Source organism: Pseudophryne corroboree, chromosome 7, assembly GCF_028390025.1.
Source record: "Pseudophryne corroboree isolate aPseCor3 chromosome 7, aPseCor3.hap2, whole genome shotgun sequence".
NCBI lineage: Eukaryota > Metazoa > Chordata > Amphibia > Anura > Myobatrachidae > Pseudophryne > Pseudophryne corroboree.
In genome coordinates this window covers 326,452,444-326,740,801 of record NC_086450.1, presented here as the reverse complement: position 1 = coordinate 326,740,801, position 288,358 = coordinate 326,452,444, and positions in this window count along the sequence as shown.

Sequence of the window (288,358 nt, the reverse complement as noted above, 5' to 3'; positions counted from 1 at the left end):
ATTCCTGGGCTACCAGCTGGAGGGAAGGCACCGTGAGCAAATTACTTTTATGCAAAGGGCATAAGAGTGCCGGGTCATTCTGGACTTTATATATATATATACACACACACACACAAGCATACAGTATTTATTCAATACTATAGTACTAATTCCCACCTATAGTATCTTTTAATGTAAAGTCAGCATGATATGTGGGAGTTTGGATGCAAAGATGAATAGATCAATGAGTCAATTCCACCAAAAGCTTCATTTCAATCGTCTGAGATAATACCAGTAATTGTTACTCATTGTTGGAATTTGCTAATCACTTGGGCTTTAATAGATTAAAATTATGAGTCATGGGATGAATGTAATAGACAAGACAGAGCTATGTGGCTTAATGGCTAGTCATCTCACAGTGACACTTTTACTGCAGTATTTTCAATGCCAGTCAGACAAGACAAAGTACCTGCTGGGAAGTACAATGAGGAAATACTGCATTCTCTCTGTCAGAACTGGAACAGAAAATTCTGCAGGCTCAGTGGAATACCATATGCTACTGCAAGTAGCCTTGCAGGAATAAAATAATCAGGCAGAAACAATTTGCTAAATTATCCGAAGGGTGATTACACTGCAAAGGAAGTAAACCACAATAAACAGCCCTTCAATGCTTTGAACTTGGTGCGGTGGCAGATGTCAGCTTGCCATGTGATATAAATACATTCAAGACATTTAGGCAGATATAGCAAGCCACTCAGGGAATATTGTTTAAGGCAAATATGTTATACAACTGGTATTCTCAGTTTGCGTGCTGTGCTGCTGCCACTTAGCAAGGTGTAACAGAGGTGGCATAGGGTGAAAGTTCTCACTTATTTAACTAGTTTGCTGCTTTTTCAAATATTCCTACAGATTTGTGTCTTGGATTTGAAATGAATATTTAATACATATTTCAGCTCGTAAAGCTCCTATCTTTTTGGGGGCTAAGTGCAGAGTGAACTTTCAGCACTGCTGAAATGCACAATATAATAAATTATGTATATTTAGACACTCTGAAAAGTAAGCAGATCAAAGAGGAATACATTCAAATGCAGGAGGATCATAGGGCCAGAACTGTATTAGACTGGCATTAAAATTACATGGATTATTACTTGATTTGTAACCAAGCGACTAGAATATTAATAGAATAGCAATTTTGTAATAAAAAAAAGTTGTCCTATGTAACTATAACATTTTGGATATATTTATGGTTATATGTGATTTGCAGATGGCGGACAAGATTTACTAATTGTTGGTATCAAGTAGACTGTCTGCAAATAACCATAGGATGATGGAGCGCTGCAGACACATGACTTTTCTAGTGGGAGACATTACCAAAATGGCCACTGGGGTACTTCGTGAATAACAAGTGGATGTAAGGGATGCAACTTCTACAATGCATCCCCCGTTATAAACATATATCAGGTGTGAAGGTGAAAGACAGTGTGACAGGTGTTACATAGAAACATAGAAACATAGAATTTGATGGCAGATAAGAACCCCTTGACCCATCTAGTCTGCCCCTTTTTTTTATCCTTTAGGCAATCTCACCCCATTTTGAAGCTAAACTCTTTGTAAGGATATTCATATGCCTATCCCAAGCATGTTTAAATTGCTCTACAGTCTTAGTCTCTACCACCTCTGATGGGAGGCTATTCCACTTATCCACTACCCTTTCTGTGAAGTAATTTTTCCTTAAATTTCCCCTGAACTCCCCCCCCCCCCCTCCAGTCTCAGTGTATGTCCTTGAGTTCTAATACTTCTCTTCCTTTGAAGAATGTTTCCCTTCTGAACTTTGTTAAGACCCTTGATATATTTGAAAGTTTCTATCATGTCCACCCTTTCCCTTCTCTCCTCCAAACTATACATGTTAAGATCTTTTAGCCTTTCCGGGTAAGTTTTGTGATGTAGGCCATGCACCATTTTAGTTGCCCTTCTTTGTACACTCTCTAATGTATTTATATCCTTCTGGAGAAATGGTCTCCAGAACTGGACACAGTATTCCAGATGGGGCCATACCAATGACCTATACAGTGGCATTATCACTTCTTTTTTCCTGCTACTGATTCCTCTCCCTATGCAACCAAGCATCTGACTTGCCGTTCTCATTGCTTTGTTGCATTGCTTTCCTGCCTTCAAGTCACTTGAAATAGTGACTCATAAATCCCTTTCCTCCTCAGTAGTTTCCATTATATTACCCTTGATACTATATTTAGCCTTTGGGTTTTTGAGACCCAAGTGCATGATTTTGCATTTTTTAGCATTAAACTTTAGTTGTCACGTTCTTGACCATTTCTCAAGCCTTCCTAGGTCATCAATCATTTGTTTTACCCCTCCCCGTGTGTATACCTGTCATGCTCGGCGTAAGTTGGGGTTCCGACAACTGAGCTTTAGCTGAAGGGACAGCTACCTGTGAGGAGAGTAAACGAGGTGGCTGAATTTAATTCCTCCTCATGGGGTGGAAGCCAAACTAAGTGTTAAAGTTGGCTGGAGGGCGTAAAGAAAAGGAGGTTTCGTAGGAAGATAACTGTAGTTTTAATAAATAATCAGGTTGTACATGAATATTGGGGCAATTAAAGAAACTGGAAGAATTAGAGTCTATGGTTAAATGACTTGAAGAGTGAAGCTGAAGAACTTGGACTTTGTAGAAATGTAGACTGTGGTTTGTAATTGAAAGACGAGGCTGAAGAACTTGGACTTTGAAGAAATGAGGACTGTGGTTTGTGATTGAAAGACGAGGCTGAAGAACTTGGACTTTGAAGAAATGAAGACTGCGGTTTGTGATTGAATGACGAGGCTGAAGAACTTGGACATTGAAGAAATGAAGACTGTGGTTTGTGATTGAAAGACGAGGCTGAAGAACTTGGACTTTGAAGAAAAAAAGACGTCTGCGGGAACCGCTGTTAGCACCTGGAGCTTCTCTACGACCTGGGACCCCGTGAGCGCTTTCACGAGTGGCAACGGACTTAGACAGCAGGACTGCAGCAGCGTTTAGGTAACTGATGGATGAGAGCAACCAGGACCAGGGAACCAGAAGTAACCTGGGAGCACAGAGCTGGAGAACCTTTCACCAGGAGGTAACATGAAGCACTGGCACTCTCCCTCTGAGCCAGCCCCCTTTTGTAAGGGGAGAACATGCAGGATTGGCTGGAGACAGATTGGGAACTTCATTGGCAATACTCTGGTCTCCAACATGGCTGCCCCCAGCACAGGAGACATACTTAGCTGTTAGCACACAGCTTTAGCCAGCTTCTGTCTCTGACACACTATACTGTGTCACCACTAGAGGACCCTCGGCCCCTGGCCCTTGGCAGCTGCACATCCGTCCAGAAGGACCCGCCGCCAGCAGCTCCCAGCAGCTCCCTGATGCCGCAGCCGTGCCAACCAGCGGGATGGTAACCCGCGGGAGCACCCGCCAGAGGTAAGGCTCCGGAGCCTGACCGTACCCCCCCCCCTTTTTTAGGGTGGGCTCTGAACACCCTTGTGCTTTCATCGGATTCTTGGTATGAAAGGCCCGGACTGATCTTGGAGCATGGACGTCCTCTTCAGAAACCCAGGACCTTTCCTCTGGTCCATATCCCTTCCAATCAATAAGATATTGGAGATGACCATATCTTTTACGACAGTCAAGGATCCTATGAACTTCAAATTCTTCTCAATGAGCAGCTTGCACCTTGGGAGGTTTAGGGAGCGCAGCCCGAAAACGGTTCAGTATGAGAGGCTTCAGTAAGGAGATGTGAAATGCATTTGGGATCTTCAAGTATGCAGGCAACGTCACTTTGTATGCTACTGGATTTAATACTTTTTCAACAGGATATGGTCCAATGATTCTGGGGGCAAATTTCTTGGAAGGGACCTTGAGTCTTAAGTTTCGAGTAGAAATCCAGACTTGATCACCCACTTTGGGACAGCCTTCCGTTTCCGATCTGCAAAAAACTTGTATTTATTGGACGTTTTAAGCAGAGCCTCATGAACTTGTTTCCACATTTTAGTGAATTGCTGAAGGGCTAACTCTGCGGCAGGTACTTCGAGAGCTGGAAGAGATTGGAAAGCAGGAACACGTGGATGAAGTCCATAATTCACATAAAAGGGTGTGGAATGAGTAGCGGAATGGTAGAAATTATTGTGAGCAAATTCAGCAAATGGAAGATAGTCCAGCCAATAATCCTGAGAAGAAGACATGAAGAGTCGTAGGAAAGTCTCTAAGTCTTGGTTCACTCTCTCAGTCTGGCCATCCATTTGGGGATGGTATGTAGAGGAGAAACTTAATTTTATTCCAAGAGCTGAACTCAGTGCTCTCCAGAATTTAGCCATAAACTGAAGCCCTCGATTGGAAACTATCTCTTGTGGAAGTCCATTTAACTGGAAGATGCCTAATAGGAACATTTTTGATAGTTGTGGAGCAGTTGGAAGACCTGTGAGTGGAACAAATAGCGCCATTTTGGAAAATCGGTCCGCAATGACCCAAATGGTGTTTTGTCTATTGGAGACAGGTAGGTCAGTTATAAAGTCCATGGAGATGTGTATCCAGGGTTTTTGTGGAACCGATAGTGGATGAAGAAGACCGATGGTGATCCTCTTGGACTTTTATGTTGGGTGCACTTTGAGCAGGCAGCTATGAATTCCGAAACATCCATCTTCAGATGAGGCCACCAATAGGAGCGTTGGATGAACTTAAGAGTCTTGAGGCTACCTGCGTGTCCCATACACGGTGAGGTATGAGCCCACGTGAGCAGTTTTTTTCTGAGTTCTGGTGCATCGAAGGTTTTTCCCGGTGGAGGAAGCGGAGTACTACGAGTTGCAGCAAAGGAGGCAGGATCTAGGATGAATTGTCTGTCCGGAAGATCTGTGGACTCATCTAAACTCAATGAATGAGAGAGCGCATCTGTTTTCTGATTAAGAGACCCTGGACGATAACTGAGCTTGAAAGAAAAACGTGAGAAGAACAGTGCCCACCTGGCTTGCCGTGGGGTTAAACATCGGGCGGACTGAAGATATAAAACATTTTTGTGATCTGTGGTTACTGAGATTGGGTGCTGAGCTCCTTCCAGTAAGTACCTCCACTCTTCAAAAGCAAGTTTAATGGCAAGCAATTCTTGTTCTCCAATGGCGTAGTTTTGTTCTGCCGGAGAGAATCTTCGGGAAAAATAAGCACAAGGATGAGCTTTCTGATCCTCGAAGTACTGGGATAAGACGGCCCCCACTCCTACTGAAGAAGCATCCACCTCCACCTGAAAAGGACGATTGAGGTCAGGTTGCCAAAGGATAGGAGCAGACATGAAGGCCTCTTTTAGAAACGAAAAGGCTTTTAGTGCCTTAGGTGGCCAAGCTGCAGAATTAGACCCTTTTCTTGTTAGTGCTGTAATCGGGGCAATGATGAGGAATAATCTTTAATAAACTTCCTAAAGAAATTGGCGAAGCCTAAAAAATGCTGGATTCCCTTCAGAGTGGTAGGAAGGGTCCAATCTCTGATTGCTTGGACTTTGGCAGGATCCATCTGTAATTCCCTCCCGGAAATGATGTAACCTAAAAAAGGAATGGAGGCAACCTCAAACGTGCACTTCTCTAGTTTACAAAAGAGTCGATTTTCCCTTAGACGTCTCAAGACTTCTCTTACTTGTTCCCGATGGACTTTCAGATCTTTGGAAAATATTAGAATATTGTCCAGATACACAACCAGGCACTTATAGAGGAGATCTCGGAATAACTCATTGACATAATTCTGGAAGACTGCTGGAGCATTGCATAAGCCAAAGGGCATCACCAGATATTCGTAATGCCCATCGCGAGTATTGAACGCAGTCTTCCACTCATTTCCTGTGCGAATGCGTATAAGGTTATAAGCTCCGCGCAGGTCCAATTTGGTGAAAATGGTAGCCCCCTTTACACTGTCGAATAGTTCGGGAATCAAGGGTAAGGGGTATCTGTTCTTAACTGTAATTTCATTGAGGCCCCGGTAGTCGATGCAAGGACGTAAGCCCCCGTCTTTCTTCTTAACAAAAAAACCCTGCCCCGGCTGGAGAAGAGGAAGGGTGAAGGAACCCTTTGGCCAAATTCTCCTGTATTTACTCAGATATCTCTTGGGTTTTTGGGAGAGATAAAGGGTACGTTCGGCCTCTGGGAGGTGTCTTACCAGGCAGTAAATCGATAGGGCAGTCCCAACTTCAGTGGGGAGACAAGGTATCTGCCCCTTGCTTACTGCACACGTCCAGAAAGGGCTGATAGGCATCTGGGAGATCAGTGGAGTGTAGGGTAAAGAGTGGCTTGACGGTGGATAAACAGCTTTGAGAACACGACTCCCCCCAGGCGAGTACATCCATAGTTTGCCAATCCAAGCGGGGGTTTTGCTACTGCAACCACGGGAATCCTAGGATTATTTTTTGAGAGGCTTTGGGAATTACCAGGAAAGAGATAACTTCAGAATGGAGAATACCAACTTTCATCTTCAGAGGAACTGTACGGTGGGTGATAATCCCTTCAGGGATATAACTTCCGTCAACCGCGGTGATAGAGATAGCTCGCTCCAAACGAGTGGTTGGTATTTTAGACTGTTGGACTAAGGCAGAAGTAATGAAACTTTCTGCAGCTCCAGAATCCAAAAGTGCTGTAACATGAAAGGAGGTAGAGGGAAGTTCCAGACATACAGCCAACAGTGATTCCTTCATGGTAAATTGGTTGGGGAATGCTCCTAGCTTAACCTCTCCTGCGTAAGCTAGGAGCGGGAGTTTCCCGGTCATTGAATACAAGACTTAACAAAGTGGTCGGCCGCCCCACAATACATGCAGAGGTTTCCCTGTCTGCGTCTTTGACGTTCCTCATTGGTGAGACGAGAACCTGCATGGGTTCTTCAGTAGATGGTGAGGATGGTCTAGGAGTGGGACAGGCCCGAGATTTGGGTCGCTAGAACCTTGTTCTCTCAAGACAGTGCTCCTTGTATCTTAGATCAATCTTGTTACATAAAGTAATAAGCTGATCGAGCTTAACTGGCACATCCTGAGTGACCAGGTCATCTTTAATTTTGTCGAAGAGACCGTTCCAAAAGGCGGCAATGAGAGCCTCTTCATTCCAGCCCACTTCGGAAGACAGAGTACGGAATTGGATCACATACTGGGTGACAGAACGGGTTCCCTGATGCAGACGCAGAATCTCCAAAGAGGCAGAGGTGGTCCGGCCTGACTCGTCAAAGATTTTACGAAAAGTTGCCACGAATTCTGGGTAATTTGAGAGTATGGGATCAGCTCTCTCCCATAAGGGTGAAGCCCAATCCAGAGCTGGTCCGGTCAGAAGTGAAATGATGTATGCGATTTTGGTCCGATCAGACGGAAAGTTAGCTGACTGAAGCTCAAACTGGATCTTGCATTGATTGAGGAACCCTCGGCATTGCTTTGGACTACCGTCAAATTTACTGGGTGGCGGTAGTTGTAAACGAGGAACTGAAATCGACACTAGAGGATTAGGTGCTGGCGGATTGGAAGCTGGAACTGGAGTCCGAGATGTGGAAATGGCTGTGTGAAGAGAATCCAAACGAGTGGACCTATTCTGCATGAACGGCATGGCCTCCTGTTTATTTAGACGAGACATAATATCCACAGAGGCATCACCCCCGGTAGCCTGCTCACTTGCCGGATCCATTAGGCCAGTGCTTACTGTCACGCTCGGCGTAAGTTGGGGTTCCGACAACCGAGTTTTGGCTGAAGGGACAGCTACCTGTGAGGAGAGTAAACGAGGTGGCTGAATGTAATTCCTCCTCATGGGGTGGAAGCCAAATTAAGTGTTAACGTTGGCCGGAAAGCGTAAAGAAAAGGAGGACTTTGTAGGAAGTTAACTGTAGTTTTAATAAATAATCAGGCTGTACACGAATATTGGGGCAATTGAAGAAACTGGAAGAATTAGAGTCTATGGTTAAATGACTTGAAGAGTGAAGCTGAAGAACTTGGACTTTGGAGAAATGTAGACTGTGGTTTGTAATTGAAAGACGAGGCTGAAGAACATTGGAGTTTGAAGAAATGAGGACTGTGGTTTGTGATTGAAAGACGAGGCTGAAGAACTTGGACTTTGAGGAAATGAAGACGTCTGCGGGAACTGTCGTTAGCACCTGGAGCTCCTCTACGACCTGGGACCCAGTGAGCGCTTCCACGAGTGGCAACGGACTTAGACAGCAGGACTGCAGCCGCGTTTAGGTAACCGATGGATGAGAGCAACCAGGACCAGGGAACCAGAAGTAACCTGAGAGCACAGAGCTGGAGAACCTTTCACCAGGAGGTAACATGAAGCACTGGCACTCTCCCTCTGGGCCAGCCCCCTTTTGTAAGGGGAGAACACGCAGGATTGGCTGGACACAGATTGGGAACTTCATTGGTAATACTCTGGTCTCCAACATGGCTGCCCCCAGCACAGGAGACATACTTAGCTGTTAGCACACAACTTTAGCCAGCTTCTGTCTCTGACACACTATACTGTGTCACCACTAGAGGACCTTACCGCAGCGATCCCCGCCACAGCACCCGGCTCTCCAGACCCTCGGCCCCCGGCCCTTGGCAGCTTCACATCCGTCCAGAAGGACACACCGCCAGCAGCTCCCTGCCGTCGCAGCCGCGCCAACCAGCGGGATGGTAACCCACGGGAGCACCCGCCGGAGGTAAGGCTTCGGAGCCTGACACTACCCTGTTGCATATCTTTGTATCATCTGCAAAAAGGCATACCTTCCCTTCAATACCATTTGCAATGTCATCAACAATGATATTAAAGAGAACTGGACCAAGTACAGATCCCTGGGGTACTCCACTGGTAACATTTCCCTCCATAGATTGCACTCCATTAACTACAACTGTCTGTTTCCTATCCTGTAACCAGGTTCTTACCCATTTAACTGTTTTATAATCCACCCCCACGCTTTCAAGTTTATTTAGCAGTCTGTGATGTGGGACAGTGTCAAATGCCTTACTAAAGTATAGATATGCTATATCTACAGCTCCCCCTTGATCTATTATTTTCATAACAGAGTCAAAAAAGTCAATAAGATTTGTTTGGCATGATCTCCCACCAGTACAAATCTTATTGACTTTTTTGACTCTGTTACGAAAATACTTAAAAAATATTGAATGTAAAGATTCCTGGGTGTCAAAGTCCTGGAATTAAGGATTAGGCATGAATACCCCTTCAAACTTTGTAAAATAGAAATTGGTAATTTAGGTAGGATCTATCTGAATGAGCTCAGTACTGGAAAAGGGCATTGGACTGTCCTGAACACGAATAGGTGCTTTTTCAGAGGACTCATTGTACATGATGTTGTGTTTTCTGACAACTTTAGTGGGTGTCAAGACAGGACCAGGTATACTGTATGTGGAAACTCATACACCTCCAATAGATGGCATCTGTTACGCCCACTCAAATACCATCCACTTCCATCACATAGCTGTTGGGCCTGTTAGAAGATCCCAGAACAGTCCTGATTTTCTCAAACCCAACAGGGGTCTGGATGAAAACTGCCTGGTTGGGATGCAATTGACTTAAACGATAGGAGAATCTGTCATGACTAGCTTTAAGATGCAACCTAGAATTCAGCAGAGCACTTTACACTTTGTTCTTAATCTGTGGCTTGAGTTTAGGCTTGGTGGTGGGAATGGGGGGTGCAGATTCACTTAAACAAGAGGCATTGAGCAGGAGAAGGAAATCTGTATCACAGGGTGTTTCTCAAACTGAGGAGTGCCATGACTACATCAGCTCAATCCCTGGAGCATTTCTCTTGCAAGTGCTTTGTAGAACAGACTACCCTTTCTGCAAACTCATTGTGCACAACGAGGACTGGTGTGCAATGAATTACATACTGAAATACAGGGTTACAGGTGAAGGCCTGGTAATAACCACTCATGAATTGCATGGTGTATCATAGAGGTGCTTAAATGGTATGTCATGTACTGAAAAGTGTCTCCATCTCAAACCAGTCTGAATATGAATTAACTAACACCTCCTTCAATCAAAGATGTCTGAGGCATTTATGGACCAGGGAAGATCAAGTACAGCACATTATGTGGTATGAGTGGTTCCAAGGCATGGTGAGTTCATAGAGAAGTAGCTGTAAAGAATCAAGTGTGGGATGGTATCCCATGGTTTACTTAAGGACCATTGTCTTAGACCATCTCATCCCCACTGATGACAGACTTCAGTTGGTTTGCCATTTTTCCAGATTGTGATTGCATGGGAAATCCTAGTTCGTCCTAATTCGTGGCTTAACATTTAAACAATAAGGGTATATTTATCAACCAGCATTTTTTGGGCTGTCTGAAGCCACTGCACATCAAAACTGCAGAATTTATTATGTAGCATTTGTAGAATTAAAACTGTTTTTTTTTCCATTATTTATTTATTTATTTATTTATTTTGCTTTAGTTGCTGTCTGTTATTTGTTGAGTGATTTTAAAGGTGCATACACAATTGCAGAGAAAGTAAATGACGCAGCTTATTTTCACCCTTCCTGAGCAATGTTGTTTACTTTCTCGGCAAGTGTGTATGCCGGCGATGATGAGCGTTGCGTGGCCCCGCGGGTCGTTAACGACCCTTTCTGCCATCCGTGCATGCAGCTCTATTTGGACTGTCATCCAAGAGCTGCCGTCACTGAGCAATATGGTCATCATATCACTTAGTGTGTTTGCACTGCTGCTGACCGCCCAGCCCGGAAGGAGGAAACACTAGGCGACGTCACTCCTAAGCACTTTATGTCTTTTTTATGCTATTTGTTTGTATTTTTTTCATGATAGCTACAGTAGTTTGAAATTAGTGTATGATTCCAGGAACAATAGTGAGGAGGTGGTATCCATTCCCTTGAGACAGTGAGTAGTATAGGAGGTTGTAGTGTATTCAAGAAGCCAGGTGACTATTCCGGGATGTGCAGAAGTGAAATTGTAAACACGTATTCTTTTGACAATCAAAATGTCGACAGCATAACGTCAATGGGACAATGCAGGCGTGCTAGTAGTAATGTGAATTAAACATGTTAACCGTGTTGGCAGTATAACTTAAAACATGATGTTGTACGCAAAGGTATGTTGCTGAAAGACTTACAGTAACATACTTTAAATCACACTACCAGTAGGTACTTCAAAAAGGAGATTTAAAGCACACCTCCCAACATGAACCATTCCAGGAGGAAAAAATCCTTGCTACCTGGACTTCCCTCTTAATATATGATTAGCCTCACCTGTGTTAAACTATTTAATTGCTAAGAAAAGGTATTTCACCACAGGAGAGGCCAATCATAAATTAGGAGGGAAGTCCAGGTAGAGAGTATTTTTGTCCCTCCTGGAATGGGTCATGTTGGGAGGTATGTTTAAAGATTTTGAGATATCAAAAGACAGGTGAAATAGAAACTGTCTTTAGATAGTAAAGAGGTAAGCTGGCACTGGAGGTGGCCCACTTCTTCAAATAAAACATACAGTACAATGTATAAGTATAAATTTAAATAAGTACATCCTCATCATATACTAAAAGAGATTAATGTACTAAATAAGAGAATAGTGTGTGAATGTCTTCACACCATCCAGCACTGTATTCAGAGCCGGATTAAGGGGGGCCCTGGGGGTAAGCACCCCGGGCCCCCCTTCCTAAAAGGGCCCCCACCACAGATCGGAGCTCTTACCGATCTGCGACGCTGCGCTGTATTCCCGGCTCACATTTGGTTGCCATGGCAACCTAACACCTGAGCCGTGGCACCGGCGCCACCGCCGCCTATCAGTACAGGACAGCTGAGCGACGGCTCAGCTGTCCAATAGTGTGTTATGTAGCAGCCTGCGGCCCAGTCACCGTCTGAGCATGCAGGCTGTATGACAGAATGTAATGTAGGGAATGTATCCCTGGCAGCAGCGTACGGAGCGGTGTTTGGAGGAGAAGGAGAGGAACGAACACTCACTCTCCTGTCTCCTGTGCTACAGCAGCCTGCCAGCAAAAGTAAGGCTGGCTGGCTGTATTATTATGGCTCACGTTTGTGTCTATAAATACGTGTATATATGTTTGTTTGTTTGTTTGTTTGTATATATATATATATATATATATATATATATATTCACAGTATATATATACTTTATATATATCTCTGTGTATATATCTGTGTCTGTGTATATATATATCTGTCTGTGCATATACAGTATATGTATATGCAAACATATACTGTATATGCATGTGTATATATGTATTTATATGTTTATATGTGTATGTATGTATGCATGTGTGTGTGTGTGTGTGTGTGTGTATATATATATATATATATATATATAACTGAGCTGCCTGCCTTTTAATTAGGGGCCTCGCTCTCTGAAGTACCCCAGGACCCCCAAAGCCTTAATCCGGCTCTGACTGTATTAATTAACTAAGCCAAAACCAAAGTTAGACTTGCTATGTCTAAACTGGATACACACTATAGGATTACCTGTCCAATCTTTCTGGTTGGAGCAAAATTCTGGTAATGTATGGGAGCAAATAACAATCAACCATTTGCTCCCAAAAGCTGGAAAATGGACAAAAATGGTAGTTTGGATAAATTGGTTAAACAAAATGAATTTAACAAATTTGTCGGAACGTCCATTTTTGTCTGTTTTCCAGTGGTTGGGAGCAAATGATCAATTGTCATTTGCTCTCACACATTATCAGATTTATAGTGTGTATCAAGAATTAAACATATAAAGACTGAAAATCACACAATTATCACAGCGCAGGTGATTGGGTATAAAATAAATTACCTGGGTAATGAAATACACAGAAATAATTGATTAGTATAATTTTATAAAATCCAATACAATATAAATATATCAAATACAATAAATATTTTAAAACAATAAGGTTCATGTCACAAACTCACATTGACAGTATACGTATTTAAAAAAAACCTGATAGATACCGATGTGAGCAAGCCTGTGTGAAACGTACGTCATCAGTATACCAGAAGTATACTGTTTCCGGGGGTGTGGATTTTCAACCAGACCCGGCGTCTGGACATGCGAGCAGCTCCCTGCTCAATGCTGTGGACTTGTAAATAGCTTAACACACATGCATCTCTTAGGTTTCAGAGCGGCTCTCTCATCCACAGGACGCTTCCCACCACCTCTGCTCTGTGTCTAACACAACAGAGGAGGGGGAGAGTTTCTTCGGGGACAGCAGAGGTGGCTCGCACTACTTTCTTCCATCCCGGTGCTGGCGTTACCCTGCTCTCATCGATCCCATTCACTGCCTATGGGCACATGGGACGACAGTAGAAGGGGGAATTAGCCTCCAAGTGTCGGGACACTTTTCCTCTATTAGATCAATCTATACACGGTTGCTGCAATCAAATATTTTATATGTAATAACAGTGACATTTACCATTTATTTTTCCTGTTGTCCTTTGGTTCAATTGAACTTGTATGAATTCACTATGCCACACTGTTTCAAAGTTTCAAGCTGTTGAGAGTTAAAGGTGTACTTATATATTGTTACACCTGACATCTGTGGAAGTACATCAAACTGAGTTTAAAGTATTATTTTTTACCGTATGGTGCACCAATAAATGATATCTAGTAATAGGATTTGCACTAGTGAGTCATATGTAACAAACAGTTACCTGTTGTCTGCTGGTTCATTTGAACTTATATGAATTGACTTGCTACAATGTTTTCACAGTCTGTGAAGGGTATAATTATACATTGCTACATCTGATGTCTGTGGAGATGTATTGAATTCAGCTTAAAATGTTATAACTCTCACCACATTACGCACCACAAAGCGATATCCAGTAATTGGAAGTGTGCTAGTAAGTCTTAGCATCCTGCTCATACTGTTATAATTTAGTATTTTGGCATGCAATTCATGTGATAAATCCTTTTGACAACAAGGAATTATGGGGGTCATTCCGAGTTGATCGTAGCTGTGCTAAATTTAGCACAGCTACGATCATCTTTCCTGACATGTGGGGGGACGCCCAGCATGGGGCTAGTCCGCCTCGCATGTCAGTCCGGCCCCCCCCTCGCAGAAGTGCAAAGGCACCGCACAGCGGCGATGCCTTTGCACTTCAGGAGTAGCTCCCGACCAGCGCAGCTTTAGCGTGCTGGCCGGGAGCTACTCCTCGCTCCCTGGCCCACAGCAGCTGCGTATGATATCACACAGCTGCTGCGGCCCGCCCCCGTTCAGTCCGGCCACGCCTGTGTTGGCCGGACCGCGCCTATGAAATGGTGGCCAAACGCCACCGTTTTGCCCCCTCCCGCCCATCGATCGCCTCTGCCTGTCAATCAGGCAGAGGTGATCGCTGTCCTGCTACGGCCTTCGGCCGTCCCGTTTGCGCAGGCGCACTATGGCACCGGCGCATGCGCAGCAGGGACCCATTTGCTTTGCTGTGTTAAAACGCAGCGAGAGAACGGGTCGGAATGACCCCCTATGTGCATGCGTGTACATGTTTAACTACACAAACCCAGTTACATCAATAAATACCTAAGGTATTATATCAATTGGAATGGCTTTATAGTGTTTGTTGGCTTGGGAACTATATAATCTCGGGTTTATGTAAGATCTAACCAGGCAGGTAATCAATATATTGGAGGAGTAGCCCTGCTGGTAGGGCATTTGAAAGTAAAGCCAATTAAGGAATAGCAGCAATACTGCATTAGACCAATTCCTAACTGCTCATACTACCAATACAGCAACGGGTTACTATTTAATTTGGCAGCCAATTTCATCTGTGGTGTATTGGAACAGTGTAACCTTTAGGGATGCATTGAGAGAGAAGTGTGTTTACAGAGCACATAGTAATCCACTCTATTCTGGAGGTTAGTCCATAAATTTTGTCAAATGACAGTTCTAAAAGATACTGATAAAAGATACATATAATTTTCACAACGGTTTGTTAGAAATTTTCATTGATAGGTAGTTTGCATTTTAATAATTATACCTATACAATGTGTTGACACACATTTTTTTTTTGCTAATATTTATAGACCTATTATAGATCATTTTTTGTCTTGTATCTTCTATTGTCAATACTATTTTAAATTTCTTATAATAAATGTTAAGTATTAAATTTAACTCATAAAACATACAAATAATAAAAGAGTGCGCCACACAGTAAGCCTTCTTTAGAGGACGACCCACTAGTGGGTTTTCTCTATTTTTCTTCATAGTTATTGTACCACGCTTACTGGCGCACCTTCAGCCCACTTTATAGGAGTACAGGTCGTCAGACCTATTTAAATAGACCTTTTTAATGCTGGTTTTCATGATTCATTTTTATTACCAAAATCACAAAAAAGCTTGTGCACAGCCATTTAGACTATATGTCTTTTTTGCTAACGTAGATACTGTATAAAGCTGCATATTAGGACTGAGTGACCAATCATGAGTATAATAATTATCAGGTTTTTACAGATTTATACAAAAGTAGTAGATAGCAACAATTAGGACAGTCTAAGATATTGAGCCCATAGTTAATATCAGAAGGTTTGGTGTATTAGGAGGTTGTAAAGATATCCTGCCAATCTATGTTTGTCCTTAAACAGATGAATAGGTGGTATCTAGAGTTCTTGTAGATATATTGTAGTGAAACGCTGTAGAAAGTCGCTATACAAAAATCACAACAGAGTAAAGTACTGTACAAAGACATTCTTAACCAGCTTTGCGAGTAAGAGTTTAGCCGGATCAGCCCTGTATCCACGAGTTAAATGCAACTGTAAGCACAGCTGCCATAAGAAATTGTAGGGAACGGGACTGGCAAAATAGACAGGACCTCCACTCTAGTTTGCATAGGAATATTATGGCAACTTCATACAACAGAGGTTCAACCAGATAATACATAGAGATGTGCAGCGGGCGCTTTTTCGTGTTCTGTGTTTTGGTTTTGGATCTGGATCCCCATTCATGTTTCGGATCTGGATAGATTTTGCCAAAACCACCCTTTCTGGTTTTGGTTTTGGATCTGGATGATTTTTGAAAAAAACATAAAAATACATTAGCTAAAATCACAGAATTTGGTGATAATTTTGATGCTACGGTATTATTAACCTCAATAACATTCATTTCCACTCATTTTCAGTCTATTCTGACCACCTCACACCTGAGTCACAATATTGGGGGTAATTCCAAGTTGATCGCAGCAGGAAATTTTTTAGCAGTTGGGCAAAACCATGTGCACTGCAGGGGGGGCAGATATAACATGTGCAGAGAGAGTTAGATTTGGGTGGGTTATTATGTTTCTGTGCAGGGTAAATACTGGCTGCTTTATTTTTACACTGCAATTTAGATTGCAGATTAAACTCACCACACCCAAATCTAACTCTCTCTGCGCATGTTATATCTGCCTCCCCTGCAGTGCACATGGTTTTGCCCAACTGCTAAAAAATTTCCTGCTGCGATCAACTTGGAATTACCCCCATTGTTTTTAGGCCTAAAAGTTGCACCAAGGTCGCTGTATGACTAAGCTAAGCGACACAAGTGTGTGGCACAAACACTCACTTGGTCCATCTAGAAGTGGCACTGCAGTGGCAGACAGGATGGCACTTAAATAAAACTAGTCCCCAAATAGCACATCATGCAAAGAAGTAAAAGAGGTGCAATTAGGTAGATGTATGACTAAGCTAAGCGACACAAGTGTGCGGCACAAACACCTGGCCCATCTAGGGTTGGCACTGCAGTCCCACTGCACTAATGGTGGATACCGGATGCACGACTAACACCAACATAGCTGTCAAGGCCTCAGTTATCCGCTTTGCAACAGGATGACTGCTGTCATATTTCATCTTCCTTGCAAAGGACTGTTGGACAGTCATTTGCTTAGTTGAAGTAGTACAAGACGTCTTCCGACTTCCCCTCTGGGATGAAGATCGACTCCCAGCAGCAATAACAACAGCGGCAGCAGCAGCAGTAGGAGGAAGTGGTTCTTGATCTTTCCCTATTTTATACTCCAAATTTTTGTTCTACATTATTTTTCTGGAGTTATATAACAAAATGCAGCAAAGGAGAGCATACCTCTACACCACACAGGGCAAACCCTGTAAAAATTATTTGGATTAAATATTAATAACCCCTTTATTTGGTGTAAATAATAAAATAATATACAGCACAGGACAGCACCACTGAACTTATATGGCAGTACCACTGGACTGGATTTATACGGCAGTACCACTGGGCATATACGGCAGTATCACTGGACTGGATTTATATGGCAGTACCACTGGATTTATACGGCAGTACCACTGGACATATAAGGCAGCATCACTGAAATTATATGGCAGTACCACTGGACTTATACGGCAGTATCACTGGACATATACGTATACGGCAGTATCACTGGAATTATATGGCAGTAGCACTGGACTTATACAGCAGTACCGCTGGACTTATACGGTAGTACCACTGGACTTATACAGCAGCACAGGGACACCACCACTGTACTGATGCAGGACAACACAGCACCACTGCAATGGACTGGACTTATACAGAAGCACTGGACATATGGCAGCAGAGGACACCACCACTGTGACTGGACTGATGCAGCACAAGACACCACCACTGGATTGATGCAGCACAACACAGCACCACTGGACTGGATTTATACAGAAGCACTGGACATATAAGGCAGTATCACTGGAATTATATGGCAGTACCACTGGACTTATACGGCAGTATCACTGGACATATACAGCAGTATCACTGGAATTATATGGCAGTAGCACTGGACTTATACAGCAGTACCGCTGGACTTATACGGTAGTACCACTGGACTTATACAGCAGCACAGGGACACCACCACTGATGCAGGACAACACAGCACCACTGCAATGGACTGGACTTATACAGAGGCACTGGACATATGGCAGCAGAGGACACCACCATTGTGACTGGACTGATGCAGCACAAGACACCACCACTGGACTGATGCAGCACAACACAGCACTGGAATGACACACATAAAACAGAGCAGGTCACCACACCACTTTCCCGCACAGACAGACACTGACAGACACTGAGGAGAGAGACACGTCCTCTAGCTACTTATATGGAATCCAAAACCTGCGAGAATCTGACAGCGGGATGATGACGTTTTGCCTCGTTCTGGTTTCCGAGTCTGGCGGGCAGTCCCGAGTCGGGCTCAGATCCGGGCTCGTGACATAAAGTTCGGGGGGTTTCGGTTCTCAGGGAACGGAACTAGCTCATCTCTAATAATACAGTAATAGAAGTTCTGAAGAGACACCTTCCTCCTGCATCTCTACATCTTCCTCCCTGTGTCTCTCCAGCATCATCACCCTCGTGTCTGTCCAACACATTTCCCTCCTTCATCTCTGCAGCATCATTGTCCTGTGTCTCACCAACACCATTCCCCACCCCTGCGTCTCTAAAACACCAACCCCCAATTTCTCTTCAGTATCATCCCCCTGTGCCGCTACAGCATCATTTTCCTGTGTCCTGCCAGCAGCTCAACCGACCTATGTCCCACCAGTAGCTCACCCCACCTGTGTGACAGTCCTGCCAGCAAAATCTACTCTACATACATCATCTTAAAAAGGACAGATGGAAAAGGCTGCAGGCTGTTTAAAAAAGGGGGAATTAGAGAATGAGTGAAAGGGAGAATGCAAGGTAAGGGTGATATATTAAGAAACAGATGAACTGCTTTGCTTGCAAAGAATTTAATGAAAGAGACACAGATTATGAGTGAATAACTCTTTATAAAAGCATGTTCTGTACAATAAGGAAATAACATTTTTACAGAGATTACTCTGCAAAGAACGCTCTTGCAAAGTGAGTTCATTCACACTCTTGAGTCACAATCTCAGCGTCTGCGTGGCTGGACTAGGTCCTTTCATTGTGCCTCTCCTTTCCTTTGCTGCAGTGGGAAGAAGACAGACATGCAATGATGTCACTGAATTTTCTTATACTTGCAGCCAGCAGTGCCATAGGAAGGTGAGTTGTCACTGGGGGAGATGGGTCAAGTGAGTCAAAGTCTGTAGTGCCGCCCGCCCACCACATGGATTGATCTGGGCAATAGCACACAGCTGGGTAGCCTCCGGGTCCCTCATAATCAGGCAGCCACAGCTCTGTCTGCCAAGCTATTGACAAGTCCTCAATAAATTAAACAACCATTTAAGGATTCCAAGGATTCTGGGTCTTACAAAAAGACTAAAAAAAAAAAGCTACCATAGTGTGAATCTGTCATGAACTTGCAAATAGACACCCAATAATAGTTGAATTTCATAACAGAATAAATGGTCTACTGAGCTTAGTAGACAGATTCACAGTAACAGGAGAGTGCTATGCCCTGTGACTACCAGCCTCCACTGCTCCTTCACTCTACCTCCACAGCATCCAATGTATATAAAACAAAAGGAAAAAGCTCCAATAGTTTAGCATAGTATTTATTCCAACAGCAAACATATAACAAACATAAGACAGTAGAATAGACTCTCACCAACTAAATTTGTCTACAATAAAAGGTAGACAAATACTGTATGTGAAGGTATGAAGTAGGACAAGGCATTCCCAGAAACACAGCATCCGCCCACTAGGTAAGGTCCAAATTGCATTGAGGACTGTCTATAGAAATTCCCTCTAACAAGGAGAGTATAATATTAGCATCTTTGGACCGAACGGTGATATTTTTTTGCTTGTTACATGTGGAGTGTGGGGTGACACTACTAAACCAGTGGGTTTAAATTAGTGATGAGCGGGTTCGGTTTCTCGGAAACCGAACCCCCCCGAACTTCACCCTTTTTACACAGGTCCGAGCCACGGTGCCGTAACTAGCCATTTTAGCGCTGTGTGCAAGAAATGACAGTGGCGCCCCCCCCCCCCCCCCCCCCATGTAAGACAGGGGCAGTGCGCGCCGCAGGCGTGTGAAAAATTTATAGGGGCGTGGCTTCACGGGGAAGGGGCGTGGCCACAAAATAACAGCAATTCATACTACGGTGCACAGTAGTCTACATTATTCAAATTACGCTGCACAGTAGCGCCACTACACCAGGTAGAGCCCCTTTTATACATTACAGCAGACAGCGTCCCCCTTTTTACACATTACGGCAGCCAGTCCCCCTCTTTACACATTGCGGCAGCCAGGCCCCCTCTTTACACATTGCGGCAGCCAGGCACCCTTTTTACACATTGCGGCAGCCAGACCCCTTTTTATACATTGTGGCAGCCAGTCCCCCTTTTTACACATTGCGGCAGCCAGGACCCCATTTTACACATTGCGGCAGCCAGGACCCCCCCTTTTTACACATTACGGCAGCCAGTCCCCCTCTTTACACATTGCGGCAGCCAGGCCCCCTCTTTACACATTGCGGCAGCCAGGCACCCTTTTTACACATTGCGGCAGCCAGACCCCCTTTTTATACATTGTGGCAGCCAGTCCCCCTTTTTACACATTGCGGCAGCAAGGACCCCATTTTACACATTGCGGCAGCCAGTCCCCCTTTTTACACATTGCGGCAGCCAGGACCCCATTTTACACATTGCGGCAGCCAGGACCCCATTTTACACATTGCGGCAGCCAGTCCCCCTTTTTACACATTGCGGCAGCCAGGACCCCATTTTACACATTGCGGCAGCCAGGACCCCATTTTACACATTGCGGCAGCCAGTCCCCCTTTTTACACATTGCGGCAGCCAGGACCCCATTTTACACATTGCGGCAGCCAGTCCCCCTTTTTACACATTGCGGCAGCCAGACCCCCTTTTTATACATTGTGGCAGCCAGTCCCCCTTTTTACACATTGCGGCAGCCAGGACCCCATTTTACACATTGCGGCAGCCAGTCCCCCTTTTTACACATTGCGGCAGCCAGGACCCCATTTTACACATTGCGGCAGCCAGGACCCCATTTTACACATTGCGGCAGCCAGTCCCCCTTTTTACGCATTGCGGCAGCCAGGACCCCATTTTACACATTGCGGCAGCCAGGACCCCATTTTACACATTGCGGCAGCCAGGCACCCTTTTTACACATTGCGGCAGCCAGACCCCCTTTTTATACATTGTAGCAGCCAGTCCCCCTTTTTACACATTGCGGCAGCAAGGACCCCATTTTACACATTGCGGCAGCCAGTCCCCCTTTTTACACATTGCGGCAGCCAGGACCCCATTTTACACATTGCGGCAGCCAGGACCCCATTTTACACATTGCGGCAGCCAGTCCCCCTTTTTACACATTGCGGCAGCCAGGACCCCATTTTACACATTGCGGCAGCCAGGACCCCATTTTACACATTGCGGCAGCCAGTCCCCCTTTTTACACATTGCGGCAGCCAGGACCCCATTTTACACATTGCGGCAGCCAGTCCCCCTTTTTACACATTGCGGCAGCCAGACCCCCTTTTTATACATTGTGGCAGCCAGTCCCCCTTTTTACACATTGCGGCAGCCAGGACCCCATTTTACACATTGCGGCAGCCAGTCCCCCTTTTTACACATTGCGGCAGCCAGGACCCCATTTTACACATTGCGGCAGCCAGGACCCCATTTTACACATTGCGGCAGCCAGTTCCCCTTTTTACACATTGCGGCAGCCAGGACCCCATTTTACACATTGCGGCAGCCAGGACCCCATTTTACACATTGCGGCAGCCAGTCCCCCTTTTTACACATTGCGGCAGCCAGGACCCCATTTTACACATTGCGGCAGCCAGTCCCCCTTTTTACACATTGCGGCAGACGGTGTCCCCCTGAGAGAGAGAGAGAGAGAGAGAGAGAGAAAGAGAAAGAGAAAGAGAGAGAGAGAGAGAGAGAGAGAGACATACTTACCTTCTCCCCGCTGACAGGCTCCTCGTGCAGCTCCCTCTCGGTGCAGGCTGTGTGAGGTGAGAAGGAGGAGGAGGGAGGGGGAGCAGGGAGCCGCAGCAGCGCTATTTGATTGGTAGTAAGCGCCGCTGCAGCATCCCCCTCTCCTTCTGTATTGGTTGCCTGGCGCTGCTGTGGATGCTGGGATGAAGGAACCGCATCCCAGCATCCATAGCAGCGCCGGGCAGCCAATACAGAAGGAGAGGGGGATGCTGCAGCGGCGCTTACTACCAATCAAATAGCGCTGCTGCGGCTCACTGCTCCCCCTCCCTCCTCCTCCTTGAACCCGGCGCTGGTCTCTCTCCTCCAGCGTGGCGCACGGCGCACACAGAGGCGGCATGTAATGAGTCAATTTGACTCATTACATGCCGCTGGCCGTTGCGCCCCCAGGGCAACTGCGCTGTGTGCTAAGCCCCCTTGGCACACACGTAGTTACGGCCCTGCCGAGCCATACTCGGATTCTCCCGTATGGCTCGGGTAACCCGAGCGCGCCCGAACGTCATCATCCCGCTGTCGGATTCTCGCGAGATTCGGATTCTATATAAGCAGCCGCGCGTCGCCGCCATTTTCACTCGTGCATTGGAAATGTTAGGGAGAGGACGTGGCTGGCGTCCTCTCCGTTATTGTTGAACTTGATTGTGCTGTGCACTATTGCTTAATTGTGGGGAGGGCTGGGGAGCAGCTGTATAATATAGGAGGAGTACAGTGCAGAGTTTTGCTGATCAGTGACCACCAGTTATCCGTTCTCTGCCTGAAAAAAACGCTCCATATCTGTGCTCACAGTGTGCTGCATATATCTGTGCTCACACTGCTTAATTGTGGGGACTGGGGAGCAGCTGTATTATATAGCAGGAGTACAGTGCAGAGTTTTGCTGACAGTGACCACCAGTATACGTTGTCTGCCTGAAAAACACTCCATATCTGTGCTCAGTGTGCTGCTTTATTGTGGGGACTGGGGACCACCAGTATAATATTATATAGGAGGAGTACAGTGCAGAGTTTTGCTGACCAGTGACCACCAGTATATAATATATAGCATTACGGTACAGTAGGCCACTGCTGTACCTACCTCTGTGTCGTCATTAAGTATACTATCCATCTACATTCTATACCTGTGGTGCATTTTAGTTTTGCAGTTTGCTGACACAGTGACCACCAGTATACTATATATAGCAGTACGGAAGGCCACTGCTGTACCTACCTCTGTGTCGTCATTAAGTATACTATCCATCTACATTCTATACCTGTGGTGCATTTTAGTTTTGCAGTTTGCTGACACAGTGGCCACCAGTATACTATATATAGCAGTACGGAAGGCCACTGCTGTACCTACCTCTGTGTCGTCATTAAGTATACTATCCATCTACATTCTATACCTGTGGTGCATTTTAGTTTTGCAGTTTGCTGACACAGTGACCACCAGTATACTATATATAGCAGTACGGAAGGCCACTGCTGTACCTACCTCTGTTTCGTCATTAAGTATACTATCCATCTACATTCTATACCTGTGGTGCATTTTAGTTTTGCAGTTTGCTGACACAGTGACCACCAGTATACTATATATAGCAGTACGGAAGGCCACTGCTGTACCTACCTCTGTGTCGTCATTAAGTATACTATCCATCTACATTCTATACCTGTGGTGCATTTTAGTTTTGCAGTTTGCTGACACAGTGACCACCAGTATACTATATATAGCAGTACGGAAGGCCACTGCTGTACCTACCTCTGTGTCGTCATTAAGTATACTATCCATCTACATTCTATACCTGTGGTGCATTTTAGTTTTGCAGTTTGCTGACACAGTGACCACCAGTATACTATATATAGCAGTACGGAAAGCCACTGCTGTACCTACCTCTGTGTCGTCATTAAGTATACTATCCATCTACAGTCTATACCTGTGGTGCATTTTAGTTTTGCAGTTTGCTGACACAGTGACCACCAGTATACTATATATAGCAGTACGGAAGGCCACTGCTGTACCTACCTCTGTGTCGTCATTAAGTATACTATCCATCTACATTCTATACCTGTGGTGCATTTTAGTTTTGCAGTTTGCTGACACAGTGACCACCAGTATACTATATATAGCAGTACGGAAGGCCACTGCTGTACCTACCTCTGTGTCGTCATTAAGTATACTATCCATCTACATTCTATACCTGTGGTGCATTTTAGTTTTGCAGTTTGCTGACACAGTGACCACCAGTATACTATATATAGCAATACGGAAGGCCACTGCTGTACCTACCTCTGTGTCGTCATTAAGTATACTATCCATCTACATTCTATACCTGTGGTGCATTTTAGTTTTGCAGTTTGCTGACACAGTGACCACCAGTATACTATATATAGCAGTACGGTACGGAAGGCCACTGCTGTACCTACCTCTGTGTCATCATTAAGTATACTATCCATCTACATTCTATACCTGTGGTGCATTTTAGTTTTGCAGTTTGCTGACACAGTGACCACCAGTATATATAGCAGTACGGTACGGAAGGCCACTGCTCTACCTACCTCTGTGTCGTCAAGTATACTATCCATCCATACCTGTGGTGCATTTCAGTTGTGCGCAGTATATATAGTAGTAGGCCATTGCTATTGATACTGGCATATAATTCCACACATTAAAAAATGGAGAACAAAAATGTGGAGGTTAAAATAGGGAAAGATCAAGATCCACTTCCACCTCGTGCTGAAGCTGCTGCCACTAGTCATGGCCGAGACGATGAAATGCAATCAACGTCGTCTGCCAAGGCCAATGCCCAATGTCATAGTAGAGAGCATGTAAAATCCAAAAAACAAAAGTTCAGTAAAATGACCCAAAAATCAAACTTAAAAGCGTCTGAGGAGAAGCGTAAACTTGCCAATATGCCATTTACGACACGGAGTGGCAAGGAACGGCTGAGGCCCTGGCCTATGTTCATGGCTAGTGGTTCAGCTTCACATGAGGATGGAAGCACTCATCCTCTCGCTAGAAAAATGAAAAGACTTAAGCTGGCAAAAGCACAGCAAAGAACTGTGCGTTCTTCTAAATCACAAATACCCAAGGAGAGTCCAATTGTGTCGGTTGCGATGCCTGACCTTCCCAACACTGGACGGGAAGAGCTTGCGCCTTCCACCATTTGCACGCCCCCTGCAAGTGCTGGAAGGAGCACCCGCAGTCCAGTTCCTGATAGTCAAATTGAAGATGTCACTGTTGAAGTACACCAGGATGAGGATATGGGTGTTGCTGGCGCTGGGGAGGAAATTGACAAGGAGGATTCTGATGGTGAGGTGGTTTGTTTAAGTCAGGCACCTGGGGAGACACCTGTTGTCCGTGGGACGAATATGGCCATTGACATGCCTGGTCAAAATACAAAAAAAATCAGCTCTTCGGTGTGGAATTATTTCAACACAAATGCAGACAACAGGTGTCAAGCCGTGTGTTGCCTTTGTCAAGCTGTAATAAGTAGGGGTAAGGACGTTAGCCACCTCAGAACATCCTCCCTTATACGTCACCTGCAGCGCATTCATCATAAGTCAGTGACAAGTTCAAAAACTTTGGGTGACAGCGGAAGCAGTCCACTGACCACTAAATCCCTTCCTCTTGTAACCAAGCTCCTGCAAACCACACCACCAACTCCCTCAGTGTCAATTTCCTCCTTACCCAGGAAAGCCAATAGTCCTGCAGGCCATGTCACTGGCAAGTCTGACGAGTCCTCTCCTGCCTGGGATTCCTCCGATGCATCCTTGAGTGTAACGCCTACTGCTGCTGGCGCTGCTGTTGTAGCTGCTGGGAGTCGATCGTCATCCCAGAGGGGAAGTCGGAAGACCACTTGTACTACTTCCAGTAAGCAATTGACTGTCCAACAGTCCTTTGCGAGGAAGATGAAATATCACAGCAGTCATCCTGCTGCAAATCAGATAACTCAGGCCTTGGCAGCCTGGGCGGTGAGAAACGTGGTTCCGGTATCCACCGTTAATTCAGAGCCAACTAGAGACTTGATTGAGGAACTGTGTCCCCGGTACCAAATACCATCTAGGTTCCATTTCTCTAGGCAGGCGATACCGAAAATGTACACAGACCTCAGAAAAAGACTCGCCAGTGTCCTAAAAAATGCAGTTGTACCCAATGTCCACTTAACCACGGACATGTGGACAAGTGGAGCAGGGCAGACTCAGGACTATATGACTGTGACAGCCCACTGGGTAGATGTATTGCCTCCCGCAGCAAGAACAGCAGCGGCGGCACCAGTAGCAGCATCTCGCAAACGCCAACTCGTTCCTAGGCAGGCTACGCTTTGTATCACCGCTTTCCAGAAGAGGCACACAGCTGACAACCTCTTACGGAAACTGAGGAAGATCATCGCAGAATGGCTTACCCCAATTGGACTCTCCTGGGGATTTGTGACATCGGACAACGCCAGCAATATTGTGCGTGCATTACATCTGGGCAAATTCCAGCACGTCCCATGTTTTGCACATACCTTGAATTTGGTGGTGCAGAATTATTTAAAAAACGACAGGGGCGTGCAAGAGATGCTGTCGGTGGCCCGAAGAATTGCGGGCCACTTTCGGCATTCAGCCACCGCGTACAGAAGACTGGAGCACCACCAAACATTCCTGAACCTGCCCTCCCATCATCTGAAGCAGGAGGTGGTAACGAGGTAGAATTCAACCCTCTATATGCTTCAGAGGATGGAGGAGCAGCAAAAGGCCATTCAAGCCTATACATCTGCACACGATATAGGCAAAGGAGGGGGAATGCACCTGACTCAAGCGCAGTGGAGAATGATTTCAACGTTGTGCAAGGTTCTGCAACCCTTTGAACTTGCCACACGTGAAGTCAGTTCAGACACTGCCAGCCTGAGTCAGGTCATTCCCCTCATCAGGCTTTTGCAAAAGAAGCTGGAGACATTGAAGGAGGAGCTAAAACAGAGCGATTCCGCTAGGCATGTGGGACTTGTGGATGGAGCTCTTAATTCGCTTAACCAGGATTCACGGGTGGTCAATCTGTTGAAATCAGAGCACTACATTTTGGCCACCGTGCTCGATCCTAGATTTAAAACCTATGTTGTATCTCTCTTTCTGGCAGACACAAGTCTGCAGAGGTTCAAAGACCTGCTGGTGAGAAAATTGTCAAGTCAAGCGGAACGTGACCCGTCAACATCTCCTCCTTCACATTCTCCCGCAACTGGGGGTGCGAGGAAAAGGCTAAGAATTCCGAGCCCACCCGCTGGCGGTGATGCAGGGCAGTCTGGAGCGAGTGCTGACATCTGGTCCGGACTGAAGGAACTGCCAACGATTACTGACATGTCGTCTACTGTCACTTCATATGATTCTCTCACCATTGAAAAAATGGTGGAGGATTATATGAGTGACCGCATCCAAGTAGGCACGTCAGACAGTCCATACGTATACTGGCAGGAAAAAGATGCAATTTGGAGGACCTTGCACAAACTGGTTTTATTCTACCTAAGTTGCCCTCCTTCCAGTGTGTACTCCGAAAGAGTGTTTAGTGCAGCCACTCACCTTGTCAGCAATCGGCGTACGAGGTTACTTCCAGAAAATGTGGAGAAGATGATGTTCATCAAAATGAATTATAATCAATTTCTCCGTGGAGACATTCACCAGCAGCAATTGCCTCCACAAAGTACACAGGGACCTGAGATGGTGGATTCCAGTGGGGACGAATTAATAATCTGTGAGGAGGGGGATGTACACAGTGAAAGGGGTGAGGAATCGGAGGATGATGATGAGGTGGACATCTTGCCTCTGTAGAGCCAGTTTGTGCAAGGAGAGATTGATTGCTTCTTTTTTTGGTGGGGGCCCAAACCAACCAGTCATTTCAGTCACAGTCGTGTGGCAGACCCTGTCGCTGAAATGATGGGTTCGTTAAAGTGTGCATGTCCTGTTTATACAACATAAGGATGGGTGGGAGGGCCCAAGGACAATTCCATCTTGCACCTCTTTTTTCTTTCATTTTTCTTTGCATCATGTGCTGTTTGGGGACAATTTTTTTGAAGTGCCATCCTGCCTGACACTGCAGTGCCACTCCTAGATGGGCCAGGTGTTTGTGACGGCCACTTGTGTCGCTTAGCTTAGTCACACAGCGACCTTGGTGCGCCTCTTTTTTTCTTTGCATCATGTGCTGTTTGGGGACAATTTTTTTGAAGTGCCATCCTGCCTGACACTGCAGTGCCACTCCTAGATGGGCCAGGTGTTTGTGTCGGCCACTTGTGTCGCTTAGCTTAGTCACACAGCGACCTTGGTGCGCCTCTTTTTTTCTTTGCATCGTGTGCTGTTTGGGGACAATTTTTTTGAAGTGCCATCCTGCCTGACACTGCAGTGCCACTCCTAGATGGGCCAGGTGTTTGTGTCGGCCACTTGTGTCGCTTAGCTTAGCCATCCAGCGACCTCGATGCAAATTTTAGGACTCAAAATAATATTGTAAGGGGTGAGGTGTTCAGAATAGACTGGAAATGAGTGGAAATTATGGTTATTGAGGTTAATAAAACTATGGGATCAAAATGACCCCCAAATTCTATGATTTAAGCTGTTTTTTAGGGTTTTTTGTAAAAAAACACCCTAATCCAAAACACACCCGAATCCGGAAAAAAAAATTCGGTGAGGTTTTGCCAAAACGCGTCCGAATCCAAAACACGGCCGCGGAACCGAATCCAAAACCAAAACACAAAACCCGAAAAATGTCCGGTGCACATCACTAGTTTAAATTGACAGCTGTAGGGTGCACTTATCTTCACCACAATTTTCTTGATTATTGTTTATGATTATCACCAGTTGGTAAGGACTATGCAGCCACCATGTTTAAATTAAGAGAAGACAGAGAAAATTAGATAATTTATTTGAACATCTTGATTTCTGATAACTGATATCAATGTGTGAGATGAGGATTTAGAAACTATTTTACAAAACTTGAATATATCCTCATCAAAGAAAATAAAACATGGTGGGAGTTTGCTACACCAAAGAAGTGCTTAGCCTATCAATTAATACTTAAGGGTTTAAGGATTAATAAAAAGGCTAGCTTTACCACAGCCTCTGAACAAATTAAAAAGGATTGGAACATCATAATTGATAATTGTTAATTTAGGTTAATTAGTCTTATTATAGAAGAAAAGAAAAAAGGATTTAAATAACTTATATGGGGCCATAAATGATTATAAGAATGTGGTAACCCCCTTTTCAGATCTTCCTAATTTCAAGGAGCGTGGAAAATCTACTGAAGGAAAAACTATGGAATTAGAAAGAAGTCTTATCAATAGAGAAAGTCACAAAGTAATGAGATCAAAAAGAATCTAGAGATAATGTATCTTCAGATAAATATCATAAAAAGGAGAAGAGTCCTTATTTTATGGAAAAAAAGTTTTACCAATCAAAAAATAACTATAATAAAATCCTAGAGCAGACTGGTGGAGAGGAGCCACATTGAAAGAAGAGCTCCCACAGACCATCACTATATAGTACGTAATAAGTTTAGGGATTCCCACAGAATTATCATTTTAGAACACAGGAGTGGAGAAATCTAAAATAATTTTACAACAGACATAATTGGATCACTCCTAGAACTGGGCTTCATTTATTGAGCACTGTATATAGATTTTCCTCATAACAAGGAGAGGAAATTGTTGGCACCTTTGTTTTTTACCATTACCTTGCAGTTTTATTAAAGACTGGGGAATTTTGTTGACACTAGCAAAACAAATAATTTTTTCCACTGATGATTCTTGCAGTGTAGCTGATGGGCACACAACAACACCCAGTACGAACAGTAATATACGCTGCATTTCAAAAACACACTACACAAATTAAATTCGATTATAAATATAAAGGACTGCAAATTTTCGTGAACACTAGGAAAATTAAGTGACTTTTTTTAAATAATAATTTTGGAGTGAAGATGACACGACACTACTACATCCAGTATGAACTAATATATGCTGCACTTGAAAAAAAAAACACTGTAAATGTTTTCATTCAGTTATAAAATAATGGCTATGTTTTGTTACACACTATGAACAGACAATGGCTCCTTTGAAGTCATTGTTTTGGGGTGCAGATTATGGGGATACAACCACACATAGTAGCTGCCACTGCAAAATACCCTGTGGATTTTTTAATTTGATTATAAAAGACTGGCTATTATTGTACACACCAGGAAAATACAATAAAATTACTTCTATACAATAATTATTTTAAGGTGCAGATGATGGAGATACATTGCGCACAGTTAGAACAGTAATATATGCTATGCGGTATATTCAATTGAAGTCGAAAGCTGGCGTCTGTCGAAAAGACGGCAGTTTTCAACTTTTTTAGGTCGGAAGGGGTTCCGACCTATTCAATCTAACCCCAAATTATTTGACAAGTTGAGGAATTCGACTTGTCGAAAAAGCACGTGGATCAGCAGAATAGCTGCCGACTTTTCGACCATCTCAATTCGACTTTAAAAAAAGTCGAAGTGAGATGCAGAAGCAGAGATGGGGAGAGCCGCGTGCAGTAGGGGAGAGCAGCGCCGGAGGATGTGTCACAGCCGCCGCTCACAGCAGCGTCCACCCGGCTCCAGCAAGCGAGACCTCGCTTGCTGGAGCCGGGTGGATGCTGCCGTGAGCGGCGGCTGTGATGCGGGAGCAGAAACTGTGGAGAGGAGGAAACGGGGGGGAGACGAGGGAGAGCTGCGGGCAGACGGGGGAGAGCAGTGCTACAGCTGCGGGCAGTGTAGCCAGCGCTACAGCTGCGGGCAGTGAGACCTCGCTTGCTGGAGCCGGGTGGACGTTGCCGTGAGAGGCGGCTGTGACATCCCCCGGCTACACTGCTGTAGCGCTGCTCTCCCCCGTCTCAGCTCCCGCATCTCAATTCGACTTTTTTTTTTTAAAGTCGAATTAGGATTGCATTGAATAGCCCAGGTCGGTTCCATTCCGACAAATAAATGGTGGAATGGATCCGACTTCAATTGAATATACCCCTATGTCTCAAAAATCTACACAAACATACAATTTAAATAGAATTAGAAGACTCTGCAGGGTTTTTATTTTAAATATATATATTATTTTTCTTTGCAATTATTAATCTTTTTTTTATAAAAAGGAAAGAGGTCTTCTTTGGGGTGCAGCCCAGTCAGACACAGCACTGTATTTTTGGTCAAATTATGTTGAAATCAACACTGTCTCTGCCATAATACAAACGTGATAAAATAGATAGATAGATAGATAGATAGATAGATAGATAGATAGATAGATAGATAGATAGATAGATAGACAGACTGTATATATATTGAAGTGTGGATAGATGCCCTTGTAAAAAAACTGTAAAGTTCACGTTTTAATAGACAACCAAGAGCCTATTTGCAGCACCACACACAGTAGCCTGTTTGCAGTTTGCTATGTGTGTCTGACAAACACACATACAGTACAATACACAAAGGCAGAAATACCTGCAGTCCCCTTCTCACCCACTCCATCTACCTACAATGTTTTCTGCCCTACTGTCATTCTAATCGAATCCTGATGGCATCCTAATAGAGTTCTATATGCACAGCCCACAGTCCCGCATCCTCTTCCTCCAGTCTTCACTGCCAAAAGGTGCTTGATCACAATGGACTCTGATATGCACTCCATGGAAAGACCTGAGCCAGGACTTTGTTCTCCTCATAAATTCCAAGTTTGGGTATGTTCGGATTTATTCGAACCGAACGCGCACATCTTTCATTTATATGCAATCCAAATTAAGCAAGTGCCAAGATTTCTGGGAAAATTATGTTTTGCTTCATTTTGAGATCCAGATTTGGTAAGCAAGAGTGGACTGTGACTCGGTTTCACTCAGTGCCCCAAAAGTCAGTTCTGTCCGGTGCTAAAAGTAGTGTGGTACTGGGAGGTATGGTGTTCCATTAAGAAATATGATGCTGGTATGCCATACAACCAGCCCACCACCGGCGCCGCAGGGTGCAGGGTCTCTATCTGCATGGACAGAGACCCTGCGCCCCTCCAAAAATGTCCGCCACCTTGGAGGAGACAGACGCTAGAGGTACTATTTCACCTCTAGCATCTGTCAGGGGAGCACAGTGCTACCTGGAAGTGTGGATTCTGTGAGCACAGCGCGCTGTGCTCCTAGCCCTTGGCAATGAGCATGTAACCCCCAGGCAAAGAGCATGTAACCCCTGGCCAATGAGCATGTTACCCCTGGACAACAAGCATAGAAACATCTATCAAGAAGCATGTAACCCCCGTCAAGGAGCAGGTAACACTTGGCAAGGAGCATGTAATCCCCGGCAAGAAGCATGTAACACCCGGCAAGAAGCATGTAACCCCCGACAATGAGCAAGAAACCCCTGGCAATGAGCATGTAACACCTGACAATGAGCATGTAGGGCAGTAAGTCCTACTAAGGGCATTATGTGTGTAAGAGGCACTGCAGGGGGCATTATGTGTATAAGCGACAATAGTGGGGCATTGTGCATGTAAGCGGCACTGCAGGGGGCATTATGTGTGTAAGTGGCACTACACGGGGGCATTATGCATGTAAGTGGCACTGCCGGGGGCATTATATGTGTAAGCGGCACTAAAATACCATGGAGGGCACAAAATATATAATTATTTTATAACCGTGAACACTGGCACCATCAGGAGAAGATGCAGAAAGCTGCATCTTTGAAACCCCTGGCAGCGAGTAATTAGAAGGCTTACTTTGGGGCAGAATTTGTAAGGGGCATTTGGAATTTGTTATGGTGGGTGATATAATATAAAATAGGCTTTACGGTGTGTGGCATAATGTGTAATAAGCATTATGGTGTGTGCCATAACGTGTAAGGGGCATTACGGTGTGCGGCATAATGGGCCACACCCCTATTGTCATGTAGCCACTCTCCTAGTTTTGTGTGACCACGCCCACTCATGACACATGATCACGCCCAGTTTTGGCCTGCGGCGCCCACTTTTAGTACCACTAAAAAAAATGTCTACATGCGCCACTGGTTTTGTCGGATTTCTCAGATTAGGAATAGCTCATCTCATGACTCTGTGCCACAATTCTGTAGTTTGACTATGGATTGTGTGGGGTTAATGTGATGCCAGGGCTGTTTCTAGCCAATTTGGCTTCCAATGCGAGATTTAAAAATGCGCCCCCCCCCCCATTCACTTAAGAAAAAATGCGCCCCCCCCCCCCCCCCCCCCCATGGATATAAAGAGGAAAAGTATGTGCCGCCGAAAACGCGCTCGCTCCCGGCAAGGGGGCGTGACCTCGTTAAAATGGGCATGGCTTTGTTAAAATGGGTGTGGCCTCATCTGATCTCATTATCGCGGCCACCACAGGATTAAAAAAAAAAAGTCCTCATTTTACACATTACAGCAGGCACGCGACCCCATTTTACACAGCACGGCAGGCAAGTGTCCCCATTTTACACAGCACGGTAGGCAAGTGTCCCCATTTTACACAGCACGGTAGGCAAGTGTCCCCATTTTACACATTGCGGCAGGCACGTGCCTCCATTTTACACATTGCGGCAGGAAAGTGTCCCCATTTTACACATTGCGGCAGGCACGTGCCTCCATTTTACACAGTACGGCAGGCAAGTGTTCACATTTTACACATTGCGGCAGGAATGTGTCCCCATTTTACACATTGCGGCAGGAAAGTGTCCCCATTTTACACATTGCGGCAGGAAAGTGTCCCCATGCACGTGCCCCCATTTTACACAGTACGGCAGGCAAGTGTTCACATTTTACACATTGCGGCAGGAAAGTGTCCCCATTTTACACATTGCGGCAGGCACGTGCCCCCATTTTACACAGCATGGCAGGCAAGTGTCCCCATTTTACACAATGCGGCAGGCACGTGCCCCCATTTTACACATTCCGGCAGACAAGTGTCCCTATTTTACACATTCCGGCAGACAGGTGTCCCCATTTTACACATTCCGGCAGACAAGTGTCCCTATTTTACACTTTCCGGCAGACAAGTGTCCCCATTTTACACAGTACGGCAGGTGGGGGGGGGGGGGGGAGGGAGAGAGAGAGAGGGAGAGGGTCTGACTTACATTTGAAGCTGTTCTTCCCGCTCTTCAGCCGCCTCTCCCTCGTCTGCGCAGCGCTGGCCATCTTGGCTCCCCCTTCTCCCTCTCCCCGAGTGCCCAGCTCGGGGGGCGGGGTTTCGCGGAATGACGCTAATGCGTCGTGACGTCACAACGCAAACGCGTCATTCCGCGAAATCCCGCCCCCCGAGATGGGCACTCGGGAGGAGAGGGGTGGGGGGTTTGAAAGTGCTCAGGAAGTGCCGCGGCGGGCGCCCCGTGCGGTTGCACGGCTCGCCCGCCGCAAGAAACGGCACTGTGTGATGCATTGAATCTTGTATCCAGATTAATAGTGTTCCATCTGTATATGGTTTATATATAGTCTTACCATATCATCCATTTAAAGTTTAAACTAGGACATTTAAGGGATTACACAGGTTCTGTGGCTGATTAAAACTAGCTGAATTACAGGCTTGAAGTCAGACAGGCCTAGAACCTATGTAACTCATTAGTGTCCTGGATTAAAGTGATAGTATGATAAGCCTATTTACAGTATATATTATTTTGCCGTGACAGAAAGCCCAACAAGGAAGCCCATATTCATATTTGAACTGTAATTCTGCTATTACAGTATGTTTTCACATATCTAATAAAAATATACTGAGTATAAAGAATATGTATTCACTTTTATATATAACTAGTTTCAGCAAAAGCAATTCATGTATTACCTCATCTGATATCTTCTCTGCAGGCAACAGGACAGAAGCAGCTGATGGACATCCCCCTGCTGTCCTCAGATTCACAGATTTGGTGCCAGAGGCTCTGTGATAAGTTAGCAGAGTGTATAACTGTACACAGAATAATCACAAGTATTTGGAATTAGATTCAAATATTTTTTAGTTCTCTCTCGACCTTCAGCAGCTTACAAAATACATTTAGTTTAATCATAACTCGCAGTGCAGAGTGAATTTAAATTATAGTCTTGCATTTATACTCATGTGGTTACTACAGACGGTCATTTATGAAGGGCACACAATGCTTACTTTGCTTTGTTTCTGTGCACATACAGTATATAGGGCCTGGTTCAGAGGTGGACGAAGAAGCCACCGTGGCGGAGTCTATTGGTAGTCGCCTTTCTGCAGCTTTATCCAAATGTAACTACAAAGTCCTTCCCTGGTGTACATCCGTGCTTCTGAATGTGCAAGGACTTTGATGCCCACTTTCAGCGTCTGCACACTCTGTACTGTAATACCAATTGGTGCGTTTTTGCGTGCACCATTGTCACACTATTGAAACGTGCACTGGCCCTATGGAGGGGCATATTCTCAGAGTATGGACTCCTGTCTGTGTATGCAAACCCTATCACCGTTATGCCTGCAACACGCCCATAAAACAGATTATCTGTGTCCATGCACTAAGCCACGTCGCTGTCTCCGTCCAGGAACACCCACTGCATTTTTAATACAGTTCTCCGTGAGTGCATCTGAAAACGCAACTGTTACTGTATGGAAACATTCGGGACCCCTGCAAGGTACATCTTAGAATTAAGTGCAGCATTCAAAACAATCGCTCCACTATGTCCGACATCGGCAGCGCCTCAACCTCTGATTCAGGCCATAGTCCGAAGTGCATATATCAATGTGGGTGCACACTCAACACTCTTGAGAGATAACACCAGAAATGAGAAGTGCGCCTTAGAACCCAATTTATTAACTCATTTATTTATTCATTATTTTCAGATGGTGGCACTTTACATTTTGCATTGCTGCTTTTCGCAGAAAAACATGCTCAGGTACTGTAAATTAGCACAAGCCTAACATATTTAATATAAGCCTCATTTTCAATCAACTAGCCCCAGCATAAAATGAATAGCATTTACATTTAGTAAAAAAAAGCTTATTTCCCTCTAACCAGGGGCCTCATTCAGACCTGATCGCTAGGCTGCGTTTTCGTACAGCGGGCGATCAGGTCTAAACTGCGCATGTGTATGCACCGCAATGCGCAAGCACATCGCACGGGTACAAAACGGATCGCTGCTCAGCGATGGGTTTGTGCGAAGGATCCGTTCGCACGGGCGTTCGCAAGGAGATTGACAGGAAGAAGGTGTTTGTGGGTGTCAACTGACCGTTTTCTGGGAGTGGTTGTAAAAATGCAGGCGTGTCCAATCGTTTGCAGGGAGGATTCCTGACGTCAATTTTGGTCCCGGACAGGCTGAAGTGTTCGCAGCGGCTTAGTAAGTCCTGGGCTACTCAGAGACTGCACAAAATCTGTTTGTACAACTCTGCTATGCCTGCGTTCGCACACTTGCAAAGAGAAAATACACTCTCCTATGGGCGGCGACTATGTGAATGCAGGACTGCAAAAAAACCCTAGCGAGCGAACAGGTCTGAATTAGCCTCCAAGTCACTAACAAAACATTAGCACTCAGATTTAAAAAAAAATACCTATTTTATAAGCCTCAATAGCATACATATTTAATGAATACCAATATTTCTCCCTGAATAGCTCAAATCAAATTAATAGGTTTCATTTACCCTCTAGCAGCACCCCCTCCCCCCCCCCACACACACACACACACATATGCACAAAAAAATTTCTTTGCATAAAATGAATCCCCAAGTCCCAACAAAACATTAGCATTTCCCAACAAATAAGACCCCAAAACATGCACTTACTGTATTCCCATCCTCATATAACATTAACCCTGCAGATCAGTTTCCATATAACATGATCTCTCCCAGATCCCGCATCAGTCCTAGCATAGCATTTACTGCAAAGTACCCACGAGTCCCCACATAACAGGAAGCAATTACTTGTATTTGTAACCCACCTACCCTTCAGCACTAGCATAACATTAACCCCCCCTTCCCCCAGCACCCATGACAGTCCCCACATCACAGGAGGCAGTTACTCATATGTATTACCCAACCACCCTGCTTCTTGCCCAGACCACCCCTGATCAATGTGCAGGTCTAGTACTGGCAGATAGTATGACAAGGGATGCATGAAGTACTTACAGCTGGTTCCCTCCTGTTGACTTGTGCTAGAAAGTGGCAGTATCACGGAATTGTCCTAAACTTATTTACATTATTAATTATCTTTATTTTTTTTATATAATGATCTATCATCAGCACACCACCACCATGCTTCCACCCATTAAGAACATGTTCGTCGTCGGCTTTAGAAGTAAAAATATAGCACAGTATATGCTACAGTACAAGGTAAGACAAAGCATATGGTCTGATCCTAACAGTAATACAATAAATGAAATCCACTGTACTTGCAGTAGTAAATAATTCACTCTGCATGGTATTTATTTAGTAAAATACAGTAAAGCAAGTTAAATGTCACTAAAGCAGAAACAATGGTTAAGAGTTGTCAGTACTACTGACTGTGATGATTACAGCTTATATCTTCAGACCAACTTTTTTTGTCAAATTGAAAGTTGAATCAGCTTCCCAACTGAGGCTGTAGCAACTCTGTCATATGAAGAGAATGTTTTCCGTCTAACAATTCTTACGAAATGATTACAGTCTGAATGAAATATTTAATATTGCCATGCAACAATAAAACCCTTTTTATATACTGTATAAGTAGTTGATTTAAGGCGCTTACATAAATTTTTCAGCTTTCTGGCAGATGTAGTCCGATGGCTGCACATATCAATCATTGAGACTCTAGACAGTGTAAAATTATATAGCGTACAAAATGTTGAAATTATTCCCATAAATCTAAAGGACAATTCTGTAGAAGTTATTAGTTCAGGGCTGCGAAGCCTGGTAACTGTCTTAGTAAGGGTAAAATAGCTGTTTCTACGTTTAATATAGTGTGCCAAATGTAACATTATTTCATTTTTGGCGAACATCTATGATTTCTAAAAGGTTATTTCAAACATAATGCACGCAATGCATGCAATGTAAATTCCACATAAAAGATGAGACATGTTATTCCACTGTTGTTCCTAGAACAGGCCATGTACAGCAAGAGCCTCAGCAGTTGTGCTACCCTGACAGTATTATGGAGGGGAACTGTGCTGCAGCAGGGGACTGTGACTGTTGCCGTCAGCCTTGTGCAGGGACTCACTAGACTGACAATTAGATGGGACAATGAAGGGGTTTAACAGAAACACCATCCAGGTGTCAACACAAGCCAGTGATAGGAGGGTAGCTGTTCAAAGGTGACCCATGTGGACAGCGAGGAGCCGAGACTGTCACTGTGCTAGCAGCTGTTGGAAGCTCTATCATGGTGGCCTGCACAGAATGAGATAGAGCTGCGGCAGGTGGAGTACAGTCGGCTGACATCAGTTCCAGGAGAGGATGAAGACGCGAACACAGTGCTACTAGGGATGGCCATTGAACATTAAGGATTAGAAACCATTGATGGTCTATGGCCAATAGCAAGTTATTTTACCATTGATGGCATATAATCACATGATTCCCCACCCATCGATAGTAGCTGTGGCACAGATGTTTGTTTTTTGTTCATGCTTGCACTGTTACTGCAGACAGAGTTACTAGGCTATCAGCCAACAGTCCTGCACTGCATACTGGTCCTGGCTCTGTGGTAAATTTATTAAGATGGGAGTTTTTTAGAATTGGTGATGTTGCTCAGAGCAACCAATCAGATTCTACTTAACATTTATCTAGCTGCTTCTAGAAGATAATATAATCTGATTGACTGCTTTGGCAACATCACCAGTTCTCAAAAAACTCCCACCTTAGTAAATTTACTCCTCTGAGTCTGGCTTACACACATACAACATAGTGTCTGTGTTCGGATGGGCTGGCTCGCCTTTCTTACTTGACTGGGTAAGCTCAGCTGTCAGCAGTCTATCCCTGCCCCTAGCTCACTTACATACAGCAGCGAGATGGATGGCCCACTCTTGTTCTCAACTCTCTGTAGCTGACTTAACAGGCTCAGCTGTCAATTTTGTTCTTCATAGATTCACTGAGCTGAGCAGCTGATAGAGATGCCATGTAGGCACAGAGGAATGGTAGGAACCATTGATGGTACACCTTTGCATAGTTTTATACCATCAATGGTTCCTGTTTTTCCCACTGATGGCAATTATCGATGAAGAACACATCGATGGCCATCCCTATTCTGGTGGCTGGTAGAAGTGAGGTAGCATCAAAGGAGAGGCACGGCTTAAAGGATATGGTGTCCGGGACACAGTAGAGGTGCGTCTAGCAATGAGAGTCCTCCCTCTCCTGAGGCTTGTCAGAGGTAGTCCGGGATTGAAGGAGAAAGGAGCCCAGTCTCCATGAACATTCCTAAGCCCTACTCTGTTCCGGAGACTACAGCAGCTACACCTGCTTGTAGGAAGACACCAGAGCTATGAAGGAAAATGGTTGGTACTGGAAGTTTAACTATTGGAGGTTAGTGCCTGTTACCATTGTGTCAGGATTGCCCCAGGAACTTTAACACCTGTACAGCCACATTCATAACCAGCACTTTAACATAGCTAGCCCTGCAGTATAAGTGCCATGTAATCATCTAGGAGTTACTAATACCCCTTTCACACTGCCAATGCCGGATCCCACCATTGGAATTGGAATTGGAAACGGGTCCTTCCTGGGTGGGATCCGGCCTTGGACGCTGCCGCTGGCTTCCCTGACCCGGCAATATGCCAAGTCGATACCAGGTTATTTGTGCGGTGTGAAAGGGGTATAATAAAGAGCCTGCTAGTTTGGCTTTCATAAGACCATGTTAAATAAAGAGACTTAGCAAGCACAAGCTCAGAGGTAGCTGTAAATCTGTGTAATAACTTCAGTGGATTGTCCCTCTTGTAGGATTTTTCCTATTAAAGGAAATTGAGATAGTAATAAACAGATCTGCAAAAAGAGATATACAGTACAGTATAAATCAGCAAAGTCAACTCAATCCTTTGAGAGAGATAGCTAGACAGAAGCCCAGCTGATCATTGGCTCATTACCAATTTCAATAGGGTAAATATAATCGGGTGCGAGAAGCTGAAGGTGCGGGAGTTTCTGCAAGAATGCCCACATTTTTAAAGCGGCAATCATTTAAAAGGCAAAACCAACCAGGTTTTTGCCTTGTAAATGATTGTCGCTTTAGAAATACGGACATTCTCACATAAACTCCCATATCTCCGGCTTCTTGCACCCTATTACATTTACCCCAATGTCTTGAAGCCAAATTGCAACTCTTTGTCTTTAAATAATGCTGCTTTTGGATCTCTTGACCTGGATCCATATACTGGAACCTTGTTTTTGTGACGTGAGGCCATGAGGTTCACATCTTGCAACTCCATTTGTACACTGGAAGCTGAAAAACTTCCGGGTGTAGGGATCATTTGCCCGCGTGAACATCTTGGCGACTGAGGAAGTCGGCTTCCCAATTGAGAGTCCCTGGTATGCATATGGCTGCAATAGCTGTAGGATGACGTTTGGCCCACTTGAGAATTCAGGCCACTTGCTGCATTGTCATCTGACTGCGAGTGCTGCCCTGGTGATTGAGATATGCTACTGCTGTTCATTGTTGGATTGAACTTGGACTGGTCTGCCCTGAAGGACACTGTGTGCCAGAGTTATATTATTTCTGTGCAGGGTAAATAGTGGTGGCTTTATTTTTACACTGCAAATTAGATTGCAGATTGAACACACCACACCCAAATCTCTCTCTGCACATGTTAAATCTGCCTCCCCTGCAGTGCACATGGTTTTGCCCAACTACTAACAAAATTCCTGCTGCGATCAACTTGGAATTACCCCCAAAGTGTGAAATGGAGTATACTTACCATGTTGAAGGTTGAGAACTTGAGACCATCAAACCTAGTATGGACACTTGGTAAGGGTGGAGCAACTTATTGACACGGTCCTGCAGTTTTGAAATTTTGTACGTTGACAAGAAGAGCCGCTGAGTCCAATAGAGCTCCCAGGTGTAACATCTTTTGCGATGGTGTGAGAGACAACTTTTTCCAATTTATGAGACATCCATGATGTTGTAGATAAGCCATAGTAATTTGAAGATGTCGTTGCAAGACCTCTTGTGAAGTGGCCAAGAGCAGTAAGTCTATTCTTTTGCTTTTCCTTGTGGATGAAAGGGAAAAAAACTGGAAGTCCTTGGACGTGGAGTAGAAGATGAAGGTAGGAAGGCTGTCTTGGCAGCAGCTAGTGAAGCAACAAATTTGTCTAACTCTGCTCCAAACAAAATCTCTCCCGTAAAAGGCAGGAATTCCAGGGTTTTCTTGGAATCCAGGTCAGCTTTCCATGAGCAGAGCCAAATAATACGGTGTGCAAGCACTGCAGTAGCAGATGCCTTGGATGCTAATAATAATGAGTAATGCTAGGGAGCGCTTAAATGATAAGTTTCTGCAGTGTTAATGAATATCTACATATTTAACATAAATAGTATGTAATAATTTTTAAATTAAAAAAAATCGTGGATGGTGTGAATATGATGTGAATGCAGGGTTACTATCTTTTGCAATACCTGTAAAAAAGAAAAACTGTTAGATAAATGGTTAAGCTCCTTTAGGCATATAGTGTTTTAGCAGTTCGTTTAATGCAGCGGCGGGTTTCGGTAATTGCCGGCGGCTGGAGCCGCAAAGGTAGTACTGGGTGCAGAGCTCCCTAACTGTCCCTGGCTAACTAACCTTTGTGTAACGTTCTTAATCACTCCGGCCGGCTGGTTCCCTTGATGTCTCCGATGGGTAGTGTTTCACCGCGCGCTTGTGGAAGCTGCAGCGGCGGCGCTGTTCTTTGAAGTCACTTCCCTCTGCCTCCACTGCATGCACGGCTTTGCTAGGCGTCCAACACGTTTCGGGCTATGTCCAGCCCTTTGTCTAGGATAATGAAGGAAAATTATGGACATTACAATTGCTTGAGCTGTCTACCATGCAAAACAACAAAACAAAAAAGTACAAAACCTATTACAGAATTTTGCTCAACAGTCACAAAGAAATTGTACAAAATTAGGGAGAAAATCACATGTGACACAGAAGGGGTCATATATTTGCTGGAATGCCCTTGTGGCTTCTAGTATGTGGGACAAACAAAGAGAAAACTCAAAACCAGGGTTGCAGAACATATTTTCAATATTAGAAAAGGGCTTCAGACTCACAGCCTTTCAAAACATTTCTCTGAAGTTCATAACAAGAATCCTGCAGACTTGAAGTACATGGCAATACAAAAAATCAACCATCACTGGAGAGGGGGTGATTTCTGCAAAGAACTTCGAAAAAGGGAAACAAAGTGGATTTTCTTTTTACAAACATTGCAACCCAATGGACTAAATATAGATTTTGATCTCAATTCTTTTCTTTCAGTTCATACAACCAAACACATCAGGATTTATTAACTTTATTTTTATTATTTCATTATTTACATAAACATACAAATATAATATTTACTTGCAATACCTGTTTATCATAATTTTTTCTCTTTTTTATTTTTTTTTCTTCTTTTTTATTTTTTTTAATGACTTTATTACAGTATTTTAACTTTTACCTCCAATATCAGAAAGAAAAACGGAGTAAAACTGTTATTTTATTTAATAATTAACCATTTAGAGGTTAATTAGTTTTTAAATTGGAACCAATTAAAGAATTATATTCATTATAAATAGTGATGAGCGGGTTCGGTTCGTCGGAATCCGAACCCCCCCGAACTTCACCCATTTTACACGGTTCCGAGGCAGATTCGAATCTTCCCGCCTTGCTCGGTTAACCCGAGCGCGCCCGAACGTCATCATCCCGCTGTCGGATTCTCGCGAGATTCGGATTCTATATAAGGAGCCGCGCGTCGCCGCCATTTTTCACTCGTGCATTGGAAATGATAGTGAGAGGACGTGGCTGGCGTCCTCTCAGTTTTATTCAGGTGGCTGCAAATATCTGTGCTCACTGCTTTATTGTGGGGACTGGGAACCAGCAGTATTATATAGGAGGAGTACAGTGCAGAGTTTTGCTGACCAGTGACCACCAGTATTATACGTTCTCTGCCTGAAAAACGCTCCATATCTGTGCTCAGTGTGCTGCATATATCTGTGCTCACACTGCTTTATTGTGGGGACTGGGGACCAGCAGTATTATATAGGAGGAGTACAGTGCAGAGTTTTGCTGACCAGTGACCACCAGTATTATACGTTCTCTGCCTGAAAAACGCTCCATATCTGTGCTGCATTCCAGTATATAGTAGGAGTACAGTGCATAATTTTGATGACCACCAGTATATAATATATAGCAGAACGGTACAGAAGGCCACCGCTCTACCTACCTCTGTGTCGTCAAGTATACTATCCATCCATACCTGTGGTGCATTTCAGTTTTGCACAGTTTGCTGACCACCAGTATATAGTATATAGCAGTACGGTACAGTAAGCCACTGCTCTACCTACCTCTGTGTCGTCAAGTATACTATCCATTCATACCTGTGGTGCATTTCAGTTTTGCACAGTTTGCTGACCACCAGTATATAGTATATAGAAGTACGGTACAGTAGGCCACTGCTCTACCTACCTCTGTGTCGTCAAGTATACTATCCATACATACCTGTGGTGCATTTCAGTTGTGCGCAGTATATATAGTAGTAGGCCATTGCTATTGATACTGGCATATAATTCCACACATTAAAAAATGGAGAACAAAAATGTGGAGGGTAAAATAGGGAAAGATCAAGATCCACTTCCACCTCGTGCTGAAGCTGCTGCCACTAGCCATGGCCGAGACAATGAAATGCCATCAACGTCATCTGCCAAGGCCGATGCCTAATGTCATAGTAGAGAGCATGTAAAATCCAAAAAACAAAAGTTCAGTAAAATGACCCAAAAATCAAAATGAAAAGCGTCTGAGGAGTAGCGTAAACTTGCGAATATGCCATTTACGACACGGAGTGGCAAGGAACGGCTGAGGCCCTGGCCTATGTTCATGGCTAGTGGTTCAGATTCACATGAGGATGGAAGCACTCATCCTCTCGCTAGAAAACTGCAGTGCCACTCCTAGATGGGCCAGGTGTTTGTGTCGCCCACTTGGGTCGCTTAGCTTAGTCACACAGCTACCTCATTGCGCCTCTTTTTTTCTTTGCATCATGGGCTGTTTGGGGACTATTTTTTAAATCTGCCATCCTGTCTGACACTGCAGTGCCACTCCTAGATGGGCCAGATGTTTGTGTCGGCCACTTGGGTCGCTTAGCTTAGTCACACAGCTACCTCATTGCGCCTCTTTTTTTCTTTGCATCATGTGCTGTTTGGGGACTATTTTTTTGAAGTGCCATCCTGCCTGACACTGCAGTGCCACTCCTAGATGGGCCAGTTGTTTGTGTCGGCCACTTGGGTCGCTTAGCTTAGTCATCCAGCGACCTCGGTGCAAATTTTAGGACTAAAAATAATATTGTGAGGTGTGAGGTGTTCAGAATAGACTGAAAATGAGTGTAAATTATGGTTATTGAGGTTAATAATACTATGGGATCAAAATGATCCCCAAATTCTATGATTTAAGCTGTTTTTAAGGGTTTTTTGTAAAAAAAACACCCGAATCCAAAACACACCCGAATCCGACAAAAAAATTTCAGGGAGGGTTTGCCAAAACGCGTCCGAATCCAAAACACGGCCGCGGAACCGAATCCAAAACCAAAACACAAAACCCAAAAAATTTCCGGTGCACATCACTAATTATAAATAAGAGACCTCAGATCAAGGGCGTTATCCTAGACAAAGGGCTGGACATAGCCCGAAATGCGTTGGACGCCTAGCAAAGCCGTGCATGCAGTGGAGACAGAGGGAAGTGACTTCAAAGAACAGCGCCGCCGCCGCAGCTTCCACGAGCGCGCGGTGAAACACTACCCGTCGGAGACATCAAGGGAACCAGCCGGACGGAGTGATTAAGAACGTTACACAAAGGTTAGTTAGCCAGGGACAGTTAGGGAGCTCTGCACCCAGTACTACCTTTGCGGCTCCAGCCGCCGGCAATTACCGGAACCCGCCGCTGCATTAAACGAACTGCTAAAACACTATGTGCCTAAAGGAGCTTAAATATTTATCTAACAGTTTTTCTTTTTTACAGGTATTGCAAAAGATATTAACCCTGCATTCACATCATATTCACACCATCCACGATTTTTTTAATTTAAAAATTATTACATACTATTTATGTTAAATATGTAGATATTCATTAACACTGCAGAAACTTATCATTTAAGCGCTCCCTAGCATCACTCATTATTACTATCCATTTTATAGGAGCTGCTGAAACACACTCAACAATAGCGCAGTATTAATCATCATTCATAATATTGGATGCTAATAACCCAGCATCAGAAAGTGCCCCTCCTATGTATCAGAATCCCTGATATGAGACAAGTATGACATACCTTCTTGTGAAATATCTGAGTAAATGTCCTCCTCTACGTCCTGTAACCAGTGTTCAATGGCTTTAGCTGCCCACATGGGTCTGTTGATAGTACCTGTTAGGGAATAAATAGACTTGAGGCAAGTTTCAATTCTCCTATCTGAGGTTCATTTTAGTGTAGAACCTGTTGTGACAGGCAAGGTGGATGTTTTAACCAGACGTGTCACATGAGATCCACAGGATGGGGTGGGGAGTCTCCTACTTTGCAGTGTCTTCTGCTGGAATAGGGTAGCAAGATGCTAGCTGCTTAGGCAGTGGAAACTTTTTACCTGGTGTATTCCAGGGTCATACCTAATTTCCATAAGATGATCAGTATGTGTGAATTCTGATTTAAGTATATTTTGATGCTCAAAGCATCGGTTTTCTTAGCAACAGGAGTAGGCTCTTCCTCCTCCATCTGAAGCATATGCTTAACAGCGTCCACTAAAGCTGACACATCCACAGCAGTGTGAATTTCCTTCTCTGCCGAGCATGACTCAGTAACAGAGGGATTAGTATCCTCACCTTCCTCTGCAGAGGATTGTTTTGATTCTGAAATAACAGTGGATTGAGAGGATGGTGTAATCCTCCTAGTGGTCCCAGAGTATATGGTTTATTGGCCTGTAACATTTGCTACAAAGCCATGGAGGTCTTTGTCAGGCTTTGAACCATATTTTAAAGTTTATCTGCTGGGTTTACAGCCAGGACTATTTTAGTGGAGACTGTGATAGGAGTGCCCATAGAGGGTGCAGGAGTGGCCAAATGGTCAAATGGTCAACTATTGTACCCAGTAACTGAGAAAAGAAAGAGTTATGTTAAAACTTACCTTCGTTAACCCCTTCTTCGAGGTCATTGAGATCCACAGGGTTAATTTTGTGGTATAGACTGGTGGAGACCAGGATTGGCTCTGAACAATAAAGCTTTGTGAGCCTCCCAGGATGCAATGGGCTCCTCTCCCCTCATATCCCGCCCCCATCCTCAGGCACTTTAGTTTTGGTTAACAAGCCCAAAGCAGGAGCTGGTGAGAGGAGAGAAGAAAGAATGGTACTCACAGAAAATCACACTCTCGTAGAAAAAGAGAAGGGAAGTGGTGACCCTAAAGGCAACCATTGAATCGTTGTGTGTCAGGGTGGGCACCTTGTGGATCTCGTGTACCTCAAAGAAAAAGAGTTAACGAAGGTAAGTTTTACCATAAATCTTTCTTTTCTTCTTCTGGGTCTATGGTCTCCACAGGGTTAACCTTGGGATGTACCAAAGCAGTTGTAATAGGGAGGGAACATTCCTAAGCTGAAAGGAGGATTTGGTGGCCAAAGGTTGCATCCTGAGAGGCAAATGTATCAAAGGCAAGAAACGTGTGGGCAGAAGACCATGTAGCAGCCTTGCATAATTGTTCAGTAGATTCTCGACGGTGTGCTGCCCACGAAGGACCCATAGAGCGAGTAGAGTGAGCAGAAACTGTACATGGAAGATCCGCCTGTGTGTATGCCTGTGAGATGGTCATGTGAAGCCAATATGCCAATGTTTGTTTATTGGCAGGCCAGCCCCACTTGTGGAATCTAACTAGTTCTAACAGAACTAGTTCAGTCTATGTAGAGCCTGAGAGCACAGACCACATTCAATGAGGCTTCCTCTGGTGAGAGACCAGGTTCCTGGAATGCCAGCACCACAATTGATTCATTGATATGAGATTTAGACACTACCTTAGGTAGGTATTCACATTTAATCCAAAGGACTGCTCGATCCTGGTGGAATTTCAGAAATGAGGAGTCACAAGATAGAGCTCCCAATTCAGAGACTCTACGGGCTGAAGCAATCGCTAGCAGAAAAAGAGTCTTAGCTGTGAGCTAAAGAAGAACAAACGACAGGTCCCAAGGAGCTATTGGAGGGACGAATGGAGGCTTTATGTGGAGTACCCCCTGAACTTACACACATCCGGAAAAGGAGCCTGTCTCTTTTGGAACCAGACGGATAAAGCTGAGACCTGGACCTTGAGAGAAGCCAGGCAAAGACCCATGGCTAGGCGAGCCTGCAAGAAGGCTAACAGTCTAGGTATCATGAGAACTTTAGGGTCATAGTGACGATGAGCACAACACTGAAAATAGGAGTGCCAAATCGGGTGATAAATGCAAACAGAGGTTGGTTTTTGAGCCCAAAGCAAAGTTTGAATCACCACACTGGATAAGCCATTTTCCCTTATGAGGGATTTCTCAAGAGCCACGCCATCAAAGATAGGCAAGGTAGGTCTGAATGGAGGCAAGGCCCCTGGAAGAGCAGGTGTGTATGAAGAGGTAGAGGGAAGGGCTCGTCTATGGAGAGATCTAGTAGATCCATTAACCAATGACATCTGGGCCATGCTGTGGGTACCACAATGATCATGCTGCTGTCCTCTTTGAATCTCCTCAGTACTCTAGGAAGGAGAGACACTGGAGGCAAGAGATAGGCCAGAAGAAAGTTCCATGGGACTATGGGCCTAATTAAGACCTGATTGTAGATGTGTGAAACAATGCACAGCTACGATCAAAATCTCTGACATGTGGGGGGACGCCCAGCACAGGGCTATTCTGCCCCACATGCCGGGTCCTGCTTCCTCACAGACAAGCAAAAGCATTGCACGGTGGTGATGCTTTCGCACCTGCCAAGTAGCTCCCTGCATACGCAGCCTAGCTGCGAAGGCAGGCGGCTACCTGCCATGTTTTCGGTCGCAGCGGCTGCTGCTAAAATCAAATGTCTAACATCATTCTCAACATTTGGGGATTTGAGGTTCAGTTTTGGAGTTCGATTTCAAATTGATTTGCAAATCGAATTTTAGTAAATGAGGGGATTCTATGTTGAGCTATGGGAAAACTGTGCAATGCTTTTGTACTTATGCAGGGGGGGGTAGGGCCTGACATGCCGGGCAGACTAGCCACGTGCTGGGCGTCCCCCCACATGTCAGAGTAACTAATCGTAGATGTGCTAAATTTAGCACATTTATTATGAACTCTGAATTACCCCCTGTGTGCGCTCGTTTAAACATGCTGATGATTGATCGCACACAGGTACATTTTTCTTAGTCAAATAACTATGAATCGTGTTTTGACAGAATCATGTTTTCCAATAGTGTATGCAATTGTGTTTAAAAGTGTGAGCGTTCAGTCATGTTTGTGCCTGAAGTGTGTACTCCTGCCTGTGATCAGCGTATTTACGGAAGCCTGCACTGATCAGTTAGATTCGTACAGGTTTGTGTGTGTGATGAGCGGATTCGGTTTTACTCGGTTTTACTCGGTTCTCAAAACCGAATCTTATTGGCTCACTGATGTCACGTGTTTTGGATAGCCAATAAGATTCGGTTTTGAGAACCGAGTAAAACCGAGTAAAACCGAATCCGCTCATCATGACAGCCAGGCCACTCAGCGTGCTGCTACCATGGTAGGTGCTACAAGGGAAAGATCTCACGTGGGTTCCACCACTAATGGGAGTCACGCTACAGTATATGCACAGCTGTGTTCGACTGGATGTAGCGGATTCTATTGAAGAAGGGGGCTGATCGACAGTGGGGACAAGGTGAGTGAGTGTTTTAATGTTTTACTGTCTACGGTGTGTGTGTATGTCTTGGGGTTATTTTAATATTTCTTTTACAGGGGGACTATAGGTACCATTGGGCCCTTAATGCGTCACGTGCTGGTACTTGTGGTTCTCCAAGTACCAGCAAGTGGGGGACGCTTGCTGGGACCTGTTGTCCTCCTGTAAAAGACAATTTTACTTTATTCTAACTTTGCTTTCAACTCTGCACCCAGGCTACACTCCAGTCCTGGGGATCCTCAGGAGGGTGACCCCTTTATTGGGGGGTCCCCACTTTCAGAGGAATCCCAGGGCTGCAGTGAAGTGTCAAAAGTGTCCCCTGGCTGTGGCATTACTCCGCGCTAGTAAAAGCCCGGTGCAGGTTTGACTATTTCACTACTTTTACACAGAGAAGCACTGCACAGATCACACTGATCTGTGCAGGCTTCTCCAAACACGCTGCTCAGGGAGACGTCTATTTCTAAAGTGTATTTTGGCCTGAGTTTACCTAATTCTTAGGTGTGTTTGTAAACATGATTCTTAGTAAATTTCAGTGTACTGTTGTTTCCTATGGAAAGTACGTCCAAGTTTGGCCAATAGTGTATTTGATCATACAGATGTTTCCTGCTCCAACCTTTCTGCGAATATTGTACGTTTGCACCTCCCAATATTCGTAGGTGCAAACATACATACCCACAATCCATTCACTGCAATAGATTATACAGGGGAAATGGGCAAGATTTCTACTGAGCATGTGTAGGGGCCATCTTGTTTCTGACTGTGTAGTGTGACTCTGTTGGAGACTGAAGTCTACTGCTTAGCTTCTATGAGAGCCCTGGTTAATACCTGCATACAAAACTGTATCCACATCCAGGGGCAGATTTAGGGGTGAGGACCTCCCTAGGAATCACAGTAATCACCCTCCTTCCCCCCCCCCCCTTTCCCCCGGCTAATTTTGTTATTTTCATTGATAAGCCCTCATTTGATGATAGCCAATTTAATAGAATAAAAAAGCCACTAACTATGACATATTTTTATTTTTAATTATGTATACATATTTACTAAGTAGGACAACTTACAGGGGCAGTATGTGTATGTTCTACCCGTTTACACTCCAGCCAAGATGGCATATGGTACAGTACAGTGGAAATATTTTGCAGTTACTGGTACATTTCGGGGCTGACAGTACCAACACAAGCATCCAAATGCTGCCCCAAACAAGCGCCCCTAGGCATGTGCCTCAAGTGCCTAATGAGAAATTCACCACTGCCCACATCCCTTCACTGCTATCCGTACAGTACACACTCCCTGGCTGGTGAGCTGTATGAAACCTCACTCACTTGCCATGGTGCGGCGCCCTCCGGAAGGCTGCGTCCCGGGCAAAAGTCCTGCTTGCCCGTGGCAAGTTCCGCTACTGAAATCAGGTAATGTGACTTTAGCATCTGCTACTCACTCAATCAAGCCACATATCCTGGTGTAAATCAAGCAACTATGGGGGTCATTCCGACCCGATCACACGCTGCAGTTGTTCGCAGCGGTGCGATCGGGTCTGAACTATGCATGCGCCGTGACCGCAATGCACAGGTGCGTCGCTGCCCGGCGCCGGGAAACCATACTTACCTACTCTCCCAGATTCTGCGGGAGACACCCGGTTTTTCGAGTAGTCCCCCGCAGCCCCGGAAGAGTTGGCACACCTCCCGCATTCTGCCCACTTCCTAGTGAAGTGGGCAGAATGTGAAGAGAGACATAGCGAAATTGTGGACTGGTGGAGGGGGTGGAGCCTAATGACGTGATTATATGCTAATTGCGTCATTTTAGCTCCGCCCCCTATGCAAATATTACCCAAATGTGCACTTTTCCTGGTGAGTAGGCGGGGCTTAATTATGTAATTATGTCAGCCCCGCCCCCAGTGCCGCCCACCTGCTTCTCCTCTCCGGGCATCTCCCGGAGAGGAGATTTGAAAAGTCGGTAAGTATGCAGGAAATGCCGGGCAGTGTGGGACCTTACGAAGTAGGCGATCGCATCGGTGATCACAAGGTGGTTGACAGCAAGAAGGCGTTTCTGGGTGGCAACTCACCGTTTTCTGGGAGTGCCATGGAAAATGCAGGCATATCCAGGAGTTGTCGTTAAACAGTATTAATAAAATGTATTATTAAAAATATTTAATATGTGTATATGTCACAATACAATACATAAACCATGTATCCTGTGATTTTGCAGTATGAACCAAACATTGATAACTACAAATAGCAATAAAATGTAAGATACATTGTAAAAACTCCCTTAGAAATGTCCGGAATATAAGAGGTTACATTTCTAAGGGAGTTTTTACAATGTATCTTACATTGTATTGCTATTTGTAGTTATCAATGTTTGGTTCATACTGCAAAATCACAGGATACTTGGTTTATGTATTGTATTGGGACATATACACATATTAAATATTTTTAATAATACATTTTATTAATACTGTTTAATGACAGCGCTTCTCTGAGTGGTTTTTCATTATTTTTATGAATTTTTTGGTTGAGGATCAGCACCTCAATTTGGGAAGCTGCGGTCATAGAACAGTATTGGTATTTTTGGTGTCTTATAGCCGATTACTAGCGCCCACCTACCATTTGATTATCCGGTTGTATATCCAGGAGTTGCAGGGCGGGTGTCTGACGTCAATTCCGGGACCTGACAGGCTGATGTGATCGTAGTGGCTGAGTAAGTTCAGAGCTACTCAGAAACTGCACAAAAACTTTTTTCACAGCTCCCCTGCACAAGCGATCGCACACTTGCTATGCTAAAATACACTCCCCCATAGGTGGCGACCATCTGATCACATGGCTGCAAAAATCCAAAGCCATTTTATGCCTGCGTTGTTGATGTAAAATGAATCCAGCTCTACAGGAGCCAGAATGTAACTGAATATGTATATTATTATTATTATTATTATTATTATTATTATTATTAGTCACCTTTGTGTTTTACTATTGCGAATAAACCAGTAAATAAAACAAGATTGGGTAATAACAGTCAATCTATAGGGAATGTCAAAGTCAGAAAAATATCTCTATGCACACTACCATATTTGCACCTCACACAGGTCCGTGCTGCGCATGCGTACGCTCTCCCGTACGTGCGCATACTCACAGTCGCGGGCACCCGCAGGCGCACGGTATGCATATTTATGGTAGAGTTTATGTGATCGTAGCGTGCGACTCAATCGTTACATATTTTCACTATATAATGTATTTTGTAGATCATGGTCCCTTTGATAGATTCTGAAAGTTTGGTTAATATAGAATGTTCATGAACAGAGAAATCCCTCTTTGTATTGTACGAAGGGTCTAACAGGAGTCATACAGTGGTGTTTAGTACCCATCGGAAGAGTATTTAATTAGCAATATTCCGGTGTTGGTTTGGAGCGGATTAATCGCTCGTGCGAATAGTTATGGACATAAGAAGTTTATGTCCATTTGCTATTATTTGCTCTTACTTAGCCATGCGTCGGGAAACCCAGTTTCCCTCCCACCTGAGCTGTTGGAAATAGTCACGGCCCACCTGTATGAATCAACCTATGACCTTTTGTTATAATGCGAGGAGGAATTCCTGTGTCCAATGAACAATGAGATTGTAGGGACCATTGAATTGTATTGTGTGTGGGGCATAAATAGACAAGCCGATCACATCCAGCTCTCACTCTTCAACGGTTATCATTGCTGAAAATCGGGAGCTGGATGTCCAGAGGCGCATGCGATCGTTTCCCCTTGTGCGTAAGTGTTTCTCCGCAACCATATTGATCTTCTTGTTATTGTGGGCCAATTTCTCTCACTCTCTCTCTCTTCTCCTCTTTCTCTCTTATTTTCCCTTAAAACGTAATTGTATTGTATTGTATTTCCTGTGTAGTTATCTGGTTAGGTAGTCTATGTTATATTGTAGTGTATGACTTGTATTGTGTTAATTCTTTTTCAAGTATATCATTCATAATATATATATATATTAGGCGTTGGACCCTAAGCACGGTATCTGTGTATTTCTTATAGTGCTAAGTAGTGATGAGCGGGTTCGGTTCCTCGGAATCCGAACCCGCCCGAACTTCAGCTTTTTTTACACGGATCCGAGCGACTCGGATCTTCACGCCTTGCTCGGTTAACCCGAGCGCGCCCGAACGTCATCATGACGCTGTCGGATTCTCGCGAGGCTCGGATTCTATCGCGAGACTCGGATTCTATATAAGGAGCCGCGCGTCGCCGCCATTTTACACGTGCATTGAGATTGATAGTGAGAGGACGTGGCTGGCGTCCTCTCCGTTTAGAGAAGAAATAGATAGGAGAGTGAGAGTGAGACAGTGACACTTCATTTACTGGAGCTTAGGAGGAGTACTCAGACAGAGAGTGCAGAATTTTGCTGATAGTATTAGTTAGTTATACTAGTGACAGAGTGAGACAGTGACACTTCATTTACTGGAGCTTAGGAGGAGTACTCAGACAGAGAGTGCAGAATTTTGCTGATAGTATTAGTTAGTTATACTAGTGACTGACCAGTGACCACCAGTGCAGTTTTATATTATTTAATATAATCCGTTCTCTGCCTGAAAAAACGATACACAGTGACTCAGTCACATACCAGTGTGCTGCTGCATCATCTATGTATAATATCTGACTGTGCTCACACAGCTTAATTGTGGGGGAGACTGGGGAGCAGTTAGGTTATAGCAGGAGCCAGGAGTACATATTAAAATTAAACAGTGCACACTTTTTTTCTGCAGGAGTGCCACTGCCAGTGTGACTGACCAGTGACCTGACCACCAGTATATAGTATACTATATTGTATTGTGAATGTCTGCCTGTAAAAGTTAAACACACGTCGTGTGACTTGTGTGGTGTTTTTTTATTCTATAAAATAAAAAACTCATTCTGCTGACAGACAGTGTCCAGCAGGTCCGTCATTATATAATATATACCTGTCCGGCTGCAGTAGTGATATATATATATTTTTTATATCATTATTTATCATCCAGTCGCAGCAGACACAGTACGGTAGTTCACGGCTGTAGCTACCTCTGTGTCGGCACTCGGCAGTCCATCCATAATTGTATACCACCTACCCGTGGTTTTTTTTTTCTTTCTTCTTTATACATACTACATCTCATTATCATCCAGTCTATATTAGCAGCAGACACAGTACAGTACGGTAGTCAACGGCTGTAGCTACCTCTGTGTCGGCACTCGGCAGTCCGTCCATAATTGTATACCACCTACCCGTGGTTTTTTTTTTCTTTCTTCTTTATACATACTACATCTCATTATCAACCAGTCTATATTAGCAGCAGACACAGTACGGTAGTCCACGGCTGTAGCTACCTCTGTGTCGGCACCCGGCAGTCCATCCATAATTGTATACCACCTACCCGTGGTTTTTTTTTCTTTCTTCTTTATACATACTACATCTCATTATCATCCAGTCTATATTAGCAGCAGACACAGTACAGTACGGTAGTCCACGGCTGTAGCTACCTCTGTGTCGGCACTCGGCAGTCCATCCATAATTGTATACCACCTACCCGTGGTTTTTTTTTCTTTCTTCTTTATACATACTACATCTCTTTATCAACCAGTCTATATTAGCAGCAGACACAGTACGGTAGTCCACGGCTGTAGCTACCTCTGTGTCGGCACTCGGCAGTCCATCCATAATTGTATACCACCTACCCGTGGTTTTTTTTTCTTTCTTCTTTATACATACATACTACATCTCTTTATCAACCAGTCTATATTAGCAGCAGACACAGTACGGTAGTCCACGGCTGTAGCTACCTCTGTGTCGGCACTCGGCAGTCCGTCCATAATTGTATACCACCTACCCGTGGTTTTTTTTTCTTTCTTCTTTATACATACATACTACATCTCTTTATCAACCAGTCTATATTAGCAGCAGACACAGTACGGTAGTCCACGGCTGTAGCTACCTCTGTGTCGGCACTCGGCAGTCCATCCATAATTGTATACCACCTACCCGTGGTTTTTTTTTTCTTTCTTCTTTATACATACTACATCTCATTATCATCCAGTCTATATTAGCAGTAGACACAGTACAGTACGGTAGTCCACGGCTGTAGCTACCTCTGTGTCGGCACTCGGCAGTCCATCCATAATTGTATACTAGTATCCATCCATCTCCATTGTTTACCTGAGGTGCCTTTTAGTTGTGCCTATTAAAATATGGAGAACAAAAATGTTGAGGTTCCAAAATTAGGGAAAGATCAAGATCCACTTCCACCTCGTGCTGAAGCTGCTGCCACTAGTCATGGCCGAGACGATGAAATGCCAGCAACGTCATCTGCCAAGGCCGATGCCCAATGGCATAGTACAGAGCATGTCAAATCCAAAACACCAAATATCAGTAAAAAAAGGACTCCAAAACCTAAAATAAAATTGTCGGAGGAGAAGCGTAAACTTGCCAATATGCCATTTACCACACGGAGTGGCAAGGAACGGCTGAGGCCCTGGCCTATGTTCATGGCTAGTGGTTCAGCTTCACATGAGGATGGAGGCACTCAGCCTCTCGCTAGAAAAATGAAAAGACTCAAGCTGGCAAAAGCAGTAGCACCGCAAAGAACTGTGCGTTCTTCGAAATCCCAAATCCACAAGGAGAGTCCAATTGTGTCGGTTGCGATGCCTGACCTTCCCAACACTGGACGTGAAGAGCATGCGCCTTCCACCATTTGCACGCCCCCTGCAAGTGCTGGAAGGAGCACCCGCAGTCCAGTTCCTGATAGTCAGATTGAAGATGTCAGTGTTGAAGTACACCAGGATGAGGAGGATATGGGTGTTGCTGGCGCTGGGGAGGAAATTGACCAGGAGGATTCTGATGGTGAGGTGGTTTGTTTAAGTCAGGCACCCGGGGAGACACCTGTTGTCCGTGGGAGGAATATGGCCATTGACATGCCTGGTGAAAATACCAAAAAAATCAGCTCTTCGGTGTGGAAGTATTTCACCAGAAATGCGGACAACATTTGTCAAGCCGTGTGTTCCCTTTGTCAAGCTGTAATAAGTAGGGGTAAGGACGTTAACCACCTCGGAACATCCTCCCTTATACGTCACCTGCAGCGCATTCATAATAAGTCAGTGACAAGTTCAAAAACTTTGGGAAGCAGTCCACTGACCAGTAAATCCCTTCCTCTTGTAACCAAGCTCACGCAAACCACCCCACCAACTCCCTCAGTGTCAATTTCCTCCTTCCCCAGGAATGCCAATAGTCCTGCAGGCCATGTCACTGGCAATTCTGACGAGTCCTCTCCTGCCTGGGATTCCTCCGATGCATCCTTGCGTGTAACGCCTACTGCTGCTGGCGCTGCTGTTGTTGCTGCTGGGAGTCGATGGTCATCCCAGAGGGGAAGTCGTAAGCCCACTTGTACTACTTCCAGTAAGCAATTGACTGTCCAACAGTCCTTTGCGAGGAAGATGAAATATCACAGCAGTCATCCTGCTGCAAAGCGGATAACTGAGGCCTTGACAACTATGTTGGTGTTAGACGTGCGTCCGGTATCCGCCGTTAGTTCACAGGGAACTAGACAATTTATTGAGGCAGTGTGCCCCCGTTACCAAATACCATCTAGGTTCCACTTCTCTAGGCAGGCGATACCGAGAATGTACACGGACGTCAGAAAAAGACTCACCAGTGTCCTAAAAAATGCAGTTGTACCCAATGTCCACTTAACCACGGACATGTGGACAAGTGGAGCAGGGCAGGGTCAGGACTATATGACTGTGACAGCCCACTGGGTAGATGTATGGACTCCCGCCGCAAGAACAGCAGCGGCGGCACCAGTAGCAGCATCTCGCAAACGCCAACTCTTTCCTAGGCAGGCTACGCTTTGTATCACCGCTTTCCAGAATACGCACACAGCTGAAAACCTCTTACGGCAACTGAGGAAGATCATCGCGGAATGGCTTACCCCAATTGGACTCTCCTGTGGATTTGTGGCATCGGACAACGCCAGCAATATTGTGTGTGCATTAAATATGGGCAAATTCCAGCACGTCCCATGTTTTGCACATACCTTGAATTTGGTGGTGCAGAATTTTTTAAAAAACGACAGGGGCGTGCAAGAGATGCTGTCGGTGGCCAGAAGAATTGCGGGACACTTTCGGCGTACAGGCACCACGTACAGAAGACTGGAGCACCACCAAAAACTACTGAACCTGCCCTGCCATCATCTGAAGCAAGAAGTGGTAACGAGGTGGAATTCAACCCTCTATATGCTTCAGAGGTTGGAGGAGCAGCAAAAGGCCATTCAAGCCTATACAATTGAGCACGATATAGGAGGTGGAATGCACCTGTCTCAAGTGCAGTGGAGAATGATTTCAACGTTGTGCAAGGTTCTGATGCCCTTTGAACTTGCCACACGTGAAGTCAGTTCAGACACTGCCAGCCTGAGTCAGGTCATTCCCCTCATCAGGCTTTTGCAGAAGAAGCTGGAGACATTGAAGGAGGAGCTAACACGGAGCGATTCCGCTAGGCATGTGGGACTTGTGGATGGAGCCCTTAATTCGCTTAACAAGGATTCACGGGTGGTCAATCTGTTGAAATCAGAGCACTACATTTTGGCCACCGTGCTCGATCCTAGATTTAAAACCTACCTTGGATCTCTCTTTCCGGCAGACACAAGTCTGCTGGGGTTGAAAGACCTGCTGGTGAGAAAATTGTCAAGTCAAGCGGAACGCGACCTGTCAACATCTCCTCCTTCACATTCTCCCGCAACTGGGGGTGTGAGGAAAAGGCTCAGAATTCCGAGCCCACCCGCTGGCGGTGATGCAGGGCAGTCTGGAGCGACTGCTGATGCTGACATCTGGTCCGGACTGAAGGACCTGACAACGATTACGGACATGTCGTCTACTGTCACTGCATATGATTCTCTCAACATTGAAAGAATGGTGGAGGATTATATGAGTGACCGCATCCAAGTAGGCACGTCACACAGTCCGTACTTATACTGGCAGGAAAAAGAGGCAATTTGGAGGCCCTTGCACAAACTGGCTTTATTCTACCTAAGTTGCCCTCCCACAAGTGTGTACTCCGAAAGAGTGTTTAGTGCCGCCGCTCACCTTGTCAGCAATCGGCGTATGAGGTTACATCCAGAAAATGTGGAGAAGATGATGTTCATTAAAATGAATTATAATCAATTCCTCCGCGGAGACATTGACCAGCAGCAATTGCCTCCACAAAGTACACAGGAAGCTGAGATGGTGGATTCCAGTGGGGACGAATTGATAATCTGTGAGGAGGGGGATGTACACGGTGATATATCGGAGGATGATGATGAGGTGGACATCTTGCCTCTGTAGAGCCAGTTTGTGCAAGGAGAGATTAATTGCTTCTTTTTTGGGGGGGGTCCAAACCAACCCGTCATATCAGTCACAGTCGTGTGGCAGACCCTGTCACTGAAATGATGGGTTGGTTAAAGTGTGCATGTCCTGTTTATACAACATAAGGGTGGGTGGGAGGGCCCAAGGACAATTCCATCTTGCACCTCTTTTTTCTTTTTTTTTTCTTTGCGTCATGTGCTGTTTGGGGAGGGTTTTTTGGAAGGGCCATCCTGCGTGACACTGCAGTGCCACTCCTAGATGGGCCCGGTGTTTGTGTCGGCCACTAGGGTCGCTTATCTTACTCACACAGTCAGCTACCTCATTGCGCCTCTTTTTTTCTTTGCGTCATGTGCTGTTTGGGGAGGGTTTTTTGGAAGGGACATCCTGCGTGACACTGCAGTGCCACTCCTAGATGGGCCCGGTGTTTGTGTCGGCCACTAGGGTCGCTTATCTTACTCACACAGTCAGCTACCTCATTGCGCCTCTTTTTTTCTTTGCGTCATGTGCTGTTTGGGGAGGGTTTTTTGGAAGGGACATCCTGCGTGACACTGCAGTGCCACTCCTAGATGGGCCCGGTGTTTGTGTCGGCCACTAGGGTCGCTTATCTTACTCACACAGTCAGCTACCTCATTGCGCCTCTTTTTTTCTTTGCGTCATGTGCTGTTTGGGGAGGGTTTTTTGGAAGGGACATCCTGCGTGACACTGCAGTGCCACTCCTAGATGGGCCCGGTGTTTGTGTCGGCCACTAGGGTTGCTTATCTTACTCACACAGTCAGCTACCTCATTGCGCCTCTTTTTTTCTTTGCGTCATGTGCTGTTTGGGGAGGGTTTTTTGGAAGGGCCATCCTGCGTGACACTGCAGTGCCACTCCTAGATGGGCCCGGTGTTTGTGTCGGCCACTAGGGTCGCTTATCTTACTCACACAGTCAGCTACCTCATTGCGCCTCTTTTTTTCTTTGCGTCATGTGCTGTTTGGGGAGGGTTTTTTGGAAGGGACATCCTGCGTGACACTGCAGTGCCACTCCTAGATGGGCCCGGTGTTTGTGTCGGCCACTAGGGTCGCTTATCTTACTCACACAGCGACCTCGGTGCAAATTTTAGGACTAAAAATAATATTGTGAGGTGTGAGGTATTCAGAATAGACTGAAAATGAGTGTAAATTATGGTTTTTGAGGTTAATAATACTTTGGGATCAAAATGACCCCCAAATTCTATGATTTAAGCTGTTTTTTAGGGTTTTTTGAAAAAAACACCCGAATCCAAAACACACCCGAATCCGACAAAAAAAATTTGGTGAGGTTTTGCCAAAACGCGGTCGAACCCAAAACACGGCCGCGGAACCGAACCCAAAACCAAAACACAAAACCCGAAAAATTTCCGGCACTCATCTCTAGTGCTAAGTATTCTCAGAGCGTCGGTGACGCTCAAACAGCTTTTAAGTTAATAAGGTTACACTAGGTTGCATCTACACCCTATTTCTACACAAAGGTTTTACAGCATATTATACTGTTTATGGTTTAGATATAAAGGTTCAACATTGTGAGCGTCAGCGCCGCTGGTGATCTCCTCGTGGTCCCGAGCGTCCGCTACGCTATAGCGAATCATTACGTTAGACGGCAGCCAATAGCGTGCCTGCCTGTGATCTCTTGGCCGTAAGCGAACGTGACGCTTGAGCGTCTCGACTACGGCTAAGCGATTGCTACGCAACGAGCGTACCCTTACGGTACTCCATACGTGAATAGCGTACAGTGTTCTTAGACCTCACAAAGGGTTTTATATAAGATAAATACACTATGCTTTATCAATTGGCGGCTCGCCCGTCCTTCACATATCTGCACTAGGTAATTTCAGCAGACATTATCCAGCAGCAAAGGGCGGGAGGTCATATTCCTCGTAGTGCTGTTTGGATAAGCGTCTGCTTCGCTTAGTAAAGGGTGCTGAAGGAATCCGGGACCGGAGGTAAGAACAAAACGATAGTGTCTTTTTAAAACTGTTTATTTCTGTCTTGCGTACACACGCACGCATATCTGCATTTCTTTTCATTCGTGTATTTTCATATATCACTCTCCTGTTTGCCATTGTATAATTGATAAACGTACTAAGAGAGATTTGCCGCTATTCCATAGTTAAAGAGTAAAGGTAATACAGTTAAGGTATAGAAATACACACAGCTCTACCTAAAGGTAAAAGGAGAGATTGGTGTGGTGTGCGGTAGATTATCGAGGATCATCTACATTGATAAAATGTGTTAGTTGTGTTACGGTAGACAAAGACTGGTGTACACGTGTCTCTAACAAAGGGAGAGACTCGCGTACGCAAAAGCCGACGCACGCAGCGTAAATTACGCAACGGAGCGTTTGGGTACGCCCACGTAACTCAAGTCACACGATAGTGTTGATTTTTAAATAGCGCAACAGACGATAAGTAGCGCAAATCTATTTTAAATTCGAAATTTAAATTAACAGATCCTTCTCCTAATTTGTAACACATCTGGTCTAAAGAGAAATTTCTGCGCAGAAATAGAAATAGAAACAAAAGTGTACATGTGGTGAGTGAGTGTTTTTACATACAATTTTGAGGTTGAACCAAAAGAAATCATCGAGTTCTCGTGAGGTACATACGTGTAAGTGACATGCACGGTGGCTAGGGAGGCATCCTTGGTTAAACATAAAATTTGAGCATTAGAGTATAGCAGACCAGGAGGTCATACTGTAGCAGACCAGGAGGTCATAACAGACCAGGAGGTCTAGGTACAGCAGACAAGGAAGTCCGCTATACAGTCCACAGGCACAACACCAAAAAAGGGTTGGTGCAACACCCATATAGGCCATACAAGCTCTTGCTGAAGGAATTCGCAGCCGCAATTTTTGATTCCGCTGGTCGCTCCGTACATAAGATTAGTTGCTTATGTGCTGAACGATTGTACCGCACGTAATTGTGTGCATTAGTAAACCTGACCGGTACTATTTGTGTACGAAGGTCATAAACGCTATTTGTACATTCTGACGTGATTTGTGTAATTTTTTATTTTTACAAAGGGAAGTTCCCTGGTCACTCAGGAATTATCCAACAACCTCACCTTTACTGGAAAGAGTAAGTGTTCTGCGGATATCCCTCGCATGTTCCAGTAAACAAAGGTTAATAGGTGCCCTGGGTCGAGTACGCCAGCACCATATCGGTGTGATCAGGTCGTATTGGTCGGCGTGGGCAGAGTGAGTAAGGTGCTCGGTAAACCTTACCGTCAACCTATCGTGAATATCTTGGTTTTTTGTAAGGGTCCGTAACACCTGCAAATTATGGGGGCCAGTTGTTCAGGAAGGGGGCGATCAACCTCGGTTCGGGTTGATTCCATAAACCGACCAGTCGGGTCGGCAAGGTACGTAATGTGTGAAAAGTACGGAAGTCACACAGAAGCTTTATGTGATGAATGGGAGAGAATGACAGTACATGACGGGGAGAAATTCCCAAGAGTAGGTAGCTTCAGCACAGAAGTGTTAACGAATTTAAGGAGTAGGATATGTCTCATTAAATCAGCAAAGAGACGAATCAAGCATTATGATTATTTGCAGTTGTGGCAACAGGAGGGTGACATACAGAGAGGATTGGCTCAGGCGGCGGGATCTGGCTCGATCAGGAAACTGATAGCCACGGCCCCACCGCCACCATACATATCAGGAGAGAAATTGGTTGCGGAGAATGACGCACTAAGGTGTAACAAACAAACACTTAGCAACTGTGTAAATGTTAAAGATAATGTTAACCAATTAACCAATGCAAGTATTAACCCGTGCAAGTTGTACCCTGTTTTGAACTTTCCTCAGGAGTGTGATCAAGAGGACGAATCGGCAACAATTTCAGCGCTCTCTCTAGCAGCCACCATAGCAGAGACCACAGTAGGCACAGCTCCACCCCCGAGATTAGTAACAAAGGCCCCTAGCGGAGGGATAGGTGAGGTCGTATCAACGGGTAAGTACGGCACCATACACTATGCTGAAACTATTTCACCACAGCCTGTAGAATCTACACAGAATGAGGTTGTTAGAGTTAATCCTGTTAAGGTAATAGTAGTTCCAAATGGGAAAACAGACACTTCAGGAGTCACTCCTGTTAGGAACATTGCCATGTATAGCCCATTTTCCCGAATGGAATTAAGGACCATAGTGTCTGAATTCCCTGACCCTAGAAAAGACTTAGTTGCCAGCCAAAAATACATCAGAGACCTAGGTAACACGGTAGAGCCCAACAACAAAGACTGGCAGATATTGCTGAGAGCATGTTTACCCTCCAATGTTGACGCAACTCAATTTTTAGCTGACTGTGGATTAGATCAGGATGTACCTCTTACAGAAGTGTACAACAAAGATAATGTAAAAAGAATAAGCTTACAGTTAATAGAGTATTTCCCAGCGGTAGTTAAATGGAACAAGATATTCTCCATTAAACAAAAGGAGTCAGAAACAGCTACAGAGTATTTTCACAGAGCATTATTAGAGATGGCAAAATACACAGGCATAGAGGACATTAAAACAAACATAAACCATCGAGAAGTAGCAGTATCGGTACTGATGGATGGTTTAAAAGAGTCATTAGAGACTAGGGTACAGACCACACAACCATGTTGGCGAGGTCTGTCTGTGGCTACTTTGAGAGAGGCTGCTATTGATCACGATAGGAACATCACCAGACACAGGGAACAACAAGGTGATAAGTTAATGGCAGTAAGTATACAGGCCTTGACCACAAAACAGCCTGTGTTAATATCACCAAACCCTGTGGGTAAGTCAAATGTGGTAACATGTTATTTTTGTCACAAACAGGGACACTTTGCACGAGACTGTAGATCGAGAAATATACAAAAATCTTATCAACCCCCTAGACAACGACACTACACACGACATTGGGATCAGGGTCCGCAGAAACGGAGTTATGAGCCACATGCAGGGGAAACAAAAAGATATCCCCCGAACAGAGACTGGCAAGCCTCTGGTAGCTCCCAATTAACTCCATCACAAGTAGTTGCTGCCAGCGGGATTCAGGGAGGTCACCATACCCAATAGGGGTGTGGCCATACCTGTAATCTGCAGCCAGTAAAATTGATTGCAAGTCTTGGGAGTGAACCAGAAATTGCAATCAATGTAGCTGGTAAATCATTAAACTTTCTTGTAGATACAGGGGCGGCCAAATCAGTGATAAATTCGACAGTGGGCATGAGAACCACTGGTAAGACAATTCCAGCCATAGGGGTAACGGGAGTAGTCCAGCACTACCCTGTTAGCAAACCAGCCGGGATTACAGTAGGGCCGTTACATACCAAGCATTCCTTTTTGCTGGCTGCATCGGCACCGACTAATCTCCTGGGAAGAGACTTACTGTGTAAAATGGGGTGCGTCATTTATTGTACTCCTGAAGGTGTATTCTTGGACATACCTGAGAATCACGCTCAGGAAGTGCGAGACATGTTAGACTCCCCATCAAAATTAATGTCACATACCATTATGACAAATAGGACTCCCTCCCAAGTAGAAGAAATGACATCTCAGATACCAGAGTCACTTTGGACTAAAGATGGACAGGACACTGGATTAATGGCAAACGTAGCTCCGGTAGTTGTACAAGTAAAAGATGGTAGGATAGCTCCAAAAATCCCACAGTACCCTCTGAAGCCAGAGGTGGAGTTAGGAGTTTACCCAGTAATAGAGCGCTTGCTACAACAGGGCATTCTGGTAAGAACGTCCAGCACTGCAAATAGTCCCATCTTCCCTGTGAAAAAGAGTGGGGGGAGGGGTTACCGGCTAGTGCAGGATCTAAGGGGGATTAACAAAATAGTTGAGAGTCAGTTCCCCGTAGTGCCAAATCCAGCTGTCATCCTAATGCAAATCCCTCCCACTGCGAAATTTTTCACTGTTATTGACCTCTGCTCCGCTTTCTTTTCGGTACCTCTGCACCCTGACAGTCAATATTTGTTTGCATTCACATACAGAGGAGTCCAATACACATGGACTCGATTACCACAAGGATTCATAGATAGTCCAAGTATATTTTCCCAGGCTTTGCATGATTGTTTACAGTCTTTCCAACCAGAGAGTGGATCAGTATTAATACAGTATGGATGATCTACTACTGTGTTCTGATTCATTGGAAGCATCCCTGAAGGATACGAAACAGCTCCTGTTTCATCTTTCAGACACAGGACACAAGGTTTCCAAAGACAAGTTGCAATTATGCCAAACTAAGGTAAAATATTTGGGACACTGTCTAACACAAGGACTGAGACACCTGACCGCTGATAGAATTCAAGCAATTAGAGACATGACTCTGCCACAAACCCAGCAACAGATCAGAACATTTTTAGGAATGTGTGGGTATTGCCGTAACTGGATCCCAGGGTTTTCCATTCTAGCGTTACCCTTGCAGGAGATGGTCTCCTCAAACAAACCTGATCGGATTTCGCATACAGACGAGTCTGAGACAGCATTTGAGAGACTTAAACAGTGCCTAACGCAGGCACCAGAACTAGGTATGCCAGACTATGGGAAACCCTTTGAGCTGTACGGAACAGAAAGTGCTGGTTGCGCGGCAGGCGTACTAACCCAAAAGCACGGTGATGCCAGCAGGCCAGTAGCATATTACAGCGCTCAGCTAGACACGGTAGCGCGATCCCTCCCCACATGCTTGCGAAGCATTGCTGCGATAGCATTGCTAGTAACGAAAAGCGAAGATGTAGTGCTAGGTCACAACCTCACAATTCATACACCACATGCAGTGTCAGCCTTGCTGAATTCTGCCCAAACCAGGCACGTCTCATCAGCGCGGTTTACAAGATGGGAATTGGCACTAATGGCCCCCGTAAACATCACCATAAGGAGATGCAGCGCATTAAATCCTGCAACATATCTCCCAGGTGTGCCTGGACAGGCACAAAGGGTGGAGGATGAGAGTGCTGGGGAAGGAGGATTTAATACAAAGGAAGACACACATGATTGTATGGAATATTTGACCCAAAATTTTACCGCAAGGCCTGACATCAGTGACAACCCACTGGAAGATGTAGAACTTACGTTCTACACGGACGGTAGTTGTCATAGACAGTCAGACTCGGGAGACTTGTGTACTGAATACGCAGTCGTAGATGACCAAGGCACCATAGAAGCGGAACCGCTAGGCCCACCTCACTCAGCCCAGGTTGCTGAACTGGTCGCCCTAACCAGAGCATGTGAATTGGCTAAGGGCAAATCAGCCAATATCTACACCGATTCTAGATACGCATTCGGGGTAGTCCATGATTTCGGAGCCCTATGGCGCCTCAGAAACTTCATGACAGCAGCTGGTACACCGGTAGCGCATGCAGCTCACATAAAAAGGCTTCTAACAGCGATACAGGAACCCGACAGAGTGGCTGTTATCAAATGTAAAGCACACACATATAGCCAAGACCCAGTATCACTTGGTAACAGCCGAGCAGACGAAGCTGCTAAGTTAGCAGCTGGTACCCCCAGACAGACAGACACCACACAACTGATGGTATTCAATACCATCAACACACAGAAGTTGTGTGAAATGCAAAATTTGTGTTCCACACAGGAAAAGGCAGTCTGGAAGGCAAAATGATATGGCCAGGAGTCCTCAGGACTCTGGACGGATGGACACGGTAAACCAGTGGCCCCCAGAGCATACCTTCCATGTTTAGCTGAGGCAGCTCACGGGCTGACTCATCTGGGCAAGGAAGGGATGTGCAAGTTGGTAAGAGCATATTGGTGTGCCCCAGGATTTTCATCTCATGCGAGTAAAAGAGCAATGTCATGCCTTACCTGTTTGAGAAAGAACATCGGAAAGGCAATACCTACAGAACCATCTCATATCCCACCTGCCGGCGGCCCTTTCCAGGTAATACAGATTGACTTTATTCAATTACCCCCTTGTCGAAATTTGAAATATGTACTTGTTTGTATAGATGTTTTCTCAAATTGGGTCGAAGCATTTCCGGCGGCCACAAATACCGCTATGTTTACTGCTAAGAAAATTGTGCAGGAATTTGTATGTAGATATGGTATCCCTAGAATTATCGAAAGTGATAGGGGTACCCATTTTACAGGTGATGTCTTTCAAGGAATGTGTAAATTGATGGGAATTGATAGCAAGCTGCACACTCCATACCGTCCACAGGCGAGTGCGAAAGTGGAAAGAGTGAACAGCACTATTAAAAATAAACTGAGTAAAGTGATGGCAGAGACAGGATTGACATGGCCAGAAGCTTTACCCATTGTACTGTACAGCATCAGAACCACTCCCAGGTCCCCTCTTAATCTGTCTCCCTTTGAAATCTTGTTTGGTCGACAACCGCATGTTATGATTAACCCTCAGGATGATTTGAAGTGTAACAATGAAGTGACTGTAAAATACTTGATTAAAATGAGTAAACAGTTAAGGAATCAAAATGATAATCTGAAGTTAGTGATTCCTGATTTACCAGATAGTAATTGTCATGACATTGAACCTGGGGATTATGTAATGATACGGAATTTTCTACGCTCAGGTTGCCTTATTGACAGATGGGAAGGACCATACCAGGTCTTATTGACTAGCACTACAGCATTGAAGGTTGCTGAGAGAGAGACTTGGGTTCATTCGTCCCACTGTAAGAAGGTTGCTGATCCAGAGAGGTCCCGTGATAAGGAACAGACGGTAGAGGTTGTATCACTGGAGTGTCTGTTCCAGGAGGATTGAGGCGGCACCTGCAGAGCCGGCGCTACCACTAGGCAGCTTCAGGCAGCTGCCTATGAGCGCCGGCCACTGGAGGGCGGTACCGCACGCTGCTGATGAGTGCTCCTAGATTACTGTCTTAGTTCAGCTCCTCCTCTTCCTTAAGAGATGAGCAGCGGAGCAGGGATGCCATAGCCGCCCCCCTGTTATCAGCCGGCACACACAGCAGCACTGAAAATGTAAGTGTATATTACCTGGCAGCCGCCTCTTCTTATGTACACTGTCTGCTCTACCCTGCAGTCCTCTCCCCTCTCCCGAACATGAATGGTAAATACAGCAGTAACTTATGGGGGGGGGGGTGCGCAGGCAGGGTCGATTGGAGCATTCCCCCCTCTACCTCCTCCCTAGCAAAGTCCGTCATTGATCCTCTTTCTATTCAGTGATTGCAGCAGTCCAGCACTAAGCAGCATGTGAGGATGCCACTGTACACACCTCCTTCCCTGTGATCTACGGAGATCAGCGGCAGCCCCTCTCTGCATGATTTATTAGGCTGTGCTGTGAGTGTGAACGGAGGTCATAGACTCGTAGGTGGTGGGGGAGGAATGCAGTGCAAACAGTGTCTAGAAAGTTATACTGTGTGCAGCCAGCTCCCAGCATGGTACTGGGCTAAGCATAAGGAGGCACAAGCCAGACCAAGCCAGGGGTGAGTTGTGCTGAACATTCAGCTTGTGGAGCTGAATAGGCTGAGCTGCAGTTTACAGAGGGACATGTAATAATAGCTAGCAGCAACAGCAGATGAGATCCTGTTCCCTCTCTCTCCCTGGCCACATTACACTCACTGTAGCCTGCACATCCAGCATTATGTAATCCCTGCCCTGCTTCACATAGGTAAGTGGCTGCAAATAAGGGTACACCTGCTGCTTTACAGCAGCAACCTCTCCTGGAGTTTAAAGATTCGCCGCTGAGCTGCCCGGCGGCGGATACGGCCGACGGGAGACCTGGCGGCGGAAGGGGGGGGCAGTGACGGGGGGAGTGAAGTTTCTTCACTCCCCCACGTCACCCGGCTCCATAGAAGTGCAAGCAAATATGGACAAGATCGTCCATATTGGCCTGCATGCACAGCCGACGGGGCACCAGCGATGAACGAACGCGGGGCCGCGCATCGTTCATCGCTGGAGCCTCCACACTGCACGATATGAACGTTACCTCGTTCATTAATGAACGAGATCGTTCACATCTTGCAGTCAAATCGCCCAGTGTGTAGGGCCTATAAGAGTCAGCACACCGGGCGGGATGGGGATGTAGCTGGGATCCCAGCATTCAGCATCCTGGCGGACCGAATGCCATCTACGGAATCCTGACAGCGGTCAAAATGCCAACGGCAGTATCCCAACAGCTGGGATCCCGAACGAAAGTTTAGAGTTAGGCTGCAGGGGGTGGGGAAGGTTAGGGTTAGGCTGCAGGGGGTGGGGAAGGTTAGGGTTAGGCTGCAGGGGGTGGGGAAGGTTAGGGTTAGGCTGCAGGGGGTGGGGAAGGTTAGGGTTAGGCTGCAGGGGGATTAAGGTTAGGCTGCGGGAGGGGGAGGTAAGGGTTAGGCTACAAGGGGTGGGGAAGGTTAGGCTGCAGGGTGGTTAGGGTTAAACTGCAGGAGGGGGAGGTGAGGGTTAGGCTGTGGGAAGGGAGAGATAGGGTTAGGCTGCTGGAGGAGAGATTAGGGTCAGGCTTAGTCTGCAGGGAGAGAAAGTTATGGGGAGGATTAGGGTTCTCTTACCTAAACTCCCCTGTCAGGTTTTAGCCAGTCGGAATGCTGGCATCGGTATTCTGACCGCCGGCATCCTTACAGCCAGTATACCATACCCAACCTGCGGGATGTACTAATGGGAAAATGTGGTAAAAACCTAGTTTTGGGGGGTTTATCCACATTTCCCGTATGTACTAAGACCCGCACGCTGGGTTTCCGAAAGCGGGGAGGGGGCAGGGGCGGTATTGTGGAGCTTTGCCTAGGGCGCCTAGAAACCTTGCACCGGCCCTGGGCACCTGAGCATTGAAAATCACAAGACCAAAAGCAGTTGTCGATCCCCTGTTCCCTTTTATTGTTTTTCTCCAACTTCCCATCCCCTCTCCCTCAAATTATTTTTTCCCCCTTCTCATTCTTCTCCGTTTCCTCCTACAAGATGGACTTGCCCCAAGAGACTGTGATCCGGATTTTCCTGTTGACCATGATGTTGACCAGAGCAGTCTGTTCCGGCGAGAGTACCATGGAGGTCGAGAGAGGTTCTGGAATGGGTTCTGATGATAAAGATGGAGGCGTAGTTTTCCAAGAACAACTTAACCAACATGTAAAGGCGAGTATCAGAAAACGATCCGATAGCATTGACCATAGAAGGAATTGTGAAGGATTGTTAGCTGAAGAAAACTCCTCCAAACCCCTTAATCAATTGGAAACCAAGGTATTAGCTAAGGGTATGAATTTTGCCCCAACTACAAAGCCCAATTTTTTTGAATTATTTATAGAACTCAATAGGTACGTTAGGAGTCTATGTAGAAAAAGGTTTTTTGCATGCACTAATAATATATCAAAACCTGAAACACAAGTAATACTAGATCGAGATGACCAATCAGGTCTGACGATACTTAATGAGTTACTTATAGAGAGTGCAGCTTGTGAAACCCAGACTATATCAGAAACTTTGATTTTTGACATTAATAACACCTCAGAACCTGTGTTTAAAAATAAATCTCAATTTTATCCTTTACAACATAGGACTAGTGCTATAGAAACTTTTTATATTCAATCTTTGAATGATTTTCGAGCTTTATGTGACACTAAGACACATTCGTGTCTATATAATCTAAATAGTGAGGAACGGAGAGTCCTTAAATCATTAGCTAATGATATGACACTTACAATCAAACCAGCAGATAAAGGGGGGGGACTAGTGGTCCAGGATACATGTGATTATCTAAAGGAGGCTAAACGCCAATTATCGGATAAAAATTTTTATCAAGCATTAACTGCAGACCCCTCCCGTAAATATCAGCTAGAATTAAAAAAGTTATTAGAAAATGCTAAATCTGAGGGTGTGATTACTCAGGATGAGTTTAATTTCCTCTACCCCCTCCACCCTATCGTCCCGACTTATTATCACCTCCCCAAAATTCACAAAACACTTCACGATCCCCCAGGGCGACCTATTATTTCTGGGATTGGGGGTCTTACGTCTAATTTATCCTATTATGTTGATCACTTTTTACAACCTTGCGCAACATCTCTGAGGTCTCATATCCGGGATACCACTGAATTTATTCGATTAGTTGAAGGTCACAAATGGACCTCTGATTATATACTAATCACCTGTGATGTGCAAGCTTTGTACACTAATATTCCACATGCTCAAGGAGTACAAGCTGTGGATACTGCACTTATTAAAACCGGAATGGACTCAGAGATGAAACGCAATTTTATCACTTCTGCCATTTATTTTATTTTAACACACAATCACTTTTTGTTTGATCACTGTCACTATCTACAGGTACTCGGTACAGCGATGGGGACCAGGTTCGCACCGAGTTTCGCAAATATCTACATGGGTGACCTTGAACAGACACTTATCTGGGAAGGCCCCTACTCTGCGAACCTGGTCCTTTACTGTCGCTATATCGACGACCTGTTTTTTATTTGGAAAGGGGATGTTGACACAGTTACTAATTTTGTTGAATTTCTTAATAATAATAAATATGGTTTATCCTTCACTTGTACACACAATCCCACACGTATTAATTTTCTGGACGTTACGGTGGAGGTGGTGGAGGAAAAATTGTTAGTGTCATCTTATAAAAAAACTGTTGACACCTGCAGCTATATTCCATATACGAGTAATCACAAGAAAAGCTGGTTAAATAATGTACCCAAAAGTCAACTGTATAGGATTAGACGTAATTGTACACTAGATTGTACATTTGCTGAACAAGCTGAAGAACTTATTACTTCCTTAAGGGAACGTGACTATCCTGAAGGCATATTAGAAGAGGCTATTGCTTATTCACAAACATTGAATAGGGAGAATATTCTTAAGATAAATAATATATCACTAGATAATGAGGTTGGAGATGTGAATGAAAATTCATGTAATATAAGGGCACAAGATCTCCCTATAATAATAAAAAAACCTATTGAGAACTCTAGATCCAAAAATGATAAGAAAAAAACTCATAAAATCAATGAATATAAATTGGCTTTTAAATCCAAATATAATGTAAAAGCAAATAAAATTTCTTGCATAATTAAACGTAATTATAAGTTACTGTTAACTGATCCGGTTTTGAGTACTTCTCTTCCTACAAATCCTACGATTATATTTAAAAAGGCAAAGAATCTTAGAAACATACTGGCTCCTAGCTTTTTTAAGAGGTCGCGTGATGATACTGAGACGAGTAAGCAACAAACATTAGTGGGTTCACAGGTAGTCGGTTTCTTTAGGTGTAATCACAACAGGTGTACAACATGTACTCACGTTGCTAATAAAACCAAATATATCTCCTCGTCTGCTTCAAAAAAGGAATTTAAAATAGAAACCTTTATTAATTGTAGTACGCATTTTGTAGTGTATTTATTGCGGTGCTCGTGCCAGCTTTATTATGTTGGGCGAACAACTAGGGCACTTAAATTACGCTTTATGGAGCATAGGAGAAATATTCTTAGGGGCTTTATGAATCATAGTGTCTCTCGTCACTATGCAGAAGCTCATGCTAATGATCCTGCCTGTCTCCAAATAATTGGGCTTGAACAAATTAAGGTTACCCCCAGAGGTGGAGATAGATTTAGAACACTCTGTCGTCAAGAAGCTGCATGGATTTGGAAATTACAGACACTGAAACCACAAGGGCTGAATGAAACAATCGATCTAGAATTCATTTAGATTCATTTTTATCTATGTTTATTATTATTTCTCATGTTGGTTAGATTCATCTTCTCAGTCCCGATCCCACATGTGGGTGAGAGTAAGAGCGGACCATGCCTGTGCACTGATTAAACGATAGTTCACTGGCTTCTGCTATATGGTTTGATTGATGTGGCTAATCCAATGTACATTGCTGGCTCCCATAACCGCGATCTTACTTGGCATTGCCTCTATACAGCTAGAGGCATGTCATTTATCAGGTCTGATCGCGTTTTTGGTTGCTCAGCTATAGAACATTTCCAATTTGAGATCTCTGGTTCCGGATTATAAAGTATTCTTTTAAATGAATTCAAATAATTATATTACTATATGGTTAATTTGTGGCCCCGCTATATAGATCTATAGGCATTATACTATTAAAGGGCGGGTGTGTGTATATATATTTTTATAATTTTTTTTTTTTTTTTTTATAATATTTTTTATAATATTATGTTGTGTTTTGGCTAATTATTTTGATTCTAAAGGTTTTTCTATATTAATACAACATTTATTAAATAACACCTTAAGTATTCTAGGTGCTTCACTACTTTATGGTTATGCCATTACTGTGATTAAAGTAATGTAATGAATATATTTCTATCCTCTATGAGATATATGTGCTTTTAAACAGGTGGCACTATGGATTTCTACAGACTGATGGAGTTATGTAGTATTTTGTTCTGTCCGCTTAGCAACACATTTTTTCTTTTATATTAATTATTATGATTAAATTGTATTAGGTTATATATATTATTATTATAGGTAGAACTATAATAATTTATATAATGGACCTTATTAACTGATTCCCTGAGCTAACCCCTAGCCTTGTAAGAGATTGATAAATGAGGCACCTGCTGTGATTTTGTACACACCTATTCCCACTAATTACAAAGCACAGGGTATAAAAGATAGAAAGTGCTCAGAAGGGAATACTTTGCCTCTTGAAGAAGCCGCCTGGGGTGCGGAGAAACGCGTTGAGGACACAGAGAGGACGGGTCACTGAGAATATCACCGAGACCATCCAAGTGCTCACAGGAGAAATACACCTGCTGTTCTATAATATCAAGTTGTCTGTAACCTGTTGCCGGCAATCAGCCTGCTTGTGAAGAGACCGGACTCTTCATTTCTTCACAATTTTTCACACCATCAGCCTGTCTTGCTGAGCATGGCTATTTCCAATCAGGGATAATACACGGCAGTTTAGCTTATCAACTCTGTGCTGTGTTAAAGAAAACATCCATCCCTGCGGGCGCCGCCGACGGATGTCTCACCCGTGCAAAGGGTGATAGAGAGCGGCTTTGCATTACCCACCGTGCATAGGAAAGCAAGGACAGCGATTCAGTGAGTAATTGAAACCGTACGGTTCTTTCATATCATATCCATCACGTGGAAAATTATACTTTACATATATGGTTACAGAGGCTGAATTTATTAGCCGGAGGACATATTCTTTCTGAACTGTGAGAGACTGAACAACTTAGAATCCAGTATATTGAAAGCTATATAGGTGAAAACCGGTGACCCACTCCTATATGTTTTTATTATAGGCATATATATGCTATTATCTGAGGTGTAATTACACCCAAGTTTTATGTGTTATATATTATTGTGGTCCATTATTAGTTTTTATTTTTCTATGTTTCTTTTTGTGTTTTATATTTTTTTGCTAGCTAAATAAATTGTTTTATTATATTTGGCAGTATTATTGGATTTTCAAGCGCCGACCTGGTATTTGTTTGTTTTCTATTGCTAATTGCTGAGGAGGCTGGCTACCTCCTTACCAGGTGGCTGCTGATTCCAATTCACATTTACACAGTTCTGCCCAGCGCCAACAAACCTTATTTTTTGTTTCTTGTTCCAAATTGCCAGAGGTTTGGGCAGCAGGTCAGCACTGTGTTTATACAAAATGAATGTTGCTTGCTATGCGGACAGAATACAACGTAGACATGAAGTACTTAAGAAATACACTTCTGAGAATGTTAATAAGAAAAAAGATAATCCAGTGTATGATGGATTCTTTCAGGATTCTAGCAGACTCGAGGAATTATTGAAAGCAGAATGTAGACATTGGTGGGATAAAACCACCCTTACTAAATATATTGAAAATAACAAAATTCCTCGAGGTCTGCGGATCTTTAAGAGTCTATCATTTCAGGATAATCCGGAACTGAGAATACAGTGGGAGAATGTTTTGGATAAATGTTCTATGGCATTAATGCAATTATTAATTGATTATAGGGAATCCAAACTTATAGAGATTGAAAAAGAGATTAAGGTGGTACAAGAACAATTGGTTAAACATAAGGAGGAGCCATATTATAAAGAAAGAGAAATAATAGTCAACAAGAGAATAGAAGAGTATGAGAGAGAGACGATTGAGAGGAAAGAAAAGAAATTTGCCAGAGATTTACTGGATTATCAGTCTGATTGTGTAAGAAGTTTTTCCAAAAATCGGAAACGGGAAAAACCACTCAATCCTCTGAATTCCAATCAAGAAAAGCTTCAATATGATAGGAGAACAGAACATGGGGGAAGAGATGAATACTATTCCCCTAGGTCCACTGTTCAATATCAAAACCGTGGAAGGAATCAGATGAGAAAATCTCATTCTTATCCATCAGGATCACCGGGGTGGAGGGAAGTTCGTTATAATAAATGGGAGAAAAAACATCACCATAATAATTATTATACTAAATCAAATTATGAGTTTAGAAACCGACAGGAGTCTTTTTTAGATCCAAACAGGAGATTAGGGGATCTAGTCCCCTCCCCTCATTTTCAACATCACAACAGATACGAACCCCTAGCAGGAACCCCAAAAAGAGCAAGGGAACCAGAAGAGGAAGACGAGGGGGACAGAGGAGGAGGAAGAAAGAACCAACGATTCCATTAGGTGCCGATACGGTTTTTAATCTCTCCTCCAAACCCCTTAATCAATTGGAAACCAAGGTATTAGCTAAGGGTATGAATTTTGCCCCAACTACAAAGCCCAATTTTTTTGAATTATTTATAGAACTCAATAGGTACGTTAGGAGTCTATGTAGAAAAAGGTTTTTTGCATGCACTAATAATATATCAAAACCTGAAACACAAGTAATACTAGATCGAGATGACCAATCAGGTCTGACGATACTTAATGAGTTACTTATAGAGAGTGCAGCTTGTGAAACCCAGACTATATCAGAAACTTTGATTTTTGACATTAATAACACCTCAGAACCTGTGTTTAAAAATAAATCTCAATTTTATCCTTTACAACATAGGACTAGTGCTATAGAAACTTTTTATATTCAATCTTTGAATGATTTTCGAGCTTTATGTGACACTAAGACACATTCGTGTCTATATAATCTAAATAGTGAGGAACGGAGAGTCCTTAAATCATTAGCTAATGATATGACACTTACAATCAAACCAGCAGATAAAGGGGGGGGACTAGTGGTCCAGGATACATGTGATTATCTAAAGGAGGCTAAACGCCAATTATCGGATAAAAATTTTTATCAAGCATTAACTGCAGACCCCTCCCGTAAATATCAGCTAGAATTAAAAAAGTTATTAGAAAATGCTAAATCTGAGGGTGTGATTACTCAGGATGAGTTTAATTTCCTCTACCCCCTCCACCCTATCGTCCCGACTTATTATCACCTCCCCAAAATTCACAAAACACTTCACGATCCCCCAGGGCGACCTATTATTTCTGGGATTGGGGGTCTTACGTCTAATTTATCCTATTATGTTGATCACTTTTTACAACCTTGCGCAACATCTCTGAGGTCTCATATCCGGGATACCACTGAATTTATTCGATTAGTTGAAGGTCACAAATGGACCTCTGATTATATACTAATCACCTGTGATGTGCAAGCTTTGTACACTAATATTCCACATGCTCAAGGAGTACAAGCTGTGGATACTGCACTTATTAAAACCGGAATGGACTCAGAGATGAAACGCAATTTTATCACTTCTGCCATTTATTTTATTTTAACACACAATCACTTTTTGTTTGATCACTGTCACTATCTACAGGTACTCGGTACAGCGATGGGGACCAGGTTCGCACCGAGTTTCGCAAATATCTACATGGGTGACCTTGAACAGACACTTATCTGGGAAGGCCCCTACTCTGCGAACCTGGTCCTTTACTGTCGCTATATCGACGACCTGTTTTTTATTTGGAAAGGGGATGTTGACACAGTTACTAATTTTGTTGAATTTCTTAATAATAATAAATATGGTTTATCCTTCACTTGTACACACAATCCCACACGTATTAATTTTCTGGACGTTACGGTGGAGGTGGTGGAGGAAAAATTGTTAGTGTCATCTTATAAAAAAACTGTTGACACCTGCAGCTATATTCCATATACGAGTAATCACAAGAAAAGCTGGTTAAATAATGTACCCAAAAGTCAACTGTATAGGATTAGACGTAATTGTACACTAGATTGTACATTTGCTGAACAAGCTGAAGAACTTATTACTTCCTTAAGGGAACGTGACTATCCTGAAGGCATATTAGAAGAGGCTATTGCTTATTCACAAACATTGAATAGGGAGAATATTCTTAAGATAAATAATATATCACTAGATAATGAGGTTGGAGATGTGAATGAAAATTCATGTAATATAAGGGCACAAGATCTCCCTATAATAATAAAAAAACCTATTGAGAACTCTAGATCCAAAAATGATAAGAAAAAAACTCATAAAATCAATGAATATAAATTGGCTTTTAAATCCAAATATAATGTAAAAGCAAATAAAATTTCTTGCATAATTAAACGTAATTATAAGTTACTGTTAACTGATCCGGTTTTGAGTACTTCTCTTCCTACAAATCCTACGATTATATTTAAAAAGGCAAAGAATCTTAGAAACATACTGGCTCCTAGCTTTTTTAAGAGGTCGCGTGATGATACTGAGACGAGTAAGCAACAAACATTAGTGGGTTCACAGGTAGTCGGTTTCTTTAGGTGTAATCACAACAGGTGTACAACATGTACTCACGTTGCTAATAAAACCAAATATATCTCCTCGTCTGCTTCAAAAAAGGAATTTAAAATAGAAACCTTTATTAATTGTAGTACGCATTTTGTAGTGTATTTATTGCGGTGCTCGTGCCAGCTTTATTATGTTGGGCGAACAACTAGGGCACTTAAATTACGCTTTATGGAGCATAGGAGAAATATTCTTAGGGGCTTTATGAATCATAGTGTCTCTCGTCACTATGCAGAAGCTCATGCTAATGATCCTGCCTGTCTCCAAATAATTGGGCTTGAACAAATTAAGGTTACCCCCAGAGGTGGAGATAGATTTAGAACACTCTGTCGTCAAGAAGCTGCATGGATTTGGAAATTACAGACACTGAAACCACAAGGGCTGAATGAAACAATCGATCTAGAATTCATTTAGATTCATTTTTATCTATGTTTATTATTATTTCTCATGTTGGTTAGATTCATCTTCTCAGTCCCGATCCCACATGTGGGTGAGAGTAAGAGCGGACCATGCCTGTGCACTGATTAAACGATAGTTCACTGGCTTCTGCTATATGGTTTGATTGATGTGGCTAATCCAATGTACATTGCTGGCTCCCATAACCGCGATCTTACTTGGCATTGCCTCTATACAGCTAGAGGCATGTCATTTATCAGGTCTGATCGCGTTTTTGGTTGCTCAGCTATAGAACATTTCCAATTTGAGATCTCTGGTTCCGGATTATAAAGTATTCTTTTAAATGAATTCAAATAATTATATTACTATATGGTTAATTTGTGGCCCCGCTATATAGATCTATAGGCATTATACTATTAAAGGGCGGGTGTGTGTATATATATTTTTATAAATTTTTTTTTTTTTTTTTTTTATAATATTTTTTATAATATTATGTTGTGTTTTGGCTAATTATTTTGATTCTAAAGGTTTTTCTATATTAATACAACATTTATTAAATAACACCTTAAGTATTCTAGGTGCTTCACTACTTTATGGTTATGCCATTACTGTGATTAAAGTAATGTAATGAATATATTTCTATCCTCTATGAGATATATGTGCTTTTAAACAGGTGGCACTATGGATTTCTACAGACTGATGGAGTTATGTAGTATTTTGTTCTGTCCGCTTAGCAACACATTTTTTCTTTTATATTAATTATTATGATTAAATTGTATTAGGTTATATATATTATTATTATAGGTAGAACTATAATAATTTATATAATGGACCTTATTAACTGATTCCCTGAGCTAACCCCTAGCCTTGTAAGAGATTGATAAATGAGGCACCTGCTGTGATTTTGTACACACCTATTCCCACTAATTACAAAGCACAGGGTATAAAAGATAGAAAGTGCTCAGAAGGGAATATTTTGCCTCTTGAAGAAGCCGCCTGGGGTGCGGAGAAACGCGTTGAGGACACAGAGAGGACGGGTCACTGAGAATATCACCGAGACCATCCAAGTGCTCACAGGAGAAATACACCTGCTGTTCTATAATATCAAGTTGTCTGTAACCTGTTGCCGGCAATCAGCCTGCTTGTGAAGAGACCGGACTCTTCATTTCTTCACAATTTTTCACACCATCAGCCTGTCTTGCTGAGCATGGCTATTTCCAATCAGGGATAATACACGGCAGTTTAGCTTATCAACTCTGTGCTGTGTTAAAGAAAACATCCATCCCTGCGGGCGCCGCCGACGGATGTCTCACCCGTGCAAAGGGTGATAGAGAGCGGCTTTGCATTACCCACCGTGCATAGGAAAGCAAGGACAGCGATTCAGTGAGTAATTGAAACCGTACGGTTCTTTCATATCATATCCATCACGTGGAAAATTATACTTTACATATATGGTTACAGAGGCTGAATTTATTAGCCGGAGGACATATTCTTTCTGAACTGTGAGAGACTGAACAACTTAGAATCCAGTATATTGAAAGCTATATAGGTGAAAACCGGTGACCCACTCCTATATGTTTTTATTATAGGCATATATATGCTATTATCTGAGGTGTAATTACACCCAAGTTTTATGTGTTATATATTATTGTGGTCCATTATTAGTTTTTATTTTTCTATGTTTCTTTTTGTGTTTTATATTTTTTTGCTAGCTAAATAAATTGTTTTATTATATTTGGCAGTATTATTGGATTTTCAAGCGCCGACCTGGTATTTGTTTGTTTTCTATTGCTAATTGCTGAGGAGGCTGGCTACCTCCTTACCAGGTGGCTGCTGATTCCAATTCACATTTACACAGTTCTGCCCAGCGCCAACAAACCTTATTTTTTGTTTCCTGAAGAAAACTGTATCTGTCGGCTCTGTAACAATGTCATTGAGGATGGGTGCATAAAGAAATGCCAATCCAGTTTTAATATCCATATGGACCGGCATCCATTGAGTGACTATCACTCCTTAGTGGGTAGTGTGTTAAATAAAACAGATTGTTGGGTATGCTCTCAAGTACCTCAAGGTCATAGCAAATCAGGGCTAGTACCATTTCCTTTAACGTTAGGGGAGGTACTTGAGTTAAGTGGTGGGAGACCGGTGGACAGGAGGTTTAATATCTCCAGCCCTCCTAGTTTGAAGCTCCACCAATACCATGTGGATAGGTCCCTATTATGTTTTAACATCTCCAATCCCCGAAAGCCGGGAAATTGGGAAGTGTCATGGAGTAATCAAACCATGACCTTTTCGCATAGAGCAGATAGAATGCCTACAGATACAGAGCTTATACGCCACATAGCCAGTAGAGGAAAATCTTTCCGATATCGGTATACCTTAGGAAATAGGATTACGAGAGTTGGAGAGGTATCACCAGGATACTGTGCACATATCGTACAACCTGATACGTGTACTAAGCAGATGGAAGAATTAGGGTTAGGAGATTTCACATGGAAGGTGTGTAATATGGTTATGTCCTACTCCGTCCCATATGTTCTCCCCGATGATGCATATTTCATATGCGGGAGAAAGGCGTATAAGTGGCTTGCCCCAAACTCTGAAGGATTGTGTTATATTGGAAAAAAACTGCCTGAAGTAATGACTGTATCACATGACAAAATGAAAGACATACACCGTGTTGCCCAAACTCCTTATACTCACACCCATTACGAGCACGTAGTTAAACGGCACCTGATAGAAAGAACAGAGCATCCGGCCTCTGACATGATCCATGAATCCACCGGGATTCAGTTTCTAATCGCGTTAGACATCACTCGCACCGCCAGAGGAGTGTTGAATTATAAATACATATCCGCACTTGCAAATTTGTTAGATAATATCACTGAAATGTATGATGACACGTTTAGGTATACTGGAAGAGAACTTCAAGCTTATAAAACAGAACTGGTACAGCATAGAATGGTTCTTAATTACCTCACAGCAGTGACAGGCGGATATTGTGTCACACTGGCAACACAATACGGCGTGAAATGTTGCACATATATTACGAATAGCACCGAGGACCCGGTCGAGGTCATAGATCAAAAGATGGACGATATTCTCCAACTGAAGTGGGAATTTCGCAGGAGACACAATCTCACTCTTGCTGCTGTAGGTAATGAGCTGACTGGTTGGGTGTCATGGTTGAACCCGCGAAATTGGTTCTCTGGTTTAGGAGACTAGGCTCAAGGAGTCATAATGGATGTTGGGAAGTTTCTCCTATGTATCTTAGGTGTTATCATAACGATTGGCTTGATATTTAGATGCGGTCAGGCTTTAACGAAGTGTAAACGAAGTACCAGGGTGATGAGTTTAAGGAGTGAGGAAACTGTAATTCCAATGGATTTGATTTATGACCCAAATGTAGAAACAATGATGTGATGAAAATGCGATTTCTACGGTCCGTTTCTTTCACCTGTTTTTCCGTTTCCTCCAAGGTAAAAAGACCCACTTGGACGAGGAATTTGACGAGCCGATATATAGACAACAGATGGATTAAAGAAGAAGTTTTGACAACCTGATACACAGATTTTTGATGAACTATGCCATGGATCCCCAGTTTCCCTAGAAATTTTAAAATTACGCTAGCCCAACACTTTTGTAAATCTATGGACATTGACAGCTTTTGCTCGCACCTTATGGGCAAAATCACAAAGAAGACTGCATTCAACAGACACCAAACAAGACCTCAATCGACGAATGTACATTTACCTGACATAGAATACCACCGCATTTACCGTAATTATGTCTTTTCTTCATTTCTACAACCCTCAGGTAATGACACACATAGTCGATAGGGAATACAGGCACAGATATCAGCAATCACATATCTCCCCCATTCATGTATCATCAACCAAAATGTGCTCCCCCATTTTGTTACAACCAAAGCCGAAAAGAGCTCGGTAAAGTTTGACAGCCCATCCACAGACCCGTACCACGGGATAAGAAGGAATTCAAATGTATACTTCGCAATGCCTCGAAGCTTGATGTACAACACGTACGGCACGATGATACATGACCCCCCCCAAACATGGATTCATACACACATGCTTCTACTATCTCACTAGGTCATACCCTCTTCACACCTTCTCCACTCTCCTCCCTTACCCAACCATGGAAATGTATTAACCCCTGACATATATTTTTCTCTTTTTTTTAAATGTTTTAGAAGGTGGCAGTTATTGTTGACTGCCAAAGGGTGGACTGTCAAAGTCAGAAAAATATCTCTATGCACACTACCATATTTGCACCTCACACAGGTCCGTGCTGCGCATGCGTACGCTCTCCCGTACGTGCGCATACTCACAGTCGCGGGCACCCGCAGGCGCACGGTATGCGTATTTACGGTAGAGTTTATGTGATCGTAGCGTGCGACTCAATCGTTACATATTTTCACTATATAATGTATTTTGTAGATCATGGTCCCTTTGATAGATTCTGAAAGTTTGGTTAATATAGAATGTTCATGAACAGAGAAATCCCTCTTTGTATTGTACGAAGGGTCTAACAGGAGTCATACAGTGGTGTTTAGTACCCATCGGAAGAGTATTTAATTAGCAATATTCCGGTGTTGGTTTGGAGCGGATTAATCGCTCGTGCGAATAGTTATGGACATAAGAAGTTTATGTCCATTTGCTATTATTTGCTCTTACTTAGCCATGCGGCGGGAAACCCAGTTTCCCTCCCACCTGAGCTGTTGGAAATAGTCACGGCCCACCTGTATGAATCAACCTATGACCTTTTGTTATAATGCGAGGAGGAATTCCTGTGTCCAATGAACAATGAGATTGTAGGGACCATTGAATTGTATTGTGTGTGGGGCATAAATAGACAAGCCGATCACATCCAGCTCTCACTCTTCAACGGTTATCATTGCTGAAAATCGGGAGCTGGATGTCCAGAGGCGCATGCGATCGTTTCCCCTTGTGCGTAAGTGTTTCTCCGCAACCATATTGATCTTCTTGTTATTGTGGGCCAATTTCTCTCACTCTCTCTCTCTTCTCCTCTTTCTCTCTTATTTTCCCTTAAAACGTAATTGTATTGTATTGTATTTCCTGTGTAGTTATCTGGTTAGGTAGTCTATGTTATATTGTAGTGTATGACTTGTATTGTGTTAATTCTTTTTCAAGTATATCATTCATAATATATATATATATTAGGCGTTGGACCCTAAGCACGGTATCTGTGTATTTCTTATAGTGCTAAGTATTCTCAGAGCGTCGGTGACGCTCAAACAGCTTTTAAGTTAATAAGGTTACACTAGGTTGCATCTACACCCTATTTCTACACAAAGGTTTTACAGCATATTATACTGTTTATGGTTTAGATATAAAGGTTCAACATTGTGAGCGTCAGCGCCGCTGGTGATCTCCTCGTGGTCCCGAGCGTCCGCTACGCTATAGCGAATCATTACGTTAGACGGCAGCCAATAGCGTGCCTGCCTGTGATCTCTTGGCCGTAAGCGAACGTGACGCTTGAGCGTCTCGACTACGGCTAAGCGATTGCTACGCAACGAGCGTACCCTTACGGTACTCCATACGTGAATAGCGTACAGTGTTCTTAGACCTCACAAAGGGTTTTATATAAGATAAATACACTATACTTTATCAGGAAATAGGCACTGATACACAAGGACAAGTGCTACATGTTGCATATTGGTACAGCCAGATTGAGGTCCTTGGTAGGCTGTATGATCTAGTCCAACAGGAATGTTGGCCTATGGTTAGTGGGACGTGAAAGTGAAGACAGAAAAAATCTGTAAACTTATGTGTGAACTGTAAAGAGGGAAATGCTTGGAAGTTTGGAGACTATGGAGGATTTAATTAGTGCCATTTTTTAGACCAGTCGAAAAAACTGCACTTTTCGCCCGTTTATAGGTCGAATTGACATTTACCCTATTCAATGCCCATGCTGTTTTTTCAACTGGTCGAAAGTCCGAAACTGGCGATAACCACGTGTATCATCATATTCGCCACTGATGCAGGTGTTTTGGTGAATTTGCGGGCATTTTCGCATTTTTGCTGCAATTTTCGCCCATGCCGATTCAACCAAAAAATAAGTGAAATGGTCTGGGCAAAAATGGATTTAAAAAAATGGGCAAAAGCCCGCAATTGAATACCCTTTGTTGAATTAGTGCCGTTTTTTCGACCAGTCGAAAAAAGGGCACTTAATTGAATACCCCCCTTAGAGGAAAGTCTTATTGTGCATGGGGGGGCATTCCAAAGAATGGGAGAAGCCTGAAAAACGTCCTGTAACTGTGAATGGAAGCAAGGTACTGAGTGTGGATGAGAAACACAGATCTTGTGCAGAGCGCAGAGTTTATTTTTACTAATTTTGATTTACAGTATTTCTACTTATCAATTTAATTTCCAAATCCAGGTTTCAATTTACACTTCGCACACCCAAGCCGACAAGAGGGGAAATGTTTTTTCTTGTTAAAATACAATGATAGAAGCTTTTCTATTGCTGCAATTTCCTAAGTAGACCCACTAATCATATTGTACATACCCAATAACAATGGTCTGGAATTCCCTTCACATCACATCACAACCACACACACATAAAAAAATATTGTGGCATTGCAGGGCCCATCTATACTGTACAATTGAACAGTCTATAGTATTGCACAGTATAATGTGTGAACTACAGTAATGCATAATTTTTGTGTAACGTACAGTTGTTATACTGTATACAGTCAGGGGTGTATCTAGGGGTCCGGGCACCCCTGGCAAAGTAAGGGACTGGCGCCCCCCATATTTGAAATAGGGAAGGTGCATGTGCAAAAAAGGGACATGATCTTGTGGGAAAGGGACATGACCATACAATATTTCCCCAAATTCAAATTACTACACAGTAGTAGTAACCCTTATACACATTATGCCCACACAGTAATTCTTATAACACTGAGGAGACATCAGCAGTGCCTGGCCTGGCTGAGGAGGCAATGCCACCCAAGGACAGGTAGTATAATCAAATAGTAGTGCAAAGAAGTGCTACCCAGTGGAGCAAGTAGAAAAAATCCCTAGTGGCACTCTGTGCGCGCGCCTTGGGCATGCGCACACCAAAAAATAGGTGTGGCCATATGCCACATGGGGCATGGCCAATGAAAATGGAGGCGTGGTACACATATGACCCCAATAGTGCAGTGCCAGATACACATATGCCCCCAATAGTGCCAGATGCACATATGCCCTCACAATGCCAGATAAACATATGCCCCCACAGTGCCAGATACACATATGCCCCCACAGTGTCAGATATGCCCCCACTGTGTTAGATATGCCCCCACAGCGCCAGATACACATATGCCCCGACAGTGCCAGATATGCCCCCTTGTTGCCAGATTTGCCCCCACATTGCCAGATACACATGCCCCCACGGTGGTAGATATGCCCCCATAGTGCCTGATATGCCCCCACAGTGCTAGATATGCCCCCACGGTGCCAGATACACATATGCCCCCACAGTGCCAGATAAGCCCCCACAGTCATATAGTCATAGTCCCCTTCCCAGCACATAGCCATAGCCCCCACCTCCCCAAGCAATAGCCATTGTCCCCACAGCACATAGCCATAGTCCCCACCTCTCCCAACACCTCCTTCCATCACATAACAATAGTCCCCACCCCTCCCATCATATAACAATAGTTCCCTGCCAGCATAGATAGCCATAGTCCCCCACCCTGCACACAGCCCCTCACCTCCCCAAGCACATAGCTATAGTCCCCATCCCCCTCCCAGCACATAGCTGTAGTCTGCCCTTAGCACATAGTAGTAGTCTCCCCCACTCCCAGCACATACATAGCCTCCCCACACAATATAGACCTAGTCCCCACCCCACAACATCCCAGCACATAGCAATAGTTTCTGGCAATACCTACTGTGCCGAGCTGACTGTGATGGAGGATGGAGGATCGCTCAGCAGGCAGGAGCTAGCGCCGGTGTCCACGTAAAGAAAAGAACGTAAAGAAACTGAAAATAAACTACAGCTCCCAGCAGCCCTTGCCGCTGGGAGCTCCCCACAGCAAAGATTGCTGGGAGTTGTTGTTTATTTTCAGTTTCTTCCCTGTAGTGCATTGCAGTGCCGGACACTGGCGCCAGCTCCTGCCTGCTGAGCGATCATCCGCCCTCCATCCCAGGCAATGCACAGGCAGCTCGGCACAGCAGGTATTGCCAGACACTACGGCTTAAGGGATTCCACCCATTGTCCGAGGGTGGCACCATCGGGCGGCGCCCCCTGCTTGGCTGGCGCCCCTGGCGAGAGTCATCCTGGCCAATGGGTAGATACGCCCCTGTATACAGTATGCTTTATATGTATTCTGTGTATTTAGGAAAAACAGCACTTAACACAAAATAAAAGAAAGTGGAATCTACCAATGAAAATACTGTTAGTCTAAGTATTCCTATTGTTTTCACTTATAATTATGTTTTACACAGTGTAATTAGAGGAATTCATTCTAACGAAAACTTGTCATAAAATAAACAAAGCACAGTATAAAATCCTTCCTCTAGCACAAACATAAATATTCTTTTCAGCAAAGACCACTTAACAAATTCAAGAAAAGGCAAAACATAACATTTTGAAATAAATAAACATTTCTAATGGGAAAGAGTAAAATGTTGCCAAACAAATTTATCAAATGTTAATAGACTGTGAATAATGGCCCTCATTCCAAGTTGATCGCTCGCTAGCTGCTTTTAGCAGCAATGCAAACGCTAAGCCGCCGCCCTCTGGGAGTGTATCTTAGCTTAGCAGAAGTGCGAGCGAAAGATTAGCAGAACTGCTCGTAAATATTTTAGAGCAGTTCTGAGTAGCTTCAGACCTACCCCTACCTTGCGATCACTGCAGACAGTTTGGTTCCTGCTTTGACGTCACAAACACGCCCTGCGTTCGGCCAGCCACTCCCCCGTTTCCCCAGGCACGCCTGTGTTTTTACCTGACACGCCTGCGTTTTTTAGCACACTCCCGGAAAATGGGCAGTTACCTCCCAGAAAGCCTCATTCCTGTCAATCACTCTGAGATCAGCAGTGCGACTGAAAAGCTTCGCTGGACCTTGTGTAAAACAGCATAGTTTTGTGTGAAAGTACTTCGCGCATGCGCACTGCGGCCCACACGCATGCGCAGAAATGCTGATTTTTTTTTTGCCTGATCGCCGCGCTGCGACCGAAAGCAGCTAGCGATCAATTCGGAGTGAGGGCCACTATGTGATGTAACATTGGGTTTGGTGCAGGGGTGCTTTAAGAGAGGAGGAAGCCCATGTAAAGACTCCGTCTAAGCCCGCTCCTCTGAGTCTAGTACACATGCACATGTGCAGGTTGCCGGGAAAATATTGCGGTGGTAATTTTCCCAGTGATTTCCTTACTGCACATGTGTGAAAAGCAAGGAAAATGGTCACTGCACCATTTTTCTGGTGATTTCTACAGCACTGCTGACAAAGGACACCACAGGTTAAGTATTGAAAAATATGGGTGCAGGGTGTGCGGTGTGGGTCCCCCTGGACCTCGGGGACCCGTGTGCAACTCACACACTGCAACCAATATAAATACGCCAGTGGTTTGGTGCATTGTCCTGGTCAGTCTCGCTAAATGGTAAGAAGAGTGAAGTCAGGATGTTTTCAGTGTTTTCACTATTTGTTGCCAAGATCTTTATACTGTACGCAGAACAGTAATGGATAGTAGTGACTGGACCAGTAATGCCATAATACTAGAGATGTGCACCAGACATTTCTCGGGTTTTGTGTTTTGGTTTTGGATTCGGTTCCGCTGCCGTGTTTTGGATTCAGACGCGTTTTGGCAAAACCTCCCTGAAAATTTTTTGTCGGATTCGGGTGTTTTTTTTTTCAAAAAAACCTCAAAAACAGCTTAAATCATAGACTTTGGGAGTAATTTTGATCTTATAGTATTATTAACCTCAATAACCATAATTTCCACTCATTTCCAGTCTATTCTGAACACCTCACACCTCACAATATTATTTTTAGTCCTAAAATTTGCACCGAGGTCGCTGGATGACTAAGCTAAGCGACCCAAGTGGCCGGCACAAACACCTGGCCCATCTAGGAGTGGCACTGCAGTGTCAGACAGGATGGTACTTAAAAAAATTGGCCCCAAACATCACATGATGCAAAGATAAATTAAAGAAAAAAGAGGTGCAAGATGGAATTGTCCTTGGGCCCTCCCACCCACCCTTATGTTGTATAAACAGGACATGCACACTTTAACAAACCCATCATTTCAGCGACAGGGTCTGCCACACGACTGTGACTGAAATAACTGGTTGGTTTGGGCCCCCACCAAAAAAGAAGCAATCAATCTCTTCTTGCACAAACTGGTTCCACAGAGGCAAGATGTCCACCTCCTCCTCATCGTCCGATTCCTCACCCCTTTCACTGTGTACATCCCCCTCCTCACAGATTATTAATTCGTCCCCACTGGAATCCACCATCTCAGGTCCTTGTGTACTTTCTGGAGGCAATTGCTGGTGAATGTCTCCAAGGAGGAATTGATTATAATTCATTTTGATGAACATCATCTTCTCCACATTTTCTGGAAGTAACCTGGTACGCCGATTGCTGACAAGGTGAGCGGCTGCACTAAACACTCTTTCGGAGTACACACTGGAGGGGGGGCAACTTAGGTAAAATAAAGCCAGTTTGTGCAAGGGCCTCCAAATTGCCTCTTTTTCCTGCCAGTATACGTACAGACTGTCTGACGTACCTACTTGGATGCGGTCACTCATATAATCCTCCACCATTCTTTCAATGGTGACAGAATCATATGCAGTGACAGTAGACGACATGTCAGTAATTGTTGGCAGGTCCTTCAGTCCGGACCAGATGTCAGCACTCGCTCCAGACTGCCCTGCATCGCCGCCAGAGGGTGGGCTCGGAATTCTTAGCCTTTTCATCGCAGCCCCAGTTGCGGGAGAATGTGAAGGAGGAGCGGTTGACGGGTCACGTTCCGCTTGACTTGACAAGTGTCTAACCAGCAGGTCTTTGCATCTCTGCAGACTTGTGTCTGCCGGAAAGAGAGATACAATGTAGGTTTTAAATCTAGGATCCAGCACGGTGGCCAAAATGTAGTGCTCTGATTTCAACAGATTGACCACCCGTGAATCCTGGTTAAGCGAATTAAGGGCTCCATCCACAAGTCCCACATGCCTAGCGGAATCGCTCCATTTTAGCTCCTCCTTCAATCTCTCCAGCTTCTTCTGCAAAAGCCTGATGAGGGGAATGCCCTGACTCAGGCTGGCAGTGTCTGAACTGACTTCACGAGTGGCAAGTTCAAAGGGTTGCAGAACCTTGCACAACGTTGAAATCATTCTCCACTGTGCTTGAGTCAGGTGCATTCCCCCTCCTTTGCCTATATCGTAGGTATCTGTATAGGCTTGAATGGCCTTTTGCTGCTCCTCCATCCTCTGAAGCATGTAGAGGATTGAATTCCACCTCGTTACCACCTCTTGCTTCAGATGATGGCAGGGCAGGTTCAGGAGTGTTTGCTGGTGCTCCAGTCTTTGGCACGCGGTGGCTGAATGCCGAAAGTGGCCCGCAATTCTTCGGCCACCAACAGCATCTCTTGCACGACTCTGTCGTTTTTTTTTAAATTCTGCACCACCAAATTCAGTGTATGTGCAAAACATGGGACGTGCTGGAATTTGCCCACATGTAATGCACGCACAATATTGGTGGCATTGTCCAATGTCACAAATGCCCAGGAGAGTCCAACTGGGGTAAGCCATTCTGCGATGATGTTCCTCAGTTTCCGTAAGAGGTTGTCAGCTGTGTGCCTCTTATGAAAAGCGGTGATACAAAGCGTAGCCTGCCTAGGAACGAGTTGGCGTTTGCGAGATGCTGCTACTGGTGCCGCCGCTGCTGTTCTTGCTGCGGGAGGCAATACATCTACACAGAGGGCTGTCACAGCCATATGATCCTGAGTCTGCCCTTCTCCACTTGTCCACATGTCCGTGGTTAAGTGGACATTGGGTACAACTGCATTTTTTAGGACACTGGTGACTCTTTTTCTGACGTCTGTGTACATTCTCGGTATCGCCTGCCTAGAGAAATGGAACCTAGATGGTATTTGGTACCGGGGACACAGTACCTCAAACAATTCTCTAATTCCCTGTGAATTACCAGACACACGTTTAACACCACCGCAGCTGCCAAGACCCGAGTTATCCGCTTTGCAGCAGGATGACTGCTGTGATATTTCATCTTCCTCGCAAAGGACTGTTGGACAGTCAATTGCTTACTGGAAGTAGTACAAGTGGTCTTCCAACTTCCCCTCTGGGATGAACGATCGACTCCCAGCAGCAACAACAGCAGCGCCAGCAGCAGTAGGCGTTACACTTAAGGATGCATCGGAGGAATCCCAGTCAGGAGAGGACTCATCAGACTTGCCAGTGACATGGCCTGCAGGACTATTGTTTTTCATGTCTAATGAGGAAATTGACACTGAGGGAGTTGGTGGTGTGGTTTGCAGGAGCTTGGTTACAAGAGGAAGGGATTTAGTTGTCAGTGGACTGCTTCCGCTGTCACCCAAAGTTTTTGAACTTGTCAATGACTTCTGATGAATGTGCTCCAGGTGACGTATAAGGGAGGATGTTCCTAGGTGGTTTTACGTCCTTACCCCTACTTATTACAGCTTGACAAAGGCAACACACGGCTTGACACCTGTTGTCCGCATTTCTTTTAAAATAAATCCACACCGAAGAGGTGATTTTTTTTGTAATTTGACCAGGCATGTCAATGGCCATATTCGTCCCACGGACAACAGGTGTCTCCCCGGGTCCTGACGTAAACAAACCACCTCACCATCAGAATCCTCCTTGTCAATTTCCTCCTCAGTGCCAGCAACACCCATATCCTCATCCTGGTGTACTTCAACAGTGACATCTTCAATTTTACTATCAGGAACTGGATTGCGGGTGCTCCTTCCAGCACTTGCAGGGGGCGTGCAAATGGTGGAAGGCGCCACCTCTTCACGTCCAGTGTTGGGAAGGTCAGGCATCGCAACCGACACAATTGGACTCTCCTTGGGGATTTGTGATTTAGAAGAACGTACAGTTCTTTGCTGGGCTTTTGCCAGCTTAAGTCTTTTCATTTTTCTAGCAGGAGGATGAGTGCTTCCATCCTCATGTGAAGCTGAACCACTAGCCATGAACATAGGATAGGGCCTCAGCCGTTCCTTGCCACTCCGTGTCATAAATGGCATATTGGCAAGTTTACGCTTCTCATCAGACGCTTTTAATTTTGATTTTTGGGTCATTTTACTGAACTTTTGTTTTTTGGATTGTACATGCTCTCTACTATGACATTGGGCATTGGCCTTGGCAGACGACATTTTTGAATGTGTGGAATTATATGCCAGTAATATATCAATAGCAATGGCCTACTGTACTGTACTATATATGTATACTGTTGGTCACCAAAATGCTGCACTGTAATACTAGAAGCTATAGAAAAGTATATATATTATTGTATATATCAGTACAGAGCGGTGTAACTGTGACACATGTGTCCTGACAAGCAGTATAGAAGCTATAGAATAGTATATATATTACTGTATATATCAGTACAGAGCGGTGTAACTGTGACACATGTATCCTGACAAGCAGTATAGAAGCTATAGAATAGTATATATATTACTGTATATATATATATCAGTACAGAGCGGTGTAACTGTGACACATGTGTACTGACAAGCAGTAACGAAAGCTATAGAATAGTATATATATTACTGTATTATATATATATCAGTACAGAGTGGTGTAACTGTGACACATGTGTCCTGACAAGCAGTATAGAAGCTATAGAATAGTATATATATTACTGTATATATAATCAGTACAGAGCGATGTAACTGTGACACGTGTCCTGACAAGCAGTATAGAAGCTATAGAATAGTATTTATTATTATACTGGTGGTCCCCAGTCCCCACAATGCAGCACACTGAGCACAGAGATTTGCAGCACACTGAGCACAGATATGGAGCTTTTTTAGGCAGAGAACGTAGATATTTTCAGCACACTGAGCACAGATTATTTGCAGCACACTGAGCACAGATATTTTAAGCACACTGAGCACAGATTACGGAGCTTTTCAGGGGAGAGAACGCTGCTACGTCTCCGTTCAATCTCCAATGCACGAGTGAAAATGGCGGTGATGCGCAGCTCCTTATATAGAATATGAATCTCGCGAGAATCCGACAGCGGGATGATGACGTTCAGGCGCGTTCTGGTTAACCGAGCAAGGCGGGAAAATCCGAGGCTGCCTCGGAACCGTGTAAAATGGGTGAAGTTCGGGGGGGTTTCGGATCTAAACGAACCGAACCCGCTCATCTCTACATAATACCAGAGCCATCAGCATTGTATGCCCTGGGAAAGCTGGGGCCCCTACTCACATATTCACAGGAATAAATAAATAATAAAAAGAAATTCATAACTTAAACCTCCTAAAGTCCCACGTCAGCACTCTGGTTGCAGCCATTCACTGTCTGGTTGCAGGCTGGGAGTCTGGTAGAGGCCCAGCCCACCCCTGCTTGAAGGCCCATAGAATTGTTGGGCCTGGACAGCGGCCCAGTGTGCCTCTATGCCCAGTGTTCCCCTGCTGCTGCCAACCAGATCGGCATCTTGAGGACAAAGCTCTCGGAAACCCGGATTAGACCCCTATTTGCTGCTGAGGTGTCCTGGAGAGTGCCTGTCCAGGCAGGAGCCAACAGGGAGAAGACCGGAGCCCTGAAGAAGAAAGCGAGGAGGCTGGAGAGGCCATCCAGCAAGAAGATTCTCCCACAGTTATTTATTATTATTATTATTATTATTATTATTATTATTATTATCTTTTATTTATATGGCGCCACAAGGGTTGCGCAGTGCCCAATTACAGAGTACATATGCACATAAAACAGGAAAACAGTGACTTACAGTTGAAGACAATATAGGACAAGTACAGGGTAACTAAGCATAACTACACCAGTAAACGACATAGAGATAAGTTCCAAGGTGGCCAAAAAACTGCGGGATTTGGGCAGTTGAGGATTATAAAAGTAAGAAAAGGATAAGCACATGAGGGAAGAGGGCCCTACTCGTGAGAGCTTACATTCTAAGGGGGAGTTGCCCCAAAGATGACACAGGAGCCAGCAGTGCAGACCAAGGGTGCGCAGGCATCACAAAAGACACCTGCCTACCCAGTTTGAGGACCCTGAAAGGACCCCCCCACTCACAGTTGATTCGGGAGGGCGGTACTGCCAGGAATCAGGAGTAGTAAGGTGAAGACCCTGGCAGAGGACCAGGGCGCCTTAGACAGTAGGAGCACTTCGCTAGCAGCCTGGATGGCAAAAATCTTGGACAAAGAGTGTAGCCTGGTGCAGTGCCCAGCATCTCAGGTGGTGCTGAAGACCTGAGGCACTCTGCTCATAGGTGGCAGGAGAGACGCAACATGGTGTGAGATGCTTTGGCCCCATTTTAAGCCATTCCACTGCATACTCTGCCTTCCAGAGTTCAGTGATAAAGGGGGTAGGCTACCCTCTTGCTTTCCTCAACCCTAATCGTTTAAAGCTTAAAAGGGGGTAGAATCACCTCTTCTGCCCCATATTTTAAAGTTACGGAGGGAGTACAGCTGCCTATTGTTAAAGGTTATATATAGTGGGTGGATGCCCTTGCTTTTGCCTACTGTTGTATTGTTTATTTATTCATCCCTAGAACTAGAGGGAGTGTTAGCAATCTTTATGCTAAGTTCCTTTAGTATTCAGGTGTTAATGCCATTCACCTGTTAGTTAAAAAGTGACAGTTATAGCAGCATATTTTAACCACCTAAGTGCTAATTTAAGGCCATTGGCTTTAACTGCTACTGCTACTAGTAATTTATGCAAATATCATTGATCATTTATGCTGCCAGGTGATGTGCTAATGCTATTGATCTTTATTGCGTCAAATGATACCTGCTGATGTTGCTTAGGTATTTGTCTAAGAGCTAGTTTAATGCCATTATGTTTAAAAGCTATGCGATATATGCAAATTTCCATGATCCTTAATGTTGCCAATGCTGTGTGCTAAAGTTATGGATGTCTGATGCTGCATGTGTTTCCTGCTGATGTAATTTGTCAGTTGTTGCGGTGTCAACATCAGCTTCTGGAATAGTGTTGTTAAAGCTTTGAGATATTTCTGCTTTGTTGTGTGAGTCACAAAAGACCTGCTGCTTATTGACTGTTTCCAGTGTACCTACTCTGTACAACACAGCCCCTTCTCCACTACTTCAAACGTAACCACGTATATCTATGACGCAATGTGTATGCACAGGCATAAACATTGCAGTATAGTGTGATTGCGCCTGGCTGCAACTGGTCGCAGCCGGCGTTTACTCCATAGGCTACAATGGGTGCGTGTGCGTAGGACACACTTGCTGCATTGCGGCAATGATGAGTGTGGGTACATCTGTACCTGCAAAAGCCTGCTTTTTGTAGACCTGCCTTGCTGCGCTGAACCACAAAAGGCCTACTACTGAGTGACTGTTCCAGTGTACCTAGGGGATCATTCAGACCCAATCGCATGCTAGCTTTTTTTGCAGTGGTGCGCTCGGGTCTGAACTGCGCATGCGTATGCTCCACAATGCGCAGGGGTGTCAGCCGCCGGCGACGGGGATCGCCGGACAGCGACAGATTAACGAAGAAAGCAATCGTACTGCGATCGCAAGAAGATTGACAGGAAGAGGCCGTTTGTGGGTGTCAACTTACCGTGTTTAAGGAGTGTCCAGGAGAACGCAGGCATGTCCAGCCGATTTAAGGGAGGGTTCCTGACGTCAACTCCAGGTCAGATCGTCGCAGCGGCTGAGTAAATCCTGAGCTGTGCAGAGACTACACAAACTTTGTTTGTGCAGCTCTCTGCACATGCATTCGCACCCCTGCACAGCGATTACCCCCTCCCCTGTAGGCGGCAAATACCTGATCGCAGCACTGCAAAAAAAGCCTGCATGTGATCAGGTCTGAATCACCCCCCTAGGGGTATATTTACTAAGGTCCCGATTTTGACCGAGATGCCGTTTTTTCTTCAAAGTGTCATCTCGGTAATTTACTAAGCAAAAATCACGGCAGTGATGAGGGCATTCGTAATATTTTGGAAGTCCTAGGAAAAAATCAAGAATCAATACACCATCGGTCAAATACGCCTGCAATTTGGTAGAAATCGGGAATTTACTAAAAAGTGCAAATCACAAACACTGCCGACAATAGCCAAACACTGCCGTGCAGAAATACAAATCGTAAAAAAGTGCTAAAAAAAAACAGACCTGCTTTTTTATCCCGTGTTTGGATAGGCATGCAGGGATCCATGAGATCCGTGCATGTTTATCAGTGGGAAGGGGATGGGAAAGTGTTAATTTTTTGAAAAAAAATTGCGTGGGGTCCCCCCTCCTAAGCCAAACCAGCCTCGGGCTCTTTGAGCCGGTCCTGGTTGCAAAAATATGGGAAAAAATTGACAGGGATTCCCCCATATTTAAACAACCAGCACCGGGCTCTGCGCCTGGTCCTGGTTCCAAAAATACGGGGGACAAAAAGCGTAGGGGTCCCCCGTATTTTTGAAACCAGCACCGGGCTCCACTAGCTGGACAGATAATGCCACAGCCGGGGGTCACTTTTATACAGCGCCCTGCGGCCGTGGCATTAAATACCCAACTAGTCACCCCTGGCCGGGGTACCCTGGAGGAGTGGGAACCCCTTCAATCAAGGGGTCCCCCCCCCTCCAGTCACCCAAGGGCCAGGGGTGAAGCCCGAGGCTGTGTCCCCCATCCAATGGGCTGCGGATGGGAGGCTGATAGCCTTTGTTGTAAGTTATGAATATTGTTTTTAGTAGCAGTACTACAAGTCCCAGCAAGCCTGCCCCGCAAGCTGGTACTTGGAGAACCACAAGTACCAGCATGCGGCGGAAAACCGGGCCCGCTGGTACCTGTAGTACTACTACTAAAAAAATACCCCAATAAAGACATAACACACACACCTTGAAATTTTTTTATTTTTTTTTTACAAGGTGCACAATGAAGCCCAGCACGGATCTCTCAGATCCGGCCGAGATTCATTGTATTAAAGTCGGCAGTGTTTTACAAGTCACTCACGTAAAACACTGCCTAAAAAAACGAATGACATCGACATCGGAAAAAACGAAAATGCAGAATACGGCAGCTTAGTAAATTAGTCGTAATCAATTCAAAAAGTTGCATATTTACACTTTCGATGTCATTCGTGATTGAACTTTGACCTCAAACGGGAAAATACGATTCTTAGTAAATTTACCCCCTAGTCTGTGCAGTACAGCCATTTCCCCAATACTACCTGCAAAGGCCTGCTAAATGCAAACCTGCTTTGTTGTGCTGAATCACAAAAGGCCTGTTAGACTGTTTCCAGTGTACCTACTCTATGCAGCACAGCCATTTCTCCAATACCACCTGCAAAGGCCTGCTTATTGCAAACCTGCTTTGTTGTGCTGAATCACAAAAGGCCTGTTAGACTGTTTCCAGTGTACCTACTCTATGCAGCACAGCCATTTCTCCAATACCACCTGCAAAGGCCTGCTTATTGCAAACCTGCTTTGTTGTGCTGAATCACAAAAGGCCTGTTAGACTGTTTCCAGTGTACCTACTCTGTGCAGCACAGCCATTTCTAACTGCTACCTGCACAAAACTTGCTTGTTGTAAACCTGCTTAATTGTGCTGAATCACAAAAGGGTTGCAATTTAGGGGGCCTATTTACTAAGTCTTGGATGGAGATAAAGCGGATGGAGATAAAGTACCTGCCAATCAGCTCCTAACTGTCATTTTTCAAACACAGCCTGTAACGTGGCAGTTAGGACCTGATTGGCTGTTACTTTATCTCTGTCCACTTTATCTCCATCCAAAGCTTAGTAAATAAACCCCTTATGACTGTTTCCAGTGTACTTACTCTGTGCCGAATGGGTATTTCTCCACTACAATTTGCAAAAGACTGCTTGTTCAGAGCCTGTTTTGTTGTGTTGAACTGCAAAAATAAGAGTTATGGTAGACCTACCTTTGTTAACTCTTTTTATTCCAAGTCCATAGGGTCCACACGGATACCATGGGGTGTAACATGGGGCATAGGTGGTTGAAAAGGATCTGGGCACAAAACATTTACAGCTTTAAGCTCCCATGATGCCTTGGTCCCTCCTCCTCTATACCCCGCCCCCAGCCCCAGGCTAGCCAGTTTAGTGAACAAGCCCTAGGCAGGCGCAGAAGAAGGAAGAATGGTACACACAAGAAACATGCTCATAATAAGAGAGGAGAACTGGTAACCAAAAAGAAAAATACGCAGAAGCCAGGTGTGTTAGAGTGGGCACCCTGTGGACCCTATGGACTTCAAAGAAAAAGAGTTAGCAAAGGTAAGTCTTCCATAACTATTTTCTTCTTCTTCAGGGTCCATAGGGAGTCCATAGGGATATCATGGGGATGTCCCTAAGCATTTTCACCTAAGGCATGGGACGTGCCTGAGCGGTATGGAGAACTCGTCGCCCAAAGGCAGCATCTTGGGAGGTGCAAGTATCAAAGGTGTAGAAACGAAGGAAGGTGTGGACGGAAGACCACGTGGCTGCCCTAACCAACTGTTCATCAGACGTCCCACAACTGGCCACCCAGGAGGGCCTGAAAGACTAAGTGGAATGAGCCATGACCATATAGGAACCAAGAGGTCCATCTCCGTATATGCCTGAGAAATTGTCAGACGCAGCCAACAGGCCAAGGTCTGTTTGTTAGCAGGCCAGCCCTGTTTGTGGAAGCCATAAAGCACAAAAAGGGTATCAGATTTACAAAAAGCTTTTGTTCGATCAACATAAATCTGAAGAGCCCAAACCACATCCAGCAAGTCGTTGCTTGTGGAAAGGGTAGAAGATTGGAAAGTTGGGATAACAATCTATTCATTAATATGGTTCTGATTATGGCTCTGTCCAGATGGAAGATCAAAAAAGGGGAGTAACTGGAGAGCGCCCCCAAGCCAGATACTCTGCGAGCAGAGGCAATAGAAAGGTGGAAAAACATCTTCCACGTTAGTCACTTGAAGTCCACAGAGTGCAAAGGTTCAAACAGATCTGCCTTTAAAGTCCGGAGAACCAAAGACAAATCCCACAAAACCATCGGAGGGACAAATGGAGGAATGTGGAGAACTCCCTGAAAGAAGGTCTGGCTGTCAGGTAAGGAAGCGATTTGTCGCTAGAACCAAATGGACAGAGCAGAAACCTGTACCTTGAGGAAAGCCAGGCACAGCTCCAAATCCTACTTAGCTTGTAGGAAGGCAAGAATTCTGTTAACTCTAAAGGCAATAGGATCATAGCCCTGAGATGAACACCACTGGAAATAAGAATGCCAAATTCTGTAGTAAATCCTGGCCGAGGATGGTTTACAAGCCCTAAGCTTGTGTGAACAACTGAGTGGGAGAAGCCTTTAGATCTTAAGAGGGATGTCTCAAGAGCCATGCCGTCATGACAGATGAGCCAGGTCTGGGTGGAGACATGGACCCGGAGTCAGAAGATCTGGCCACATAGTAAGCTGTAAGGAAGATTCTATGGAGAGACACTGTAGGTCTGCAAACCATTGACACCAGTCTGGAGCTATGAGACGCACAGTGCCTCCTTCCCACTTGAACTTGCATAGAACTTTCAGGAGTTAAATTGGAGGTAAGATATATACCATATTGAAGTTCCACCGCACCGCAACCACATCCACAAAGGTATTGTTGGGATCCCTATTCCTGGACCATAAATCGGAAGTTTGTGGTTGTGGCGTGAGGCTATGAGATCCACATCTGGCAGGCCCCACTTATCGACCAGAATCTGAAAGACTTTCAGATGTAGAGCCCTCTCACTGGAGTAGACATCTTGTCAGCTTAAGATGTTCACTTCCCAGTTTAGGACCCCCGGGATGAACACTGTCAAGATTGCTGGTAGGTAATGTTCCACCCAAGTGAGTCTACATGCCACTTACCTAATGGCAGCCAGAGTTTGCGCGCCTCCCTGATGGTTGAGGTAGGCCACCACGGTGGCGCTGTTGGATTGGACCTGAACAGGACAGCCATAAAGAAGGTCCTGCACTAGACTGAGAGCTCTGTACACTGCCCAGAGGTCCAGTATGTTGATGGGCAGGCGACTTTCCTGAACTGTCCAACGTCCCTGAAAGGACTTTGACTTATCACTGCTTCCCACCTGCAGATGCAGGCATCCAAGGAGTACCCAATCCGGAATCCAAAAGGGATGACCCTTGTCCAAGTGGGACACCAGTAGCCACCACAGGAGGGAGAGTCAGACTTCCAGGGAGAGGATCCTTGTTTGAGATCTGATGAGATGATAATGGGGGTCATTCCGAGTTGTTCGCTCGGTAAATTTCTTCGCATCGCAGCGATTTTCCGCTTAGTGCGCATGCACAATGTCCGCACTGCGACTGCGCCAAGTAAATTTGCTATGCAGTTAGAAATTTTACTCACGGTTTTTTCTTCGTTCTGGTGATCGTAATGTGATTGACAGGAAGTGGGTGTTTCTGGGCGGAAACTGGCCGTTTTATGGGTGTGTGTGAAAAAACGCTACCGTTTCTGGGAAAAATGCGGGAGTGGCTGGAGAAACGGAGGAGTGTCTGGGCGAACGCTGGGTGTGTTTGTGACGTCAAACCAGGAACGACAAGCACTGAACTGATCGCACTGGAAGAGTAAGTCTCGAGCTACTCAGAAACTGCACAGAGAAGTCTTTTCGCAATATTGCGAATCTTTCGTTCGCAATTTTGCAAAGCTAAGATTCACTCCCAGTAGGCGGCGGCTTAGCGTGTGCAAAGCTGCTAAAAGCAGCTTGCGAGCGAACTCGGAATGACCCCCATTGTCCGTTCCATCGTGACAAAGAAAGCTGTGCAGGCAAGTGTGAAGTGCCTTTATCTTGTCTGCTGGAAGAAAAATCCTCTGGACCTGAGAATGTAGGAGGGATCCTAGATGTAACATCCTTTGGGCAGGAGATAGGGAGGACTTTTTCCAGTTTATAATCCAGCCATGCACTTGGTGTAGTTGGCTGAAATGTTGATGTAGCGCCTGTTGGAACCAACATTTGAATAGCTGCCGGCGCGCTCGATAGGGGGCAGCAACGATTAAATTCCCATTGTGTCTGCAAAAGTGGAGTTCCATCCACACTTGCCTCTCTGTCATGGTGAGCTTCGCTGGTGGGTGTACAGCAGAAGTCGACAACCACCACAGCAAGCACATCTGAGAACCTGGGTTCTACATACCGTTAGGAGGCTATTTCTGCAATATGCATATCATAAGTTTATTTTCTGAGATGATCCACAAAGTAGCGATTTGGGACTTATCCAACACATAAGCCAATCCACATGCTGCAGAGAATAAAGGTGGTCATTCCGAGTTGATCGCTCACTAGCAGTTTTTAGCAGCCGTGCAAACGCATTGTCGCCGCCCACTGGGGAGTGTATTTTCGCATTGCAGAAGTGCGAATGCCTGTGCAGCAGAGTACCTGCAAAAACATTTTGTGCTAAACAAGACCAGCACTGTACTTACTCTTCGTGTGCGTTGATTCTAACGTTGGAGGGTTGGCTTTTGATGTCACACACCCGCCCAGCGTTCGGCCAGACATGCCTGCATTTTCCCTGGCACGCCTGCGTTTTTCTAAGCACTCCCTGAAAACGATCAGTGGACATCCAGAAATGCCCTTTTCCTGTCAATCTTCTTGCGGCCGCCAGTGCGAATGAAAACGTCGCCAGAATCTGTGCAAAACCACAAAGGCCTTTGTACCCGTACTTCGCGCGTGCGCATTGCGGTGCATACGCATGCGCAGAAATGCTGATTTTTAGCCTGATGGCTGCACTGCGAACAACGGCAGCTAGCGATCAACTTGGAATGACCCCCAAAGTACCATAATAGTGTAATATAATTTAACACATACATTTATTTTTTAAATTAGACAAATACAATTGCCCATACAGTAAGAAAATTATTTAAAAACATATCTCAGATCCAAGGGCGTAACTACCATAGGTGAAGGGAGTGCAGCTGCTATGGGGCCCAGAGCAGAGAGGGGCCCACCTCCCCAGTCACAGGGACATGTGTTATATACAAAGGCGTAGTTACCATAGGTGCAGGGAGTGCAGCTGCTATGGGGCACAGAGCTGAGAGGGGCCCACCTTCCCTGTCACAGTTACATGTGTTATATACATTTTCACCCATTGGGTGATGCATAGGGGCACTTACAAACTTTTGCCTTGGGGCCTATAATATATTTCTTTATGCCCGTGGACCTGCTCATTGTAATCTTATGGGATAACGCTGCCCCTCACCTCTATGGGGGAATTCAAGTGTTTTGCTTGCCAACGACCACTAGATGGTGCACAACAGAGCAATTCAAGTGTTGCTCCGTTCTGGCGTGCACAGCCGCCAGTGCTGACATTACTGTTATGTTCCGTCATTTTGACAGGCTGGTTACTAGTGTGGTATAAAATTACTAGTGTGGTATATAATTAATTAACAGGATAGCATATACTGTTACATAAAATGAACTGAGGGCACTGTAATGTGCCATAATATGAACTAGGGACACTGTATGTCATAATATGAATTGGAAGTACTGTGTTGCATAACATATACTGGCAGCCATAAAATGTGATATAGTGTGAACTACGGTTCATAAAAAATACTAGGACACCATTAAGAGGGATAATTTCAACAACTACTGGGAAGAAGTGTCTCTCTAGAAGCATTGGAACAGGGACCTATCAAAATGTTGCTATGGGGCCTAAAAAGTACTGGCTACGCCCCTCCTCAGATTCTTCAATACAATGGAATGGAGTTTATATCTAAACATTAGTCACTGACCAAAAGGCTACCACGGAGACTAATTCCATCACATCACACAGACGTACAAACATACATATGTATGGAGGCACATTTACATCATCTGCTCCTCACATCTAATTGTATTTTACCTCGGGCAAGGAAAATACAGTATTTGTCTCTTGGCATCCCAAATTCCAGCAGTCTAAGATAGCTTTGTGAGGTTAGACTACAGAATATGCAGAAAAACTCCTTTGCATATAATACTGTATTTAAATTCAGACTAAATTACATTGCAAAGTACAGATCTGGAAAAAGTACAAGACTGTGCAGAGGATCTTATATTACACATGATTACCTTTTTCGTTCTGCAACATACTCTTTCAATGATTAAACTAAATTGAAATAAATTAGATATAGGCAACAATAGTAGGTTAAATAATATTATAGTGAACAACACAGAAAATTTCTAAGATAAATATTAAAGGTTAATTTGGTATTTTGCAGTGCAGTGTAATTGTCTGTGTCACCATAATTAGCAATAAAGCAGATCATTGTAATGCATTTTGTAACATTTTATCATTATACAGTACATAGGAAAATGTAAAGTATATTCGTAAATCAACCATTGTACATTAAAGGCCTAATTCAAGGTTGAACGCAAATACAAACACATTTGCAGTTTCCGATAATAAATACACTGTGCACGTGCAAAATTTGCACAATGCAATATCCGCCGCTATATTTGCATAAGGAATAGCGTGAAAATCACCTCCACTAAATTATTCAGAAAACTTGCACATAAAAACATCCCCTCAACTAAACAATGTTAAAAAGGCGTAGCGGAGGAGTGTCTGTGGGCAGTCTCCGCAAGGTTACAAATCTGGGCGTGTAGTGGGAGTGTGTTCCTGGGTCCAGGACAGTGCATAGGTATATCTGCAGATAGGCAACGTTAAAGTACAGAAATAGTCAGTGCAGATTCTGGACATGTATAAAGGTACGCACACTGGGGGTCATTCCGAGTTGTTCGCTCGCTGCTATTTTTAGCAGAATTGCTAATAGGCTGAAATCCGGCAGTTCTGCGCATGCGCTAAGCAATTTCACACAAAACTATGCTATTTTACTCACGGGCGAACAAAGCTTTTCAGTCGCTCTGTTGATCGGAGAATGATTGACAGGTAGTGGGTGTTTCTGGGTGGTAACTGAGCGTTTTCCGGGAGTGTGCTAAAAAACGCAGGTGTGCCAGCAGAAAACGCAGGAGTGTATGTAGAAATGGGGGAGTGGCTGGCCGGACGCTGGGCGTGTTTGTGACGTCAAACCAGGAACTAAACGGACTGAGGTGATCGCAATCTAGGAGTAGGTCTGGAGCTACTCAGAAACTGCAAGGAAATACTTAATAGCAGAATTGCTAATCTTTCGTTAGCAATTCTGCTATGCTAACATACACTCCCAGAGGGCGGCGGCTTTGCGTTTGCATTGCTGCAAAAAAGTAGCTAGCGAGCGAACAACTCGGAATGACCACCACTGTGCAAGTCACTATAATGACAGCAACAATATCTATGATTGATGCCATGGCTGCACAATTAGTGAATATTCGCACACAGCTGATGTTTAGTAATATTACACACAGCTTGTGTGCTGCCTCACCATTTTAGCTGCAGGTTTTTGACTCTTATGAATTCTGAATTTCAGGTTTATTCCTTTGTTTAGCTTATGTTGGTCGATCGAGTCGGAACTGCGCCAGTGCCACAGTGCGCCGGCCGAAGGCCAGCATTCCTTAGCAATCGCTTCTGCCTGATTGACATGCAGAGGCGGTTGCTGGGCAGGAAGGGGCAGCATGGCGGCGTTTGGCTGCCGTTTTAGGGGCGCGGTCCGGCCAATGCAGGCATTTTTTTTTTTTTGTTAGTTGGCACTGTGGGTGTGTTTTTTTGTGTGCAGTTTTGCGTTCACTTTGCAATTGATTTAGGCCCTAAGTTACTTAAAACACAATTTTTTTATTCAACATTTTCTTTCTATTTAATGGAACTCTGGAAAAATGTATTTCATGTACAGTAGATCTGTTATTTGAACAAAAATAAACATAAACATTTTAAAATTACTCAGAACTGGAGCTGACACAACAACTACCAGTACTATAGGTTTTGGTTTACTTGCTTATCAGTTAACGAACACATGCACCAGAAGAAAAGGGGTGAAGATATATTTGAGGAATCTATTGTCAAAGGTTTTAATGTCAAATACAATGGTAAAATAGATTGTGCTTTGTATTTCTTACTTTTTTAACACCCAAGACAAGGAACTTCTTCCCATTTTGGCTCAGAAAATGGCATTTATGGTCTTACCTGGATAAATTCTTTTCTGAATCCATAGGGGGCACAGGGTTGATGCTGGGTATGGCTGGCTGGGATTGAGACTGGGCACCAAAGGGTTACAATTCTCGTAACCAGCAGCACTCCGGCCTCCTGTCCCCTTTAACACATCCCCCGGCCGAGTCCCACCAGTTTAGTTAGAAAGACCATGGCAGGAGCGAGGAAGAAAGAGAAAGATCAACAGGCACACAGAGCCAACTGCACCGTAGAGTTAAACACATACTCACTAATATGGGAACAAGATCCCACAAGTCAGGTGCACCAAGGAGGGTGCATCTGTGTCCCCTATGGACTCGCAGAAAAGGATTTCTCCAGATAAGATCATAAATCCCATTTTCCATTTCACCCACTAGAGGGTTGACACTGGGTGGGGACACTCCTGGACTGCGCTGAGGACCCTACACCCGAAGGTATCATCAATGGACGATAAGGTGTCAAATGCATAAAACTTGATGAAGATCTGCTCAGAAGACCATGTGGCCGCCTTGCAAAGCTGCTCCACAGAGGTCCCGAGAGGCACCAACTGATCGCATAGAGTGAGCTGTCACCCCAGGAGGGTTAGGAAGGTACGCCGCTGCATAGGTCTAGTGAAAAGTGAAATGGAGCCACCTGGCCAAGGTCTATTTTGAAGCTGGCAAGCCCCGCTTGTGAAAGTCAAACAAAACAAACAGGGAATCTGGTTTGCGGATATCTCTGTTCCTATCCACATATATGCCTCTGTGAACTATATGCCAAGGAAGCGAGAACTATCTCCTGGTTGACGTGGAATTTCGAGACAACCTTTGGCAAGTAATGCCAGCAATGACGCCATGTCAGAGTGAAACAACAGAAAGGGTGATCAGCACGACAAGGCACTAAGATCAGACACTCTACATGCCATGGAGATAGCTAAGAGGAAAAAGGTCTTCCACGTGAGCCATCATAGATCTACTGGGTCCAGAGGTTCAAAGGAAGGTGAAAAAACAGCTTTAAGAATAAAGGAAAGATTCCATGAAGCCACTGGAGGCACAAAGGAGGCTAAAGATGTAGAACTCCCTGCAAAAATGTCCGTACGTCAAGCATGGGCACCATCTGATGCTGAAAAAGTACGGACAGGGCAGCAACTTTGTCTGTTAAGGATAAGAGCCTGAGACCCAAGTCTAAACCTGCTTGAAGGAAAGCCAACAGACGCGACAGCCTAAAGGAGCTGTTTGGATTTGGTGTAGTAATGTCTCCGGACCTGGGACAGAGTTAATGGTGACTGGAGCAGTGTTGTGCTGAATACTCAGAGGGTTTATTTAGTTCCTTCTTATAGAGGTGTGAAAGAACTTAATGTTCAGAGGATGCAAGAAGATGCAGTGACTACCTAGTCGATGAAACCCAGAGCCGTGGTGCGGAGTCTTACCCCACCGGTGCTCTTCTCCAGGGAAGACTGGGCTTTGCTGCACCCGGTGGTCCAGTCATGGCCTCTTGACTGGGTTACCTGGGCTAGCACTAGATGCTAATGCAAGTAACTGTAGTATTGGACTGGAACTGATTGTATCTGTAATTTCGTATTGGAACCGATGGTATCTGTAACTAATGGTATCTGTATTATTGGACTTGAACCAATGGTATCTGTATCATTGGATGGGAACCGGGAACCGATGGTATCTGTAACAGATGGAATCTGTATTATCGGACTGGAACCAATGGTATCTGTAACCAATAATGTCTGTATTATCGGAAATGATGGTATCGGTAAGCCAGTGACGTGTGGTGGGCTGAGCCTTTCCTGCCATACTAACTGGCTAAATATGGGTAAAATGGCTAAATATAAGCCAGAGTTTTGACCATATAAAGTATATGAAAAATACAAAGAATATATTAGAAATATCTTTGTTGTATTATTCTAATCATTTTTATAGTCAAAACTCTGAAGTAAAAAGTCTATGCCTCACCTGCATCTTTAATGCATAATCAAACCTCACCAAATTTCCAGCAGTATATGCTGCTGTACCTGTGTATACTTCCCACATGAACCCTTTGGCTCATAAATTGTGTGTAAATCTGGCTCTGGTACTAGCCAATGCCTCCTGAGCCATTTACCTCACTGCATATCAATGCTGTAACTGATAGTATCTGTGTTATCGGACTGGAACCGATGGTGACTGCAATGGGACCATAGTGCTGACCGGGCTGGATCCGGAAAGATGACACTGGATGATCCCTTGGAAATGCAGATGGTAATGCACATAACAAACAGAGAAGCTGAGAGAACACAGGTACTGGGCAGTAGCTGAATACCTTGGTGACACAGGATTGACTGGGAGTGTCAGCTGACACTCAGGCTGCATGGAATTGGTTAGAGAGTGGTCAGCTGACACTAAGCAAGATGGTGTCATCCATGCTGCCAGGTTGGCAGGAGCATCGCACACAGAGGACCTAGCCCCAATCGCTGTAACTACTGCGGCCTGATTTGCGGAATGACTGTGTCCTGCATACAGAAACCAAGAGGGCACTTATGACAGATTACCAAGTACACATCTGGATTGTCTGATGTGGAAGGAGACAAGGACAGTAGCACAATCTCCTGATTAATGTGGAATCAGGAAACTACCATATGATGGTAACCAAGTCTAGTGCGCAGAGCTGCTCGGTCAGAGTGGGAAACCAGGAATGAGTATCGGTGAGATAAGGTGCACAAGTAGGACTTGACACAATAAGGTAATGGCCAACAAGAACACCATCTTCCAAGTGAGTCAATGGAGAACAACAGAATCCAGGGGCTCAACGGACTACTCCCATGGATGTACAGGAGGGACAAAGGGAGGCTGCAAAGGCAGTTCCCCATGCAGAAAGGTATGACCTGCTCAGGAACACCTCTGGCCACCTTACTCTGGAAAAGGATTGAAAGGGCAGACACCTATACCTTGAAGGAAGACAGGCAAAGACCCAAATCCAGAACCAAACCTGATTGAAGGAAGGGCAAAAGCTTAGCCACCCGATATTTAAATGGATCAAAGCAATGAGCGGCACCTCAAAGAAAGTACCACTGCCACACCCTTTGATATATGCGAGCATAAGAAGAAGAATTCCTGGCTGAGAGAAATGCATGAGTCAGAAAGGCCCAGGTGCCCTTAAGACCAACCACTCAACAGCCACCCCGTCAAAGCCAGAAAGGGAATTTCAGGGTGAAGACATAGCCCATAGGAAAGAAGATTTGGAAGACAAGGTAGGCGTATATAGGTGGTCATTCCGAGTTGTTCGCTCGGTAATTTTCTTCGCATCGCAGCGATTTTCCACTAACTGCGCATGCGCAATGTTCGCACTACGACTGCGCCAAGTAAATTTGCTATGCAGTTAGGTATTTTACTCACGGCATTACGAGGTTTTTTCTTCGTTCTGGTGTTCGTAATGTGATTGACAGGAAGTGGGTGTTTCTGGGTGGAAACAGGCCGTTTTATGGGAGTGTTTGAAAAAACGCTACCGTTTCTGGGGAAAACGCAGTAGTGGCTGGAGAAATGGAGGAGTGTCTGGGCGAACGCTGGGTGTGTTTGTGACGTCAAACCAGGAACGAAACTGACTGAACTGATCGCAGTGGCAGAGTAAGTCCCGAGCTACTCAGAAACTGCTTAGAAATTTCTATTCGCAATTTTGCGAATCTTTCGTTCGCAATTTTGCTAAGCTAAGATTCACTCCCAGTAGGCGGCGGCTTAGCATGTGCAATGCTGCTAAAAGCAGCTTGCGAGCGAACAACTCGGAATGAGGGCCATAGACCGACCGCAGAGGTCCGTGTACCAGTTCTGTTTTAGCCAATCCAGGGCAACCCGGATGGGCATTTTGCCCACAGTAGAATTATCCAGACTTCCTTCATGGTGGTGCGACTTCTGGTGCTGCCCTGATGGTTGATGTATGCAATAGATATTATGCGGTCCGTTAGTATCATTACAGGGTTGCCATGAAGGAGTGTTGCCACATAGTAGAGCACCCTGTATATCGCTCGGAACTACAGCACATTGATAGAGGGAGTCGCCTCTTGTGCCGACTATCGACCCTGAAAGGAGCGGCTTCCTGTAACTGCCCCTCACAACCCCCATCCACGGTGGCTTATGTCCATGTAAGAATGACCAAGTCCTGAATGAGGAACAGGCAGCCTCTTTTCAGATGAGGTGACTGGAGGTACCACAGGAGTGAGAGATGGGTTTCCCTGAAAAGGAAAATTAGGCTGGACTTGAGATGGAGATGTGACCACCTACTGAGCAGTTCGAGCTGAAGCGGTCTGGAGAGGAACTGGGCATACTCCACTCTGCCACCCAATTGTCCACGCCTGGAATGAATATTGCCATTATGGCTGTGGCATATTCCTCCGCCCACAGTAAAATACGTCTTACCTCTTTCATTGCAGCCCTGCTTCTTGTGCCGCCCTGTCAGTTTATGTACACCACTATCGTTGCATTGTCTGACTGGACTCTGATGGCTTGACCCGACAAAAGGGGTTGTGCTGGCTGCAAGGCATAATATATTGCCCTTAGCTCAAAAATATAGATGGGCAGAGTCGATTCTTGTGGAGACCAGTCGCCTTCAAGTTGGTTATCCAGAGTCACTGCCCCCCCCAATCCCCTCAAACTGGGGTCAGTGGTAAGAAGCGTCCAATTCCACACTCCAACCCTCCTGCCCTCCAATTGGTGAGCAGAATTTAGCCACCAGAGGATAGAGAGATAAGTTCTGGGGAACAGCATCAATCAGTGATGTAAGAACAGATGTGATGCCGACCATTGAGAAAGGAGATCCAGCTAAAAAGGTCTGTATTGGAAGCAGTCGTACTGAATTGACTCGAAAGCTGTCACCATCTTCTTGAGCAGGCAAATGAATGCATAGGTGCACAGATACTTTTCGATGTTGCAGGACCGTTCCATCTCCTGAAGAACCGTGTCCAAAATCAGCCCGAGAAACTGAAGCCTCTGTGTTGGCTGCAGATGAGACTTTTAGAAGTTCAGTATCCACCCATGTTGTATCAGGAGTCGTTGTGTCAATGCAATGTCCTGCAACAATCTGTCCATGGAATGAGCCTTTAGAAGAAGATCATCTAGATATGGTACAATCGTCACTCCCTCTGCATGAAGGAGAGCCATTATAACAGCCATGACCTTCGTGGACACCCATGAAGAAGACGACAGGCCAAAGGGCAAGGCCTGGAACTGGAAGTGCGAGTAGCTATGTCGAAACTGAGAAACACTTGATGAGGTGGCCAGATGGGTATGTGAAGATAGACGTCCTTTATGTCCAAGAACACCAAGAACACGTTTTCCTCTAATCCCACAATGACAGATTGAAGAGATTCCATTTTGAAATTGAATACTCTCAAGAAGGATTTGAGAGCCTTTAAGTGCAGAATATGCCTGACCGGGCCATCCGGCTTCGGTACCACAAACAAACTTGAGTAGAACCCTTATTTTTGCTGGTGTGAGGGAACCCAGAACAATACTCGGGTGGTCAGGAGTTTGTCAATAGCCTCCTGTAACACAACTTGCCTGTCTTTGGAAACTGGCAAACCTGTGGTAAAAAATCGAGGAGGTTGTTGGAGTTGGAAGTCTATCTTGTTACCCTGCATGATAAGGTCCCAAACGCAGGTGTCTGGACAGGACTCCACCAATGCGTCCCTGAAATCTCATAAACAAGGTCCCCCAGGTGGGAAGGAAGACCGTCATGCAATGGGTTTGGTGGCGGGCTTACCATTCTAGTGTGCAGCAGTGCTGTGGGTCTGCTGCCACCTCTGGAGCCTCATGATGCAGATGCCCCACCTCTGGTACGGCCTCTGAATCTGGGAGGTGCTCGAAAGGAAGGCCCAGAGTAAGATCAGCGAGTGGCAGGGGGAACCAATGGGAGAAAAGTGGACTTACCTCCAGTTGCCTGGGAAATCCAGTTAGCATGTTCTGGGCCAAACAGTGCTTCCCCTGCAAAAGGAACAGCCTCCGCTGCTCTCTTTGATTTGGCATCCCCTTGCCACAGCCACAGTGCTCTGTGGGCTGACACTGCTAAGGCAGAAATCCTGGAACCTAGGGTACATACCTCCTTGAATGCCTCTCCAAGGTAGGAGGCCAATTGCTTACTATGGTCTGCTAGAGGAACCAGATTCTCTGCTGGGAGGTGCTCCTGTAGACCTGAAGATAGCTGTTCAGCCCAGGCTTCAATTGTTAGGTGCCGCGGTCCGCGGCGCCGCTCGGTCTGCCAGCACACTGCAGCCTCGCCGGTGATAGCTTCCTGTATGCTGTTCCTGCCTTGCAACATCTGTTCCTGGTCAGCTGTATCTGGTCGATCATGGTCCCTGTGCTCCTGAGTCCTGGAGTTCTGAAGCCGGTCCTGGGAATCCTTCCTGTCCAAGTGAACCTGTTGCAGTCATCTGGGGGTTCTCGCTTGTTGGGATACTCTCCCGGTTTCATGAGTAGCGGCTTCTGCCGCGTGTTGCGGCCTAGGCCGCTTAGTCCTGGTGTTAATTTTGTATTGGTGGTTTTTGCGGAGGTTTCCGCTTTTCACTGTCCTCTCCGGTACGCGGCGGTGCCGTGTGGGGGTGTGGACAGTGGTATCTTTTGCTGTTCTTTTCCTTTGGCGGCGTGCCGCACATATATTTAGTTTTAGGGTAGTTAGTAGCCCCTAGCTTTCTGTTTGCTTTAGTTAGAGGTCCCCTTGTTATTATCCTGTCTCGGTTTACGCCTTGTCTCACTCTAAGACCTGGGGGCATCGGAGTTGGGCAGACCTAATCCGCCCTTCAAACGCGGCTGCCGTGGGCCCAACCATAGTCACTCTGGCGTGAACTGACCACACGGGTAAAACAATGGAGGTAGGGTGCTAGGGGCTATTCCCGTACCATCCCTTATTTCAGCGTCACGTCCTGGTGCTCTGGACTCTCTACACAACATCTCTCTAGTTCTGAGCATCAGGAACGTAACATTATCACCGGCCCAAAAACAAAGGAAAAAGAATAATATAAAGAGTTATTTGTTTTTGGTGGGCCTTGAAATTCGGCCTCATGAATCCGGCAGTATTAGGACCGAATCCCAGCCAGCTTTTGGCCAACCAGATTCAGGAACTAACTCAGATGGTTCAGGATCTTACTCTTCGGGTGAGATCACAGGAAGATCTTTTGCAAGCCTCCCCGAGTATGATTCCAGAACCAAAGATGCACCTTCCTGACCGTTTTTCAGGTAACCGAAAGGATTTTTTTAATTTCAAGGAAGCTTGTAAGCTTTATTTTTGTTTAAGGCCCCGATCCTCTGGTACTGAGTCTCAACGGGTCGGGATTGTGATGTCTTTACTACAAGGCGATCCGCAAACCTGGTCTTTTGGGCTAAAAGCCGAATGATGTTGCCTTGCTATCTGTAGATGCCTTTTTTAAGTCTCTAGGCCTTTTGTACGATGACCCTGATAGAGAAGCGTCGGCTGAGAGCCACCTGCGTGCACTTAAGCAAGGGAAAAATCCAGCAGAGGCGTATTGTACCTTGTTTCGCCGTTGGTCGAATGACTGTGGCTGGAATGACCCGGCCCTGCGCAGTCAGTTTCGCCTCGGTTTGTCTGAAGTTATTAAAGACAGTCTCCTGCAGTACTCCGCTCCAGAGACTTTAGACAAACTCATGGAGCTTGCTATTAAAATTGATCGTCGTCTCCGGGAGCAGAGGGCTGAAAGAGGAGCTAGTTTCAGGCCTAGTCCATGTGTGTATACTTTCCCTGAGGACGTCGAGGAGCCCATGCAAATGGGTCTCTCCCGGCTGTCCCCAGAGGAAAGAACCAGAAGGCTAAATTCTGGTCTTTGCTTGTATTGTGGTGGCAAGGGACATATCGCGCGTAATTGCCCGAATAAGCAGGGAAACGCTCTGACCAAGTGAATTGTGAGGGGGTTCACTTGGTTCTGCAATTGATCTCCTCTACTGATTCTTTATTAGTTCCTGTAAAAATTTCCTTTGGTAGTCTCAGTTCGTTGGTGTCGGCCTTCGTCGACAGTGGAGCTGCGGGAAATTTCATGGATCTTGGTTGGGCTCAGGCTTTGGGCGTTCCACAGATACCTTTGGATAAACGTATCACCATGCACGGCTTGGATGGTGGTCCGCTTTCTAATGGGGTTATCACTCACCGCACACCTCCAGTACAACTGACAGTGGGGGCCCTACATTCGGAGAAAATCGAATTTTACCTTACCCATTGTCCGGCTGTCCCCGTAGTATTGGGTCACCCCTGGCTTGCCTTTCATAATCCCACCATAGATTGGCGGTCTGGGGAGATTTCCCGATGGGGTCCCTTTTGTGTTAAGGAATGTATTTCCCGTCCAGTCCAGGTTGCGGCAGTCACCCCAGAACTTATTCCTTTGGAATATCAGGACTTTGCCGATGTTTTCTCCAAGGGTAATGCGGATATTCTGCCTTCTCATCGGTCCTACGACTGCGCTATTGACTTAGTTCCCGGTGCCTCTTTGCCTAAAGCGAGACTGTATGCCCTGTCTGGGCCGGAAACTACGGCAATGAATGATTATGTACAGGAGAGCCTAAAAATAGGCTTCATTAGGCCCTCGAAATCTCCATTGAGTGCAGGGTTCTTTTTTGTTGAGAAAAAAGATGGGTCGCTCAGACCATGGGGTATATTTACTAAGGTCCCGATTTTGACCGAGATGCCGTTTTTTCTTCAAAGTGTCATCTCGGTAATTTACTAAGCAAAAATCTCAGCAGTGATGAGGGCATTCGTAATATTTTGGAAGTCCTAGGAAAAAATCACGAATCAATACGCCATCGGTCAAATATGCCTGCAATTTGGTAGAAATCGGGAATTTACTAAAAAGTGCAAAACACAAACACTGCCGACAATAGCCAAACACTGCCGTGATGAAATACAAATCGTGAAAAAGTGCAAAAAAAAAACAGACCTGCTTTTTTATCCCGTGTTTGTATAGGCATGCACGGATCCATGAGATCCGTGCATGTATTTCAGTGGGAAGGGGTGGGAAATGTTATAATTTTTCCCAAAAAAAATGCGTGGGGTCCCCCCTCCTAAGGCAAACCAGCCTCGGGCTCTTTGAGCCGATCCTGGTTGCAGAAATATGGGAAAAAAATTGACAGGGTTCCCCCATATTTAAGCAACCAGCACCGGGCTCTGCGCCTGGTCCTGGTTCCAAAAATATGGGGGACAAAAAGCGTAGGGGTCCCCCGTATTTTTTAAACCAGCACCGGGCTCCACTAGCTGGACAGATAATGCCACAGCCGGGGGTCACTTTTATACAGTGCCTTGCGGCCGTGGCATCAAATATCCAACTAGTCACCCCTGGCCGGGGTACCCTGGGGGAGTGGGGATCCCTTCAATCAAGGGGTCCCCCCCCAGCCACCCAAGGGCCAGGGGTGAAGCCCGAGGCTGTCCCCCCCATCCAATGGGCTGCGGATGGGAGGCTGATAGCCTTTGTTGAAAGTAATGAATATTGTTTTTAGTAGCAGTACTACAAGTCCCAGCAAGCCTCCCCCGCATGCTGGTACTTGGAGAACCACAAGTACCAGCATGCGGCAGAAAACCGGGCCCGCTGGTACCTGTAGTACTACTACTAAAAAAATACCCCAATAAAGACATTACACACACACCTTGAAAGTATAACACCTTGAAAGTATAACTTTAATACATACATACACACCTCCATATACACATACTTACCTTATGTTCACACGAGGGTCGGTCCTCTTCTCCAGTAGAATCCATGGTGTACCTGTTGAAAAAATCCTACTCACCAAATCCAGTGTAGAGGGCTCCTCGGATAATCCATTTGTAATCCACGTACTTGTAAAAATAAAAAAATGGGACACCCGACCACGAACTGAAAGGGGCCCCATGTTTTCACATGGGACCCCTTTCCCCGAATGCCAGAAACCCCCTCTGACTTATGTCTAAGTGGGTTTCTTCAGCCAATCAGGGAGCGCCACGTTGTGGCACCCTCCTGATCGGCTGTGTGCTCCTGTAGTGTATGACAGGTGGCACACGGCAGTGTTACAGTGTAGCGCCTATGCGCTCCATTGTAACCAATGGTGGGAACTTTGTAGTCAGCGGTTGACCGAAAGTGACCTCGCCGCTGACCTGAAAGTTCCCACCATTGGTTACAATGGAGCGCATAGGCGCTACATTGTAACACTGCCGTGTGCCGCCTGTCATACAGTACAGGAGCACACAGCCGATCAGGAGGGTGCCAAACGTGGCGCTCCCTGATTGGCTGATGGAACCTTCTTGGACTTAAGTCAGAGGAGGTTCCAGGCATTCGGGGAAAGGGGACACATGTGAAAACATGGGTCCCCTTTCAGTGCGAGGTCGGGTATCCGTTTTTTTATTTTTACAAGTTCGTGGATTACAAAAGGATTTACCGAGGAGCCTAAAACACTGGATTATGTGAGTATAATTTTTTCAACAGGTACACCATGGATTCTACTGAAGAAGAGGACCGACCTGCGTGGGAACATAAGGTAAGTATGTGTATATGGAGGTGTGGATGGATGTATTAAAGTTATACTTTCAAGGTGTGTGTGTGTGTTGACTTTATTGGGGTATTTTTTTAGTAGTAGTACTACAGGTACCAGCGGGCCCATTTTTCCGCCGCATGCTGGTACTTGTGGTTCTCCAAGTACCAGCTTGCGGGGGAGGCTTGCTGGGCCTTGTAGTACTGCTACTAAAAACAATATCATTCACTTTCAACAAAGGCTATCAGCCTCCCATCCGCAGCCCATTGGATGGGGGGGACAGCCTCGGGCTTCACCCCTGGCCCTTGGGTGGCTGGGGGGGGGACCCCTTGATTGAAGGGGTCCCCACTCCCCCAGGGTACCCCGGCCAGGGGTGACTAGTTGGATATTTGATGCCACGGCCGCAAGGCACTGTATAAAAGTGACCCCCGGCTGTGGCATTATCTGTCCAGCTAGTGGAGCCCGGTGCTGGTTTAAAAAATACGGGGGACCCCTACGCTTTTTGTCCCCCGTATTTTTGGAACCAGGACCAGGCGCAGAGCCCGGTGCTGGTTGCTTAAATATGGGGGAACCCCTGTCAATTTTTTCCCCATATTTCTGCAACCAGGATAGGTTCAAAGAGCCCGAGGCTGGTTTGCCTTAGGAGGGGGGACCCCACGCAATTTTTTTTTTACATTTAAACATTTTTTTTTTTTTAACAAGGTGCACAATGAAGCCCAGCACGGATCTCTCAGATCCGGCCGAGATTCATTGTATTAAAGTCGGCAGTGTTTTGCAATTCACTCACGTAAAACACTGCCTAAAAAAACGAATGACATCGACATCGGAAAACCCGAAAATGCAGAATACGGCAGCTTAGTAAATTAGTCGTAATCAATTCAAAAAGTTGCATATTTACACTTTCGATGTCATTCGTGATTGAACTTTGACCTCAAATGGGAAAATACGAATCTTAGTAAATTTACCCCCATGTATTGATTATCGGGCTCTGAATAAAATTTCTGTTAAAAACACCTACCCCTTGCCACTGATTTCAGTACTATTTGATCAGCTCCGGACTGCCGTTATCTATACCAAGATCGATCTTTGAGGGGCTTACAATCTCATCCGAATAAAATCTGGGGATGAGTGGAAGACGGCTTTCAGCACACAGTCGGGACATTATGAATACCTGGTGATGCCGTTTGGGCTGTCTAATGCTCCTGCTGTATTTCAAGATCTCATTAACGACGTCCTTCGCGACTTTCTAGGAAAGTTCGTAGTCGTTTATTTAGACGACATTTTGATTTACTCTGAGTCTTTTGAACAACATATTACCCATGTGCGACTGGTCCTTCAGAAGTTACGGGAAAATCATTTGTACGCCAAACTGGAGAAATGTGATTTCCACATCACAGAAGTATCCTTCCTGGGGTATATTATTTCTCCTAAGGGGTTTTTCATGGAACCAAAAAAACTCCAGGCCATCCTAAATTGGGCACAACCCACGAACTTAAAAGCAATTCAGCGCTTTTTACGGTTTGCAAATTACTATAGGCGTTTTATTCATACCTTCTCAGATTTGGTTGCTCCTATTGTGGCATTGACTAAAAAAGGAGCGGACCCTTCCAATTGGTCGCCTGAAGCCAAGTCTGCCTTCTTGGCCTTAAAGCAGGCCTTTGTCTCAGCTCCAGTACTCAGACACCCTAACCCGGATCTCCCCTTTATTGTCGAGGTAGATGCCTCAGAGGTTGGAGTGGGGGCAATCCTTTCTCAGGAAGACCCGGAGTCTCAGGAATTACACCCATGTGCCTTCATGTCCAGAAAATTCTCCTCCGCAGAATCCAACTATGATGTTGGTAATCGAGAATTGTTGGCAGTTAAATGGGCTTTCGAGGAGTGGAGGCACTGGCTGGAAGGAGCAAGGCATACCATTACGGTGTTTACTGACCACAAGAACCTTCAGTATATTGAGTCAGCTAAACGGCTTAATGCTCGACAGGCACGTTGGGCGCTGTTTTTTACTTGTTTCAGGTTTATTATCAGCTTCAGGCCCGGTTCCAAGAATACAAAAGCCGATGCCCTGTTACGTTGTTTTCTTCCGGTTCACAATAACCACCCGGCTACTACCCCCATAGTCCCATCGTCTGTCATCCGGGCTGGCCTCACACAGGATTTATTTACACAGCTAGTCCAGCTTCAGCAGCAGGCTCCCAAAGTCACTCCTGCAGATCGTCTCTTTGTCCCGGAATTTCTGAGAGGCACTGTTCTAGCTGAGTTTCATGATAATAAGGTTTCTGGTCATCCAGGTATCACTAAGACCTTGGAGTTAATCTCTCGCTCAGTGTGGTGGCCTAATCTTTCTAAAGATGTGAGGGAATTTGTCCATTCCTGTCAGGTTTGTGCTCAGTACAAGGTATCTCGATCGTTGCCGGTCGGGCAACTCATGCCTCTAGCCATTCCTCTCAGGCCATGGTCACATATATCCATGGATTTCGTGGTGGACCTTCCTCTCTCAGCTGGATTTCGAGTCATTTGGGTGGTAGTAGACCGTTTTAGTAAGATGGCCCACTTCATTGCTCTCCCCCGATTACCCTCTGCTCAAGGGTTGGCAGTTTTGTTTCTCCACCATGTGTTCAGGCTTCATGGTTTACCCAGGGATATTGTCTCTGATCGGGGACCGCAATTCATCGCCCGTTTCTGGAAACGTTTTTGTGCCTCATTAAATAAGAAACTCTCTTTAACATCTGGGTACCATCCACAGTCTAACGGACAAACTGAACGTGTTAATCAGTCGTTAAAACAGTATTTACGGCTATATTCAGCCAAACTTCAGAATGATTGGTCTGAATTTCTTCCTTTGGCCGAGTTTGCCTATAATAACTCTTGTCATTCTTCCACCAAGGAGTCCCCATTCTTTTCGGTCTTGGGCTTTCATCCTAGAGCCAATTCTTTTTACCCTCATTTTCCAGTCTCCTCGTTGACCTTAACTTCCCGTCTCAGAATGATTTGGAAAAAGGTGCACCTTGCCCTTAAGAAGGCTGCCTTCCGAGAAATAAACATTTCTGATAGGTTTCGACGCCCATGCACTTTTAAGGTGGGAGATAAGGTGTGGTTGTCAACCCGCAACATCAAGCTCCGATAACCCTCGGCTAGATTGGGACCCAAATTTATTGGACCGTTCCTTATCGTTAAGAAGGTCAATCCAGTTGCTTTTCGGCTACGCTTGCCTAAATCACTCAAGATTGGCAATACTTTTCACTGTTCCCTTCTGAAGCAGTATTTTTCTTCCAGGAGATTCCCTCGGAAGACTTCCCAGGGTAGACCTCCGGTGGATGTTCAGGGGCAACAAGAGTTCTTAGTGGAGAAGGTTTTAGATTCCAAAGTTTCTCGGGGCCGGCTTTATTTTTTGGTTCACTGGAAAGGCTATGGCCCGGAAGAAAGGTCTTGGGTCCTGGATAACAATTTACATGCCCCTAAACTTAAGAGATTATTCTTTCAGGAATTTCCTCAGAAACCCGGCTTTAGGGGTTCTTTAACCCCTCCTCAAGGGGGGGTACTGTTAGGTGCCGCGGTCCGCGGCGCCTCTCGGTCTGCTTCCGAGCGATGCTCACGGCCGCCGCACCTCCCTCCCTGCCCGCCCGGCGCCTAGAAACGCCAGGACGCCATGCGTGCTGTAGCCGCCAGGTCCCTGGCAACGCTAGGACGCCGGGCGTCCTCAGCCGCTGGGTCCATAGCAACGGGGACGCCATTGGCGGACCGCGTTCCCCGTTGCAAGATAAGAATGATTAGTTGCTCGTGCAGCAGGGCAGCTGCACGGCAACTAGTAATTAGGGTCTGGGGGCAGGTCTTGCTGGCCCTCCTGTCATTGGCCAGCAGGGTCTTTTTATGGGAGCCAGCACTCTGCAGCCTCGCCGGTGATAGCTTCCTGTATGCTGTTCCTGCCTTGCAATGTCTGTTCCTGGTCAGCTGTATCTGGTCGATCTTGCTCCCTGTGCTCCTGAGTCCTGGAGTTCTGAAGCCGGTCCTGGGAATTCTTCCTGTCCAAGGGAACCTGTTGCAGTCATCTGGGGGCTCTCGCTTGTTGGGATACTCTCCCGGTTTCGTGAGTAGCGGCTTCTGCCGCGTGTTGCGGCCTACGCTGCTTAGTCCTGGTGTTAATTTTGTATTGGTGGTTTTTGCGGAGGTTTTCGCTTTTCACTGTCCTCCCCGGTACGCGGCGGTGCCGTGTGGGGGTGTGGACAGTGGTATCTTTTGTTGTTCTTTTCCTTTGGCAGAGTGCCGCACATATATTTAGTTTTAGGGTAGTTAGTAGCCCCTAGCTTTCTGTTTGCTTTAGTTAGAGGTCCCCTTGTTATTATCCTGTCTCGGTTCACGCCTTGTCTCACTCTAAGACCTGGGGGCATCGGAGTTGGGCGGACCTAATCCGCCCTTCAAACGCGGCTGCCGTGGGCCCAAGAAACCATAGTCACTCAGGTGTGAACTGACCACACGGGTAAAACAATGGAGGTAGGGTGCTAGGGGCTATTCCCGTACCATCCCTTATTTCAGCGTCACGTCCTGGTGCTCTGGACTCTCTACACAACATCTCTCTAGTTCTGAGCATCAGGAACGTAACATCAATCACTTTGTTGACTCAACATCCTACACCCGCTGCAATGTAAATAGACTTTAGGGTGGTTTCCAATTTTCTAGCAGACTGTTCCTTTAGGGAGGTAGCTCCTGGAACCGGCAAAACAGTCTTTTTTGACAGCCGAGACATTGAAGAATCGACTGTAGGGTAGTTTCCCACAATTTCCTGCTATCAACAGGGAAAGCGTAAGAGGACAGCAGCATATGGGACACATGGAATTTTTTATATAGATGTTTCCAGGCTGTGGTTATTTGCATATCCAGTTCCTGAGATACCGGAAAAGTAGAAGCCAGTCTCTGTTTCTTTCCAAATAAAGATGGTTGGGAAGGAGGTTGGTCTTCTTATTCTATCTTTAGCACTTGGTGGGCTGCTAAAATAAGCAATCCCCTGGGACACCGTTTCTGGCTCAAGGTTAACGTGCAGCCCAGGGTTGCTTGGTCTTGGGCTTAGGCTTAGTGGCGGACATTTGTCTGGGAAAGCCTGTCTTTTCTCCTTGCCTTGAGGATGAAAGGAATGAAAGGTAGAAGTCCTAACACGTGGAGATGGTGTGGACGGGAGAAAAGCAGTCTTAGCTACAGCCAAAGCAGTGACAATTTTGTCTCAAACAACACTTCACTTCCAAAGTTTTCTTGTAATCAAGATCAGCCTTCCAGGAACGGAGCCAAAGAATGTGCTGTGCCAGTATGGAGGCAGTAGACGCCTAAACTGCCAATACTCCAGCATCAGATAGGGCCTCACATATGTAAGCATAAGAGCCAAGCATGACATGCAGTCATCAGATATATCTGAGGGCAATTTCTCCTCTAAGACCTGTAACCATGATTCAATGGCTTTAGAAGCCCAGGCGGCAGCTCTGTTGACAGCACCGGTGAGAGAGAAAATAGACGAGACAATTTTCAATGCATCTATTAGTGGGAAAGAGTAGTGACAGGTAGAATGGACATCTTAACTAGACATGCAATATGTGAGTCTACCGGAGGGGACGCCTCTCTCTTAGCACAGTCCTCTGCAGAAGGATTGGTTTGGTATCCCGCCGCACGGGATGCCAAATGTCATAATACCGACATCGGCATCCCGAGTGGTGGAATGCCGGTAGGGGAGCTGCGCTCGCCACAGATTCTATTCTGCCTCTCTGGGTGTCGTGGGCACCCATAGATAGGAATTACCTATCTTGCAGGTGTACCGGCTGCTGTATGGTAACTCAGTCAGGATCCCAGCATCGCTAATGTGACAGCCAGGATCCCGACGAGTGGTATGCCACAGGAACTATATTAGGCGGTGCTAACATAGGGGTCCCATAGGGGGAGTCAGCTGATCTAGTAAGGTACCCATTAACTGAGTGAAAAAAGTAGGTGCTGGGGGTGTTGACTGGCCAGGAGATGCATAGCAGTTTACACAGTGCTCTTCCTGTACTACATTCTTGGGTACATTTACTAAGCAGTGATAAGAGCAGAGAAGTGAGCCAGTGGAGAAGTTGCCCATGACAACCAATCAGCACTGAAGTAACATCTATAATTTGCATACTATAAAATGATACAGAGCTGCTGATTGGTTGATGGGGAAATTTCTCCACTGACTCACTTCTCCGCTCTTATCACTGCTTAGTAAATGCTCCCCTCTGTGCAGTTAAACCTGCAGAGCACAATCTACATGACTGTAATACTGGGGTGTCAGGCTGTATGCGACTTTTTGTTTTTTCTAGACTTAGCTGCAATGATATAGAGTTACCCAAACACACAATAGTCTACAACAAGGGTGTGGTTGCCTGTTATAGTATGTGACAACGTTTAGAAGTAATGCTGAAACGGTATAAAGAGGGCCCCTGACAGCACTCTGGTCACAGGGCAGAGAAAGAGGTATGGGCAGATATAATAAAGATAGCTGAAATGAGGAACAAATCAGACAGCAGAAACTAGCACAAGTCACAAACAATGCAGAGAAATACAATGATATAACTGCAATAAGCACTTTATCAACTACTGAGCTTTGGTTGTCAGCAGGCAGGATATAAGTGATGGTTCCTTGGAAACTTTTTTTTACAGGTAGACTGAACCCAGAGTTCCCGGAGACCTGGCATGCTTGCACTGGTATTGCTGCCGGAGTCTCTGAGGGGAGGAGGGTGTGAAGCTGCAGCTAAACGGGGAGAGACTACAGGCTGGCGCTTCCTCCCATATGCTGGCATTTTAACCAACGGTTCTGGGGGGCCCTTAATAAATACCCTAATAAATATTTCCTATACCCCCATATGCCCTAGTGGTCTAGTGGAGTCCCTTGTCGGCGACAGTGTCCACAGCCAGTGCCAGAGTCCGTCTTTCAGGAAGCGCCGGACCGTGATTTCAGTGCAGGTCCCGGACACCGGGACCCTCTTACCTGCTCCCCGATGGCCAGCCACGCAGTCTGGATTTTGCTAGCAGCAGTGGTACTAGTCACTTGATGTGGGCCCCGCCGCAAGTACCCGTCTTGGCAGAGGCCATGCGGGAGTTTTGGCGTTGGTGAGTGTTGGAGTTTGTGTGCTGGAATCTAATTCACATCCAGCAGTGACAGACTCAGTGTAAAAAGAAAAAAATAAATATTAAAAAAGGCTTTGGGGCTGTAAAAGTAGCCCCCTGTAAAAAGGTTCATCAAGCTTCCTGCTGCACCATACAAAGAACAGACCTGCCTGGGCAGGGGGCATACCTCCCAACATTTGGATGTGACTAAGAGGAACATCACGGCAAGGCAAAGCCGCACCCACCCTAAAATGGGGTGTGGCCTATAGAAACAGGGGTGTGGCTTCATGGGAGTGCAGCGATCGCGAGCCACGCCCCCATTTTCCATCACTATGGGGGCATGGCCAGTGCTCTGTGAGCTGCTGGCCATAACCCCTCTCCCTCTGACTCCCGCGAATAGAAGCCATGCGCATGCAAACAGCATTCATTCACCGCTGCTCTGCTAGGCAGAGCAGAAAGAATGGTTGTCACTCAAGGATTTGAAAGTGAAAGTATACAGTGCATCCGGAAAGTATTCACAGCGCTTCACTTTTTCAACATTTTGTTATGTTACAGCAGAGATTTTCAACCTTTTACAACTTGCGGCACACTGAACAAGATTTAAATATTGCCAAGGCACATTCAAATATAATGATGATGCATGTTGCAGTTGCGTGTCCTAGGATGTCACGTCGCAGCTTCTCCATAGGTACCGCCTGAGCCATGTCCAGAGGCGGATTTAGACCTCATGGGGCCCTAAGCAAAATACCGATTTGGGGCCCCCCTACCTCAAACAATCCATAGCACTATATTTTTGTTCTGACTTATGCCCCCTTACATTACAGATGGAGTTCCGTCTGTGCCTGAGCCTATCACCGCGTCTGGGGCGCGCACGTGTCCGTGACACGCACGCGCCCCATTCACTGGAATGAGAGCGTCTGTGTGCACTCCCGGCGGGGCTAAGCGGCGACCAATCAGACAGAGAGTGCCCCATAGAGGTACTGTGCCCCACGGCGCGCGCGCGCCAAAATAATGGGTGTGGCCAATTAAAATGGGATGTGAAACACAGACATATGCCCCCAATAGTGCAGTGCCAGATCCACAATTGCCCCCACAGTGCCAGATCCACATTTGACCCCACAGTGCCAGGTATACAAATGCCCCCACAGTGCCAGGTATACAAATGCCCCCACAGTGCTAGATCCACAAATACCCCCACAGTGCCAGGTATACAAATGCCCCCACACTGCCAGATCCACAAATGCCCCCACAGTGCCACAAATGCCCACACAGTGCCAGGTATACAAATGCCCCCACAGTGCCAGATCCACAAATGCTCCCACAGTGCCAGGTATACAAATGCCCCCACAGTGCCAGATCCACAATTGCCCCCACAGTGTCAGATCCACAATTGCCCCCACAGTGTCAGGTAATACCTGACACTGTGGGGGTAATTGTATACCTGACAGGTATACAAATGCCCACACAGTGCCAGGTATACAAATGCCCACAGTGCCAGGTAAACAATTGCCCCCACAGTGCCAGGTATACAAATGCCCCCACAGTGCCAGGTATACAAATGCCCCCACAGTGCCAGATCCACAAATACCCCCACAGTGCCAGGTATACAAATGCCCTCACACTGCCAGATCCACAAATGCCCACACAGTGCCAGGTATACAAATGCCCCCACACTGCCAGATCCACAAATGCCCCCACAGTGCCAGGTATACAAATGCCCCCACAGTGCCAGATCCACAATTGCCCCCACAGTGTCAGATCCACAATTGCCCCCACAGTGTCAGGTAATACCTGACACTGTGGGGGCAATTGTATACCTGACAGGTATACAAATGCCCACACAGTGCCAGGTATACAAATGCCCACAGTGCCAGGTAAACAATTTCCCCCACAGTGCCAGGTATACAAATGCCCCACAGTGCCAGCCAATTGCCCCCACAGTGTCAGGTATACAATTGCCCCCACAGCAGCCAGTGCTGCAGCTGCTTACCGCTGCTGCACTGCTGCTGCTGCTGCTCCTCCTCCGGGCTCCGGCTGTGAGGGACGGGTGAGTCAGGAGAGGAGAGCGCCAGCCAGCGCGGCTGTGTCTGGCGCGGCGGCGTATAGCGGACTTCGTTCAAACCAGCCGCCGGTTCGTGAACCAATCAGAGCTCGCGGACCGGCGGCTTCTGATTGGCTGCCGGTCCGCGAGCTCTGATTGGCTCACAAACCGACGGCTGGTTTGAAGTCCGCAATACGCCGCCGTGCCAGACACAGCCGCGCTGGCGGGCGCTCTCCTCTCCTGACAGCTGAGACACGGTGCCGCCGGACTGAGCGGCAGCGTGTCTCAGTGACACAAGCAAATCCGCCACTGGCCATGTCTGAGAAAGCCAGAAGAACCCAACACTACCCGTGCCTAAAATCTGAACTGGCTCTGCAACAAATAAACCCACCAGTTTTGATCATTCCATGGCCTCAGTAGCGGCAAAACACTGACGGGCCAAGCTGTGCTTCTATGGCGGCACACCTGGAGACTTCTCAGGGCACACTAGTGTGCCACGGCACAGTGGTTGAAAAACACTGTGTTACAGCCTTATTCCAAAATGGAATAAATAATTTTTTTCCCTCTAAATTCTACACACAAAACCCCATAATGACAACATGAAAAAGTTTTATTTATGATTTTTGCTAATTTATTAAAAAAAGAAAACTAAACAATCACAGTCTTTGCTCAATACCTTGTTGATGCACATTTGGCAGCAATTACAGCCTTAAATCTTTTTGAATATGATGCCACAAGCTTAGCACACCTATTTTTTGGCAGTTTCGCCCATTCCTCTTTGCAGCACCTCTCAAGCTCCGTGAGGTTGGATGGGAAGCGTCGGTGCACAGCCATTTTCAGATCTCTACAGAGATGTTCAATCAGATTCAAGTCTAGGCTCTGGCTGGGCCACTCAATGACATTCACAGAGTTGTCCTGAAGCCACTCCTTTGATATTTTGGCTGTGTCCTTAGGGTCGTTGTTCTGCTGAAAGATGAACCCCCACCCCAGTCGGAGGTCAAGAGCACTCTGGAGCAGGTTTTCATCCAGTGTGTCTCTGTACATTGCTGTATTAATCTTTTCCTCTATCCTGACTAATCTCCCAGTTCCTGCCACTGAAAAACATCCCCACAGCATGATGCTGCCACCACCATGCTTCACTGTAGGGATGGTATTGGCCTGGTGATGAGCGGTTCCTGGTTTCCTCCAAACATGACACCTGGCATTCATGTCAAAGAGTTCAATCTTTGTCTGATCAGACCATAGAATTTTGTTTCTCATGGTCTGAGAGTCCTTCAGGTGCATTTTGGCAAACTCCAGGCGAGCTGCCGTGTACTTTTTACTAAGGAGTGGCTTCCGTCTGGCCACTCTACCATACAGGCCTGATTGGTGGATTGCTGCAGAGATGGTTGTCCCTCTGAAAGGTTCTCCTCTCTCCACAAAGGAATGCTGTAGTTCTGACAGATTGACCATTGGGTTCTTGGTCACCACCCTGACTAGGGTCCTTCTCCCCCAATCGCTCAGTTTAGATGGCCAGCCAGCTCTAGGAAGAGTCCTGGTGGTTCCAAACTTCTTCCATTTATGGATGATGGAGGCCCCTGTGCTGAATGGGACCTTTAAAGCAGCAGATATTTTTCTGTACCCTTCCCCAGACAATTCTGTCTCGGAGGTCTACAGACAATTCCTTTGACTTCATGTTTGGTTTGTGCTCAGACATGCACTGTCAAGTGTGGGGCTTTATATAGACAGGTTTGTGCCTTTCCAAATAATGTCCAAACAACTGAATTTACCACAGGTGAACTCCAATTAAGCTGTAGGAACATCTCAAGGATGATCAGTGGAAACAGGATGCAGCTGAACTCAATTTTGAGCTTCATGACAAAGGCTGTGAATACTTATGTACATGTGATTTCTTAGTTTTTTATGTTTAATAAATTAGCAAAATTCTAAAAAAACTTTTTTCATATTGTCATGATGGGGTATTGTGTGAAGAATTTTGAGGGGAAAAATGAATTTATTCCATTTTGGAATTAGGCTGTAACATAACAAAATTTTTAAAAAGTGAAGTGCTGTGAATACTTTCCGGATGCACTGTATTGTGAACAAAGGGCCTAATGCAATGTTGATTGCAAAAGCAAAATCTTCCTCTAATGGGGAAAACCATGTGCACTGCAGGGGGAGCCCACAGGCTGGAGAAGTTGTGTTGGGGATCCAACAACAAAATATCGCTACACTCATAATGTACTGCACACATGTGCATATGTATTTATTCAAGGAGTGGTTATGCAGTTATGCTATTATACACCAACCAGAGCTTTCCTATGTCACCAGAAAATGTCCAAGATCTCCCCTGTATGATGATACAATTATTTAATTCAATGTAAAATATATAGTGGCTTATTATGGTGTTCGTTGTTTATTTCAGTTCCATTCATCAAAGCATGTTTGATCGTACCCTGCAAAAACCAGAAATGCACGGCTGGCAAGGAAACCCCCCTAAAAAAAAACAAAAAAAAAACAAAGCCGGTCTTCCAGGTAACAGAGAGTTGACTTCCAGCACCAAGAAGCTGGAGAGCTCACTGGTCTCCAGCCGCAGCTCCTTCCCTAGGTGGAAGTGGTGCAGCCAGTTGAGCTGGAGGCCGAGGTGGGGTCCAGTGGCCCCCTGCGGGAAGTGCTGCGGAGAGTCTGGGACAGGACATGTGCAGAGGCCGGCAGCAACAGCAGAAAGTCAGGTGCAGTGTGATTGCGGCCTAACGAGGAAACAGCTACCTTCACCCGTGCAGTGCTGAGCAGCAGCTTCATTCATTGAGGCTGCGATCTCTCCCCCAGCTGCCCAGCGGTGACATGTGCTAGCAGCCACGGTCATACCTTGGAGGACGGAAGTGCTACAGGGAGCCGGTCCGGTGCCAACCCCCACCCCGAGCCAAGGTTATTGAAATAATCCCACTCACCTAAAGACAGCCAACCTATCGCGGGTCGGCCATACACATAGAACGATGCACAGATATATCTGCAGATAATAAGAATTTACTCACCGGTAATTCTATTTCTCGTAGTCCGTAGTGGATGCTGGGAACTCCGTAAGGACCATGGGGAATAGACGGGCTCCGCAGGAGACTGGGCACTCTAAAAGAAAGATTAGGTACTATCTGGTGTGCACTGGCTCCTCCCTCTATGCCCCTCCTCCAGACCTCAGTTAAGGAAACTGTGCCCGGAAGAGCTGACACAACAAGGACAGGATTTGGAATCCAGGGTAAGACTCATACCAGCCACACCAATCACACTGTACAACTTGTGATAACCATACCCAGTTAACAGTATGAACAACAACTGAGCCTCATTTAACGGATGGCTCATAACAATAACCCTTTAGTTAAGCAATAACTATATACATGTATTGCAGAGAGTCCGCACTTGGGACGGGCGCCCAGCATCCACTACGGACTACGAGAAATAGAATTACCGGTGAGTAAATTCTTATTTTCTCTGACGTCCTAGTGGATGCTGGGAACTCCGTAAGGACCATGGGGATTATACCAAAGCTCCCAAACGGGCGGGAGAGTGCGGATGACTCTGCAGCACCGCATGAGCAAACTCAAGGTCCTCCTCAGCTAGGGTATCAAACTTGTAGAACTTAGCAAACGTGTTTGACCCCGACCAAGTAGCAGCTCGGCAAAGCTGTAAAGCCGAGACCCCTCGGGCAGCCGCCCAAGAAGAGCCCACCTTCCTTGTGGAATGGGCTTTCACCGATTTTGGATGCGGCAATCCAGCCGCAGAGTGAACCAGCTGAATCGTGCTATAGATCCACCGAGCAATATTCTGCTTCGAAGCAGGAGCGCCAACCTTGTTGGCTGCATACAGAATAAACAGCGAGTCAGACTTTCTGACTCCCGCCGTTCTGGAAACATACATTTTCAAAGCCCGGACTACGTCCAGCAACTTGGAATCCTCCAAGTCCGTAGTAGCCGCAGGCACCACAATAGGCTGGTTCAAATGAAACGATGATACCACCCTAGGGAGAAATTGGGGACGAGTCCTCAATTCTGCCCTGTCCATATGGAAGATCAGATAAGGGCTGTTACATGACAAAACCGCCAATTCTGACACACGCCTAGCCGAAGCTAAGGCCAATAGCATGACCACTTTCCACGTGAGATATTTTAGCTCCACTGTCTTAAGTGGCTCAAACCAGTGGGATTTCAGGAAATCCAACACAACGTTAAGATCCCAAGGTGCCACCGGTGGCACAAAAGGAGGCTGAATATGCAGCACCCCCGGAACCACGTCTGAACTTCAGGCAGTGAAGCCAGTTCTTTTGAGAGAAAATGGATAGGGCCGAAATCTTGACCTTTATGGATCCTAATTTTAGGACCATAGTCACTCCTGACAGTAGGAAGTGCAGGAATCGACCCCGCTGGAATTCCTCTGTAGGGCCTTCCCGGCCTCACACCAAGCAACCTATTTTCGCTATATACAGTGAAAAAGTCTTTCTGTCACGTCTTTCCTAGCCTTTATCAGCTTAGGAATAACTGCATCCGGAATGCCCTTTTCCGCTAGGATCCGGCGTTCAACCGCCATGCCGTCAAATGCAGCCGCGGTAAGTCTTAGAACAGACAGGGCCCCTGTTGCAACATGTCCTGTCTGAGAGGCAGAAGCCCTGAGTCCTCTGAGAGCATTTCTTGCAGCTCCGGGTACCGAGTCCTTCTTGGCCAATTCGGAGCAAAGAATATTGTTCTCACTCCTCCTTTTATTACAATTCTCAGCCCTTGGGTATGAGAGGAAGAGGAGGGAATACATAGACCGACTGGAACACCCACGGTGTTACTAGTGCGACCACAGCTATCACCTGAGGGTCCCTTGACCCGACGTAGAACCTTTTTTAGCTTTTTATTGAGGTGGGACGCCATCTAGTCCACCTGAGGCAGTTCCCATCAATTTGCAAACTGCGTAAAGACTTCCTGATGAAGTCCCCACTTTCCCGGGTGGAGGTCGTGCCTGCTGAGGAAGTCTGCTTCCCAGTTGTCCACTCCCGGAATGAACACTGCTGACAGTGCGCTTACTTGATTCTCCACCCAGCGAAGAATTCTGGTGGCTTCTACCCTCGCCACCCTGCTCCTTGTGCCGCCTTGGCGGTTTACATGAACCCCTGCGGTCTGACTGGATCAGAACCGGTTGGTCGTGAAGCAGGATCTCCGCTTGACTTAGGGCGTTGTATATGGCCCTTAGTTCCAGGATATTGATGTGAAGGCAAGTCTGTTGACTTGACCACAGACCTTGGAAATTTCTTCCCTGTGTAACTGCCCCCCACCCTCGGAGGCTTGCATCCGTGGTCACCAGGATCCAGTACTGAATGCCGAATCTGCGGCCCTCGAGAAGGTGAGCACTCTGCAGCCACCACAGGAGAGACACACCCTGGCCCTGGGGGATAGGGTGATTAACCGATGCCTCTGAAGAGGTGATCCGGACCACTTGTCCAGTAAGTCCCATTGGAAGGTCCTCGCATGGAACCTGCCTAAAGGGATGGCCTCGTATGATGCCACCATCCTTCCCAGGACTCGAGTGCAGTGATGCACTGACACCTGTTTTGGTTTTAATAGATTCCTGACCAGTGTCATGAGCTCCTGAGCTCTCTCTATCGGGAGATAAACCCTTTTCTGGTCTGTGTCTAGGATCGTGCCTAGGAGAGGCAGATGAGCTGTAGGAACCAACTGCGACTTTGGAATATATAGAATCCAGCCGTGTTGCCGTTACACTTCCAGAGAAAGTGATACGCTGTTCAGCAACTGCTCTCTTGATCTCGCTTTTATGAGTAGATCGTCCAAGTACGTGATAATAGTGACACCTTGCTTCCGCAGGAGCACAATCATATCCGCCATTACCTTGGTTATGACAATCCCGTACCGCAATTCTGAGGTACGCCTAATGAGGTGGATAAATGGGGACATGAAGGTATGCATCCCTTATGTCCCGATTCACGATAAAGTCTCCCCCTTTTTAGGCTTGCCCTAACCGCTCTTAGTGATTCCATCTTGAACTTGAACCTTCTCAGGTATATGTTCAGGGATTTTTAATTCAATATGGGTCTGACCGAACCGTCTGGTTTCGGGATTACAACATGGTCGAATAATAACACCCTCTTGTTGAAGGAGGGGACCCTTGACCACCACCTGTTAAAGATACAATTTGTGAATTGCAGTTAACACTGGCTCCCTCTCTAGGGGGGAAGCCCGCAGGGCCGTCGGTGAGGGGGCATCTTCTCACAGTCCAGCTTGTATCCCTGAGACACAATATCTATTGCCCAGGGACCTAACAGGGAGTGAACCCACTTGTGGCTGAACTTACGAAGGCGTGTCCCCACCGGGCCTAGCTCCGCCAGTGGTGGATTTTTGTAGAGGCCGGAGAGGACTTCTGTTCCTGGGAACTAGCTGTGTTGTGCAGCTTCTTTTCTCTGACCCCACCTCTGACAAGAAAGTACGCACCTCAGACTTTCTTGTTTCTTTATTTGAAAGGCTGCATTTAATAATGTCGTGCTTTCTTAGGCTGTGCAGGAATATAAGGCAAACTAACAGAATTACCAGCTATAACTGAGGAGACCAGGCCCGAGAACCCTTCTCCACACAGTCCTCAGCCTTCCATATGCCTCTTAAGTCGGCATCATCTGTCCAATGCATATTCTACAGGACACGTCAAGCAGAGATCGACATAGCTTTGACTCTAGGACCCAGTATACTCATGTCTCTTTGGGCATGCTTTATAACTATATATCTATCACTTAAGACAGCATCTTTAATATATTTACTAGGGTCTCAATCTCTGCTGATAAGGTACCTGTCCACTCTGCCACAGCGCTATAAACCCATGCCGACACAATCGCCGGTCTGGGTAGTATACTAGAATGTGCACGCTATCCGCAGGATCCCTGAGAATAGCAAGTGCTACCGTCTGTGCAAACAGGACACCCTAGGGGAAGATTCTCAACATATCCTGGCCCTAGTGGGGAAAGGATACAGCCTGAGAATTCTCTTGTGGGAAGCTGCCGTCTCTTGTCTGGAGATTCCCGCTCTTTTTCCTCATGAGAGGAGGGAAATTTACCTCAGCATTCTTCCCCTTTAAACATGTGTACTCTTGTGTCAGGGACAGATGAGTCATCAGTGATATGCAAATCATCTTTTATTTCAATAGTCATATATTGAATACCTTCTAGCCCTCTTGGCTGTAACTTTGCATTATCGTAGTCGACAGTGGAGTAAAACTCTGTGTCGATACCAGTGTTTGTTATTTTGGATAGTGAGTTTTGTGAGACTCTGAAGGTCTCTGTGACATAGGGACAGACATGGGTAGATTTCCTGTCTGTTCCCTAACCATTTGTGCAATAAATTCACCTTAGCACTTACACATATCCAAACAGGTGTCGGCGTTGTCGACGGAGACACCCTCCCACACACATATCCGCTCTATCACCTCCTTAGAGGAGCCTTTTACCTCAGACATGTCGACACACGCGTACCGACACACCCCACACACAGGGGATGCTCTATTTGAGGACAGTTCCCCCACAAGGCCCTTTGGAGAGACAGAGAGAGAGTATGCCAGCACACACCCCAGCGCTATATAACCCAGGGATTACACTACAACTCAGTGTTTACCCAGTAGCTGCTGTATATACAATTTTTGCGCCTAAATTTATGTGCCCCCCCTCTCTTTTCACCCTTTGTGTACCAGGATACTGCAGGGGAGAGCCTGGGGAGCTTCCTTCCAGCGGAGCTGTGAAGAGAAAATGGCGCTGGTGTGCTGAGGAAGAAGGCCCTGCCCCCTCAGCGGCGGGCTTCTGTCCTGTTTCTGACTAAAAATGGCGGGGGTTTTACACATATACAGTCACAGACTGTATTATGTGTATTTTTATGCCAAAGGTATTTTTATTGCAGCCCAGGGCGCCCCCCCCAGCGCCCTGCACCCTACAGTGACCAGAGTGTGTGGTGTGCTGTGGGAGCAATGGCGCACAGCTGCGGTGCTGTGCGCTACCTTAATGAAGACAGGAGCCTTCTGCCGCCAATTTCATCGCTTCTCTTCTGTCTTCTGGCTCTGCAAGGGGGACGGTGGCGCGGCTCCGGGAACGGACGATCGAGGTCAGGCCCTGTGTTCGAACCCTCTGGAGCTAATGGTGTCCAGTAGCCTAAGAAGCACAAGCTAGCTGCAAGCAGGTAGGTTTGCTTCTCTCCCCTCAGTCCCACGTAGCAGTGAGTCTGTTGCCAGCAGATCTCACTGAAAATAAAAAACCTAACAAATACTTTCTTTCTAGCAAGCTCAGGAGAGCCCACTAGGAGCACCCAGCTCTGGCCGGGCACAGATTCTAACTGAGGTCTGGAGGAGGGGCATAGAGGAAGGAGCCAGTGCACACCAGATAGTACCTAATCTTTCTTTTAGAGTGCCCAGTCTCCTGCGGAGCCCGTCTATTCCTCATGGTCCTTACGGAGTTCCCAGCATCCACTAGGACGTCAGAGAAATATTGGTTATCCTTTGTGCATGCTGGGCCGATGTGATATGTCTGTGAACGATTAATTGCTTGTATACACCCGCCGATCCGTCAATATATCTGCTAGTGTGTACCCAGATTTTTCAATGGGCATAAGTGCTAGCATGTAAATATAAATAAAATATGTTAAGGGCCCTACACACTTGCTGATGCATTCAATTTTGACGATGATCGATCTGAATTATGATCGATCATCGTCCAATTTGACTTGCATTGCAAAGCTATGGAGAACCAACGATGAACGACCGTGGGGCTGCGCATCATTCATCATTGGTGCATACACACTACGCGATATGAACAATTTCTCATTCATTACTGAACAAGAGCGTTCATATCACCCGCACACATTGGCAAGTGTGTAGGGCCCTTTAGTTAAAGCTTATATCCAAATCCATCTATAAACCGAGGACAATATAAACCACAAATACGGACATATAATCCCATATTAAAGAAAATATATCTCAGCAGCATGTATTTGTAAACAATATCTGTGAAATGTGCGGTCTCCTAGACAAGTGAAATCTTAGATGGAGCATCACCAGTGGTTGAAATTGCTTTGTAACTGATCTTGAAGGGGTTCTGGCTCAAGAATGGCAAATGCAACAGACAGGAGCAGACCACCCTCTTCTTGCCTGCAGTCCTCTCTGCTTGCTTGCTTGCTTGCTTGCTTTTGACTGAGGCCCTGAGCCTCTCTCTCTCAATCGAGGGACTCGCTTGAAATACCCAGTCAGCCTCTCAAATATTCTACAAGCTCCCACAGCCTCCTCAGTCTGGTCCCTGGTGAATTGCCTCTGTCGTCTCACACAGATTTTCTCTCTCTCTCTCTCTCTCTTCTCACTGCAGTCTCATCAAACAGCCATGAAGTTTGTCCCTCACAGATCCAATTACAGGCTGCTATCTCCAGCAGTTCAATCACTTTCAGCACACCTCTTGTGTCTCTCCCTGCTTCCCTAACCCAAAGAACTTGGTGAAGGAGTTTGTGGGGGGCAGGGGCTGGAGGGTTGATGGGTAATGAGGCCACATATCTAAAACACACAGATGCACAAAACTAGGCTTCCATGTCTGTTCATAGTTCAACATCATAGGAAGGAAAAAATTCCATGGTCTTGTGGGGTTCATTTCTTATGTAATTCTAACATACATTCCTGGAAAGTGGGACAGCGTGGATTACATCTGCCAGAACCCCCTTATCCCCTAGACAAGATTGGCTGGATCCCCTAGACAAGATTGGCTGGGTTCACACTAGACGATATGCAGTAGATATATCGGCCGAACTGGCGGATCGGGTAATATATCATTCACATAATCCAGTGTGTATGCAGTATATCGTTAACGATGCGCTCTCCCCCAGGTCATTAATACTGTCCAATATCTTTAGTTCAAGCCTTGAAATTTAAAGACTGCATGCACTTGGATGTGGGTGGATGCCGTCACTGACGATATTGGTAACGATATCGTTCAGTGTGTATGAGTGATATCAATTGCCTTGACGATGTCGCATCTTATGCATATCATCAAGTGTGTCCCAGCCTTAGAAATAAAATGTGAAAAAGAACTTTTGCACTCCTATTTGCAGTACAGATTGAGTGTCCCTTATCCAAAATTCAAAATCCCACATTTTTGGGTCCCCTACTGAGATAATGACATATATATTATATATTATGTGTATATATAGATATATTATATAGATATGTAATATAATATATATGTATATATGTGTCAGTATCTCAGTAGGGGAACCAAAAATGTGTGATTTAGAATTTTGGATAAATGATATTCAACCTGTACTTCCAATTTATATGCTTTTCCACTGCAAAATATGCAAACATTGTGTTACATATTCTGTATGTACTGTAGTATTTGTATGGTGTGTACAGCAAGTACAGAAAATATCCAATTCAGAGCAAGGTAGAATTGGAATCTCCCTTTTCAAAACCTTGTTCTTGTCTGTTCTCTGGAATAATGTCCACACTTTGTGTTATATAATATGAAAAAATCTGATTCACTGTTTTTTTCCTTATATACCTGTAAATATAGAACACCAATAAATACACTGCAATCAATCATACTGATTGTACATTTCATTCAGACAGTTGGTTCCACATGAGTAAGATATCGATGTCATAACAGAGGAGAACCTTATTGTTCACCTTACAGTCTATAAAATTGCATTGTTCCTCATCTTCACCACCCATATACTGTATACTATATGTCATTTTAATTTACAGTTTATTTAAAGCTGAAATGCAACATCAATATTGCACAAGTGTTCTACCTATAAAATCAGAATAAGGTCTGCATGCTGAGATCCACTTTGCTTGAAATTTGGGGTAGTTCATAAAATCACATCTGGCAGAGAAAAATTCAATTACATGGCTATCAAACAACTAATGAAAGGAAAGAAATCAATTTTATGTAACAAAGGACAATTCTAAAACTGGAAGTTGATGAAAAAGTTTATATAAGTGAAATGCCCTTTCATTTATTGTTAACTAAAAAGACACACTGCTCCAGTCATGCCAAGAATTACACACATTAGAGAAACACAAGCACAAGGTTCCTTGGCAAGAGCCTGGGGAACGTTGCAATAATCACGGAGTGCCATCTACTGGTAAAATATTAAATAGCAGCAGCATTTTAAATTTGTTTTGCACAAAATGCTTATGTTATCTGTAGCCAACATGTTTTATTTCAGTTGATAAAGGATCTTACAATTGAAAAAGTTTCCAGTTTCACATATCAGTATTTAAAGTCCAATGGTCTGATTCAGAGATGTACACAAACCCGATTTATTCACAGTTGAGTGATTATCAGCAGTTTGTGTACATAGGGGGTCATTCCGAGTTGTTCGCTCTGTAATTTTCTTCGCATCGCAGCGATTTTCCGCTAACTGCGCATGCGCAATGTTTGCACTGCGACTGCGCCAAGTAAATTTGCTATGCAGTTAGGTATTTTACTCACAGCATTACGAGGTTTTTTCTTCGTTCTGGTGATCGTAATGTGATTGACAGGAAGTGGGTGTTTCTGGGCGGAAACAGGCCGTTTTATGGGAGTGTTTGAAAAAACGCTACCGTTTCTGGGAAAAACGCGGGAGTGGCTGGAGAAACGGAGGAGTGTCTGGGCGAACGCTGGGTGTGTTTGTGACGTCAAACCAGGAACGACAAGCACTGAACTGATCGCACTGGAAGAGTAAGTCTCGAGCTACTCAGAAACTGCACAGAGAAGTCTTTTCGCAATATTGCGAATCTTTCGTTCGCAATTTTGATAAGCTAAGATTCACTCCCAGTAGGCGGCGGCTTAGCGTGTGCAAAGCTGCTAAAAGCAGCTTGCGAGCGAACAACTCGGAATGAGGGCCATAGTTACATAGTTACATAATTAGAGAGGTTGAAAAGATGCAAAATGCTCATCGTAAGTTTCATTACGTTTATGCCTCCATGATCTTGAACGGCGATCGCAGTGAGGGTTTATTCTCAAAGTGATTGACAGTCTGGGACCTTTTGAGTGGCGGCAAAAACACAGTCGTGTCACCACCATTTTGAGGCATAGTTACCTACCTTCCATCATTTTGCAGGAGACTCCCTGAAATAGCAGTAATCTCCCTGATTCCCTGAATAGTTCAGCAACCACCCTCATTGCACCTTATCCCCATTATGCAGCTGATACATTCTAGAGGAAAAAAATAAATCAGAGATACATACATTCAAATGGGCTCATCAGTGCCATTTTCCTGCATTAGTTATAAGTCACAATGATCCCTATGGCTACATGCATTTTATATAAGGTTTCTCCTGACCACTTACAGTATATGGAACCTCTTGTAGAACACAATACACTAACAAATCCTGAAAAATATCAGTATCTTTTCTTCAACAAAGTAGTGTAGCGCACAGCGCTTATGACAGGCAGCAAATGTGAAATTGGACACCGGCCATTTTGTGTTTAGAGACTACATCTCCCAGACAGCCTTGGGTTTCAGAGGATATACAGAGAGACACGCAGAGGCTGTCGGGGGGTGGGGAAACAGGGCATGGGGAGGGGGGAGTGGAGAATGGAATGCTTTTGTCCAGAGGAGTGAGGAGGAGATGGGCCAGGAGAGAGAAGTAACCATGTCTTGGATATAGCTAAGATGCAGCTGACAATGACTGGAGAATACTGGGGAAGAAGTCAACGTGACTGCACAGAAAGAGCCCTACTGAAAGGAGGGACCCCAGTCTGATGAAGTTAAGTGGCCTACAGAGGATAATGCATTTCAAACCTTCCTTTTTGACCCCGGGAGAGGACAGTTTGCAGAGGGACACACTTTGGAGGAATGTGAGATAAGTAACAGTTTACAGTGTTATGTTTCTTGGTAAAGACTGATAAATAGTAGCTAACCAAGTGTGTGATTTCACCAAGAATCAGTTTGTGGAACTACAAGTACCAGCGTTGCTGAAAGTGCCAATTGGAACCTTTTAAAGTGCAGTCTCCTTCAAGCAATAGCATGCAGAAGATAATGAACTCTGAAATAACAGTGCACTATAGTGGGGGATGTATTGTCTAATGCTGTGTGTGGTATGTGTGAAATTCCTTGTGATACTGCTGTTTTAAGTTGTCATTACCCAGTCAGTGATTGCAAAGGCCAGGGTGTTATCTGTATACAAAAGGGAAGTTCAGGAAGGGACAGACAGGAGAAAGCAGATTCATGTGTTATGTTCATTTTTTCTTATTACTGCATTATACACCCTTTAGATATGTGTGTGCATTACTGACCAATATGTTTCTATGCCTGTTTAGTATATGTCCTCTTTTATTGATCTACTATAGTACCTTGTATATAAATGCATAGAAGCAATTTCTATTCCAGACCCTTTAATAAATGTGCCAGGGTGGATTTTGCAACATATCCGTGTGACATATTCCTGCAGGGAGGGCGGTCTAAGCACGTGGTGGGCAGGGGTTTTCCCGAGTCTCCCTCTGGTGTTTCCAAAATTGAACACTTCCCAGAAGAGCACGTCACGTCAAGATTCGGGTGGAGGCACTAATACCAAGAGAAGTACAAGGTGAGAAGCATTGCAAAGCGGGAAGAGTTTAAATACACACCATTACCCAGAAAACCCAGGTAAAGGGTTGTTACAGTGGAGTACACTGCTGAGATTCGTACAGCTAACTCAGAATTTGCTTACCAGGTGGGCGCCATGGCTAGTTTGAAGCCAGAAGAAGTATATGGTTGGTGTGAACAACTATCCAAAGATTCAGAATGCTGTTTTTTTTGTGCAGTGAACTGCATAAAGTTCCAGATGAGGAGATTACCAAGATAATTGCAGGTCGGACAGGGATGCCGAGGCCAAATGTACTGGGCAGGCGGGATGATGCTGTGCTGCTAGAGGGCAATGCAGTGTTGGAGACAGAATTGATCCCTGCTGTCTTTTCCTATGAGGGAAGCAAACGTTGGAGCGTAGTGTTGCCTCTTAAGCCGAGTGAGGGGATGAGAGTTGCCCAAGAATCAAGTCCTACTGAAGAGAGGGCAAGGAGCCCCATTGTACAGTCCCCTGACATTCAAAGACAAGATGATTCACCTCTGGGCCTAGATGGGGCCTCTGACACGCAGAGTCAATTATTTTTGGTCGCTGTGAATAAACTCGTGGAGCAACTAGGAAGAAACCAGTATGATGGTGGATATAGGAGATTGAGACCTTTCTCAGGGGTCCAACCTGTTCCAACTGGAGAAGATGCCTATGAGGTGTGGAAAGACACTGCAATCCAGTACATGGAAGAGTGGCACTGTCCTGAGACTGCAAAGAGACAACGGATAGTGGAGAGTTTACGTGGTCTAGCAATGGAGATTGTGCAGGCCACTCGTCGGAGTGACCCTAATGCTACTGCACGGAACTATCTAGCAGCTCTGGAAAGAGAGTATGGAACATCAGAAGATGCCACTGACCTCCTTTACAAGTTAAGAAACACCTGCCAAGAGCCGGGCGAGAGACTGTCCAAATATCTATACCGCCTGGACAAGCTAATTTACCGCATTGTGGAAAAAGGGGGAATGACCCTCAGTGAAGTGGATGAGAGTCGCATGCAACAGTTACTAAGAGGAGCACTGTCTTTAGACCCAGTTGCATTGAAGCTCTGGGGAGACTGTACTAGAAACCCAGCTCCTTCTTTCAACCAGCTAATCGATGAAGTCAAACAAGAGGAAGCTATAATCGAAGCTAGAGATGGTGTGGCCAAGAAGATAAAGACTGTTAGCCTGAAGCAGGAAACCAGTACAAAAGAGGTGGAGTTGCTGAAGATCCTTCCAATGCAGAAGGAACAGATAGACCGTCTGTTAGCCCTTCAGACAGCTAGAGAGGCCCCAAGGCCTTCGCATCCATCATCTCCAATACAACTAGAGAGTCGAGGTGACCCCAGAAGATGTTTTGAGTGCGGTCGGCCTGGACATATAGCTAGACAGTGTCCAGCCAGATGGAATCAGAGGTCATCATATAAGCAATCCCTACAACCTGGAAAAGCCTTCAGGAAACGAGAAAGGGGACCAGAAGACCCCACCCTGGCCCCCTAAAGAAAGTTAGTACCAATGCTGTGGGGAACTCACCTGCTACCTGGAATATATTGCCACCTGGCCTAGTCGGTCCAGCGCCTCATGTGACTGCCTTATTGAATGGACAGAAGTGTACGGCTCTACTGGATAGTGGTTCCCAGGTGTCCATTGTGTTCGAGAAGTGGTTTTCGTGAGAATCTGTCTGATGTCAAGGTACATCCATTGTCTGGGCTGACCATCTGGGGCCTCAGTGAACAGAGCTATCCATATCTCGGATACATCACAGTGGACCTCAAGTTCCCAAGAGAAGTGGCTGGGATTGAAAAAGAAGTGCAAGTAGTCGCCCTTGTGTGTACCGATCCAGAAGAAGAGGATAGAGATGTGCAAGTTATCATAGGTACCAATGCCCATTTGTTCAATACACTAGCCCAATGGTGCAGAGAGGAGGGTGGAAAGGAATATTACCAGACGCTCGCCATTCATCCTGTATGCCTGGCTGCCTATCGAAAAAAGGAGGCAGAAGCTCAGAAAAAGAGTGTGTTGGTTGCAGACAGTTTCCAACCATGCTTTGAAGGTACAGATGCCATGAAAGCCGATCTAGACAGACTGATCAAAGAAATGTTAGAGAGGAGAGATGTTTTCTCCCTAGGAGATTGGGACCTAGGGCTGGCTAAAGGGGTCCAACATAAGATTCGTCTTACTGATGAAAAACCCTTTCGATTGGCCCCTGCGGATTTGTATGATATCTGAAAGGTCTACTGGAGAATGATGTCATTGAAAATTCAGAAAGTCCCTATGCCTCTCCAATAGTGGTGGCTCGTAAGAAGAATGGTGATATCCGGATGTGTGTGGACTATCGAACTCTTAATAAGCGAACAGTGCCAGACCAGTACACAGTGCCTAAAGTTGATGAGGCAATTGACTGTCTGCAAAGAAGCAAATGGTTCTCTGTGCTAGACCTCAGGAGTGGGTACTACCAGATTCTGATGAGTCCGGAAGATGCTGAGAAGACAGCCTTCATCTGCCCTGAAGGGTTCTTTCAGTTCAAGAGAATGCCACAGGGGGTAAAAGGTGCCCCAGCCACATTTCAGAGGTGCATGGATGAGACAGTGGGAGACATGAATTTTCGTGAAGTAATCGTGTATCTGGATGACTTGATCGTTTTTGGGAGGAGTCTACAAGAACATAACAAGAGATTGCTCAAAGTACTTGACCGATTGAAGAGTAAAGGGCTAAAGCTATCTTTAGAAAAGTGTCGACTATGCCAGAAGCAAGTCAAGTATGTTGGGCATATTGTCAGCAGAGAAGGGATCTCCACTGACCCAGCCAAAGTAGAAGCTGTGGCAGAGTGGCCACGGCCCACAAAACTAAAGGAACTGAGGTCTTTTCTGGGGTTCTGTGGGTAGTACAGAAGATTTGTTCCAGGATATTCTAAATTAGCCAAGCCTTTGACAGAATTAACCAAAGGGTACCCACCAGTTAAGGGGCGGATGCCCCAGCAAGAAAATAAACACTTTCTCCATGTTAATGACCTATTTGGGGAAACATGGACAGAAGAGTGTGAAACTGCATTCAAGAAGTTGAAGGAGGGCCTAACCCAGTCTCCAGTGCTCGCCTATGCAAACCCTGACCTTCCATACATTCTTCATGTAGATGCATCATTTGATGGACTCGGAGGAGTACTTTACCAAGAACAAGAAGGCCAGATGAGGCCTGTGCACTATGTTAGCCGAGGCCTATCACCCAGCGAAAAGAATTACCCTGTGCACAAGCTGGAATTCTTGGCATTATTTGTATGGTGCTATATTTGAAGTCCATACTGACAACAATCCGTTGACATACATCCAGACTACAGCAAAGTTGGATGCCACAGGACATCGATGGCTGGCAGCTTTGGCTGTGTATGACTTCACGCTGAAGTACCGACCTGGCAAAGGAAACATTGATGCTGATGCTTTGTCCAGGTTGGCTGGAAGACATGCTGAATCACCTGAAGAAAAGTGGGTTGAAGTGCCTGCTCCAGAAGTAAGAGGTATGTGCCATGAAGGAAGAGTGGTGGTGCCGCCTGTGAGAGAATGTGTCACTGCATTGGGAGTTTCAGAAGCGGCACTGCCCAAACATTATTGCTGGCTGAGTCAGTTTGAACTGGGTGATCTGCAGAGGATCAGTAGGAAACAGCTGAAAAGTGATCAGCTAGAAGATCTGTCCCTAGGAGCGGTCTATTGGATGATAAAGAACAATGAGAGGTTGGGGACAAAGGCCCTTAAAACAGAAGAAGCCATCTTACTGCACAGGCAAAGAGAATTTCTGATGGTCAGAGGAGGCCTCCTTTATAGGGAATCTACCCGCAGAGATGGTAGAGTAAGAAGACAGTTGGTTCTGCCAAGGAAACATCGTGATTCTGTACTGAATGCCCTACATGATCAACATGGGCACTTAGGTGTTGAGAAAACAAGCAGTTTGATTGCTGATTGGTTCTATTGGCCAAGGATGGAGGCTGATATTGAAAAATATTGCAGAAATTGTAGGACTTGCATTCTGCGTAAAACACTGCCCGAAAGAGCTGCACCATTGAAAAACATTTCGAGTGATGGGCCACTAGAGCTGGTGTGTATTGATTTCCTTTCTGTAGAGCCAGATGAAAGCAACACAGCACATATTCTGGTCGTGACAGATCATTTCACTCGGTACGCCCGGCCTACCCAGCCAAAGATCAAAGAGCCACAACTGTTGCCAAGATTCTATGGGAGAAATTCTTTGTGCACTATGGACTTCCTGCCCGAATCCATTCTGATCAAGGAAGAGATTTTGAGAGTCGGCTGATAAAAGAGATCTGCGAATTGTGCGGGATACAGAAGTCGAGGACAACACCATTCCATCCACAAGGGGACCCACAGCCAGAGAGATTCAATCGAACCCTTCTCAACATGATGGGCACTTTGGGCACTGCCAGGAAGGCACACTGGAGTAGGCACATCAGTCAGTTAGTACATGCATATAACTGCACAAAAAATGAGTCAACTGGATACCTACCATACCTCCTTATGTTTGGAAGAGAAGCCCGACTGCCTGTAGACATTTGTTTTGGAATAATGGAGGTTTCCCACTTGGGGGAGACACATTTACAGTATGTGCAGAGACTGCGAGAAGAACTGAGACATGCGCACAAGTTGGCTCAAGAAGCTTCTACTAAGTCTGGTTTGAGAAACAAGACTCGATATGACAGTCGAGTGAAAGAGAATGTACTGGGGGTAGGAGACAGAGTACTGCTCCGTTACCTGGGAATACCAGGAAAGCATAAATTGGCAAATCGATGGAGAGAAGAACCCTATGAAGTGGTGGCCAAAATGTCTGGGGCACCTGTTTACCGTGTAAGGCCTGAAGGACAAACAGGGCCCATAAAGACTTATCACCGTCAACACCTATTACCGATTGGGAGAGATGTGAGATTCAAGACCGAGCAAGCTGTTGAGACCACCGAGAGGGTGCCCTGGAGGAAGCCAGGAAGACTGAGGTAACCAAGGAGAGAGGAAACTAGAGATTATGAAGAGACAGAATGCAGTGAGGATGAATGGGGGTATGATCCTCCCACTATGGAAAATGAGACTGTCATTCGAAGTCATGAGGTCACTAGACCCCACAGGTCTACTGAGAGAGCTACAGGAGAGCCAAGAGGAGAACAGGTGTGCAGGTTGGAGGAGGTCGTACCTGAAGTAACGGTGGAAGTTAGAGAACCAGAGGGACAGACTCAGGACCAACCAGAAGAGAGAGATGTTGGGGGAGAGGCTGAACAACCAGAAAGGGTGTCAGAGGGAGATGAGGGAGCCCTTCCAGCTATTAGCCGACCCAGACGGACCACTAGGGCCCCTATGATATTTACTTATGATGAGTTAGGAAGGGCTACTGAAATGCCCAGGGTGGTTCACCCTCACTGGATCTACCCTTGGCCTTATTTGGGGCCCACCCCTGTCATCGTAGGAGCTTGTCAGGGTATGTGTGGATGTGTAAACAGCCAGAATGGTTTAACAAATATTCCTTTTCAGGGTGTTGAACAGGCTCATCACGTTGTCAGCGGATCGCCAGTCCCACAGGGGGAGTATGTAGCGCCCAGCACTTATGACAGGCAGCAAATGTGAAATTGGACACCGGACATTTTGTGTTTAGAGACTACATCTCCCAGACAGCCTTGGGTTTCAGAGGATATACAGAGAGACACGCAGAGGCTGTCGGGGGGTGGGGAAACAGGGCATGGGGAGGGGGGAGTGGAGAATGGAATGCTTTTGTCCAGAGGAGTGAGGAGGAGATGGGCCAGGAGAGAGAAGTAACCATGCCTTGGATATAGCTAAGATGCAGCTGACAATGACTGGAGAATACTGGGGAAGAAGTCAACGTGACTGCACAGAAAGAGCCCTACTGAAAGGGGAGACCCCAGTCTGATGACGTTAAGTGGCCTACAGAGGATAATGCATTTCAAACCTTCCTTTTTGACCCCGGGAGAGGACAGTTTGCAGAGGGACACACTTTGGAAGACTGTGAGATAAGTAACAGTTTACAGTGTTATGTTTCTTGGTAAAGACTGATAAATAGTAGCTAACCAAGTGTGTGATTTCACCAAAAATCAGTTTGTGGAACTACAAGTACCAGCGTTGCTGAAAGTGCCAATTGGAACCTTTTAAAGTGCAGTCTCCTTCAAGCAATAGCATGCAGAAGATAATGAACTCTGAAATAACAGTGCACTATAGTGGGGGATGTATTGTCTAATGCTGTGTGTGGTATGTTTGAAATTCCTTGTGATACTGCTGTTTTAAGTTGTCATTACCCAGTCAGTGATTGCAGAGGCCAGGGTGTTATCTGTATACAAAAGGGAAGTTCAGGAAGGGACAGACAGGAGAAAGCAGATTCATGTGTTATGTTCATTTTTTCTTATTACTGCATTATACACCCTTTAGATATGTGTGTGCATTACTGACCAATATGTTTCTATGCCTATTTAGTATATGTCCTCTTTTATTGATCTACTGTAGTACCTTGTATATAAATGCATAAAAGCAATTTCTATTCCAGACCCTTTAATAAATGTGCAGGGTGGCTTTTGCAACATATCCGTGTGACATATTCCTGCAGGGAGGGCGGTCTAAGCACGTGGTGGGCAGGGGTTTTTCCGAGTCTCCCTCTGGTGTTTCCAAAATTTAACACTTCCTAGAAGAGCACGTCACGTCAAGATTCGGGTGGAGGCACTAATACCAAGAGAAGTACAAGGTGAGAAGCATTGCAAAGCGGGAAGAGTTTAAATACACACCATTACCCAGAAAACCCAGGTAAAGGGTTGTTACAGTAGATTTTACTAACTTTGGATACGCCTCTCAGATGTAGCAGTACATGTCCACGCTGATAAGTGTTACATTCACATTCTCCTTGAAAATGCTCTTTCAAAAGTAGGCAAGTATGTTTTGAGGGCATGTTTGAGGCTACAATTGTGATCCCGTATGCAGCTGCAGTGTTTCCGGTATCTTCTTGCGACCATGCTGCGCAATCATAATGCTGCTCAGAACTCATAATAATAACTGATCTGTGATGGGTGCTACATTTTTGTACGCAGTCTCAATACATTACAAATCCAAGCAGCTGTGACATTAGCATATTTTTGCATAGCCGCTGCATAAACATTTGCTTACCAGAATCAGACCAAATGTTCAGTTTTAACCTTGCTTTGCACTTGCACTTTGTTAAAACAGTGTGGTGCAGTACTTAGGGTGCGTAACACTAGTACAATCTTGGACAGAAATGTACTTTCCAGTAAAATCGACATATCGGTCAGATCGTTAAGTGCCCAGTTTGCCTGCTCCTATAGTCACATGGAATATCTTTCAGTCGGCCATGCTGCACGGCAAATTAGAAGATCTTGTGTACTATGCCATGCTGCCGAATGCAGCATAGCATCCTACATCGCAACATTGACCCCTGCATCGTGCAAGTGTGTACGAACTTGCCGAAGGAGGGGCTCATTGTTCGTCAGATCAGCCATCAGATCAGCCATCATTCTAGTATGTAGCTGTCCTTACAACTTTCTTTGTCATAGACAGCAAGATAATAGCTACTCCTGGGGGTATACAGTATTTACTAAAGTGCGGGTTTTTAGAAGTGGAGATGTTGCCCATAGCAGCCATATCAGATTCTACTTATTTTTCTAGCACACAGGTACTCAAACTCAGTCCTCAGGGCCTCACATAGTTCATGCTTTCTAGGTCACCTGTGTATTTTTATAATGTGACTGTTGCTGATACACAGTGCACCTGCCGGGTGACCTGAAAACTGGGACTTGCAGATATTTATAACACAGATTCTGTGATAGATATCTTCTTTGAATTATTCTAATAATTTCCGCCCTGTCAGTATGCCTGCACATGGGGATGGGAGACAGCGGGAGAGGTGCCTCCCGCTGACAATGTAAAGTTCGGGTAGCGGGAGATGGATAGGGGGCGGGGCCAACCATCGGCAGTAAAAGCCCATTAAAAAACCACAGTGAAGCGGCACCTATTTATGTGCCTCAGTGACAGGGGTGTGCATTAAGCCCACATGAATGGACACCTCTGTCAGTCCCGCAGATGTGATTGGACCAGTGGAACCACTGGACCCGCTGGCCTGCGGGCACATGCAGCAGTGGGTGTTGTGGGCACTCGTGGCGGCAGGACCTTGCTGAGAAAGTGTGGCTGGCGCTGGACCTGGATCCGAGAGAGGATCCAGTCCCTGACAGCCATTCTGCAGAGTTTGGCAGCGCGAGCGGATAGCGGCGCTGGATACCCATTTCAAAAATGGTGCCTCAGCATCATTTTTTTAATTCAAGATGGCCGCTGTGAGCCAACCACGGCTCACCGTGTCATCGCCCCGCCCCCTCAACTGGCTTAAATAAGCCAGTGGCGAGGCAGCGGCTGTCAGTCCGCTGGCAGGGAGGGAGCAGGCTAGAGCTCCCAAAGATAGAAGACCTCGGAAGCCCTGGGGAGGCGGCGGCGGCCATGAAAAATAGATTAAAGGTGGGCCCCCACCCAGGTGAAGACGTTGGAAGCCCTGGAGAGGCGACGGCCATGAAAAAGAGCTTAAAGTCCGCCGCCCCCACATGAAGACACAGTATAATAAACTATTCAAACAGCAGGTGTTGTGTTTTTTTTGTAATATTTTCTTTACAGGCGGACTACGGGTGACAGGGCCCTTAGTGTCCAGGCATGCTGGCACTTGTGGTACTCCCAGTGCCGGCATGCTGGGGCACGCTTGCTGGGATCTGTAGGCCGCCTGTAAAGAACAATATTGTCATACTATGAACTCCACACCCTCTGCCACCAGGGTTGTGGGGCATAGCACTAGGCTGCTGGTTGTTGCTCAGGAGGGGGGACTCCATGTTAATTTTATGGGGTCCCCACTTTCTGAGGAATTCCAGCTCTGGGCTGACTGGTTTGGGGGGTATTCAATGTTATGGCAGGGGGACCCCATACTCAGTGTCTCCTGTGCTATGGCATTAACCCCCTGGCTGGTTCAGCCGGTGCTGGTTTTGCTTAATTAAGGGGAACCTTAAGCTTTTTTTTTTTTAAGGGGTGTATCGTCTGCGAACGCCCGGTGCCTCACCAGTCACTGACCTCACCGCACGTCACTGCCTGAAAAACGTGACCTGTGTGGGGTCCTGAGGACCGAGTTTGAGAACCACTTATCTAGCACATTCTAAAACAAAATAGCTAGGATCTGATTGGTTGTTATGGACAACAACTCCACTACTAAAAACACGCACTTTGGGGGTAATTCAAACTTGATCGCAGCAGCAAAAAATATTGGCCCTCATTCCGAGTTGTTCGCTCGCAAGCTGCTTTTAGCAGCTTTGCACACGCTAAGCCGCCGCCTACTGGGAGTGAATCTTAGCTTTGCAAAATTGCGAACGAAAGATTCGCAATATTGCGAAAAGACTTCTCTGTGCAGTTTCTGAGTAGCTCGAGACTTACTCTTCCAGTGCGATCAGTTCAGTGCTTGTCGTTCCTGGTTTGACGTCACAAACACACCCAGCGTTCGCCCAGACACTCCTCCGTTTCTCCAGCCACTCCCGCGTTTTTCCCAGAAACGGTAGCGTTTTTTCAAACACTCCCATAAAACGGCCAGTTTCCGCCCAGAAACACCCACTTCCTGTCAATCACATTACGATCACCAGAACGAAGAAAAAACCTCGTAATGCCGTGAGTAAAATTCCTAACTGCATAGCAAATTTACTTGGCGCAGTCGCAGTGCGAACATTGCGCATGCGCAGTTAGCGGAAAATCGCTGCGATGCAAAGAAAATTACCGAGCGAACAACTCGGAATGACCACCCTTAGCAGTTGGGCAAAACCATGTGCACTGCAGGGGAGGCAGATATAACATGTGCAGAGAGAGTTAGATTTGGATGGGTTATTTTGTTTCTGTGCAGGGTAAATACTAGCTGTTTTATTTTTACACTGCAATTTAGAATTCATTTTAAACACACCACACTCAAATCTAACTCTCTCTGCACATGTTATATCTGCTGGAGAGAGGACACTGCTGCGGCGGCAGCCTCTCACACCAGCGCAGCACACATGCTGCTGTGTGCTGCGCTTGGGAGAGAGGCAGCTACAGAAGCAGCGTCATCTGGCCTGTGTGATGTGCGTTGGGGGGTGAGCAGTCGCACACACTGCCGGCGCCCTCCAGCAGCCACCCCCGCATCCTCACCTGGCACGCACATGTACAAACTTCACAATAAGCTGTGGATTGTAGAGATCAACGTTTCAATTGAAACGTTGATCTCTACAATCCACAACTTATTGTGAAGTTTGTACAAGTCTGAGTGCCGCACTTTTGCATGCATCTATATACTGTATATATAGAGAGAGAGAGTATAGACATATCCCCCTGACGATGTGCTGATAATGACGAAACACATTGGGTGTGGCTTGTTGACTTCAAGCTGTCGGGTCCTGGAGACAAGACAAGAAGGTCCAGCAGTGCTGAGAGACCTTCCTGCAACCGGAGACTGTGAAGCTGTATCATCTGTAGACAGGAGACACTGGCTGACACCAACCTGTGGCTAAGTGGTCTACATATGATGTTGCTTTTTAAATGTATGTGAGCTTTTTGCATTAGTAAAGTTGTTTTAATATTCTGCTCATTGTGCACTTTCCATCTTCTTTACATGTACTGAACCTTATGGCTCGTGGATAGCTTTTCTAGTCTTAATTGTTGCAAGTGATCCCCCTGAGTACAAGGCAGGTGTTTTCCTAATCACTAAAATAGAAGTGCACCTACTGCAGGTGTCGAGAAGGCAAGTAAAATTGTAATTTTACTATTATAAATGGCTGTTTGTCCTTATATACTCAATTATTTTTGCTCAATTTTCACTGCTGAAAGAGAGTGGAAGGGGCCACACTTTGCTTGCAAGCATATTCATAAAAGTTAGATACAGCAAGTACATTTCCAGAGGGGACTGTCCTCACAGAACTATCAAAACAATGGAGTCAGATGGGATACATCCAAAGGTACTAAAAGAGCTTAAAGGGGTGCTGGTCAGGGCCATCTTCATGTATACTGTAGGCAGGGCTGGGCTGACCATTACATGGAGTACACTGGGGAGGGCGCCGTGGCTGTATTCTCCATATACCCCAGGACACCACCGTCAACCCCGCTCCCAGGACACCACCGGCAACCCCGCACCCAGGACACCGCCGGCAACCCCGATCCCAGGACACCACTGGCAGAGTGGACAGTGGGCACTCCTCGCATCCAGAGCTGAGAAGCACTGTAGGAGGACCCAAAGCAGCATCCATTAGCTGGGAGGAATCCATTGAGGTGAGGACATCTGCACCAGGAGTGTATGTGATTAATGCTGTTTAGTGAAACTGGGTCACCCACTATCTCCCTGCCACCCCTGCCTCAGTTACCCACTATCTCCATGCCACCCCTGCCTCAGTCACCCACTATATCCCTGTCACCCCTGCCTCAGTCAACCACTATCTTCCTGTCACCTCTGCCTCAATCACCTACTATCTCCCTGTCACCACTGCCTCAGTCACCCACTATCTCCCTGTCACCTCTGCCTCAGTCACCCACTATCTCCCTGTCACCTCTACCTTAGTCACCCACTATCTCCCTGTCATCTCTGCCTCAGTCACCTACTTTCTCCCTGTCACCTCTGCCTCAGTCACCTACTATCTCCCTGTCACCCCTGCATCCCCAGTCACCTACTATTTACCTTTCATCCCTGCCTCGTGACCAACTATCTCCCTGTCACCCTTGCCTCAATCACCCCTGCCTCAGTCACCAACTATCTCCCTGTCACCACTGCCTCACCAGTCACGCACTATTTATCTGTACCCTTGGGGGTACAATTGTGTGTCTACGCCCCTTTTTTGTGAGACCACACCCCTTTTTGCATCATGCACTGTCCATTCAAAAAAATGTATTCCATCAAGTGGCACCAAAATTTATCTTTGCTTATAAAAAAAAAATAAGCTCAGACCGGCCCTGACTGTATGCACACTGGACGGATGCACAATTCTAGAGTACTTCGAGCAGGGGTGATCTGGGCCAGAGGTCATCTACTTCCCAGGCCTGTGCCTCTGAAGCTTCTTGGTAGTCATGTAGAGAATGCTGACTTGCCGCTCTGATTGTGAATTACATCCAATCAGAGCAGCCAGGCAGAATTCTTTATCTGCCTCCCAGGCGGCAGCAAGATACTGAATGGCTGTCAGTTTGCTGATTGGTGGATGGCTGGAGCCATTTAGCAACAATAGTGCAGCATTTTCTGCCTGCCTGCAACCAGGCAGTGAATGGATGTCAGCTTGCTGATTGGTGTGTAGTTGGAGTTATTCAGCAATCAGAGTACTAATAGCTATATGCTGTATGGAAGCATTTGGAGAGACAGTGTTGGCCCACAGGAGGGGTAAGTTAGTATTTTTTTATTTTTTTATTCTCATGAATGGGTGGGTAGGGGTCTAGTGCATTGCTTTGCCAAGGGCCTTCAATGTTGTTAAGATGTCCCTGGTGCTGGTAAAAATATTAACATAATTGTTCAACCAGTCACTAGCTACAGAAATAATTCCAGAGGGGCATGGGGTATAGATGTAGCTTATCTAGACTTTAGTAAGGCTTTTGACACTGTCCCTCATTGCAACCTGTTAAACAAACTTGAAAGCGTATTACTAGATTCTAAGATAGTTGAATGGAAAAGATCTTGGTTGCAGGATACAAAACAGAAGGTTGTAGTAAATAGAGTGCATTTGCAGGACGGATAGGTTACCAATGGAGTACCCCAGGGATCTGTATTTGGACCAAAGGTTTTTAGTATCTTTATTGGTGACATTGCAAATGGTTTTGAAGGGAAAGTAGCCTTTTTTGTAGATGACACAAAGGTATTCAGCAGGTAGACACACCAGGAGGGGTAAAACAAAAAATGGATGATCTAGATAGACTAGAGGAATGGTTAAGAGCATGGCAACTACAGCTTAATGCCAGAAAATGCTAAATATGCAATTGGGTCTCAAAAAAGCAAAAGGCTAAATATAGTATAAATTGCACTATAACAGAAACTACTGAAGAGGAAAGATATCTACAGTAGGAGTCACTATTTCAGGTGACTAATAAATCTTTCACACAGTACATCAAAATACGCATGGTTGCATAGGCAGAGGAATGAGTATTAAGGTGGGTATACACTAGGCGATGTGCTCCGTGAGCGGCATTGCCTAGTGTGTCCCCTCCTGGATCGGGCTTGCATTCACACTGTGCGATATCACACAGTTACGTCATGCAGTTTTGAATGAAGAGTCGAAATTGAGCTGCATGTATGGCCCACACCGCGGGTCATTAACGACCCGCTTGGCCGCGCATTGGCTGTCATCAGCTGCATACACACTGGGCGATATAGTAAACGATATCGCTCAAGAGGGGGGAAATGAGCGATATTGTTTATTATATCGCTAAGTGTAAATGCACCTTTAGAAAGAAAAAAGTAATAATGCCACTGTATAGGTCATTGGTACAGCCTCATCGAGAATACTGCGCTAGTTCTGGAGGTCAAATCTCCAGAAGAATATAAATAAATTAGAGACTGTACAAAGAAGGGAACCACAAGATTTACCATGAAAGATTAAAATAACTTAACATATATTTTGGAGCAATGAAGGGAAAAGGGGGACATGATAGAAACTTTCAAATATATCAATGGTTTTAACAAGGTACAGGAAGGAAACATTATTCAAAGGAAGAGAAGTATTAGAACATGAAAACATGCACTGAGACTGGAGGGAGGTACTGTAGGTTCAGGGGAAATTTTAGCAAAAATTACTTGACAGAAATGGTAGTGTACAAGTGGAATAGCCTCCCATCAGAGGTGGTAGTGGCTTACAGTAGAGAAATGCATGGGGTAGACATAAAAATATCTTTACAAAGACCTAAGGACCAAATAGGTTTTAATGGTATTATATGGTTAAAAAAGGGACAGATCTGCCATCAAATTCTATGTTTCTATGTAACACCACTAAATATGCCCCTTTGGTGGAGCCACATTGAACACAATGCCATCCAAAAAAAGCAGAAGACGTTATTGGGACGCCATGCTCTGAGCTGGCTGGCTGCCAAAATCTCTAGTAGAATAATCCTAATATATTCTGAGTGATGCAGAGAAAATTGCCTGTTTAGTGTCTAATGTTACATATATCATCAATTATTCACATCACAGACAAGAGATTTGAAATAATTATACTAAATTACCATAAGACAAGAAAGGACGCAATAGGTAGGTAAACAGAGCAGCCATTAATAAAGATATGGATTACAAATGCTGTCCTCCAAAACATATATTCAATCCACAGTAGATCAGAATAAAGAAAACTGTCAAGACAACCATTTAAGACATCTATATAAATATATTTATGACTTAAAACAAATGAATATATCTATATTATGTGTATGTTTTGAGCTGGTCTGATTTATGGTAGCCAGTAGAGGTTCTCATCTCACAACCATCAGTGACATAGTGGCAGATTCTCTTCTGTGCGAAGTTTAAATATATAAATCATTCTCTATCTTCCCAAAGAGCTTTTGTAATTTGACTTTTAAATTGCTTCCAAAGATCAAAGAAGACATTTATCAAGGATTTAGTTGTGTTGTTGGAATTGTTTTGTATGTCAAACATTTTTTGTTCAGTACCTTTAAAATGCCTATACTAGTGTAATCTGATATTTAAAAAAAAAAAAACACTATTGCAACGTTTGTAATTTACATTTTGGCATTGATGTGGAATTACACAAATTTGCTGTGTTCACTGTATTCAGTCCACAAAGTCTTGCTGTTCTGATCACAAATGAGGATTTGAAAACTGTGGGTGACAAGGCGTTGAGGCCAGAGGTGTGTGACTTTATGACCTTACTTATGACCTTGCATTGTTTAGAGAATATTTTTCAATCGCATGAAACAATTAACAGCATTAATTATTAAAAAAATTAAATTTAAATTAAGTGTGTTTAATTAATTAAAAACCTCACAAAAAGAAATCTTCAGCAATTTTTAAAGAGTTGTTAACCATCCATTCAATTAATGGTTAAAGGGTTATTAATTCAATAGAAGAGTTAGAGAATGTACAGTATATTCTTTCTCTAAGTAAAGCCGGCTACACATCAGAACATAGGGGGTAATTCCAAGTTGATCGCAGCAGGATTTTTGATAGCAATTGGGCAAAACCATGTGCACTGCAGGGGAGGCAGATATAACATGTGCAGAAAGAGTTAGATTTGGGTGGGTTATTTTATTTCTGTGCAGGGTAAACACTGGCTGCTTTATTTTTACACTGCAAATTAGATTGCAGATTGAATACACCCCACCCAAATCTAACTCTCTCTGCACATGTTATATCTGCCTCCCCTGCAGTGCACATGGTTTTGCCCAATTGCTAACATAAATCCTGCTGCGATCAACTTGGAATTACCCCCATTGTGTAGCAGGCCAATCTGGCGGGCGACAGAACCCTGCATCGGCAATTACATGCACACTTGCCAATGCAGGGAGGTGACAGATTGATGGAGGATGCCATGCTGCGATATCTACTGGTTGACCAATATGCCTGATTTGTCTTTCCGATTGGCTTATTAACACCACTAATGAAACAATAGTACAATGTACGAGTACCCTGGATACTGATAATGGTACTGGCACGCCACGCAGCAGATGTGTGCGACTCGGATGCTAACCTGGGTAAGACTGAGACATTAATACGGATGAGCTACGCTATGCATTGTGCTACGCATCATTGTGCTTAACCTTTGGCTTTATAGCAATTCATTTGCAACAACGATACTAATTCTAAATGCCTACGACACTATAGACAAATTTGGATGCAGCTATGCAAATAAGATGATAAATTCACTTCTGATGAAACAGCCCCACTACTGAGACTGAGAAACGCGTCAAGCATCGCCCTCACCTGTGACGTCTGCAGACTGTATCCGCCGCACTCGGCTAGCCGGCACCAGCAGCGGGTGAAGAGACTGTCCATTAGCCGCTGCACAGAGACACTGGTAAGCACTCCATTACCTTTACCTGACACTCGTCAGTGAATTATGGCTGATCTACACACCACTAAGACAGCCTCAGGCATGTACCAAGTCGCTTATTAAACTGTTTACAAAAGCTGGAGGTCTCTATTCAATATGACCAAACTACCTTGGATTTTACACTAGTGCTTTTCAGACAGTGAAATTACTGGACTGACAACTAACATCCAGGCCCAAATTTATCAAGCCTTGGAGAGTGATAAATAGCACAGTAATAAAGTACCAGCCAACCAGCTCCTAACTGTCATTTTTCAAACAGTCTGTGACATGAAAATAGGATTTTGGTTACCTACCAGTAAATCCTTTTCTCGTAGTCCATAGAGGATGCTGGGGTCCACATTAGTACCATGGGGTATAGACGGGTCCACCAGGAGCCATTGGCACTTTTAGAGTTTGAGTGTGTGGGCTGGTTCCTCCCTCTATGCCCCTCCTACCAGACTCAGTCTAGAAACTGTGCCCGAGGAGACGGACATCTTTGAGAGAAGGTTTTTACACAGATAGTGGCGAGATTCACACCAGCTCACACATACAAGTCACATCAAGCTAACTAGCTTGAAACTCAGCAACCACTGAAACATTACTTACCAAGTAACAATGCAGTACTCAACTAAAATGAAGTTGAACTGAACCAAATAACGATAGCAGGAAAACGAAGCGCTGGGCGGGCGCCCAGCATCCTCTACGGACTACGAGAAAAGGATTTACCGGTAGGTAACCAAAATCCTATTTTCTCTTACGTCCTAGAGGATGCTGGGGTCCACATTAGTACCATGGGGATGTACCAAAGCTCCCAGAACGGGAGGGAGAGCGCTGAGGCTCCTGCAGAACAGATAGACCAAACTTCAGGTCCTCAGAGGCCAAAGTATCGAACTTGTAGAACTTTGCAAACGTGTTCGACCCAGAGTTGCTGCTCGGCAAAGTTGTAATGCCGAGACACCCCGGGCAGCCGCCCAGGAAGAACCCACCTTATGAGTAGAGTGGGCCTTAACAGACGTAGGACACACCAATCCCGCCGTAGAATACGCATGCTGGATAGTGAACCTGATCCAGCGAGAGATCGTCTGCTTAGAAGCAGAACACCCAAATTTCTTGGGATTATACAGGACAAACAGAGAGTCCGATTTTCTGTGACGAGCAGTCCTCCTCACATAGGTTTTTAGAGCCCTTACAACATCTAAGGACTTTGATGAAATTGAGGAGTCAGTCGCAACTGGCACCACAATAGGTTGGTTGATATGAAATGCTGACACAACCTTCGGAAGAAACTGCTGACGAGTCCGAAGCTCAGCTCTGTCTTCATGGAAGATCAAGTATGGGCTTTTACATGACAAAGCCCCCAACTCCGACACACGTTTAGCAGAAGCTAAGGCCAACAAAGTGACAGCCTTCTACGTGTGAAACTTGACCTCAACCTCCTGTAGAGGCTCAAACCAGTACAACTGGAGGAACTGCAACACCACGTTAAGATCCCAAGGCGCTGTAGGCGGTACAAAGGGAGGTTGGATGTGCAGAACTCCCTTCAAAAAAGTCTGAACCTCAGAAACCTAGAAAAAATTGTGCTTAAAACTAGTGATGTGCACCGGAAATTTTTCGGGTTTTGTGTTTTGGTTTTGGATTCGGTTCCGCGGCCGTGTTTTGGATTCGGACGCGTTTTGGCAAAACCTCCCTGAAAATTTTTTGTCGGATTCGGGTGTGTTTTGGATTTGGGTTTTTTTTACAAAAAACCCTCAAAAACAGCTTAAATCATAGAATTTGGGGGTCATTTTGATCCCATAGTATTATTAACCTCAATAACCATAATTTCCACTCATTTTCAGTCTATTCTGAACACCTCACAATATTATTTTTAGTCCTAAAATTTGCCCCGAGGTCGGTGGATGGCTAAGCTAAGCGGCACAAGTGGCCGACACAAACACCTGGCCCATCTAGGAGTGGCACTGCAGTGTCAGACAGGATGGCACTTCAAAAAAATTGTACCCAAACAGCACATGATGCAAAGAAAAAAGAGGCGCACCAAGGTCGCTGTGTGACTAAGCTAAGCGACACAAGTGGCCGACACAAACACCTGGCCCATCTAGGAGTGGCACTGCAGTGTCAGGCAGGATGGCACTTCAAAAAAATTGTCCCCAAACAGCACATGATGCAAAGAAAAAAAGAGGCGCACCAAGGTCGCTGTGTGACTAAGCTAAGCGACACAAGTGGCCGACACAAACACCTGGCCCATCTAGGAGTGACACTACAGTGTCAGGCAGGATGGCACTTCAAAAAAATTGTCCCCAAACAGCACATGATGCAGAAAAAAGAGGCGCACCAAGGTCGCTGTGTGACTAAGCTAAGCAACACAAGTGGCCGACACAAACACCTGGCCCATCTAGGAGTGGCACTGCAGTGTCAGACAGGATGGCACTTCAAAAAAATTGTCCCCAAACAGCACATAATGCAAAGAAAAAAAGAGGCGCACCAAGGTCGCTGTGTGACTAAGCTAAGCGACACAAGTGGCCGACACAAACACCTGGCCCATCTAGGAGTGGCACTGCAGTGTCAGACAGGATGGCACTTCAAAAAAATTGTCCCCAAACAGCACATAATGCAAAGAAAAAAAAAGTTGCACCAAGGTCGCTGTGTGACTAAGCTAAGCGACCCAAGTGGCCGACACAAACACCTGGCCCATCTAGGAGTGGCACTGCAGTTTTCAAGCGAGAGGATGAGTGCTTCCATCCTCATGTGAATCTGAACCACTAGCCATGAACATAGGCCAGGGCCTAAGCCGTTCCTTGCCACTCCGTGCCGTAAATGGCATATTGGCAAGTTTACGCTTCTCATCAGACGCTTTCAATTTTGATTCTTGGGTCATTTTACGGAACTTTTGTTTTTTGGATTTTACATGCTCTCTACTATGACATTGGGCATCGGCCTTGGCAGACGACGTTGATGGCATTTCATCGTCTCGGCCATGACTAGTGGCAGCAGCTTCAGCACGAGGTGGAAGTGGATTTTGATCTTTCCCTATTTTAACCTCCACATTTTTGTTCTCCATTTTTTAATGTGTGGAATTATATGCCAGTATCAATAGCAATGGCCTACTACTATATATACTGCGCACAACTGAAATGCACCACAGGTATGGATGGATAGTATACTTGACGACACAGAGGTAGGTAGAGCAGTGGCCTTCCGTACCGTACTGCTATATATACTGGTGGTCACTGTCAGCAAAACTCTGCACTGTACTCCTCCTATATAATACACCTGCTCCCCAGTCCCCACAATTAAGCAGTGTGAGCACAGATATATGCAGCACACTGAGCACAGATATGGAGTGTTTTTCCAGGCAGACAACATATACTGGTGGTCACTGGTCAGCAAAACTCTGCACTGTACTCCTATATAATATACTGGTGGTCCCCAGTGCCCACAATAAAGCAGTGTGAGCACAGATATATGCAGCACACTGAGCACAGATATGGAGTGTTTTTCAGGCAGACAACGTATACTGGTGGTCATTGTCAGCAAAACTCTGCACTGTAATACAGCTGCTCCCCAGTCCCCACAATTAAGCAGTGTGAGCACAGATATATGCAGCACACTGAGCACAGATATGGAGTGTTTTTCAGGCAGACAACGTATACTGGTGGTCACTGTCAGCAAAACTCTGCACTGTACTCCTCCTATATAATACAGCTGCTCCCCAGTCCCCACAATTAAGCAATAAGCACAAATATTATTAATAAACGGAGAGGACGCCAGCCACGTCCTCTCCCTAACATTTCCAATGCACGAGTGAAAATGGCGGCGACGCGCGGCTGCTTATATAGAATCCGAATCTCGCGAGAATCCGACAGCGGGATGATGACGTTCGGGCGCGCTCGGGTTAACCGAGCCATACGGGAGAATCCGAGTATGCCTCGGACCCGTGTAAAATGGGTGAAGTTCGGGGGGGTTCGGTTTCCGAGGAACCGAACCCGCTCATCACTACTTAAAACACAGATTGTTACGCACAGACTGACACTTTTTAAATTGATGTGAGCTTTTTGCATTAGTAAAGTTGTTTTAACGTTCTGCTCATTTGTACGCTCTCCATCTTTTTTACATGTCTGAACCTTATGGCCCGTGGTTTCGTGCGGATTGGCCCACCGAGACACCGGGTCAGTTTACTGCTGGGCTGGTCCCATCCCCTCTCTGCTGGGCTGGCTTACACTGCCTCTCACGCTGGCGCACACTGCCTGTTAGCTGTGCTTTCGGAAACTGTCACCCTTCCTACCCGCCAGGACCACTGCCCGGGCAGTGGCCTCCCTGCACCTATTGGTGAGCAGTGGGAGTCCTGTGTGATATACAGTATATATGTCATGAGATCCAGCATCCTGACCCGGACACCGTGCAGCCTCACACACAGCTCACAGGAAGCTTGAGTGCCCGTGTGGTAGTACATGGGGGACAGCGGCTGGCTGGCAACTTTTAGCCTGGGGGGCAAGTCCAGAGCACTGGCCCATAAGTAATGGCGCCATCTTAAATGGAGGTTTTTTTGTTGAAAAAATATTTATTAATAAAAAAAAATTAGGCCTGGTGTAAATTATTCCAAAGACACTTTATTATAAATTTGTCAGTGCGGTCGCGGCTTCAGCAAAGCTGTGTAGTGCAGGGGTGGCCAACCAGTCAGTGGCAAAGAGCCAGAGAAGATCTGTAGTCAAGGGTAAGAGCCACATCATGCGAGCGCCTAAGGCGCGTGACCAAAAATGGGGGCGTGGCATAGTTGTCCCAAAGCCACACCCCATTTTTATACGCACACCTTTCGGTTTGACGTTTGTAGGAGTATGACCTTGTGTCATAACCCCATTTTTAGTCATGTTGTACAGTGCCACATGCAAATAAAGCCCCTGTACAGTGCCACATACATATAAAAACACCAAAAAATGGGTGCCTCCACAGTGCCAAATACATATATGCCCCCACAGTGCCAGATACACATATATCCCCATAGTGCCAGATACATATATGTCCCCACAGTGCCAGATACATATATTCATCCACAGTACCAGATACATATATTCCTCCACAGTGCCAGATACATATATGCCCCACAGTGCCAGATACATATATGTCCCCATAGTACCAGATATGCCCCCACTGCCAGATACACATCTCCCCAGTGCCAGATATGCCCCCACTGCCAGATACACATCTCCCCAGTGCCAGATATGCCCCCAGTGTAAGATACACCTCATCAGTGCCAGATATGCCCCCACTGCCAGATACACATCTCCCCAGTGCCAGATGTGCCCCCAGTGTAAGATACACATGTCCCCCCAGTGCCAGATATGCCCCCAGTGCCAGATACACATGTCCGTCCAGTGTCAGATATACCCACAGTGCCAGATATGCCCACAGGGCCAGATACACATGTCCCCCAATGCCAGATATGCCCCAACTGCCAGCTACACGTCTCTCCAGTGCCAGACATGCACCCAGTGCCAGATACACGTCCCCCCCAATGCCAGATATGTCCCCAGTGCCAGAAACACATGTCCCCCCAGTGCCAGATATGCCCCCAGTGCCAGATACACGTCCCCCCAGTGCCGAATATGCCCCCGTGCCAGAAACACATGTCCCCCAGTGCCAGATATGCCCCCCTGTGCCAGATACATGTCCCCCCAGTGCCAGATATGCCCCCAGTGTAAGATACACATGTCCCCACACTGCACCCCCCTCCAAGTGCTGCTCACCACCGCGCTGCTGCTCTGGTCAGTCTGCTGCTTGTGACGGGAGGAGAGCGCAGCGTGCACCTCTCCTGCCCCTCAGTCTCCACTCTCCGGCGCCATTGATTCTCTCTAATTAGGCGCCGGTCAGTGTGCCAATCAGAGTTCGCGGACCGGCAGCTAAGACTCCTGATTGGCTGCCAGTCCGCAAGCTCTGATTGGCTCATGGGCTGGCGCCGGGCACTGCAGACTAGGGCAGCGGGAGGCGCCGCGGGAGCTTACGAGCCGCATGCGGCTCGAGAGCAGCGGGTTGGCCGCCGCTGGTGTAGTGGAAGGTGGCGACTGGCCCATGACCCTTGGCAGTAGTGTGGCTCAGGGGGCACATGGCACCCTGCCCCGCGGGCCAGCCCGCCTCTGATGGGGGATCCAGAGTATGGGACCCTGAGGCTGGCATAAAGGAGTGATTAATTTGTGTCCTGGCTACACGCAGGCCACTCAAAGCTCGAATCTGTACTTGGCAATCCCTCTCTTGCTGGCCGCACGTATTGCTTATTGCCCTTCTGAGTTGCCGTGATACCCCTGCAGGTATGTGGGGGAGGATGCTCTTGCTCTGCTCCCCATTAATGATCTGGTTTCATCAGTTTCATCTCAGGTATGTGCCCCAGAGACCAGAATCCAGCACATGCACACAGGGATCACCGTCAGACATGGTAAGCAGCTGATGTGCCCTGTTACGTAGCTAGATCTGAGAGCGGATGACAGAGAGGGTGGAGTGGGGGGGGGGGGGGGGGGGGGGGTCAGCATATCTATGCACACATAGTTCTGTTCTCCTGGGGGCATTACAATTATTTATAGCAAATAGACGTCATTCTAAAACTACCTGATAGAGCAGATCAGCATGGTGCCCTTTTATAGGAGGAGAATAGATGGTGGCTTGTGCCTCATGTCTCTGATGTGTAATTATTGCTTGCACAGGTCTACTTGTACTCTTATCTGCATTGTGTGATTCCCTATAGCCAATGGTTTACATTGGGTAGGTCGACAATAATATGTCCATTATCTGGATTATTGAAAATATTGCATTTCTCACTTGCAGAGTACTGTTTGTATTTTGTCAATTTTGTAATATATACAGTACATGAGTGGAATAGTATACAAACTTCAGGGTGCTAAGTATACATGTGTACATGCTCATAAAGGCCCTAACTGTGTGGAGTTTGTTTCCTCTGAGTACTCCGGTTTTCTACCACAATCTAAAATTATATTGGCAGGTTAATTGGCTCCTGACAAATAGCGTGTAATTGTATGCAAGTACATGGACTGACTAGATGGGCCAAGTGGTTGTAATCTGCCGTCACATTCTATGTTTCTATGATCCATCCTGACAAGCATGAGACCTCTCCTAGCATCAGTATCCTCTGCCTCCCCCTCTGCTTCCTCACAGCAACTTCCCGCTCCCACCAGCCCTGAAAGTTTTCTCCTCCTACAGGGGTAGGTGTGTCAGCTCCTGCACAGCCATTTCCTGCCGCTCTCCTCCTCCCAATGTGTTGCTGCTGCTCCCTCGACCCCTCACCCCTGTTACATGATTGGCTTACTGCAATTCACTCGCTATGGAGCTCTTCCCAGAGCAGCCTTCCATCCCCAGTCACCATGAGGCCGCTAATCCGATGGCTCCTGCATATCTCTAACCGATATTCACCCTCATCTTCTCGCTGTCTTTATCTTGCTTCTAATTTGTCTGTGTGGCCTCTGGTATAGGTGAGTGAGCCTTAGAGGCTATGGGGGCACCAAGGCGTAGGTACAGTAGTCCACTTCTGGGGATGGTCGTTATGGATAGCATTGGTGTGGCTGCTGTTACTAATGACTGTGGCATCTCATTTATTATCACAGGCTTCCAATCCTGCCTGTAGCAAGGCCACCTCCCAGGAACAGAGAAGGCGTGTATATACTCACATGGGGCAGGGAAAGCAAAATATTGGCAATTATTACAGCATGCTTATTTTCTTGATGCAATAGTTTAAGTAGGTTTTTTGTACTTGTGTTATATTATCCACCTCACTAACCAAAGTTTATGACATTTGAATAAGTGATCAGTATTATCCATTAGTTTTGGACATATTGTTTATGTGGTGATGGTAAAAATGTTTTATGTGTGTGTTGGTTATAGAAGTTGTGTACGTATTTGTTGAAAAACGTAATTAGCACTAAAGCTTATACAAATACCTATGCAGCGAGGTGACCTTATGTGACCATTTGTTACACCTCTGAGATGAGTTGTGTACAATATCCCGACGGTCATAATCCCGGCAGCGGTATCCAGATGGTCATAAAGCCAACGATTTTCAGTGAGTTTTCTAACCCTAACCCTTAACCTCACCCACCCCTCCCGCAGCCTAACCCTAACCATCCCCTCCCACAGCCTAACCCTAACCATCCCCTCCCGCAGTCTAACCCTAACTGTCACCTACTGCAGCCTAACCCTAACCATTCCCTCCTGCAGCCTAACCCTAACCATCCCCTCCTGCAGCCGTACCCTAACCGCCCCCTCCCGCAGTCTAACCCTAACTGTCACCTACTACAGCCTAACCCTAACCATTGCCTCCTGCAGCCTAACCCTAACCATCCCCTCCTGCAGCCTAACCCTAACCATCCCCTCCTGCAGCCTAACCCTAACTGTCCCCTCCTGCAGCCTAACCCTAACCATCCCCTCCTGCAGCCTAACCCTAACTGTCCCCTCCCACAGCCTAACCCTAACCGTCCCCTCCCGCAGTCTAACCCTAACTGTCACCTACTGCGGCCTAACCCTAACCATTCCCTCCTGCAGCCTAACCCTAACGATCACCTACCGCAGCCTAACCCTAACCATCCCCTCCCGCAGTCTACCCCTAAGCGTCACATACTGCAGCCTAACCCTAACCATTCCGTCCCGCAGTCTACCCCTAACTGTCACCTACCGCAGCTTAACCCTAACCGTCTCCTCCTGCAGTCTAACCCTAACCGCCCCCTACCACAGCTTAACCCTAACTGTCCCCTCCCGCAGTCTAACCCTGTCACCTACTGCAGCCTAACCCTGACTGTCACCTACCGCAGCCTATCCCTAACCATCTCCTCTTGCAGCCTAACCCCAAACGTCACATATTGCTGCCTATCCCTAACGTCCCCTCCCGCAGTCTTACCCTAACCGTCACCTACTGCAGCCTATTCCTAACCATTCCCTCCAGAAGCCTAACCCTAACTGTCACCTACCACAGCCTAACCCTAACTGTCCCCTCCCGCAGTCCAGGGTCAGACTGGCCCACAGGGAAACAGGGGAAACCCCCAGTGGGCCCCACTGCCTTTGGGCCCTCCTCCTCCTCTAGGGATCAGGTTCCAGACTCTTTCCTACTGCACTTGAATTATACAATATACATGTTACATTATATTTCACAGGACTGTGGTTTTTTATTTAATTATCACATAATCTTTCTGTGATGGCTGGCCACACCCCCACTGGAGCCTGTCCACACCCCTAAAAATGGCCCACTACAACTGCATTCCCCCATTGGGCCCCTCATGCCCCAGTCCGACACTGCCGCAGTCTAACCTTCCCCTTAGTGCCTACCCCTAAAACTAACCATAATACTCACCATCTGCATCTGCCGCGATTATCACCATCGAGATTCGGCTGCCGGTATTTTGACCATCAGGATCCTGACTACATCCCTCTGGGATAATCTGCATGCAAACTTTTAGATTTTGATCAGTAGTGATTTTGGCGTGTCAAAACCTATTTGCTTTTTCTTTTTTATTCTTAGGGGCCTATGTATTAATAATTGCAGCATTGTCATGATTATTAACAATACGTTTTGTGGTGGAAATGTAATTTTTAATTAAAGTATCCCCACTATGTAATAAGTAAAATCTGCAGGGACAGCAGAAGTAATAATCACTGTCCCTATGAGTTACTTCCCAATCACTATGGAGGAGTTTTTCACATTTGTGAAAGACTCTTCCAGGGAATCTGATACAATGCATGCGCAGTGTCAGATTCCGGAATTGGACAGAGGCTGCAGGATAGAGGGATTGGAAGCTCTGTCTCCTGCTATCATGCCTCCATAGGCTTAAAGCAGGTAAACCAATGTGGCCAAGCTCAGAAAACCTTTGCTTTCAGAATGTAGGGGGTCATTCCGAGTTGATCGCACGCTCCAGATTTTCGCAGCGCAGCGATCAGGTTACTACTGCGCATGCGTATGCACCGCAATGCGCACGTGCGTCGTACGGGTACAAACAGCATCGTTGCTGTGCAAGGCTTCTAGCGACGAATCCATTTGCACAACCGATCGCAAGGAGACTGATGGGAAGAGGGCGTTTCTGGGTGTCAACTGACCGTTTTCTGGGAGTGGTAGGGAAAATGCAGGCGTGTCCAGGCGTTTGCAGGGCGGGTGTCTAACTTCATTTCCGGGACCGGACAGGCTCAATTGATCGCACGAGCTGAGTAAGTTCAGACCTACTCAGAAACAGCAAAAAACTTTTTCGTCCCGCTCGGCTGCACAAGCGTTTGCACACTTGCTAAGCGAAAATACACTTCCCTAGAGGCGGCGACTATCTGATCGCAGCGCTGCAAAAATAGCTAGCAAGCGATCAACTCGGAATGAGGGTCATAGTACATAGGGGTCTGATAGGTTATCCCCATTGATAGGTGCTGCGATCTGCAGTAGTGCAGTGTAATTTGCATTCTGCAGGAGGTTTCTGTGAAATCTCTTGCATTATGCTATTAGTACATAGCAACAATTCTAATTTAAAAAATATACCTATATGTAAATGTGTTATATGAATGTGATTTAAATAAAACAAAAAAGGTGACAGTGTTCATTTGAAGTTACATTGTTACATCAACATGAAGTTAAATTGTTACATCAACTTGTGTAATGCTTATAAGTATTGTTGATCAGGACTGCCCAATATGGGTTGTGCAAAGTTGATGATCTTTGTATTTGGAACTAGGCATCTGTGGATACGATTATGCAAGGTCAGTCACCGAATGACTTTCCGAAAAGGCCAGTGGCACCACCTGTGAGAATTGATTCTGTAATATGTTCTGCATATCTAAAGTTTTCCACTGCTACCTCTTGTTAGGATACTCCATCAACTCCCTTACAATCACTTCAATGTATTGAAGTAGGTGGTACATCAGCATCTAAAAGTCACACTGCTGTGTTCCTGCTTCTATTTGTAGGTGAAAATGGATATGAGGCTTGGAACTCACTCAGGAAATCAAATAGGTTAAATTGGAATGCAATTTAATCCAATTAGATACCAATTAAACTGTACTAGTTCATGAATGTATACAAAAATAACTTCTAATGAAAGTTCTTTGCAAGGGTAAAAAAGTTGAAAATAATTTAAATCCTATGCATCATTTATAATGACTAAAATACTACTGTAAATAGGAAAACAGGAAGTGATGTACTAGATAGTCAGGTATATAAGGGGAATAGAGGTACTTTCCTCATTCACTCTCCGAATTTCACAGTCCATGGCCCTCATTCCGAGTTGTTCGCTCGGTATTTTTCATCGCATCGCAGTGAAAATCCGCTTAGTACGCATGCGCAATGTTCGCACTGCGACTGCGCCAAGTAACTTTACTATGATGAAAGTATTTTTACTCACGGCTTTTTCTTCGCTCCGGCGATCGTAATGTGATTGACAGGAAATGGGTGTTACTGGGCGGAAACACGGCGTTTCAGGGGCGTGTGGCTGAAAACGCTACCGTTTCCGGAAAAAACGCAGGAGTGGCCGGGGAAACGGTGGGAGTGCCTGGGCGAACGCTGGGTGTGTTTGTGACGTCAACCAGGAACGACAAGCACTGAACTGATCGCACAGGCAGAGTAAGTCTGGAGCTACTCTGAAACTGCTAAGTAGTTAGTAATCGCAATATTGCGAATACATCGGTCGCAATTTTAAGAAGCTAAGATTCACTCCCAGTAGGCGGCGGCTTAGCGTGTGTAACTCTGCTAAAATCGCCTTGCGACCGATCAACTCGGAATGAGGGCCCATATCCAGCTAAAAAAATCTTCTCTCCGATTAAAGTATCTGTAAGAAAAAACATTGTATGTAGAGAAAGGTATTCCTATTACTAAATTCTGATATCTAATATGTTTCTACTTAACCAGGTTTTTAAATATTGCTTTCAAATAACTTCAGATCCTGTATTCAGGCTTCATAACAAGAAATACTATTTGCATTTATAGTAAAGAAACAATCTTCCTTTACAGTTGAATATATGTGTATGGGCCTTAAGTAAAAAAATAAGATTTTACTTACCGATAAATCTATTTCTCGTAGTCCGTAGTGGATGCTGGGGACTCCGTCAGGACCATGGGGATCAGCGGCTCCGCAGGAGACAGGGCACAAAACTAAAGCTTTAGGATCAGGTGGTGTGTACTGGCTCCTCCCCCTATGACCCTCCTCCAAGCCTCAGTTAGGATACTGTGCCCGGACGAGCGTACACAATAAGGAAGGATATTGAATCCCGGGTAAGACTCATACCAGCCACACCAATCACACCGTATAACTTGTGATCTAAACCCAGTTAACAGTATGACAAACGTAGGAGCCTCTGAACAGACGGCTCACAACAATAACAACCCTATTTTTTTGTAACAATAACTATGTACAAGTATTGCAGACAATCCGCACTTGGGATGGGCGCCCAGCATCCACTACGGACTACGAGAAATAGATTTATCGGTAAGTAAAATCTTATTTTCTCTGACGTCCTAAGTGGATGCTGGGGACTCCGTCAGGACCATGGGGATTATACCAAAGCTCCCAAACGGGCGGGAGAGTGCGGATGACTCTGCAGCACCGAGTGAGAGAACTCCAGGTCCTCCTCAGCCAGGGTGTGCCCCTGACCAAGTAGCAGCTCGGCAAAGTTGTAAAGCCGAGACCCCTCGGGCAGTCGCCCAAGATGAGCCCACCTTCCTTGTGGAATGGGCATTTATATATTTTGGCTGTGGCAGTCCTGCCACAGAATGTGCAAGCTGAATTGTACTACACATTCAACTAGCAATCGTCTGCTTAGAAGCAAGAGCACCCAGTTTTTTGGGTGCATACAGGATAACAGCAAGTCAGTTTTCCTGACTCCAGCCGTCCTGGAAATCTATATTTTCAGGGCCCTGACAACATCTAGCAACTTGGAGTCCTCCAAGTCTCTAGTAGCCGCAGGTACCACAATAAGCTGGTTCAGATGAAACGCTGACACCACCTTAGGGAGAAACTGGGGACGAGTCCGCAGCTCTGCCCTGTCCGAATGGACAATCAGATATGGGCTTTTGTGAGACAAAGCCGCCAATTCTGACACTCGCCTGGCCGAGGCCAGGGCCAACATCATGGTCACTTTTCATGTGAGATATTTCAAATCCACAGATTTGAGCGGTTTAAACCAACAAGATTTGAGGAATCCCAGGACTACGTTGAGATCCCACAGTGCCACTGGAGGCACAAAAGGGGGTTGTATATGCAGTACTCCCTTGTCAAATTTCTGGACTTCAGGAACTGAAGCCAATTCTTTCTGGAAGAAAATCGACAGGGCCGAAATTTGAACCTTAATGGACCCCAATTTGAGGCCCATAGACACTCCTGTTTGCAGGAAATGCAGGAATCGACCGAGTTGAAATTTCTTCGTGGGGCCTTCCTGGCCTCACACCACGCAACATATTTTTGCCACATGTGGTGATAATGTTGTGCGGTCACCTCCTTCCTGGCTTTGACCAGGGTAGGAATGACCTCTTCCGGAATGCCTTTTTCCCTTAGGATCCGGCGTTCAACCGCCATGCCGTCAAACGCAGCTGCGGTAAGTCTTGGAACAGACATGGTACTTGCTGAAGCAAGTCCCTTCTTATCGGCAGAGGCCCTGAGTCCTCTGTGAGCATCTCTTGAAGTTCCGGGTACCAAGTCCTTCTTGGCCCATCCGGAGCCACGAGTATAGTTCTTACTCCTCTACGTCTTATAATTCTCAGTACCTTTGGTATGAGAAGCAGAGGAGGGAACACATACACCGACTGGTACACCCATGGTGTTACCAGAACGTCCACAGCTATTGCCTGAGGGTCTCTTGACCTGGCGCAATACCTGTCCAGTTTTTTGTTCAGGCGGGACGCCATCATGTCCACCTTTGGTCTTTCCCAACGGTGCACAATCATGTGGAAAAAAACTTCTCGATGAAGTTCCCACTCTCCCGGGTGGAGGTCGTGCTGAGGAAGTCTGCTTCCCAGTTGTCCACTCCCGGAATGAAAAACTGCTGACAGTGCTATCACATGATTTTCCGCCCAGCGAAGAATCCTTGCAGTTTCTGCCATTGTCCTCCTGCTTCTTGTGCCGCCCTGTCTGTTTACGTGGGCGACTGCCGTGATGTTGTCCCACTGGATCAATACCGGCTGACCTTGAAGCAGAGGTCTTGCTAAGCTTAGAGCATTGTAAATTGCTCTTAGCTCCAGTATATTTATGCGGAGAGAAGTCCCCAGACTTGATCACACTCCCTGGAAATTTTTTCCCTGTGTGACAGCTCCCCAGCCTTTCAAGCTGGAATCCGTGGTCACCAGGACCCAGTCCTGAATGCATAACTGTGGCCCTTTAGTAGATGAGCACTCTGCAGCCACCACAGAAGAGACACCCTTGTCCTTGGAGACAGGGTTATCCGCTGATGCATCTGAAGATGCGATCCGGACCATTTGTCCAGCAGATCCCACTGAAAAGTTCTTGCGTGAAATCTGCCGAATGGAATCGCTTCGTAAGAAGCCACCATTTTTCCCAGGACCCTTGTGCAATGATGCACTGACACTTTTCCTGGTTTTTGGAGGTTCCTGACTAGCTCGGATAACTCCCTGGCTTTCTCCTCCGGGAGAAACACCTTTTTCTGGACTGTGTCCAGAATCATCCCTAGGGACAGCAGACGTGTCGTCGGAGACAGCTGCGATTTTGGAATATTTAGAATCCACCCGTGCTGTCGTAGAACTACTTGAGATAGTGCTACTCAGACCTCCAACTGTTCTCTGGACCTTGCCCTTATCAGGAGATCGTCCAAGTAAGGGATAATTAAGACGCCTTTTCTTTGAAGAAGAATCATCATTTCGGCCATTACCTTGGTAAAGACCCGGAGTGCCGTGGACAATCCAAACGGCAGCGTCTGAAACTGATAGTGACAGTTTTGTACCACGAACCTGAGGTACCCTTTGTGAGAAGGGCAAATTTGGACATGGAGGTAAGCATCCTTGATGTCCAGGGACACCATATAGTCCCCTTCTTCCTGGTTCGCTATCACTGCTCTGAGTGACTCCATTTAGAATAGGTCTCACCTAGCCGTCTGGCTTCAGTATCACAATATAGTGTGGAATAATACCCCTTTATTTGTTGTAGGAGGGGTACTTTGATTATCACCTGCTGGGAATACAGCTTGTGAATTGTTTCCAATACTGCCTCCCTGTCGGAGGTAGACGTTGGTAAAGCAAACTTCAGGAACCTGCGAGGGGGAGACGTCTCGAATTTCCAATCTGTACCCCTGGGATACTACTTGTAGGATCCAGGGGTCCACTTGCGAGTGAGCCCACTGCGTGCTGAAACTCTTGAGATGACCCCCCACCGCACCTGTTTGTACGGCCCCAGCGTCATGCTGAGGACTTGGCAGAAGCGGTGGAAGGCTTCTATTCCTGGGAATGGGCTGCCTGCTGCAGTCTTCTTCCCTTACCTCTATCCCTGGGCAGATATTATGGGGACGAAAGGACTGAGGCTGAAAAGACTATGTCTTTTTCTGCTGCGATGTGACTTGGGGTAAAAAAGGTGGATTTTCTAGCTGTTGCCGTGGCCACCAGGTCCGATGGACCGACCCCAAATAACTCTTCCCCTTTATACGGCAATACTTCCATGTGCCGTTTGGAATCTGCATCACCTGACCACTGTCGTGTCCATAAACATCGTCTGGCAGATATGGACATCGCACTTACTCTTGATGCCAGAGTTTCACATATATAGAAATGCATCTTTTAAATGCTCTATAGTCAATAAAATACTGTCCCTGTCAAGGGTATCAATATTTCCAGTCAGGGAATCCGACAAAGCCACCCCAGCGCTGCCCATCCAGGCTGAGGCGATCGCTGGTCGCAGTATAACACTAGTATGTGTGTATATACTTTTTAGGATATTTTCTAACCTCCTATCAGTTGGCTCCTTGAGGGCGTCCGTATCTGGAGACGGTAACGCCACTTGTTTTTATAAGCGTGTGAGCGCCTTATCCACCCTAAGGTGTGTTTCCCAACGCGCCATAACTTCTGGCGGGAAAGGGTATACCGCCAATAATTTTCTATCGGGGGAAACCCACGCATCATCACACACTTCATTTAATTTATCTGATTCAGGAAAAACCACATGTAGTTTTTTCACACTCCACATAATACCCTTTTTTGTGGTACTTGTAGTATCAGAAATATGTAACATCTCCTTCATTGCCCTTAACAAGTAACGTGTGGCCCTAAAGGAAAATACGTTTGTTTCTTCACCGTCGACACTGGAGTCAGTGTCCGTGTCTGTGTCGACCGACTGAGGTAAAAGGACGTTTTAACACCCCTGACGGTGTTTTAGACGCCTGGACAGGTACTAATTGGTTTGCCGGCCGTCTCATGTCGTCAACCGACCTTGCAGCGTGTTGACATTATCACGTAATTCCTTAAATAAGCCATCCATTCCGGTGTCGACTCCCTAGAGAGTGACATCACCATTACCGGCAATTGCTCCGCCTCCTCACCAACATCGTCCTCATACATGTCGACACACAAGTACCGACACACAGCACACACACAGGGAATGCTCTGATAGAGGACAGGACCCCACTAGCCCTTTGGGGAGACAGAGGGAGAGTTTGCCAGCACACACCAAAAACGCTATATTATACAGGGACAACCTTTATATAAGTGTTTTTCCCTTATAGCATTTTAATATATATATACATATCGCCAAGTAAGTGCCCCCCCTCTCTGTTTTAACCCTGTTTCTGTAGTGCAGTGCAGGGGAGAGCCTGGGAGCCTTCCCACCAGCATTTCTGTGAGGGAAAATGGCGCTGTGTGCTGAGGAGAATAGGCCCCGCCCCCTTTTCGGCGGGCTTCTTCTCCCGTTTTTCTGAGACCTGGCAGGGGTTAAATACATCCATATAGCCTCCAGGGGCTATATGTGATGTATTTTTAGCCAGAATAAGGTATTATACATTGCTGCCCAGGGCGCCCCCAGCAACGCCCTGCACCCTGAAGTGTGTGACAACAATGGCGCACAGCTGCAGTGCTGTGCGCTACCTTCATGAAGACTGAAAAGCCTTCTGCCGCCGGTTTCTGGACCTTCAATCTTCAGCATCTGCAAGGGGGGTCGGCGGCGCGGCTCCGGGACGAACCCCAGGGTGAGACCTGTGTTCCGACTCCCTCTGGAGCTAATGGTGTCCAGTAGCCTAAGAAGCCAATCCATCCTGCACGCAGGTGAGTTGAACTTCTCTCTCCTAAGTCCCTCGATGCAGTGAGCCTTTTGCCAGCAGGACTCACTGAAAATAAGAAACCTAAAAACTTTTTCTAAGCAGCTCCTTAAGAGAGCCACCTAGATTGCACCCTGCTCGGACGGGCACAAAAACCTAACTGAGGCTTGGAGGAGGGTCATAGGGGGAGGAGCCAGTACACACCACCTGATCCTAAAGCTTTAGTTTTGTGCCCTGTCTCCTGCGGAGCCGCTGATCCCCATGGTCCTGACGGAGTCCCCAGCATCCACTTAGGACGTCAGAGAAAAGAGTGATACAATTGACCTCTATTACAAACTTCATTATGTAATTGGACAATGTATGTGTTCCATGTACAATGATTTGTTTAATTTAACAATAGAAGTTATGTTTTGTTATTTACTAGCCATATTAAGTTACCCTCTCTGTATATGTATCTCTTTTGATCAAGATACCCCTGAAGAAGTCAGAAACGATGAAACGCGTTGGATGGTTATAAATTTAAAAAAAAAAAACAGCTTGTGAAGTACTTCAAGTTAAAGTTTCCATCAATTGACTATTAATGTGATATACAGTAACTAGTAAAGTTTTGTATTTCTTAAACTATTTATATGTTCTAAAATAATTTTGTTATTCATATACAGTATGTACTCTAAACATCATCTTTAATATGGTTTTTGCAAATATTTTTTTTTATATATATATTATAATTTAAATGGTAATAATGGTGTAATTTCACAACCACAGGCGCACCTCAGGACCCCCATCTTTTTATACATATATATATATATATATACATGTATATATATATATATATATATATATACACACATATATATATATATATACTGTATATATATATATATATATATATATATATATACTGTATATATTAGAGATGAGCAGGATCAGCTCTCAGAGAATCGAGACAGAATCCGAGTCAGGCTCGGGACTTCCTGCCAGACTCGGATCCCAGAACGAGGCAAAACGTCATCATCCTGCTGTTGGATTTTCGCGGGTTTTGGATTCCACTGCGCGACGCTGCCATTTTCACTCCGGACTTGGAGAAGGAAGGAGACAGATCTCTGTCTCTCTCTGTGGTTGGTGGGGTCAGTGTGTGCTCTGTAGGGGTGCTGTTTCTGTCACTGTGGTGTCCCTGTGCTGTTAGGGGTGCTGTCCCGGCTGTCACTGGTGTTTCATGTGCTGTTAGGGGTGCTGCAGCTGTACATGGGTGTTGCTGTCCTGGCTGTCACTGTGTTGTACAGGGGACCGCAGTGAAAATACAGGGGTGCTGGCTGTAAAAATTCAGGGGTGCAGTGAAAATAAATGTACACTGGCCCTGTCTTGTGTGCTGTAAAAATTCAGGGGTGCAGCGAAAATAAATGTACACTGGCCCTGTCTTCTATGCTGTAAAAATTCTGGGGTGCAGTGAAATAAATGTACACAGGCCCTGTCTTGTATGCTGTAAAAATTCTGGGGTGCAGTGAAAATAAATGTACACTGGTCCTGTGTTGTGTGCTGTTGTTAAAATAAAAGTACACTGGTCTTTTATGCTCTAAAAATACAGGGGTGCTGTTAAAAAAAGAACACTGGTCCAGTATGCTGTAAAAATACAGGCGTGCTGCTGTTAAAAAAAAGTGCACTGTTCCTGTATGCTGTAAAAATACAGGGGTGCTGTTGTTAAAATAAAAGTACACTGGTCCTGTATGCTGTAAAACTACGGGGGTGCTGTTGTTAAAATAAAAGTACACTGGTCCTGTATGCTGTAAAATACGGGGTGAAGTTAAAAAAAATGTACACTGGCCCAGTCTTGTATGCTGCAAAATTACAGGGGTGTTGTGAAAATACAGGGATGCTGGCACTGTCCGCAGTTGCGATGTCTAGGCCTGACCTTCACAACACTGTATGGGAAGAGGAGACTCCTACCAACATTTGCACGCCCTCTGCAGGTGCTGGAAGGAGCACTACTAGTCCAGTTGCTGATATTGAGATTTAGGATGTCACTGTAGAACAGGGGTGGCCAACCAGTCAGAAACAAAGAGACAAAAATGTTGTTAGGCACGTCAAAGACCCGACATCGAGCCGCAGGCACACATGCAAAAATGGGGTGTGGCCTTGTGCCTGCTAGGCCACGCCTCTGGTATAAAATACATTTTAAAAAAACAGATCCATATAAAATACATTTTTAAAGCCAGATCCAACATAAAATACATTTAAAAAGCCACTTCCACATAAAATATTTGAGAAAGAAAGATCCACATAAAATATATTGAAAAAGCCAGATTCACATAATACACTTCAGCTCCCCCATGTGTCACTCCAGCCAGTACCATGCTGTATCATTCCAGCCAGCACCCTCCTGTGTCACTCCTGCCAGCACTCTCCTATGTCACTCCAGCCAGCACCCTCCATGTGTCACTCCAGCCAGCACTCTCCTATGTCACTCCTGCCAGCACCCTCCAGTGTCACTCCTGCCAGCACCCTCCTGTGTCACTCCTGCCAGCACTCTCCTATGTCAATCCAGCCAGCACCCTCCATGTGTCACTCCAGCCAGCACTCTCCTATGTCACTCCAACCAGCACCCTCCTGTGTCACTCCTGCCAGCACTCTCCTATGTCACTCCAGCCAGCACCCTCCATGTGTCACTCCAGCCAGCACTCTCCTATGTCACTCCTGCCAGCACCCTCCAGTGTCACTCCTGCCAGCACCCTCCTGTGTCACTCCTGCCAGCACTCTCCTATGTCAATCCAGCCAGCACCCTCCATGTGTCACTCCAGCCAGCACTCTCCTATGTCACTCCAACCAGCACCCTCCTGTGTCACTCCTGCCAGCACTCTCCTATGTCACTCCTGCCAGGACCCTCATGTGTCACTACGCCCCCCCCCCTCCCCCCCCCCCCCCCGAAAACATACCTCGTGCCATTGCAGCAGCCCCTTGTGTGTCCTCTGTTTGCCAGTGGGTGTCTCACCTCTAGTATCTTGCTCTCTCAGTTCACAGTCCCCGCAGTGCTGCTGCTGCTGCTGCAGACTGTCTGGCTGGAGTGCAGCAGTTTCTGGATCTGTTGTGGTCACGTGACTCCGAGTGTCGTGAGCCACATTTGAATAAAGAAAGAGCCGCATGAGGCTCAAGAGCCACAGGTTGACCACCACTGCTGTAGAAGTACATCAGGATGAGAAGGATATTGGTGTAGCTGGCGCTGAGGAGGAAGTTGACGATGAGGATTCTGATGGTGATGTGGTTTGTTTGAATAAGGCACCAGTGGAGACAGTTGTTGGCCATGGTATGAAATAACCCATTGTCATGCCTGGGCAAAATACTAAAAAAAAGCCACCTCTTCGGTGTGGAATTATTTCTCCACAAATCTGGACAGCAGGTGTCAAGCCATGTGTTGCCTTTGTCAATCCATAATAAGTAGGGGTAAGTACGTTAACTGCCTAGGAACATCCTCCCTTATATGTCATCTGCAGCACATTCATCATAAGTCATTGGGGGTAATTCCAAGTTGATCGCAGCAGGAATTTTGTTAGCAGTTGGGCAAAACCATGTGCACTGCAGGGGGGAAGATATAACATGTGCAGAGAGAGTTAGATTTGGGTGTGGTGTGTTCAATCTGCAATCTAATTTGCAGTGTAAAAATAAAGCAGCCAGTATTTACCCTGCACAGAAACAAAATAACCCACCCAAATCTAACTCTTTCTGCACATGTTATATTTGCCTCCCCTGCAGTGCACATGGTTTTGCCCAACTGCTAACAAAATTCCTGCTGCGATCAACTCAGAATTACCCCCATTGTCAAGTTCAGAAACTTTGGGTAATAGTGTAAGCAGTTCACTGTCACCTAAATGATGTGGTTTGTTTGAATATTATTTCTCTGTGAGGATGTAAACACTGAAGGGGGGAATCTGAGGATGAGGACGACATCTTGCCTCTGTAGAACCAATTTGTGCAAGGAGAGATTAATTGCTTCTTTTTTGGGGGGGGCCCAAACAAACCAATCATTTCAGCAACAGTCATGTGGCAGAACCTGTAGTTGAAATGATTGGTTTGTTAAAATATGCATGTACTGTTTATGCAACATAAGGGTGGGTGGGAGGGCCTGAGGACAATTCTATATTGCACGTCTTTTCTTTGCCACATCATTACAGGGGAGCTGCCCTATATGGAGTGCTGCCCCTCTGCTCTATACGTCCAGGGTTGTTGCCCCACTGCAGTTTAAGTCAAGGGGTGCTGTTGCCTCTCTGCTGTGCTATGTAATCCTCCAGTGGTGCTGCTTATGCTGTATAAATCCAGGGGTGCTGCCGTATAATTCCAGGGGTGCTGCTGTATTTGATCCTAGGTTTAAATGAAAGCTTAGAGCAAAATATGAAACAAGCTTCAACATGACAATCAAATTTGTGAAAACATAGCAAAGGTGGAAATGGAAATTGCTATTTTGACAGTGTTTTCCAATGAGACCACATTTGTGGCCAAAGTTAATGTGACTCAGAAGAGACAGAATCATAATCCAGTGCAACTGCCGGAGAGATTTTCTGCCGGATTTATTATTGATGTTCCACATTTTGGGATTATTTATTTACAAGATGCGCATTTGTTGTACAGGGTTCTTTTCCTAAGGGCTGCATAGGGTTATCGTAAGACCTTGCGGTGTTAGAAGAACAGAGTTTCAGTGATCTTGCATTGCATCATCTTTCCATTGCCTTGCAGCACTAGATGGGCCAGGAGCTCCTGTGAGGCACAAACAGTTACTGAATAAAGTCCAGTATGGTGTCTCATGGTGGCTTACAGCCAGGAAGATGTCTGGCTTGCCAGGCTGAGGCATGCTGTGGGCACAAAGGTTAGCATTGCTTCCACCCACAATCCTACTTATAGTATGAAATTATTTTCGACTGTAGAGTGGTAAACTCCACTAGGGCAGGGGCTCAATAACAAAAAAATTACTGCGCAGTTCTGCTTAGTACTGTACCGAACCCACCCGAACTTAACTTGCCCCATCCAGGGCTGCTGTTTAGGCTCAGGAGGGGCTGCTAAAACATCTAAGGGGCTGCTTTATTTAAAAATAAGCAAGACACACAGGTATGCTCACATGCGTGTAACTGGGAGCTGTGAAAAATTAAAATAAGGCATCTGCCACATAATATGTAAATAATAATGCAAAAAAAAATGGAAAAAAAAGAAACCCACGAGATTTTCACAAAATAAGTCTCCAGTCTCGGTGGAGGGGAAAATATCCAATTTTAATCCTATGGTATACACCAGTTTATTTGCATCCCTGCACTAATTCTGAGATTATCTTAATCCCTGAAAATGGAGAAGGAAGTACAAATTTGAAGGCTTTGGCCCCCAGTTTTTCAGTTTGTCAGTAATGTGGTAATTATATATTTGCTTGGTTGAAGTCCTTTCCGTTCCACACCAATATAGGAGTGGAGGTGAAAGCCTGTGTGTTGTTCCTGATTGCATGTGCTGCTCTCATTTTTAATCACCTTCTTCACACTGCCTCTTCCTCTTGCCTTTTCTCATGATGTGAAAAGTCATCAAAGAAGGAGGTGGTATGTTTGTAGCTAGCTATGATTCAGAGAACTTGGCGAGCCTTTTCTAGGGTGACCACCTGTCGCTGAAATGATGGGTTTATTAAACTGAGCATGTCCTGTTTCAACAACATAAGGGTGTGTGGGAGCAGTGGCGTAAATTCGTCCCAGTTGCCCGGAGGCAAGATAAATCTCAACAAAGTAATTGTGAAACATGCAATATCACAAGAGAGCGCTAGATACTAGTGATGAGCGGGTTCGGTTTCTCGGAAACCGAACCCCCCCGAACTTCACCCTTTTTACACGGGTCCGAGGCAGGTTCGAACCTTCCCGCCTTGCTCGGCTAACCCGAGCGCGCCCGAACGTCATCATCCCGCTGTCGGATTCTCGCGAGATTCGGATTCTATATAAGCAGCCGCGCATCGCCGCCATTTTCACTCGTGCATTGGAGATGATAGGGAGAGGACGTGGCTGGCGTCCTCTCCGTTTATTGATGAAGTTGATTGCTTAATTGTGGGGAGGACTGGGGAGCAGCTGTTAGGATGAGTACAGTGCAGAGTTTTGCTGATAAGTGACCACCAGTTTTTATCCGTTCTCTGCCTGAAAAAAATGCTCCATACCATATCTGTGCTCAGTGTGCTGCATAATATATCTGTGCTGAGTGCTCACACTGCTTAATTGCGGGGACTGGGGAGCAGCATATAGGAGGAGTACAGTGCAGAGTTTTGCTGACAGTGACCACCAGTATACGTTGTCTGCCTGAAAAACACTCCATATCTGTGCTCAGTGTGCTGCTTTATTGTGGGGACTGGGGACCACCAGTATAATTAATATTATATAGGAGGAGTACAGTGCAGAGTGCACTGCTGTACCTACCTCTGTGTCGTCATCCATTAAGTATACTATCCATCTACATTCTATACCTGTGGTGTATTTTAGTTTTGCAGTTTTCTGACACAGTGACCACTAGTATACTATATATAGCAGTACGGTAGGCCACTGCTGTACCTACCTCTGTGTCGTCATTCATTAAGTATACTATCCATCTACATTCTATACCTGTGGTGCGCCTCTTTTTTTCTTTGCTTCATGTGCTGTTTGGGGACAATTTTTTTGAAGTGCCATCCTGTCTTGATTGACACTGCAGTGCCACTCCTAGATGGGCCAGGTGTTTGTGTCGGCCACTTGTGTCGCTTAGCTTAGCAATCCAGCGACCTTGGTGCGCCTCTTTTTTTCTTTGCATCATGTGCTGTTTGGGGACTATTTTTTGGAAGTGCCATCCTGCCTGACACTGCAGTACCACTCCTAGATGGGCCAGGTGTTTGTGTCGGCCACTTGTGTCGCTTAGCTTAGCCATCCAGCGACCTTGGTGCACCTCTTTTTTTCTTTGCATCATGTGCTGTTTGGGGACTATTTTTTGGAAGTGCCATCCTGCCTGACACTGCAGTGCCACTCCTAGATGGGCCAGGTGTTTGTGTCGGCCACTTGTGTCGCTTAGCTTAGCCATCCAGCGACCTTGGTGCGCCTCTTTTTTTCTTTGCATCATGTGCTGTTTGGGGACAATTTTTTTGAAGTGCCATCCTGCCTGACACTGCAGTGCCACTCCTAGATGGGCCAGATGTTTGTGTCGGCCACTTGCGTCGCTTAGCTTAGCCATCCAGCGACCTCGGTGCAAATTGTAGGACTAAAAATAATATTGTAAGGTGTGAGGTGTTCAGAATAGACTGGAAATTAGTGGAAATTATGGTAATTGAGGTTAATAATACTATGGATCAAAATGACCCCCAAATTCTATGATTTAAGCTGTTTTTTAGGGTTTTTTGAAAAAAACACCCGAATCCAAAACACACCCGAATCCGACAAAAAAAATTCAGTGAGGTTTTGCCAAAAAGCGTCCGAATCCAAAACACGGCCGCGGAACCGAATCCAAAACCAAAACACAAAACCCGAAAAATGTCCGGTGCACATCACTACTAGATACCGATCATTACTATATAAACATTTTATTCAATCACATAAAATAAAAGCATAAAAAATGCAATGCATATTTTCATAAAAGAATTATTCTCACTGCTGATATTATTTACACGCTGCCATATACTGTATCCCAATTGTATATTGCACAGATGTCCACATCCAAAAGACCAGTGTGGCTGGTTCGCTCCAAAGCAAATGATAAAGTCCCAATTTGTTTTAGGGAATGTGAATGGTGTTCACTAGATGGTGAATGTTCAGCTGTATAAACGATGGGCGCTATGCTACTACCTCCCCCGACCGCCAAATAATTTTGAGCTCACCACTTATTCCTTAGAGTCTCATGTGAGGCTGGCTGTCAGCATGCGGAATCCGTTGTGGTTGGTGGGAGCGGCGGTGTTCTATTCAGTTCACCGGGGAGGGAGGGCGCCGTTCGTAGCTGTAGAATTCAGGCAGTTTGCCGTGTGCTGGAGTCCGGACTGTGGTGCTGTGCTTGTGTAGATCTCAGGGAAAAACAGCAGCGTGAGATGTCCTTAACATGTTTCTCCGTGAAAATCAAACCACGGTTTCATCAGAAGTATATAGACATCAGTATATCAATTCTATTATATAAATTGGGTGTTGGGTGACCAACAGCTTTATTTTGTGCCTTATATCAGAGCGCCTGATTTGATAATTTTAGGAGTCATAATTATCAAGCACTATAAGATAAATATCAGTCCATACCCCCCCCCCCCCCTATATTTAGATGACACCTTACTGATGGAGCTATTTGCTCCTGTATATGAAGCCTGAGAATTCTACCTATATGAAGTTATGTGTAATTGTCAGAGAAGTGACTTCATATACTGTAGTTAGAATTCTCATGTTTCCTATACAGGAGCAAATAGCTTGTGACTTGTAAGGTGGAGGGACCAGTGAGGAAGTCTGCCACTGGAGAGATAGCAGCGGCTATCAATCAACTTAATTGAATGGTGTCAGAGGATGGGAGGAGAGGTGCCCCCCTTCAGAGCAGGAGCCCGGCGGCAGATGACTCCGTTGCCTCCCAGAGTTACGCCTCTGTGTGGGAGGGCCCAAGGACTATTCTATCTCTCACCTCTTTTTTTTTCTTTGCATTATGTGCTCTTTGGGGCCTCATTTTAAAAACTGCCATCCTGTCTGCCACTGCAGTGCCACTCCTAGATGGGCCAGGTGTTTGTGCCGCTAAGCTTAGTCATCCAGCTACCTCGGTGCAACCTTTTGGCCTCAAAAACAATATTGTGAGGTGTTCAGAATAGACTGGAAATGAGTGGAAATTAATGTTATTGAGGTTAACAGTAGGATCAAAATTACCCTCAAATTCTGTGATTTTAGTTGTTTTTATGTTTTTTTCAAAAGACATCCCAAAATAAATATGAAAGGGTGGTTTTGGCAAAACCAATCCAGATCCAAAACACGAACAGAGATCCAGATCCAAAACCAAAACACAGAACCCGAAAAGTGTCCGCCGCACAGCTCTAATAGAGATATATATATATATATATATATATATATATACACTGCTCAAAAAAATAAAGGGAACGCTAAAATAACACATCCTAGATCTGAATGAATGAAATATTCTTATTAAATACTTTGTTCTTTACATAGTTGAATGTGCTGACAACAAAATCACACAAAAATTATCAATGGAAATCAAATGTATTAACCCATGGAGGTCTGGATTTGGAGTCACACTCAAAATTAAAGTGGAAAAACACACTACAGGCTGATCCAACTTTGATGTAATGTCCTTAAAACAAGTCAAAATGAGACTCAGTAGTGTGTGTGGCCTCCACGTGCCTGTATGACCTCCCTACAATGCCTGGGCATGCTCCTGATGAGGTGGCGGATGGTCTCCTGAGGGATCTTCTCCCAGACCTGGACTAAAGCATCCCCCAACTCCTGGACAGCCTGTGGTGCAACGTGGCGTTGGTGGATGGAGCGAGACGTGATGTCCCAGATGTGCTCAATTGGATTCAGGTGTGGGAAACGGGCGGGCCAGTCCATAGCATCAATACATTCGTCTTGCAGGAACCGCTGACACACTCCAGCCACATGCGGTCTAGCATTGTCTTGCATTAGGAGGAACCCAGGGCCAACCGCACCAGCATATGGTCTCACAAGGGGTCTGAGGATCTCATCTCGGTACCTAATGGCAGTCAGGCTACCTCTGGCGAGCACGTGGAGGGCTGTGCGGCCCCCCAAAGAAATGCCACCCCACACCACCACTGCCAAACCGGTCATGCTGGAGGATGTTGCAGGCAGCAGAACGTTCTCCTTGGCGTCTCCAGACTCTGTCACATCTGTCACATGTGCTCAGTGAGAACCTGCTTTCATCTGTGAAGAGCACAGGGCGCCAGTGGCGAATTTGCCAATCTTGGTGTTCTCTGGCAAATGCCAAACGTTCTGCACGCAGGGCCGTCTTTTCGTATGGGCTCAATGGGCTCTTGCCCAAGGGCCCCAGGAGTAAACGGTCCCTAGGCTGATAGCTGAGGGTCGCCTCTTTCCAGGGGTACCAGATTTTTGAAAATCGGCCCTGGGGAACCTGAGATATCCGACTTCAAAGCAGTGGTCCCCATCCAAGCTTGTTAATTGTTCTTCCCAGCCAAATATCTTGGGTTTTATCTGACTTAGAGTTTTTCTGAGGGTATATTCCAAAAGCTAGGATTCTCCCTTTTCAGTGAACACTGGCAGCTTGTCTCTACTATGCCCAGAACCAAAGATATCAGCCTTCAAGCAGCTGGTCCCTACTCCAGCTCCACACGCTTAATATGCAGTTTTATATTTTTGTTGGTGGATTGCTCTGGCTCCTGAACTCTGATCCCCAAGTCCCCAGTACCTCATGAAAGGTGTCCCCAGTACCTCCTGAAAGGTGTCCCCAGTACCTCCTGAAAGGTGTCCCCAGAACCTCCTGAAAGGTGTCCCCAGTACCTCCAGAAAGGTGGCTCTCTCTAGTTTTTTTTATCCCATTAAAGCTAAGAAATCTATTTTCAGGAACTGGAGATATCTGCAGTAAAGCAAGCTGCCCCGACCCCCGGAAAATGCTGAATATTAAGCCCACGCCACTATCCATCCCTCCCCTGTGTATTAAACACCCCCTACTACCCTGGAAGTCATGTACCGGGGTCCCTTCATTCAACCCAATGCCCCATCTACAGTTTAGTGTTCTCCTTCCCGCCCCATCTGTGCAGTAAAGGAGTAATTACTGTAGCAGAAATTATTGCTCCAGGTCCTACATGCTGAGTGGAAGATAGAACCCCCCTACCGCCCGCGGGACATCAAAGCTGCTGCTGATAGTACCCCCCACCCCTACCACTGATGGGTGGGTAGGGGCCCCAGTGCATTGCTGTGCTCAGGTGCCTACACTGCTGTTAATACGGCTCTGCCTGCACGGTGTTGGGCTGTAAGCACAACCCCCACCTGTGGACGTCGGGCCCTCATACCACCCTCATGGAGTCTGTTTCTGATCATTTGAGTAGACACATGCACATCTGTGGCTTGCTGGAGGTCATTTTGCAGGGCTCTGGCAGTGCTCCTCCTGTTCCTCCTTGCACAAAGGCGGAGGCAGCGGTCCTGCTGCTGGGTTGTTGCCCTCCTACGGCCTCCTCCACATCTCCTGATGTACTGGCCTGTCTCGTGGTAGCGCCTCCATGCTCTGGACACTACGCTGACAGACACAGCAAACCTTCTTGCCATAGCTCGCATTGATGTGCCATCCTGGATGAGCTGCACTACCTGAGCCACTTGTGTGGGTCGTAAACTCCGTCTCATGCTACCACTAGAGTGAAAGCACCGCCAGCTTTCAAAAGTGACCAAAACATCAGCCAGAAAGCATAGGAGCTGAGAAGCGGTCTGTGGTCACCACCTGCAGAACAACTCCTTTATTGGGGGTGTCTTGCTAATTGCCTATAATTTCCACCTGTTGTCTATTCCATTTGCACAACAGCATGTGAAATTCTTTTCACTCGGTGTGCATTAGGGAACACATAGATTTTTTCTACACAGAATTACCCCTCCCATTTAGCACCTGAGTGACATTACAATCTGATTGAGCAGCTTTCCATTTTGTGCATTGTATTTAGAGAGGCATGGATGGGTCAGCATTAGGAGGGATTGCTGACTCCAGAGTGCCATAGGGGAAGCCAGGGGTATCCCCAGGTAAGCTGGCTCTCAGATGCTGTAGGAGCCATTACCATGTGGCCTTACACTGGGAATTTAACCCAGACATATTTGTAATTATTTATGGGGTGGGTGTAGGGTGCGGTGGCCCCTGTGTCGGTATGGCTGGGCTGCTTCAGGTCGACACACCCTAACACTTTATTAACACTTATGATTTTCCCTATCACTTTGTATATATTATTTTAATCACACCACTTACATAGCACTTCTGTGCTTCTTATTAACCCCTATTAATTCTCACCTGTGTGCTGACCTGGGGTGGCCGACCTGTGCCGACGTCGTGGGGTCCTGCACCCCGGACCCATACCTAGTATTAGGGACCCCCAGTGACGGAGAAGCCTTGTCGATCGGCCTGGGGGCTTAACCCTATATCTGCAGATATACGCAACTAAGATCTCCGTATTATCTGACTATTATGTAGTAATATTTTTCACTCGGTGTGCATTAGGGAACACATAGTTTTTTCCTACACAGAATTACCCCTCCCTTTTAGCACCTGAGTGACATTACAATCTGATTGAACAGCTTTCCATTTTGTGCATTGTATTTAGAGAGGCATGGATGGGTCAGCATTAGGAGGGATTGCTGACTCCAGAGTGCCATAGGGGAAGCCAGGGGTATCCCCAGGTAAGCTGGCTCTCAGATGCTGTAGGAGCCATTACCATGTGGCCTTACACTGGGAATTTAACCCAGACATATTTGTAATTATTTATGGGGTGGGTGTGGGGTGTGGTGGCCCCTGTGTCGGTATGGCTGGGCTGCTTCAGGTCGACACACCCTAACACTTTATTAACACTTATGATTTTCCCTATCACTTTGTATATATTATTTTAATCACACCACTTACATAGCACTTCTGTGCTTCTTATTAACCCCTATTAATTCTCACCTGTGTGCTGACCTGGGGTGGCCGACCTGTGCCGACGTCGTGGGGTCCTGCACCCCGGACCCATACCTAGTATTATGGACCCCCAGTGACGGAGAAGCCTTGTCGATCGGCCTGGGGGCTTAACCCTATATCTGCAGATATACGCAACTAAGATCTCCGTATTATCTGACTATTATGTAGTAATATTTTTCACTCGGTCTGCATTAGGGAACACATAGTTTTTTCCTACACAGAATTACCCCTCCCTTTTAGCACCTGAGTGACATTACAATCTGATTGAGCAGCTTTCCATTTTGTGCATTGTATTTAGAGAGGCATGGATGGGTCAGCATTAGGAGGGATTGCTGACTCCAGAGTGCTATAGGGGAAGCCAGGGGTATCCCCAGGTAAGCTGGCTCTCAGATGCTGTAGGAGTCATTACCATGTGGCCTTACACTGGGAATTTAACCCATACATATTTGTAATTATTTATGGGGTGGGTGTGGGGTGCGGTGGCCCCTGTGTCGGTATGGCTGGGCTGCTTCAGGTCGACACACCCTAACACTTTATTAACACTTGTGATTTTCCCTATCACTTTGTATATATTATTTTAATCACACCACTTTGTCAGCGTCCGGAGTCTTACCGGTACGCTGGGGCCGCGGGGCTGGCTTCCTTGGCGTTGTGCGGGCAGCGGCGGAGGTGGGCTGCTGCGCCGGATCCGTGGGCAGCAGTAGCGGAGGTGAGGGGGTCCGCTCGTGGCGGCGGGACGCCGCTACAGCGGGTCGCTCTTGCTGAACCGTTGCTTGGAGACCAGGGGCAGTGAGCAATGTGGCTTTGCAAAAAGGTCTGCATTACTGGGCGCCGCCATGTTGGAGACCAAGTTTTAAGCATAGTTCCTGTTTCCTGTTTCTTCCAGCCAATCCAGGGGAAGCTCTCCCTATAAAAGGGGGCTGGTTTAGGACAGGGATGCCAGTGCTTCAAGTTACAACCCTGTTGTAGGTGCTTTAGCCTGTGCTCCCAGGATTCCTGCTGTATCTTGGTTCCTCCTGATCCTGCTTGGTCGGTTCTCTGTTGCTGCTGCAGCCCTGCCGTTTCTTGCCTGCTACTGCCTGTGGAAGCGCTCCTGGAAAACCCGGTCCAGTAAGACTCTTTGGGCACAGTCGGCCCCGGGTCTTCTGCCTCGTCTTTCAAGCCACACTCCACAGATCTCCTTCACCAGCCACGCCTTTGTACCACTGACCACAGCCTGCAGATTATTATCTTCAAGCCTCGTTTTCCAAACCACAGTCCACAGTCCTTGTCTCCAGCCACGATTTCAACTACCATCCACAGTTCCACAGTTCATCATCTACAGTCTCGTCTTTCAAATCACAGTCCGCAGTTCTTAACCTCCAGCCACGTCTTTAACCATTGTGCTTCAACCTCAGTTCCCTACCTCAGTCCTGTACATAATAAATACTTTCCATTGACTCTCAAACCCCGCCTACGTTCTTCATTGCTCCGTGTCCCATGCGAAGGAACTATATCCAGCCCCCTCATCTGGTTCATTCACAGCCTGCTACCTCCTCGGGCAAATCTCAGCTGCCGGATCCTCAAACCCTGCCAGACGTGACATTAAGCACTGGCCCAATGGATTCGACGGGTGATCAGGCCTCAGGAGGGGATTCAACTGCAGATATCTGGTCTCGCTTAAGTAAGCAGGAGGCCACACAATCTCAAATCATGCAGTTCATGCAGAGTATGTCCGAACGTCTCGATTCTCTCTGTGTTGCCATGACGGCACCTCAAGTATCTACAGCTGCTCCCACATTAGCACCTCCGGTCCTGCTTCCTCCTGTACCAGTACCACTTCCACGTTTGCATTTGCCACCTCCCAGTAAATTTGATGGGAATCCAAAACAATGCCGCGGGTTTCTTAACCAGTGCGAAATCCAGTTCGAACTACAGTCGGCCAACTTCCCATCAGCACGAACCAAAGTAGCCTATATAATTTCTTTACTTACCGGGCAAGCGTTGGAATGGGCTTCACCTTTGTGGGAGAGGATGGATCCCATCTTATCTAACTATCCAGAATACATGGCCACCTATCGAAGAATCTTCGACGAACCGGGCAGGACTTCTGCCGCCTCATTGGAGATCCTGCGCCTGCGTCAGGGCACGCGTACGTAAGTACGTACGTACGTACGTACGTACGTACGTACGGTCAGTCAGTACGTGATCCAGTTTCGCAGCCTTTCCTCAGAACTGAACTGGAACGAGGAGGCTCTCATTGCAGCTTTCTGGAGCGGTCTCTCCGAAAAGATCAAAGATGACCCCGCAACTACGGATGTACCTGATAAGTTGGATAAACTAATTTCTTTATGCAATAAGTTAGATCTGAGGTACAGAGAACGCTGTATGGAGAGGTTGCGGTCAGATCGCCCTAAGCCTAGAGTTGTTCTTCCACCAACACCATCATCACCACCTGTGGAAGAACCCATGCAGATTAATCGCTCCCTCCTCTCCAATGAAGAACGTCAGAGACGGCGACAAGGGAACCTCTGCCTGTATTGTGGTGCATCTGATCACTTTGTTAAAACTTGCAGTCTACGTCCGGGAAACGCCCGCTCCTAGTTTGTGCTGGAGAGGTCAAGCTAGGAGAATTCTCAGAATTACATACCAAGAAAGAGTCTGTCCTGTTAACCCAATTGGAGCTCCCTTCTTCTTCTCTTCTCATCCCTGCACTACTCAACTCCGAAGCCGCCGAAAGCTTCATTACGTCAGTTCTGGTCAAACGATCTGGAATACAAATGGTTCCTTTGGATCGTACCATTTCTGTTACCGCAGTGGATGGAAGTTATATCCCAGAGGGTATTATATCCTTTCGTACTATTCCTCTCAAGCTGAAGGTCGGAGTTCTCCATTCAGAAAAAATCTCTTTCCTTGTAATTCCTAAAGCCTCTCATGAACTAATCCTAGGGTTTCCATGGTTAATCAGACACAATCCCCACATAGATTGGCAAACTATGGATGTTCTCTCTTGGGGACAAGACTGCTTTCAGAACTGTTTACCTTCAGTTAGACCTCTCTGTTCTTCCAACCCTTCCAGCCTTCCTGTGGAGTATCAATCTTTTCAAGATGTTTTCAGTAAGCATGGGGCGGACACCTTGCCCCCGCATCGTCTTTTCTTTGCCACATCATTACAGGGGAGCTGCCCTATATGGAGTGCTGCCCCTCTGCTCTATACGTCCAGGGTTGTTGCCCCACTGCAGTTTAAGTCAAGGGGTGCTGTTGCCTCTCTGCTGTGCTATGTAATCCTCCAGTGGTGCTGCTTATGCTGTATAAATCCAGGGGTGCTGCCGTATAATTCCAGGGGTGCTGCTGTATTTGATCCTAGGTTTAAATGAAAGCTTAGAGCAGAATATGAAACAAGCTTCAACATGACAATCAAATTTGTGAAAACATAGCAAAGGTGGAAATGGAAATTGCTATTTTGACAGTGTTTTCCAATGAGACCACATTTGTGGCCAAAGTTAATGTGACTCAGAAGAGACAGAATCATAATCCAGTGCAACTGCCGGAGAGATTTTCTGCCGGATTTATTATTGATGTTCCACATTTTGGGATTATTTATTTACAAGATGCGCATTTGTTGTACAGGGTTCTTTTCCTAAGGGCTGCATAGGGTTATCGTAAGACCTTGCGGTGTTAGAAGAACAGAGTTTCAGTGATCTTGCATTGCATCATCTTTCCATTGCCTTGCAGCACTAGATGGGCCAGGAGCTCCTGTGAGGCACAAACAGTTACTGAATAAAGTCCAGTATGGTGTCTCATGGTGGCTTACAGCCAGGAAGATGTCTGGCTTGCCAGGCTGAGGCATGCTGTCGGCACAAAGGTTAGCATTGCTTCCTCCCACAATCCTACTTATAGTATGAAATTATTTTCGACTGTAGAGTGGTAAACTCCACTAGGGCAGGGGCTCAATAACAAAAAAATTACTGCGCAGTTCTGCTTAGTACTGTACCGAACCCACCCGAACTTAACTTGCCCCATCCAGGGCTGCTGTTTAGGCTCAGGAGGGGCTGCTAAAACATCTAAGGGGCTGCTTTATTTAAAAATAAGCAAGACACACAGGTATGCTCACATGCGTGTAACTGGGAGCTGTGAAAAATTAAAATAAGGCATCTGCCACATAATATGTAAATAATAATGCAAAAAAAAATGGAAAAAAAAGAAACCCACGAGATTTTCACAAAATAAGTCTCCAGTCTCGGTGGAGGGGAAAATATCCAATTTTAATCCTATGGTATACACCAGTTTATTTGCATCCCTGCACTAATTCTGAGATTATCTTAATCCCTGAAAATGGAGAAGGAAGTACAAATTTGAAGGCTTTGGCCCCCAGTTTTTCAGTTTGTCAGTAATGTGGTAATTATATATTTGCTTGGTTGAAGTCCTTTCCGTTCCACACCAATATAGGAGTGGAGGTGAAAGCCTGTGTGTTGTTCCTGATTGCATGTGCTGCTCTCATTTTTAATCACCTTCTTCACACTGCCTCTTCCTCTTGCCTTTTCTCATGATGTGAAAAGTCATCAAAGAAGGAGGTGGTATGTTTGTAGCTAGCTATGATTCAGAGAACTTGGCGAGCCTTTTCTAGGGTGACCACCTGTCGCTGAAATGATGGGTTTATTAAACTGAGCATGTCCTGTTTCAACAACATAAGGGTGTGTGGGAGCAGTGGCGTAAATTCGTCCCAGTTGCCCGGAGGCAAGATAAATCTCAACAAAGTAATTGTGAAACATGCAATATCACAAGAGAGCGCTAGATACTAGTGATGAGCGGGTTCGGTTTCTCGGAAACCGAACCCCCCCGAACTTCACCCTTTTTACACGGGTCCGAGGCAGGTTCGAACCTTCCCGCCTTGCTCGGCTAACCCGAGCGCGCCCGAACGTCATCATCCCGCTGTCGGATTCTCGCGAGATTCGGATTCTATATAAGCAGCCGCGCATCGCCGCCATTTTCACTCGTGCATTGGAGATGATAGGGAGAGGACGTGGCTGGCGTCCTCTCCGTTTATTGATGAAGTTGATTGCTTAATTGTGGGGAGGACTGGGGAGCAGCTGTTAGGATGAGTACAGTGCAGAGTTTTGCTGATAAGTGACCACCAGTTTTTATCCGTTCTCTGCCTGAAAAAAATGCTCCATACCATATCTGTGCTCAGTGTGCTGCATAATATATCTGTGCTGAGTGCTCACACTGCTTAATTGCGGGGACTGGGGAGCAGCATATAGGAGGAGTACAGTGCAGAGTTTTGCTGACAGTGACCACCAGTATACGTTGTCTGCCTGAAAAACACTCCATATCTGTGCTCAGTGTGCTGCTTTATTGTGGGGACTGGGGACCACCAGTATAATTAATATTATATAGGAGGAGTACAGTGCAGAGTGCACTGCTGTACCTACCTCTGTGTCGTCATCCATTAAGTATACTATCCATCTACATTCTATACCTGTGGTGTATTTTAGTTTTGCAGTTTTCTGACACAGTGACCACTAGTATACTATATATAGCAGTACGGTAGGCCACTGCTGTACCTACCTCTGTGTCGTCATTCATTAAGTATACTATCCATCTACATTCTATACCTGTGGTGCGCCTCTTTTTTTCTTTGCTTCATGTGCTGTTTGGGGACAATTTTTTTGAAGTGCCATCCTGTCTTGATTGACACTGCAGTGCCACTCCTAGATGGGCCAGGTGTTTGTGTCGGCCACTTGTGTCGCTTAGCTTAGCCATCCAGCGACCTTGGTGCACCTCTTTTTTTCTTTGCATCATGTGCTGTTTGGGGACAATTTTTTTGAAGTGCCATCCTGCCTGACACTGCAGTGCCACTCCTAGATGGGCCAGGTGTTTGTGTCGGCCACTTGTGTCACTTAGCTTAGCCATCCAGCGACCTCGGTGCAAATTGTAGGACTAAAAATAATATTGTAAGGTGTGAGGTGTTCAGAATAGACTGGAAATGAGTGGAAATTATGGTAATTGAGGTTAATAATACTATGGATCAAAATGACCCCCAAATTCTATGATTTAAGCTGTTTTTTAGGGTTTTTTGAAAAAAACACCCGAATCCAAAACACACCCGAATCCGACAAAAAAAATTCAGTGAGGTTTTGCCAAAAAGCGTCCGAATCCAAAACATGGCCGCGGAACCGAATCCAAAACCAAAACACAAAACCCGAAAAATGTCCGGTGCACATCACTACTAGATACCGATCATTACTATATAAACATTTTATTCAATCACATAAAATAAAAGCATAAAAAATGCAATGCATATTTTCATAAAAGAATTATTCTCACTGCTGATATTATTTACACGCTGCCATATACTGTATCCCAATTGTATATTGCACAGATGTCCACATCCAAAAGACCAGTGTGGCTGGTTCGCTCCAAAGCAAATGATAAAGTCCCAATTTGTTTTAGGGAATGTGAATGGTGTTCACTAGATGGTGAATGTTCAGCTGTATAAACGATGGGCGCTATGCTACTACCTCCCCCGACCGCCAAATAATTTTGAGCTCACCACTTATTCCTTAGAGTCTCATGTGAGGCTGGCTGTCAGCATGCGGAATCCGTTGTGGTTGGTGGGAGCGGCGGTGTTCTATTCAGTTCACCGGGGAGGGAGGGCGCCGTTCGTAGCTGTAGAATTCAGGCAGTTTGCCGTGTGCTGGAGTCCGGACTGTGGTGCTGTGCTTGTGTAGATCTCAGGGAAAAACAGCAGCGTGAGATGTCCTTAACATGTTTCTCCGTGAAAATCAAACCACGGTTTCATCAGAAGTATATAGACATCAGTATATCAATTCTATTATATAAATTGGGTGACCAACAGCTTTATTTTGTGCCTTATATCACAGCGCCTGATTTGATAATTTTAGGAGTCATAATTATCAAGCACTATAAGATAAATATCAGTCCATCCCCCCCCCCCCCCCCTATATTTAGATGACACCTTACTGATGGAGCTATTTGCTCCTGTATATGAAGCCTGAGAATTCTACCTATATGAAGTTATGTGTAATTGTCAGAGAAGTGACTTCATATACTGTAGTTAGAATTCTCATGTTTCCTATACAGGAGCAAATAGCTTGTGACTTGTAAGGTGGAGGGACCAGTGAGGAAGTCTGCCACTGGAGAGATAGCAGCGGCTATCAATCAACTTAATTGAATGGTGTCAGAGGATGGGAGGAGAGGTGCCCCCCTTCAGAGCAGGAGCCCGGCGGCAGATGACTCCGTTGCCTCCCAGAGTTACGCCTCTGTGTGGGAGGGCCCAAGGACTATTCTATCTCTCACCTCTTTTTTTTTCTTTGCATTATGTGCTCTTTGGGGCCTCATTTTAAAAACTGCCATCCTGTCTGCCACTGCAGTGCCACTCCTAGATGGGCCAGGTGTTTGTGCCGCTAAGCTTAGTCATCCAGCTACCTCGGTGCAACCTTTTGGCCTCAAAAACAATATTGTGAGGTGTTCAGAATAGACTGGAAATGAGTGGAAATTAATGTTATTGAGGTTAACAGTAGGATCAAAATTACCCTCAAATTCTGTGATTTTAGTTGTTTTTATGTTTTTTTCAAAAGACATCCCAAAATAAATATGAAAGGGTGGTTTTGGCAAAACCAATCCAGATCCAAAACACGAACAGAGATCCAGATCCAAAACCAAAACACAGAACCCGAAAAATTCTTATTAAATACTTTGTTCTTTACATAGTTGAATGTGCTGACAACAAAATCACACAAAAATTATCAATGGAAATCAAATGTATTAACCCATGGAGGTCTGGATTTGGAGTCACACTCAAAATTAAAGTGGAAAAACACACTACAGGCTGATCCAACTTTGATGTAATGTCCTTAAAACAAGTCAAAATGAGACTCAGTAGTGTGTGTGGCCTCCACGTGCCTGTATGACCTCCCTACAATGCCTGGGCATGCTCCTGATGAGGTGGCGGATGGTCTCCTGAGGGATCTTCTCCCAGACCTGGACTAAAGCATCCCCCAACTCCTGGACAGTCTGTGGTGCAACGTGGCGTTGGTGGATGGAGCGAGACGTGATGTCCCAGATGTGCTCAATTGGATTCAGGTGTGGGGAACGGGCGGGCCAGTCCATAGCATCAATACCTTCGTCTTGCAGGAACCGCTGACACACTCCAGCCACATGCGGTCTAGCATTGTCTTGCATTAGGAGGAACCCAGGGCCAACCGCACCAGCATATGGTCTCACAAGGGGTCTGAGGATCTCATCTCGGTACCTAATGGCAGTCAGGCTACCTCTGGCGAGCACGTGGAGGGCTGTGCGGCCCCCCAAAGAAATGCCACCCCACACCACCACTGCCAAACCGGTCATGCTGGAGGATGTTGCAGGCAGCAGAACGTTCTCCTTGGCGTCTCCAGACTCTGTCACATCTGTCACATGTGCTCAGTGAGAACCTGCTTTCATCTGTGAAGAGCACAGGGCGCCAGTGGCGAATTTGCCAATCTTGGTGTTCTCTGGCAAATGCCAAACGTTCTGCACGCAGGGCCGTCTTTTCGTATGGGCTCAATGGGCTCTTGCCCAAGGGCCCCAGGAGTAAAAGGTCCCTAGGCTGATAGCTGAGGGTCGCCTCTTTCCAGGGGTACCAGATTTTTGAAAATCGGCCCTGGGGAACCTGAGATATCCGACTTCAAAGCAGTGGTCCCCATCCAAGCTTGTTAATTGTTCTTCCCAGCCAAATATCTTGGGTTTTATCTGACTTAGAGTTTTTCTGAGGGTATATTCCAAAAGCTAGGATTCTCCCTTTTCAGTGAACACTGGCAGCTTGTCTCTACTATGCCCAGAACCAAAGATATCAGCCTTCAAGCAGCTGGTCCCTACTCCAGCTCCACACGCTTAATATGCAGTTTTATATTTTTGTTGGTGGATTGCTCTGGCTCCTGAACTCTGATCCCCAAGTCCCCAGTACCTCATGAAAGGTGTCCCCAGTACCTCCTGAAAGGTGTCCCCAGTACCTCCTGAAAGGTGTCCCCAGAACCTCCTGAAAGGTGTCCCCAGTACCTCCAGAAAGGTGGCTCTCTCTAGTTTTTTTTATCCCATTAAAGCTAAGAAATCTATTTTCAGGAACTGGAGATATCTGCAGTAAAGCAAGCTGCCCCGACCCCCGGAAAATGCTGAATATTAAGCCCACGCCACTATCCATCCCTCCCCTGTGTATTAAACACCCCCTACTACCCTGGAAGTCATGTACCGGGGTCCCTTCATTCAACCCAATGCCCCATCTACAGTTTAGTGTTCTCCTTCCCGCCCCATCTGTGCAGTAAAGGAGTAATTACTGTAGCAGAAATTATTGCTCCAGGTCCTACATGCTGAGTGGAAGATAGAACCCCCCTACCGCCCGCGGGACATCAAAGCTGCTGCTGATAGTACCCCCCACCCCTACCACTGATGGGTGGGTAGGGGCCCCAGTGCATTGCTGTGCTCAGGTGCCTACACTGCTGTTAATACGGCTCTGCCTGCACGGTGTTGGGCTGTAAGCACAACCCCCACCTGTGGACGTCGGGCCCTCATACCACCCTCATGGAGTCTGTTTCTGATCATTTGAGTAGACACATGCACATCTGTGGCTTGCTGGAGGTCATTTTGCAGGGCTCTGGCAGTGCTCCTCCTGTTCCTCCTTGCACAAAGGCGGAGGCAGCGGTCCTGCTGCTGGGTTGTTGCCCTCCTACGGCCTCCTCCACATCTCCTGATGTACTGGCCTGTCTCGTGGTAGCGCCTCCATGCTCTGGACACTACGCTGACAGACACAGCAAACCTTCTTGCCATAGCTCGCATTGATGTGCCATCCTGGATGAGCTGCACTACCTGAGCCACTTGTGTGGGTCGTAAACTCCGTCTCATGCTACCACTAGAGTGAAAGCACCGCCAGCTTTCAAAAGTGACCAAAACATCAGCCAGAAAGCATAGGAGCTGAGAAGCGGTCTGTGGTCACCACCTGCAGAACAACTCCTTTATTGGGGGTGTCTTGCTAATTGCCTATAATTTCCACCTGTTGTCTATTCCATTTGCACAACAGCATGTGAAATTCTTTTCACTCGGTGTGCATTAGGGAACACATAGATTTTTTCTACACAGAATTACCCCTCCCATTTAGCACCTGAGTGACATTACAATCTGATTGAGCAGCTTTCCATTTTGTGCATTGTATTTAGAGAGGCATGGATGGGTCAGCATTAGGAGGGATTGCTGACTCCAGAGTGCCATAGGGGAAGCCAGGGGTATCCCCAGGTAAGCTGGCTCTCAGATGCTGTAGGAGCCATTACCATGTGGCCTTACACTGGGAATTTAACCCAGACATATTTGTAATTATTTATGGGGTGGGTGTAGGGTGCGGTGGCCCCTGTGTCGGTATGGCTGGGCTGCTTCAGGTCGACACACCCTAACACTTTATTAACACTTATGATTTTCCCTATCACTTTGTATATATTATTTTAATCACACCACTTACATAGCACTTCTGTGCTTCTTATTAACCCCTATTAATTCTCACCTGTGTGCTGACCTGGGGTGGCCGACCTGTGCCGACGTCGTGGGGTCCTGCACCCCGGACCCATACCTAGTATTAGGGACCCCCAGTGACGGAGAAGCCTTGTCGATCGGCCTGGGGGCTTAACCCTATATCTGCAGATATACGCAACTAAGATCTCCGTATTATCTGACTATTATGTAGTAATATTTTTCACTCGGTGTGCATTAGGGAACACATAGTTTTTTCCTACACAGAATTACCCCTCCCTTTTAGCACCTGAGTGACATTACAATCTGATTGAACAACTTTCCATTTTGTGCATTGTATTTAGAGAGGCATGGATGGGTCAGCATTAGGAGGGATTGCTGACTCCAGAGTGCCATAGGGGAAGCCAGGGGTATCCCCAGGTAAGCTGGCTCTCAGATGCTGTAGGAGCCATTACCATGTGGCCTTACACTGGGAATTTAACCCAGACATATTTGTAATTATTTATGGGGTGGGTGTGGGGTGTGGTGGCCCCTGTGTCGGTATGGCTGGGCTGCTTCAGGTCGACACACCCTAACACTTTATTAACACTTATGATTTTCCCTATCACTTTGTATATATTATTTTAATCACACCACTTACATAGCACTTCTGTGCTTCTTATTAACCCCTATTAATTCTCACCTGTGTGCTGACCTGGGGTGGCCGACCTGTGCCGACGTCGTGGGGTCCTGCACCCCGGACCCATACCTAGTATTATGGACCCCCAGTGACGGAGAAGCCTTGTCGATCGGCCTGGGGGCTTAACCCTATATCTGCAGATATACGCAACTAAGATCTCCGTATTATCTGACTATTATGTAGTAATATTTTTCACTCGGTCTGCATTAGGGAACACATAGTTTTTTCCTACACAGAATTACCCCTCCCTTTTAGCACCTGAGTGACATTACAATCTGATTGAGCAGCTTTCCATTTTGTGCATTGTATTTAGAGAGGCATGGATGGGTCAGCATTAGGAGGGATTGCTGACTCCAGAGTGCTATAGGGGAAGCCAGGGGTATCCCCAGGTAAGCTGGCTCTCAGATGCTGTAGGAGTCATTACCATGTGGCCTTACACTGGGAATTTAACCCAGACATATTTGTAATTATTTATGGGGTGCGGTGGCCCCTGTGTCGGTATGGCTGGGCTGCTTCAGGTCGACACACCCTAACACTTTATTAACACTTGTGATTTTCCCTATCACTTTGTATATATTATTTTAATCACACCACTTTGTCAGCGTCCGGAGTCTTACTGGTACGCTGGGGCTGCGGGGCTGGCTTCCTTGGCGTTGTGCGGGCAGCGGCGGAGGTGGGCTGCTGCGCCGGATCCGTGGGCAGCAGTAGCGGAGGTGAGGGGGTCCGCTCGTGGCGGCGGGACGCCGCTACAGCGGGTCGCTCTTGCTGAACCGTTGCTTGGAGACCAGGGGCAGTGAGCAATGTGGCTTTGCAAAAAGGTCTGCATTACTGGGCGCCGCCATGTTGGAGACCAAGTTTTAAGCATAGTTCCTGTTTCCTGTTTCTTCCAGCCAATCCAGGGGAAGCTCTCCCTATAAAAGGGGGCTGGTTTAGGACAGGGATGCCAGTGCTTCAAGTTACAACCCTGTTGTAGGTGCTTTAGCCTGTGCTCCCAGGATTCCTGCTGTATCTTGGTTCCTCCTGATCCTGCTTGGTCGGTTCTCTGTTGCTGCTGCAGCCCTGCCGTTTCTTGCCTGCTACTGCCTGTGGAAGCGCTCCTGGAAAACCCGGTCCAGTAAGACTCTTTGGGCACAGTCGGCCCCGGGTCTTCTGCCTCGTCTTTCAAGCCACACTCCACAGATCTCCTTCACCAGCCACGCCTTTGTACCACTGACCACAGCCTGCAGATTATTATCTTCAAGCCTCGTTTTCCAAACCACAGTCCACAGTCCTTGTCTCCAGCCACGATTTCAACTACCATCCACAGTTCCACAGTTCATCATCTACAGTCTCGTCTTTCAAATCACAGTCCGCAGTTCTTAACCTCCAGCCACGTCTTTAACCATTGTGCTTCAACCTCAGTTCCCTACCTCAGTCCTGTACATAATAAATACTTTCCATTGACTCTCAAACCCCGCCTACGTTCTTCATTGCTCCGTGTCCCATGCGAAGGAACTATATCCAGCCCCCTCATCTGGTTCATTCACAGCCTGCTACCTCCTCGGGCAAATCTCAGCTGCCGGATCCTCAAACCCTGCCAGACGTGACATTAAGCACTGGCCCAATGGATTCGACGGGTGATCAGGCCTCAGGAGGGGATTCAACTGCAGATATCTGGTCTCGCTTAAGTAAGCAGGAGGCCACACAATCTCAAATCATGCAGTTCATGCAGAGTATGTCCGAACGTCTCGATTCTCTCTGTGTTGCCATGACGGCACCTCAAGTATCTACAGCTGCTCCCACATTAGCACCTCCGGTCCTGCTTCCTCCTGTACCAGTACCACTTCCACGTTTGCATTTGCCACCTCCCAGTAAATTTGATGGGAATCCAAAACAATGCCGCGGGTTTCTTAACCAGTGCGAAATCCAGTTCGAACTACAGTCGGCCAACTTCCCATCAGCACGAACCAAAGTAGCCTATATAATTTCTTTACTTACCGGGCAAGCGTTGGAATGGGCTTCACCTTTGTGGGAGAGGATGGATCCCATCTTATCTAACTATCCAGAATACATGGCCACCTATCGAAGAATCTTCGACGAACCGGGCAGGACTTCTGCCGCCTCATTGGAGATCCTGCGCCTGCGTCAGGGCACGCGTACGTAAGTATGTACGTACGTACGTACGTACGTACGTACGGTCAGTCAGTACGTGATCCAGTTTCGCAGCCTTTCCTCAGAACTGAACTGGAACGAGGAGGCTCTCATTGCAGCTTTCTGGAGCGGTCTCTCCGAAAAGATCAAAGATGACCCCGCAACTACGGATGTACCTGATAAGTTGGATAAACTAATTTCTTTATGCAATAAGTTAGATCTGAGGTACAGAGAACGCTGTATGGAGAGGTTGCGGTCAGATCGCCCTAAGCCTAGAGTTGTTCTTCCACCAACACCATCATCACCAACTGTGGAAGAACCCATGCAGATTAATCGCTCCCTCCTCTCCAATGAAGAACGTCAGAGACGGCGACAAGGGAACCTCTGCCTGTATTGTGGTGCATCTGATCACTTTGTTAAAACTTGCAGTCTACGTCCGGGAAACGCCCGCTCCTAGTTTGTGCTGGAGAGGTCAAGCTAGGAGAATTCTCAGAATTACATACCAAGAAAGAGTCTGTCCTGTTAACCCAATTGGAGCTCCCTTCTTCTTCTCTTCTCATCCCTGCACTACTCAACTCCGAAGCCGCCGAAAGCTTCATTACGTCAGTTCTGGTCAAACGATCTGGAATACAAATGGTTCCTTTGGATCGTACCATTTCTGTTACCGCAGTGGATGGAAGTTATATCCCAGAGGGTATTATATCCTTTCGTACTATTCCTCTCAAGCTGAAGGTCGGAGTTCTCCATTCAGAAAAAATCTCTTTCCTTGTAATTCCTAAAGCCTCTCATGAACTAATCCTAGGGTTTCCATGGTTAATCAGACACAATCCCCACATAGATTGGCAAACTATGGATGTTCTCTCTTGGGGACAAGACTGCTTTCAGAACTGTTTACCTTCAGTTAGACCTCTCTGTTCTTCCAACCCTTCCAGCCTTCCTGTGGAGTATCAATCTTTTCAAGATGTTTTCAGTAAGCATGGGGCGGACACCTTGCCCCCGCATCGTACTTGGGATTGTCCCATTGAGCTAGTACCCGGTAAGACTCCTCCCCGAGGTCGAATTTACCCTCTCTCACTTCCCGAGACACAGGCCATGTCGGAGTATATACGGGAGAACTTAGAGTAAGGGTTCATCAGGTCTTCTACATCTCCGGCTGGAGCAGGGTTTTTCTTCGTCAAAAAGAAGGATGGGGGGTTGCGGCCCTGTATTGACTATAGAGGTCTCAAAGACATAACAATTAAGAACAGATATCCGTTACCTCTGATTCCAGAACTGTTCGACCGTGTTAAAGGAGCTACTGTATTTACTAAGTTGGACTTATGGGGGGCCTACAATCTTATACGTTTTCGCCCAGGGGACGAATGGAAGACGGCATTTAATACCCGCGATGGCCATTACGAATACCTGGTAATGCCTTTTGGCCTATGCAACGCCCCAGCCATCTTTCAAGAGTTCGTTAACGAAATCTTCAGAGATCTCCTCTATGACTGCTTGGTAGTGTATCTGGATGACATCCTCATTTTTTCTAGGGATCTGAAGACCCACCGGGAACAAGTCAAAGAAGTGTTAACTCGTTTACGAAGGAATCAGTTATTCTGTAAGTTAGAGAAGTGCACCTTTGAAGTACCCACGATTCCATTCCTCGGTTACATTCTTTCAGGGCAGAGGTTACAGATGGACCCCGCTAAAGTCCAGGCGATTCAGGATTGGGCACTTCCAGCTACCCTTAAAGGAATTCAACGTTTCCTGGGGTTTGCTAACTTCTACCGAAGATTCATTCAAAATTATTCTTCTGTCATAGCTCCTATAACCGCATTAACTAGGAAGGGAGCTGATCCTGCCAAGTGGTCTCCGGAGGCTTTGGAAGCTTTTTCATCTTTAAAGGAGGCCTTCACGACTGCTCCAGTTCTTCGACAACCCGATCTCAGCCGTCAGTTCTTGGTGGAGGTTGATGCCTCTACTGTAGGAGTAGGAGCAGTATTATCCCAGCTTTTCGAGGACAAGAAGGTCCATCCTTGTGCATTCTTCTCGCGAAGATTCTCCCCCGCTGAACAGAATTACGCTATTGGGGAACAGGAATTACTGGCAATTAAGTTGGCCTTTGAGGAGTGGAGGTATTTGTTGGAGGGAGCTCAGCATCCAATTTCGGTGACCACGGATCACAAGAACCTCCTGTATCTACAGTCAGCCCGATGTCTGAACCCACGCCAAGCAAGATGGGCACTCTTCTTTACCCGTTTTAATTTTAAACTCAGTTACAGACCAGGTTCCCTCAACAAAAAGGCAGATGCATTATCTCGCTCCCTAAGTTCAAAAGAACCCTCTGACCGTTCAAAAGAGCAATTTATCCTGGAATCCACCTCTTTTTCTGCAACTAATACCTCTCCACTTCCTCCTCCAGGGAAGATCTTCGTTGCACCAAATCTTCGCAAAAAACTTCTTACATGGGCTCACTCCTCCTCCTTCATGGGCCATGCGGGCGGTCATAAGACACTTAAATTCATTCAACGCTCCTACTGGTGGCCTCATCTCAGGACTGACGTTCAGGAATTCGTAGCTGCCTGTCCAAAATGTGCCCAGCATAAAAGTCCCAAAGGTCCACCAGCCGGGTTACTCCATCCTTTGCCGGTACCACTAAGACCATGACGCATATTTCTATGGACTTTATTACAGATTTACCTATGTCTGGTGGGCGGAACACCGTATGGGTCATAGTTGACCGATTCTCTAAAATGGCACACTTTGTTCCTCTGGCTAATCTTCCATCTGCATCCCAGTTGGCAAAATTGTTTATAGCAGAGATCTTTCGACTCCATGGTCTACCCCAGGAGATCGTGTCTGATAGAGGTCCTCAATTTGTGGCCAGGTTTTGGAGATCCCTATGTTCTGCTCTTGGCGTGAAATTAAACTTCTCCTCAGGATATCATCCTCAAACGGATGGTCAAACAGAGAGTGAACCAGGATCTAGAGACTTTTCTGCGTTTATTCATGTCCTCCTCACAGGACGACTGGCTGGACTTCCTCCCGTTCGCAGAATTTGCCCATAACAATCTTTATCACTCTGCCACAAAATCTTCTCCATTCTTCATTAATTATGGTTACCATCCAAGAGTTCCTGACTTCCAACTTCTGCCTACGCTCGAGGTTCCGGCCGCAGAGTCAGCACTTCGTCAATTTACTGAAGCCTGGAAACAAGTTCACAAGACTTTGCTCAAGACATCCAAGAGATATAAGAACTATGCAGATCTGAAACGAAAAGCTGTACCAAGCCTTAAGGTAGGAGATAGGGTTTGGGTTTCCACACGTAACCTAAGATTAAAGGTTCCTACAAAAAAGTTTGCTCCCAGATTTATTGGGCCTTACCCAATCGAAAGAGTGTTGAATCCTGTGGCTTATAAAGTGAAATTACCTCCGCAGTTAAGAATTCCTAATGCATTTCATATTTCTCTCTTAAAACCACTGGTACTTAATCGGTTCAGAGCCGCTCTGCTTAAATCACCCAAGATCCAATCAGCACATGGAGATGAATTTGAGATTCACAAGATCCTCGATTCTCGCAGACGTTATGGTCGCATCCAGTACCTTGTTGATTGGAAAGGGTATGGGCCAGAGGAGAGATCTTGGGTAGATGCAGAGGATGTCCATGCTCCAAGACTTCTTCGGACATTTCATGCCAAGTTTCCAACTAAACCACATAGGTGTCCGGAGTCCACCCGCAAAAGGGGGGGTACTGTCAGCGTCTGGAGTCTTACCGGTACGCTGGGGCCGCGGGCTGGCTTCCTTGGCGTTGTGCGGGCAGCGGCGGAGGTGGGCTGCTGTGCCGGATCCGTGGGCAGCAGTAGCGGAGGTGAGGGGGTCCGCTCGTGGCGGCGGGACGCCGCTACAGCGGGTCGCTCTTGCTGAACCGTTGCTTGGAGATCAGGGGCAGTGAGCAATGTGGCTTTGCAAAAAGGTCTGCATTACTGGGCGCCGCCATGTTGGAGACCAAGTTTTAAGCATAGTTCCTGTTTCCTGTTTCTTCCAGCCAATCCAGGGGAAGCTCTCTCTATAAAAGGGGGCTGGTTTAGGACAGGGATGCCAGTGCTTCAAGTTACAACCCTGTTGTAGGTGCTTTAGCCTGTGCTCCCAGGATTCCTGCTGTATCTTGGTTCCTCCTGATCCTGCTTGGTCGGTTCTCTGTTGCTGCTGCAGCCCTGCCGTTTCTTGCCTGCTACTGCCTGTGGAAGCACTCCTGGAAAACCCGGTCCAGTAAGACTCTTTGGGCACAGTCGGCCCCGGGTCTTCTGCCTCGTCTTTCAAGCCACACTCCACAGATCTCCTTCACCAGCCACGCCTTTGTACCACTGACCACAGCCTGCAGATTATTATCTTCAAGCCTCGTTTTCCAAACCACAGTCCACAGTCCTTGTCTCCAGCCACGTTTTCAACTACCATCCACAGTTCCACAGTTCATCATCTACAGTCTCGTCTTTCAAATCACAGTCCGCAGTTCTTCACCTCCAGCCACGTCTTTAACCATTGTGCTTCAACCTCAGTTCCCTACCTCAGTCCTGTACATAATAAATACTTTCCATTGACTCTCAAACCCCGCCTACGTTCTTCATTGCTCCGTGTCCCATGCGAAGGAACTATATCCAGCCCCCTCATCTGGTTCATTCACAGCCTGCTACCTCCTCGGGCAAATCTCAGCTGCCGGATCCTCAAACCCTGCCAGACATGACACACTTACATAGCACTTCTGTGCTTCTTATTAACCCCTATTAATTCTCACCTGTGTGCTGACCTGGGTGGCCGACCTGTGCCGACGTCGTGGGGTCCTGCACCCCGGACCCATACCTAGTATTAGGGACCCCCAGTGACGGAGAAGCCTTGTCGATCGGCCTGGGGGCTTAACCCTATATCTGCAGATATACGCAACTAAGATCTCCGTATTATTTGACTATTATGTAGTAATATTTTTCACTCGGTGTGCATTAGGGAACACATAGTTTTTTCCTACACAGAATTACCCCTCCCTTTTAGCACCTGAGTGACATTACAATCTGATTGAGCAGCTTTCCATTTTGTGCATCACAAAGAAACGACAAGGCTGTGTCTGGTAAGTCAATGTTATTTCAAAACATTATCGTCAGGACAACAATATATATACATACATACATACATACATACATACATACATACATACATACATTACTGTGCAAAAGTTTTAGGCAGGTGTAAAAAAATCTGTAAAGTAAGAATGCTTTCAACAATAGAAGTGTTGATAGTTTATTTTATCAATTAACAAAATTCAAAGTGAATGAACAGGAGAGAAATCTAAATCAAATAAATATTTAGTATAAACACCCTCTGCCTTCAAAACAGCAAAAATTCTTCTAGGTACAATTGCACGCAGTTTTTGAAAGAACTCGACAGGAAGGTTGTCCAAACATCTTGGAGAAGTAAGCACAGATATTCAGTGGATGTAGGCTTGCTCAAATCCTTTTGTCTCTTTGTGTAATCCCAGACAGACTCGATGTTCAGATCAGGGCTCTGTGGGGGGCCATTATAGCTATATAACTACATTTTTCTAACACTGCCTACAAAAGCAACCTCACATCTATACTGAAAAGCCTAGTGTTGGTTCAGACTGACTGGATAGGGGACTCTGCAATTCTGTTTATTAATGACAGGAGAGTATCTTGCCTGTGAATAGTTTACACTCAAGTAGGGGTACCGCACGCATACTCCTTTATAGCAACGGGGATGTTTAAGAATCTAAAGGGGCCATACCCCGTATTAGCCTTTTTTATTTGTTTATTAAAACGGTCATAGGGGCACTCATCTAAGCCTGTGTGATACGTGAGTGATGAACAGTAAATTACAGAAAATCCTTCTGCGCACCGTAAGGGTTTTCAGAAATACTTGCTCAATTACCTGAACATCACCATTGCATGTGGATAGGAGGGTATTCAATAGGAAGGAATTAAATAAGCAGCAGTAATTTACTGAGTCCCGGGGTGATCAATTAGCCCTGAAGGCAGCCCGCAGGCATCAATTAACAGAGACTTTCTTTTTGGGTCTGAGCAGACATGAAAATAAATCCCTAATAAATTGCCTGTTTCGGGTGTAGCAGATCATTTAACAACACATAGGTCCAGGAACTTACACCAAAAACTGTTAATTTCCCGGGCAAAATAAAGGGACTTTAATTGAATAGCCCCAGGTGTTAAAGCCTGAGACTGCCACTCTTTGTCACAACAGTTAAATTAATAGGTCTAATCACATTCACCCAATAGTCTGTTAGCAGGGGCGTATCTATTGTTTGGCGAGGATGGCACTCGCCAGGGGCGCTGCCCAGCGGGGGGGCGCCGCCCGGCGGTGCCACCCGCGATCAGTTTTGAATGTTAGCAATGCTTCTCTCTGCTCAGCTCAGCTGCTCTCTCATAAACATCAGCGCTGCCGCTGATTGAAAGGGGCAGCAGAGACCAGAGAGCACTGTCAGTGTCTGCCAACAGGACAGTGGGAGAAGTCCAGCGAGGAGAGAGGGGGGGAATGTCCGGGGGCCGGGGGCACTCTTTATCATACAATACACTGTCAGGCAGAAGTGGATCAGATGCAGCATCGGACAGCCTGTGCTGTATAATAACAACCTACATGCTGCAGTGCAAGGACTGAGTTTCAACTATGTGTGCTCTGCTCCCCCTCCACCCCCCCATCCGTGGGTGCACTTGTGGATATGAAGGGGGGGGGGCACCCGCGGGGGGGGGGGGGGGGGGGGGTGTTCTGGGGCCGGGGACCGGGTCACTCTTTATCATAAAATACACTGTCAGGCAGAAGTGGATCAGATGCAGCATAGGACAGCCTGTGCTGTATAATCACAAAATACATGCTGCAGTGCAAGGATTGAGTTTTAACTATGTGTGCTCTGCCTCTGCCCCCCACCCGTGGGTGCACTTGTGGATATGAGGGGGGGGGGGGGGAGGGGGCAGCTCACACATGGCTAAAACTCAATCCTTGCAGCATGTATGTTGTGTGATTATACAGCACAGGCTGTCCAATGCTGCATCTGATCCCCTGCTGCCTGACAGTATATTGTATGATAAAGAGTAGAGCAGCTCTTGCTGTAGGGTACATGGCAGCTCTGTACCTCAGAGGACCTTTCCTTCTTTGCTGGGCTGTAGAGGCTTTCTCCGTGCCACAGCAGCAGAAGATCACATGTCCAACAAGCTCCTCCCCCTCCTTCCTGACAAGTGGAACAGAGGAGACTTTACAACAGCACCCATTGACCCCTCCCCCTCTCCTATCTCATCCCTTACGTGACCAGTGGTGAGATGACTACTGGGCTATTGTAATAGTGACAAGGGAGTGGCTAAAACCCTTGATCCTGGAGAGAACAGGAGCTTAAGGGGTGACAACAGCAGCAGCAACATCTTGGAAGAAAGGTCCCCAGGGAATCAAGTGGGAGAAGTAGGAAAAGGTAAGTGTTTATAATAGGGATCTGGTCAGCATACTGGCATTTGGGATGAGTCGGGATCCCGACATGGATCACAATGCTGATGCCGGAATCCCGACTGTCAGGTTCGGGGGAGGCCGTGGAGAGGGAGGGTTAGGGTTAAGCACTAAGGGGGGGAGGGTTAGTCTGCGGGGAGGGTTAAAGTTAGGCACTAAAGGGGGTGCATTAGGCAGCGCGGGGGGGAAGAGTTAGGGTTAGGCTGCTGGTGGGGAGAGTTAGGAGGGTAGAGGGTTAAGATATTTACCTGGCAGGTACAGACGCCCCAGCGGCCCCGGCACCCTTCCTCCTCCAGCAGCTGCCCTGTGTGGGGGGAAGGGGTGAAGCTGTTACGGGCACAGTTCCAGGAGTGTCCTCTATTCCGGCCTCACACTATCGTGCAGTGCCATGGTGCTGCATTGGCGCTGGCACTCTGATCCTCCTGCCGCCGGCCTCTTCAGCCTGTGCCTGGGTCTGCGGACCTCCCTCGCTGGAGTGGTGAGTGACCGGAGAGCCCTGTGCCCTCCTGCTTCCCACCCCCCTGTGAGTGGCCCCATGTACCCCTGCCTTATGTGTGTGTGGCCCCCTCTTCCTCCCTCACCCTGGTGTGTGGACTCCTGTGTGTATATGAAACCTTGCGCCCTCCTTCCCCCCAACCCCCTGTGTGTGGCCCCTCTACCCCCTGTCTAATGTGTGTGTGTGACACCATCTACCCCCCCCACGTTGTTGTGTGACCCCCTATGCCCGCTGCCGTGGTGAGTGTGTGTGTCACCCTGTGCCCCCCCCCTACTTCTGTGTGTATAACATTCTGTGCTCCCCCGTGTGTGGTGCATTGTGTCCCCTGCCCCTATGTTTGATACACTTTGCACCCCCTGCACCTCTGTGTGTGTCGCCCAGTGCCCCCTACCCCTCCCCCATGTTTGACACCGTGTGCCCGCTGCCTTTGTGTGTGTGTCACCCTGTTCTCCCCTACCCCTGTGTATATGACATTCTGTGCACCCTTGTCTGGCACAAATAAACTTTTATTTTAGTCCATGGGGGTCCCTCTGCTCTTTAGTGCCCCGGGCATCCCAGAGCCTTAATCTAGCTTTGATGCACCCTGCCCCAAAAAATCCTAGAGTGAGGTATATGTGTGTGCGTGTATAGACACATATATATTAAATCTTGCCACTTGCTAATTCCGCCACTGATTACAGTACCGTCACATAGTTTCAAAATTGTTTATAGACTGTATATAAGTACTTTTTAAAACAATAGTTAACTATCCGTGTCCAAAGGGCTATTTCATGCAACTGATGATGTGGTGATGAGAAATGGAATGATTTTAAAAGGGTAAATAATTTTTCAGATGCTGATGGAGTTGCTATTGTGTGGTGGTCATATAAATGGTATATGTATTGTTAAGACGCTCACAAGGCTGTGCTTCCTTTTGTATTATTGGATACATGAATATTTTCTGTAATATGTGACAATCACAAGGAGGCTTCTTTTATTGCATTGTGATTACAAGAATGCTGATTGTATTGCAGTCACTAGGATGCAGTCTGTATTGTGTGTCGATCACTAGGATACAGTCCGTTTTGTGTGGCAATGTAAAAAAAAAAAATCCATATGGAGTTTCTTCATTACCCATACCCTGATTATATTCATCATAGGCACAAAAATGGGCCCAAAAAAGGCTTCTGGTAGTGCCTTTCGGAAACAGAAAAAGGAAAGAGAAAGGATTGCTTCAAATCTGGCTGGTAACTTAGGAAAATGGTTGACAAAGGAAGATACTACTACACTACTTGATATAGAAGAAAGTGCAGCTTCATCTTCAACCACAATCAGTCAGAACCCAATCATTACGAGCAATAGGTCTCCTGACTCTGAAGATCAAAACTTATGCACTGATATTGTGTCTGAGGAATCAACAGAAACCTGTTCACAACCATGCATAAAAATCATCTATGAAGATCCTGTAAAGTGGCCAGGAGTCCCAGCAATTACAGACAGTGTTCGTTTGGAACTTATAGAACATGGTCCAAAAACAACTGACTTTACTAAGTTCAAGTTTCCGTCATCAGAAGATGGCAGACGCCTGGATTCCAAATGGTTTTATAAAGTCCTCCCAAACGGTGAACGAGTTGAAAGGCAGTGGATGCTGTACAGTGAAACAAAGAATGCTCTTTTTTGTTTTCCCTGTTTACTTTTTGCAACAAGTGTAAAATCTTGCCCTTTTACTGATCTACTGATGGGTTTTCAAGATTGGAAGCATTTGAATCCTCTAATTGATATTCATGAAAGTTCTTCTTCACACCGAACATGTTATTTGAGATGGAAAGAGCTGGAAAAACGTCTAAAAGAAAGAAAAACCTTGGATTCAGATATACAAATGAGTGTACAAAAAGAAACAGAAAAGTGGCGAAACATTTTAAAGGTAGTTGTGGATGTTATTCTATATTGTGCCAAAAATAACTTGCCACTAAGAGGAAAAACAGGAAAAATCGGACAACAAAACTGTGGTGTATTTTTGAGCACCTTGGAACTTATTAGTCATTATAATGCACAGCTTGCAGAGCATATTGCGTATGTGAAAGCAACTAAAAACGCACTTTGCTACTTTTCACCCATTATCCAAAATGAAGTTATTGAGCTCCTCGGAAAGAAGGTCAGAAATGAAATTTTTCAGAAAATTAAAGCAGCAAAATATTTTTCTATTTTACTGGATTGCACACCAGACAGTGCTCACTGTGAGCAAATGAGTGAAATGGTACGGTTTGTAGATATGTCAGAAGGTGTTTGTACTATAGAAGAAAGTTTTATTGACTTTGTCCACACTCATCAGAAAACTGGAAAAGGGCTCACAGATGAGATACTACTGAAACTACAGGCTGACGGATTAAATATTGCGGACTGCAGGGGGCAAGGATTCGATAATGGAGCTAACATGGCTGGGAAATACAAAGGTGTCCAAGCTTGTATATCTCAGATAAATGAACTAGCTCGATTTGTTCCCTGCGCTGCCCACAGTTTAAATCTCATTGGAACACATGCTGCCAGTGTGTCTACCATGATGATAACATTTTTTGGTATAGTGCAAAATCTCTTTACATTTTTCAGTGGTTCTACTTTAAGGTGGGAATTTTTAGTGAAGCATAGTGGAATCACTCTTAAGGCCCACTGTGAAACTAGATGGTCATCAAAACAAAATGCAATTGGAGCTCTTAAGAAAAAAATTAATGAGGTTTTTACAGTGCTCCATGAAATGACAAATAATACTACATGGAATTCTGACACTGTTTCTGGAGCCAGAGCCATCCTAAAACAAATAGATTGCAGATTCCTTTGTCTTCTTTATCTTTGGAATATGATTCTTACAACCATTGACAGAATCAACAAATCAATCCAAAGCAAAAGCATTTCCCTTGATGACGCTTCTAAAATGATCAAAGGCCTTACAACATCCATTCAAAGAATGCGTGATGAAGGGATACAGCCAATTCTAGAGTATGGGAGTCAAACAGCTGAAGCACTTGGAATTGACAAACATTTTTCTGAGAAAAGGAGAAGAAAAGTGAAAATTTTGACCTCTGAGATGACTGCAGATGATGCCTCTTTTTTCACTCCTGAATAGAACTTTGAAATAGAAGTAAATTCTGTTTATGACAGACTGATGTTAGAAATGAAGGATCGATATGAAACTATTTCATTACTGTCATCAGAGTTTAGCTTTTTGTCAGGGAAATCCTTCAAGAACGAGTCTGTCACTCACCTACAGAAATGTGCTGCTGATTTTGGCCTTAAGTATAAAAACGATGTCAATGCTGAAGATTTAGCTTCTGAAATGGAATGCTTCCAAGCTCAAGCTACTGAACTCATAGAAAATATAGAGTCAGCTACCCAACTGGATTTATTAAAATGTATTACTAAATACTCCCTGAAAGATGCATACCCCAATGTGGAAATCGCTCTAAGGATCTTCCTGACACTACCTGTCACTGTGGCATCCTGTGAACGTAGTTTCAGCAAACTGAAGCTGATTAAAAATTATCTTCGCTCGAGTATGGGGCAAGAACGTGTATCAAATCTGGCTTTACTTTCAATTGAGCAGAAGGTTGTGGAAAATATAGATTTGGAAGCCATAATTAGAGACTTTGCCTCTATAAAAGCAAGAAGAGTAAAACTCTAGAACATTGTATTGATCAATTTACCATTGTAACATAATTTTGCAGAGTATGCATATTTTTACTTATGCAACCTCTAATAAATGTTTAATAAAGAGGTTATTTCCTTCAAACCTATTAACTTTTGTTTTTATTAGCAAATATCCAAATTACACGTACAGAGTATTAATATACCTAAAAACGGGGGGGGGGGGGGGGGCGCCAGTCCCTTACTTTGCCAGGGGCGCTTGGACCCCTAGATACACCCCTGTCTGTTAGCAATGATTTTTATAGAACATGGTCACTTTTAATCTCTATACCAGACATTCCTAACCACGGTCCTCAAGGCACACCAACAGTGCAGGTTTTAGTGATATCCAGGCTGCAGCACAGATGGTTGAATCAAAATAACTGAGCTACTAATTAAGTCACCTCTGCTGAAGCCTGGATATCACTAAAACCTGCACTGTTGGTGTGCCTTGAGGACCGTGGTTGGGAATGCCTGCTCTATACTTTGCCAACCTTCATGTTTATTCAAGAGCTGGCACTCTAAAAGGAAGCCTTAGGTTATACCCGGTACTTTTATTCCACTACAGGTACACTTACTGTAATTTAACCATACAGGTATCTTTAGCTGAACCTTTCAGAGTTATGTAGTGCTTAAGGTCCTAATTCAGACTGGATCGCAGCAGCAGTAGCGATCACAGTCTGAAGCCCTTTGCAGAGTGCCTAGTGAGATGCTAAAAGTATCTGAGGGCTGCGATTGCCTCTGCCTGATCGACAGGCAGTTGCGGGCGGGAGGGGGCATGCCAACAGCGTTCTACTGATGTTTGTCGGGGCACGGTCCAGATAGTACTAGCCCTGTGCTGGGTGTCTCCCCGCATGTCGGAGTAACTGATCGTAGATGTGCTAAATTTGGCACGTCTACGATCAAATCTGAATTACCCCCTATAAGTTATAACTGAGTGAATGAGTATATGAATTTTTACTGAGACAAACTATTATATACTGAGGTTTAATATGACAATGTTTATTGTATACACAAAATAAGATAATATTATCTACAGTATTTACAGTATATGTATAATAGTTTATTTGCAACAAAAAGGAGAATTGCAGAAATAGAAAAACTGGATTCATTCTGGGCTGGGGCAGACATGAGTAAGGTAAAACTATCTGCAGCACTTTCATCAGCCAAAGGCTCAGATTTATCAAGCCTTGGAGAGATAAATAGCAAAGTGATAAAGTACCAACCAATCAGCTTCTAACTCCATGTTACAGGCTGTGTTTGAAAAATGGCAGCTAGGACCTGGTTGGTTAGTACTTTGGGGCAGATGTATTAACCTGGAGAAGGCATAAGGAAGTGATAAACCAGAGATATGTGCAAGGTGATAAAAGCACCAGCCAATCAGATCCTAACTGTTAATTTACATATTGGAGCTGATTGGCTGGTGCCTTTATCACCTTGCACATATCACTGGTTTATCACTTCCTTATGCCTTCTCCAGGTTAATACATCTGCCCCATGATCACTGTGCTATTTATCACTCTCCAAGTCTTGATAAACAACAGCAAAAATATGAGGCACAACGCTTTGCTGTTAGGGTGGTTTAGAAGAGCGTCTTTCCCCCATCAGTCTGAGGTCACTAAGAGGCAGTGTTTATGATAATAGAGGAAAAATACACATGGGCCTGGAGCTGAAATTATGAAGGGCCTACTGTGTGTCTCAGCAGGAGGTGTGTTACAGCGGTGTGACTAGTGATGTGGGGGTGTGGCCAGAGTGGCATGGGTGTAGTCTGTGTCATGGGTGTGGCTATCTCCATGGAGGTCGAGCTAGTGCCTAACTTCATCCACTTAATAATGAAGCAATAAAAAGCAAAGAATTTTCACCACCATGTAATACAAAGCATCAATGACCACCATATGATACATTGAGCATCGCAGTAACCGCCATATTATACAGAAAGCTGTATTAACTTGCAATGATGTGGCAATACAGAGCAGATGGGAAAGGGTAGCAGAGACGGGGGCAAAACATAGCAGACAGGGAAAGGAGAGCAGATATGGAGGCAAAACAGAGCAGACCGGGAACAAAGGGCACTTGGGACACACTTACTGACACAGACACCTCTTACGAACACAGACACCCTTTACTGACACAGATTCAACTTACTGACACAAACACCGATACTGACACAAACACTGACACACACTACTTACTGATACAGATGTTTCTCTGACGTCCTAAGTGGATGCTGGGACTCCGTAAGGACCATGGGGATTAGCGGCTCCGCAGGAGACTGGGCACAACTAAAGAAAGCTTTAGGACTACCTGGTGTGCACTGGCTCCTCCCACTAAGACCCTCCTCCAGACCTCAGTTAGATACTTGTGCACGGCTGAGCTGGATGCACACTAGGGGCTCTCCTGAGCTCCTAGAAAGAAAGTATATTTTAGGTTTTTTATTTTACAGTGAGATCTGCTGGCAACAGACTCACTGCAGCGAGGGACTAAGGGGAGAAGAAGCGAACCTACCTAACTGGTGGTAGCTTGGGCTTCTTAGGCTACTGGACACCATTAGCTCCAGAGGGATTGACCGCATGGAACCGGCCATTGATGTTCGGTCCCGGAGCCGCGCCGCCGGCCCCCTTACAGAGCCAGAAACAAGAAGTGTTCCGGAAAATCGGCGGCAGAAGACTTCAGTCTTCACCAAGGTAGCGCACAGCACTGCAGCTGTGCGCCATTGCTCCTCATGCACACCTCATACTCCGGTCACTGAGGGTGCAGGGCGCTGGGGGGGGGGCGCCCTGAGCAGCAATATAAACACCTTGCCTGGCAAAATCATCACAATATATAGCCCCAGAGGCTATATATGTGATAAATACCCCTGCCAGAATCCATAAAAAAGTGGGAGAAAAGTCCGCGAAAAAGGGGCGGAGCTATCTCCCTCAGCACACTGGCGCCATTTTCTCTTCACAGTGCAGCTGGAAGACAGCTCCCCAGGCTCTCCCCTGTAGTTTTCAGGCTCAAAGGGTTAAAAAGAGAGGGGGGGCACTAAATTTAGGCGCAATATTGTTTATACAAGCAGCTATTGGGGGAAAAATCACTCAGTTATAGTGTTAATCCCTGCATTATATAGCGCTCTGGTGTGTGCTGGCATACTCTCTCTCTGTCTCCCCAAAGGACTTTGTGGGGTCCTGTCCTCAGTCAGAGCATTCCCTGTGTGTGTGCTGTGTGTCGGTACGGCTGTGTCGACATGTGGGATGAGGAAGGTTACGTGGAGGTGGAGCAGAGGCCGATAAATGGGATGTCGCCCCCTGTGGGGCCGACACCAGAGTGGATGGATAGGTGGAAGGTATTAACCGACAATGTCAACTCCTTACATAGAAGGCTGGATGACGTAAAACAGCTGTGGGACAGCCGGCTTCTCAGCCCGCGCCTGCCCAGGCGTCTCAGAGGCCATCAGGGGCTCAAAAAAGCGCCCGTTACCTCAGATGGCAGACACAGATGTCGACACGGAGTCTGACTCCAGTGTCGACGAGGTTGAGACATATACACAATCCACTAGGAACATCCGTTACATGATCTCGGCAATGAAAAATGTGTTACGCATTTCTGACATGAACCCAAGTACCACATAAAAGGGGTTTTATTTTTGGGGAGAAAAAGCAGCCAGTGTTTTGTTCCCCCATCAGATGAATGAATGAAGTGTGTAAAGTAGCGTGGGTTCCCCCGATAAGAAACTGGTCATTTCTAAAAAGTTACTGATGGCGTACCCTTTCCCGCCAGAGGATAGGTCACGTTGGGAGATATCCCTTAGGGTGGATAAGGCGCTCACACGTTTGTCAAAAAAGGTGGCACTGCCGGCTTAGGATACAGCCACCTTGAAGGAGCCTGCTGATAAAAAGCAGGAGGCTATCCTGAAGTCTGTATATACACACTCAGGTTATATACTGAGACCTGCAATTGCCTCAGCATAAATAGTGCTGCTGCAGCGTGGTCTGATACCCAGTCAGATAATATTAATACTCTAAGACAGGGATAATAGTTTGCTAACATAGAACATATTAAAGACGTCGTCTTAGGTATAAAGGATGCACAGAGGGATATTTGCCGGCTGGCATCCAGAATTAATGCAATGTCCATTCTGCCAGGAGGGTATTAGAAACCCGGCAGTGGACAGGTGATTCTGCCTATAAAAGGCACATGGAGATTCTGCCTTATAAGGGTGAGGAATTGTTTGGGGATGGTCTCTGGGACCTCGTATCCACAGCAACAGCTGGGAAGAAAGAATTTTACCTCAGGTTTCCTCACAGCCTAAGAAAGCACTGTATTTTCAGGTACAGTCCTTTCGGCTTCAGAAAAGCAAGCGGGTCAAAGGCGCTTCCTTTCTGCACAGAGACAAGGGAAGAAGTAAAAAGCTGCACCAGCAGCCAGTTCCCAGGATCAAAAAATCTTCCCCCGCTTCCTCTGAGTCCACCGCATGACGTTGGGGCTCCACAGGTGGAGACAGGTGCGGTAGGGGCGCGTCTCGGGAACTTCAGGGACCAGTGGGCTTGCCCACAGGTGGATCCCTAGGTTCTGCAAATATTATCACAGGGATACAGGCTGGAGTTCGAGGCGACTCCCCCTCGCCGTTACCTCACATCAGCCTTGCCTGCTGCCCTCGGAGAAAGGTAGTACTGGCGGCAATTCACAAGCTGTACTTCCAGCAGGTGAAATCAAGGTACCCCTCCTTCAACAAGGCCGGGGTTACTATTCCAAAATGTTGTGGTACCGAAACCAGACGGTTCGGTGAGACCCATTCTAAAATTGAAAGCCTTGAACACTTATATACGAAGGTTCAAGTTCAAAATGGAATCGCTCAGGGCGATTATTGCAAGCCTGGAGAATTTCAGGGTATCACTGGACATCAAGGATGCTTACCTGCATGTCCCTATTTACCCTCTTCACCAGGAGTACCTCAAAATTGTGGTACAGGATTGTCATTACCAATTCCAGACGTTGCCGTTGGTCTGTCCCCGGCACCGAGGTATTTACCAAGGTAATGGCCGAAATAATTATCCCGTACTTGGACGATCTCCTTATAAAGGCGAGGTCCAGGGAGCAGTTGTTCGGCGGAGTAGCACTATCTCGGGAAGTGCTACAACAGCACGGCTGGATTCTGAATATTCCAAAGTCGCAGCTGGTTCCTACGACGCGTCTACTGTTCCTGGGTATGGTTCTGGACACAGAACAGGATAAAAAGGGTTTCTCCTGGAGGAGAAGTCCAAGGAGTTGTCGTCTCTAGACAGAGACCTCCTAATACGTATACAGGTGTCGGTGCATCAATGCACGCGAGCCCTGGGAAGGATGGTAGCTTCTTACGAAGAAATTCCATTGGCCAGGTCCCATGCAAGGATTTTCCAGTGGGATCTGTTGGACAAGTGGTCCGGGTCGCATCTTCAGATGCATCGGCGGATAACCCTGTCTCCAAGGGCCAGGGTGTCGCTGTTGTGGTGGCTGCAGAGTGCTCATCTTCTAGGGGGCCGCAGATTCGGCATACAGGACTGGGTCCTGGTGACCACGGATGCCAGCCTTCAAGGCTGGGGGGCAGTCACACAGGGAAGAAACTTCCAAGGCTATGGAAAAGTCAGGAGACTTCCCTACACATAAATATTCTGGAACTAAGGGCCATTTACAATGCCCTAAGTCAGGCTAGACCCCTGCTTCAACACCGGCCGGTGCTGATCCAGTCAGACAACATCACGGCGGTCGCTCATGTAAACCGACAGGGCGGCACAAGAAGCAGGATGGCGATGGCAGAAGCCACAAGGATTCTCCGATGGGCGGAAAATCATGTGTTAGCACTGTCAGCAGTGTTCATTCCCGGAGTGGACAACTGAGAAGCAGACTTTCTCAGAAGAAACGACCTCCACCCGGGAGAGTGGGGACTTCATCCAGAAGTTTTCCAAATGATTGTACACCGTTGGGAAAGGCCACAGGTGGACATGATGGCGTCCCGCCTCAACAAAAAGCTACAAAGATATTGCGCCAGGTCAAGGGACCCTCAGGCGATAGCTGTGGACGCTTGGTAACACCGTGGTTGTACCAGTCGGTGTATGTGTTCCCTTCTCTGCCTCTCTTACCCAGGGTAATGAGAATAAGAAGGAGAGGAGTAAGAACTATACTCATTGTTCCGGGTTGGCCAAGAAGAGCTTGGTAACCAGAACTCCAAGAAATGATCTCAGAGGACCCATGGCCTTTGCCGCTCAGACAGGACCTGCTGCAGCAGGGGGCCTGTCTGTTCCAAGACGTACCGCTGCTGCGTTTGACGGCATGGCGGTTGAACGCCGGATCCTGAAGGAAAAGGGCATTCCGGAGGAAGTTATCCCTACGCTATTTAAAGCTAGGAAAGAAGTGAACGCAAACCATTATCACCGCATATGGTGGAAATATGTTGCGTGCTGTGAGGCCAGGAAGGCCCCAAAGGAGAAATTTCAGCTAGGTCGATTTCTGCACTTCGTACAGTCAGAGGTGACTATGGGCCTAAAATTGGGTTCCATGAAGGTCCAGATTTCGGCTCTATCGATTTTCTTCCAAAATAGAACTGGCTTCACTGCCTGAAGTTCGGACTTTTGTTAAGGGAGTGCTGCATAGTCAGCCCCCGTTTGTGCCTCAAGTGGCACCGTGGGATCTCAACGTGGTGTTGGTTTTCCTGAAGTCGCATTGGGTTGAGCCACTTAAATCCGTGGAGCTACAATACCTCACGTGGAAAGTGGTCATGCTGTGGGCCGTGGCGTCGGCCAGGCATGTATCAGAATTGGCGGCTTTGTCATACAAAAGCCCTTATCTGTATTTTATATGGATAAGGCGGAATTGAGGACTCGTTCCCAATTCCTTCCTAAGGTGGTATCAGTTTTTCGTGTGAACCAACCTATTGTGGTGCCTGCGGCTACTTGGGACTTGGAGGATTCCAAGTTACTGGACGTAGTCAGGGCCCTGAAAAGTATATGTTTCCAGGACGGCTGGAGTCAGGAAAACTGACTCGCTATTTATCCTGTATGCACCCAACAAGCTCGGTGCTCCTGCTTCTAAGCAGACTATTGCTCGCTGGATCTGTAGCACGATTCAACTTGCACATGCTGCGGCTGGACTGCCGCACACTAAATCTGTAAAAGCCCATTCCACGAGGAAAGTGGGCTCTTCTTGGGCGGCTACCCGAGGGGTCTCGGCTTTACAACTTTGCCGAGCTGTTACTTGGTCGGGTTCAAACATTTTTGCAACAGTCTAAAAGTTTGATACCCTGGCTGAGGAGGACCTAGAGTTTGCTTATTCGGTGCTGCAGAGTCATCCGCACTCACCCGCTCGTTTGGGAGCTTTGGTATAATCCCCATGGTCCTTACGGAGTTCCAGCATCCACTTAGGATGTCAGAGAAAATAAGATTTTATTCACCGGTAAATCTATTTCTCGTAGTCCGTAGTGGATGCTGGGCTCCCATCCCAAGTGCGGATTGTCTGCAATACTTGTTTATAGTTATTGCCTAACTAAAGGTTTATTGTTGAGCCATCTGTTGAGAGGCTCAGTTATATTTCATACTGTTAACTGGGTATAGTATCACGAGTTATACGGTGTGATTGGTGTGGCTGATATGAGTCTTACCCGGGATTCAAAATCCTTCCTATTTGTGTCAGCTCTTCCGGGCACAGTATCCTAACTGAGGTCTGGAGGAGGGTCTTGGTGGGAGGAGCCAGTGCACACCAGGTAGTCCTAAAGCTTTCTTTAGTTGTGCCCAGTCTCCTGCGGAGCCGCTAATCCCCATGGTCCTTACGGAGTCCCAGCATCCACTACGGACTACGAGAAATAGATTTACTGGTGAGTAAAATCTTATTTTTTCCCCTACTCAGACACCTCTTACTGACACAGATACAATTTACTGACACAAACACACTTGCTGACAGATACCATTTACTGACACAGAAACAATTTACATAGACACACTTACTGATAGACACCCTTAATGACACAGCTACCCCTTACCGATACAGATACCACCTACAGAAATAGATAGCACTAACTTATAGACACTGCTTACTGACACAGACATATTTACCTTCACAGATACACTTACCGACACAGACACATTGACACATTCCACTTACTGACAGAAATACAAACAGACACAAACACACTTACTGACACAGATACCACTTAATGATGCAGACACTTACTGACTCAGACACTGACAGACACTACATACTGACACACACAACACAGATAAACTTACTGACACACACACTGACTGATGACACTGCAGAAGGAGCCACGCTCATCTTGGCTTCTCTGCTGCACCTAGGTGCACCAAGGTTTATTAGCATAATACTTACATCTATTGTTCTCAGCTGCAATACAATACAGAGAGAACAGTACAGCAGGGGATTAAGTCATTACAGCAGGGGATTAAGTCCGACTGCCCTGGCTCAGTTAATCCTATTAAAGGCAAAGATGAGGAGGGCTCCATCTGTACTTACTGACACATACAACACAGATAAACCTACTGACACAGATACCAATTACTGAAATAGGGGGAGAGGAGACCCTCGAGACTGGTGTGCACTGCATTTCGCTGGGTGTCTACTGCTCCAGTCTGATATCCATGGAGCTGGCTCTCCTCACAGACAGCAGCCTCCTCCCAGGCCCTTCCACTCTTTGATCCAACATCTGATTGCCGTGGGAGGTGGTGGGAATTGTAAGCAATAACTTTGGATGGGTCAGGGGTGGAGCTTTAGGTAGAATGGGGAGGAGCTTTGCATGGGTCAGGGGGAGGTCTTCATTCAGGTTTTGGGGCATCATCTCAGGGCAGAGATTTAGAATGCCCGTGAGGTGGTCAGTGGGTTCGGGGTTGGGAGGTGTGTGAGCTGAGCTGTTGGTGGTGACAGGAATTTTTTTTTTTCGTCAACACTGGCTGGGCTGCACTGCAGGGGATCCTGTGGGCCTATTCTCAATGTGGGGCTCCATTGTTAATCTGGCCTTGCAGCAGTACATCACTGAATTATATATTTACTGTCAACGTGCAAACATGACATCTCACTTTAAATTATTGAATATTTGGAACAATTTTTTTTTAGATATTTGATATTAAGTAGTTCTCTAAGTATAACATATATCACGGTCTTAGGGTGGATGTACTACGTAACGCATCATGGATGCAATACATCAAGCCACTTATCAGATGCATACAGTACTGCCGTTAATAATACCAGTATCTACAGTATCTAAAAAATCATAAAGGACAGCTCTCCTGATAAGACCCATAAGTCCTTCTGCGCATGCGCAATATGATGAGTGTGCTGCAAGGGATGCCAGAAGAGATCCAATTGTATCCCTCTCAGTAATGCGAAAAGAAGCCCATAGGCTTCTGTTGGGCAACGCCATCTAAAGGTGGCGTTGCCCACAAGGTCCAAGCTCCAGAAAGTATTGCATTTCTGAGCTTGGTCCATATGGTAAATGCAGCCTAATTCTGAAAATGACAGTTTTCAGATTTTTGCCCACATTTTCCTTTTAGTACATCCACCCATAACCTTATAGAGTTTAATCATACACATATCTCTAAACACATAGCAATCATGAACAATATTCTTTGTCCCATCTGTAAGATACTTTGACACTGGTTATATATAAAAGAGCTCCCCATTCACATCATCAGTTAATAAATTAATGCCTTTTATTTGGGTGGGGGTTACTTACAGTACAATAGGAAAATTGTTCAAATATCAAGTGTTTCAGAAGTGTCACCTATTAGAAAACTTCTTCCTAATTTTGTATGCAGATTAGTCAAAATTACAAAAAAACTACAAAACATGATACAGTTATGCCAAAATTGGACTTTAATACATGCCTGCCTATGGGTCTGATTCTGAGTAACAGACAGCAGCGTTATTGGTGACCTTCAAACTCGTGTGGCCGAACGGCAAGAAATGAGATGCCTACTTTTAGTGGCCATGCACGCTGTAACTCCGATTAGTACACCAGTGAAACTAACACCAGCCCTATGGCTGGTGCAGTGTCACAATTCTGAAAAGTGTACATGCTGACCCATACTGTAGGATTGGCTAATACCCAGAACAGAGGAGCGGAGTCTAACGTGTCTGTTGTATTCACCGGGGACCGCCACAAGGGAGTTTGGGCTTTTCTGCGCCCGGCACGCAGGTCGTCTCCCTCTGTCTGGGTACCCAAATACAGGGCTGGTAGACACTGCAGTAGGGAACAGATCTAGTAGCAATGAGGTATGCAGAATCGTAGTCAACAGAATGGGTCAGAGCCAGACAGGAACACCTGTGCCAGGAATTAAGCAGGGTCAGGTCAGATGATTAGCTCAGATCAGGAACAATAAATCAGTATAGGTATGCACACAAAAGCGCAGAGGCTACTTCATTGGAGTAAGGATAGTAAGACTTTGGTGCAGAACATGATGCTATGTTCAGCACACATTCACCTTTAAATTTCAAACAGGTTGGCGTGCAGGTCCCTATGGGAGCTATGGCCACCTGTTCACATTGTAGAAAGGGGGTAGATAATCCAGCAGGAGTGGAGCACCAGATGTGACTATGTCATCATGGCAGATGTAGCAGGACCTCTGGGTTCTTGCCCGCTGTGCCATGGTTTCTTTGTCTGACCATAGCCTCCTATGCTTGCAGCTGTGCTTCTGAGTACACAGCATGCAATGATATGTCAGCAACACTCCCATAATACACGCACTGAATGGCCCATTTTTGCGTGCACTAGAATAGCCACTGCCCAGGAATGCCCATCACTTTTTTGCCACCTTTCTAATACCTTCTGAATTGTTTGCAACAGCACCTTTGTGTGTACACTACTGTGCATTGTTAAGAGTAGATACAGTGGGCCTAATTCAGACCTGATCGCTAGGGTGCGTTTTTTGCATCCTTGCAATCAGGTAGTCGCCGCCTACAGGGGGAGGGGGAAATCGCTGTGCAGGTGTGCGACCGCATGTGCAGGAGAGCTACACAAACAGAAGTTTGTGCAGTCTCTGCACAGCCCAGGACTTACTCTTCCAGTGCGATGATCGGGGCCGGAGCTGACGTCAGAAACCCTCCCTTCAAACGCCTGGTCCCTCCTGCGTTTTTCAGGACACTCCCTGAAAACAGTCAGTTGCCATCCACAAACGGCCTCTTCCTGTCAGTCACCTTGCGATCACCCGTGCGATCGCTTTTCTCGCACTCGGTGCATATGCATGCGCAGTTCAGACCTGATCGCAAGCTGTACGAAAATGCAGCCTAGCAATCAGGTCTGAATTAGGCCCAGTATGCGTGGTTGATACTCTCTGTTAATCTCTTAGCATATATACCCTGTATCTGGTTTGATATCTACTTGTATTTTAAAGTGAAATATCCCGCAGTCTCATCTAAAAATCCATCAGTGGGGTGCACTACACAGCTTCATCCCCAGCAGGGTGATTCCAGAATACACATAATATCCAATAAATTAAATAGGCTCTCTCCAAGTCACTTTAAATATGCATAAAGACTTTTTATGATATACTCGCAGTACATACAAATGCAAGGCTTCTCATGAATTGCATAAAGGCAGAATTTGCTAATTCTGCCTTTATGCAATTCATGAGAAGCCTTGCCTTTGTATGTACTGTATCATAAAAGCGTCTTGATGCATACGTATTTAAAGTGACTTGGAGAGTGCCTATTTATTGTGTGTATATATATATATATATATATATATATATATATAGTTTGCAAAAAAATGGGCGGCACTCTCCAGGCTTTTTCAATTTTTCATAGGGTCCTTTATTCCTACGCTACGTTTCAGGCACTCGCCCGTCGTCAGGGACAATCATGATTGTCCCTGACGACGGGCGAGAGCCCGAAACGTAATGTAGGAATAAAGGACGCTATGAAAAATTGAAAAAGCCTGGAGAGTGCCGCCCATTTTTTTGCAAACTATTACAGGGTTACAAACCCAGGGAAGGCACCAGAGCAAAAAAAACCTTGTGAGACCTTATCTTGAGTGCCGGATCAGACCGCGTATGTATATATATATATATATATATATATATATATATATTGTGCAAAGAAGGCGGCACTCAAACAGACTCCAAAGTGCAGGTGATTAGGTCATTTATTTAGACCAGGGTGGCTGACATGTTTCGGGGTAAACCCCCATCCTCAGGGCCAAACAGCAAAGTGATGACGGTGTGCAGAACAACATACATATATACCAATACAACCATTAAACCTGAATATACTCACCTGTTCAACGGCGCCACCGCCAGCCATACCTGCTGTCTTCCGCATCGCTGGGTGATGACATGTCGGGTGCGCCGGATGAACAGGGGAGTATCCATGGCAACCGCCGAAGCGTCCGTACGGGCACCACTGCAGTATCCCAGCTGTAAAACAGTAAAATAAAATTACATTAAAAAAACAGTGCATTACAGTAAATGTTTTCTTTAAAAAACATACAATGTAAGCATTACTACTCAACTGGCCAAAGTACAATAATAATTGGAAATGCTAATAGTGAGCCTGAATTCAAACTCAAACCAAATGTCATAAATAGCAGAAATAGCAGTCCCTTAGCTAATCATTAGAGGAAACACTGTAAGCTCATATTTTCGTTTAAACCCCTAGGGGCAAGTGTACCCAAAGAGAAAACCCACCGTGTCTCCTTTTGTAATAGGCGCCTAGCTCTATTGCCACCCCTAGGTGTAATGGGACATGATCAATGAGGGTGGCCCGTATACTAGCCACCCCATGTTTGGCTTGTAAACAATGGTGTGCGAATGGCTGCTCTCTAGTGCCTTTTTCAAATGCTTTTTTGATGGCACTACGATGTAGTGCCATCCTTTCCCTAAATTGCCTGATGGTCTTGCCAACATAGGCAAGACCACATGGGCAGGTTAGTACATAAACCACATGTGTGGAGGTACAGGTGAGCCTATGCATTATCTTTAGCTTTTTACCAGAATGTGGATGATTAAAGGTCATGCCTGGGACAAGGGTGCTACATGTAGCACATCCCAAGCATTTGTAACATCCATTTTTTGGTCTAAAAAAATGCATAGATTGTTATTTTGTATTTTGAGAGATGTCCAGCAACTGGCCAAAGTACAATAATAATTGGAAATGCTAATAGTGAGCCTGAATTCAAACTCAAACCAAATGTCATAAATAGCAGAAATAGCAGTCCCTTAGCTAATCATTAGAGGAAACACTGTAAGCTCATATTTTCGTTTAAACCTCTAGGGGCAAGTGTACCCAAAGAGAAAACCCACCGTGTCTCCTTTTGTAATAGGCGCCTAGCTCTATTGCCACCCCTAGGTGTAATGGGACATGATCAATGAGGGTGGCCCGTATACTAGCCACCCCATGTTTGGCTTGTAAACAATGGTGTGCGAATGGCAGCTCGCTAGTGCATTTTTCAAATTGCTTTTTTGATGGCACTACGATGTAGTGCCATCCTTTCCCTAAATTGCCTGATGGTCTTGCCAACATAGGCAAGACCACATGGGCAGGTTAGTACATAAACCACATGTGTGGAGGTACAGGTGAGCCTATGCATTATCTTTAGCTTTTTACCAGAATGTGGATGATTAAAGGTCATGCCTGGGACAAGGGTGCTACATGTAGCACATCCCAAGCATTTGTAACATCCATTTTTTGGTCTCAAAAAATGCATAGATTGTTATTTTGTATTTTGAGAGATGTCCAGCTTCGTGACCTTGTCCCCAATGTTGCTGCTGCGCGTGAAGCTAGGCAGTAAACGTGTGTCAGATAAATCCAACAAGGCTTTATCCATTTGGATAATAGGCCAAAGTTGTTTGTCCATTTTAATAATTTTAGAAGAGGCCGTGGTGTACTTGTTAACCCAAGGCAAACATTTTTCATCTTGTCTTTTCACCCTGGTTTTCAACGTCTGAGCCCTAGATAACTTCAGGACCTTACGTTTGGCTATCTCCAATTCGCCCAAAGGATAACCACGCTGTGCAAACTTTTCTACCATGGTATTAAGTGCTGAAATGGTCTCCCCCGGGTCGGACGTAATCCGTCTGACGCGTAGAAACTGTGAATAGGGGAGCCCTTTGCGTAATGACAGGGGATGGAAGCTGTGGTAGTTAAGCAGGCTATTTCTATCTGTGGGCTTAATGTACATGGAGGTGGTCAGCTTATCCTGTATATCAGGCTTTTTCAACCAGTGTGCCATGGCACACTAGTGTGCCGCGACCAGTTGCAAGGTGTGCCGCGGAGCCAAAGCAGCTTCCTACACCTTCAGAGTGAACTGTTGGCCCAGGTTCTTCTTAGAGGATCAGTCGTGCTCCGGCCGTGACCAATACCTTGAAGACGCGGCGGTGTGATATCTACCACTAGTGATGAGCGGGTTCGGTTCCTCGGAATCCGAACCCGCTCGAACTTCACCTTTTTTTTACACGGGTCCGAGCGACTCGGATCCTCCCGCCTTGCTCGGTTAACCCGAGCGCGCCCGAACGTCATCATCCCGCTGTCGGATTCTCGCGAGACTCGGATTCTATATAAGGAGCAGCGCGTCGCCACCATTTTCACACGTGCATTGAGATTGATAGGGAGAGGACGTGGCTGGCGTCCTCTCCGTAATAGAAAAGACTAAGTCTAAGAGTGACATTGTTATAATTGTGGGGAGGATTGGGGACGGGGAGCAGCTGTTAGGGAGTACAGTGCAGGGTTTTGATTATACCACCAGTGATTTTAATCCTTTGTTTCTCTGCCTGAAAAAAACGCTCCACCATATCTGTGGCTGTGCTCACTCAGTGTGCTGCACTGCTGCATGATATATCTGTGCTGAGTGCACTGCTCTGCTCACACTGCCTAATTGTGGGGACTGGGGAGCAGTTATAGCAGGAGTACAGTGCACAGTTTTGCTGACAGTGACCACCAGTCCAGTATACGTTTGTCTGCCTGAAAAACACTGTGGTGTTTTTTTTTTCTTTCTTCATGCTAGTTTGTTTAGCAGTCTGCTGACAGTGTCCACCAGGTCAGTTATACAGTATATTATATATATATATAAGCAGTACGGTAGGCCACGGCTGTACCTACCTCTGTGTCATCAGTGCACTCGTCGTCCATAAGTATAAGTAATACTATACTATCCATCCATCTACATTGTATACCTGTGGTGTTTTTTTTTTTCTTTCTTCATACTAGTTTAGCAGTCTGCTGACAGTGTCCATCAGGTCCGTTATACAGTATATTATATATATATAAGCAGCAGTACGGTAGGCCACGGCTGTACCTACCTCTGTGTCGTCAGTGCACTCGTCGTCCATAAGTATAAGTAATACTATACTATCCATCCATCTACATTGTATACCTGTGGTGTTTTTTTTTTTCTTTCTTCATACTAGTTTAGCAGTCTGCTGACAGTGTCCACCAGGTCCGTTATACAGTATATTATATATATATAAGCAGCAGTACGGTAGGCCACGGCTGTACCTACCTCTGTGTCGTCAGTGCACTCGTCGTCCATAAGTATAAGTAATACTATACTATCCATCCATCTACATTGTATACCTGTGGTGGTTTTTTTTTCTTTCTTCATACTAGTTTAGCAGTCTGCTGACAGTGTCCACCAGGTCCGTTATACAGTATATTATATATATATAAGCAGCAGTACGGTAGGCCACGGCTGTACCTACCTCTGTGTCGTCAGTGCACTCGTCGTCCATAAGTATAAGTAATACTATACTATCCATCCATCTACATTGTATACCTGTGGTGGTTTTTTTTTCTTTCTTCATACTAGTTTAGCAGTCTGCTGACAGTGTCCACCAGGTCCGTTATACAGTATATTATATATATATATAAGCAGCAGTACGGTAGGCCACGGCTGTACCTACCTCTGTGTCGTCACTCGTCGTCCATAAGTATAAGTAATACTATACTATCCATCCATATACATTGTATACCTGTGGTGTTTTTTTTTTCTTTCTTCCTTCATACTAGTTTAGCAGTCTGCTGACAGTGTCCACCAGGTCCGTTATACAGTATATTATATATATATAAGCAGCAGTACGGTAGGCCACGGCTGTACCTACCTCTGTGTCGTCAGTGCACTCGTCGTCCATAAGTATAAGTAATACTATACTATCCATCCATCTACATTGTATACCTGTGGTGTTTTTTTTTTCTTTCTTCATACTAGTTTAGCAGTCTGCTGACAGTGTCCACCAGGTCCGTTATACAGTATATTATATATATATATAAGCAGCAGTACGGTAGGCAACGGCTGTACCTACCTCTGTGTCGTCACTCATCGTCCATAAGTATAAGTAATACTATACTATCCATCCATCTACATTGTATACCTGTGGTGTTTTTTTTTTCTTTCTTCATACTAGTTTAGCAGTCTGCTGACAGTGTCCACCAGGTCCGTTATACAGTATATTATATATATATATAAGCAGCAGTACGGTAGGCCACGGCTGTACCTACCTCTGTGTCGTCACTCGTCGTCCAGAAGTATAAGTAATAATAGTATACTATCCATCCATCTACATTGTATACCTGTGGTGGCTTTTAATTGTGCGCAAAATATGGAGAACAAAAATGTGGAGGTTAAAAAAATAGGGAAAGATCAAGATCCACTTCCACCTCGTGCTGAAGCTGCTGCCACTAGTCATGGCCGAGACGATGAAATGCCATCAACGTCGTCTGCCAAGGCCAATGCCCAATGTCATAGTACAGAGCATGTAAAATCCAAAACACAAAAGATCAGTAAAAAAATTACCCAAAAATCAAAATTAAAAGCGTCTGAGGAGAAGCGTAAACTTGCCAATATGCCATTTACGACACGGAGTGGCAAGGAACGGCTGAGGCCCTGGCCTATGTTCATGGCTAGTGGTTCAGCTTCACATGAGGATGGAAGCACTCATCCTCTCGCTAGAAAAAAGAAAAGACTTGCGGCAAAAGCACAGCAAAGAACTGTGCGTTCTTCGAAATCACAAATCCCAAAGGAGAGTCCAATTGTGTCGGTTGCGATGCCTGACCTTCCCAACACTGGACGGGAAGAGCTTGCGCCTTCCACCATTTGCATGCCCCCTGCAAGTGCTGGAAGGAGCACCCGCAGTCTAGTTCCTGATAGTGAAATTGAAGATGTCAGTGTTGAAGTACACCAGGATGAGGATATGGGTGTTGGTGGCGCTGGGGAGGAAATTGACAAGGAGGATTCTGATGGTGAGGTGGTTTGTTTAAGTCAGGCACCCGGGGAGACACCTGTTGTCCATGGGAGGAATATGGCCATTGACATGCCTGGTGAAAATACCAAAAAAATCAGCTCTTCAGTGTGGAAGTATTTCAACAGAAATGCGGACAACAGGTGTCAAGCCGTGTGTTGCCTTTGTCAAGCTGTAATAAGTAGGGGTAAGGACGTTAACCACCTCGGAACATCCTCCCTTATACGTCACCTGCAGCGCATTCATAATAAGTCAGTGACAAGTTCAAAAACTTTGGGCGACAGCGGAAGCAGTCCACTGACCAGTAAATACCTTCCTCTTGTAACCAAGCTCGCAATAACCACACCACCAACTCCCTCAGTGTCAATTTCCTCCTTACCCAGGAAAGCCAATAGTCCTGCAGGCCATGTCACTGGCAAGTCTGACGAGTCCTCTCCTGCCTGGGATTCCTCCGATGCATCCTTGAGTGTAATGCCTACTGCTGCTGGCGCTGCTGTTGTTGCTGCTGGGAGTCGATCGTCATCCCAGAGGGGAAGTCGGAAGACCACTTGTACTACTTCCAGTAAGCAATTGACTGTCCAACAGTCCTTTGCGAGGAAGATGAAATATCACAGCAGTCATCCTGTTGCAAAGCGGATAACTGAGGCCTTGACAACTATGTTGGTGTTAGACGTGCGTCCGGTATCCGCCGTTAGTTCACAGGGAACTAGACAATTTCTTGAGGTAGTGTGCCCCCGTTACCAAATACCATCTAGGTTCCACTTCTCTAGGCAGGCGATACCGAGAATGTACACGGACGTCAGAAAAAGAGTCACCAGTGTCCTAAAAAATGCAGTTGTACCCAATGTCCACTTAACCACGGACATGTGGACAAGTGGAGCAGGGCAGACTCAGGACTACATGACTGTGACAGCCCACTGGGTAGATGTATTGCCTCCCGCTGCAAGAACAGCAGCGGCGGCACCAGTAGCAGCATCTCGCAAACGCCAACTCGTTCCTAGGCAGGCTACGCTTTGTATCACCGCTTTCCAGAATACGCACACAGCTGACAACCTCTTACGGCAACTGAGGAAGATCATCGCAGAATGGCTTACCCCAATTGGACTCTCCTGGGGATTTGTGGCATCGGACAACGCCAGCAATATTGTGCGTGCATTACATCTGGGCAAATTCCAGCACGTCCCATGTTTTGCACATACCTTGAATTTGGTGGTGCAGAATTATTTAAAAAACGACAGGGGCGTGCAAGAGATGCTGTCGGTGGCCAGACGAATTGCGGGCCACTTTCGGCTTACAGGCACCGCGTACAGAAGACTGGAGCACCACCAAAAAAACCTGAACCTGCCCTGCCATCATCTGAAGCAAGAGGTGGTAACGAGGTGGAATTCAACCCTCTATATGCTTCAGAGGATGGAGGAGCAGCAAAAGGCCATTCAAGCCTATACATCTGGCCACGATATAGGCAAAGGAGGTGGAATGCACCTGTCTCAAGCGCAGTGGAGAATGATTTCAACGTTGTGCAAGGTTCTGCTGCCCTTTGAACTTGCCACACGTGAAGTCAGTTCAGACACTGCCAGCCTGAGTCAGGTCATTCCCCTCATTAGGCTTTTGCAGAAGAAGCTGGAGGCATTGAAGGAGGAACTAAAACAGAGCGATTCCGCTAGGCATGTGGGACTTGTGGATGGAGCCCTTCATTCGCTTAACCAGGATTCACGTGTGGTCAATCTGTTGAAATCAGAGCACTACATTTTGGCCACCGTGCTCGATCCTAGATTTAAAACCTACGTTGGATCTCTCTTTCCGGCAGACACAAGTCTGCAGGGGTTCAAAGAACTGCTGGTGAGAAAATTGTCAAGTCAAGCGGAACGCGACCTGTCAACATCTCCTCCTTCACATTCTCCCGCAACTGGGGGTGCGAGGAAAAGGCTACGAATTCCGAGCCCACCCGCTGGCGGTGATGCAGGGCAGTCTGGAGCGACTGCTGATGCTGACATCTGGTCCGGACTGAAGGACCTGCCAACGATTACTGACATGTCGTCTACTGTCACTGCATATGATTCTCTCACCATTGAAAGAATGGTGGAGGATTATATGAGTGACCGCATCCAAGTAGGCACGTCAGACAGTCCGTACGTATACTGGCAGGGAAAAGAGGCAATTTGGAGGCCCTTGCACAAACTGGCTTTATTCTACCTAAGTTGCCCTCCCTCCAGTGTGTACTCCGAAAGAGTGTTTAGTGCCGCCGCTCACCTTGTCAGCAATCGGCGTACGAGGTTACTTCCAGAAAATGTGGAGAAGATGATGTTCATTAAAATGAATTATAATCAATTCCTCCATGGAGACATTCACCAGCAGCAATTGCCTCCAGAAAGTACACGGGGATCTGAGATGGTGGATTCCAGTGGGGACGAATTAATAATCTGTGAGGAGGGGGATGTACACAGTGAAAGGGGTGATGAATTGGACGATGATGATGAGGTGGACATCTTGCCTCTGTAGAGCCAGTTTGTGCAAGGAGAGATTGATTGCTTCTTTTTTGGTGGGGGCCCAAACCAACCAGTCATTTCAGTCACAGTCGTGTGGCAGACCCTGTCGCTGAAATGATGGGTTGGTTAAAGTGTGCATGTCCTGTTTATACAACATAAGGGTGGGTGGGAGGGCCCAAGGACAATTCCATCTTGCACCTCTTTTTTCTTTCATTTTTCTTTGCGTCATGTGCTGTTTGGGGAGTATTTTTTTGGAAGGGCCATCCTGCGTGACACTGCAGTGCCACTCCTAGATGGGCCAGGTGTTTGTGTCGGCCACTAGGGTCGCTTAGCTTACTCACACAGCTACCTCATTGCGCCTCTTTTTTTTCTTCTTTGCGTCATGTGCTGTTTGGGGAGTATTTTTTGGAAGGGCCATCCTGCCTGACACTGCAGTGCCACTCCTAGATGGGCCAGGTGTTTGTGTCGGCCACTAGGGTCGCTTAGCTTACTCACACAGCTACCTCATTGTGCCTCTTTTTTTTCTTCTTTGCGTCATGTGCTGTTTGGGGAGTATTTTTTGGAAGGGCCATCCTGCCCGACACTGCAGTGCCACTCCTAGATGGGCCAGGTGTTTGTGTCGGCCACTAGGGTCGCTTAGCTTAGCCATCCAGCGACCTCTGTGCAAATTTTAGGACTAAAAATAATATTGTGAGGTGTGAGGTGTTCAGAATAGACTGAAAATGAGTGTAAATTATGGTTATTGAGGTTAATAATACTATGGGATCAAAATGACCCCCAAATTCAATGATTTAAGCTGTTTTTTAGGGTTTTTTGAAAAAAACACCCGAATCCAAAACACACCCGAATCCGACAAAAAAAATTCGGTGAGGTTTTGGCAAAACGCGTTCGAACCCAAAACACGGCGGCGGAACCGAACCCAAAACCAAAACACAAAACCCGAAAAATGTCCGGTGCACATCACTATCTACCACCTAGAGAGCCCACCCGCCTTCATACACATCTTCTAGTTCCTGCCTGCATACACAGCTTTCCTTGCCCACCCACATCCACACCTGCCCGACCGGCCTCTGCTCAGTATTCGCAACACTCCACTATGAACAACACACTGAGGGACAGGGAGGAGAACAGCTGACCAGTAGGGGCTAATATTAGTTAATTTATTTCTCCTGTGGGGAACAATTGGATTTATGTCGGGGAGCAATGTGATTCATTGATTTATGTGGGGAGCAATAGGATTTATGTAGGGAGCAACATGATTTATGTGGGGAGCAATGTGATTGTTTTTTCTGTGTAGGCCAATGTATGTGTGGATTTTTTTTTACTGTGAGGGACAATGTGTGTTTTTTTGTTTGTTTTTCTGTGGGGAACTGATGGTGTACCTTGGCAATTTTAAAATATTGTTCAGTGTGCCGCGCGTAAAAAAAATTTGAAAATCACTGCTCTATATGCTTGATGGTTACGTCCAAGAAATTAATGCAAGTGGTGTTAATAACGTAGGTGAATGTTACTGGATGATCACTAGAGTTAAACTGTTCCAACAAATTTACTAGCTCATCTTGTGAACCCCGCCATAGGACCAAAAGGTCATCTATATAACGCCTGTAATACCACTGGCGTGTGGTTATGTCTGGGTCCATATATAACATCTTCTTCTCAACGAAGTACATAAATGCGTTAGCGTACGATGGGGCCACTGCTGACCCCATCGCACACCCGGCCACTTGAAGGTAAAACCACCCATCAAAGCAAGAGGTCATCAGGTACAGGGGTCAGTTGTTCTAATTGCACTAGCAATGTGGTTGTGTCCTTTAAATAAGAGGGCAAAGCCTGGATGCAAGGATTTAAAAATCCAGGTAGACCGATTTGGGGTGGTAGAGGGAGCCCTGGCCGATACTATTTGAGTGCCGCCTTCTTTTCACAATATTTACAGTGACCCTGAGTCACCAGAAGGGCACCACAGCGTTTTAATTTGGAGGTTCATTGGAGTGCCGGGCTTTTGTTATTTATTTATCTCTCTCTCTCTCTCTCTCTCTCTCTCTCTCTCTCTCTCTCTATCTCTCTCTATATATATATATATATATATATATATATATATATAATATCTCCCTGGCAGTGAGGCATAAGCAGATGGTCAGATGATAGAAAGGTTAACATTAGTATATGCGATTGGATTCTAATCTGTCGAACAATCTAATTTGCCATTTTTATGCAATTGTTTCTGGAATTATGAGGCCAGTGGTTTTAAGGCTTTCATAGCCTAATTTTAAAGTCCAGTTACCCCCAAAAACATGGAGGACTAGTAAACCTTTGATTGGTTGTCACTTGATTTCTTCATAGGGTGAACGTTTATCACCCATCTGTCTAATAGTTCTAAGAATGCAATCACTTTGCTTATAAGCGATCCATTGGGCTAAGAGCCTTAACCTATTCGGACCCACTGGGTTGGTGAAGTTCAAGAAAATTTTAACCTTTTGAAGTCACCTAACCCTGAAGAAGTCCAACTGAATGAAACGCATAGGGTTTATCAAATTTCATGGACCACCCCTCTGCCTGTACATTCACCTTAGAGCTCACACCTTTTTAAGGTGAGGGTGATATTGTAATTGTCAGCTAGCATGTGGTGTGTGTGCCACTACTGAATCATTGTTATATTTTAATATTATTGTATATCTATGCTTTTAGAGGCGTTTGATATCTCTGTAACAACCAATTAAAATATTTTTTTACCTAATCAATTACATTTTTGTTGGGTGATATATTTTTGGGTGAGAGGGTATATTTTCAGGCTCAACATGGGGAGATCCCATAAGCCAAAGAATTTATGAACGCTTCCGATTGAGTAATCTGAATTGGGAAACTTGCAATCAGCAAACTTTTGTTTAGCGCACTCTGGACTTTTGTTGTATATGTCTTTTAAGTTCCCACTAACAGGGGTTCTTCCCCGGTGGTGCTGCTACTTCAGAGCGAGAATGGGTATATTCTTTGTATATCTATATATATATATATATATATATCTAATTCTATATATATATATATATATTGCAGGAGACCCGGCACTCCACGAGGTACTAGCAGCTGGGTTTGGTGCCCTTACACAAAGAAGGTATAGCAGCACAGACGTACGGCACTCAAAACCACTTGTTAAAAAATGACAGAAGCACGTTTGCTTATAACAACGTTTCAAACTCTATTTTGAGTTTTTCTTCAGGTAACATACAGAACACAGAAATAACTCACCTTAAATCCCCTCTAAACAACATATTGCAGCCCAGTGATTGGAGGCGCTCCCGGGCGCGGAAATCCCGGCCCGAGTCTCTGGCGCTGACAAGTGACGTCACCGCGTATGAACGCGGCGTACGCCATGCAGACAACCCGACGTCCCATCTCTACAATGAAACCAAAGCATAGTGTTACCATAGCAACCCTGTGATCCAGGACGCCACAGCGGTAGTATTACTGCAGTCAAAGCGCATAATACAGCCATAACAGATTAATGAGTTAACGCTTGTGAAAACACATAGATTTTGTAACAAAGAACACATTGGAATACATAAAGAAACATATTACCTCAGATAACATGAGATGATAATATTGTATATTGTAGATAAACGTACAGAATGGAACATAATGATAAATTAGAGTCTAGCTTTTACCTAGTTGCAGTGTTGTTCAGTGCTCACAGGCTAACAAATAGCGGTAGCAAAACCGTGGCACATAAAGCCACAGTAACCATGAAGCCTTGCTGGACCATAGGGGACCCTCAACAACCAAAATCGATACATAACCAGAGCACCAATTTGCCAAGGAAAACCCTGGCTGATGGTAATCCAGAGTACCAATATTCATAGCAAAATAGAGTTATCACCCAAACAGGCTACTGGTGTACTAAATGCTGTTATATAATAACCACCAAACAGACCCTCAGCAGTACGTATTAAAGATACCAAAAGTACTAGCCTTACATAAAGCTGGAAAATGAATTCACCTCATTGAGGCACCTTGGATGAACCACATCTAGCCTATGAATCCACTCTGTCTCGCGTCTAAGAAGTCTCAAATTTCGATCCCCACCTCTGCGATCAGCGGGGATATGGTCAATCATTCTATATTTGAGACTATTAAGGGGATGACGTGCTTCTACAAAATGACGAGCCACCGGTTGCTCACTAGTACCTTTACTAAGGGCTAAACGGATCAACGAGCGATGTGCTGCCATCCGCTCCTTAAATTTGCGTTGGGTCTTCCCTATATATGATAGCCCACAAGGGCAAATGAGTTGGTAAATCACATGTGTGTTCTCACATGTAAGATGATGTCGAATTTTAAATTTAGTGCCCAAATGCGTGTGGCAAAAGGTGTCACCTGAAATCATAAAGTTGCACGTCGTACACGGACATTTAAAGCAACCTTTACGAATAGTAGATAAAAAGTGTTGTTTTGTATTTACATCAGCAGTGGAAATATCAGTTTTGACTAATAGATCCTCAAAGTTTTTAGAGCGGGAATAACAGGATCTAAGGGTACTATCTTTTAGGCCGACTTCAACATCAGAGGAAATAACCGGCCACAATTTCTTAGACACTGAGTTAATCACTGGAGAAGCCGTATTATACCGATTAACCCAATTAAATTTATTGTTATTCGTTTTGGGTACTTGTTTTTGTAACAAAGAAGCCCTACTCAAAGACATTGCCCTATCTTTTGCACTAATTAGATCACGTATAAAATAACCCCTTTGCAAGAATTTTTCAATCAGGTTATCAATTTGAACTGCAGCAACAGTGTCATTATTGTTAATTCTTCTAATCCATAACATCTGTGAAAAGGGAAGACTTTTTTTAACATGTACAAGATGACAACTCTGAAAATGTAAAATCGTGTTCCTATCTGTCTCCTTCATGTATAAAGTAGTAGATACATTACCATTATCATTGATAATTTTCACATCAAGAAACGGGATCTCTTGCTGACTCATAACAAACGTATGGAGAAGAGAGGAATTACCCAAGATTCTCGGGCGCTTAGATGTGGGGTGCTATGCCAAGCAGCAACCGTAAGAAACGGGAAGTCACTCCCACAATATATAGACAAAAAGAAAGATTGGTTGCGCTAAAATATTACATATAACAACAGTATTGTCAAATATTTCAATTTAATATTAAAAATGAATATGCTAAAATATATTGATATAAACCATTAATGGTAAGTTTCAGTAACAAACATTAAAAAGATATGCATAATACAATGGATGAAACCAGGATTACCCAATAAGCCAGGAGTGGAAGCAGTGTTAAAATGAGGAAGTCCGTTCCAAATTTTGTTCCCCCAAAATAATTGTTATGTCCAGCAATTGTTGATTTAAGGAGGTGTGTAAATAACCAAGGTGGTGGTTTTACCGCTAGAGGGTATGTTGCTCCAAGGTGGTAATTGGTGAGCTCCTCATGCAGTGTGGTAGGCAGAATTCAACAGTTCAGCCAAAGTGCAATCACCCTCCTATTCGATCTTGTACTGGAGTGTAGTGGGGGATGGTCCGGACTTTCAGATGAAGATTCCTGGTATGGGTCCCTGTAGTCTGACGCGTTTCGCTGCACTAGGTGGCACCTGCAGGCAATGCTTTTCAATTTGCAATTGAAAGTGATTGAAATGTGTGCTTGGAATAAAGGAGAGACCTTTAGAAAGAAGACTGGTCTCACTTGCACTTAGGATATGAGAGGACAAATTAAAGATTATTTGATTTTTTTCTGAATCTGTGTTTTTTTGGATGTATTTTTGTCTCCTATTTTGACCACCTCATCTGTTGAACCTTCTTGATCTTGTCTGACGTGGTTCCGCATCTCCACCGCTAAAGGGATGACAGCCTTATTTCTGCGAGTGGTGTTTGTCCTTTCACTATCGCTTGTTGCACTGCTACCTTCTTGTGAAGAGTCCCTATCAATTATAGATTTCTGCAGTCGATTTCTTCTAAAGAATGTTTTTTTGTGTTCAAACGCTTTGGGTTCTCTATTGCCAATCAACCACCTGTATACCTGGTGTTGTTCGTAATCAAGCTGCACCTTCCGCAGTTTCTCACGTTTATATATATATATATATATATATATATATATATCCAAGCAGATCCTGCACTCACATCTTCAATAATTCAACGTGGCGGGTGCTCCCAATAGACCAAAGATGGTCTACTTGAAATAGCTAAATTTCCACTGAGTGGAGAGTGCACTCACGCAAATGTATGAAACAGTCCGTGCATAAAAGAACAATATTTATTGGTCATCAAAAAAGCCTTGGAGTCATATATATATATATATATATATATATATATATATATAGCTGAATGCTGTATATCTATTCTCTTGATATATTATGATATATTACATAACTATCATGTCACATCGCCTTTTGATAAACATCAGTGACAAGGCCAGGATATTCCTTGGTTATATAAACTAGAGATGAGCGCCTGAAATTTTTCGGGTTTTGTGTTTTGGTTTTGGGTTCGGTTCCGCGGCCGTGTTTTGGGTTCGAACGCGTTTTGGCAAAACCTCACCGAATTTTTTTTGTCGGATTCGGGTGTGTTTTGGATTCGGGTGTTTTTTTCCAAAAACACTAAAAAACAGCTTAAATCATAGAATTTGGGGGTCATTTTGATCCCAAAGTATTATTAACCTCAAAAACCATAATTTACACTCATTTTCAGTCTATTCTGAATACCTCACACCTCACAATATTATTTTTAGTCCTAAAATTTGCACCGAGGTCGCTGTGTGAGTAAGATAAGCGACCCTAGTGGCCGACACAAACACCGGGCCCATCTAGGAGTGGCACTGCAGTGTCACGCAGGATGTCCCTTCCAAAAAACCCTCCCCAAACAGCACATGACGCAAAGAAAAAAAGAGGCGCAATGAGGTAGCTGTGTGAGTAAGATTAGCGACCCTAGTGGCCGACACAAACACCGGGCCCATCTAGGAGTGGCACTGCAGTGTCACGCAGGATGGCCCTTCCAAAAAACCCTCCCCAAACAGCACATGACGCAAAGAAAAAAAGAGGCGCAATGAGGTAGCTGTGTGAGTAAGATTAGCGACCCTAGTGGCCGACACAAACACCGGGCCCATCTAGGAGTGGCACTGCAGTGTCACGCAGGATGTCCCTTCCAAAAAACCCTCCCCAAACAGCACATGACGCAAAGAAAAAAAGAGGCGCAATGAGGTAGCTGTGTGAGTAAGATTAGCGACCCTAGTGGCCGACACAAACACCGGGCCCATCTAGGAGTGGCACTGCAGTGTCACGCAGGATGTCCCTTCCAAAAAACCCTCCCCAAACAGCACATGACGCAAAGAAAAAAAGAGGCGCAATGAGGTAGCTGTGTGAGTAAGATTAGCGACCCTAGTGGCCGACACAAACACCGGGCCCATCTAGGAGTGGCACTGCAGTGTCACGCAGGATGGCCCTTCCAAAAAACCCTCCCCAAACAGCACATGACGCAAAGAAAAAAAGAGGCGCAATGAGGTAGCTGTGTGAGTAAGATTAGCGACCCTAGTGGCCGACACAAACACCGGGCCCATCTAGGAGTGGCACTGCAGTGTCACGCAGGATGTCCCTTCCAAAAAACCCTCCCCAAACAGCACATGACGCAAAGAAAAAAAGAGGCGCAATGAGGTAGCTGTGTGAGTAAGATTAGCGACCCTAGTGGCCGACACAAACACCGGGCCCATCTAGGAGTGGCACTGCAGTGTCACGCAGGATGTCCCTTCCAAAAAACCCTCCCCAAACAGCACATGACGCAAAGAAAAAAAGAGGCGCAATGAGGTAGCTGACTGTGTGAGTAAGATTAGCGACCCTAGTGGCCGACACAAACACCGGGCCCATTTAGGAGTGGCACTGCAGTGTCACGCAGGATGTCCCTTCCAAAAAACCCTCCCCAATCAGCACATGATGCAAAGAAAAAGAAAAGAAAAAAGAGGTGCAAGATGGAATTGTCCTTGGGCCCTCCCACCCACCCTTATGTTGTATAAACAAAACAGGACATGCACACTTTAACCAACCCATCATTTCAGTGACAGGGTCTGCCACACGACTGTGACTGATATGACGGGTTGGTTTGGACCCCCCCCAAAAAAGAAGCAATTAATCTCTCCTTGCACAAACTGGCTCTACAGAGGCAAGATGTCCACCTCATCATCACCCTCCGATATATCACCGTGTACATCCCCCTCCTCACAGATTATCAATTCGTCCCCACTGGAATCCACCATCTCAGCTCCCTGTGTACTTTGTGGAGGCAATTGCTGCTGGTCAATGTCTCCGCGGAGGAATTGATTATAATTCATTTTAATGAACATCATCTTCTCCACATTTTCTGGATGTAACCTCGTACGCCGATTGCTGACAAGGTGAGCGGCGGCACTAAACACTCTTTCGGAGTACACACTTGTGGGAGGGCAACTTAGGTAGAATAAAGCCAGTTTGTGCAAGGGCCTCCAAATTGCCTCTTTTTCCTGCCAGTATAAGTACGGACTGTGTGACGTGCCTACTTGGATGCGGTCACTCATATAATCCTCCACCATTCTATCAATGTTGAGAGAATCATATGCAGTGACAGTAGACGACATGTCCGTAATCGTTGTCAGGTCCTTCAGTCCGGACCAGATGTCAGCATCAGCAGTCGCTCCAGACTGCCCTGCATCACCGCCAGCGGGTGGGCTCGGAATTCTGAGCCTTTTCCTCGCACCCCCAGTTGCGGGAGAATGTGAAGGAGGAGATGTTGACAGGTCGCGTTCCGCTTGACTTGACAATTTTGTCACCAGCAGGTCTTTCAACCCCAGCAGACTTGTGTCTGCCGGAAAGAGAGATCCAAGGTAGGCTTTAAATCTAGGATCGAGCACGGTGGCCAAAATGTAGTGCTCTGATTTCAACAGATTGACCACCCGTGAATCCTTGTTAAGCGAATTAAGGGCTCCATCCACAAGTCCCACATGCCTAGCAGAATCGCTCCGTGTTAGCTCCTCCTTCAATGTCTCCAGCTTCTTCTGCAAAAGCCTGATGAGGGGAATGACCTGACTCAGGCTGGCAGTGTCTGAACTGACTTCACGTGTGGCAAGTTCAAAGGGCATCAGAACCTTGCACAACGTTGAAATCATTCTCCACTGCGCTTGAGACAGGTGCATTCCACCTACTATATCGTGCTCAATTGTATAGGCTTGAATGGCCTTTTGCTGCTCCTCCAACCTCTGAAGCATATAGAGGGTTGAATTCCACCTCGTTACCACTTCTTGCTTCAGATGATGGCAGGGCAGGTTCAGTAGTTTTTGGTGGTGCTCCAGTCTTCTGTACGTGGTGCCTGTACGCCGAAAGTGTCCCGCAATTCTTCTGGCCACCGACAGCATCTCTTGCACGCCCCTGTCGTTTTTTAAAAAATTCTGCACCACCAAATTCAAGGTATGTGCAAAACATGGGACGTGCTGGAATTTGCCCATATTTAATGCACACACAATATTGCTGGCGTTGTCCGATGCCACAAATCCACAGGAGAGTCCAATTGGGGTAAGCCATTCCGCGATGATCTTCCTCAGTTGCCGTAAGAGGTTTTCAGCTGTGTGCGTATTCTGGAAAGCGGTGATACAAAGTGTAGCCTGCCTAGGAAAGAGTTGGCGTTTGCGAGATGCTGCTACTGGTGCCGCCGCTGCTGTTCTTGCGGCGGGAGTCCATACATCTACCCAGTGGGCTGTCACAGTCATATAGTCCTGACCCTGCCCTGCTCCACTTGTCCACATGTCCGTGGTTAAGTGGACATTGGGTACAACTGCATTTTTTAGGACACTGGTGAGTCTTTTTCTGACGTCCGTGTACATTCTCGGTATCGCCTGCCTAGAGAAGTGGAACCTAGATGGTATTTGGTAACGGGGGCACACTGCCTCAATAAATTGTCTAGTTCCCTGTGAACTAACGGCGGATACCGGACGCACGTCTAACACCAACATAGTTGTCAAGGCCTCAGTTATCCGCTTTGCAGCAGGATGACTGCTGTGATATTTCATCTTCCTCGCAAAGGACTGTTGAACAGTCAATTGCTTACTGGAAGTAGTACAAGTGGGCTTACGACTTCCCCTCTGGGATGACCATCGACTCCCAGCTGCAACAACAGCAGCGCCAGCAGCAGTAGGCGTTACACGCAAGGATGCATCGGAGGAATCCCAGGCAGGAGAGGACTCGTCAGAATTGCCAGTGACATGGCCTGCAGGACTATTGGCATTCCTGGGGAAGGAGGAAATTGACACTGAGGGAGTTGGTGGGGTGGTTTGCGTGAGCTTGGTTACAAGAGGAAGGGATTTACTGGTCAGTGGACTGCTTCCGCTGTCACCCAAAGTTTTTGAACTTGTCACTGACTTATTATGAATGCGCTGCAGGTGACGTATAAGGGAGGATGTTCTGAGGTGGTTAACGTCCTTACCCCTACTTATTACAGCTTGACAAAGGGAACACACGGCTTGACACCTGTTGTCCGCATTTCTGTTGAAATACCTCCACACCGAAGAGCTGATTTTTTTGGTATTTTCACCTGGCATGTCAACGGCCATATTCCTCCCACGGACAACAGGTGTCTCCCCGGGTGCCTGACTTAAACAAACCACCTCACCATCAGAATCCTCCTGGTCAATTTCCTCCCCAGCGCCAGCAACACCCATATCCTCCTCATCCTGGTGTACTTCAACACTGACATCTTCAATCTGACTATCAGGAACTGGACTGCGGGTGCTCCTTCCAGCACTTGCAGGGGGCGTGCAAATGGTGGAAGGCGCATGCTCTTCACGTCCAGTGTTGGGAAGGTCAGGCATCGCAACCGACACAATTGGACTCTCCTTGTGGATTTGGGATTTCGAAGAATGCACAGTTCTTTGCTGTGCTGCTTTTGCCAGCTTGAGTCTTTTCATTTTTCTAGCGAGAGGCTGATTGCTTCCATCCTCATGTGAAGCTGAACCACTAGCCATGAACATAGGCCAGGGCCTCAGCCGTTCCTTGCCACTCCGTGTCGTAAATGGCATATTGGCAAGTTTACGCTTCTCCTCCGACAATTTTATTTTAGGTTTTGGAGTCCTTTTTTTTCTGATATTTGGTGTTTTGGATTTGACATGCTCTGTACTATGACATTGGGCATCGGCCTTGGCAGACGACGTTGCTGGCATTTCATCGTCTCGGCCATGACTAGTGGCAGCAGCTTCAGCACGAGGTGGAAGTGGATCTTGATCTTTCCCTAATTTTGGAACCTCAACATTTTTGTTCTCCATATTTTAATAGGCACAACTAAAAGGCACCTCAGGTAAACAATGGAGATGGATACTAGTATACAATTATGGACTGCCTGCCGAGTGCAGACACAGAGGTAGCCACAGCCGTGAACTACCGTACTGTACTGTGTCTGCTGCTAATATAGACTGGTTGATAAAGAGATGTCTATGTAACTATGTATGTAAAAAGAAGAAAGAAAAAAAACCACGGTTAGGTGGTATACAATTATGGACGGACTGCCTGCCGAGTGCAGACACAGAGGTAGCCACAGCCGTGAACTACCGTACTGTACTGTGTCTGCTGCTAATAATATAGACTGGTTGATAAAGAGATGTCGTAGTAGTATGTATGTATAAAGAAGAAAGAAAAAAAAACCACGGTTAGGTGGTATACAATTATGGACGGACTGCCTGCCGAGTGCAGACACAGAGGTAGCCACAGCCGTGAACTACCGTACTGTACTGTGTCTGCTGCTAATATAGACTGGTTGATAAAGAGATGTCTATGTAACTATGTATGTATAAAGAAGAAAGAAAAAAAAACCACGGTTAGGTGGTATACAATTATGGACGGACTGCCTGCCGAGTGCAGACACAGAGGTAGCCACAGCCGTGAACTACCGTACTGTACTGTGTCTGCTGCTAATATAGACTGGTTGATAAAGAGATGTCTATGTAACTATGTATGTATAAAGAAGAAAGAAAAAAAAAACACGGTTAGGTGGTATACAATTATGGATGGACTGCCTGCCGAGTGCAGACACAGAGGTAGCCACAGCCGTGAACTACCGTACTGTACTGTGTCTGCTGCTAATATAGACTGGTTGATAAAGAGAAGTCTATGTAACTATGTATGTATAAAGAAGAAAGAAAAAAAAACCACGGTTAGGTGGTATACAATTATGGACGGACTGCCTGCCGAGTGCAGACACAGAGGTAGCCACAGCCATGAACTACCGTACTGTACTGTGTCTGCTGCTAATATAGACTGGTTGATAAAGAGATGTCTATGTAACTATGTATGTATAAAAGAAAGAAAAAAAAACCACGGTTAGGTGGTATACAATTATGGACGGACTGCCTGCCGAGTGCAGACACAGAGGTAGCCACAGCCGTGAACTACCGTACTGTACTGTGTCTGCTGCTAATATAGACTGGTTGATAAAGAGATGTCTATGTAACTATGTATGTATAAAGAAGAAAGAAAAAAAAACCACGGTTAGGTGGTATACAATTATGGACGGACTGCCTGCCGAGTGCAGACACAGAGGTAGCCACAGCCGTGAACTACCGTACTGTACTGTGTCTGCTGCTAATATAGACTGGTTGATAAAGAGATGTCGTAGTAGTATGTATGTATAAAGAAGAAAAAAAAACCACGGTTAGGTGGTATACAATTATGGACGGACTGCCTGCCGAGTGCAGACACAGAGGTAGCCACAGCCGTGAACTACCGTACTGTGTCTGCTGCGACTGGATGATAAATGATATAAAAAATATATATATATCACTACTGCAGCCGGACAGGTATATATTATATATTATATAATGACGGACCTGCTGGACACTGTCTGTCAGCAGAATGAGTTTTATTTTTATAGAATAAAAAAAAAAACAACACACAAGTGAAGTCACACGACGAGTGTTTAACTTTTTCAGGCAATCACAATATAAGTATACTACTAACTATACTGGTGGTCAGTGTGGTCAGGTCACTGGTCAGTCACACTGGCAGTGGCACTCCTGCAGCAAAAGTGTGCACTGTTTAATTTTAATATAATATTATGTACTCCTGGCTCCTGCTATAACCTATAACTGGCACTGCAGTGCTCCCCAGTCTCCCCCACAATTATAAGCTGTCAGACAGATATATAATATAATATATATAGATGATGCAGCACACTGGGCTGAGCCTGAGCAGTGCACACAGATATGGTATGTGACTGAGTCACTGTGTGTATCGCTTTTTTCAGGCAGAGAACGGATATATTAAATAAACTGCACTGTCTGGTGGTCACTCACTATATAATATTATGTACTCCTGGCTCCTGCTATAACCTATAACTGGCACTGCAGTGCTCCCCAGTCTCCCCCACAATTATAAGCTGTGTGAGCTGAGCAGTCAGACAGATATATAATATATATAGATGATGCAGCACACTGGGCTGAGCCTGAGCAGTGCACACAGATATGGTATGTGACTGAGTCACTGTGTGTATCGCTTTTTTCAGGCAGAGAACGGATATATTAAATAAACTGCACTGTCTGGTGGTCACTCACTAGTAAACTCTCTGCACTCTCTACACTTCTACAGTACTCCTCCTAGTCCTAAGCTCCAGTAAATCTCTCTCTCTTATAATCTAAATGGAGAGGACGCCAGCCACGTCCTCTCCCTATCAATCTCAATGCACGTGTGAAAATGGCGGCGACGCGCGGCTCCTTATATAGAATCCGAGTCTCGCGAGAATCCGACAGCGTCATGATGACGTTCGGGCGCGCTCGGGTTAACCGAGCAAGGCGGGAGGATCCGAGTCTGCTCGGACCCGTGAAAAAAACCATGAAGTTCGGGCGGGTTCGGATTCAGAGAAACCGAACCCGCTCATCTCTAATATAAACCTGATTTTCCTTATAGAAAGTTGTGTTTCCTATCCAGTCAGATCTGTTTATTACCATCTGTTATGCTGGGTACACACTTGTCCAATCCTTAGTAGATCAAACTCCAGATGAGATTGTTTATATAATCCTACTGCAGACCTGCTCATAGATTTTACATCCAATCCATGCCTGCCATCACATTAACTAACCACTGTAAGATGGAATTCCTCAGAAAGTAAGGTCTTCAAAAATAAAATGGGATACCACCAGAACCATACCCAAGCTGGTGCAGGGAAAACGGGGGGTGGAGGGGGCGGTGCCGTTTTCATGGAGACCGCTGTGACGCAGGAAATGGCGGCATTAGCAAAACTGCACTGATGCTGAATAAGGTCCTTAGGCCTGACATCGTTTCATAAGTTATGTTTTTAAGAAATCCTTGGTGCTTGCAATCCGCATATAAAGTAGCCCTGTGGGGGAGGGGGGGGGGTCTTTTGATAAATTTGTGATGTTTTTTTACTACATTGTTCCATTTAATGAAATTAAAAAAAAATTATCAAAATTCACTAACTTTTAGTTCATGAGTTTTCCTGATAATCTAAGAAACAATTTTTAAGTTGGAACCAGGACCATCAATAAGAGTCATGGGCCCCTGACATATTTAGATCCCAGGTCTACCTCTCCTTGGAATTTTTTTTATCTCAACATTAATTAATAATTTTATTATGTTTTGGACTAGGTGAGCAAACAAAAGGTGCTTTGCAATGTAGCCCCTTTTATTATGTTTTGGACTGGGTAAGCAAACATTTGGTATGCTAGCCCTCATTTGGAGCACCCATTATATAAAGTTTCTTCATGATGTAAGTTCTTGCAAGTAGAGCCACAGGCTCCTTGAGATCACAGTTACCCCAACATATACTGCTGGTGCTCCCCTGTGGGAAGCCCTGAATTGATTTCCGCCAAGTTTGTTACAGTGCAAGTTACAAGTACCAAAAGGAACCTAATCAGGTGCAGGGCTTTTGAGGAAAAATAAGTTTATTATGACACAGGCAAATTAACCCTTCAAATACATGGTATGCATAGATAGTGGTAGTGGCCACTTTATAGAAGATAAGAAAAGTGTAATCTGAAACATTCAGATTTTATACTTTAAAAGCCTAATATTTACAATTGACAAATAGAAATGTGAAATAGCATAAAAAGGTTAATGTGTCTCTAAATCATGGAGGCTTGGATTCCATATTCATTTTAATATCTTTCTATTACAGAATTATGGTGCTTTTGTGATAGATGGAAATGAGAGAAGGAAGCTGAACAGATGGAAGTGGTTTCCATGGCGATGACAACATAGAGAAAGGCTCTTCTGAGTTTTCTCTACTGACTTTTTCATACCATTTTCTAATTTAGCAACTGGATGGTGTAAGCACTAAATGTGTACTCTAAATACAAATTGGATTTATTGAACTAGGTGTCAAGAGAGTAACTACTGAATGTGCGGCTGACAATTGTCACTTACTTGGTGTACATTTTAGTTACTAGCGCATGTTCTGTTAATTATGCTGCAGAGAATGTAAAACAGAAATGAGGCAATTGTATTATTGAGAGCAATTATGTGATTTTAAAACATCAGTTATTTAATGAAGCAAAATGTATAACATAGCTACTGACACTTAATGTGATTTCATGGGATACTTTGCTGCGGACAAAGTGCATTTACATTATAACGCATGGTGCTTCCTAGGTGTACCTTGGGGATCTGACATTTCTGTACATGCTTATTGGGACAACATTCCTCTTTTAGCTATGGACATAACATGAACTAAACATATATACAATATGCTCTTTCCTGAGGATGCCCTGCAGGCTACCTATGAAAAGTATAAGGTGTCACTGTGGCCTAATTAGCATTTAACGTGTATTGTGGGTGATGAGTATAGGCATCATATGAGGGAATGTTTAAGAGTATTATTCATTGGGTGAGTTATATTATCATGTTTGTTACTTAAATGTCACCAGACACTAGGTGAAGGATCAGTATGGTCTCTATATTGCTGTGTGTCCTTTCCTCTCCCACTGACACCCCCTGCTCCACTTCACTCTTTGGGGGAAATGTTTCAAAACTTGGAGAGATAAAATGCAGAGAAATAAAGTTACAACCAATCTGCTTCTAACTGTCATTTTACAGGCTGTGTTTAAAAAATGCTCATTAGAAACTGATTGGTTGGTAGTTTGTCTCTCTCCACTTTATCTCTTTTATACATCTCGCCCTGAGTCACAAAGTTCCAGTCAGCTCAGTGATGCTCATAGGAAGGCTTCCACACTTGCAATAGAGCCATCTTGGGACTTAGTCACTCCCAGAGGATATATGATAATAGGGTACTTCCCCATGGCAGAGACAGGACAACAGGTTAATAAAGGGACATGTTCTTAAGAGTAGTGTTGTGGTTGCTGTGAAGTTCTGTCTACTCCCAGGAATACCATGTGGATAAGATCTGATTTAGGGGTTTTGTTACTAACATGGGAACTAATTGCTCATCCTAAGGCATGTAGTAATGTAGTTGGCAGATTGTGACATGACCAGATGGGAAAACAAGGGCACTGTACTTGGAACTGGCAGGAGCAGGAAGGGAATGAAACACAGGAGACTCAGAAATCAGGACACGTAATCTGCTTGAGAAATATACCAGCGCTGACGGACCTGGTAAGTGAACGTTAAGTTTTGGCATGATGTCACATTACCCCCCTCTTGGGGCAGGCCCCAAACACATCTCAAAAAGCTTCTGAGGAAACTGTTGGTTGAACTTATGAAGAAGCTGGGGAGCATGAATGTCTGAAGACTTCACCCAACAACATTCATCAGGGACAAACCCCTTCCAATGCACAAGGTACTGATTGGATTCCTAGGAGTTCAGAATTTGCCTCAACTCGAATTCCTCCTGGCGGTCAACTGGAATGGCAAAAGGAGGACTTCAGGATGTTCTAAACCTATTAAGAACCACTGGTTTGAGGAGAGAGATATGGAAGACATTAGGAATTTTAAGTCTGGTCAGAAGTTTTAATCTGATGGTTACTGTATTACTTACTTGAAGAACTTGGAAGGGACCAATAAACCTGGGAGCTAACTTTATAATGAGTACTTTCAGCCAAAGATGTCTAGTCAATAGCCAGACCCTATCACCTGGTTTCAACTAGGCGGCTTTCCTTCTCTTCTGATCAGAGAAGAACTTGTACTGAGCAGTTGATTTCCCTACATTTCTTTTCACTCAGTCCAGATATTAGTAAAATACTTCACAGTGTTGCGAACTGCTGGTAATGGTACTGCCTGGCAAGAAAACAAGTTCAAGTAGAATTGGATGGAACTCGTTCTGGATAAAGAAAAGGGAATGTGCTGTGGCTTCTTGGAGATGGTAATTATAGGCAATCTCAACCCACACTAACAATGAGACTCAAGTGTCTTGGTTAGCAGATACATAAATTCTCTTACATTTTTTGAGATACTGTTTTACTCTCTCTGTATGTCCATTGTTCTGCGGGTTGTAAGCTGAAAAGAAGTCCAGGTTGATATTAAAACACTTGACTAAAGTTCTCCAGGACTTGGAGGTAAACTGTACCCCTTGGTCCAAAACAATGTCCTTAGGGAACTCATGTAGCCTAAAGATATCCTTAATTCTACCAACTTGGGGGTGGGCAATCCCTTTAAAAAAAAAGAAATGAGCATCATGGAAAATCTGTCCCTCAACACCCAGTTGGTATTGAAACCTTGTCTGAAAGGCAAATCCATAATAAAATCCATGAAAATATATGCACATGGACAGACAAGAACTGGTAGCAAATGAAACAGACACATAAGGGTTTGGGGTGGTACTATGTGCTGAGCACATGTAGGATAGGCAGCCACAATGTCCCTAATGTCCTGACACACTGATTACCACCAAAAGCCTCTAAGGACTAAATCCACAGTCTTTTTTTTACCTCCGCCTGACCTGTGAAGTTGGATGCATGAGCCCACTGGAGCAGCTTAAGTGAAGTTTTGGTGTTACAAATGTCTTCCCTGGAGGAATCTTACCTTTGTTGGTTACAGAAACAAAGCAAGTACTGTCAGATTCAGTATAGGTTTATTCTTACAAGTTTCTTCTCCCTCTGATAAACTGAATGCTTGAGACAGTGCCTCAACCTTGATGTTTTTGTTTCCTTAGCAAAGGTGATGACTTGGTTGAACCAGTCAAAGAACAATGACCACTTGGTTTGGCAATAATTTAAACAATACAATAAGTTGTTTTAAGGTACAATAGGTTTTTATGATCTGTGTAGACAGCTACTGGGAACTTTGTAACTCTAGCAAGTGATGTCAATCTTGCAAAGTAAATTTTATAGCCAGTAGCTCCTTGTCTCTCATGGCATAATTTTTCTATGGGGCAGAAAATTTGTGTAAAGTGAAGCCGTAAGAATACCACTTTCCTGTTGCATCCTTGAGCGACCGCACTGCCCCGACACCACTGTAGAAGCATCCACCTCCAGAAAGACATGCTGATCAGTATTGGATTGCCTAAGAATGGGCACTGAAGTGAAGAACTGTTTCAAGCAAGAGAACATCTTTTTAGCTCCAGGATGCCAAACCCTGGTGTTATGACTTTTCTGGGTAATTGGTGCCACTACTGATAAATAATTTATACTAAATCGTCTATAGAAGTTGCAGAATCCTAGGAAGCATTCTATTGCTTTCAGTCCAGTTGGATGAGGCCAGTTGGCAATAGCGGAGAGCTTCTCTGGATCCATCTGCATACTAGATCCAGAAACAATGTATCCCAGGAATGCAATCACTTCCTGCTCAAATCTGTACTTCTCCAACTTACAATACAGTTGGTTTACTTGCAGTCATGACAAGACTTTGCATACATGCTCACAGTGACTTGCTATATCCTTGGAAAATATCAGGATATTATCCAAATAGAACACAACATATGTATAAAGCAAATCCCTGAAGAAGTTGTTCATGTATTTCTGGAAAAAAGTTGTCACATTACTTAAACTAAAGGAATAACTAAATACTCGTAATGTCCATCACGCATGTTAAAGGCTGTTTTCCATTTGTCGTGACTCTGATTCGGATTAAGGGGGTCATTCCGAGTTGATCGTAGCTGTGCTAAATTTAGCACAGCTACGATCATCTTCCCTGACATGCGGGGGGACGCCCAGCACAGGGCCAGTCCGCCCCGCATGTCAGTGCCCCCCCCCCCCCCCCCACAAATACAAAAGCCACTTTTGTATGTCTGGAGTAACTCCCAGCTAGCGCAGCTACTGCGGCTGGCCGGGAGTTGTTCGTCGCTGCCGCTGGCCGCAGCGGCTGCGTGAGACATCACGCAGCTGCCACGGCCCGCCCCCCTAACGGTCCGGCCACGCCTGCATTCGCCAGACCGCGCCCCCTAAACAGCCGCTTAACGCCGCCATTTAGCCCCCTCCCGCCCAGCGACCGCCTCTGTCTCAGAGGCGATTGCTAGGTAACAACGACTGCCATGCGCCGGCACACTACAGCGCCGGCGCATGCGCAGTTCCAAACTAATTGCTGCGCTGCGACAAACTGCAGCGAGCGATCGGGTCGGAATGACCCCTTAAATTATAACCCCCGCAAAAAACTCCAGTTTGATGAAGACATTTGCCCCTATAATCCCTAAAAAAAAACTCCAAAATCGGTGGCAAGTGGTATCGGTGATTGCTTTCAGATTCTGATAATCAATACAGGGTCTAAAGCCCCTGTGTTTTTCTGTCTTTATGAAAAAGAGTCCAGCACCAGCTGGTGACTTACAGTAGATTCCCAGATGAACCCCCATTCAAGATTTTCCTTCATATACTCCGATGTCCAATTAGAGGGACTGTCCTGCTGTATTCGGGGGGTATGGGTCGTTGGGTCGACCCAACTTAGGTCGACAGTCATTAGGTCGACCACTATAGGTTGACTTGCATTAGGTCGACAGGGACACTAGGTCGACATGGTCATTAGGTCGACATGAGTTTTTGGACTTTTTTTGGTGTAGTTTTCTTCGTAAAGTGACGGGGAACCCCAGTTAGTGCACCATGTCCCCTTGCATGGCTCACTTCGCTTGCCATGCTTCGGGCAAGGTGCCTCGTGGTTACCATTCCCAATTGTAGTCCACGTGGATTGTAAAGTATGAAAAAGTCCAAAAATTGGAAAAAAAATTGAAAAGTCATGTCGACCTTTTGACCTGTTGACCTACTACATGTCAACCTAATGACCATGTCAACCTAGTGTCTCTGTCCACCTAATACATTTTGACCTATAGTGGTCGACCTAATAACTGTTGACCTAAGTTGTATCGACCAAACGACCGTATCCTGTATTCGGGACAGTTGAGAGGTATGCAGAGAGCTTATGAATTCCTATAAAATTACAGTAGTTTTTAACAGAATTAAAGCCATGCCAACAATTACAGAGACTTACTGTATTTTTATGTTTATTTTTATTCTTCAGTTTAACACATAAAATATAGCTGTATTACTGATAAACACCACTAACAATGTGGATGACTAGCATGGCTACTGAAATAACAAAATTTAACAGCTGCATATTAAAAAAAGCTGTACAACAAGTACTGTAAGTTTTCCGCCAGGAAAAGACAGATTTTTGGCATTCTATTCAATTGGTTGATATGAGGAGCTTACAAGAAGTCTAAGCCATTTACAAAATGAAAAATTAATTTGGTTTTATGAACATTCTGTATAGGATAGGACAGACCCGTAATGCTGCACAAAACGGCACTTAGGTTGCACCCTGTAAGTGGAGTATTCACAGCTGTGGAATAAACTGTAATATACTGTAGCAACACAATAGCAATCCAGTTGGCCCATGTCTTATTTTCATTTCTCTGTGTTATGGCTTTTAAAATTGAGCCATCTAGGATTTTAACACTGTACCCAAATAAAGATATGTGTGCCTCCATTTACTACCTAATACTTTTGCTGATATTTTTTTTTTTTAACAATAGTTTTTATTAAGTATAAAAGGCATAGACAAATGGGGGTACAGAAAGAAGAAAGGGAACTCACAGATAGCGTGCATACAGACATCACAAGTGAATCATTAGTACAATGCAGACACAGCATCAAAATAGTCGAAGCCCCACATCACCACCCACAAGGAGCGGAAGAACAAGGAGACGACTCTATAGCATGAAATGTCACAGTCCACAGTGAGACCATAACCATGAACCCATAAACAGAACAATAGAAGAAAGAAAGAAAGAAAGAAAGAAAGAAAGAAAGAAAGAAAGAAAGAAAGAAAGAAAGAAAGAAAGAAAGCAGATGTATTAAGGCTGGAGAAGTGATAAAGCAGTGATAAGTGCAAGGTGATAATGCACCAGCCAATCAGCTGCAATATGTAAATTGACAGTTAAGAGCTGATTGGCTGGTGTGTTATCACCTGGCACTTTACACTGCTTTATCACAGTGTACGCACAGTCAGCCGTTTCATAGAGGTAATGTTTCTGAATTTTGTTCACAATAATAGTAAGACTAGGAATCAAAGTCAACTTCCAGAGTTGTGCAATGGCAGCCTTAGTGGCTATCAAAATATGACCCAATAGATAATCATCGCCATCATATAAAAAAACTGGGATGGTGACTTCCGCTTCCGGGTGCATGCAGGAGGCAGCGTGATCCGGCTGCTCCGTCCTACACCCGCTACAAAAACCTTTTAAAGGCTCTCCCAAGCCTCCAAAACCTCTCCATTCCCCCCCCCCCCCCCCCAGCCCTGCGGGTACCTTCTATGGAGAAATTCCTGGCAGCCCCGCAGACTGCAAAGCCGCTACAGCCACGCCAAGAGAAGCGCCGTGCAGAAACAAGCATGGCTCCGGACACGGACATCGCGGCCACACACCCGGCGCATAAGAAAGCTGCGGCAGAAGCTCTGGAAGACACAGACACCTCGCAGGTACGGAGATCCCCTGACTCCCCTGCCACTTACAGTGATATAGTGGATGCTATTAAAAACACCATGTCCCCTTTATTAACGCAGGCTGTTTCAGACATTACTCACCAATTACAGCATCTGCAGGGCAGGGTGACTGACACTGAAAACCGCTTGGGCACAGTAAGCCATGACCTGGCAGACGCCCAATACTCTATTAAACAGCTTCAAAAAGAGAATTATCAACTTTGGAACAAAGTCGATGATATCGAAAATCGATCTAGGAGATGCAATATTCGTGTGGTAGGATACCGGAATCTGTGAAGGGTTCTGATCTAATGGCTTTTGTCACTAATACACTTCCAAGGCTTTTGAAGATTGAGACAGAATGCAAAGATTTAGTGATCGAGAGGGCTCACAGAGTTGGTGTCCCGTCCCCCCCCCCCCCCCCCTAAACCTCATGATAAGAGGCCACGAGTAATAGTTTTCAAGTGTTTGAACTACCTGCACAAACTGGCTATCTGGAGGGCTTCCCGCCAAATCCAGGATCTGTCATGGGAGGGCAAACGCATACGCCTGTTTTAAGACTTTTCTGTTGCGCTTATCAGAGCAAGAAAGGCCTTTTCTCCTATCTGCTCAGCCCTTGTTGCGGCAAAAAGAAATTTTGCCCTTATGTATCCCGCACGCCTGCGTATCTTTATTGCAGACAGACATTATGACTTTAATACTCCGGAGGATGCCCAGGCCTTCTTACGGGAAGATAATCTACAGATACCAGATGACATCACAGACCACATTGCTACTGACCAGTAACTTATAACCTGAATATGCCTCAGTTCAAGATACACTACCCGTCTCTGTTTGTCCTCAAAGGTCATTTCTGGGACTCTCCATGTTAGGCTCACTGTCCTATGATAGTTTCATGATGCCTCTAATATGATGTAATTCTCATTTTGACTTATTGCCCCTCTTACCTGTTTTGTATTGGTTTTAGCATAAGTAACTAATTGTTTATACAAGTAAGATGGTACCTCCAATTTATAGACCTCTCTGGACAAGATCCATTAACCCTCTCTCCCCCCTTCCTCCCCCCATCCCATCCCCTGCCCCCCTCCCCCCGCCTCCTCCTTCCCCCCTCCACACCCCCACCCCCACCCCCTCTCCAGATTTGGATTAATGCCTTCTAAATATTATCTCCTCCCAGTACCCTGAAACTCTATTGTTATGCCCATAGGTTTTCACTTCTTCTTTTACCATACCCAGAGGTTTTACACTTCATTTTTGTTACTAGGGTGCTAGGACACCTGTATTGCTCAGTTTACGGTTAACTAGATCCAAGTACACGGTACTTGGTACTAGGTTGTTTTATTTTTCTCTACAGTTTTTTATATTTTATCCTGCGGAAGCACAGTTCTTATAAGCACGATATTCCTATATTAGGCATGTGGTTCACACCCATGCTGATTTTGTGTATTTTCCTAGTTATGCCTTTGTCTTGTCTTCCCCCTCCCTCATGTTCTCCCCTCTTGTTTCTACCCTTTTGCATTGAGACTACCTATGCTTTAATGATTGTTTACCTGCATCTACTGATAAGATGTCTACAGGATCAGATATGCCTGATGTGACTGAATTGAAGATCGGCTCGATCAACGTGGGTGGTTTCAACTCACCTGCCAAACGCCGAAAGGTACTGACTTACTTAAATAGACAAAAACTAGATATAGTTTTTATTCAGGAGTCCCATCTCGCACAACAAGAAACTGTTAAGCTCCAGATGCTTAATTGGCGTCTACTAGCATCATCCTCATACAACTCAAAATCCAGAGACGTAGTCATATTAGCATCCAAATCACTACCAATTGATGTTTTAACTACTGAATGTGACCCAGATGGTAGATTCCTCCTGCTTTCAATCAAATTATATTCAACAACATACACTCTATGCACTCTCTATGCACCCAACTCATATTCCAAACACTTTCTCCAAACTCTCTTAACACTAGTGATGTGCATCGGACATTTTTTTCGGGTTTTGTGTTTTGGTTTTGGATTCGGACGCGTTTTGGCAAAACCTCCTTGAAAAATTTTTGTCGGATTCGGGTGTGTTTTGGATTCGGGTTTTTACAAAAAACCCTCAAAAACAGTCATTTTGATCACATAGTATTATTAACCTCAATAACCATAATTTCCACTCATTTCCAGTCTATTCTGAACACCTCACACCTCACAATATTATTTTTAGTCCTAAAATTTGCACCAAGGTCGCTGAATGACTAAGCTAAGCGACCCAAGTGGCCGACACAAACACCTGGCCCATCTAGGAGTGGCACTGCAGTGTCAGACAGGATGGCACTTCAAAAAATAGTCCCCAAACAGCACATGATGCACAGAAAAAAAGAGGTGCACCAAGGTCGCTGTGTGACTAAGCAAAGCGACCCCAGTGGCCGACACAAACTCCTGGCCCATCTAGGAGTGGCACTGCAGTGTCAGACAGGATGGCAGATTTAAAAAATAGTCCCCAAACAGCACATGATGCAAAGAAAAAAAAGAGGTGCAATGAGGTAGCTGTGTGGCTAAGCTAAGCGACCCCAGTGGCCGACACAAACTCCTGGCCCATCTAGGAGTGGCACTGCAGTGTCAGACAGGATGGCAGATTTAAAAAATAGTCCCCAAACAGCACATGATGCAAAGAAAAAAAAGAGGTGCAATGAGGTAGCTGTGTGGCTAAGCTAAGCGACCCAAGTGGCCGACACAAACACTGGCCCATCTAGGAGTGGCACTGCAGTGTCAGACAGGATGGCAGATTTAAAAAATAGTCCCCAAACAGCACATGATGCAAAGAAAAAAAGAGGTGCAATGAGGTAGCTGTGTGACTAAGCTAAGCGACCCAAGTGGCCGACACAAACACCTGGCCCATCTAGGAGTGGCACTGCAGTGTCAGACAGTATGGCACTTCAAAAAATAGTCCCCAAACAGCACATGATGCAAAGAAATAAAGAGGTGCACCAAGGTCGCTGTGTGACTAAGCTAAGCGACCCAATGGCCGACACAAACACCTGGCCCATCTAGGAGTGGCACTGCAGTGTCAGACAGTATGGCACTTCAAAAAATAGTCCCCAAACAGCACATGATGCAAAGAAAAAAAGAGGTGCACCAAGGTCGCTGTGTGACTAAGCTAAGCGACCCAATGGCCGACACAAACACCTGGCCCATCTAGGAGTGGCACTGCAGTGTCAGACAGGATGGCAGATTTAAAAAATAGTCCCCAAACAGCACATGATGCAAAGAAAAAAAGAGGTGCAATGAGGTAGCTGTGTGGCTAAGCTAAGCGACCCAAGTGGCCGACACAAACACCTGGCCCATCTAGGAGTGGCACTGCAGTTTTCTAATGAGTGGATGAGTGCTTCCATCCTCATGTGAATCTGAACCACTAGCCATGAACATAGGCCAGGGCCTCAGCCGTTCCTTGCCACTCCGTGTCGTAAATGGCATATTCGCAAGTTTACGCTTCTCATCAGACGCTTTTAATTTAGATTTTTGGGTCATTTTACTGAACTTTTTTGGGGGGGATTTTACATGCTCTCTACTATGACATTGGGCATCGGCCTTGGTAGACGACGTTGATGGTATTTCAACGTCTCGGCCATGACTAGTGGCAGCAGCTTCAGCACGAGGTGGAAGTGGATCTTGATCTTTCCCTATTTTACCCTCCACATTTTTGTTCTCCATTTTTTAATGTGTGGAATTATATTCCAGTAATATATCAATAGCAATGGCCTACTGTACCGTACTGCTATATATTATATACTGGTGGTCAGCAAAATTATGCACTGTCCTCCTACTATATATACTGCGTACAACAACTAAAATGCACCACAGGTATGGATGGATAGTATACTTGACGACACAGAGGTAGGTAGAGCAGTGGACTACTGTACCGTACTGCTATATATTATATACTGGTGGTCAGCAAAATTCTGCACTGTCCTCCCACTATATATACTGCGCAAAACTTAAATGCACCACGGGTATGGATGGATAGTATTCTTGACTACACAGAGGTAGGTAGAGCAGTGGACTACTGTACCGTACTGCTATATATTATATACTGGTGGTCAGCAAAATTATGCACTGTCCTACTACTACTGCACAAAACTTAAATGCACCACAGGTATTAATGGATAGTATACTTGACGACACAGAGTTAGGTAGAGCAGTGGACTACTGTACCGTACTGCTATATATTATATACTGGTGGTCAGCAAAATTATGCACTGTCCTCCTTCTATATATACTGCGCACAACAACTAAAATGCACCACAGGTATGGATGGATAGTATACTTGACGACACAGAGGTAGGTAGAGCAGTGGACTACTGTACCGTACTGCTATATATTATATACTGGTGGTCAGCAAAATTCTGCACTGTCCTCCTACTATATATACTGCGCACAACTAAAATGCACCACAGGTATGGATGCATAGTATACTTGACGACACAGAGGTAGAGCAGTGGACTACTGTACCGTACTGCTATATATATACTGGTGGTCAGCAAAATTCTGCACTGTCCTCCTACTATATACTGCACACAACTAAAATGCAGCACAGGTATGGATGCATAGTATACTTGACGACACAGAGGTAGAGCAGTGGACTACTGTACCGTACTGCTATATATATACTGGTGGTCACAGCAAAATTCTGCACTGTCCTCCTACTATATACTACAATGCAGCACAGATATGGAGCGTTTTTCAGTCAGAGAACGTAGATATTTTCAGCACACTGAGCATAGATATTTGCAAGCACACTGAGCACAGATATTTGCAGCACACTGAGCACAGATATTTGCTGCTCACTGAACACAGAAACAGAGAACGCAGCCACGTCCTCTCGCTATCATCTCCAAAACACGAGTGAAAATGGCGGCGACGCGCGGCTCCTTATATAGAATACGAATCTCGCGAGAATCCGACAGCGGGATGATGACGTTCGGGCGCGCTCGGGTTAACCGAGCAAGGCGGGAAGATCCGAGGCTGCCTCGGCACCGTGTAAAATAGGTGAAGTTCGGGGGGGGTTCGGATCCGAGGAACCGAATCCGCTCATCACTAATAACAATGAGGGGTATCGGTGCTAAAAAAAATTAGGGAGGGGTAAAAATTAGAGATGAGCGCCTGAAATTTTTCGGGTTTTGTGTTTTGGTTTTGGGTTCGGTTCCGCGGCCGTGTTTTGGGTTCGAACGCGTTTTGGCAAAACCTCACCGAATTTTTTTTGTCGGATTCGGGTGTGTTTTGGATTCGGGTGTTTTTTTCCAAAAACACTAAAAAACAGCTTAAATCATAGAATTTGGGGGTCATTTTGATCCCAAAGTATTATTAACCTCAAAAACCATAATTTACACTCATTTTCAGTCTATTCTGAATACCTCACACCTAACAATATTATTTTTAGTCCTAAAATTTGCACCGAGGTCGCTGTGTGAGTAAGATAAGCGACCATAGTGGCCGACACAAACACCGGGCCCATCTAGGAGTGGCACTGCAGTGTCACGCAGGATGTCCCTTCCAAAAAACCCTCCCCAAACAGCACATGATGCAAAGAAAAAAAGAGGCGCAATGAGGTAGCTGTGTGAGTAAGATTAGCGACCCTAGTGGCCGACACAAACACCGGGCCCATCTAGGAGTGGCACTGCAGTGTCACGCAGGATGGCCCTTCCAAAAAACCCTCCCCAAACAGCACATGACGCAAAGAAAAAAAGAGGCGCAATGAGGTAGCTGTGTGAGTAAGATTAGCGACCCTAGTGGCCGACACAAACACCGGGCCCATCTAGGAGTGGCACTGCAGTGTCACGCAGGATGTCCCTTCCAAAAAACCCTCCCCAAACAGCACATGACGCAAAGAAAAAAAGAGGCGCAATGAGGTAGCTGACTGTGTGAGTAAGATTAGCGACCCTAGTGGCCGTCACAAACACCGGGCCCATCTAGGAGTGGCACTGCAGTGTCACGCAGGATGTCCCTTCCAAAAAAACCCTCCCCAATCAGCACATGATGCAAAGAAAAAGAAAAGAAAAAAGAGGTGCAAGATGGAATTGTCCTTGGGCCCTCCCACCCACCCTTATGTTGTATAAACAAAACAGGACATGCACACTTTAACCAACCCATCATTTCAGTGACAGGGTCTGCCACACGACTGTGACTGATATGACGGGTTGGTTTGGACCCCCCCAAAAAAAGAAGCAATTAATCTCTCCTTGCACAAACTGGCTCTACAGAGGCAAGATGTCCACCTCATCTTCACCCTCCGATATATCACCGTGTACATCCCCCTCCTCACAGATTATCAATTCGTCCCCACTGGAATCCACCATCTCAGCTCCCTGTGTACTTTGTGGAGGCAATTGCTGCTGGTCAATGTCTCCGCGGAGGAATTGATTATAATTCATTTTAATGAACATCATCTTCTCCACATTTTCTGGATGTAACCTCGTACGCCGATTGCTGACAAGGTGAGCGGCGGCACTAAACACTCTTTCGGAGTACACACTTGTGGGAGGGCAACTTAGGTAGAATAAAGCCAGTTTGTGCAAGGGCCTCCAAATTGCCTCTTTTTCCTGCCAGTATAAGTACGGACTGTGTGACGTGCCTACTTGGATGCGGTCACTCATATAATCCTCCACCATTCTATCAATGTTGAGAGAATCATATGCAGTGACAGTAGACGACATCTCCGTAATCGTTGTCAGGTCCTTCAGTCCGGACCAGATGTCAGCATCAGCAGTCGCTCCAGACTGCCCTGCATCACCGCCAGCGGGTGGGCTCGGAATTCTGAGCCTTTTCCTCGCACCCCCAGTTGCGGGAGAATGTGAAGGAGGAGATGTTGACAGGTCGCGTTCCGCTTGACTTGACAATTTTGTCACCAGCAGGTCTTTCAACCCCAGCAGACCTGTGTCTGCCGGAAAGAGAGATCCAAGGTAGGCTTTAAATCTAGGATCGAGCACGGTGGCCAAAATGTAGTGCTCTGATTTCAACAGATTGACCACCCGTGAATCCTTGTTAAGCGAATTAAGGGCTGCATCCACAAGTCCCACATGCCTAGCGGAATCGCTCCCTTTTAGCTCCTTCTTCAATGCCTCCAGCTTCTTCTGCAAAAGCCTGATGAGGGGAATGACCTGACTCAGGCTGGCAGTGTCTGAACTGACTTCACGTGTGGCAAGTTCAAAGGGCATCAGAACCTTGCACAACGTTGAAATCATTCTCCACTGCACTTGAGACAGGTGCATTCCATCTCCTATATCGTGCTCAATTGTATAGGCTTGAATGGCCTTTTGCTGCTCCTCCAACCTCTGAAGCATATAGAGGGTTGAATTCCACCTCGTTACCACTTCTTGCTTCAGATGATGGCAGGGCAGGTTCAGTAGTTTTTGGTGGTGCTCCAGTCTTCTGTACGTGGTGCCTGTACGCCGAAAGTGTCCCGCAATTTTTCTGGCCACCGACAGCATCTCTTGCACGCCCCTGTCGTTTTTTAAAAAATTCTGCACCACCAAATTCAAGGTATGTGCAAAACATGGGACGTGCTGGAATTTGCCCATATTTAATGCACACACAATATTGCTAGCGTTGTCCGATGCCACAAATCCACAGGAGAGTCCAATTGGGGTAAGCCATTCCGCGATGATCTTCCTCAGTTGCCGTAAGAGGTTTTCAGCTGTGTGCGTATTCTGGAAAGCGGTGATACAAAGCGTAGCCTGCCTAGGAAAGAGTTGGCGTTTGCGAGATGCTGCTACTGGTGCCGCCGCTGCTGTTCTTGCGGCGGGAGTCCATACATCTACCCAGTGGGCTGTCACAGTCATATAGTCCTGACCCTGCCCTACTCCACTTGTCCACATGTCCGTGGTTAAGTGGACATTGGGTACAACTGCATTTTTTAGGACACTGGTGAGTCTTTTTCTGACGTCCGTGTACATTCTCGGTATCGCCTGCCTAGAGAAGTGGAACCTAGATGGTATTTGGTAACGGGGGCACACTGCCTCAATAAATTGTCTAGTTCCCTGTGAACTAACGGCGGATACCGGACGCACGTCTAACACCAACATAGTTGTCAAGGACTCAGTTATCCGCTTTGCAGTAGGATGACTGCTGTGATATTTCATCTTCCTCGCAAAGGACTGTTGAACAGTCAATTGCTTACTGGAAGTAGTACAAGTGGGCTTACGACTTCCCCTCTGGGATGACCATCGACTCCCAGCGGCAACAACAGCAGCGCCAGCAGCAGTAGGCGTTACACGCAAGGATGCATCGGAGGAATCCCAGGCAGGAGAGGACTCGTCAGACTTGCCAGTGACATGGCCTGCAGGACTATTGGCATTCCTGGGGAAGGAGGAAATTGACACTGAGGGAGTTGGTGGGGTGGTTTGCGTGAGCTTGGTTACAAGAGGAAGGGATTTACTGGTCAGTGGACTGCTTCCGCTGTCACCCAAAGTTTTTGAACTTGTCACTGACTTATTATGAATGCGCTGCAGGTGACGTATAAGGGAGGATGTTCCGAGGTGGTTAACGTCCTTACCCCTACTTATTACAGCTTGACAAAGGGAACACACGGCTTGACACCTGTTGTCCGCATTTCTGGTGAAATACCTCCACACCGAAGAGCTGATTTTTTTGGTATTTTCACCTGGCATGTCAACGGCCATATTCCTCCCACGGACAACAGGTGTCTCCCCGGGTGCCTGACTTAAACAAACCACCTCACCATCAGAATCCTCCTGGTCAATTTCCTCCCCAGCGCCAGCAACACCCATATCCTCCTCATCCTGGTGTACTTCAACACTGACATCTTCAATCTGACTATCAGGAACTGGACTGCGGGTGCTCCTTCCAGCACTTGCAGGGGGCGTGCAAATGGTGGAAGGCGCATGCTCTTCACGTCCAGTGTTGGGAAGGTCAGGCATCGCAACCGACACAATTGGACTCTCCTTGTGGATTTGGGATTTCAAAGAACGCACAGTTCTTTGCGGTGCTTTTGCCAGCTTGAGTCTTTTCAGTTTTCTAGCGAGAGGCTGAGTGCTTCCATCCTCATGTGAAGCTGAACCACTAGCCATGAACATAGGCCAGGGCCTCAGCCGTTCCTTGCCACTCCGTGTGGTAAATGGCATATTGGCAAGTTTACGCTTCTCCTCCGACAATTTTATTTTAGGTTTTGGAGTCCTTTTTTTACTGATATTTGGTGTTTTGGTTTTGACATGCTCTGTACTATGCCATTGGGCATCGGCCTTGGCAGACGACGTTGCTGGCATTTCATCGTCTCGGCCATGACTAGTGGCAGCAGCTTCAGCACGAGGTGGAAGTGGATCTTGATCTTTCCCTAATTTTGGAACCTCAACATTTTTGTTCTCCATATTTTAATAGGCACAACTAAAAGGCACCTCAGGTAAACAATGGAGATGGATGGATTGGATACTAGTATACAATTATGGACGGGCTGCCGAGTGCCGACACAGAGGTAGCCACAGCCGTGAACTACCGCACTGTACTGTGTCTGCTGCTAATATATAGACTGGTTGATAAAGAGATAGTATACTCGTAACTAGTATGTATGTATAAAGAAAGAAAAAAAAACCACGGTTAGGTGGTATATACAATTATGGACGGGCTGCCGAGTGCCGACACAGAGGTAGCCACAGCCGTGAACTACCGCACTGTACTGTGTCTGCTGCTAATATATAGACTGGTTGATAAAGAGATAGTATACTCGTAACTAGTATGTATGTATAAAGAAAGAAAAAAAAACCACGGTTAGGTGGTATATACAATTATGGACGGGCTGCCGAGTGCCGACACAGAGGTAGCCACAGCCGTGAACTACCGCACTGTACTGTGTCTGCTGCTAATATATAGACTGGTTGATAAAGAGATAGTATACTCGTAACTAGTATGTATGTATAAAGAAAGAAAAAAAAACCACGGTTAGGTGGTATATACAATTATGGACGGGCTGCCGAGTGCCGACACAGAGGTAGCCACAGCCGTGAACTACCGCACTGTACTGTGTCTGCTGCTAATATATAGACTGGTTGATAAAGAGATAGTATACTCGTAACTAGTATGTATGTATAAAGAAAGAAAAAAAAACCACGGTTAGGTCACTGGTATATACAATTATGGACGGGCTGCCGAGTGCCGACACAGAGGTAGCCACAGCCGTGAACTACCGCACTGTACTGTGTCTGCTGCTAATATATAGACTGGTTGATAAAGAGATAGTATACTCGTAACTAGTATGTATGTATAAAGAAAGAAAGAAAAACCACGGTTAGGTGGTATATACAATTATGGACGGGCTGCCGAGTGCCGACACAGAGGTAGCCACAGCCGTGAACTACCGCACTGTACTGTGTCTGCTGCTAATATATAGACTGGTTGATAAAGAGATAGTATACTCGTAACTAGTATGTATGTATAAAGAAAGAAAAAAAAACCACGGTTAGGTGGTATATACAATTATGGACGGGCTGCCGAGTGCCGACACAGAGATAGCCACAGCCGTGAACTACCGCACTGTACTGTGTCTGCTGCTAATATATAGACTGGTTGATAAAGAGATAGTATACTCGTAACTAGTATGTATGTATAAAGAAAGAAAAAAAAACCACGGTTAGGTGGTATATACAATTATGGACGGGCTGCCGAGTGCCGACACAGAGGTAGCCACAGCCGTGAACTACCGCACTGTACTGTGTCTGCTGCTAATATATAGACTGGTTGATAAAGAGATAGTATACTCGTAACTAGTATGTATGTATAAAGAAAGAAAAAAAAACCACGGTTAGGTCACTGGTATATACAATTATGGACGGGCTGCCGAGTGCCGACACAGAGGTAGCCACAGCCGTGAACTACCGCACTGTACTGTGTCTGCTGCTAATATAGACTGGTTGATAAAGAGATAGTATACTCGTAACTAGTATGTATGTATAAAGAAAGAAAAAAAAACCACGGTTAGGTGGTATATACAATTATGGACGGGCTGCCGAGTGCCGACACAGAGGTAGCCACAGCCGTGAACTACCGCACTGTACTGTGTCTACTGCTAATATATAGACTGGTTGATAAAGAGATAGTATACTCGTAACTAGTATGTATGTATAAAGAAAGAAAAAAAAACCACGGTTAGGTCACTGGTATATACAATTATGGACGGGCTGCCGAGTGCCGACACAGAGGTAGCCACAGCCGTGAACTACCGCACTGTACTGTGTCTGCTGCTAATATATAGACTGGTTGATAAAGAGATAGTATACTCGTAACTAGTATGTATGTATAAAGAAAGAAAAAAAAACCACGGTTAGGTCACTGGTATATACAATTATGGACGGGCTGCCGAGTGCCGACACAGAGGTAGCCACAGCCGTGAACTACCGCACTGTACTGTGTCTGCTGCTAATATAGACTGGTTGATAAAGAGATAGTATACTACTAATATTATATACTGGTGGTCAGGTCACTGGTCACTAGTCACACTGGCAGTGGCACTCCTGCAGCAAAAGTGTGCACTGTTTAATTTTAATATAATATTATGTACTCCTGGCTCCTGCTATAACCTATAACTGGCACTGCAGTAGTGCTCCCCAGTCTCCCCCACAATTATAAGCTGTGTGAGCTGAGCAGTCAGACAGATATATAATATATATAGATGATGCAGCACACTGGCCTGAGCCTGAGCAGTGCACACAGATATGGTATGTGACTGAGTCACTGTGTGCTGTGTATCGCTTTTTTCAGGCAGAGAACGGATTATAAATAAAAGTGGTGGTCACTGGTCACTATCAGCAAAACTCTGCACTGTACACTACTGAGTACTCCTAATGCTCCCCAAAATTAGTAAATCAAGTGTCTAAACGGAGAGGACGCCAGCCACGTCCTCTCCCTATCAATCTCAATGCACGTGTGAAAATGGCGGCGACGCGCGGCTCCTTATATAGAATCCGAGTCTCGCGATAGAATCCGAGCCTCGCGAGAATCCGACAGCGTCATGATGACGTTCGGGCGCGCTCGGGTTAACCGAGCAAGGCGGGAAGATCCGAGTCGCTCGGACCCGTGAAAAAAAACATGAAGTTCTGGCGGGTTCGGATTCAGAGAAACCGAACCCGCTCATCTCTAGTAAAAATGTGTTTCCTGGACTGCAACTATACTAGCTTTCACTTTATGAAAATAATTGAGACAATTTACGTTTACGGGGAGAGTTCAACCCTTTGGCATTAATGGAAATTAAATAATCATAGTAGAAGAAAAAGGAGAACGCATCATACAACCACATAGGAACTACACAGATAAGTAGCATGCACCTGGCAGACAGGAAAGAGAACTACCCAGAAAGGGAAACAGAGGGAAAACAAAGAAAGAAAAGAAGCGAGTAGAAATAAAGAATAACCAAAATGAACCCACGGGGGGGTCACAGTAAGGCGTCATAACAAGGACGCATTAGACAATGACAATGTGGGGGGTAGTGGACAACTTCCCAGCACCAAACGAAATTAGAATCCTGTGTGCATACTGCACAATATCCATATAAGGTAACGAGCCCAGCTACACACAGGAAACCACTCACAATATAACACATTTAGTAGAATCTAGAAAACAAAAGGAAACTGTAAAAAGGATTGAGCATGCATCTGACAAATGGAATATACTAGAACAGCCAGGGAGAACAAACAAATAAAGAACAACAGCAAAAATGCAATATATATGGCTGTGTATCAGAGAGTCACACTAAAATCAGGGTGATTTCCCACCGATGATCAGTCACGTTGGAGACCGCGGTCTGGAGATGAAGACACCGAGGAGCCTGAAGTGTTCCATTTAGCAAGAAGCTTCATTTCTTCATCCAAAGCAGAAATGGAAATAGTGGAGCCGTAACGTGAAACATGGAGCCTAGTCGGGAAGCCCCTCTATACAGGATTTTTGCCTTCCTTAGAGCTATGGTGAGAGGCTGGAAGGATCGGCGTTTGAATAAAGTGGCAGCAGATAAATCCCCAAATAATTAAAGTGGTCCGAGAATATCAGTAGCCTCAGAAGACGGTATGGCAGCCTTCAGCAACGCTTCCTTGATGTGGAAATAGTGTATTCGCATTAGAACGTCTCTGGGTGCACTCTCTGGGGCGCTCCTTGCCTTGGGGAGACGATGAATATGACCAATTAAAAGATCAAGAGTCAAAGCAGGAGTTTCCTGAACAGTGTAAGAGCATAATCATTAAGGCTGTTATGTGAAATAGATTCAGGGACCCCTCTCAGTTTAAGGTTATTCCACCGGGAGCTATCCTCCAAATCAGCAATTTTATCTTTAAGAGCCGTAACTTCCATCTCCAGGGCTGCATGAGAGTCAATCAAGTCGTTATGAGAACCAGCAAATTCCTCCATTTTAGTCTCCAAGTGTTCAGTACGATCTCCAAGGTCCACAATGGATTGCTGGCAGGCCTGGAGTGTAGTACGGAACTCTACAGCAATTTCTTCCTTAAATTGAGTAAATAGGTGCCTCATAGCGCCCACGGTTAGGGGATCACTGTCTCCAATAGAGGCAGAAGAGACCCCACAGTCGCGCGTAGAAATTGGATCCATAGGAGGAGGAGGGGGTGAGGGACGTATCTAAGGGGGACAATCATTAGCCACTATTTGGACAACATCCATCATTGAAACTTCACACTTCAGCATCAACCCGGTTCATCCCTGCAGCTACAAATGGACTCTTCCTAAGGCTGATGCAACCAAGGGACACATTCAGTGTATCCGGTAAATATGAATGCTCTACAGAGACTGCACATTGGAAACTGTCCTAGCCAATAAGAAGTTGACTATTTAACACCTATGAGTGGACGTACAAAAGTGATCCGATATATAGGGAGGTATCTTCATATGAATTTGTTGCTATTTGCTAATAGCATCAATATACATTTACTCCTGTTGTTTTTAAATTAATGTATTGCATTGAATAAATCATTATTGTTTTATTTTATATGAAGCAAATAGTCTTTTGTATATAACCACCACAGCCAGCGCTGGTACACCCCATTCTCGTATCTAAGGGGGAGATTTCCCAGACCTACCTGTAGATCGCTGTTACTGTGACGGCTTGACAAAAGCGACTTGGGAAAATGCTTTTGAAATTTTACACTTTTTGGGAGGCATGCTGAGTCCACAATGCAGAGACCAGGGAATAATCAACTCAATGTAAAATAGGAGAGGCTCTACTTGTAAGGCAGTGTTATATCATCAGAACAAGGACAACAAAAGTAATATAGGCGCTGGGAGGCATCCAGATATCTAGGTGAAAAAACTGCAACACATATCAGGGGCTAAAAAGCACCCGAGACACTGTGAAGGGCCAACAGGATACAAGTCAGTAATATACAGTGACCTGCATCTTATTGTCCTGGCAAGGGAGCGGAAAGGTGCTGATAAACACAAATACATGGTGGTGGAACAGGGCTCCAACTGCAGGATATCAGCACTGCCGGTCCTCCCTTTAATACAGCAGCCAAAGGGGAGACAGAGACACTGAGAAGGGAGGCAAGATGGCCACCGCACCAGCAGAGCTGAAGCCCCAGTGAGGTATTCAGCCTATATCCGTATTCACCCTGTTTGCAGGGGTCCCGCCAGGCCCTCCTAAGCAGCGCTCCTGTCCGCAGGTGGGAGGAAGTCTTCACACTAGAGGGTGAGCCAGTGGCAGTGTCCACCGCTATGCATGCTCGGTGGAGCACACCGCCTGGCATTGCGGCAAACATGAGATCCCGGCTTCTGCTACACAGCTAGGCCGCAACCTACAGGGACAGGTGTCCGCGTCCTCCGGATCTGCGGCACCGCTGATCACTCGGCCAGTGCAACGGTGTGTACACAGGTGCTGTCTGGGGCAGGTGGAGCTGGGAAACACACTTTTAGCTGGGTACTGAAGGCCAGAAACACAGGAGCGCACCCTGAACACGTCTTTCTCACAGCACACCAGGCCACGCCCCTCAGTTTTGCTGCTTTTCAACCTATCATCACCTGATGAATCTTTAGATATTTAAATGTAAAGTAAGTTGTAAAGAGACTCTACAGATATAGGGATAGTATGACACAAATTACCTGCCATTATAAGACACATAGGGACAATTCAATTGTGGTGCACCCCATCTCCGGAAGATAGACGTTTGGGCACCCATTCAAGCACTTTCGACGGGTTTAGCCGCTTTGAGTGGCTAAACCTGGAGCTGTCAGGCACCTTCACTGATAATGAGCATCTGATCAGAGCAACAATTATAATAGCTCCTATAGACACCTATTGTTATGATGTCTAGCAGGGGGGTACAGAAACCATAAGAATCATCCCTATAAGGCATGTAACTTTGTGTAGGAAATTAGGGGTCCAGGGCCAAACATAGGATTTTTAGAGGGTGAACATACTGTGATACATTCGGGCATATTACCACTGGTCTGATGCAGCACAACACAGTCAACAACACTTTATACAGCTACACTGGCAGGAGAGGACACCAACACTGTGACTGCCTGGACTGATGCAGCACAATACACTGTGACTACACAGGACTGGACTGAACAGCACAACACAGCACAAGACTCCCCACCCCACTTTCCCACCCCCACACAGACATTGAACACTGAGGACACATCCTCTCAATACACTCTCCGAGACTGGAGTGAAAATGGGCGCGACGTGCGGCTCCTTATATGGAATCCAAATCCCGCGAGTATCCGACAGCGGGATGATGACATTTTGCCATGTTCGGGTTTCCAAGTCAGGAGAGAAAACCCGAGCCTGACTCGGATTCTGAGTCGGAAGGTCAAAGTCCGGTAGGGTTCGGTTCTCTGAGAACCGAACCCGCTCATCTCTAATAATAATAACAACCACAAGTCTCTTATAGTATTGTTGTGTTGTGCTGCATCAGACCAGTGGTAGTGTCCTGTCTCATCAGTCATTCCAGTGACGATATACGCTGCTGCTACATGTCCACTGCTGCTGTATAATAATAATAATAATAATAATAATAACAACAACCACAAGTCCCTTACAGTGTTGCTGTGTTGTGCTGCATCAGACCAGTGGTAGTGTCCTGTCTCATCAGCCATTCCAGTGACGATATACGCTGCTGCTAAATGTCCACTGCTGCCGTATAATAACAACAACCACAAGTCCCTTACAGTGTTGCTGTGTTGTGCTGCATCAGACCAGTGGTAGTGTCCTGGCCATCAGTCATTCCAGTGGTGATATACGCTGCTGCTGTATGTCCACTGCTGCCGTATAATAATAATAACAACAATCACAAGTCCCTTACAGTGTTGCTGTGTTGTGCTGCATCAGACCAGTGGTAGTGTCCTGTCCATCAGTCATTCTTCCAGTGACGATATACGCTGCTGCTGTATGTCCACTGCTGCCGTATAATAATAATAACAACAATCACAAGTCCCTTACAGTGTTGCTGTGTTGTGCTGCATCAGACCAGTGGTAGTGTCCTGTCCATCAGTCATTCCAGTGACGATATACGCTGCTGCTATATGTCCACTGCTGCCATATAATAATAATAATAATAATAACAACAACCACAAGTCTCTTACAGTATTGATGTGTTGTGCTGCATCAGACCAGCGGTAGTGTCCTGTCTCATCAGTCATTCCAGTCATTCCTATGCCACAAATTGTCTCATGTAACTCCCAAAAAATAATGGAGAACTAAAAAAAAATTTAGAATAAAATTGGGAAAGATCAAGAAGAACCACTTCCTCTTAGTGCTGAAGCTGCTGCCACTAGCCATGATATAGACAATGAAATACCATCAACGTCGTCTGCCAAGGCCGATGCCCAATGTGATAGTAGAGGACATGTAAAATCCAAAAAGCCAAAGTTCAGTAAAAAGAGCCCAAAAAATTAATTTTAATCATCTGAGGAGAAACGTAAACTTGCCAATATGCCATTTACGAGACGGAGTGGCAAGGAATGGCTGAGGCCCTGGCCTATGTTCATGGCTAGTAAATCATCTTCACATGACGATGGAAGCCCTCATCCTCCAGCTAGAAAAATGAAAAGAGCTAAGCTGGAAAGAGCACAGAAAAGAACTGTGCATTCTGAGATGGTATCACAAATCCCCAAGGAGAGTCCAAGTGTGTCAGCGGTTGCGATGCCTGACCTTCCCAACACTGGACGGGAAGAGGTGGCTCCTTCCACCATTTGCATGCCCCTTGCAAGTGCTGGAAGGAGTACCCACATTCCAGTTCCTGATATTCAAATTGAAGATGTCACTGTTGAAGTACAAAAGGATGAGGATATGGGTGTTGCTGGCACTGAGGAGGAAGTTGACGATGAGGATTCTGATGGTGATGTGGTTTGTTCAAGTCAGGCACCGGGGGAGACACCTGTTGTCCTTGGGATGAAGAAGCCCATTGTGATGCCTGGGCAAATTACCAAAATAGCCACCTCTTCGGTGTGAAATTATTTCTTCACAAATCCGGACAACTGGTGTCAAGCCATCTGTTGCCTCTGTCAATCTGTAATAAGTAGGGGTAAGAATGTTAACCACCTAGGAACATCCTCTCTTATACATCACCTGCTGCGCATTCATCAGAAATCAGTGTCAAGTTGTGAAACTTTGGGTAAGAGCGTAAGCAGTCCACTGACACCTAAATTCATTCTTCCTCCTGTACCCAAGCTCCTGCAAGCCACACCACCAACTCCCTCAACGTCAACTTCCTCCACAGTCAGGAACGTCCATAGTCCTGCAGGCCATATCACTGTCAAGACTGAGGAGTCCTCTCCTAACCGGGATTCCTCCAGAGGATCCTGGAGTAGTACACCTGCTGTTGCTGCCGCTGCTGTTGTTGCTGCTGGGAGTCGATCGTCATCCCAGAGGGGAAGTTGGAAGACCACTTGTACTACTTCCAGTAAGCAATTGACTGTCCAACAGTCCTTTGTGAGGAAGATGAAATATGACAGCAGTCATCCTTTTGCAAAGCGGATAACCGAGGCCTTGACAGCTATGTTGGTGTTAGAGGTGCGTCCGGTATCCACCATTAGTTCAGTGGGACTTACAGAATTGATGGAGATAGTGAGGATATCAAATCCCATCTAGGTTCCACTTCTCTAGGCAGGCGATACCGAGAATGTACAAAGACATCAGAAAAAGAGTCACCAGTGTCCTACAAAATGCGGTTGTATCCAGTGTCCACTTAACCACGGACATGTGAACAAGTGGAACAGGGGAGATTTAGGACTATATGACTGTAACAGCCCACTGGGTAGATGTATGGCCTCCCGCAGCAACAACAGCAGCAGCTCCAGTAGCAGCATCTCGCAAACACCAACTCGTTCCTAGGCAGGCTACGCTATGTATCACCGCTTTCCATAAGAGGCACACAGCTGACAACCTCTTACGGAAACTGAGGATCATCATTGCAGAATGGCTCACCCCAATTGGACTCTCCTGGGGATTTGTGATATCAGACAACGTCACCAATATTGTGCGTGCATTACATCTGGGCAAATTCCAGCATGTCCCATGTTTTGCACATACAATTAATTTGGTGGTGCAGAATTTTTTGAAAAGTGACAGGGATGTGCAGGAGATGCTGTTGGTGGCCCGAAAAATTGCGGCCCACTTTCGGCATTCTGCCACTGCGTGCCAAAGACTGGAGTGCCAGCAAACACTTCTGAACCTGCCCTGCCATCACCTGAAGCAAGAGGTGGTAAAGAGGTGGAATTCAACACTCTATATGCTTCAGAGGATGGAGAAGCAGCTAAGGGCCATTCAAGCCTATACATCCACCTACGATATAGGCAAAGGAGGGGTAATGCACCTGACTCAAGCGCAGTGGAGAGTGATTTCCGTCTTGTGCGAGGTTCTCCAACCTTCGAACTTGCCACACGTGAAGTCAGTTCAGACACTGCCAGCTTGAGTCAGGTCATTCCCCCCATCAGGCTTTTGCAGAAGCAGCTGGAGAAATTGAAGGAGGAGTTAAGATACAGCAATTCCGCAAAGTATGTGGGACTTGTGGATGGAGCTCTTCATTCACTTTGCCAGGATTCAAGGGTGGTCAATCTGCTGAAATCAGAGCACTACATTTTGGCCACCATGCTCGATCCTAGGTTTAAAGCCTACGTTGTATCTCTCTTTCCAGCAAACACAAGTGTGCAGAGGTGCAAAGACCTGCTGGTTAGTAAATTGTCAACTCAAGCGGAACGTGACCCGTCAACAGCTCGTCCTTCAATTTCTCCCGCCACTGGGCTGCAAGGAAAAGGATAAGATTTCTTTGCCCACCCGCTGACAGTGATGCAGGGCAGTTAGGAGCGAAAGCTGACATCTGGTCCAGACTGAAGGAGCCAATGATTACTGATATGTCTACTGTCACTGCATATGATTCTGTCACCATTGAAAGAATGGTGGAGGCTTATATAAGTGACAGCATCCAAGTAGGCATGTCAGACAGTCCGTATGTATACTGACAGGAAAAAGAGGCAATTTGGAGGCCCTTGCACAAATGAGTTATTTTACCTAAGTTTCCCCCCCTCCAGCGTGTACTCTGAAAGAGTGCTTAGTGCAGCCGGCAGTGGCGTGCGGTGAGGTCAGTGGCTGGTGAGGCACTGCAGCTGTAATGTCTACCGAGTCTACCGATGACCCCTACCGCTGTCGAGCCAATGCCCGCTAGGTTATGGCTAAAACCAAGTTGAAGAAAAGACCTCTGACATCACCATGGGGAAGAGCAAGGCCAGAACATGGTGCCCGAAATGTATATATATCAAGTATATATGCAGGCGCTGTGATGAGTATGCTTATCCTAGCGGCTGAATAGCTGACAAAGCTGCCTGGAGCAGCGAAACGTGTTAGATTGAGACCTGTGTGGACATCTGCTGACCAGCACCATCACTACGCCATCATTTACAGTCAGGACCTTGCACTCCTCTTGCCTCCGTGAACCAGGACTCCTACTGGCATTGCCATTGCCTATTACATCTATAAGGAGAACCCATTTAATGGAACACGGAGTTCCCAGTGAACTGTGAACCAGGACCCCAACAATTGTCGCCGTTGCCATACGGACTTGTATCTTACGGGAGCCTCTTTTAAACGGAACACAGATTTGGTAACCACATCCAATTGGATGAACTATTATACAACTGGTCCATATTTATGACTGTATATATGTTGGTTTAAACATGTTGATGGGTGCTTTGCATATCACTTGATGTCAGTATCAATAGATTTTTAAGTCCACCTAAAGTCAGTAGTGAGATATACTACATCTTAGATTGTATGTTTTTTAACTCTCAATTATTTTCTTATTGTCCAAGTCTTTTTTTAAATAATTTACTATTAAATACCCACTTATTGAGATCATACTGTGTCAATGAGCGCTGTATACTTCCTTTTTCCTCATGGTACCCGAAATGTATGCTTACCACGTTTCGGGCACAGTGGCAAGCGGAGGTTACTAAAGTTGGTGGCGTGGATAGTGAAAGATGGCGTGGATAGTGAAAGAACTATCCCTCCAGCCTAGCTCCTCCCCCTGACGTCAGAGGTCCTTTAGCCCACTTGTTTCTAGCATCTACCATGCCTGCTACCGCCACTGTCCCTGTGTGGGCCAAGGGGGCCCAGATGGAGATGGCACACGGACTCCCTCCTTGCTAAATACACACGTATTGTGTGTGTGTGTGTGTGTGTGTGTGTGTGTGTGTGTGTGTGTGTGTGTGTGTGTGTGTGTAAAAAAACAACTCACATTACCCCACACAGTATGAGCCAAATTCACATTACCCCACACAATATGAACCGAACATTACATTACGCCACACAGTATGAGCCATATTCAGATTACGTCACGCAGTATGAGGCGAACATCACATTACGCCACACAGTATGAGCCGAACATCACATTACGCCATGCAGTATGAGCCGAACATCACATTACCCCACGCAGTATGAGCTGAACATCACATTACCCCACGCAGTATGAGCTGAACATCACATTACCCCACGCAGTATGAGCTGAACATCACATTACCCCACACAGTATGAGCCGAACATCACATTACCCCACGCAGTATGAGCTGAACATCACATTACCCCACACAGTATGAGCCGAACATCACATTACGCCACACAGTATGAGCCGATCACATTACCCCACACAGTATGAGCCGATCACATTACCCCACGCAGTATGAGCCGATCACATTACCCCACACAGTATGAGCCGAACATCACATTACCCCACGCAGTATGAGCCGAACATCACATTACCCCACACAGTATGAGCCGAACATCACATTACCCCACACAGTATGAGCCGAACATCACATTACCCCACACAGTATGAGCCGAACATCACATTACGCCACGCAGTATGAGGCGAACATCACATTACCCCACCCAATATTATTTACCAGCCCACTCCCCTTAAGATAACACTAATACCAAACCCCTAGATAATATTAATATATACCCCAACTCCATATACAGTATAAAAAAAAATTAAAAACATCCCCCCACAAATACTTAGCTCTCATTGTGGGAGGTTGCAGACTATGTATATTCCCTGCTTCACGGAGCTGGCTGGGGAGGAATCACATCTTCCAGACAGCCACACTAGAACAGGAAGGGGGCATGGTATTTGGCGTGAGGGGGCAGGGCCTCAGGAGGGGAGGAAGCAGGGACATATTGCTGCACTAGATTGGTGGCAGGTCCCAGGGGGAGGGAGCAGCCATGCAGATAGGGTAAGGGGGAGCAGGCATCGGGCACTGCTACTGCTGGCTGTACTGCAGCAGACATGTCAGACTGTGTGACATGTCTGCAATCTGCATTCTCAGCCACACAGCAGCTGAAAGGGGAGGAGGGGGGGGCAGCGGCCGCAGCTTACAACGTTCATCGAATCCTCGCCTGCTCAGTAAGATAAGGGGGAAGGGGGGGGGGAATATGATCCACCACTGGCCAATCGCATCTGCATGTGAGAGAGAGGGGCGTGCTTTCATATGAGCTGAAAGCACACCCCTTCCAAAGCGGCACCTCTGTTAGGTGCCGCTTTTGCTGCTTTTTTTAACAGGCTTTCCTTGCCCAACCCTTGGCTCCGCCCCCCACTTCCATCCCCTTAACACTGACAGTGGGAGGCACCGAGAGCGGTGCCTCCATAATACATTTAAAACAGTTTCACAGGGGAAATTTTTTTGTAAGTAATTTCAAGGCAAAGTCAGATACTTATGGCACAGAATTTGTGTCATAAGTATCTTCTTAGTAGTATTATTTGAATTATTAATGACAGGGGAGGCACTGCCTCCCCTGCCTCCCCTGACTGCACGTCCCTGGCAGCCGGTAACCTTGTCAGCGATCGATGTAGGAGGTTACTTCCACTAAATGTGGAGAAGATGATGTTCATCAAAATGAATTATAAATTCCTCCGGGAAGACCCTTACCAGCAATTGCCTCCAGAATGTACACAGGGACCTGTGATGGTGGATTCCAGTGGGGACGAATTAATACTCTGTGAGGAGGAGGATGTACACAGTGAAAGGGGTGAGGAATCGGAGGATGAGGAGGAGGTCGACATCTTGCCTCTGTAGAGCCAGTTTGTGCAAGGAGAGATTGATTGCTTCTTTTTTGGTGGGGGCCCAAACAAACCAGTCATTTCAGCCACAGTCATGTGGCAGACCCTGTCACTAAAATGATTGGTTTGTTAAAGTGTGCATGTCCTGTTTATACAACATAAGGGTGGGTGGGAGGGCCCAAGGACAATTCCATCTTGCACCAATTTTTCTTCTTTGCATCATGTACTGTTTGGGGATTAGTTTTTTTTAAGTGCCATCCTGTCTTACACTGCAGTGCCACTCCTAGATGGGCCAGGTGTTTGTGCCGCACACTTGTGTCGCTTAGCTTGGCCATCCAGCTACCTAATTGCACCTCTTTTATTCTTTGCATCATGTGCTGTTTGGGGCCTGTTTTTTAAATCTGCCATCCTGTCTGTAACTGCAGTGCCACTTCTAGATGGGCCAGGTGTTTGTGCCGCACACTTGTGTCGCTTAGCTTGGCCATCCAGCTACCTATTTGCACCTCTTTTTTCTTATGCATCATGTTCTAGTTTTTTTAAGTGCCATCCTCTCTGTAACTGCAGTGCCACTCCTAGATGGGCCAGGTGTTTGTGCCGCACACTTGTGTCGCTTAGCTTGCCAATCCAACTACCTAATTACACCTCTTTTTCTTCTTTGCATCATGTTTGGGGACTAGTTTTTGAATAATGCCATCTTGTCTGACACTGCAGTGCCACTCCTAGATGGGCCAGGTGTTTGTGCTGCACACTTGTGTCGCTTAGCTTAGTCATACAGCCACCTCGGTACAACTTTTAGGCCTAAAAACAATATTGTGAGGTGTCAGGTGTTCAGAGTAGACTGGAAATGAGTGGAAATGAATGTTATTGAGGTTAATAATACCGTAGGAGCAAAATTTCCCCCAAATTCTGGGATTTTAGCTGTTTTGGTTTTTTTAAAAATCATCCAAATCCAAAACCAAGCCAAAACCAAAACACGAAAGTGAAATTAGAACCAAGACACAAAACACGAAAAGTGCCAGCCGCACATCTCTAAAATACCGTAGGATCAAAATTACCCCAAAATTCTCTGATTTTAGCTGTTTTTTATGTTTTTTTTTCAAAAATCATCCAGATCCAAAACCAAAACACAAAAGGGTGGTTTTGGCAAAACCAATCCAGATCCAAAACACGAGCATGGAACTAGAACCAAAAACAAAACACGAAAAGTGCCCGCCGCACATCCCTGTATGCCATTTTTCCCCAATACAGATAATAATTATCCTTTTATATGTCGCCTTGTTGACCTAAAAAAAAGAAAATAATGTAAATATTGTTTTCTTTTTTTTTTACTGTACCCCGGGGGGTTTATTACACAAAGATAAATATCTAACCATGTAGATTGGTTGTGGTCTGGTGCGGGAACTTGTGTAGAACTGCATGATAGGCTAAAAGGCTAGCCACACTACCACAGTAGTTTGGGCCATCCCCCCCCCCCGCCCCCCTTCCACAGTGCTCCAAACTCACTAATATCAATATACTGTAAGTGTGTGTGTCAGAGAGAACACTGGGTACTCTTGCCCAGGGTGGCTCTGCACATAGGGCCTGATTTAGATGTGATTGGAGTTGCTATTGCTGCAGCTTACATGGACGCAGCAGCAATAGGTGTAATATGGTAATCGTAGAGATGAGCGCCTGAAATTTTTCGGGTTTTGTGTTTTGGTTTTGGGTTCGGTTCCGCGGCCGTGTTTTGGGTTCGACCGCGTTTTGGCAAAACCTCACCGAATTTTTTTTGTCGGATTCGGGTGTGTTTTGGATTCGGGTGTTTTTTTAAAAAAACCCTAAAAAACAGCTTAAATCATAGAATTTGGGGGTCATTTTGATCCCATATTATTATTAACCTCAAAAACCATAATTTCCACTCATTTTCAGTCTATTCTGAATACCTCACACCTCACAATATTATTTTTAGTCCTAAAATTTGCACCGAGGTCGCTGGATGACTAAGCTAAGCGACCCTAGTGGCCGACACAAACACCTGGCCCATCTAGGAGTGGCACTGCAGTGTCACGCAGGATGGCCCTTCCAAAAAACACTCCCCAAACAGCACATGACGCAAAGAAAAAAAGAGGTGCAATGAGGTAGCTGTGTGACTAAGCTCAGCGACCCAAGTGCCCGACACAAACACCTGGCCCATCTAGGAGTGGCACTGCAGTGTCACGCAGGATGTCCCTTCCAAAAAACCCTCCCCAAACAGCACATGACGCAAAGAAAAAAAGAGGCGCAATGAGGTAGCTGTGTGAGTAAGATTAGCGACCCTAGTGGCCGACACAAACACCGGGCCCATCTAGGAGTGGCACTGCAGTGTCACGCAGGATGTCCCTTCCAAAAAACCCTCCCCAAACAGCACATGACGCAAAGAAAAATAAAAGAAAAAAGAGGTGCAAGATGGAATTGTCCTTGGGCCCTCCCACCCACCCTTATGTTGTATAAACAGGACATGCACACTTTAACCAACCCATCATTTCAGTGACAGGGTCTGCCACACGACTGTGACTGATATGACGGGTTGGTTTGGACCCCCACCAAAAAAGAAGCAATTAATCTCTCCTTGCACAAACTGGCTCTACAGAGGCAAGATGTCCACCTCATCATCATCCTCCGATATATCACCGTGTACATCCCCCTCCTCACAGATTATCAATTCGTCCCCACTGGAATCCACCATCTCAGCTCCCTGTGTACTTTGTGGAGGCAATTGCTGCTGGTCAATGTCTCCGCGGAGGAATTGATTATAATTCATTTTAATGAACATCATCTTCTCCACATTTTCTGGATGTAACCTCGTACGCCGATTGCTGACAAGGTGAGCGGCGGCACTAAACACTCTTTCGGAGTACACACTTGTGGGAGGGCAACTTAGGTAGAATAAAGCCAGTTTGTGCAAGGGCCTCCAAATTGCCTCTTTTTCCTGCCAGTATAAGTACGGACTGTGTGACGTGCCTACTTGGATGCGGTCACTCATATAATCCTCCACCATTCTTTCAATGTTGAGAGAATCATATGCAGTGACAGTAGACGACATGTCCGTAATCGTTGTCAGGTCCTTCAGTCCGGACCAGATGTCAGCATCAGCAGTCGCTCCAGACTGCCCTGCATCACCGCCAGCGGGTGGGCTCGGAATTCTGAGCCTTTTCCTCGCACCCCCAGTTGCGGGAGAATGTGAAGGAGGAGATGTTGACAGGTCGCGTTCCGCTTGACTTGACAATTTTGTCACCAGCAGGTCTTTGCACCCCAGCAGACTTGTGTCTGCCGGAAAGAGAGATCCAAGGTAGGTTTTAAATCTAGGATCGAGCACGGTGGCCAAAATGTAGTGCTCTGATTTCAACAGATTGACCACCCGTGAATCCTTGTTAAGCGAATTAAGGGCTGCATCCACAAGTCCCACATGCCTAGCGGAATCGCTCCCTTTTAGCTCCTTCTTCAATGCCTCCAGCTTCTTCTGCAAAAGCCTGATGAGGGGAATGACCTGACTCAGGCTGGCAGTGTCTGAACTGACTTCACGTGTGGCAAGTTCAAAGGGCATCAGAACCTTGCACAACGTTGAAATCATTCTCCACTGCACTTGAGACAGGTGCATTCCACCTCCTATATCGTGCTCAATTGTATAGGCTTGAATGGCCTTTTGCTGCTCCTCCAACCTCTGAAGCATATAGAGGGTTGAATTCCACCTCGTTACCACTTCTTGCTTCAGATGATGGCAGGGCAGGTTCAGTAGTTTTTGGTGGTGCTCCAGTCTTCTGTACGTGGTGCCTGTACGCCGAAAGTGTCCCGCAATTCTTCTGGCCACCGACAGCATCTCTTGCACGCCCCTGTCGTTTTTTAAAAAATTCTGCACCACCAAATTCAAGGTATGTGCAAAACATGGGACGTGCTGGAATTTGCCCATATTTAATGCACACACAATATTGCTGGCGTTGTCCGATGCCACAAATCCACAGGAGAGTCCAATTGGGGTAAGCCATTCTGCGATGATCTTCCTCAGTTGCCGTAAGAGGTTTTCAGCTGTGTGCGTATTCTGGAAAGCGGTGATACAAAGCGTAGCCTGCCTAGGAAAGAGTTGGCGTTTGCGAGATGCTGCTACTGGTGCCGCCGCTGCTGTTCTTGCGGCGGGAGTCCATACATCTACCCAGTGGGCTGTCACAGTCATATAGTCCTGACCCTGCCCTGCTCCACTTGTCCACATGTCCGTGGTTAAGTGGACATTGGGTACAACTGCATTTTTTAGGACACTGGTGAGTCTTTTTCTGACGTCCGTGTACATTCTCGGTATCGCCTGCCTACAGAAGTGGAACCTAGATGGTATTTGGTAACGGGGGCACACTGCCTCAATAAATTGTCTAGTTCCCTGTGAACTAACGGCGGATACCGGACGCACGTCTAACACCAACATAGTTGTCAAGGACTCAGTTATCCGCTTTGCAACAGGATGACTGCTGTGATATTTCATCTTCCTCGCAAAGGACTGTTGGACAGTCAATTGCTTACTGGAAGTAGTACAAGTGGGCTTACGACTTCCCCTCTGGGATGACCATCGACTCCCAGCAGCAACAACAGCAGCGCCAGCAGCAGTAGGCGTTACACGCAAGGATGCATCGGAGGAATCCCAGGCAGGAGAGGACTCGTCAGAATTGCCAGTGACATGGCCTGCAGGACTATTGGCATTCCTGGGGAAGGAGGAAATTGACACTGAGGGAGTTGGTGGGGTGGTTTGCGTGAGCTTGGTTACAAGAGGAAGGGATTTACTGGTCAGTGGACTGCTTCCGCTGTCGGCCCAAGTTTTTGAACTTGTCACTGACTTATTATGAATGCGCTGCAGGTGACGTATAAGGGAGGATGTTCCGAGGTGGTTAACGTCCTTACCCCTACTTATTACAGCTTGACAAAGGGAACACACGGCTTGACACCTGTTGTCCGCATTTCTGGTGAAATACTTCCACACCGAAGAGCTGATTTTTTGGGTATTTTCACCAGGCATGTCAACGGCCCTATTCCTCCCACGGACAACAGGTGTCTCCCCGGGTGCCTGACTTAAACAAACCACCTCACCATCAGAATCCTCCTGGTCAATTTCCTCCCCAGCGCCAGCAACACCCATATCCTCCTCATCCTGGTGTACTTCAACACTGACATCTTCAATCTGACTATCAGGAACTGGACTGCGGGTGCTCCTTCCAGCACTTGCAGGGGGCGTGCAAATGGTGGAAGGCGCATGCTCTTCACGTCCAGTGTTGGGAAGGTCAGGCATCGCAACCGACACAATTGGACTCTCCTTGTGGATTTGGGATTTCGAAGAACGCACAGTTCTTTGCGGTGCTACTGCTTTTGCCAGCTTGATTCTTTTCATTTTTCTAGCGAGAGGCTGAGTGCCTCCATCCTCATGTGAAGCTGAACCACTAGCCATGAACATAGGCCAGGGCCTCAGCCGTTCCTTGCCACTCCGTGTGGTAAATGGCATATTGGCAAGTTTACGCTTCTCCGACAATTTTATTTTAGGTTTTGGAGTCCTTTTTTTACTGATATTTGGTGTTTTGGATTTGACATGCTCTGTACTATGACATTGGGCATCGGCCTTGGCAGACGACGTTGCTGGCATTTCATCGTCTCGGCCATGACTAGTGGCAGCAGCTTCAGCACGAGGTGGAAGTGGATCTTGATCTTTCCCTAATTTTGGAACCTCAACATTTTTGTTCTCCATATTTTAATAGGCACAACTAAAAGGCACCTCAGGTAAACAATGGAGATGGATGGATACTAGTATACAATTATGGATGGACTGCCGAGTGCCGACACAGAGGTAGCTACAGCCGTGGACTACCGTACTGTACTGTGTCTGCTGCTAATATAGACTGGTTGATAAAGAGATGTAGTAGTAGTATGTATGTATAAAGAAGAAAGAAAAAAAAACCACGGGTAGGTGGTATACAATTATGGACGGACTGCCGAGTGCCGACACAGAGGTAGCTACAGCCGTGGACTACCGTACTGTACTGTGTCTGCTGCTAATATAGACTGGTTGATAAAGAGATGTAGTAGTAGTATGTATGTATAAAGAAGAAAGAAAAAAAAAACACGGGTAGGTGGTATACAATTATGGACGGACTGCCCAGTGCCGACACAGAGGTAGCTACAGCCGTGGACTACCGTACTGTACTGTGTCTGCTGCTAATATAGACTGGTTGATAAAGAGATGTAGTAGTAGTATGTATGTATAAAGAAGAAAGAAAAAAAAACCACGGGTAGGTGGTATACAATTATGGACGGACTGCCCAGTGCCGACACAGAGGTAGCTACAGCCGTGGACTACCGTACTGTACTGTGTCTGCTGCTAATATAGACTGGTTGATAAAGAGATGTAGTAGTAGTATGTATGTATAAAGAAGAAAGAAAGAAAAACCACGGGTAGGTGGTATACAATTATGGACGGACTGCCCAGTGCCGACACAGAGGTAGCTACAGCCGTGGACTACCGTACTGTACTGTGTCTGCTGCTAATATAGACTGGTTGATAAAGAGATGTAGTAGTAGTATGTATGTATAAAGAAGAAAGAAAAAAAAACCACGGGTAGGTGGTATACAATTATGGACGGACTGCCCAGTGCCGACACAGAGGTAGCTACAGCCGTGGACTACCGTACTGTACTGTGTCTGCTGCTAATATAGACTGGTTGATAAAGAGATGTAGTAGTAGTAGTAGTATGTATGTATAAAGAAGAAAGAAAAAAAAACCACGGGTAGGTGGTATACAATTATGGACGGACTGCCCAGTGCCGACACAGAGGTAGCTACAGCCGTGGACTACCGTACTGTACTGTGTCTGCTGCTAATATAGACTGGTTGATAAAGAGATGTAGTAGTAGTATGTATGTACAAAGAAGAAAGAAAAAAAACCACGGGTAGGTGGTATACAATTATGGACGGACTGCCCAGTGCCGACACAGAGGTAGCTACAGCCGTGGACTACCGTACTGTACTGTGTCTGCTGCTAATATAGACTGGTTGATAAAGAGATGTAGTAGTAGTAGTATGTATGTATAAAGAAGAAAGAAAAAAAAACGTGGGTAGGTGGTATACAATTATGGACGGACTGCCGAGTGCCGACACAGAGGTAGCTACAGCCGTGGACTACCGTACTGTACTGTGTCTGCTGCTAATATAGACTGGTTGATAAAGAGATGTAGTAGTAGTAGTATGTATGTATAAAGAAGAAAGAAAAAAAAACCACGGGTAGGTGGTATACAATTATGGACGGACTGCCGAGTGCCGACACAGAGGTAGCTACAGCCGTGAACTACCGTACTGTGTCTGCTGCGACTGGATGATAAATAATGATATAAAAAATATATATATATCACTACTGCAGCCGGACAGGTATATATTATATAATGACGGACCTGCTGGACACTGTCTGTCAGCAGAATGAGTTTTTTATAGAATAAAAAAAAAACACCACACAAGTGAAGTCACACGACGAGTGTTTAACTTTTTCAGGCAATCACAATATAGTATACTATACTACTAACTATACTGGTGGTCAGTGTGGTCAGGTCACTGGTCAGTCACACTGGCAGTGGCACTCCTGCAGCAAAAGTGTGCACTGTTTAATTTTAATAATAATATGTACTCCTGGCTCCTGCTATAACCTATAACTGGCACTGCAGTGCTCCCCAGTCTCCCCCACAATTATAAGATGTGTGAGCTGAGCACAGTCAGATACGAGTGTTTAACTTTTTCAGGCAATCACAATATAGTATACTATACTACTAACTATACTGGTGGTCAGTGTGGTCAGGTCACTGGTCAGTCACACTGGCAGTGGCACTCCTGCAGCAAAAGTGTGCACTGTTTAATTTTAATAATAATATGTACTCCTGGCTCCTGCTATAACCTATAACTGGCACTGCAGTGCTCCCCAGTCTCCCCCACAATTATAAGATGTGTGAGCTGAGCACAGTCAGATATATACATAGATGATGCAGCACACTGGGCTGAGCAGTGCACACAGATATGGTATGTGACTGAGTCACTGTGTATCGTTTTTTTCAGGCAGAGAACGGATATATTAAATAAAACTGCACTGTCTGGTGGTCACTGTGGTCAGTCACTAGTAAACTCTGCACTCTCTACAGTTCTACAGTACTCCTAAGCTCCAGTAAATCAGGTCAATCTCTCTCTCTCTCTCTCTTCTAATCTAAATGGAGAGGACGCCAGCCACGTCCTCTCCCTATCAATCTCAATGCACGTGTGAAAATGGCGGCGACGCGCGGCTCCTTATATAGAATCCGAGTCTCGCGAGAATCCGACAGCGTCATGATGACGTTCGGGCGCGCTCGGGTTAACCGAGCAAGGCGGGAAGATCCGAGTCGCTCGGACCCGTGAAAAAAAAACATGAAGTTCGTGCGGGTTCGGATTCAGAGAAACCGAACCCGCTCATCTCTATAATGCAGCAGGAGGCGCTATGCCTCCTGCATGTATTACTGATGTGAGATGCATCATAGGTCAATGTGGGGTCATGCAAGCCGCATCTGCTATAAAGAGGCCAGAAAATCTCTGTCCTCGGATGGATATCCTGGCCCAGTTCCTCCCTAAAAATTCCAGTTTTGGGAAACAGAGGCCATCACCGCCCCATCTCCAAATGGCATCAGTCTGTCAATCATGGACAGTCTGATGCCATAACGCGACCGACGTTGGAGACTCGTATTTCACATGAAGGTATGCACGGAGTACTGAAAATACATACTCAGTAGTATTAGAATTCAAGAATGATATGACAAAAATAAAGACTTTTCTAGAAGATCCAAATAAAAAAATGCTCCTTCCTTCACAAAGTACAGTCTGCATGGAGTACAGGTGCTTTTCGACCATAAAAGTATGTTTCTATGTTTTCTAACTGAAGAGTTTGTTAAGCGTTTTACCTCTTGACTCAATATCTCTTCAAAAACTTTATAGGTCACTTTCTTCTCTGAAGTTAAGCAGCACTGTAGCTTGCTGGTTACTTTAATATATACATTTCTAACAGTACATTTTTATATAGTCTCTGATGTATTTTCCTTTACCATAACAGAGTTTTATAGTTCTAAAATACACTGTTCCTATCTGACTAGGATGTCTTAGCAGTGCCTCAGCGTACTCGCTATTTATATCACACATCTCAGGTTATTTTATTTTCTAATTTGCATCTAAAGAGCTAATGCAACACCACAGCTAACACAGCTACTCACCAGCTCACGTCAGACCCAGTTATACTGTATCATCTGCATATGACCCTCTCTTCTAAGATGCCAAGCTACCAGCATTGACATTGCATGCCACTGTTCCGCTAGCAAGCTCACTCCACAGAATCTAGAAATAAGCTTGATTGCAATAAGCCATGCCTAACTTGTAGAGCACACCCTACTTTAGTATAGAGCTCAGATACAACAAAAAGAACGGCAAAAAAAACTATATACTGTACATTTTATCATCAGGCACTGATGCAGAGTTGCCAACAAATTGCACCAACTAATAGTGCTAATCAACTCCTATGCAGCATACTTGTATATCAAGGGTTCCCAACCACAGTCTTCAAGGTACATTAACAGTCCAGGTTTTAAGGATACCCATACTTGAGCATAGATTACTTGGGATGCGGTTATGTGACCGGCGGACTATACATACATCGGGATCCCGTACGCTGAACAGCCTGATGGTAAGCTTGCCGACCAACAGGGACTATCCCCACTCATGGGTGTCCATGACACCCATAGAGTGGGAATAGAACCTGTGGCGAGCAAGGGACTTCGTCGCGCTCGCCCCCGCCGGCCATCTAAAAGCTGGGATCCCGCCATCGGGATTATGATTTAACCATCTGTACTTAAGCATGGATATCACTAAAACCTGGACCATTAGTGTACCTTGAGGAACGTGGGTGGGAAACACTGTTGTGTATACACTGTCCACATCTTATACCTGCTTTAATCATTTTCATATGTCCTTGAAGGTAATGTGTTCAAACCTAAATCAGATTTGTGTATTACACTAATACACTGTTTTATACATGCTTTAATGAATACATTTACTTCATCTGAAGCAAGTCAGGCTTTCATTAAAAGTAGACAAACTTGAACAAGTTACGCAGTCATGCTAACAGGAATGAGTAAATCCGATTACCTTGTCATATTTATAAATCTCTGTTTGAGTTCAGATATCTGAAATGTAACCAGAACATCCTGCCTCATTTGGACCCATGAATATCTCTTTATGAGCCGACACAAGTGTAACATCAGCATTTTACCAAAAGTGTTTTTTATCTCTGTTTGTGATAATGCGTCCGCAGAAAAAAAACAACCGACATTTCAGAAATCTTTAACAAGCTGTTATTTGCCAAGAGTGGCCTTGCTGAAAGGAAAAAAGCCTATGTTCACTATAATGACGTGATAATTAAGATGGTAAGAGCCCACAAATCTATAAAGTGGTTTGTTTCCTTGACTGGACTGACATTTCATCTAATCGACATGTGGTATATAGGAATAGGCTAAAACTAATGAATGGCCTTGGGAGTACTACATCCTAATGAGTGATTTATATTGTAAGGAAGGCAATTCTAAAACAATAAAGAAATCACTTCCGAATGACTTGTCAAAGACATGGTTTCACAAATTAATTTTGCCTGCTGTGTTATTTTTGTGAGGTTAGTGTCTTTCAGGGGAATTGCAGGAAAACATACTAAACATTAGATAAATTACACCTCTAAGGCGGGTGGTCTTCAGGTTGCCGACTGTCGGGATCCCGGCGCACAGTATACCGGCGCCAGAATCCCGACAGCCGGCATACCGACAGCCGGCATACCGACAGATTTTCTCCCTCGTGGGGGTCAAAGACCCCCTTGGAGGGAGAATAAATAGCGTGGTGCACGTAGCGTGCCACCGTGCCCACAGCGAGCCCGCAAGGGGCTCATTTGCGCTCGCCACGCTGTCGGTATGCCGGTGGTCGGGCTCCCGGCGCCGGTATACCATACTACACCCCTCTAAGGCTGAGCACTGTTTTTTGGGTTGTGTCCCACTGATAATCCCTTCCCATGGGAAGGGATCATTTGATGGGTGGGATTTATATATGACATGTGTGCTTGTACAGTATAGTCATGAGAATAGAAATATTAAAGGTGTCTGAAATAATCTCATGAGGTTCTGATGGAGACAGCGATGTATGGAGAGATATCTAAGTTGAGTTGACGTTTCTCCCCTTATCTGAGTTCCAGGTAGTTGGTTAAAGTGTGATTAGTATCCCATTTGAGTACAAGTTCAAGATCACCTTGATGGAATTATCTTGATATTAAACCAAGGAAAGCTGAGTAGAGAACTGACAGCTGAAATACAAAGAGACAGCTTAAGTTAAGAAGCTTGGCAGAACTCCAAGGGGGAGATGTATCAAACCTTGGAGAGTGATAATGTGCAGAAGTTGACCAAAGCAACCAATCACTCTCTAAAGGGGAACGATTACAGCCACAATGTGAGCGTTCCTGATCAAACGTAACGACACATCGTGTACATCATTCCCGTGTGTATGAACGATACCGATGGTGATCACAAGTGGTAAATGTATTAATGCGGCAGGGCTCCCAGTGTTTTCCTTTTCCTGTATGGATTGCAATGTACAGAATTCCCTGCAAATATTTACCAAAATGGTAAATTTCGTATAATGAAGGTATTTAGATGAGGTATCTCAATATATTTTATTTGTACATTTTTTACTGCTATGAATTGTGACCGTTGGGATAAAGAGATAAAGGGCCATTATTAAATATTGTATAATGTAAGATCTAAATTCACAAATTCATTTTTGATGAACCTCTGGAAAGAGGAGGGTCGATTGAATTGGTTATCTTTGCTATGAGTTTCTGTGGATTCAGTATGATATCCTGATGGACGTGATTTTGGCGGTTAGAATACCGTCAGCGTAATTCCGACCATCAAAATCCGACAGCCCCCGAGAAAGTACCCTAACCGTCCACCTAGAAAGTACCCTAACCAACCCCACGTGTCGCTAGCGACAGCCCCAGGTCTTTTGAACTTGCGATGCAGCATGGCCCCTGCTCCCCCTCCCCCCCCCCCGTTCATCGCTGCTGGCATCTGCAAGTGTGTAAGCACTTGCAGATGCCGCCCCACCACGAGCACGATGTGTCGTTCAATGACATATCGTGCTGTGTGTACCCACCTTAAGGCTCCATACATCTCCCCCCAAGTGTGAGATAAAGAGCCTCACAGAGCTACAGATTTGATGTGAAGAATAGTGCACCAACCCTAAATTTGATAAATCAACCTCCTGCACTGTGAGAACTAGTTCCACCCCCGGGGAGCAGGAAAAAGTTTTCATAGCGGGTTTGGCATTTCTAAAAAAAATAGCTAAAGTTGCCTGTTAAGTTTGTTGAAGTGCCAGAACTGTGGGGGGATGACACTAATACCCCTTTTATATCGCTATTGGCAGGTGCAACCCACCTCAGGCCCCTTTCACTGCTATTCCCAGCCCAGCGGTGACGCGTAATATCAGATGACTTCCAAGCGCCGCCATTCTATACAGTGTGAACGAGAAATGGGTCGCATCGACCCGGCAACTCGTTCATGCCGCACAGCAACCAGGGTTGAAACCGTGTTCAACCCTGGTTGCTACCAGGGTTGAAATACCGGGTCGCACGACCTGGGATATTTCCCGTGGGCCCTTTCAGACCGCACAGCAACCCAGGATATGTGCGCTCATCTTTAATAACCCGTGTTACAAGCTGGCGGTCTGAAAGCGGTATAAGCTGGCACAGAGGAACTCGTCCCACCTGCTACAGGTGCTAGCAGGGCCGGCAACAGAAAACTTGGGGCCCACAACCCCTCTTGACTTAGCAGAGTTATACACACACATACACAGTATTGGCTGTGGGCCTAACTCAGACCTGATCATAGCAGCAACTTTGTTAGCAGTTGGGCAAAACCATGTGCACTGGGGGGAAAGCTGATATAACATGTGCAGAGAGAGTTAGATTTGGGTGGGGTGTGTTCAAACTGAAATCTAAATTGCAGTGTAAAAATAAAGCAGCCAGTATTTACCCTGCACAGAAACAATATAACCCACCCAAATCTGACTCTCTCTGCAAATGTTATATCTGCACCCCCCTGCAGTGCACATGGTTTTGCCCATCTGCTAACAAAATTTCTGCTACGATCAGGTCTGAATTACCCCCTGAATTAGGCCCTGTGTTCTATGTAAGAGTAATTATTGCAGCCGATCTGTGGCTTTCAGCTTCTAGCTCATCTTCTGCAAAAAAAAAAAGCAACAATGTAATTTGAGTGACAATTAGAGATGAACCCTTTCGGTGACTGCTGCACAGAGTTCATACAACCTCTATACATAGGGCTGAATTCAATTAGGGGTGATGTTCTTGCCCCACGAGTAAGTGCAACTATATACCGCACTTATGGTACAGTTGGATTCGCAGATATTTTCTCGCAATACACCTTGGCCCTCATTCCGAGTTGATCGGTCGCAAGGCGAATTTAGCAGAGTTACACACGCTAAGCCGCCGCCTACTGGGAGTGAATCTTAGCTTCTTAAAATTGCGACCGATGTATTCGCAATATTGCGATTACTAACTACTTAGCAGTTTCAGAGTAGCTCCAGACTTACTCTGCCTGTGCGATCAGTTCAGTGCTTGTCGTTCCTGGTTGACGTCACAAACACACCCAGCGTTCGCCCAGGCACTCCCACCGTTTCTCCGGCCACTCCTGCGTTTTTTCCGGAAACGGTAGCGTTTTCAGCCACACGCCCCTGAAACGCCGTGTTTCCGCCCAGTAACACCCATTTCCTGTCAATCACATTACGTTCGCCGGAGCGATGAAAAAGCCGTGAGTAAAATTACTTTCTACATAGCAAAGTTACTTGGCGCAGTCGCAGTGCGAACATTGCGCATGCGTACTAAGCGGATTTTCATTGCGATGCGATGAAAAATACCGAGCGAACGACTCGGAATGAGGGCCCATATACATAGAAACATAGAATTTTACTGAAGATAAGAACCATATGGCCCATCCAGTTGGCTCTTTAGGGTTAAGCAGTGTCCGATTGGGCCATGTTTGGGTGTGGAATGATAGATAGATAGATAGATAGATAGATAGATAGATAGATAGATAGATAGATAGATAGATAGATAGATAGATAGATAGGTAAATAGATAGATCGCTGACTGCAATCGCAATTTAAGTCCCCGCACATGCATACATCGGTGTGTGTGCATGAGCAGAAGTGCGGAAATCGCCTAATAGCGATTTCCGCAGTTCAGCTTATGAAGTTGAATTAAAGCCTATATCCTATGTCACGGCTTTACAATCGTGAAATATTGGTACAAAGAAAAAATGGGAAGTAACACAAATGCTAAAATAAAAAAAAAGAGGTACTGTAAGATTATTTAAATTCAACCAATGAGATTAGCATACAATTAAATAAAGTACCCCGGATCTGTGCAGGACATCCCAAGAGAGCCTTAACTAATGCAAGAGTCGCTTTTTGGCCAAAATACTTTTACTATTTGTGACCAGATGGTATTTGTCAAACACACAGATCTTACACCAAGTGATGTTTCTAGGCAATATTGCTCCCAGTGCGATCACCTCCAAGCGCGGCCTCCTCCCATGCAGAGAACGGGTGCTGGGTCATCTTGACCCGGTTTACCCATTCACACTGCACGTATCCCGGAATGATTCCGGCTTCAACCCAGGTTGCGATCAGGGATGAAATGCCGGGATGCTCGACCCGGGATATTCCTTTAGAACCCTTTCAGCCTAAGCAAAATCCTGGGTTGGTGCATGTTCATGTGCTGTAACCCAGGAAATTTTTGCTAGTCTGAAAGGGGTATAACTCACATAATAACTATGCAACAACTGAAGAAACCATCAGCATAAGTGCTAATATCATCTGTCACAACACCGAAATGTAATATTTTTCATGTGGATGATTCTTTTGGCTCTCACAATTCCATTACATACTCCGGGTACATGTAAAAAATACAAAACAATACACAATAGTGTAATAACGTCTATTCCAGTCTCTGATAACCACCCATGGGTGAAAACAGGAGGAATGAGATATGACATTTTTTAAGATGACATCCATCAGGTGTTTCCCCTTCGTAACCAATGGAAATACACCGCGTGGAATCAATACAGCACTAATGCCTACATATGCTTACATGTAAGCCTGTTAAGCATGTAAGCATGTAAGGTATCTTTTCCGCAGCCACTTTAGTGTATAACTTCAACATCAGACAGGTAAAATGGAGACAACGGAGGCGCCTGCAGCAGGGCACCAAGACCTGAAGGGGCACTTCTCCTCCGCTCCATTATCCCAGTACTCAAAGCTCCCACTCTGTTACTAGTCTGACAAAGGACTGAGAAGAGCGGAGCACTGATCAGCTTCAGTGGCGCTCCCGCTCCCTCGTAACTGCCATCGTGTAGCTGGTTCGGTCATAGAGGGAGTCAGGACATGTGTCCTGAAGAGGAGTTGCTGTGGCAGAAACTTGGAGTAGGGTTATGCAGGTCCACATCTCCGCTGGTTGCCTGCTCCTGCACAGGGATGCAGAGGTGACGCTGCCTGCCAGGGGAGCCGGGGGGAGAGAGCGGCACTTAGGTAAGAGATGGAGGGACTCAGATATTCCCCAAACCCCTCACAGGCTCAGTGTCTATGGGCTATATTTAATAACAAAAATAGTTCACAATACTTCACTGCTGCTGGGAAAAGGGGCATTGCAGTCCACTGCTGCGGGGCAGCCAGCTACTGCACCAGCATGAGGCATAACGTCAGGGGATCACATATGTAAGTGCTCTTTCTTATGTGTTTATATGTGTGTCTGTAGGTGTTTATGTGTTTTATGTGTTTGTGTATGTTTGTGTGTACAGTATGTATGTGTTTGTGTGTATACTCTATGTAGGTGTGTTTGCATACTGTATATGTATGTGTGCATGTGTATATGTTTGTGTTCAATATGTGTGTACTGTATACGTATTAATTCCAAGGGTGTGTATGTATGTGTGTGTGGAACCCACCCTTTCCCACCTTCAAATCCTGTGTTTGACTCTGACAAACATCTGGAAACACCCCCCCCCCCCCACCCCCCCCAGGAAAATCCTGCGTTTGACCCTGAGATTCCAGCTATTATCTTCTAGAAGATGCTACATAAATGAGAAATAGAATCTGATTGGTTGCTAGGGCAGCATCTCTCCACTAATATAAACCCGTTCCTTAGTAAATATGCCCCATATTTTTAAAATGTCTGTGTGTGCTGGCTAGGCTGTACAATGCACAGGCCTGCAAAATTAGGGCCATTGAAAATTGTGTAATAATAACCCAAAGTCGCTGCCGGAATGAAAGAGAGTATGGGGTACTGAAATGGACCAAGTTTGGGTAAGATCAGAGAGGCAGGCCTTTTGTGTGATTTTTTTTCCCACTCAGTCACAATGATCACACAAGTGCAAAGGATCCAACTCCATTTTATTAAGAGATGAAACAGTGACACATAACGGGATGCAGTTAAAATCCCAACTGTCGGAATCCTGGCTGTCAAAATACTGACGCCAGAATCCCGACACCTGTCAAAAACCAGAGTCAGGATATAGACGCCGGAACTCTGACAGCAGGGATCCCGACCGTTGTAAGTATACATGGCGAGCTTGGATTAGTGCCGGGGAGGGGTTAAGTTTAGCTGACACCTGTGGTGTTACGGTTAGGCTGCGAGGGGTGGGAGGCACCCCTGGGGGGAGGTTAGGTTTAGGCACCACTGGGGGGAGGTTAGGGCTAGGCTGCAGGAAAGGAGGGTTAGGGTGCAGGGGACAGGGGATAGCATAGTTTACTCGCACCGGTCGGGATGTAGTACTTCGGGATGTCAACGTCAGTATTTTAACCTCCGGCATCCCATCCGGCGGTCATCCATACTGAACCCCACATAACAATCAGATATTGTAGCAATTTCACTTCCCCTCCAAAGAGATTTTGATTCAGTATTTGAAACACAGCAGC